The sequence below is a fragment of the Neovison vison genome, chromosome 9, assembly GCF_020171115.1.
Source record: "Neovison vison isolate M4711 chromosome 9, ASM_NN_V1, whole genome shotgun sequence".
Lineage (NCBI taxonomy): Eukaryota > Metazoa > Chordata > Mammalia > Carnivora > Mustelidae > Neogale > Neogale vison.
In genome coordinates, this window is record NC_058099.1 from 11,536,701 (window position 1) to 11,825,058 (window position 288,358).

Consider the following 288,358-nt stretch of genomic DNA (forward strand, 5'->3'; position numbering starts at 1 on the left):
CTTTCCAGGTCTCACTACACCCTTACCTCCTGTAGGACTTCCCTAACCCTATGAATTCACACACAGCACCTCTCCCTGTAAGCGTGGCACTTGATTTCGCAGAATCTGTGTTCGCTGTGAGGGCGCAGGCGTCAGCCTCACAGAGGAGCAGCTGGTCTAGCCGCACCCCTGCAAAGCCGGCCCCCCGGAGCTGCTCGGCGCGCACGAGCGGGAACGCCTGGTGCCGGCGCGCACCCGTCTGCCAGCGCCCGGGCTGCTCTTCTCGGGCCGCGTGTGCGAGCGGGGGAAACGGGGCAGGAGCATGGAATGATGAAACCGGCTTCTACAAAGTGAGGCTCTTTGTACCAAAATATTTAATGAATATGCTGTTAAAATAAAACCAACAAAAGAAATAGTAATACAGTTTTACTGGTTTATATTTCAATTCATAAAGTTGACACACTGGAACTACCCTAGCACAATTTCCACGCACCGAGTTTTAGATGGGCTTACAGCTGTTTCGGTAACTGAACAAGAAAGACACAAAGCAGTGGAGGGTGTGGGGGGGGGTTGCCACTTGTCACCTCCCAGATGACCTCAGCAAGCACTAGGACAGCCACTGGGAAAAGATACAAAACAAGCCAAGTATCTTGATACACAGACCAGTGCCTCTTCGAACAGCTACCTGCGCCCTGCGTGCGGAGACGAGGAGACGGTCGGTGCCAGCTGTCACACACCGCTTGATAAATGAAAAGACTCGGCGATCTTTTCTCTCTCTCTTTTTTTTAAAGGTGCTAAAACCTCCATTCCATAGGTTTGAAGTGAGAACCTGCAATCCATCTGAACAACGAGGTCTGCACGCAGCCACGCTCTGGGGAGGGACACGGGCCAGCAGGACGGGGCCTCGGCACACACATCCCACACCTGCGTTTTCACAAACACACACACACACACACAGTGCAGTGTCCTTCTCGCTTGTATGCCTTGTGCAAAAACACTAGGAACTTTTTTAGTGAGGGAACGTTTCTCAGCTCTTGTGAGGGCCAGGAGGAGGGGGAACCCGACAAACCCGGAGTGAGAGCAAGTGTCCAGAAAGCCAAATAATTAGCTTGTGCAGATCAGTCGTGGTCTGGGATTTAAACACTGTCAGTTGGGCGCACTGGGAGAAGATATTTATATATATATATACACACACACATGACACATGAAGCAAAGTAAGATTTGTCCACGTTATGATTAATCCTGTCTCACGTCGGTCAAGTCCCCCAGCCCAGCCCCGTGAAGTTTTGGCAGCTAACACTAAAGAACAACAGGAACTACGAGAGTTGCATAGAATTGATCAGAAACGTGAATAATGCCAAACCCAAAACCTGTGCATCGTGTAGTTTAACAAAACTAGGTGGCTGCAACTATAACCAGGAAACCCTCCGATTTAAAACAAAGTGCTTCTCCACGTCTGCCTGGAGGACCCTACGCTGGCACTGAAGTAGGTAAGAATTATTTGAGTTACTGATCCCTGCCCACCCCCCCAACCCCGCAATACATATAATATGTATATTAAAAAAAAAAAAAAAGATTAAAGGTTTAGAAAAAAACCAAAAGCCTGAAGGATCCCCAAACTCTGACAATGTCAGCTCAGCCCTCGGGCTAGAGAGGTGGTGACCCACACCAGGAAGAGGCCCGGGCGCTCCCACGGAGGACGCTGTCCCAGCGCGCGTGCAGAGCGCCGCTCAGCCCTCAGGCCTGTCAGCATCAGCAGTTAGGAGAGCCTGACCCCAGAGGCTGCCTGCTTCATGAGCTCTGGTCCAATGACCTACCAACATGCTTCTATGGATCTGACTTAGGTACATTCTGGTCCTGGGACATGTCACAGAATCACACATCTGGCCAAAGAAGGCAACAAAAGGTGTCGTGTTTTCTGAAGGTGTCTGGAGGCAGCCGCTTCGCTCAGCACGTCTCTTTCCCTTGAACTCCCGTTGCCGTCTTTATGGAGCTCAGTGTTCGGTTAAACCAGGTCTTCTTGGCGGCCTGTACCTCGTTTAGGGCAAGGCCTAAGTGGTGCTCCAGGTCCTGCAAGAGGAACGACGGACGTGAGCGTGCTGGCTCTGGTGCCGACGACACCGCCTCCCCAGCGCCGAGCCAAGACAGGACTTCAGCCCATTGACTCTGAGAGGCCTCAGGAAATTCCCCCAGTCTCCAACTGGCATAGAAGGATCTGGAATCCCTAGAGTTCTGGGATCGTTCCTAGTAAAGACCTCTCCATTTCTTGCCTAGTCTATTTATTAAAACAACCTGCGGACCGAGCGCCTCCCTCCCCTGTCCACCGCTTAGCACACACCAGGCAGAACGGGCTGGAGCTCCGGCTGAGACCGTGTCATTCTCTTCCAGCAAAGACCTTTAAAGTCTAAACTCCCAGGCCAGACATTTGAGGGGTCTCAGGATTCGGACCCAGAGACTCTCGCCCGCTCAGAACCCAACCCCACCCCGAGCTTCCGACACTCCTCTCTGGGCCGGCCCCGTCCTCCCTCTGCTGCGCCGCACGCCGCTCCCTGCACCGGGAATGCTCACTGTTCTCTCTCTTCTGCAGCTGCAACCCTTGTTCATTCTTTGACCACAGCTCACATACTGCTACCTCGGTGGTGCTTTTCCTCATTGTCCTGGACAGTCACACAAGCCATATCTTAGCTTTGCAACCCCAGCATCTAGAATGGGGCCTGGCAGAGAGCAGACGCCCAGTGAATGTGTGCCATGTGGGAGACCAGGCCCTAAGCTCAGTCCTGAACTCGGTCCCTTTCACAAACAGCGCTTAGGGCCCACGCTGCGCTCCATGAGGCCGCTCATGGAATTGGCCACACAGGATAAAGATGACCAAAGTCGGCCCCGATTTCCTCGTCCGGAATGGAGGCTCAGATCCATCAGTAACACGTCCAAAGTCACAGAGCTAGTTAAGTGATGAGAGCTGGCACTAAGAGGTGGCACTGAGGAAGTCCTCAGACACTGCCGAGCCCTTTCTGTGCTGTGGGATTTAGACTTCAAAGCAAACCGCCAGATGGGGCCCTTGTCATCTCCATTTGCAGATGAGGAGCCTGAGGTTAAGGAGGCCGAGAACAAACCCACGTCACAGCTGCTGACTTCCAAGCAGGTCCCTGCTCCACCGAAAAGATTCCAAGCTTGACGGACAATTCTCATTATGAGAAAGTCCAGTTCACGACAGGCCAAATACTAATTAAACACCCACTGGTAAATAACAAGTAATCGGGCTTCTTCCTAGAAGGATTATGGCCAAAGTTTAAAAGGGGAAAAAACCCCACCCGGCAGACGCCGTTTCCGGGGTCTGCAGCCCCCGGCGCGGGCCGGCGCGTACCTGGATCTTGCACTCGGCCTCCACCAGCTGCAGCTTGGTCTGCGCCAGCTCCAGTTCCATCTCCCTCAGCTGGTTCTTCAGCGTCTCCTTCTCTTCGTCCGTGTCCTCATCTAAAACTTCCTTAGCTGAGCTCATGCCCTTTATGCGACCTTCTTTGTTGAAAAATTCCCGGCAGCGCTCACAGTCGTCCACTTTTTGCTGAAAGGGAAAGTCCGATGTGAACGGGTGAGGAGAAGCGGCCCGGCCCGAAGGTGTGGGCCCCTCCTTTCTGGGGAGCCGACAGCCGGCTGCCGGGCTGAGCACCCCGGCTCCCGGAAAGCTGTTCCCTTGGGAACCGGCAGATACCCGAGTGGGAAAGCCATGCAGCATCCCACACTGAGATCAATCAGAACGTTCTTAGATCATGGTCTGGTTATCTCACGTCCAAGGAACTTGGTTAAGAAAAGGAAGATGCGGTGGTGACTGAAGATTTATGTACAAAGATTTTTCACTGCAGAATCAGAGACAGAGAAATAATGGGGGGGGGCGGTTAACTATCCAGCCACTGCGAGAAAATTAAATATATGCTGGGCTGCATCTATACAAGGAAGTATGTAGGCAGCCTCTACAAAGTGTGGAATTTTTCATAACATGGTAAAATGGTTAAATGCTGAGTGAACCAGGACACAGAAATGTCTGTAAAGCACGGTTACAAATAGACACCACATTTCATTAAAATAAGATGTCCCTGACTGGGAGAAACCTCATTTCATGTTCCTCTAAGAAAATATTCTGCCAATTAAGCCACTTTATTTTGAGAGAGAGAGGAAGGGCAGAGGGAGAGGAAGAGACAGAATCCCAAGCAGCCTCCACCCCAGCACAGACGACAGGAGGCTCACCCGGGGCTCGATCTCACAACCCTGAGACCGAGACCTGAGCCAAAATCAAGAGTTGGATGCCTGTCTGACTGAGCCGTCCGGGCACCCCCAGCTACACCACTTTAGAAGGCCATCAGTTATAAAATATGTCCCAATTTCAGGACGGAAACTTGAAAAAAATGCGTATCTCAGAATGACTAGCATTTTGTATACTGAAATAAGCAGAATGAGCACCGAAAGAACATACACCAACATGTTAATAACCATATTATCTACGGGCAATATAATTGTAAGGGTTTATTTTCTTACTCTTATTTTCAAAATTTTCTGCAATGAGCACTGCTAGTTTTAGAATCACATAATAAATTAGTAATAAATTACATTAAAAAACAAAATCACCACTGCTAGTTAAACACTGCTTAGGATGGAGGCCGGGTCTTGTTCCAGGTAGAATGGTGACGTGTGTGAATAAGGCCATGAGCCCAGAACTCTCCCACCTTCGTCCTTTAGCAAGTTACTCGCCGTGGAGTAACTGGATGAGCACCGTGCTACGGGGGCGGCTGACGGAACAGCAGTGGCTGCCAGGGTGGCTCAGTCGGTGAAGCATCTGCCTTTGGCTCAGGTCATGACCTCAGGGGTCTGGAATGAGCCCTGCGTGTCAGGAATCCTGCTTCTCCCTCTGCTCCTCCCTGCACTGCTCATGTGCACTCTTGCTCGCTCTCTCAAACAAATAAAATCTTCCAAAAAATTTTTTTTAAATTAAAAAAAAAAAAAAAAAAAGGCACCAAGTTATAAAAGCCCCTGAATGGGAAACCGAAACATTGAAAACTGAAAGTCCTCATTGGATTTGGATCCATTACAAGGAATTGAGCCCAGAGACAGAGCTGAGTGCCCTTATTTTACACCACGTGGGGAGTGACAATGACACCACAGGGTCCTGACCTCTGCACCCCCACCCTGAGCCCAACTGCCGCCGGCAGGCCTCCTTCACCCGCACAGCACCGCAGTGATCACCTGCTCTACTGACATCTGCAAATCTCGGGTCACTTTTTGTGACAGTCACGTCATCCAGACGATGTTACGTGAGGAAAAGGGCATTTGTATTTCGAGATCTAAAACCAGAGCTCCCGGGTTGCGTCGTACTCCCTTCCAGAGGAAGCCAGCAGAACATTCGTTTTCAGCCCCAGAGCCAGGCCACGACTGGCCCCTCGTCAAGTACACGCAAGCTTCTCTCACTTTTGAAATCCAAGTAAACCACCCCGTTCCCAAAATCTCTGGGGCTGAGCAAAGCACAGTGAGCTAGCTGGTACAGAACAGAAGCTCTTTGGTAAAGGAAAACTTACCCGAATTTTCTCAATTTCCACTTTATTAGCTGTCTGCTGCTTCTCCAATCGTTCACTTAACTGAGAACAAATCTGAAGAAACAAACAAAGCGACAATCTCATGAGCAATGTCGGGCAGAAGCTGGGCCTGGGAGGAATTCTACGGCGAAGCGGAGTGGCCGAGGACGCGTGGTGGGAGGGCGAGCCCAGGCTCCCCTGCTCTGCCGCCTCCGGTTTATAGACACTTGACAGCCTCACGAGCCAGTCCAAGATCCGAATTTAGGAAAGAACAAGACCAGTTCAGTTACGTTCTTAAAACTCACCCCGCCAGGGAAAGGAGCGGTTCTACAGCATGTGACCGCGCGTGAACACGAGGCCGGAAGGACAGGGTGGCTTTCATTTATTAAATGCCTGTTTATAGGCTGGGCACTATGCCAGGCTCTCTACAGACCTGATCTTATGGAATCCTCTCGACAGTTCTCTGAAATAGTGATAGTTTCTCTGTGTCAGCGCGGAGAAGCAGTGAAGTCACTTGCCCAGTGAAGTCACCGGTCAGTGTAGGTGGCAGGTGGGCGTGGAGGGGACACATTTATCCAGACAAGCAGGGCTTCCAGAAAACACGCCCACTTACAGGCTGCTCAGACTCACCTGCTTGTAGTCACCAATGATAGAACTGTTTTTTCTAATCTCAGATTCTGCTTTGTCAAGTTCCCGACGACACATTTCTTTTAACTGCACACATTTAAAAAAAAAAAGGAAAAGGAAAAGTGAATGTTTTAAGGGAAATATAAAGCCCTGGCACTGGCCGCTTCATTCTGGGCTTTCCAAAAAGTACCTGACTACTCTGGCAGGGCTGCATTTCAACCACGTGGTCTCGATGCCAGGAGAGGGGGAGAAAAGTCAAAACTCCCAAAAGATCAAACCCCATTTTGGAATGGGGCTTTTGCTAAGGTTCCTCCCTGCCTGTGAACTTGAGCTGAGGAGGCAGCACAGACCCAACGGACTAAAACTCTTCAGAGGACTGTTGTGTCTTCAGAACAGAGACAGGGCCTCATCGTCTCTCACCTCAGGCCATCCTACCAGACACCAGAGAGTGTCACCATCATGGAGAACCACGGGGGGAAGAAGGGGCTTCCTGCAGGGCATGCAGCATACTGTGTCCCCAATGACTGTGGGGAGCTGGCTCAAGACAGGCTTTCCAGAGTCTGCTCTGTGGGGGACAGGCAGGGGACGAGTTTCCTTCTGCAGAAATGCTAACTCTCTATGTCACATCAGGTTGCTGACACACAGGAATTTCTCTTGTCCCAAGGAAGGATGGGCTCTGCCCCAGTGTCTCCTCTTACGCCCTAATTATTAACTATTACACTTTACGCAGTAACTAGAAAAAGTCTTGGGAGAGAAACTGAAGCCAGCTGTCTCTGGTTCCCCAGTGCCAACAGGAAGCCGCCAGCTGGACTCGAGACTCTCAGGCTCGGACAAGACACCGAGGCGCGTGGGAGGGGCAGAGCTCCCCTCACCTGGGCAGACTCCTCTTCCAGCCGCCTTTTCTCTTCTTCAGCATCGATCAACTTTTGTTTAGTCATAAGCAACTCCTTATTGAGTGCATCTGCCTTCTCTTCAGCCTGAAACATGTAAAAGACGCTGTCACAGAACAAGAACTGAGAACCAGATGGGATTTGAATTGCTCAGGACAATCCCTTTTTAATGTGACAGAGAAAGTGAGCCAGAGAGCAGAAAGATGCCAGAGGTCACACGGAGACTGCCTGGCCCAGGCTCCTGCACAGACATCACACGGGACAGTGGTTAGAAGCTCAGCCTTTGGCATCAGACAGCCTGGGCTCAGCCCCCATCGTTCTCTGACCATGTGCCACTTGGACAAGTCACTGAGAATCTTTCTGAGCTTTCGGCTTATCATCTGAGGAATAAGGCACAGGAAGGACTCAGCACAGTACCTGGCAGACAGTAAACACTCAATAAAAGGTAGTGGTCATGACCACTAACAGTAATAATAAATCCTGGTTTTCTTCCCCAAGACTCAGTATTTCCTCTGCTTCCTCAAACAAGGTCTACACTTCATTCTCATCACGTGATAAGGGAGGCCGCCTCTTTCCTGGCACTCACTTACCATGATCTGAAATGGCCACACCCCAGTTCTTTTTGAAAACATGCAAAGGTCTGGTGGGCAGATTTGGTGACCTAAGTGAAAATGAGACACTGATGCCTGACGCAGGAGCCCCTGACACTTGGCATTCCATGGATAACCGAAGATGAGCACGTCAGAGTACAGCCACAGAAACGGGGCCAAAGCTCCTGGAGTTCCACAGCATCAGACAGAGAGAGTCTCTGCCAGCTCCTTATACACAGCCCTCTTTTTAACAATGAATGGAGGTGGATTAAACAGTCTCTGAAATTAAACCGAGCTTCTGATGTCACTACTGAAGAGGTGTCACGGAGCCCCTGCACTTTGCACCACACCGCACTTGCTCTGAAGTATCTTCTCTGGGAGGAGCAGGAGCGGCAGGGCTGGGGCCTTACACGCAGAGTGGAGGACGGCTTGCTAACACGACCTCAAGTGGCCATGCGTTATGGCGAGTTGCACACGTGTGCAGTGAAGTGGGGTCTCAGAGTTAGTTAAGGCCTGTCCTGTCTGGGCTGTGGCCTGTCAGCTCCTTCTCTACCTCTAACCCAAGAAACAATGAAAGGAAATGAGAATCGAAAAACAGAGGAAATATCTAGTAAGGAGAACTAAGTCCTCTTACAGATTGGTTTTTCTTCAATCTTTCTCCTCTCTCCGCGGACTCCCTTGCCATCTCCTGAGCAGTGCTCTGGAGCCTGAGCACACGTGCGTTCCCTCGGTCACCCAGCACTACTATCACAGTAGGGATTCCGAGGAGTGTGAAAGAGCCAGGTTACGAACTGCGTCTCTGAAGTCAAGTCTTCCCTGCACACCCCGGTTGCCCTCAAGCTCTCAGGGCGCACACAGCAGAGCTATGATCTGCAACCCGATGGTGTGACGTTAAGTCCAGTGTTTGTGCCATCTCGCCAAGAGCTGATGACTCTCAAGGCTACGTGAGTGGGAAGTGCACAGAAGTTACTAGACTGGCCTGACCAGTGTCCCCTCAGGGCACCACACTCCCTGCACTCTATCTGCATGAGCATATGAAAAGGGAGCATCTGGAGATTATATAAACACAAATCCTGACTTCCACTTCTCCTCATGAAGGACTAACAGGAACCAGATTTATCCTCCCACTGCAAGCAAAAAACTGGACACAGTGTAGGAAACTACTGTTTTCAGACAGTGAAAACAATACATGAAGAACTGTGGTTCCTGGGAGAAAGAAAACAAGATGAGTCCCACTATCACCCTGGGTTTCTACCTAGGGGCACATTCTGAACTAAGAAGGAGGGTGAAGGGTTCCAAACAGAGCATGTCTCAAAAGGTCAAGGAGGCAGAGTTAAGGGACCAGGGATGCTGAGGTGGTTGGAAGCTGGGGGGCAGAGGCCTGGAAAGAAGAAAGCTCTGAAGTAGCTAATAGGGTAATAGCGGAGATAAACTGAAAATATGAAAATACCCAATTAAACCAAAGAAGACAGAGAGGTGCCTGCCTGTCAGCTGGAAGAGCGTGCAACTCCTGATCTCTGGGCTGTGATTTCAAGCCCCATGTTGGGTGTAGAGATTACTTTAAAAATAAGTAAATAAATAAATAAAAATCTTTAAACCAAAGGAGGCAGAAAAGGAGAAAGAAAAAGCAAATGCAACAAATAGAGAACAATAAGCAAGGTGGCAGACTTAAATCTACCATATAAATATTTACATTAAATGTAAATGGTCTAAACATTCCAATTAAAAGATTATCAGACTGAATAAAATAATCAAGACCCAACTACATGCTGGCTACAGAAAAACAGTTTTAACTATAAAGACAGAGATAAATTAAAGGTCAAAGGATGGAAAAGGATATATATTAGGCAAGACCATGAAAGCTGGAGTGACTATTAATATCAAAATAGATTTCAAAGCAGAATACAACTATGGACAAAGAGGGACATTTCATAACAATAAAAGACTTGCTCCACTGAGAAGGTGTAATAATCTAAAATGTATAAATAAATTCAAATTACAGAGAACAAAAACTAAAATAACTGAAAGATGAAATAAATGCACAATTAGAGACTTCCTCACTGTCCTCTCAGTAAGCAACAGAAGAAGTGGAGAAGGAAAACCAGTACATTCTTGGAAGATTTCAATAATACTCAACCATCTTGACCAAATTGACATTTATAGAACGCTGCACCCATAACAACAGAACACACACATTTTCCACCTGCAAATGGACATGCACCCAAATAGATCCTAAGTTAGGCCCTAAAATAAGCATGAGTATGTTTCAAAAAGATTAAAAACAGAAAGGATACGTACTCTGATCAAAAGTGAATTAAATTATAAAGTAACAACAGAAAAAATTCTGGGAGGGGCACCTGAATGGTTCAGTTGGTTACATGTCTGCCTTTGGCTCAGGTCCTGGGACCTGGGATTGGGCCCTGTGTCCCACTCCCTCCTCTGTCCCTCCCCTCTACTTGTTCTTGCTCAAAAAAAAAAAAAAAAAAAAAAAAAGTGATTGAGTTTTGGGAAAAATCCCTAATAGTTGAAAATTAAACAACACACCACTTATCAATTAACAGGTCAAAGAAAAACCAGTAAGAACTGAATGAAAATAAAAACTTAATATATCAGAATATCAGAATATGTGGAAGACAGCTGAAACAGTGCTTCAGGGACATTTATCACTTTAAATGCTTATTTTAGAAAAACAGGGTGTAGAATTAATGATCAATTAATGATCTTTCTTTTGAAGATTAGCTAGAAAAAGAGCAGGGGTGCCTGGGTTGCTCAGTTGCTTAAGTGTCACACTCTTAATTTCAGCTCAGGTCATGATCTCAGGTCATGGGATCAAACCCCAAGTCTGGCTCTGCACTCAGTGGGGAGTCTGCTTAAGATTCTCTCTCTCTCTCCGTCCCTCTTCACTGCATGTGAGCTTGCTCTTTCTCTCTCTCTAAAATACATAATCTTAAAAAAACAAAAAAAGATTAGCTAGGAAAAGGAAAAAATTAAACCAAAAATAAAGTTACAAAAAAAAAAAAAAAAAAAAACCAAACAAACCAAAAAACAGAAATCGATGAAACAAAACAAATAGAGAAAAAAAAAAAAATCAAACCAAAAACTGGATTCTGAAGAAACCAAAACACCTGATAAACTCCTGGTCAGATTAAGGAAAAAGGAGAAAAGACACAAATTACTCATATCTGGAATGAAAGACAGACTATCTCAACAGATCCTATAAACATTTAAAGAGTAAGGAAATAACAATAACTATACCAATACCTTTCACAACTAAAATGATGAAGTTACCTGAAAGACACAATTATGAACACAGAGACAAGAATTAGAAAATTCCTATATCTGGAAATAAACTGAATTCATAATTAAGTAATTTCCCAAGAAAATTCCAGGCCCTCATGGCATCACTGGGGAATCAAAGATTTAGTCAAGGAATAACCCTACATAAATTCCTTAGGCAAACAGGAGGGAACACATCCCAGTTCATTTTAGGTCATTATTACTCTGCCACCAAAACAAGACAAAATGTTAAGGAAACTCCAGACAAGATACTCCTCATGAACACAAAAATTTTAATACAAATAAAAATCATAAGGGAAAAAAGGAAACCCCAAGTTTGCTAAGGAGGCAAAGGTTGGTTTACATTGAAAACTCAAATTACATCACCATATTCACAGAATTAGGAGAAACAGCAAGTAACCATGTCAACAGATGGAGGAAGAGCATCTGACAAAACTCAACACCCATCACGACAAAGCTCAGTGCAGAGGAAGAAAGGAGAACTTCCTCAAACTGACCTAGGAAAACCCCATAGGGGATGGCTGGAACAAGGCGATGATGCCCACTCTTTCCATTCAACACTGTTCTGAAGATCCTGGTCGGTGCAGGAAGGCAAGGAAAAGAAAAAGGCTCAAAAGACTTGAAAGGAAGTAAACTGTCTTTATTCAGAGATGAACTGACTGTGTATATGGAAAATGCTAGACAGTAAACCAAAAAAGCTACTAGAATTGTAAGTGAATTCAGCAAGGTCATAGGACAGAAGCTCATGTAATCAATTTTATTTCTAAGGACTAGCAATAAACAATTGGAAAACACAATATCCTTTACAATAAATTTAAAAAAATGTATAAGTCTTGCTAACTGAAAACTAAAGAATGATGCTGAAACTGAAAAAGACCCAAATAAATGAAAATTATAACCTATTCATGGATTGGAAAGTTCAATTATTATTCAGATGATAATTCTCCCCAAGCTGACAGGTTCAACGCACCTCCACTCAAAATCCCAGAGGCTTTTATTTCTAGAAGTTGACAAACTGATTCTAGTACTTATAAAGAAATGCAAATGACAGAATAGCCAAACTATTTTTTTTAAAAAAGAACAACAAAGTTAGAGGACTCCCAGGACCTGATTTTCAGATTGTAAAGCTACAGGGATTGAGGCCCTGCTGTTAGCGTGAGGATTCACATACAGATCAATGGAGCAGGCATGGAATTGAGGAGACCATCCACACAATTGATTTTTGATAAAGAAGCCAAAGTAATTCATTCAGGAAAGGTCTGCCAGCTGTCCACAATCTCAGATCTAGGGTGCAGTGTAGCCAGACTGTAAATCTCAGCAGGTGGGCTCCTGAGTATTTCCCTCACCTTGATTACCCTCAGTTTAGAGAGTGTGCCAGAGGGGACTCACGTATGGTCCTGCTGGCCCTATGCAATGGCCTCATGCAGTGTTAGGTCTGAGCAGGACTCCTGCTTCATAGAGGCGACAGCATGGCTAGGCTCACCTAGGGTCTCTGTGGCTTACTAGCAATCTCCTGTGTAACAAAAGTGACATAAAACATCAACTGAAAATTCAAAGAGTGTTCTGGAATCCTGGTAAGGCACACACCAGAGTTTTACTCTGGGATACAAAAAGGGAAAAGCTGGAAATAATGAATTTCTTTCAAAAACCTGACTGAAAGGGCACCTGGGTGGCTCAGGTCATGATGTCTGGGTCCTGGGATCGAGCCCTGCATTGGGCTCCCCACTCATCAGGGAGTCTGCTTGTCCCTCTCCCCGTTCCTTCCCCAACTTGTGCATGCTCTCTCAAAAATAACAAAAAACCCCGAGTCCCTGAAGGCCAAAAAGAAAAAAAAGGGGGTGAGAGAACCCCATTCCCCTCGCTTGAGAACCTAGCTTTCAGTGATAATTCTAAACAGGAGAAGACAGACTTGGAAAGGGACTCCAAACCTAGTGTGGGCAAGGTGTACCTTAGCACCATAGTAGCCAGCCGGAGGAAGAGACCCCAGTTTGAAATTCCTGAGCCCTAAGGGGAGGAGGGGCCCTACTCCTCTGAGCCGAGCGAGGAGTGTGAGCTCTGGTGTCAGGCCACTTGGGTTTTAATCTGAAATGTCACGCTATACCGCAGTTTCCTCATCAGTAAAACAGGGATCATACTGTATCCCTGACATGACATGGGTTGTTTTGGGCACAAAAGCTCTTAGAGCAACGCCTAGAATTCAGTAAGTGCCCAGAAAATGTTTGCTTGTTGTGTGTCACTATCTGTGTTTCTGATGTAGTTATGACACCAGATCGCAGCTTCCTGTTCCATATTTATTTTGGAGACAGCAGGGCATTGTAGACAAGCCTGGGGCATTCCAATCAGTCAGGCCTGGGTTAGATTCCTGGCTCTGCTTTCTCCACGGCGCCTCCATCTCTCTTTGCATCTCAAGCTCATGATTGTTACAAAAATCCTCATCCATCCGTGGGGCTCATGTAAGAGATACTAGATGTTAGCCAAGTGCTTCTGACAGTGCCGATCACAAAGAACATCAGGAAAGGGGAATTCACATTATTTTGACTATTTCTCACTCCTGGTTATCAGGAAGGTTAAAGGACCTAGCACTTCACTGTGTCAAGATAAGGCAACTTGCAAAAAAAGGTTCACACCATTTAGGAGCAGACTTCGAGAACATGAGAATCCGTGCCCACCCGCAAGAGGGGACATCAGTGCGACCGCTGGGCCTGGCAGGGGACAGTGCAGCAGCTCACACTGAACATCCACCTGGGGTCTTCGCTCAAGTTGCCTCTTCCTACAATTTTTTGAACACAAAGCTCCTATCCAGGACCCTGTTCTTTTGTCTTTTTCACCTCCTTTCTGCATGATTCCCAGCTGCTGTGGAGCCACTTTCGGGGCGCACTGTGGCCTGGCTTCAGTGGTTGCTGCTCACAGTCAGCCGCCTCCCTCCACGCCCTGGGCAGAAAGGCCTGAACAGGAGGAGACGACTTCTAGAGCATTCCTACCAAGAACAGAGGGCATGCCAGGACTCTGCACCAGAAGGCAGGGACTCGAACCTAAGGGCCAGACTGTGGTGAACTAATAAACAGTGAGAGCTCCTGGTTCCAGTTACTGAGGGCTAATGACCTGGAAACTGCCTCCCTTCCAAAGCGGAAAAAGCCTCCTTCTCAGTCACACGCAGCGAGGCGCAGCTGACAAGCAGAAGAATCAGCGCGGCCCGAGGCTGGCTGTGTTTGGTGGTGCTTCTCACATTCACCAAGTCATGTTCTCCCTGTGCCCGGGGACACAGCTAATATTCCACCTCCCCACCTTTTGCTCTACTTGAAAGGACAGTAGCTGGTATTAGAATACGGGTCTATTCAGGGCACCTGGGTGGTGAGGTTGGTTAAGCGTCCAACTCTTGGTTTTGGCTCAGGTTGTGATCTCAGGGTTGTACGACTGAGCCGGGTGTCCGGCTCTCCTTCCTTCTTCCTCCGCCTCCCCCACCTCTCCCTGCTCCGCACTCTCTCTCTCTCAAATAAATATTCTTTTTTCAAATAAATAAATCTTTAAAAAAAAAAAGTCTACTCAAAACTCTATTTCTTTTCTTTTTTAAAAAAGATTTTGTTTATTTGATAGATCACAAGTAGGCAGAGAAGTAGGCAGAGAGACAGAGGGGGAAGCAGGCTTCCCGCCGAGCAGAGAGCCCGATGCAGGGCTCGATCCCATGACCCTGTGATAATGACCCAAGCTTAAGGCAAAAGCCCAAACCAAGGGCCCAAATAGGTGCCCCTTCACAGCTCTATTTCTAAAGAAAACAAAAACTGGTAGATACTGCCATCTTGCTCTCTTTTCATCTAACGTGTGAACACTTTGAGAATCTAATGAAAGCACAGACTTTCAAAGAAATACAGAACACAGTATTTTCCTAAACATTTGGTGGATGCCAAGGGCCTTGTGAAGTTCACAAATCTTATGGGGTTCAATACATCCCACAAGTCCCCTATAAGCCCTTAACAGCCTGAGCCTCTATCTAGAACCCTAGGAAACCAATGAGCAGAACAGTAGTCTTAGGAGTCTGACAGGGAAATATATGAGTCAGATGTTGGCAAACTACAGTCCATGTGCCAAGTCCAGCCTCTACCTGTTCTTGTAAATAAAGTTTTATTGGAACACAGCCACACTCATTCCTTTACTTATTGTCTACGGCTACTTCTGTGCCAATGGCAGGGTTTGATGTTGCCACAGAGACCATCTGGCCCACAAAGCCTAAAATATTTACTATCCATCCCTTCAAGGCGGAAGTTTGCCAACTTCTGACCTAAACGATGAATGAAAGACCACACGTTTTCAAAGGAAGGCTGCTAGCATAGAAAATGGACAAATACCCTGCCAGGAAAGCCATCATCTTGAACTTTTTAAGATTAGGAGGAGCAAAGAAAGAACAGCTGCCAGCTGAGATTACCGGTGAAATCGCAAGCTGCTCAGGCCCCGAGCTTCCTGACAGCCGGCGTGCTTATTCCACAGGCACCTACCACACAGGATAACAAAATCTCTTAGGGAAGGTAAGTAAAGGATAATGATTAAATGCTACTGCCAACTGTGGGAGCATAAGAATTAGTCAAGGCCTGTCATCAAACAGTGCTGGGAAAGGAGTTCAGGGACAGCCTGTAGAACAAGAGAAGAGTGTGTGGGAAGGAGGGCTTACCAGAAAACCCCTGAAGGAAAAGGAGGGAAGCAACAGTGACACGAACAAATGATTTTGCAAGAGGGACACTTTACAGGTGACACACTAGGTCAACAGATATTGTGACTCAAGGACCGTATGTGATAAAGGGAGACGCTAAGAGTTTCAAAATAATCCATCCCTGGCCCTGTCAGACTCACGTTATCCAGGTCCTTCCGCAGAGCAATCTTGCTGGTCACCAGCTCATGGGCTAAGTCATCATTTTCCTGTTCCAACCTCATGTTAGCTTCTTGTAGACGCCGGTTCTCCCGCTGAAGAGTAGAAAGAAACCAGTTACAGACGTGTAAAAATCAGATGGAGATGATAATTTCTCATGGCTAACCCTCATGGAAGTGATGGAAGGAGTGGCTGGTCCTAATGTGCTAGCAAGCAACAATTTCTTCTTTTCTTTCTCTGACCAGAAATACTTAACTGGCCCCAGCGACCTTGCCAAGCAGCTACTTCTGATTAACCATAACGAACGGCCACTGTACTGTAACAACCCAGGCAGCTGGTTTAAAGCACAACAGATCTTACTTTCTTACTTGCAAATTCAAACTGAAACTTGAACCTACAAACAATGGATCTGAATTTTTAAAAGAACTCAGCAAACCTAGCTACATGCATGATTATAGGAAATGAAAGGCTAAAAGCTCTTCACACCGACCCAGGACAAAAGCAAACGAACCTCAAATCGCTCGATAGGGTCTTCTTGTTGGGCCTGCTGTTCCCTCATGGTGTGATACTCTTTTTCGTATTTTTTCAACTTCTTCTGACTAATCTGTAGGATAAACCATGGCACAAATTAAAAAGCATCAGAAAGTGATACGTGTCTCAGGGCCTGTGCTGACCTGGGCATCTTCAGTCACTGCGGGAGTGGTGTAACCCCACAACCTCAGCCCTGAGTCCTGTGGTCCCTGATCACCACCCGCCTCCTCCGCCATTTTATTGTGCCCACACCAGCACTGCTGCAAGTGCTTTCCATCTGTGACCTCAGGATACCTCGACAAGATACAGTTTATCATCCTCATTTTATAGGCAACTTAATGGAGATTTAAGGAGGTTATGTAATTTGAGCAAGGTCACTCAGTTAAGACGGGAAGATCTGGGAGTGGAGCCCAGGCAGCTAAACTCCATGCAAAGTCCAAGCTGTACTCACCTCACTACCCTATACCTATCACTTTCCCTCTCTACTACCTCCTTCTGTGCAGCTATCTAACAGACACAATTCTCTCTACCCTTAAAAACACCATTCTAGGGGGACCAGGGTGGCTCAGTGGGTTAAAGCCTCTGCCTTCGGCTCAGGTCATGATCCCAGGGTCCTGGGAGCCCGAATCAGGCTCTCTGCTCAGCCTTTCTCTGCCTGTCTCTCTACTTGTAATCTCTGTCAAATACATAAATAAAATCTTAAAAAAAAAAACCAAAAAAACAAAAACACAACAGCATTCTACCAACCACTCCACTTAGCTGCTCTTCTGCCCAGCAGACTACTGTCCTCTTGCTCTCAAGCTGCTTCTTACCAGCCACAGCAAACCACAGGCGTATACGTTTCACTTCCAGTGCTTCATGGTCTCTCTTCAATCTCTCTAAATCAAGCTTTTTCTGACTGCTCAACAGGAAGACTCTCTTGAAGGTCACTAGCGTTTTCTTTTTCACTCCATCCAGTGGGTCCCAACTCTCCCCAACTAGACTTCAAAATTCCTGCCTTTCCTTCTTTAACATGACCAAATGACTCTTCTTCCCTCCAAAAAATCATCTCTCTCTTTATTCTCTCATCTCTCCTTCTACCTTAGCAGTCCCCTGCCCCTGACCTTACAGGCTAGCCTGTTTTTTCCTTCAATTTGAACATAAACAAGGGCATCCCTTTAAGTTGCAACTCTTACTCTTTTGATTCCTTCCTTTAAACCACTAACTCATTCCCTTTGGTATCTTTTAAATTATACTTTTAAATACTTGGAAACATACAAAATAGAAAAGTGCTAAAACCAGTATGCGCAGCATAACGACTGATTAGAAAGTGAACACTCACTGCTTCCCGAGGCTTTAATATAATCAGCACAGCACTTCTGGCTCACAAATCTGACTTTCAGTTCTGGGTCATTAGGAATCTCAGAACTGGGCTCGTCTAACTTCCTTATTTTACAGGCAAGAAACGGAGACCTCGAAAGGGAATGGGACAGCCCCAAGTGTACAGCATCTCCAGTCTCTTGTTCCATGATTCCCTTTCCACCTCACTGCAGCTGCCTGCTGTTTCCCTCCCACTGACTCTCTGGACACTGCCCTTGTCCGATGTTTACAGGTATGCCTCAATCAAGAGCTTATTCCTGGAGTCTGGTTACTGCCTGTGGGCAGGCGGCCAAGAACATAACACTACGCCCTGGCTGCCGTCTTTAGAGAGATGCCCATTAAACACTTGGGGTGAGGCCATAAGAGAGTGACATCTTTAAAACCAGATCTTCTGTGGTTTAAGGACAATGCTGGGGTAAATGTTTATGTACGTAAGTGATTCACAAAGGAAGCACCTAAATAAAACATTGATGTGATCAGTAAATTTATAAACAATCCTAACAGATCAATAGTAGAGGAACAGACAAAAATGAGGTCTGTGGGCAGCAAACACTTCTCCCCAGAGTTCTCTGCGCTCAGTATGGGTAACTGATCAGGGAGCAAGGAGGTTAGGAGGCCCCCTGGTACTTGATTTAAAAAAAAAAAAAAAAAAGAGTTGACACCAAATCCTACAAAATCCTTCTCATGAATCTTTACCTTCTCATTCTCATGATGGAGTAGGGAAGAGCTATTTCCCCCCCAATAAACATACATTATAAAAGGCTGATTATAAAGTAATTTCTTCTACATTTTCTTACCCCTTAAGATAAATGCCTCATTATCAGAGCCAAAGGGCTGACTCTGCCTCAACAATGTAACAGTATTATTGTACACTGGGTACCTGAGAGACGCAAGACTCTTTACACATGCTACCACATTTGGTTCTGACGTTTTCATGATAGAATACAGGCATTTCTTTATGTACTTCCCACATTTTCCAAATTTTCTGCCTTGAGCATTATTTATTTTTATAATTAAGTGAACAAAATAGGGGCTCCTGGATGGCCCAGTCGGTCAAAGCGTCTGCCTTCAGACCTGCTTGGATCCTGAAATCAAGCCCTGCATCAGGCTCCCTGTTCAGTGGGGAGTCTGCCTCTCCCTCCGCCCCTTCCCCTGCTCACATTCTCTGTTGCTCATTCACTTCCTCTCTGAATTAAATAAACAAATAAAATATAAAATAAATGCTATTTAAAAATAATTATTAATAATTTTAAAATAATCCTGGTAATTGTTCTGGACTTCCCTAAGGTACCTTCTTGCTCATTTCTCCAGGCAGTGGCCCCTACCTGTGCTTCTGAGTCAGTCTTCAGGGGCCACCCCTCAGGACCAGATACAAACAGAGCTCACCATCTTCCTCACTGGTCCGGAGGTCTGACTTCACCAGCTCTGGCTTGCTCTCCCATTTCTCATCCTCACTTATTCCTGGTCTCCCCCTCTCTTCACCACCTTATCCCCCACCCCCACCACAGACCAAAGATAAATAAAACCAACGCTGCTTATTATAATGGGTTCACACCTGATCCTGACTTTTAGAGCATGAGTGGCTGTATGCCAGAGCCAAGTAGTTCAGGCTTCCCCTGAGGAATGGACCCCATGAAAAGGCAGATGCCTGATACCTAAATGGGGAACCGATAGGTACCAGCTACAAAAGCCACAATTCCAGCCTCCTTACTAGGCTGCAGCCCAGAGAGACCAGTACCTGTCAGCCTGCCTGTCCCATTATCAGTGCCCTCCCCAGGCCAGAACTGTCTCATTGTCGTCCCCTGCCCATGCGCAAAGAGAGGTTGCCCATGCGCAAAGAGAGGTGCCCACAAATGCTTGTTAAATTAATGAGAAAGGACCCCCTCCTCTTCTTTGCATCGACCTTTCTTCTGAACAGAAATGGTAACCACAGTGAACACAGAGCGCAAGCCTGGTCCCCTGCCTGAACAACCCCGTCCCTGGTTCCCTCCTAATCACCTCTCAGAGACGAGCTCCAGCACTGCTTTTCTGAACCCCTCCCTGGCACTTCTTCCCCCTTCCAGGCCAGGTCTTCGCTACATATTCTCATAACATCAAGTCAATTCCTTCATGGCACCTGTCCAAGTTCACAATTATTTCTTTATGTCCTTACTTGATTTGTCTGTCTTCCCACTGGGAAACATGCCCCATCTGTTTGGCTTACCCCACATCTCCACTATCTAGCTCAATGCCTGGAACATAACTGGGGCTCAATAATCAGATGTCGAACAAATCAAAGTCAATGGCCTTCCTTTTTACCTAATAAGGATGCAGCAGGACATTTGTTTACCCAACAATTGAGCAGTGTTCCTTGTGAGGCATTAGTGATACAAAGATGTATAAAGAAGACCATATGCAAGCTCCGCAAAGGTAGGAACTTTCGTTTACTATAAAATTCCTAATGCCTCGAAGAGACTGCAAGCATGGAAACACTCAATGAACAAAGTCCCCACTCTTAAAAGTCTAAGGTTCATTTTATTGGTCTCTTACTTATACCAATAACATTTTAATTGAGTTCAGGAAGAAGGGAAGCTACAGGCACAGTCCTGAAGCTCTGAATCATACCTACCATTAGATGAAAGGCTGTGAAAGCCTATCAGAAGGCTGTGAAAGCCACAGCCTCACACACAGAGGTATTTTTGCCCTCAAAGACGCTTAGTTTTGAAATTTGTTCTGTTTAAATGTACTTTCAGGGGGAAAAACCTCTAACATAATTCCCTGGGATAAGGCTATGTTTGTAATTTAGGTAAAACTAATTTTATGTCCCATTGCAATTAGTACATTGTTTCTTAACACTGTTAGAGACAGTACTATTTTAAAAGTCTCCTAAAAGCCATGGTTCCCATAAAAAGCACTGTCCCGGGGCACGTGGGTGGCTCAGTGGGTTTAGCCTCTGCCTTTGGCTCAGGTCGTGATCTCAGGGTCCTGGGACTGAGCCCTGCGTTGGGCTCTCTGCTCACGGAGAGCCTCCTTCCCCATCTCTCTGCCTGCCTCTCTGCCTACTTGTGGTCTCTCTCTAATAAATAAATAGATAAAATCTTAAAGGAAAAAAAAAAAAGCACTGTCCCCGTAAAAAAGCATAGAAGCCAGGGCACCTGGGTGGCTCAGTTGGTCAAGCGCCTGCCTTCAGATCAGGTCATGACCCTAGGGTCCTGGGATCAAGCCCTGCATCGGGCTTCCTGCTGCAGTGAGGAGTCTTTTTCTCCCTCTGCCTCTGCTCCTCCCTGCCTCGTGCCCTGTATGCTCTCGTGCGCTCTGTTTCAAATAAATAAAATCTTTAAAAAACCCTAAAGAGCATAGGCGTTAACTCTGCCCCAACCCTACACCAGCAATAAAGCATTCTGCAAACCATTTGAGAGGACTCATGAGCTCCCTGAGGCCACCCACAGTCTCAGGTTAAGGAACCCTGAATCAGAGAGAAGGTGGAGGCTTGGACCATGCCAATCTGGTATCTTGGTAGAAGTATGTATTTTATCCCAAACACTTCTCTTTCGCTCACTGGTCCTTTATCTGTTATAGGAATTAGATAAGGCTCTCTTAAAACATCGCCAGGAGAGCTGGTACTGACCTGGTAGAGAACATGAGAGAGCGGCCACTGACATGGGTGGGAGGGAAGTGGTACAGTCTGTAATGGAGAGCTTGGGTTTTGCAGGTGGACGGACCCAGGCCGGAGCCCTGGTTCTGCCACTGACCCACTCCGTCCCTGAGGGTGAGCTGCCTTACCTCAGCTTCAGTTTCCTCATCTGACAGAATTCCAACAGTCCTTCTGAGGACTGCTGTTAGGAGGACTGCATGATAAAAACACATCAAAAGCTCAGAAGAGTGCCTAGCACATGAGGTCTTTTTAATGAAAAGGGTGGTTATTAAGTGTTATTATTAATAATACCTACATTCTTGTCCTGACTCAGAGACAGAGTTACCCTCTGAACATGTGCTACAAGCAATGAGCCATTTAAACAAGTCGATTCAACACAGGAGAGCAGGAAATAGATTGTGGATAGGAAATGGGAGCTGATTTCCAACTCTGGCTTAAGAAACCATTGCAAAGGTGGGAATTCTCACTGGGCTGGAGTCACAGGTAGTCCAAGAAAAGCGGAAGGCTGAATGTTATTAGTAGCTCTGCATGGCAGGGGTGAAGTTTACTGTGCAGGGGGGTGGGTGGATATGGAGATGTCTGGTATAATGAGGAGATCTTGAGCCCCAAATCCTCGCTGCTAAATAAAGACATCAGACATAAGTCCATCTTCCTTTTTCAGACTGCTTGTAACAGGGACTTCACTTTTTAGTTACTGATTTAAAAATCCCGAGACTTACATGGGACTTTCAAGATAGTAAGATACCTCTACACCTATTTTATTTAATCCCCAAAACAACTGTCTGCGATCACCTCATTTTACTGATTGGGACTCGAGACCTAGATAGGTAAAGTGACATGTCGAAAGCCAAGGACCCAGTCCATTAGCTTGCAAGAGCTGCAGAAGAACACAAATCTGGGGTGATTCTTGTTTCTCATCCATCTCTGTAATATGTTCAACACTGAGCAGAGTTCTTGGCACGTAAGAAAATCTACAAATGTTTGTTGCTGTGAACGGACTTAAGGAAAGTCGGTATCTGGGTAGAGGAGGTCAGAACAAATGAGCATGGATGAGGACAAAGACAAAGATCATCAACAGGTACTTTTTACAACAGTTATTTTACAGGTATCACCTGGCTTCTCTTTCTCTAGCCCTGTGGCCTTAACCTACCTCAGGTAACATGGCAGAGGCAGAGCCAGGGTGAGAGCCAAGGTCCATGGGACTCCAAGGCCTGCACTCATAACCACTTGAAACAAATCAACATCCTATTTAATTTCTGAGCCCTTTTATTTAATTTGTTTGAACAGTTCAGGCTCGAACTCCCTCAAAGATCACTAAATAGAATTAGGCATTCTGATTCTCCCATCAGAGTATTTTTCTAAAATGCAAGTAGCGAATAAGTAGCACAGAATCCAAACGAGATAAAAACCAAGAGAGAACAGCTTATTAAAATAAATTAAGGCAGCAGTGGGCACTGCTACCCTTATATGACAACCAGCAAGAGTTCCTGCAGAAAAAAAGAGCTTTCACTCAGAAGTTTCCTCATGAAATTCAATCTAAAAGGTAGAAAATAAGTACAGAAGTAAAACTGCAGCCTGGTCTAGTCCTAAGGAAAACTGAACTTAGCTATACTTAGCTACAACTGAGTTAAACTGACAGAGACTGCACTTACCTGCCACTACAAGACAAACATCACCAAAAATACAAAGGGCCCCTCTCCCGTTCATTCAATCCCTCCTTTACAGAATGGTACACTGAGGGTAAGCACTGACTTTAGTCTGAAATTCCTGGGATCTAACCCCAGCTCCATCACTTACTAACCTTACACTTCTTGAGAGTTTTCTTCAATTCTTTAAGCTTAGTACATGCATATGATCACTGTAAGGATTAAGTCACTATGTGCAAATATTACGCAAGATTACGTGAACACATTGAGAAAACAACACTGATGAAGCCATGGCAATCACAGAGTTTAAAATACTCACACACACTAATATACAAATGATCAGAGCAGAGGATGAAGTTCAGACTAATACTTCTTTCAGCTCCTGAAGAAAAATATCCCCCCAAAGCAAATATTCCCAAATGCCAGGCTTTTCAGTTTCTATAAATAGCAAATGGTTAGGATTACATTAATTTGGAGACACTGCTATTTGGTTTCTGTAATATCTTTTTCTACAAGTAGTCTGAAGTCTTGCACATTCACTTTAAGTTTGAAATAACACATCCCAATGAAGCAATCAATGGTTCAGAAGATCCATTTCACCTTAGGATTCCAGAGTGAAAGGATCCAAGTTTTCATTCAGGTTTGCTCTAAGAAACCCATTGGCCATCTCTGTTATGGCTCTTATTTCTTCTGAACTAACCTAAACCTTACATATTGGACTTGCTCTCAAACATCTCAATAAAAATCCGTTACTCCCTTATTTCTTGAATCAAAAAAATTTAAGACCTACAAATTAATTTTTTCCGCATTTTCTCCCTCTAAACACGATGCGTGGCCCATTTATGAGTATAAAAGGGGGGCGCCTGGGTGGCTCAGTGGGTTAAGCCGCTGCCTTCGGCTCAGGTCATGGTCTCAGGGTCCTGGGATCGAGTCCCGCATCGGGCTCTCTGCTCAGCAGGGAGCCTGCTCCCCTCTCTCTCTCTCTCTGCCTGCCTCTCCGACTACTTGTGATTTCTCTCTGTCAAATAAATAAATAAAATCTTTAAAAAAAAAAAAAAAAAAAAGGGTTGTGGAGCTCCCAGGACCATTCATGATCTCCTGGAACAATCTATTTATAAACAGAAATTCCTGGGATGCCTGGCTGGTTCAGTTGATGGAGCATGGGACTTTTGATCCCATGCTTGGGTTTGAGCCCCACAATGGCTGTAAATTACTTAAAAATAAAATCTTGGAAAAAATAAAAGTGAAATTCCTTTTAAATCTCCAATCAGAAGTGGAAACAATCTTCTTATCTCAAGATAATGACCCATAAAGGGAGAGGAACTCTATGGATGGCTCAATGAATTCTGATGTATGCTGTTAAATTTGAGATTAAGAGCGGAGGATCTAAGACTCTTTTAAAAAGTAAGTAAAATATCTCAGTTGCATAATAAAAGTGAGGAGCAAGAACGAGAAGAGGAGAAGTAAAAAGGACTGAAAAGAAAGAAATGAAGAAAGAGGCAAGTAAAGATTGACACAGAAAAAGATTTTAGAGAAAAGGAAGACACACAGGCAGAGAGAGGAATACAGACCTTTTTGAGCAACACACCCATCTGGTGGCCATTTCAGATATTGCCACACCAAACCCAATTCCTGCTGCAATTCTGCAGTAAGAGGCCACACAATGGCATGGAAAGCTTTGGGAACGTGGAGTCAGAAGGCCTGAGTTCCACTAGGTCTCGCGTCCCCACCCAGCTAGTTCCAGGGTAAGTCACTTGGCTTCTACAAGCCTCAGCTGCCTCACATGACTTGCCCTGCATACCTCACAGGGCACTGAAGGGAAGAAATGAGATACCCATAAAAATTACACAAATACTGGAAATTACAACATCAAAACTGTTAAAACACAACAACAATAAAAGCAGGTAACTGTTTCCTCAACTGGCATGTGAGGCAAAGTATTCCTAATTCCCACCCTAGTCAGGAAGTAAAACTGAGAAAAACCAAGCCACAATATTTAAGAAATTAAAAAATAATGGAATGGGATTTCAGTGAGTTACAAAGCCAATGTTTCCTTTCTAAAGAAGGTTTAAAAGCCAGTTTCTAAACCATTCACAACAAAGCAAGCATCCCCTTTTCCATGTCTAGAGGGGGCTCCAAACCCACAGATGATCATGTATCATTTCCTGCTGACGGAGGCGTGCCCACTGACGCAGTCCACATAATGCAGGGCTCATGACTGAGCCTGCCGACGAGTTTCCTTATCTCTGAGTCGGCAAATCATCACTGGGACTGAGGTTCTTTGCCAATAATTGGCTTAACTACTGCCTATATTTCTCTTAATAATTTTTGGCATTAATAAACCTACCCGAGTACAAGTACCCATCACTAACTAGACTACATCCCACCTTTTAGCAGAACAATTTCACTCTTAGGTCCTGGTTCAATGCACAGGCTTTCCACGCCGTGAGTCAATTTTAAGAAAAATTTGATCTTTCCCACCCGAAACCATGTGCAAGTAGGGGGAATCATCCAAAGTGTACCCCAGCCAGGCAGTGTTCTCCAGGGCCAGAAGGAATTATGTATCTAAGCACTAAATGTGTGTGCTGTGCAGCTTTGCCTACCTTAACTCCGTGAAAGCACAGGCAAAGAAAAAAAAAAAAAGATATTAGACACCTCCAATCTGGACTATGGGGATAAAGGATCCATATATTGTTAAAGTGTTTCAAGCTACTGAAAACCCAGAAAGTAAAACCTTCAGCTGGAAGCTACTGTAAGCCTTCCCCAAAGCCCCTTTAACTCTCCAACTCTTCTTCGTAAGACAATACTTGGTAGAAACTCAGCAGTGTATCATTTAATTCACTCATTCAACAATTTTTATATGCCAAATCCTGTTCTTGTGCTGGGGATCTGGCAGGCAGACAATAATCAAATGAACATATTAAATAATGTTAAGAATAAGTGCTATGAGGAAAATTAGGCAAGGTAAAGAGATCAGGGTGTAAAGTGTTGAGGGAGCTGCTACTTTAGACACGGTAATTAGAGAAGGCCTCTCTGACGGCATGATACCTGAGCGTAAGACTCAATGAGGGGACGGTGACACCCTGTCGACATCAAGAAGATGATGGGCAGAGAGACCAGCCTGTGCAAGAGGCCTGAGGAGTGAACATGCTCAGCATGTAGAAGAACAGCAAGAAGGCCAGGTTGTCTGAAGTGGAAGTTGTAAGAGGGAAAAGGAGGAGGAGGTGAAATCAGAGAGATGGTCAAAGGTCAGAGGGTACAGCACCTTGTAGCCAAGGCAAAAACTTTTGAGTTTCATTCTGAGATAAGAAGTCATCAGAGTTTTAATTAAGGGAGAGATGGGATTAAAAAACACCACTGTGGTGTGTGGGTGGCTCAGTCTGCTGAGCATCCGACTCTTGGTTTCGGCTCAGGTCATGATCTCAGGGTCCTGGGATCAAGCCCAGCGTCATCATCGGGCTCTGTGCTCAGTGGGAAGTCTGCTTCTCTCTCTCTCTGCCTGTTCCTCCCCCCTGCTCTCTCTCTCAAGTGAAAAAACTCTTAAAAGAAAAAAAAAAAAGAAAAAGAAAAAACCATTGTGGAGACAGAAAGATATGGAGTCCACTGGAACATTCCAGAAGACAAGTGACAGTGATGGTTACACTAGGGTGTTAGAAAGAAGGAGCAAAAGTGATCAGATTCAGGATGTACTGTGAAAACAGGGCTGGGATGGAGGATGAAGATGTGGTGTGAGGAAGAAAGAGGTATTGATAATAAGCAAGGGTTTGGGCCTGAGGAACCAAGTTCCAGGAACTTAAGATAGGACACTGGGAAAGGAGGTTTTGGAAGGGAGGAAATCATCAGCAACTAAGAGGACCTCTCTTGTATGAATCAGGCTGAAGTGGGAAGAGCGACTTAGAGAACCTCAGAGTTCACCTGGTTCTGTGCTCTGTGCACAAACCCACCATCTGTGAAAATGCTTCTAAAACGTGTGCATTTGATATCTGCTTGGAAAACCAGTGGGCGCACGGGTTGCTCAGTCGGTTAAGCATCTGCTTTGGGCTCATGTCCCATGTCATGATCCCAGGATCCTGGGACTGAGTTCCATGCTGGACTGCTTGCTCAGTAGGGAGCCTGCTTCTCCCGCCTCCCTCTGCCGCTTCCCCTGCTTGTGCTCTCTATCTAAAATAAAAAAAATCTTTACAAAAAAAGAAAAAGAGAACCAGAGAGGCAATAACCATAATAAGAGCCATCATTTCTTGAACCCTTACTAATTACTAGACAACACGATAAGCACTGTACACAGCGTAGTTAATCCTCACACATGACGGCACTTAACCACAGTACCTGGCACATGGGAAAATATCATTAAATCTTTTCCAGAGTACTTGTGAACTATGTAACATTTTAAGTTGAACAATAACTTAAATAATTATTTCACTAACTAGAGGCTCTATTTCTTTTTCAAATCCTTGATTCAATTTATATTAGGATTTCTATTGTTTCTCAGGCTTAACAAGTAGGTAGTTTTAGTACTTCCTTTCCCTTTTCACAAAGAGGGCAGGCATTCCAGGGTCTGTTACCCAGAGTTTCCAGGTTCAGCTGCTTCCCAAAGGCCCAAAATCATATTATATGTCTTCATGAGCATTAAAACCCTCCATATTCCCCTGGGATGCTGTTTTACCACTTCACACACACTAGCTTTGAGCTACTGTGATTTAGGCACCTGGGATTTCTCTTTTTTCTTTCAAGTTCATCCAGGTATTTGATACCTCCAAGTGTTTAAAGAAGGGCAGCCTAAGTTAGCTTAGACATATAAACAGAACTGGAAGCCCACTATTATTTACATATGAGGAAATTTTGCCTTAAATAGGTAACGTCACTTTGAATTCAGATCTCCCTGATTCCAAGTCTGTGCTCTGGTTAGTATATAACGAAGTTTCTCCCACTCATATTACAACATGAATACAAGGAGATGCTACCTTTTTTTTAACCTTAAAAAAATTATGCAAATCATAAATGTCACTGAAAGTGATAAAATTGAGTTTCCATCATTATTCGTTTCATTTTAGGGAATTTCTGACCAAAACCATAAATATGTGAAGTTATAAAGAACAACAGAGGGGAAATCATGAAACCGGAGTCCTGCAACTGCTTAGCTGTATGACGCTAGGAGCTCCAGCCTCTTTGTTTCCTGGGTCTTCAAAATGAGAAGAATACCTTCCCCGAAGTCCAAAGGCTGGGATGTGAATGAGATTTAATTCACAGAGTATATAATACGTAAGAAAATATTTGGAAAAAAATTATACAATACAAACATCATCATATAAATGTCCATAGTTTGATCAGGAACGGTGAGACATAAACTAAAGAATCTAAATCAATGCAAATATTATTTTACCTTCATGCTGCAAGCTAATTCCATTAGTTTTTTTGCATTTTCTTCTGAGCGGTACCTCTTAGGAAGCTGAACCCTGAAGAATTTCAAGGCACCTTCAAAGTCTGTCAACAGCAAGTCATCCTTAGAAGTCTTGAAGAAAGAAAGAAAACACAACCATGTATGGGAAAAGTTCTTTGCTCTGAAGATACACAAGAAGCATTTTAAAACACCAGCACCTTTACAATCCCCAGAAGATACTTCTTAGCCAGTGCCTTGAGTCTCACTGTCAGGGCCACGGCTACCGCACGGTGGCTGCTTAGAAGGAGATCAAGACCAAGATACTTCGAGTGCTGGACAGGGGATGTCACTCAATTTACAAATAAATGTGTACCTTTAATAATCCAAGGGCGACATTAAAAATAACACTTATTCCCTAAAAGAGAAAACACAAAAAGAAGATTTTCATTGATTATATCTGGACCAGTCAGCTGTCTGTCCCCAGAATGCCCCACAATTCTAAAGAAAGTATAAAAACTAAGTAAAGAAATGGGATATCTTGAAAATATCTTGGAAAATAATAATTATAGGTCTGCTACTGAAAAACAGCTTAAAGTAGAACCAGTCTCCCATTCTTCTGAACTTTTTTAGTCCTATTCTCACAATCAACAAGAAAGAACGCTTTTCCAAAGTATTCTGTGCTTCCCAACCAAAGCATCTGAGACAAAAAATTGTGATCTTTCAGGATATAACTGCAGGTGGCCTCTCCCCTTATCTTGTGCTACCCCATTCCAAATATAGCAGCAGTCCCTCTGCCTGTGAGCCCTTTACCCCAGAACAGAACCTGCTCAGGGCTCCCTCAAATCTGCCTTTCTTCAGCTAACCGTTAAGTGGAGGCATGAAGACCTGCTAAATTCTTTAAGTTCCTGGACCTCGGTTTCTGTAACTTATACTCTCCTCCAAGGGTTTTTGGAGCTAATTAGTTGAAAAGTTCATTTAAATGACTTAGCATGACCAGGCCCATGGTAACTACTTAAAACAAATGGTTGTTTATAACGCTGAGAAACTGTAAAACTTAAAAGATTTTACATAAACTATGCTATACCCAAAGAATGAGATACTTTGCAACTGGTAAAAATAATCAGTGTTTCTGACAGTGTTTTTAGCTTGGTAAAAAAAAATGCTTTAATGGATTTTTGTAAACCTTGAAAATGGGATAATTAAACATAAAGAAGGATGGTACAGATGTGTGTCTATAAGTGTTCAAGTGTTCAAGTATATATGTTTAAAATATATACTTACAGAACCATAATATACATTACTACATAACACTCCATATGAAAAAAGTTATTCTGTATAGAAATAACACATGTACATAAACAGAAAAAAATGGCTGAAAGAATATACCCCAAAATGTTGAGTTACTTTCTAGAGAGTAAGTGGGATTAAAGTATTTTGAAATCCTTTTGCTTGTGTTTTCCAGTTTCTCTAATATGCAGTTATTAGTTTTGAAATTATTATTTTTTAAAAAATCTCACTGGAAAAGGTGAATATTTAATAGAGGTAGTGGATAAATCACTTACAAATGAAATTATTTTTTTCTTAAACACATATACCCCAAAAAAATGCTGTGGCAAAGACTGTTATGTATTCTGTATCTTTTTTTTGTTTTAGTTAATAGACCCTCCAGTTTTTAGCAAATTCCTACCCAGCTTTTAAAAAGCTCTCTTTTGCAGCTAGATATGGTCAGGTGCCTAAGTTCTGGCCAACAAGAGGTAAGTGAAAATTTGGGTGGAACCTCTAGGAAGTCTCTTTATTTATTTTTTTTAAGATTTTATTTATTTATTTATTTGACAGAGAGAGATCACAAGCAGGCAGAGAGGCAGGCAGAGAGAGAGGAGGAAGCAGGCTCCCTGCTGAGCAGAGAGCCCGATGCGATGCGGGCCTCGATCTCAGGACCCTGAGATCATGACCTGAGCCGAAGGCAGCGACTTAACCCACTGAGCCACCCAGACGCCCTAGGAAGTCTCTTTCAAAGAGGGGACACATCCTACCCTGTCCCCAGACCCTTTAGGGAAGGAAGCTTACTGCCAACCTTCTGGCTTCTTTCACATGAGAGAATTAAACCTCTACTTTATTTGGTCACTGTTATTTTGGGTTTCTTCAATAAATGCAGCTAAACCTAATAGTAATACAAATGTGCCATAGTGGGCTGTTTGTCTGTTGTTTAGCAGAAAACACCTTTAACAAAACGTGATCATTAGCTTTAGCCCAAGGAAGAGTTACTTAAGTCTGGATTTTTGAGCACAAAAATAAAATTAACTAAGAAGAAATTCTATTTTTATGGAGGTGACACAGGACGATACTGAAAACAAAAGCCAAAGTGCTGTGGCCTCTGATACATACCTCACATAAAAGCAGGTCAATGATATGGAAGACCATGTAGAGAGGGAATTTTGCTGTGAAAAGCGTAAGAAACCACTGGGAGGCATACATGTGCGCTTCAAGGCTTATATCCAGGAAGTGGTTGTACAGGTCAGGGATGTATTCCTAAAATAGCAAACTAATTAGTTTTGGGCATAGACACAGCTGTTCAACTCCCACTTGGGAGGCTCATAAATCTGCCAGGAATAGGCCAAAAAAGTCACATATTTGTGCTTTCCTACAAACCTCCAATGTGCTCAGAAGAACACTTATTATCGAAAATTAAACTGACACTTGGCTCCCTTTTCCAGCCCACAAACTAGCTCAAAAGAGGAATCCCCAAGACGGTGACAAGTATTTGGAATGATAGTTTTTCTTTCCAAGTTATGAAATGTTTGGGAAAGTCTGTTTCACTTTTATTATGATATTCCTAACCAGTCAGCTTCAGAGCCTTGGCAGGTACTTCTTGACTTAGTTTGCCATGTCAAAGATCCCTACAAAGTCATCTGATCTTTTGAGTGTTTATGAGGACTGAAAACCTCGCTCACACCCATCAGGCTCACACCTTATTAATCTTGGCATCATCATCACAGTGAGAAATGAAAAACATCTAACTGGTCCTTACCCCCCTTAACCCTGGATGGCCAACGCAATCGCCACTGCTCCTTGGCATCCACTCATCAACCTGGTTCTCCAGAGAGTCTCGAGTCTCATGTCTCGAGCTCCTAGTGGCAAATGCAAGCTGGTTTCCCTTTTTACCTGCATGAGGCGCTCCAGCTGGTAAAATTTGCAATGTAAATCTTCAAAGTTTTGCTTGAAAAGTTCCCTGAGACCGTAGTCAAACATGATCTTGACCAGCACACTGAATGCCTGTTCTTCAGGCATCTGCAACAGATAGGGAATGGGGTGGGGTGGAGATGAGGGTCACAAACACACCCAGAAGTTTTGCCAGAGTGATAAATTCATCCTTCCACTTCTATCTACATACTAGGAAATTGCAGTGATATGTAGTAACTCAGGTAGTTGTGTTTTATGACATTCATTCACTCAACCAAGAGATATTAACGATGCCTAGTCTGTGTCACATAGTGTTCCTATCCTCGAGAAGCTTCCCATACAGTAGTATACAGTAAGTATGAATTACGCAGAATTCATACTCACAATTACCTATGAATTAGAGAGAAAGATCGGTGGATCAAGAACAAGAAAGCCTGAGTCTGCCTCAGGGAGCCAAGAATAGGCTTTGTAAGGGCAGATCTGAACTGAGTAGCAATGGGCTGACACTCAAGTATAGGTTTCATCTTTCTCAAATCATGACAATTCTATTAAATCATTTTACTTCCTTAGCTGCTATTTTTTTTCTTCCTCGTTGTTACAAACATAGCCACTGAGAGGAGAACCTTAAATATTCTAGAGTTTAACAGTAATGTTCAAAGTACTATGGGTTTATGGTAATACTTAAAATACTACAACACCCCCCACTTCACTTCTATTTACAGATGTTACCGATTTATAATAATAATACCTACATCTTCCATAGCTTTGTGGGAAAAATATTTCCCTGAGAACCTGGCAAATGTCTAGTTTACAAAATAGAAAAAAAAAGTACTGGAAATGTTATTTAAGGCTTGGTATGACTGGAGCAAGCCTTCAAAATGTCAAGAAGGTGGGCGGGCTTCTGTGGAACCAGGGGATGAGGTAGGCTGAACACAGACATCACTGAGAATAAAGCGGAGCCAAAGAACAAATCAGATTAAGTAATAAATGAGAAAAGCACAGCAAATTATTACTGGCCAAGTAAGGGCATTTGGAGCAAAGGACCAGATCTCAGAGGTCTCTATCATGGAAGGCAATTTCTAATTTCTTCTGCATACTGAGGGACCCTTGGTCTGTCCAAGAGTGGCATTTCTGATGTCAGGTAGCACATCTGCTTTTCCTCTGAAACAAGCTTTTATCCTAACACAATGAGAAGCAGCACGGACTTCAAACCAAGTCACCACGGATTTGTTTGGGAAACCCATTTTAAAGGGGTTGTGATACTTAAATGGGGACAAATGTTCTTGGACTGAAGTTGAGAACAAAGACAAACCACATGAGCTTGAGAGACTCTGAGATTTCCACTCTTATTAAAAACAACAAAATTTTTAAACTTGAGCTCTTGATGGATGTTAATTAGCTTCACTGTGGTAATCATTTTACAATGTATAGCTTATCAACTCATCAAATTGTACACCAAACACATACACACACATTTTTGTCAATTATATATCAATAAGGCTGGGAAAAAAAACTTGACCCTTTTATAGCTTTATCATATTTTTACATGCTTACTAGTATCAAAAAGCTAGGTTCTCACAGAAGGAAGATCGGTTTTGGTTTTACTTCTATTATAACCTACACAAGATGGCTTAAAACTCTTCAAAAGCTTCCCCTTATTTGGGGAAACAAAATCCAAAGTCCTTGGGCTGGCCTCTCCAGCTCCCACCCCATCCCCCATCACAGGTAATGCTCCAGTCACACTGCCCAGCTTCCAGTTCCTTCCACAGGCCAAGTCTTCCCCATTTCAGTGCTTCTATAGGTTGTACTATTCCTCTTGTTGGGAGTGCTCTACTCTCCACTCTTGCTTTTAAAATAGTTTTCTTATTTTCACAATAATGTTAGCTTTAAAAAGTTAAATGATATAGACAAGCACAAAGAGTATGGATACCCCTTCTCATTTTTCAGCATTCACCTTAAAGGTTACCTCCCTGGAGAAGCCTGTGATATAAATAAGGCTCCTTTGCTGTAATCTTGCATAAACTTTTTACTATACCTTCATGTCACCACTGAGGTAATAATGACATGCTTCTGGGACTTTCTGCTCATAGCCAGTCAGCTTCACTAGCATCTATTATGCTAAAAATGGAGGTGCCCACACACTCTCCGCTAACATCACTTGTGTGCTGTTTTTGCTAAGCATTTTGATTTTAATCATGAGGAAATGATCAGACAAATCAAGAATGTGGAGTATTTCACAAGACAATTTGCTTGAGTTTTTCAAGACTGTCAATGGCATAAATCACAAGAAAAGCAAGGGAAGGAGGTAGGTGAGATTAAAAAAGTAAAGAAAAAGGACACCAAATGCATTGCTTGACTCTTTACTGATCTTGGTTAGGGAAAAAAAAAATGCTATAAAGGACCTGACTGTGTAAACAACTGGGGAAACTCAAATGCGGACTCTGTGAAAGACATTACTGAGTCAGTGTGGAATTTCTTGGATGTGACTGCAGTATTATGCTCAAGTCTATAGGAATGAAGTAACTGATGTTTGCTACTGATTTTCCAAAAATAATTTCAAAAAATATTTTTTAGTAAAAAATAAAAATGTGTATAAAAAAGGAGTTAAAGAGAGAGATGCAGACAGACGGAGAAAGCAATGTGGTAAAATAGTAACTGGTAAAACAGACGAAGAGTTTATGGGTATTCCACCTGAATGATTTTTCAGTTCTGCTGTGGATTTTAAAGAATATCAGTAAGTTGGAGGGTAAAGAAAGGTCTTTGCTGAATAAATAAATGAATAAAATGGCACTAAAAGAAAGCCAACTTCTCTGCTTCCTTCCCACCCCAATACACAAATGATCCCCAAACAATACTAGTGACAGTGGCACTAGTGACAGAATAAAAAATGTCCGTAAGGGTTCAATTAACCAAGACTATCCAATCATTCTAGCAATCAAAATGAAGTCTACTCTTGTACTAGTGTTCAACACTGTCATTTATTCTTTTTTTTTTTTAAAGATTTTATTTATTTATTTGAGAGAGAGAGACAGTGAGAGAGAGCATGAGCGAGGAGGTCAGAGAGCGAAGCAGACTCCCCATGGAGCTGGGAGCCTGATGTGGGACTCGATCCCGGGACTCCAGGATCACGCCCTGAGCCAAAGGCAGTCGTCCAACCAACTGCGCCACCCAGGCGTCCCAACACTGTCATTTATTCTTACCATGTTTCTCTTCCGTTATGATATCAAATTAAGGAAAAGGTTTCCAGATATAGAGTAAAACTCATGCACTAGAGTCTGGCCAAAGGCCATATAAAACTATGCTCAAGTCTAAGGCTATCATAAGCTGAGGCAGGTCATGTGTAAGTCAGAGCAGAGACCTAATACTCACATGGAGAAGCAGAACAGCAGCAAGAAATGACTGGCCCTGGCAATAGCCAATCTCTTCATCATACACAGAATATGCCTGGAGAAAGAAAAACACGGGAGGTCTAAATAAATAAATAAATACATACATACATACATACATACATACAGTCACTCATGGGCCACAGCTGCCCTATAGGACCTTGCATACAGGAACGTGGAAGATACTCACTCCGTTATGGCATTTTCATAGTCCATGAGTGATGCAAATATTTCTTGCCATTTTTTTTTTTAATTTCAAAAAAGATTTTATTTTTTTAAATTTGAGAGAGCGCGAGAGCATGAGTGTGAGAGGGAGAGGGAAAAGCAGACTCCCCACTGAGCAGGAACCTGAAGAGGGATCCATCCTAGGACCCTGGGATCATGACCTGAGCCAAAGGGAGACACTTAGAGACTGAGCCACCCTTGTGCCCCTCACCAATTTTTTCTTTACAATAAAAACAACTGTCGCCATGACCTCCTATAGCCCAGGAGTGGAGAAAGTTAGGCAAAAGCCACTTCAGCTCTAAAAAAAAAAGGTTGCCATGACTCTTTCTTGGCCCTTGCCTTCCCCTCTTCTGTCTGGAAAAATGTGTTCTTCCTTCAGCTTACAAACACTCCATTACCCCAGGGTTCCCTCTCTTCTCTGGACTCTGACAGTACTTGCTACACAAGTATAGTTATCACAGCACTCAGCACACTGCATTTTTTTTTTTTTAAAGATTTTATTTATTTGACAGAGAGAGAGAGAGAGATCACAAGTAGGCAGAGAGGCAGGCAGAGAGAGGGGGAAGCAGGCTCACCACTGAGCAGAGAGCCCGATGCGGGGCTCGATCCCAGGACCCTGAGATCACGACCTGAGCTGAAGGCAGAGGCCCAACCCACTGAGCCACCCAGGCGCCCCTCACACTGCATTTTATTATATGTGCTGCCGAAGCGAGCACTCACACTGCATTTTAAATGTCCATCTTCTCTACTGGACTGTGAGCTTCTTAGGGGCCGGAGTGATGCCCTATCCAACCTAGCCAGGACCTCACGCCTTCAACCGAGCCAGTCATACAGCACGCTTTCACTAAACACTGTTAACATTATTCGTTTTTCTTTCTGGGAAAAAATCTTTTGGCAAAGACACCCAGATACAATTCTTTCCACAATGCCAGTAATAACTTTTCTGATAAGAGGGATTACTCCAAAACCATTTGTGGGTTCCTCTGGATTCTTATTTTGTATTTTTTTTGGCGGGAGATGATTATTGCCCATCTCTTCTGAAAATTATCTTTAACAGAATACTGACATCTGACATTCCTTGTGGTTTACTCTTTTTGGTTCTTTGGTTGTTTTCCAGAGTCTTGTTTTTATGGCAAATATTTCCAGTTCTCATGTAAGCTGTGGTGGAAAGGGAAATTCCTACAGATTCAAGATGCTATTCCCTGTTTAACAAGTTTATTTCTGATGAAATTCCATTTATTCCCCACTTATTTTTTGTACCATGGTTCCTCTGCATCGCATGAAAGCAATTTAGAATATGTCCAAAATAAAGATCATTTAGCAAAATGTGATGTCGATGCTTTTTAGATGGCAATTAAGTTAATATACACATGGGTTTTATCATTAGCATTTGGTGAAAAACTCTAAATTATATACTTTTTTAAAGACAAGATATCCAGAGGGCTTTTGAAATAATTTGTTTAATATAGTAAGGCATTATTTTGCATCAGTCATTATTAACATTAAGAAGTGTTAATAATCTTGTTAAGACTGTGTTAAAATCAGTAGTAGTATATGCTGATATAGCTCTGGGGAGAGCAGTCTGACAATGTCTGTAAAATTATCAATTAATAGTTGTTTGGTCAAGAAAGAAAAGAGCCTTCAGAGTTAGTCAGAGGTGGTCTGAAATCCCACAACCATTGATGTTTAGGTCTGGATCTTGGGCCCATTACCTTTATTTCTTATCTGTAAGATGTGAATAATCCCAGTATTTATATGAAAGACTTGATGATAGATTCTCAGATCTCTCACTATGAACTGCTCAGCACAGGACCCAATTATGTACCATGACGAAATGTATTGAATTTCTATAGGCAGAAAATGGAGGGGAGCTTATTTTTCAGGGTCATGAAGGAATACATACAGATGTGAAAGTACATGACACATTTGAGACATGTTTAGGATATAAAATGCATGGAAGCTGTAATGAAATATGGGGAATAAAAGGGATTTCATCGGTTCTTTAACATTTAATGAGCACCTACTATATGCTAAGCACCATGCCAAGTGCTACAAATACCAACATACAGAAGTGATTTCTGCCCTTGAGAACTTCACAGTTTTGTTAGGAAGTCTGATGTGTAAATCAACCAGAGTACAGTGAGAAGTTCAATGCAGCTGAAGCATAAAATGTTTAGGAATTAAGGCAGGATAAATTGCAAAATGACTTTAATGCTAAGCTAAGAAATATGGGACCAGGAAATGAAGTAAGAGATTTTTATTTCATTCTGTGGGTTAGGAGGAAGCACTAAAGGCTTTTGTGGAGGCCCCACAAATGATCCAATTCTGGGGTCAACATGGAGAAAATAATAAATAGGTTAGAACCCAAAGGGAGGGAGACTAATGCAAGGCAGCTTTTGTGAAAGTGCTGGCACATATGATAGAGGCCTGTAGCCAGCAGTGATCAGAAGTAGGGCTGTACAATGTCCACAATAGCCAAACTATGGAAAGAACCTAGATGTCGATCAACAGATGAATGGATAAAGAAGATGTGGTATATATACACAATGGAATACTATGCAGCCATCAAAAGAAACGAAATCTTGCCATTTGCGACAACATGGATGGAACTAGAGCGTATCATGCTTAGCGAAATAAGTCAAGTGGAGAAAGACAACTATCATATGATCTCCCTGATATGAGGAAGTGGTGATGCAACATGGGGGCTTAAGTGGGTAGGAGAAGAATCCATGAAACAAGATGGGATAGGGAGGGAGACAAACCATAAGTGACTCTTAATCTCACGAAACAAACTGTGGGTTGCTGGGGGGAGGGGGGTTGGGAGAAGGGGGGTAGGGTTATGGACATTGGGGAGGGTATGTGCTTTTAGGTAAATTGGAAGGGGAGGTGAACCATGAGAGACTATGGACTCTGAAAAACAATCTGAGGGGTTTGAAGTGGCGGGGGGGTGGGAGGTTGGGGTACCAGGTGGTGGGTATTATAGAGGGCACGGCTTGCATGGAGCACTGGGTGTGGTGAAAAAATAATGAATACTGTTTTTCTGAAAATAAATAAATTGGAAAAAAAAAAAAAAAAGAAGTAGGGCTGTAAGAGACATCAATCCTATCAAATTCAATGTGGCCAAAGGAAGGAACTGAAAACTAATAGAGAAATGACTATATGTTCAGCAAGACAATGGCATGGAGGGAAAAAGGAAGACTGTTTCCAATTAAAAGAGCCGTAACAACTAAACATATTATGGAAACTGCTGGATCCTATTCTCACCAAACGTATAAAGACATTTAGGGAAATCTGGAAGGTTACTGGACAGCCCTGATTGATAATGATGGCTGCTATGGATGAATAGCAATCTAATTTTTTTAGAGATGTATAGTGAAGGACTGATTCATAATACCTGAGATTTGCTTTGAAGTACTTCAGGAAATAAATTTTTTTTTTTGAGACAGTGAGTGAGTAAGCCTGGGAGTGTGAATAGGGGAGGGGTAGAAAAAGAAAACCTTCTAATGAATACTGTTTTTCTGAAAATAAATAAATTGGAAAAAAAAAAAAAAAGAAAATAAAGAAAAAGAAAACCTTCAAGCAGACTCTCTGCTGAACGTAGAGCCTGCCATGGGTCTGGATCTCATGACCCATGAGATCATGGCCTGAGCCAAAACCAAAAGTCAGACACTTAAATGACTGAGCCACCAGGTGCCCCACCTCAGGAAAATTTTTAAAAGGAATCGAGAAAGCAACTAGGGTATTATGTTCATAAATATTAAATCTGGTGGGGGGATATATACAAATTCATTATATTATTCAACTTTTATTACATTTGATAATTCTCATTAATAAAACATGTTTTTAAATGAACTCTATCTTTAGACCTTTTTGTTTGATGTACTTAATGGACCGCCTATACGAAGACTGACTGACAGCTGGAAATTTAGGCCTTGAACTAAATGCAGATTTGGGAACATCTGTGCAGTGGTTGAAGCTGAAGCTGTGGGGATGGAAGGAGTCACCCAGGGAGATAGTACAGAGCGACAGGAACTACTGATTGAGCACCTAGGGGAATGCTTCTGTTTTAAGAGCAGGTAAAGAGACAAAGAGGGAGTCAGCAATGCTGAAAGAGAAGGTTGAGAGCAAAACTGGGAGGGTGACAGAGGTCGAGAGGTCAAGAGAAGAGCGTGCTTCAAGGAAGATCACTGTGAAAAAAACACTAGAGAGCAGTGGGATCAGAAGGAAGGGCTCAGAGGCAGTAAACACAGGGTTTCTTCATGGGAAATTCTGCACTGAGGAACAGCTGCTTAAGTGGGAAGCACAACTAGGAAGGGGCTAAAAAAGGATGATCAAAGAGCATTACAAAAGAAATGATAACTTTGTGGAAATTAAAGAAACATTTCTCTCAACCTAACTGTCCTTATAGTTGAAGCATCTAGTTTATCCCTAGAGAACCTGCCCTTTATTAGCAGCCTGCCCTAAAACTTGTTAATTCTACCTTCTCAATCAGTAACATGCAAGTTTCTTAACGGTATGTCTTATGCCTAGTCTGTACTTCCTCGAGAGTAGATGTTAAATAGGTACTTGATAAATTTTGGGGGGAAAAGACTAAAGACTGATTCTGAGGACAGAGGAAGGTTGAAGAACTCTGGTCCAAAGTCCTCTTTTAGCCTTATGGCTCTGAATACCAAAATCTACTGGAAAATTGATTGCTGAAATTGAACACTACTGCTGAATTGAACATTTCCTTTACAGATCTTTTGACAGACATCAGTATTTCCCACCATTTATTATGCTGCAGTGCTAAAAAGTCCACCTAGATAGGCATCAGTACTTCCTGCTGTTGGATGTGTCCTAGCTCCCAAGTTCATAACTTATAATAGGAATACCAAAGGGAGTTTACAATGTTACAGGACTTAGAGGCTCTTAACATAAGCCAATTTCTGAAAGTTTAAATGTAGAACTGGGTGGGGAGAGGTTGCCTGGATAGCTTAGATCATTAAACATCTGACTCTTGACTTTAGCTCAGGTCATGATCTCAGGGTTGTGAGACTGAATCCCGAACTCCGTGTCAGGCTCTACGCTTCACATGGAGTCTGCTGAAGATTCTTTCTCTCCCCTTGCCCATTTCCCCCTAAAAAAAATAGTAAGTATGGAATCAGGGGACTGTCATCTGCAAGTCCTGATTAAAAGGGTAAAAGAAACCTTATCATTTTATGTCTAATTGATTTCCTGTTCATTATGAGCATAAAATTAAAGGTGATATCACAATTTCAGAAAATCTATTCTTTTTTATTTTTTTTTTAAATTCACTTGAGAGAGAGAGAACACAAGCGCACAAACAGGGCCAAGGTTCAGAGGGAAAGGAAGAAGCAGACTCTGAGCTGGGCAGGGAGCCTGACGCAGGGCTTGATCCCAGGACCCTGGGATCACAACCTTGAGTCAAAGGCAGGCATTCAACCAACTGAGCCACCCAGGGGCCCCCCTTTTTTTGCCTTCTTAAACATCAATTACAAATTACACTTTGTAGTTACCTTCTGTGTAATTTCAAAGAACCAGAATCACCTTTAAAACCTAAGGTTTTTGTTTTTTTGATGTGAAATACCTTGCATATTTTATATAAGGAATCTTGTCCATCTCCTCCTGTGTCCTTAAAATAGTCATGAGCTGGGAATGTCCTGTTAATATCCCGAGTGATAGCACTGTCCTGGGGAGACTCCTGCGGAAACATTAGGAAAGAGGTTTAGTAGTTAATCATGTACATATTTGTGTAAGTTTATACAACAAGGACTTCTCATTTACATGCTTTAAAGCTGCAGGGACATACATATACATGTGTATGCCCAGAGTTACTGCATCTTCAGGGACCAACTATTCAAGCAAAAGCAAAATCAAGTATTAAGGAAAAAAATATGGAAGAAAAGGAACCTGCTTACTGCATATACCTCATATGTATTCCATCTCTGTTGCAAGAAGTGCATCTGTGACCTTTCTATTGCAAGAGGGAAAATGTGGTAATCAAAATGGAGTTCCCATAGGAAAATATTCAAACTAATCTCAAAAGGAGGTAAAGTGCTCCCATTAGAAAAACTGGGTATAAAAACTACTGCTTTAAATGATCCTTCGGCATGATGCCCATATGCCAGGTTCTCCAAAGGAAAAGGGAGGTCCCTAAATTGGGGTTTACCCTAAGGGTAAATAGTATAGAAGTGCATACAGCAGTTTATTCAATATGAAACTAGATCACCAAATGTCAAGGGATTCAAACAGGCTATAGGAAAATATCCCTTCCTTTTGCCAATGCAGAAAACTAAACAAATGTCAATATATCACAGCAATCCTTTAAATAACAAAGCAAGCATTCAGGTATTCCTAATAAATTCCCCTTGTTAAATTTCATGTGTTCACATGCTAAAAAATGGGAGCACAGAAACATGACCTTCTATTTTAACAGTGCATTGTCTTCATAAAACAATGGACTTGATTCTCCTTGGTCAGACTACATCACATCAGCATACCATCTAAGAGACTGATACTCCTGCTTCAAGATGAAAAATCAAAGTGATATTTTTCTCTTGTTCAGTAATTTCTCCAGTCTTTTGAGTCATCATGTTCCCGGGACAGTTATGGGATGTGAACTAACTTTACATTTTTAAAGTCTTATTGAATATATTTGACATGTAATGTACAAATTTAAGTTGTACAGTGTTTTATTACTCTGATACATTTATATATTGTAATATGACTACCACTATAGCCATATTTCTTACATTACATAATATATTCATTATACTGTGCATCAGATCTCTATGGCTTTTTACTACTCATTACAAGTTTGTACACTACGAGTCCCCAAACTCGTCCCAGTGAGCTAACTTTAAAGCCTATGCTCTTTTTTGATGAGTAAACTATTTAAACTTTCAGAGATGCTGCCAAACTGCTTCCCAAAGAGCTTTACTGGCATACTACTCACTTTTAATATGTTATTAACAGTTAAGGCAACTCAGAACGATGGTGCTCTCTGACAAAAGGACAAGATCCAAGGTGAGACCAAAGACCACAGTAGTTATTGCCTGGTGACAGCTTCCAGGCTGTGGCACATGGAGAGGGAACTGAAACAGAGCTGGGGTGGGGAGGATTTCCCTGAGTTGAGAAAAGAGTGGGATATGGAAAGGGCAAGGCAGCTAGAGTTTGTAGGTCAGAGTACTGGAGAGGAAACGCTGAACAGAAAGGGACCTGTAAAGCTATCTCTAGGAGTCCCCACGAGTCATGAATCATAAAAGAAAAAAATTAAGTGAACTGGACTTCATTAAAACTTTAAAACTGTACTCTTTAAACACCTGGTAAAAACATGAAAATGTTAACCCTGACCAGGACAAAATACCTATAAAACCTGATAATGGTGCTGTATCCAGAACATACAACTCTTAAAACAGATAAAGAGGCAAACAACTGATTTTTAAAAAGGGGGGAATGGTGGTAAAAGATTGAAGAGATACTTCACAGGGCAAGACACAGCGATGGTAAATAAGAATGTGAAAAAATCTCAACATCTTTGTCATTAGAACAATATAAACTGAAACCACAATGAGATTCTACTATCTATCTAACTAAATGCTAAAACTAAAAAGAACCAAGATAGCTAGTGTTGGCAAAGGGTGTGTGTCAAACAACTGAACTCCCAGAAACTGGTGGGAACATGAAATGGTACAAATATTTTGGAAATGGTTTGGAAGTTTCTTATAAAGTTAAACATACACTTAACATATAATTCAGTGATTCCAGTCCTAGATATTTATCCAAGAGAAATGAAAATATGAATAAATGTAAAGACTTGAACTTGAATGGTCACAGCTTTAGTCATACTAACCCAAACTGGAAATAATATGAAAGTGCTCTAATGGGTGAAATGATAAATAAAATTGTGGTACAACCTATATAGTGGAATACTACTACACAGAAATAACAATCACTGATGTATGCAACATGAATAGATCTCAACAGCATTTTCTAAGTGACTGGAGAAGCCAGACACAAAAGATTATTTTCCATTAATCCAGGTGTATGAAGTTCTTATAAAGACAAAATTTTAAGTCATAGAAAGTAGATCAGTATTTGGAAGAGGCTGGAGTTAAAGGGAGAAAACGGATTCTCACGCAATATGAAGAGAACTTTTTGAAGTATTATTATCCATCACAACTATGATGGTAGTTAAAATGTACTGAATCATTTACTTAAAATTCATGTATTTTAAATTACAAGTGAATAAAGATGATTTTAAAATGGAAACATAAAAGAGGATGCTCATACAAATGAGAGACTCAAGATGATTCTAGCCCTTTAAAGTAGTAAGAGTTCCCAGTCCTACTTTAGCGATATACAGCTAAGTGATGAAAATGATGTAAGTCCATTATTTACCTCAAGGTCTTAAAACCTAGGGCACAGCTTAGAGGGACATGTATCTGGGTCTGGAAGTTGGGTCAGTCTCTTAAGCTGTATAACTTTAGGTATGTTTGGTATCTTCTGTGACTAATATTGCCTACCTTATAAAGTTGTAGTAAGGGTTACATTAAATGTATACATAAAATTTAAATCTATAAAAAGCATCTACAAGTGTCTGACATGGATACAGAAAAGGCTGGATAAAAGTGGAAGGAAGCAATCTCCAGCACTGCTGAGAGCTGGGGCTATCCTCTGAACACACATATGTACACAATCACTAGTGATATGCAGAATACACACACACACACACACACACACACACAGAGACACATAAGATTCCTAGAATATATATTTTTACTTTTGTTTATCTTAAGTTCCCTATAAAACTATTCACATAGGGATAGAAATTGTGATTCGGTTTTATAATTTCCACAGAGCCCAGCATAATGTAGGGCATAAAGTCAGTCAACGCTTGATAAACATACCTAATAAAGTTCAAATGCTTTCACAGGACTAAGCAATGGCAACATTATGTGGTCAACAGCCCTACCCAAACCAGGATCTCTAATGCTAACGTTTAATTCAAGATCCATGTGAATGAGGCAACATGTAATCAGGAAAGACCCTTATTAACTGGAACAATGAACAGAAATTTTTCCAAAGTTGACATATAGAGGGCTAACAGACACATGAAAAGATGCTCAACAACATTCATTACCACGGAAATGCAAATCTTAACTACAATGAGAGTGGCGGCTGGCTGCCTGTTGGAGGAGTGTGTACCTCTTGATCCTGGGGTTGTGAGTTTGAGCCCCATCCTGGATGTAAAGATTACTTAAATGAATAAATAAACTTAAAAAAAAAAGTCCCCAAAAAAACTACAATGAGGTATCACCTCATAATTGTCAGAATGGCTAAGATCAAAAACACAAGAAACAACAAGTGTTGGTGAGAATGAGGAAAAAAAGGGAAAACCCTTGTGCACTATTGGTGGGAATGCAAACTGGTGTAGCCACTGGGAAAAACAGTGTGGAGGTTCCTCAGAAAGTTAAAAATAGAACTGTCCTACTATCCAGGAATCACACTACTGGGTATTTACCCCTCAAATACAAAAACATTAATTCAGGGATACATTCACCCCCATGTCTACTTTAACATTATTTACAATGGTCAAATTACAGAAGCAACCCAAGTGTCCACTGATAGCAGAATGGATCAACAAGATATGCTACATGTATATCTGTACATGTATGCATGTATGTAATATAAATGTGGTATACACACACAAATGGAATATTACTCAGCCATAAAAAGGAATAAAATCTTGCCATTTACAACAACATAGATGGAGCTAGAGTATAATGCTAAGCAATAAATCAGTCAGAGAAAGTAAAACACCATATGATTTCACTCATAAGTGGAATTTAAGAAACAAAGCAAACAAGCAAAGGAAAAACAGAGACAAACCAAGACAAAGACTCTTAACTACAGAGAACAAACTGATGGTTACTGGAGGGGTTGTGGAGAGGGGATGGGTGAGACAGGTGATGGGGATTAAAGAATACACTTATCATTATGAGCACTGTGCAATGTACAGAATCACTATACTGTACACCTGAAACTGATATAACACTGTAGTTAATAGTGAAATTACAATAAACTTAATTAAACAAATAAAACACAATATGCCATTTAAATAAGAAATAGTAGTACAGATTTGTGAAAAAACTATCTAGAATATATCTAGAACTCAAGAAAAGATAATCTAATAAAATGGACAAAAATTTGAGCAGACACTTCATGAAAGAAAATAAATCAACAGCAAATAAGTAAATGAAAAAGTTAACTAAAACCACAACGAAATAGCCAGCCAAAATGTCTGCCAAAAGAGAATGATTTCTTGTGCACAGATAAAGAGGGCTATATTACCTGGAATACTCTGAAGAGAGTTATTTAATATAGTGACAATTTGGAAAATCAGAATTATAATTTCAAAGCAGCATTAATGCAGTTTCTGAAAGATTTTGGAGCTTGAAAGAAAAAGAGAAGGGAGACTGGAAACATTAAAACAATGACTAAGATGAATTTCACATGGACAAAGCTTTCCCAAAGTGATGAACAGATATGTCACTGACCTATATTTGGAATAGCTACAAAAAATTATTCTGAAAAATTGTTAATTCTATTCTTGAATTGTATCTGCACCTCTAAAGAGAATTCTTTTGAAGAAAATGTCAGATGCATTTACTCTAGAAATTCTATGAAACAACAGTGTAAGTTCTGAAACATTCTAAGAGAATGACAGATTGTGGCTTAACACAAGCACGAAGGTTAAATAAATTCTATTAAGAATTGAGAGGGATACGGAAAACTTCAAAATAGACTCTGCCAGTTACATCAGTCATATCACACTGGTAATGAAGATAAGATGAAGGCAGAGTTATTAGAGAAATATGGTTTGGAAATTCAAATGCACATAGGATAGGAAAATACTCTATAACTGGTCTGTCCTTATTACTCTGCCATCCCTCATCCATTGATCATGGGAGTCATCAGAGAATTAAGGGGTAAAACACCCTTGAGAAAAGTTGCATTGGAAAATTCACATCCTAAAATTCAAAGCCTCAACAATAATAATGTATTGGGGAGGTCTATGGTCAACCACTGACTTAAAATATCTAGTCTTAGGAAGTATGCTGAAAAACTTGAGATTAAATCCATTTGACTTGCCAGAAGTCAAGCTGTACAAAGATGATCAAGAAATTCTAACAATGATGAATTTAGTAAGTTTGTCTCAGAAGAGTGACATCATCAACTTAGAAAAGACTGAAGAACAGGGAATGGCAAAACTGTCAGTTGATATGTGTCCTGAAAATTACCAAAGTTATGGCAGAAGAGGGTTTTTTTCCTCCATCGACTGGTTTTATGTTTCTGTCACTTCATCCCAAGAAAAAGAGCTTTACTCTCCAGAAGAAAACTAAAATGTCCTATGAGTATGCAGTATTAGCATTTTACAAACTTTTTCTGTTAAGAGTCAGATAGCAAATAGTTTTGGCTTTGCAAGTCATTTAGCATTAGAATTACTCAATTCTTCCCTTGCAGAGTAAAAGTAGCCATAGACAATATGTAAATAAATAAGCACTCTGTTTTCTAATAAAACTTTATTTACAAAAACAAGAAGCATGCCTGATTTGGTCCCTGGGCCACCGTTTGCCAATTCCTGCTCTAAATATGTATCACAGTAATTTTTTCATGGGCAATATGAACAGAGATTTGTAATGATTTTAAACATACTGACATGCTGTTGATTAATTTCATCTTTTACAAGCATAAATTCCGTCATAAATAAGCTGCAATAACTTAAAATGTATATCCCTTTGAACATACGCGCTTTTCATGTAATAATGAACCTTAAAAATGTTTGCCGCATTTTACAGAAGTCAGTTCTCCCAAAGTCTGTAAATTTCTGTATCCCCAATGTAGCAGAAGTTTAAATTAAATCCTGGAAGTATGGTGGTATATGTCCCTTACATTTCAATCAGCAATGCTCAGAAATCATATATACCATATTTACTACACAGCAATTATAAACATATGCACTGAAACATACTAGACTGTCTAAAATACAAAGAAAATACCAGAGGTTGGTAAGGATATGAAACAACTGGAACTCTCACTTGTTGTTAATGGAGGTATAAAATGATACAACCACTTTGATGAATTACACAGCAGTTTTTTGTAAAGTCAAACATACATATACCCAGACCCAGCAATTCTCATCCTTAATATTACGCAGGAGAGCCAAAAACATACAATCAAGAAAGAAAAAAGTTAAGAATGTTCATAATAACCGTATCTGTAATAGCCCCAAACTAGAAATCCCAATGTCCATCAACAGAAAAAGAGATAAGTTATGGTATAATAATATAATGGAATACATATGTACATTGTTGGAAATAATTTCATTAAAAATTATATTCTAAAATCTCAGTACATTTAAAACTTATTCACAAAACAAATACTGAGAATTAACATGTCATACTAACATCTAAATCTCTTTTACTGCCCCTTCTCATACTCCTGCCAAATGGGACTACTCACTGCTGTTCAAAAATAACAAAATTAATGATACACTTTACTGTTATTTATCACGCAAGTGTGAGTGGGGGTTGAGGGTGGTAGGTGGGTAGGATAAGCAGGGGCAGAGGGAAAGAGAGAATCTTAAGCAGGCTCCACACCCACCATGGAGCCCGAAGTGGGGCTTGATCTCATGATCCTGAGATCATGACCTGAGCTGAAATTAAGAGTTGGATTCTCAACCAACTGAGCCACCAAAGTGACCCACCTTACTGCATTTTAAAAGAAAAAATCTAACTTTTTGTTTTCTTCATATAGTAACAAAACCCTTTTATTTTAATAAAAGTTATTTTACTCTCTTCTTATGATAATACTGGGAGAAAATAAGAAAAAAGATAATTTCATAACTCAGAAATAACTATAGCTAATGTTTGATGGATATGTGTTTTTTATGTAATTATTTTTATAAAAGTTCATACTGTTTTGATAATTAGTTTTACTACCTGCAAAACATTGTGAGCATCTTTTCATATCACTTGACAATTATCTACCCTGCCATTTTTAATGCACAGTTACCTGTAACATGGCTATACCATAATTTACTTTGCTAAATCCCTGACTTTGGAATATTCAGGCTGTTCTATTTCTTTTGCTATAAACAAGGCTGTAAAGTAGAGCCATGATTCCTAAGGGAACGACAGTTTCCCACAATTTTATCATTCCCCCAAGATCCAGCATTTAAGCCTTGTGTCTTGGATTAGGAATTACACTGCCAATTTGTTCTCCAGAAAAGTGCACCAATCAGTGTACACACATTATTAGTAGCACCCTTACAGCAATTATCCTGCTGTTTTGGAAGAGTCTTTTATGTACTTGTCTTACCCTTCTTCTAGTCTATGTATGACTAATAATTGTATCTAAAGTTGCAAAGAACTACATATAAAGTTTACTGAGTCCAGCCCACACTAATTCCAATGCACTGTTTGCTGAACCCACATGTTGACTAATCAAAAGGCATTACTGCACAGGTATTTCCTTGCTTGGTCAGTTGATTAGAGGGTCTAGAAGCAATAAAATCCAGTAGCAGTGAGCACATCTATTGCCAGGATCTTGGTTTCTGATACAGTTACCAGTAAAAGGAACCTCTCCTTAGAAAAATAATTGTTTCTAAGAGTGGGGCAGGAGATATAAGATGAACCTGCACTATCTAGAAGTGCCAGAAGAGTAAGGAAGTGCTTCCCCTGTATCCTGACTATGAAGAAAACAAACACACAACAACAGGAGTATGCCAGAGGGTAAGACGAGTCAAAGAAAAGAGTTCCCAATGGCCAAAGCTGGAACAATTAAAATAAACAAAGTAGTACTGGATTATAATCCAAGTATAAAAGAAAAATCCCTGAGTCTATACTTACATAAACAAATGACTAAATAAATAAAGGCACGGGGAGGGGTGAGACAAATAGCCTATGCAGAAAAATTCCCAGTAACGTATGCAGACACACTGCCCTCCTGGGGGAAGCCCATTCCTGGTGTTGAGTGGTGCAGAGTGACTTCCTTGAGAAGAATACACTATGGAAAGGGGAAAAACTGACTTAACAGTGAAGAAATGACAAATATGCCCTCAGTCAGATGATCAAGGTCAAAATCACAGTGGTGAGTCATGGTGATCGTCCCTACCCTTGATAAGAGATGATAAAAATGGTGCTTCACCTATATGTTCATCAACAAAACTCATAACCTCATAAGAAAAACATATCAATTCCAGCTGAAGGACCTTCTATAAAATACCTGACCAGTATTCCCTAAAACCATCAAAATCATCAAAAACAAGTATAAAACATTGTTACTGTCAAGAGGAGCCTAAGGAGACATGAGGATGAAATGTAATATAGTACCCCTGAATAGGATCCACTACAAAGAAAGGGCATTAGATAAAAATTAAGCAAAACTAAAGAAAGTATACGGGTACCTGAGTGGCTCAGTCTGTTAAGCAGCTACCTTCAGCTTGAGTCATGATCCTGGGGGCCATGCGATAGAGCCCCATATCAGGCTCCCTGCTCAGCGCGGACCCTGCCTCTCCCTCTGCTACTTCCCTCCCTGCTTCTGCTCTCTCAAGCTCTCAAATAAATAAAATCTTCAAAAAAACCCCTAAATATAGATTTCAGTTAATATTAATACAACTATATTGTTTACTAAACATAAGATGTTTAGTTAACATCTTACATGCAGGGTATGGGAACACCCTATACTATTTTCACAATTTTTATAAATCTAAAACCATTCTTAAATATAGTTTATTACAAGAAAAAAATGGAAATGGCATTATCTCCTTATATAATATGGAAATTTGTGGACTTTTAGCAAGGTTAAGCCACCCAAGTTCACATACCAATAATGATCTGCACTTATTAGCCATTCAATAAAATGCTGAACAGAATATGTGGAATAAAACTGGTGAAATGAATGCTGTGGGTATAAGTTTATTAGTAATCAAAAGTAGGTTCTGTTCATGTGACAGATTTATAGATGACTTCTCTCTTGGCCTGAACTGTTACGCCCTTTTAGTGTATACGATATAAAGCAATGGTGAGGCTTTGTTATTTAATTTTTAAGGTTCTTCTAAAAAAAAGTCTGCAGAGAAAACCCTAAGGAAATAATAATACTTATATGCTGTTTTCTTCTCCCCATCGAAGTTTTGAAAGTCATCCATTAGTTCAAATCACAGTGGTACCACATTTTGTAATTCTTTTGGATAACTATTTTTACATCTTACTGTGAGAATTGGCCCACTGGGTAACTTCTCAGGATTAACAAGGTACTGGGAACTGGCGGAAACTCTTTGAATACACACCCTTTGTAAACTCAAGTTGAAAAATAGAAAGCTAAGAATGGCAGGAAGAAAAGGAAAGTACCCAAACAAAGAAAATACAGTGGAAGGCTGCCATGAGAAATAACCAACACAGGGAAGATTATTATTTCCAGAGTAGCTTGTTGCCTAAAGAAAAAGTTAGAAAGATCTTGGGACTAGTGTGTAATGTTAATAAATGATTTGTTAAAATCCATCATGTAACACTTAAGAAAACAAAATAAAACAGAAACCACCAAAACCCTGCTCAAATCTATTATACCGAATTCTATCTTTACACGTTTTTACAGAAATAAAAAAATTTGATTATATCTTGCTCTTAAAGTCAGCTATAGCTTGTAAGAAATGAATTTTAAAGACTTAATTTTTAAAATCCCCTAGGATAAAAACTCAAAAGAAGAAAAAAGAAATTGAAGGGGTGCTACATGTTTATAAGGGAATAAATAAGGACTGAAAACATCCTTGAAGTATAATCATTCTCTCTTAATTACGTAACTCTCATCATTTGTTATTTAATTATATATGTTCTGGAAACAGCAGACTTGCTTAAGTTAAAAAATAAAGAATAAGACTTCTATGCCAGTGAAAATAGATGTTCTTATGTTTGGACAAGACCAAGATGGTCCTACAAAAATCTGAAAAATCTGGAAATTTTATTTCCATTGATCATGTTAAATCTAAGCATTTCTAATTTGATGTAACCAAAAAAGGTGATTAAGGAAAACAGTAACAATTATTCTGTCTCTTGAACAATAGCTTTGTCTTTAAAAATCAAATACTATAACCCTCTTAAAGAATGCCTCACACAGGAATTCTGACAAAATAAAAAGAAGGTATCTGTGATATTCCTAGAGATTTCTGAAATTTTGAAGATTCCTGAGATGTGTTTGGAGACTTAATAAACAGACTTACAGGTTACCATAAATTCTCTGACACTGCATGTGATCGATGCTTTGCATGTATTTTTATAAGAGGGATATTTAGGAGTTTTAAGACTCACTAGAATGTGGAAGTTCATAAGCGCAGAGACTTGTTTTTTTCATGTGCCATCTACAACTCCTATAAGAGTCTGACAAATGATAGACGTTCATCAGGTATTTGTTGAATAAACGAATTCTCAAAGGTTCAGGGCCACTCATTTTTTACTGACAAATTTGCTTTTAGAGATTTAAAAATAATTAAGTAGTATGGAGTATTATGCCTCCATCAGAAAGGATGAATACTCAACTTTTGTAGCAATATGGACGGGACTGGAAGAGATTATGCTGAGTGAAATAAGTCAAGCAGAGAGAGTCAATTATCATATGGTTTCACTTATTTGTGGAGCATAACAAATAGCATGGAGGACAAGGGGTGTTAGAGAGGAGTAGGGAATTTGGGAAAATTGGAAGGGGAGGTGAACCATGAGAGACTATGGACTCTGAAAAACAATCTGAGGGGTTTGAAGTGGCGGGGGGGTGGGAGGTTGGGGTACCAGGTGGTGGGTATTATAGAGGGCACGGCTTGCATGGAGCACTGGGTGTGGTGAAAAAATAATGAATACTGTTTTTCTGAAAATAAATAAATAAATAATAATTAAAAAAAAAATCAATGTATACAAAAATAATTAAGCAACAATAACAAGAGCTAAGATGGATCTGCTGCCATTGTTTTAACTGCTTTATGTACAGACAGATCACACAGACAGATCGACCCATCTTAACCCTCTGACAACGGGGGAAGAAGTTAAATCACCTGAAAGGGGAGAAGCTCGGCCTGGAACCCAACTGTTCTGGTTTTTAGCTCACATTCTTCACCTAGACAAACATACTGTGAAAGTGAGCAAATTCCCTTCAGTAGTGGGTGACCTTTCTAGTTCCTAACATTTGAAAAAAAGGCTTTTGTCTTCTAGCTCTTATACCTAAAACTGACATGAGAGACTTTGAAAATATGCTTTTTCTTTTAACTCATATGGAAGTGCTTTCTTGGATAAGGGTTGTTCAGTGGGCTTAAAACAGAAGTAACTAAGGCCCTTCATGCAGACAGAGAACAACATGCAGACAGAGAAATATATATAATGCTCTTAAACATAAAAACAAAGTGAAGAAAATCTCAACATGTGGCCCTTCTAGAAGTTATTCAAAGAAAAGGCATTTTCCCTAAATGCTAGCTGGATTCCAACATGTATCTTAACCATAAGACCTTGCATATCAGTGGTGGCTCTTTCCCATCAGACTTGAGATTTATGATTTTGGCATATTTCCAACTTTGGGAGAGAGCCAAGGGACAAAATGTGTATTTGTCAGGTTTTCCTGTTTGGGACTTAGAGCCCTGTGGGGGATCTGCAATTTTAGTACATAATTCAGAAATCCACTGTATATTACCAACACCATGATTTATCTCACCCAAATGAAATTATAAAGGAGGTAAATCAGGCAGCAGGAAAATGTTGACATATAATATAAATGACGCAGTGTTTTTGGTTTTTTTCTCCTATGAATAATGTTAACCAGAACACTGTAGAGCTCAGTATGAAATACTTTTGCTAATCATCTTTTTTTTTTTTTTTTAAATAATTTCTCAGAAACAAAACCCATTTGGGTTTCTCTATTTTTGTCTCATTTAGGAAAGTGCCCTTCCATCTCAAGACAATTAGATAACTATACCAACGCCCAATGCTACTAATGTTCCTTTATTCTCTTTTTCCCTTCCAATAAAGAAAACTTACTCTAAACATACACAACAAAAAGACAACCATGTAGTATGGCAATGAACTGCCAGAGAATGTTATACAGAGCAGACTCAGAAAGCAGGCTCCAGTAATGTCTGCCAGATAAGCAAGTGCCTTTAACTTTAATACATACTTGAGCCCTTGTTAGTTGAACAATTATATACTTCTTATGTTAATTCTATCCCATACAGTATGACAAAATCAGATGACTTCTTCAGAAAAGATAGCTTTTTAATAAAATAATGTACTGCTATCACATTGTTTCAATCCAAATATGGCATTATAGTGCCACTCTAAAAATAAACTTAAGTCCCCTGTGAAATGCAGTCTTTTAGCTATGTTCATTTCCTTTTAGGGCTCAAGTTTCCCACAGGAAAATTATTCAATGTTTGGCAAAATAGTCCCAAATCATGTATAGATAAGGCATAAATGCTAACTGCACTGTCAACCTTTTCCTGCTTTGTTATTGTTGCTTCTTCTTCATAGTAATCCATCATGGAGAGGCCCAAGAAGCAGGAAATACTCATGAACTGTTACCTGACAAAAGTGAACACAAAAAGTGTCATTTTGATTAAAAGCTGGGAGGGGAGGTAATCAATGAGTCAGCTAAATTTGAAATCACAAAACTATGAAATACAAAGGCATATTCCAAACACTGTTTCTGATAACTGTGATAATTTCCAAATACTTACTTCAATTATATTACTGAGTAAGACCATGTATCAAATGCCTTCTTTGTACAGCTTAATAAAGACTCTATTGTTTGACTTACACTATTTGCTTAAAGGTTTTATAAAGCATTCTATGTCCAGAACCAAATCTTCTTAAAATCACCCATTCATGATATACCACACACATGATCAAGATACACTCCTCAAGCTATATTTTTATATAACCAAATAATCAAATTGTGATTTCTAAGAAAATATTTGCGTTTCATAATCCTCAACAAATACTCAGTTTTAAAGTTAGTTTCTTCTGAAAATAACTCTTAAGCTAGAGAATTAAGTAGCAAAAATATACAGCAACTACAGAATAGCTAGATATATTAATATGACTTTACAACTCTACAGAGTTCCCAGCTCTTATAACAGTTAACACAATTGAGAATCTGTGTTTGAATGATATTAATCACAGATACCTTCATCTGTGAACTGCTGAACTGCATTCAGAAATCTATAAGAGGTCTGCATTCATATACTTACTTTCACACTATATGCTCTGGGTTTTGATATCTATTTTAGTTATATATTTTTATATAGCTTTCAGGCAAAAATAATGTTTCCTTGAGCCCCAATATATAAGAAAAATGTTTGAGATTTTAATATTTCCCTAAAAAATTAATCTTAAGAAACAATTACCAAGAAATATTTAAATATTTAAAAGCTATCTTATTTCACCATTAATGTATAAAGTTGTAACTATATAGATCTTTTTTTATCAACCTAAAAACTCAAAACTTATCTGCACAAAGGTATAATACTAACCAAAGTCTATTAGCACTTTTGTAGTAATGCCTTTCTACATAGGTGTAAGAGCCCTCCTGAAATTAAGTTTTTTAAATGTTTTTCTATTTAAAGTTCTTGGGAAACAGCACTTTTAAAAGATACTGGACAAGCAGTGATCTTCAATTTTATTTAAGCAAAAACTTTGCCCTCTAATCTCAATAGCAGTACAAGTACTATAAATAGCCATGTAAGCTTTCTAGAACCACCCATGTCATGTATTTTCACTTACCCTAACAAACATTTCTGAGGTGGCTGCCAGTCATCAACAGAACTTTCTAACTAAGACTTTTTGAATCTTAATTGGTTTGGTTCAAAGTGCCAATGGAAAATATTTAATAACACACCAAAATCTGAGTACTTGTTTTCCTTTTTTCCCCAAACCTGCTAGCAACTCCCATTTTCTAAGCACTTGACAAATGTTGAACAATCCTTTGGGCTTATTCTGGGGTATGACTGAGCCTAAGGGAGGTGTAAGACCGGGCAGAGTTTGAGTCCCAGCTCCACAACTAATTAAGTCACCACTCTGGGTCTCCCTTTCCCCATCTGTGAAAGGAAGGGTCTAGATTAGACCTCTAAGGGGTTTTCTAGCCCTGTGACTTTAGGATTCTATATTATGTAATTTACCTCTTCAAAAATCTTAAGTCCATCTCCGCTTCCTAACTAAAATCAAATCCCTAGCCATTTATTCTAGACTAGGTCGTCCCAATTTATTTATCTATCTTTCTTTCTTTTTAAAAAAAATTTTATTTATTTATTTGAGAGAGAGAGCAAGTGAGCGCGTGCAGAAGTTAAGGGGAGCAGTAGAGGGGGATGGAGTGGACTCCCCGCTGAGCAGAGATCCTGACGTGGGGCTTGATCCCAGGATCCCGAGATCATGACCTGAGCCAAAGGCAGACACTCAACTGACTAAGCCACACAGGCACCCCCCACCCCCGCGATTTATCTTTCTGATCTTACTCTGCATTATACCTCAACTTGAAACCTCTGGTTTATCCACGCTGCTGTATTCACACAAGGAAGATAGCAGCACCTGTTAACATGTACTGAATGCTTACTATGGGCCAAGAGCTTCACATGCATTAGCTCATTTAATCCTAATACTTGCATGAAATAGTGCTATTAATTAAGTAAGGCAAAAGAGACTAAGGGATTTCATACCTTGCTGTAGGTTCATAGTTATTAACTGGCAGAGCTAGAATTCAAACTCAAGCACATACTTTTCATCACTACATATTACATGGTCTATTTCTTCATTTTTTTTTTTAAGATTTTATGTATTTATTTGACAGAGAGCTCACAAGTACGCAGAGAGGCCGGCAGAGAAGAGGGGGGAAGAAGGCTCCCTGCTTAGCAGAGAGCCTGATGTGGGGCTCGATCCCAGGACCCTGAGATCAGTTAACACAATTATCACAATTAACACATCAGTAAACACAACCTGAGCCAAAGGCAGAGGCTTAACCCACTGAACCACCCAGGCCCCCAACATGGTCTATTTCTTAAGTGCATAAATGACCCCTCTTCATTCAGAGCTCTTTGAAGCTTAAAACACCCCTTGCCAGGATTTCATTTTTTCCTAGTACAACTCGTTTTTGAATTTCAATGAAAGGGATAGCTCTTCACCATTGCACTCCCAAATTTCCTTTCTACCTCTAACCTACTAAATAAAGCTTTTATTCTAAGCCTCAATGACTTGTTCCTTAATGAAGTACATCTAAATGCACGTATCTTATTGTCTAAGAATTGCACAGGAGTAATCCTTCAGCACAACATACTATAAAAGCAGGACAAAATACATAAAATACCAAGGTACTGATGAAGCAAATCATTATGGCAGTACTTGAGGGGTTTATGATTCCTGCAAAAAGGGTGGGTCACTCCACATTCACCCAGGGCTTTCCTCTGGAGTACATTCCAGTTTGCAGCAAGCCCTGGAGGTTACTGGGAGATTCTGACCTCTGTGTGACAAAGAAATAATAGCAACAATCTTTTACTGAATTTCTATGCACAATTCTACATACTTAAAATGCATAGTGTCTGAATTTCACAATAATTCTAACAAAAAGGGGAGTAAGCCCATTTTATAGAATAGAGAACCAAGGGCTAGAGATTCCAAAATCCATGCTCTTTTCATTACTTTCCTCTTTATCTTAGGAGAAAAGTGATCCAAGAATATAAACATAAAGAGCTTTACATTAATGTAACATGCATCTGATCTTAAATCAACCCCTTTAGTGTTGGCATCATCATAACTCAAATAGCCGGAACAAGTACCTAAATTCTGTTTTAACTTCATTTCCAGTGCTCCGTAGGATACAACACACATTCTCGGTTCAAGGATGTTAACAATTCATGATGGTAACATAGTCTAAGTAGGAAGGGTTTCAATTACTACAAATATCATGTCATGAAGAAAAAGAACTTTTAAAAATGAAAAAGACTTGAGTCAGATTCTGCTCCCCAAGGGCCAATGAAGATAGAGACCCACAAATGGCCTTTTTAATTTTTTTATTTCTGTTCTAGCTATAAATAACTGGTTTTGGCAATGGGGATTTCCCCAGTCTTTCTGGAAGAAAATTCATAAAGAAATCATGCTGTTTAATGCTGTAACTTCTGCTTTCTCCCCGAAATATTAATTTACTAATTCAACAGGTTTTTATTAAAAGCTGACAGACACAGAATTTAAAGCTTGACTTTGAAAAGACTTACTTTTGAATGCTGTTCAAAGCCAATACAATCGTTTTGTAACAAACCAATAAATCTTTCATTAAGTGATTTCTATCATGGTAATGTAACATAAAGATGTGCTTTTTACTCTGCAAAGGGCACTCTCGTGTCATATGTTGTTTTGATAATTGTAGGTTACTTTATTAGTCTATTGTCTATAGATCTTTTGGGTTCCTTAAACTCTGCCCAGCTGGATACTTCAGCAACCTTCTACAAGGGGTGGGCTGAGATAACACTACAGAGATTACTTTTCCCAGAACCTTGCCCATCTCATATACTGCCTTCTAAGGAAAGTCATCTAACACACAACTCCTTACCTATGAATACTGCATAGTACTTCGCGTTCCACTCATCATCATCACATATTGCCACTTGCCATCTGATACTGTCTTGTACTATAGACACCTGCATACCAGTATACATATACTCATCAAACACACACACACACACACGTTTGTTTTCATGATTTCCTTCCCAGAATGTCAAAGAAGATGCTTTCAAGTCTGTTATCTTTCCTTGGTAAAAACCAAAATGAAAAAAATGTAAAAAGACCCAAACAGATACCTATGCATCATGATGATGTAGTAGATTGGAATCAAAAAGGTCTTACAGTCCCCAAAACAGGCTTCCACAATTGTAAAAGAGGGATAATATATCCCCTTTGCCTGTCTTCCTAGGAGGACAATAGGAAGTTGCTCTATAGGACCAGAGACAACAGAGTGCTATAAGGTTCTCATTTTCTACTTTAGTATGTTCTAAACCCATGCTTTCTGGTTTCCCTCTACTTCTGCTGAAATTTATTTGGCTTTTCCTAAACATGGTTTATGCTTCTTGTAAAAAATAATATACCTACTTATTTGGAAAGGTCACAGTACAAAGCTTACAAAGAAAAATAGCCTAGACCCCTCACTAGACCCTAGACCCCTCACCCCTCCCCTCCTGCTCCCTAGAAGCAACCATTTCTTCCTTTCCTTTTTCTTTTTTCTTGGCTGATTTCTTTCTTCCTATTTCTAAATATAATAATACATATCTAAATATAATTATATATATATATATAAATAATATATTTAAATTGCTATTTTCTGTGTGTGTGTGTGTGTTCAGACTTTCTAGTATGGAAGATGATACTGTACCTGATATAGTCCCCAAACTCACCACCCGCCACACGCACTTCTCTTCCTTGACTCTCAATGTAATTTTGCTACAATTTTTTGTTAAATCAATATTGCTCATAGCTAAATCACAGAATATATCATAACTAGACTTCCTTTCCTAATTTTCCATTTTGTCTGCACAGTTACTAACTGCTCCATTTTTCTCAATATTCTATGTATATCTATCACCAATTCTTCCCCAACAGATCCGACAGAATTGTAAATGAATTCCTGGGGCATCTGGGCAGTTCAGTCAGCTAAGTAACTGACTCTTGATTTCAGCTCAGGTCATGATCTCAGGGTTGTGAGATCAAGCCCCTCTTTGGGTTCTGCACTGGGCATGGAGCCTGTTTAGGATTCTCTCTCTCCTTCTCTCCCCTTCTTCACACACACACCTCTCTCTCAATAAATAAATTTTAAAATAAAAATAAATAAATAAATAGAACTGTAAATTCCTCTCAGTTATTTTTTCTAAAGACATACTTCCTAGTGTCCTCCTTCCTTCTACTCCAACTTGGATAAGTTGCCGTCTAGGTCTGCTGCACAGCTGATATCCCACGGCTTTCCTTCTCCATCACCATGGGAATTCTCTTCCCCTTGGTCCTGTGTTGGGAACTCCCGCTTCCTGGCTTGTCTATCTTCCACTTTTTAAATTTCAACCATTGTTGTGGGGAAGCATATCTTTTGGTAACTCACTGAGAAAGGATGTAAGGCAGGTAAATATTTTTGAGACCCTGCATATCTCAAAATGGGTTTTTACTCTTACATTTGAAAGAAAGTTTGACTGGGTATAGAATTCTAGGTTTAAAAAAAAAAAAAACACTTGTCAAAAATTCGAAGTTATTCCCAGTTATCTCCTTGCTTCAATGTGGCAGGAAGTCCAGTGCTATTTAAATCTCTGTATTTAGCATGTTCCCACTCTCCCATTCTTACTCCAGACCAAGGAGCTATTAAGATTTTCCTTTATCCCTGGTGTTCTGAGATTTTATGGTTCGCCATCATAGTCTTTTTCATACACCAACCTGGTCCTTTTCATTATGGAAACTCATATCCTTCAGTTCTAAAAATTTTTCTTCTGATATTTCTCTGAGAATTTCCTCATTTCCTCCCCAGCCTCCATTCTGTTTCTGAAAATCATGTTAGCCAGATACTGGGCCTCCTCTATTGCGTCTCTGTCTTGTTTTTAACTGTATTATCATCTTTTGTTTCTTTATCCAGCCTACTTCAATGTTACCTTCCAACTTTTCTAATTTAAAAAATACCTGATTAGGGGCACCTGGGTGGCTCAGTGGGTTAAGCCTCTGTCTTCAGATCTGGTCATGATCTCAGGGTCCTGGGATAGAGCCCCACATCGGGCTCTCTGCTCGGCGGGGAGCCTGCTTCCCCTCCTTTCTCTGCCTGCCTCCCTGCCTACTTGTGATCTCTCTCTGTCAAATAAATAAATAAAATCTTAAAAAAAAATAATAAAATTAAAAATGCCTGATTATACTTTAAATCTCAAGAGCTCTTTCTTATTCTCTTCCTGTTCATTCAAAATCCTCCGATTTTTGTTTGTTTTGTTTTGTTTGGGCCTGTGTATTATGTAAGATGCCTTTCTCAAAAGACCAGTGATCTTTGGCTAACTGTACAAGAGGAGTAAATACGCTAATTGGAAATACGCTATCTGTATGGATAGGTGAGATTGGCTGACTGACAGGCAACAACTTAAAGTGACTTGGGCAGGTAACATGCCTGGTTTGGGGGCCCTCAAGTATCAGTCCCCAGACTAGACTCCTCTTATCTTCTGGTTAGAAGATTTAAAGATGACAGAGCATTTTGGGAGCACAGAAGGAAAAGAAAACTGATTATTTAATACACAGACTTTTTTTTACAAGAACGGAATCACGTGATTCTTCTTTATAACTCTGCCAATTAATTGCAATGACTGATATATAGCACAGCTTGCTGCATAAGGGCTTCTTAACTGTTTCTTAAGCTTTCCCTAAAGCCTCTGTTATTTCATAATAGAATTTTCCACACTTCCAAGCCGTATCATCTAAGGCACATCCCTCCGAACTGATGACTGACAGCATGTTAAGAAAAGAAAGGAAGACAAAACTAGAAAACTGGTAAAGACTGAAAGACAAAGAAAAACCACAGAATTAGTCACCAAGCTAGGCTCTACCTCCTCTTTCCTTGTGACTGATTTTTATGGCATACCTTATCTGGAATCAGAGCCAAGAAGGTGCCGTGATCCAAGTACATATTCCTTATCCAGGCCAGGAGAAACTGGCAGTTTGACAGCACCACCATAAATTCCCTTGGCCCAGGCTACAGGGTTTCCAGGAGTAGGAGCTGGCATACAGAGAACGCACATTCCCACACTGGTCTTTTGGTCCTAAAAAGATATCTTTTATCATTTAGAATTAAGAATAGCCTTGAGCAAAGAGAAGACTGCTTGCTTATAGGCTCTGGCCCACCTTTTGAACACCACTGCTCTATAATGACTAGAAGTAATATCAGTGATTAGAAGTAATAAGAAAGAATCATTCATTAATTCTGTAGAGTTGAACAGAACTTGCTCTGAGCCAGGTCCCATGTTAGATTTTGGGGATAAAGAGTTGAAGTGATACTACACTGTTCTTGCCTTTAGAGACTTTACAGACAAGTAAAGGAAGTAAATGAAAATAGTTTTATACTGAATTTAATGCCACTGTTGTTTTCGGAAGGTGGAGGGTTTATCATGCCTCTCTTCCCAAATTTGGGATTGCTAACCCACACCGAGCTTCTAAGACCTTAATGTGGGGGAGATACCATATCCTTATGTGGACTTCTTCAGATGTGAAGCCATGGTAAATACAAATAATAGTACTTGTGTTTTTATTGCAAAGCACTTCACATATTACAAAATTAAATCCATATCTAATTCAATTGTCAAAGTAACCCTATGAGGGATGAGGAGATTATCTCCTTTTATAGAAGAAATTAAGTGCTGGGTGCCTGGGTGGCTCAGTCGTTAAACATCTGCCTTTGGCTCAGGTCATGATCCCAGGGTCCTGGGATTAAGCCCAGCACTGGACTCCCTGTTTAGCGGGTAGCCTGCTTTTCCCTCTCCCACTCCCCATGCTTGTGTTCTCTCTCTCGCTGGGTCCATCTCTGTCAAATAAATTAATAAAATCTTAAAAAAAAAAAAGAAAAGAAAAAATTAAGTGCTCAGAGAAGTGACTTGCCCTTAGAAAACTAGTTAATTTGAAACAGAAACCTAGATATTTTATTTTCAGTTCAAAGTTCCTTCTAATCATATCATGATGCACTCTTCACCCAAATTTTGAAGAAAAGCCTAATGACTCATTTGCAAATATAAGAAATGACTAGGATAATGCCAAGATCTGCAGAATGTACTAATAATGTGTACATTTAATATAAAATAATTGGGTTTCCTTCAACCTGAAATGGAAAAATTATACAAAAACAACACAGACAGCAATTTGTAAGACTTTAAAAAATCATAAATGCCACAATTCTCCCATTCTTAATCTTACCATAATTTTCTCATATAACAATAAATTCTGGTTTGCCAATAATTTATTTCACAAGTCTTCTATGGTACAAAAACACAGCGAAATTAAAACATTTCCCACAAAGCCACTGCACAGATTCTTCAATCAAACCTGAAAGGCTGAGGACACTCCCAGAAACCACTCTGCTGTCTGGGAACTTGTAACCCTGTTATTTCAATTTCAAGTTCAAAGAGTGGACAATGCATTTATAGTACAAAAATTCAAGTTTTCCCAATCTTTAAAAACACTAAGACCATTATTCAAGTAAAAAGGAAAAGCCCTTAAAAAGGCTCAAAAAGAAATCCATCAAGCAATAACGCTTAAAGAAAACCCTTTCCAAAATGGAATGTGGGAGTGCGCAGATCCATGAACAATTTAAATATCCTTTCTGGTGTAAGACAGTTCTTTCATTAAAGTAGACCACTTGTCTTTTTGTAACTGCTTTACTGTTCTAAGAGAAAAAAACAACACATCTCCTCTGAAATCATGTACAACTAATTTACAAACATAACAATTAGTTATTGTCTTATCTGAACATTTACTATGAAACAATTTCAACACAATCACCAAAAGCTTATGCTTCCTCTGCTATCAGTCATATACCATATATAGTTAAATGCACTGTCTTGCCAAGGCCCAAGGTAATTGAATCTAAAAATATACTTTTCTTTTTTTTCATTCTGAACTAGCCAGATTGGTATTTAAACCAAACGTAATCAAATGCTGCAATAAATTTACCAGAATGAAAAGGTTATTTAAATACAAACTGTTCAAATGTATCACACAAAAAAAAGACTTGGTGATTACATCCAGGCTCATCCCCCAACATGTACACACATAAGAAAATAAAAATTAAAAAACAAAACAAAATTTAAAAACAGTAAAGACACTGAAGGTGAGAGAAGAACTAATAACTAAAAGAAAAGGCAGACTTTATAGTCCAATGAAGACAAGATAAACAGGAAAAACATCTGATATTAAGCAAGTATCAGCTGGGGGAGTGGGGGAATTTTTCTTTAAAATTACTACACATACTTAGTTTCTACTTTGGTTTTAGGCAGAGACAGTGACAGATTTTAACGTGAAAAAATATTTCTAATAACATCTAAATTTGGTACTAGGACAAAAGAAATGTAAAAATCTGTTAACAAAAGCTCTTATTAAAAGAGTTGTCTTCTGAGTCATTAAAAAATCAGCTTGAGGGGTGCCTAGTGGCTCAGTGGGTTAAAGCCTCTGAGGCCTACATCAGGTTCTCTGCTCACCAGGGGGCCTGCTTCCCTTCCTCTCTCTCTGCCTACTTGTGATCTCTATCAAATAAATAAATAAAATCTTAAAAAAAAAAATCAGCTTGATTAGCCACTTCCAGAAAATCAAACAGATATTTTCTCTTTTCCATAAAATTTCCTAAGATCTGTACCAAAGGGTTTTCTCTTTTCTCACAAGATGGAACTCCATTGCAGGAAAAAATTAAAAGGGCTCAGCATCTGCAAAAATAAAAATCCACTGATTTAACATCAGTTTTCTATGTATTAAAAAAAACATCTTTTGAGATTCTCATTTTGCTAAACTAAAAACTCACAAGTAAATGCAAATCTGAACAGGTTACATTCTCCAACACGTATGAAAAGGGAATTTTGGTCTTTTTAGATTTGTGCCCCATAAATAAAAGAGAAATGTACAGAACTATTTTTCAGAATCCAAGAGAAAAGGTTTTCCAATTCAAATGGCAATTTAACAGCCATTCATTGTTAAAATAACTTACAATTTTAATGAGTTCTAAATACTGAAACAGCTTAGAATCAAGTTTTCTAATAATAAATATAAAGAACAAGCAAGCAAGCTTTTGGGAAGAATTCAGAATCTGAAATTTCAATGTTTATGTAACACTGATTCACCTGAAATTAAGTAGTTTAAGTAGCACACATATTTGAGGTTTATTAAATCCTAAGACTGCTGTCCTTCATTTTTAACGGGGGCAGTAGGTTTTCTAATATATGACAAAAAAAAACCCCAAAGCCTATCTCCCTGGTTTATAAATATCCATGTCCTTTCTTGGATTCAAAACACCACTTTAACCCATTTCCCTTGGGTTTCTTCCATCTCACTGAATACCATTGTTGTATTCAGATTATAACATCTAGCCAAAGGCAGAGATCATGTAAGTCCCCTGAAGACTTCCAAAACATTAAAACCAGTAGAAAAAGCAGAGGAAATACTCTCATGCCTGGAGCTCCTGGGAAGTCCTTCTCTCCTTTTAGAAAAATAAACTTCTTGTTCTAAAGATAATCACTTGAAGAACAAAACAGCACTAGTACACACAAATATACAGCATTCTCAATAATTCTACAGAGTTACAGTAATAACATCCTATAGGTTTTGCTAGTACTTTGGCTTAAAAAAAAGGAAGACTAAGTAAAGAACTGTTATACTAAAGGACTTTTTTTTTCCTCAGAAAGAGAATAGCAATAAAGAAGTCCTTTCTCATTCTCCTTCTCTCATTCAAATGTGCATTCCTTAACACTAACTAAAAAAGATTGCTTATAAAAAGAATTAGATGCTACTTTGTTGATTCCATTTAACCAAAAAGAGAACATCTCAATCCCCTTCTATTTTCTAAGAGTACTAGTTAAATATACAGTATATTTTCTGACTCAGTTGCTTAGGACACCTTTCTCCCAGATATTCTGATATTTCAAAACTCTCTGGATTAAAAAAAAAAGAAAGAGAGAGAAGACTAAAGACTTACTTTTATATGTTTTCACCATTACACAGAAAAATGGCAGCAATTAACCTATCTTTTGTTTTGCAGCTTATTGAAACACATTTTGCTGTAAAGAGAAATCTAAATTCAAATATTTTCAATACACACATAAACAAAAGCATGGGCAAAAATACAACACCACAATCACTTTCTATGCACACGTTTCTTCAGATCTCCATGAAGCATGGCACGGAGAGCAGTTCAATTTTTCATAAAAATTACATGATTTGACTGCACTTTTGCTTCATTTATGGTACACTGCAAAATTTTAAAATTAGTGTTTAGGTGTTCACATTTTTCACTGTATTGAGAATTCTCTCATGAGAATAAGACATAAAAAACGTAAAACATTTGGCTTTCTAAAAGACAGTGCTAAAACTTGCAGTGTAGTTCTACTTTGGCATATATAAAGAAAAATTTTAAATCCTGTTAATTCATCACTGGTTTTTAATATTCCACATTAAAAGAATTCAATTGCATATGCAGCCCAAACAGCTGGAAAGAACCCAGAAAAGCGACAAGAAAATGACTTTTTAAAAATGCTGACGCTTCTCACACCCAGGTTCAGTCATGCCCGTTGAAGAGAGGTGTTAGATATGGCTTTATTTATTTTAAATCTTAAAAATGTAGTCATTTTTGTGACACTGCAAAACCTGGAACCAAGAGCAATTTATCTTCACTGTCCTGATTCTTCTGATGCAAAAACACTTTTTAGAAAATAATTTCTGCAAACTTAGAGGGTATTTTCGAATGATCATTTGTTTGCTATTGCTTAGAGTCTAATTATTTTGTCCCAGATTTCCTAGTGCAACAGGAATACAGAGAGAAAAAGGAAACACACAAACACACATACACACCACAGTGACCCAGTGTGTCTGAACCACTTCAGATATGGCATCCATTAAGGGGGTCTTTGCTCCTAACTGTGTAAGGGTCCTTAGCTATGGTCTGATTTGCGCAAGAAGTACACATGGCCCCTGAGAGGCGCTTTAGTCCCCTTTGGAAGACACTGTTGGAGAGACTATAAATGACACAGTTGCAGAAACTGTTACTAATAGCAAGCCAGGTGGTCAAGAAGGAGGCGAAGCGGTTGCTGTGGCCTGTGGAGCTCTCCAACAAGAAGTAGATGATGTATGGCAACCAGAGGATGTAAAATACACTAGTAATTCGGAACAGGACCATGGCATAGCGCTTATCGGGACAGGTCTGCACCTCCCCAGTCTCCCCACTCTGGCTGCTGAAGCGGGCTTGCCTTTCGCTGATCTCCTTTGTGTGCTGTTGGCAGATGCGGAAGATGTTGAAATAGGTGAAGCACACAATGAGGGCTGCCGGGGCATACAACATCACCACGATGAAGAGGGTGAAGTAGGGGTCGGTATGCCAGGACTCTGCACACCACTGAAACACATCTCCATGATATCCAGGTTTGCCCCAGTGGAAAAAGGAAGGCAGGAAGACCAGGGTGGAATACAGCCAAATCAGGAAAATACACAGACGTAGTCTCCAAGGCGTAACCAGGGTATTATAGGTTAAAGGTTTAGTGATGGCAATATATCTATCGATGCTGATACAGGCCAGAGAGGCCATGGAGACACTCTTCAGAACGGACACTATAAAACCGAATACTTGGCAAGTCAAAGACTCCTCGACTGGAAGAGGGTAGTGGAGGAGTGATAAAGAAGGGACCAGGCAGCTGACCCCAACCAAGAGGTCGGCATATGCCATAGTCTGAATAAAATAACTTGTAGTATGATGGTTCAACAAAGGTGCGCAGTGAAACACAAAAATCACAATGATGTTGCCAGAAATAATCAATACAGTGAGAAAGACAATAATCAACACTTCCAAAAGGCAAAAATCGACAGTTTCCAAATTGCCAAACGTCAAGAGGCAAAAAGGGTGGCTGCTCTGATTACCATCCAAGGTAGAGTTCATCTTGAGCTTGGGAGTGATCTCTCACTTCATGCTGCCGCTTGGCTGCTGCCAACAGTTCAAAGGAGCAGCTGCTGTCATTGCGGTCAGCTCTGTGTGTCTTTAATAATGCCAGAGGAGTCTTAGTCCCCAAGCTCCTGATGCTGCTCTGGTGCATTGCCTGCAGTACAATTCCCTTTTAAATCCTTCTTGGAATAGGGAGAACCAGCAGCAGTTGTCTGGCCAGTCCCAGATGTGGCCATAGTACCAGGTTTACCATACACATAGCACCAGGGAAGTAAGCCAAACTCTGGGTACAGTGTCTTCAGGCCAATGAGGGTAGGGGTAAGGGCAGAAGAGAAGGGAGGAAGATTAGGAGCTTCAGCAGGAGTTGTAATGAGTCTCCTCTGAACAGCTGATAGAAGAAAAGGAGAGAGCATTTTACATTTTGCATCCAATGCCCTAATCAAAGAACCTGGCTAGCTCAGGCTGGTACCAACCCTCCCACTCCATCCTACCCCACCCGGTACAACTATTCATGGCTACTCTCAGCAGCATAACTGGTCCCTTACTCTACAGAGGAGAAGCAACAACAGCAAGCTTTCGTGATCAACATAAAACAAAATCAATCGCAAGCCAGATCAATCTAACCCCATTCTTTTCATTTGAGCCTTCTGGGGGAAGAAAAGGAATCTGCGCATAGCATTTCTGAAAATATTTTACTAGAACTACCACTAATAAAATTACTTAAGGTAATTCATTTCCTTCATTGATTCCAATGTAATATTTCGCCTCTCTGAAAACATTTCAACAGAATTTATCTGTCTAGCTCGATTTCAGAGTGTTACCTGTAATTCTGCATGCTGCAATCCAAACAAAAGCCACAAAACATCCTTAACAGAAAGCCTTGCAGTGGAGGAATGTGCCTCAGCCCCGTTTACTGCAGAACTGAGACACAGAGGGAGGGGATAAAGGAGGAGGAGGGGAAACGGAGAGAAGAGGGGGCTTGGGAAAAGGAAGAAGCGGGGGAGGGGAAAGAAAACGCCTGTGCGCACACACCCTACGGCATCCTTAGCAGCTCATTAGAATTCATCGCCAGAGAAGTGGTCCCTGATTTCCCGACTGCACAGTGGGGGAATAACTTAATATGCCTGCAGTGCAGTGTTTGAAAGCTGTTTCCTCGTCTGTCTGGAATCCCCCTTTTAGTAGATGGAGTTTAGAGAAGGGGTTGTAGCCGGGACAGAATGCCAACCAGGAATTAGATTGAAACACATTGCCAAAGGGGTAATGGTGAGAGGAAGTTCCTATTTTCTTATAGCATTTTCCTCAAGAACAAAGAGCAATGCTGAAGAATGAAAGTGTGTTAACCATGCATGGCAACTGAGGACTCCTAATTCAGTAGCACAAGAAGTTCTAGCTAGAAGGCAAAATGTTCAGCATTAATTTCCTCTCATGATTCACTGGATATTGGTTAATTTTAAGAAAGATGACAAAAATAACAAGCAAACTTAAAAATCAGTTTTTCAAGAGAGAACGTAAAGAAAACCTCACCCATTCTCAACACTGAGGAAACAGCACACAAGCATGCTGTCCTATATTCAATGCTACACTATAGCTTTGAGATGCCATTTCTTTTTTTTTTCAGATTTTATTTATTTATTTGACAGAGAGAGATCACAAGTAGACAAAGAGGCAGGCAGAGAGAGAGAGAGAGAGAAGCAGGCTCCCTGCTGAGCAGAGAGCCCGATGTGGGGCTCGATCCCAGGACCCTGAGACCATGACCCTGAGACCATGACCGGAGCCAAAGGCAGAGGCTTCAACCCATTGAGCCACCCGGGAGCCCCATACTCTGGATACTTTGCTGTCACACATTCCTCAAATACAATGAGGCTATACATATGTAAGGCAGTAAAAAATGAACGATGATATAACATTAATTATTCCTCTACACTAATTATTCCTCTGCCTTTGTCTCCAGCCCTGACTCTATACTGAGCATTCTTTCCCTTTTATAATTTGCCAGCTAGTCTACATACATCTTCCACCTGAAATGTCCCGTAGACTTCACCCACAGCATGTCCAAAATTAAATACATCTTTCTCAACAAACTGGCCTCTTTTTCTTGTTCCAACACTCTTTTATTTTTTCTAAGCCCTCAGGTAAGAAACTAAGGAATTATCTTGACCACTCTCTCCCCACTCAATGTACTATTCTTACTCAACAGGTTCCTGGGAATCTGTTTCTACAGTGGCTCTCAACTCAGTTTTTAATACTTTAGGCCATCATTACATATTGTCTGGGTTTCTAGTCTTGTTCATTTTTCTGATCTATTCATTTCTGCCTAAATATCTAATAGTATATGCTTCATTATGGTACCCACAGTTTAAGAAAAGTCAACGGCTCCCTAGAGCCTCTCCAGTCTGATCTCCCTATTCCATACCCACCCCCCCCAACACACCTTGCTCTCCAGACAAACCAGGTTATACACTATTCTGTATAGTTAACACATACTTTATTTTTGGACTCTCATTGTTTGAGTGGTTAATACTGAATGAAAAAAGGAATAATTTCTGACAGTTACATTTCAATAAAGAGAAAAGCAATTCACCAAAGTCAGTAGTACAACATTTTCTAACCACTTGTGAATTTTGTCATGTAACTTATTCTCTAACTCAGGTGTCTCATGTATAAAACTAGACAGTTATGATGATGATAAAAAAAAAAGACGTTACATTGGTTAATAGCTTGAAAGAATTAAGGTAATAAAAATATAAGCTGTTATGTTACTATCACTAGTATAATATTAGTTCTTTCAACTTCATTTCTATTTTAGTAAAAACACTTAGTGCTACAATTAAAACATTCATACAAGAAACTCAAAACAACAAAAAGCTTGAGAGGCACACTTTATCAAATCAGTCAAGAGTTAAGTGTTTTGTTTCAGATTAAAGAAAAACATTTTCAGGCGCCTGGGTGGTTCAGTGGGTTGAGCCGCTGCCTTTGGCTCAGGTTATGATCTCAGGGTCCTGGGATCGAGTCCCGCATCGGGCTCTCTGCTCAGCAGGAAGCCTGCTTCCCTCTCTCTCTAAGCTTGCCTCTCCGTCTACTTGTGATTTCTCTCTGTCAAATAAATAAATAAAATCTTAAAAAAAAAAAAAAAAAGAAAAACATTTTCTTCAGGAGAAAAAAGTTATTAAGGACATAAAGTGGCAATAAATTTATGTCTTCAAAAAAAATCTATACAGGGGTGCCTGTATAGGAAGCACAGTCAGTTAAGCCTCTGACTCTTGGTTTCAGCTCAGGTCATGATCTGGAATAAAGAGATAGAGCCTGGGAGTCAGGTTCCTCTCTCAGCATGGAGTCTGCTTGGTACTCTCTCTCCCTCTCCCTCTGCTCCTCCCCCTGTTACACTCTCTCTGTAAAATAAATTCATAAATCTTTTTTAAAAAATCTATATAAACTATCTTTTCATTTTTTAAAATTTTTATTTAAATTCTAGTTAGTTTACCATGTAACATTAGTTTTAGGTGTATATAGTGACTCAACATTTCCATACAACATTTGGTGTTCATCATGTATTTAACCTATGCCCCCTTCCCCACCTCTAGTAACCATCAGTTTGTTCTCTACAGTTAAGAGTCTGTTTCCTGAGGCTCCTGGGAGGCTCAGTGGGTTAAGGCCTCCCCGGGTCCTGGGATCAAGCTCTGCATCAAGCTCTCTGCTCAGCAGGGAGCCTGCTTCACCCCACCTCCACCTCCTCCCTGCCCTGCCTGCTTCTCTGCCTACTTATGATCTCTGTCTGTTAAATAAATAAACTCTGTAAAAAAACAAAAGTCTGTTTCCTGGTTTGCCTCCCTCTTCCCCCCACCTTTTGCTCATTTGTTTTTTAAATTCCACATACGAGCAAAATTATATGGTATTTGTCTTTCTCTGATTTACTTCACTTGGCATAATACTAGCTAGATCCACCCATTACTCATTTCCTTTTTAAAATAATGCAGTCTTGGACACCTGGGTGGCTCAGTTGGTTAAGTGTCTGCCTTCGGCTCAGGTCATGATTCCAGGGTCTTCAGACTGAACCCCACACTGGGCTCCCTGCTCAAGCTGAAAGCCTGATTCTCCCTCTCCTGCTCCCTGCTTCTATGGTCTGTCATATATATAAATAAAATCTTTAAATAAGTAATGCAGTCTCATGATATATTTGTGTTTTTTGGTTAAAAAAAACCCCAGTATTTCTGCATATACATGTAATTGGAAGGAAGCGCAATGGAAATCAACTCTACTTTTTAGTCGATCGTGGGTGGGTTAATGAGAGATTTTTTATTTTATGTTTTCCTATAGTTTCTAAATTTCCCAATTTCTTTGTATAGTTGACCATTGAACAACATGGGTTTAAACTGTACAGGTCCATTTACAAGTGGATTTTAAAAATAAATACTGTAAATGTATTTTCTCTTCCTTATGATTTAATTAACATTCTTTTCCCTAGCTTACTTTATTGTAAGAATTCAGTATTTAATACATATAACATACAAAATATGTGCTAATCAACTGTTTCTGTTATGCGTAAGGCCTCTAATCAATAAAAGGCTATTAGTAGTAAAGTTTTCAGGGAGCAAAAAGTTTTATGTGGATTTTCAAATATGTGTGTGTGGGGGGTCATTACCCCTAACCTGAATGTTGGTCAAGGGTCAACTGTACCATTTTTATAATCAGTTTTTATTTTTTTAAGGTTTTGTTTTGTTTTGTTTTTTTAAAATTTGATAGAGAGAGACACAGGGAGAGAGGGAACACAGCAGGGACAGTGGGAGAAGGAGAAGCAGGCTTCCTGCCCAGCAAGGAGCCTGATGCGGGGCTCAATGCCAGGACTCTAGGATCATGATCTGGGCCAAAGGCAGATGCTTAACGACTGAGCCACCAGGGACCCCTATAATCAGGTTTTAAAAAACAGCCAAAATAATATATAACATGTCCCTTTTGGTAAAGCTAACAAAAACTTTGGCCATGAGATGTCTTCCCAGAGCCATAGTAAATGGATGATGCCAGGTTTAAGTCACCTACTTCATGGGACTCAGGTCCACTGGTCCTTATGCCATCACAGCATCTTTCAGACAGGCTTTGATGCTCAATTTAACTCAAAACGGATGCTCAGAGCCCTCGTTAAAAGTTCTTACAGAATGAGAATATAACTGGATGAGCCATGTAAAATGGCCAGTATTTAACCATTTCATTTCTGGATAAATATTTTCCGATCTACAAAACTGGCAACTTCTATATGGTTCAATCTAATACTAAAAAGTGACAGAACTAAAAAGAAAATAAGGCAAAAAGAGGAAACATGAAACTAAAAAGGGAAATGACTGTTCAAGTTATTTTTATTCTTCTCTCAATCTATTCACTAGCTTAAATATTACAGAGGAGAAGGATCAATCTCAGTTCTTCAAATTCATAAGATACACTTCTGAGCATTACCTACTACTTATTATTCAGTAAAAATGAGCTTTAAATGTTGATTTAATTAACATATTATTTAAATGCATCTCATAGGGATGTAGTTGTATCAATGTCATTCCAAAACCAATCTGAGGTCCTCTGACTCGTCTTCTACTCTTTCCTCTCTCCCATTTATCTCCCTCATTCAGTCAATCACCAAATGCCAAGTATTTCTGGAAATTCTCTCAAACAGTAATCTTTCTCTATCTGTTCTGCCAATACTCCAAGTCACTATCCTCTCTTGCCTAAATTACTCACAGGTTTTGCTTCAATTAATCTTACCTCTTCTAACTCAACTGGAATGATCATTCTTAAACTAATAATGATAATAAATTTAATAATAAAAATAAGCAAGCAATAATTTATACTTACTATGGGCTAAAACTGTACCTAGTGTTTTCATGCATTATCTAAAGTTCATTTAATAGCTCTACAAATAAGGTACTACTGTCATCTCATTTTACAGACAGGGAAGCAAGTCAAATGTAATTTCTTGCCCAATGTTAATGGCTTAAATACAGTAGGAATAAGGATTTGAATCAAGACAATCTAATCCACTTTCCATAGTGCCCTCTAATGTTTCAGTGACTTTCGACTGCTAAAAATCTCAAATATACCTTATTTAAGCTTTTGAAGATCCAGCCCCTACCTATCTTTTCTGGCCTCATTTCATTTTACAACCTGTGAAACTGCCAAGCTCTCTCTCACCCTTGAGCAAGCATTTTTTTCCACTGACTTCTAACATCACATATGCCATGTAGCATCCTATCCCACCCCAACAATCCCCTTCCCTCAGTAATTTCTGAACAAGAGATCTTTTTGAATTCTTAGATGAGAAGTTCTTGTCTCATGCCACATGACTATGCATTTTCTCTTCTGTAACTCTTATATAATTTTATTGTAAATGGTTAGTTAATTACTTATTTCCCTCATTAGACTACAGTCTTTCCCAAACCAGGGAGCAGATACATTTTATTCATGATCATATCCATGAAACCTAGCACAGGGCTGACATAAAGTAGGCTTTCAAAGGTATTTATGGCTGACTAAACAACAAACGGCTAAAAAGACAACCGGCAATTCTGCTTTTAGATGGGAAGATATTTCAAGTAAAACCCTAATATAATTGTTTAATTCACCTAATTATTAGATTGATGTTTACCTATCTGTAGGTCAAAAATGATCAAATACCAGATATTTTAATATGATCAAGCCTATTATGTTTCCAGTTTTAAAATTCAGGAAACCTTTAGAACTCCCTGGACAGATATGACTTACAGAAACTCACTAGAGGGGACATGACATTACAGAGATGGGATATGCAGACTTGAAATGATTTTTGCAAGTAACAATCTAAGAAATAACTTCTTAGTCCATTCACGTTGTTATAACAAAAACACCAGACTGAATGACTTAATAAACAACAGAAATTTAGCATAGTTCTGGAGGTGAGGAAGTCCAAAATCAAGGTACTGGCAGATTGGTATCCCGTGAGGACCCATGGCCAGATACTACTATGTCCTCATAAGGCTGAAGGGGCAAGGGAGTGAGTGATCTGGCGACTCTTTTATAAAGATACCAACTGCACTCTTGAGGGTTGCTTTCTTTAGACTTACTAACCTCCCAAAGGCCCACTTCCAAATACCATCATGTTGTAGGGGTTAGGATTTCGGCATCTAGATTTTAGAGGGACATAAACATTCAGTCTACAGCAGGCCAATTACAGCAACTGCTAATGGGAGACACAATATAGTTCTTAAAAGGGTACTCAAAACCCATTTTCCTATAGAATCAGATAGCAAGAGTACTCAGTTGTGAAATCATGTACTATTTTGGAGGGTAGGACTCAAAGATGTTACATACCTAATTTTCCAGAATTTTCAAGCCCAGAGGAAGATCAACCAATCACTGTAGTGATCTAATGTCAGAGAAGAGGAAGTGAATGGCCACAAGAGCGAACTCATCTGAGTTCATAAGCTAATGGCAGAGAAACTAGTACTCAGGCTTCCTAACTCTATGGCCAATGTTCTTTTTGCTAAACTGACCCCCTTTTTGTTTGGTACCTATAGGCAGGTTCTCTGATTATTGAATGTTTGATTATTAACAAATCTATTAAAGAGATACTTGTAATTAAAACCAAAACAATCTGCATAATAATGAAGTTATAATTAGATATTTAAGTTATTTTCCCAGACTGGTAAAATGTGGCTGGGCCTCCAGGACCTCCCTCAGACAAACAATTAAACATGTAAATATTGGTTACATGGACTTGTCACTAGTTTAGATTTTGGATAAAAACTTGAAATTCATAACAAAAGATTCCTATCACTGAAAGTTTATCAATAAAACCACTATAAAAATAAAAGTAAACAGGTTTCAGAAAACACAAGGCTGACTGATGAAAAGAATGACTATGTTTCAGAATGTGTCATTATTTCATTATTTTTTCATTAGGCGAATCCATTAAGGAAGCAATTTTGACATAAATCTTTGCTACTAAGCAAAACAAAAAACCCAAAAAACCAAAACAATGAGAGATTAAACCCAAAAAACAAAACAAAACAACCAGAGTCACTGACATAAAAGGTGAAAAATAACCAAAAGGAAGGGCCAGAGTCTGACTCTGGAAGTTGGGAGACCAGAAAGTGTCTCTATGTTTCTTTCATTGTCAACTGCAATTTATTTAATTCACCAAACCCAAGCAGCTATATAGTTCTTACAACTGGGGGTAAGAAGGGTAGGGGAGTCCCTGTGGCTTACTTATTAGGGCTCCTTCCCAATGAGTCTCACAAGTTCTATCTAGATACCAGAGTTGAGGAACCTTTGGTCAAAGGCCAGAAAGAACAGAAAACAAAAAATTTAGGAATATTTGGTCTGCAGAAATTTATTTCATGAAGCCAAGGGTAGTTCAATATCAAGATCATAATGTTGATAATTTGTAAAAATTGTATTAAGGGGTAAAAAAAAACTCGATAAAATTTAGTAGACATTCTTTAATAAAATCTTCAAAGTCAAAGATGGAAGAAAATCACTGAAGGACATGTAAGTACATTACTTACAAAAAAAACAAAAATGAACAGCATGCCTCCCAAAAGACTGGAAAACTAAAACTGCCTTAATTAAAATCAGGAACTCAATAAGGATGCTAGTTATCACCAACATCATTTAAAATGTCTTAATGTTTCTTTTTTTAAAGATTTTATTTACTTGACAGAGAGAGAACACAAGTGTGTGTGTGGGGGGAGGGGCAGAGGGAGTAGGAGGCTCCCCACTGAGCAGGGAGCTGAATGTGGGGCTTAATCCCAGGACCCTGGGATCATGACCTGAGCTGAATGAAGGCAGATGCTTAACTGACTGCACCACCCAGGTGCCCCCATCTTAATGTTTCTAACATAAAAACAAAACAAAGAAAATTAAACAGCCTGCAGAAACAATGAAAAAAGAATTGCAACTGTTTTTGTTGCTGCCATAACTACATACCTGAAAATCTCAAAAGATGCTAATATAAAGTTAGGAGAACTAATCAAAATATCAAGAGGCAGATGAATAGAGAGTAAAAAAAAAAATGTCCATTCTCTTTTGTAGCAACTAGCATCCTGAAATAGAAATCAGAAAAAAAATACTCCATTTGCAATAGCAAGAACACTCTAGGGTAATTCTTAGGAATAAATTTAACAAAAAAGGCACAAGACATAAAGGAAGGCAACTCTAAAGTCTTTAACAGACATAAAATAAGATCTGAACAAGTGGCAAGACATACCATACTCTTAGATGTAAAGATACTATAACAATGTAATTTATAACCTAAATTAATATGTAAATTAAAATTCAAATTAGAATCCTTACATAACCTTATTAGGAGGCAGTGGTGATGAGACTGAAGAAAAGAACTTAAGGTTTATATGGAAGATTACATATGCAAGAATAGATAAGAAAAATAAGAAATAAGAAATAGTGAGAAAAGATTTTATTTACCAGCACATATCAGAACATAACTTGAAGCCTCTCGTATATGTAAGAATATAAGATCTAAAAAAGATGGTAGTTCTATTCAGTAGGAAAACAGGAGCAGCACAACTGGTTATCCATCTGGGAAAAAATAAAATTGGGCTGCTATCATAAGCCATGTACAAAAATAAATTCCAGATGGATTAAAGATATAAATATATAACACATACAATAAAAATCTTGCAAGAAAATCTTAGAAACTGCACTTAACAAAACTTTAAGGTAGGAGACCTTAAAAAAGACACAATTTTCTACATAAAAACTGAAAGTGTCTTGTATGGCATGAAACCATCAATAAAGTCAGCAAGGAATTAAAGTTTTAGAAAGGTATTTACAATGAAGATAAAGGATTAATACACATAATAGAGAGTACTTAGAGAGTTCTTCTTTTGATAAACAATTTTTGTTTTATTTAAGTGATTTTCTTCCAACTCTGGCTTTGAGATTTCACGTTTAATAAAGATGAAGAGGTAACTCAGAATAGTAAGTCCCTCAAATTTACTGGTAGACAGAGAACTGCAAACTGAAGATATGCTGGTATCACTTATATCCACTGACAGCAAAAAGTTAAATACAGTTAGTAATAACTAACACTGTTTGGGATATGGGGGTACAGGTACTTTGCTACATTGCTGGTGAACTATGAACAGGAATAATAGGCTTTCAGAGAACCAAACTGGATATAAGTAAATTAAATATAAAAATTAAGGGCACCTGGGTGGCTCAGTGGGTTACGCCGCTGCCTTCAGCTTAGGTCCATGATATCAGGGTCCTGGGGTCAACCCCCACATCAGGCTCTCTGCTCATTAGGGAGCTTGCTTCCTCCCTCCCCACCCCCTGCCTACTTGTGATCTCTTTCTGTCAAATAAATAAATAAAATCTTTAAAAAAATTAAGTAATCAGTTTAAAAAAAATGTGACCCTTTGATTCAGCAATCATACTTCTGAGACACTATTCCATAAAAGTAAAAGATTTAGACACATATAAGGATGTTTATTTAGTAAAACACTACTTAGGCTAGAATCTGGAAACAAGTAAATGCCTACCAATAGAAGAGTAACTGAATAAAACTGTACACATAAAAACAAGTATGTTTATGTGTCCACGGGAAATTCTGTATGAGTACATACATGCCTGTGTAAAGAAATTTTTATTTAAATTCAAGGATAGACAAGTAGACAGAATAATGGAAAAGAACCAGCTTTGGAATAATTCCTGAGTTCAAATTCTGCCTCTATCATTTATCTGCTGAATGACGGTAAGCAAATTACTAAGCTTCAAAAAAAAAAAAAAAATTACTAAGCTTCATCAAACCCCTGCTTCTTCATTTCTAGAATAGAAATAATAATTACCACTTCACGGGGATTTTCTTAGCATAATGACATAACAGTTATAAAGTGCTCAATTTAGCATGTGTTACATACACTCAAAAGGGGCAGCAGCTATTATTATTATATTTTTCCCTTCTTGAGATGAAAAAACAAAAAACCCCCAAACATAAAATAAAAATCAAAAAAAGGGAGAAGAGTGCCTCTAAACTCCACTGCTTTTAAAGAAATAAGAAACACCTTGGGGCACCTGAATGGCTCAGCTGGTTAAGCATTTAACTTTTGATTTCAAATCAGTTCATGATCTCAGGGTCCTTGGATGGACCTCTATGCGGGCTCCTTGCTCAGCAGGGAGTCTGCTGGAGATTCTCTCCTGCCCCTCCCCCTCCACATGGTCTTGCTCTCTCTCAAACACAAAAATAAATCTTAAAATAAAACCTTAAAAAAATATAATACCTATGTATTTTCTATTACTGAATGGTCATTGTCCTTGGATTACAAAAATCATACGGGAAAAATACTACATATACACCCTTATAAGACAAGCTTGACAATTAAAGCAAGATAATGATGAAGACATTCATCAGTTTTGTTTGCAAGTTAATTTGGAGCGGGGATTTATTCTATAAATCAAGTCACTGTTTGCTGCCTTAAATTTAGTCTTTGAAGAAGCTAAGCAAAAAACCCCTCAAGGGCGCCTGGGTGGCTCAGTCGATTGTGTCTGCCTTTGGCTCAGGTTCTGATCTCAGTATCCTGGGACTGAGCCCCACTCTCTGCTCAGCATGGGAGTTTGCTTCTCCCTCTCCCTCTGTGCACTCTCACTCTCTCTCTCTCTCTCTCGCTCTCGCTCTACCTCCCAAATAAATAATCTTAAAAAAATAACAAACCTCTAAAGGAATATTGCAGGTGAAATTTCAGAATATAAAGCAGGTATCTAGCAAAGAACCCACATCCAGAATAAATTAAAAATGTAATACATATATGTAGGTAAATAATGTCTATATAGGTATACTAACATGTACAAATCCTGCTGTTTTAGTCCATTTGGACCACTATAACAAATACCACAGACTGGATGGCTTAAAAACAGCAGAAATTTATTGCTCACAGTTCTGGAGGTTGGAAATCCAAGATCAGGTGTAAATATGTTTGGGATGTGATGAAGACCCTTTCCTTCACTGCAGACAATTGACTTCTTGCTATGCCCTAAAATGATGGAAGGTGGCGAGGGACCTTTCTGGACCCTCTTTTATAAGGGTGCTGATCACTATCATGAGATCTCTGTCCTCATGCCCTAATCACCTCCCAAAGTCCCCACCTCCTAATGCTAACACCATCACTTTTGGAATAAAATTTAACCACATAAATTTCGAGGGAGACAAACATTCAGACCGTAACATTTGCTAAATGCAAGAATGCTCACAGCAGCTTTGCTCACAATGGCTAAAACTGAAAAAGAACAGAGCAAAACCAAACATCTATAATAGCAAAATAGATAATTTTCAAGTGTGGTTTATTCATACAATGAAATACTCTCAACAACTTAAAAAATGAAAACAGGGTGCCTGGGTGGCTCAGTGAGTTAAGCCTCTGCCTTTGGCTCAGGTCATGATCTTAGGGTCCTGGGACTGAGCCCCACATTGGGCTCTCTGCTCAGCAGGGAGCCTCTTCCCCCTCTTCCTCTGCCTGCCTCTCTGCCTACTTGTGATCTCTTACTCTGTGAAATAATAAAATAAAAAAATGAAGACGGCTCCCGATACACTCCCAAAATAGATGATCAAAAGTTGTCATGTACAAACAAGTACATGCTGCATGACTGTATGATTACATTTAAATGAAGTTCAGAAACAACTGAAACTAATGGTATGGAGAGAAGAGTCAGAATAACGGTTATTCAAGGGCAGAGAAGGGGTGTCATGACTAGAATGGGACAGAAATACCTCTCTGGGGTGCTAGGTATATTCTTCCTCTTAGCAGTAGTTACAGCTGTATATTCATATGTAAAATATCACTCAGTTGTATACCTCAAATATGTGTATTTTAGCCTATATACATTACACCGTCCTGTGAAAACAAATTTTAAAAATTTTCAAGTAGCTTTCTCCTAAAAAAAATTTCAGAACAAAATGTAAAATGTCAAGTACCATTCCTACACAAGGATAACTATAACTTTCAGGAAGGCCGGAAAGAAAAGCAAACAACCTTATATTAAATAATGCTGCAGTGTAAAACAAAAAGAAGCATTCACCAATATTATGATGGCTAAGTCATTTTTATTTTCTGATCATCTACCAGCAATTTAAATAATTATACATCCATGAGAAGTCTTTTTAGGTTCCAGCCACCTGCATAATTGAAGTTTAAGGTGAAATAAAAAGCGCATTACATCAGCATATATAAAGCATTGATCAAATATATCAGATTTTGTTAATAAAATGATCTTTTACTCATCATAGAATTACCAGGTTTCTACTCAAGAAACACCATTTTCATGGAACCAGAAAAAAAGACAGATCATATTTTTAAAAATTATCTGTCTGAAAGCCACACCAAAACCATTAAGAAACAATTTTTGACCAAATGTTTCAAAGGACTTCAAAAGAAGAAGGAAAGATAGACATACAATTGAGAATTATTTATCCAAAATATAATTTGCCAACAATAGGAGAAAAACACCCAAAACCAAAACCCAAGTAGAGGTACCTTCACTAGCTATACCTGTTATGTATCCTCATTCTTTGATGCCTCCATTCACACTCTTCCATCCTTCCATGGCTGGGGAGCTCTTTTCTGAAACTGGTCTTAAATGTTACATTACTGATAAAGACTCTCCTGTTCTCCCAGGCTGAATTAACCACTCCTTTGATGGTGCCCACTGCTATTTCAGACCATCGTATGATTTGTGTCTACTGTAATGACAAATCATTGCTTTATGTTCCACCTCCCAGCTCCTGCACTGAGGCTGTAATGGGCACTCAATAAATGCTGCTTGAACAATGACAGCAACACAATGGAGGGAATCAGAATATTAGTTCTTGAAAGAAAAAAACAACTGTCTAGAAACAAAATGATGACAACAGCAGAATTTTGATCAAATGAAAGTCATTTTCTGGGGAAAAAGGTCCAATTTTGTGTTCAAATGCCATTCTTTCTCTATAAGCGTTTTTTAAAGTAATAGTTTTAAGGAGATATTATTCATTTAAGGTTTTAATATATCTTTAAAAGAACCCCACCTTTTGTCACATGAAAGATGCTAATGTTTTATTGAGGGTTCTGAACAATTCATTCAGAACCCAGGTCTGGGACTGGAGAAACTGCTTTCCAAAGATAAATATTTCAAGAATGTGAGAAAATGAAAACAAAAATTAAAACCAATGAAGACAGGTGCAAAGACACAAAGCATCACCAAACCTGAAAAAATTACTTTAAATTCTTGTATGCTACACAAAGAATAGTTTTTATTGCTTTGCTTGTAAAACCATGAGGAATGTATGAAGTTGCAAAGGGATACTATAAAAAAATGAAAATTCTTCATTTTAGAGGAATGAGCTAAAAGGGAATACAATTGAAGGGAATAAAATCATGTTCTTCCAATTGTAGAAATAGGCCTTACCTACAAAGAATACATTTCTGTGAAGTGTGAAAACAAAATAAACAAAAGAAAAGTTTTTCATACTGCATAGCACGAATGATCTAAAAATACAATTACATTCGAAAAGGATTCGGATACACAATGAGTAGAGGACATCCTTTGCTTCCGAGCTTTGCTCAGGTGAAGCCAATCAAGAAAGAAAACCTTTTTCTTTCTTTTCTGTGCCAAAATTAGAAACAACTTTGGGCTAAAAGTGTATATAAAGTTCTATTCTTATATTAGATAAAGGGATTATAAAATGTTCCCTGAAATCAAATAGCCACACGATCTTTTCCTAACAAATTTCCAAAAGGATTAATGCTGAATTATCAGCCCCTTACCTTTGTAATGAGAATTCGGTATTTCTCTACCAGGTGGTCGTTGTTGTGACATCCTGCTAGCAGCTGCCAGACTTCTCCTCGAAGAGCTTCAGGAACACCGCTTCTTACTAAGGATGACAACTGCTTTGGTCTCACACTCAAATTGAGATGCCTAAAAATAAAGCCATAATCTGTAAGTGGATTAAAGGAAGATTCTCTAAAGAGTATTATTTTTTCAAAGATCTTATTTTTGGGGGTCTTGGGTGGCTCAGTCAATTAAGGATCTGCCTTCGGCTGAGGTCATGATCTCAGGGTACTGGGATTGAGCCCTGCATCAGGCTCTCTGCTTAGCGGGCAGTCTGCTTCTGCCTCCCTTTCTGTCATCTCTCTCGCTCTCTTTCTCTCAAATAAATACTAAAAAAAAAAATCTTATTTTAAAGTAATCTTTATACCCAGTGTGGAGCTCAAACTCAAAAGCCTGAGGTCAAGAGTCACACCTTCCACCAACTAAGCTGGCCAGGCACCCCTAAACAGTGTAATTTTTATGGAAACTAGACTAAATGATTTTCACAAACTTAATAAAGGAAACATACTAAAAAAATAAAATTAAATAGATCTGTTGAATTGGATGTGGTCAAGGTAACTAAAAGATTGAGTGAAGAACTATGCAGACTGTTTCCTAAGTATCTTTAAATTATTGCTCTATTTTAAATTTTTTTAATAAAAATCAAAAGTAGAAACCATAGCTTCATGATTGTGGTTTATGTAAGAAAAACAAAGCAGAATTCTAATCAGCAGACACAAAGCCAAAGATAAGGGCTTGGCGTTGCATCAAAATTCACAAGTGAGTTGTGTATTTTTATGTTCTAAGTTAAAATAAATATAAAAATAAAGCTTTCAGCTGTTTTTATGATACCTGGCTTCAAGTAACATTTTAGAATGACTATGATCGCTAAGGAATTTTCTACTGTACTCTGATAATATCAAAACCAATTATGGAAGTCTTTGAGCTTCATTTATTTAATCTATAAAATGGGGAAAAAACTTATCTTGAATTGTTGGTACCAATTTATAAAGTAATTTGCATATAATCTTGAATTTGATCTTCACAATAACCATCTGAGGTAGGTGGTTAGTACTTCCAGTTTTACCGATGGAGAAAGCAGCTCAGGAAAGTTGATTAAAGGACTCAGGTAGTCTCAAACTCAGATCAATAAATGCTCTGTCGGGTATCATGGCTGCTTTGTGTTTTGAAAGCCACCATTACTGTCAGTAAAGCAGCATCCTGACCTGCAAAGTCTTCTGTGACCACCAGATTTAAACAGAAGTTACTGATGACCACTCTTAAAATACAACAAGGACTCAGACTTTTCTCAAAACGTTCCCAGAATTCTAACGAACAATGCACAGTATCTTTAAAAACGGTTAATTCTGTGATGCTAGTACCCTAACAAGGTAGCTATACACAATTCAATATGGTTTCTGTCTTTGCTTGGAAAAAATAGTTACATAAAAGTTGAAGGATTGGGAGCAGAAAGAACAAAAACAGTTGTTACTTAATTCAAGAACTGGTTAACTATAGACTGTATGCCAAATCTGCCCACTTCTTATTTCTGTAAAGAAACTTTTATTGAAACACAGCCTTTTAAAATTGTTTACGTATCATCTATGACTACCTTTGCACCACAACAGCAGAGTTGAGTGGTTGTGACAGAGTCTACTGGGCCACAGAACCTAATATTCATGAGCTATATTTATTAATGGCCTAAGTATTTATGACCTCGCCCTTTACAGAAATAATAAACCTAACCTAGGTTTATTTGCTAATCCTAGCTTAATTTATATTGGTAAAATTATTTTCAGAATAATTTTATGTCCTTGATTGTATTAACTTTATTTACCCTCAACATACTATTTTATACCAACATTAGTTCTCTTATCCACTAAGAGTCACACTAAAATATACTTGGAGAAATTAGAGTTCAAAGGTACTTTTACTTATACTGCCCCTAAAAATCTAATGTGGAGGGGCACTTGGGTGGCTCAGGCGTTAAGCATCTGTCTTCAGCTCAGGTCATAATCCCAGGGTCCTGGGATGGAGCCCCACATCAGGCTCCCTGTTTGGCGGGAAGTCTGTTTCTCCCTCTTCCACTCCCCCTGCTTGTGTTCCTTCTCTCGCTGGGTCTCTCTCTGTCAAATAAATAAATAAGATCTTTAAAAAAAAAAATCTAATGTGGAGTTAAATAAACCAACTTTAGGCTTGGACTTGCCTGTGTTAAAAATTCTAGGTCTGCAATTTACTAATTAGAATTGCTGACTAAATCTCTGAACCAGTTTCCTCATCTGTTTAAATGGATATTAGTTCATAGGGCTGTTATAATGGCTGAAATCAAGCACGTAACTTAGCACAATGCCTGGCATATAGTAAATTCATTAATTCTCACTACTATTACTACTAGTGCAACATCCATTATTTTTAACTCACAATATTTTAAAGACCTGCATATTTTGTAAATGAAGAAACAGACTCAGAAGAGTTAAGTGACTTGCCCAAGGCCATACAGTTTGGAAATAGGAGAGGCAGGATTTGAAGCCAGGCCTACTAGGTTATAGAACCCCATGATATTATAATGTTTCCTACCTATACAACATATATAATAATGATGGGAAAAAGAGATAAAATGAATTAAAAAAAAAAAGAGAGAAAATGAATTAAAGAAGAGAAACAAACTGTGTTAGTATTTCTGAAGACATGACCCAAACCAGTAAAAATAGTTTCAACACCCTTCAGAAATATCTGTAGACTCGGTAAATGTATTTGAGGAAGTGGAAGAAAGATATAATATTAGTTAATTAACAAATAAATTAAAAAATATGGTAATAAAACAAATTCCAAGCAACTGTATAAAATGGTGGTGAGTTCATCTAATAAAATCTAGAGTCTAAATGCTGTATCAGAATGATTTTAAATAAACTATTATGTAACCATGTCAAGACTCAATTACATTTCTATTTTAGAGTAGAAACCTTTTTATACAGATGAAATGCCTGCCAGCAGCAGTCCAAACACTCCAAATTCACTGAACTGAAAATATAATTCTGATGAGAGCATCAGCAGGTTTGTCTCCTGACTGCTAAGGAAATATTAAAAATAAATGAGAACTGTACCCTGGAGTGGGGGTTGGAGGGGAGGCTTCTGTAGAGTTCATTTACTAAAACCACTTGTATAAAGAAAAACCATGCTTTGGTATGCATTCTCCTCTTCTACACATTTGACATTTCCCCATGTTGAACACGTTTCACCAAAAGTGTAAAGCACTGTGAGAATGCTGGAAGCAGATGCATGCCCATTTGTAGTCCCATCCCTTAAGGACATGGAAGATTTTTAAATGCTGAAACACAGTTTTCTAAGAATAGAGTGAAAGCCTTCAACAGTTAAATTTTCTGAGAAAAATCAAACCCCAAAGTAAGAGGCCCATGGGGAGCTTACATGACAACCTTAACAACCAGAAAGTCAGAAATAGAGAAGTGCTCAGATCACTTTCAAGCTTTTTTTAGCCCCAGCATATACTGGCATCCTACAGAGAGGAAAAAGGAAACTACATAAATGTCTCACCAACCTGACATCTCTGGTTTCATTAAGAAACACCTGAAGCTAGTGTATCCTTTCTAGACGGTCTATAAGGATAGTGCTTCTTAACACTGTTGTCAAGCTGATAAGAAATTTCTGAGTTTTACAAGTGTCAGTAGGAAAAGTAACCATTAGAGCAGTCAATATACAGCATGTTCATAATACTCCGTTGTCCTTCAGGTAAATAACACAGATAGGGGAAATCCCACCTGAGGTCTCTACTCTGGCTCTATGCATTGTGTGAGCATCTTCCAAATCTCCAATTATTGTGTACTAATTGTTACATATTATTATCTTAACCAGTCAGTGGTTCCTAACCACGTCAATAAAAAAGGAGCTCTTTCATAATTTATTCTCTCCACACATTCCATGTTTGAATTAATATTTTCTGCAGCCATGAGAATTTATTAGGTTTCTTATATTCTGAAAGGTGATTTCAGGGGCACCTGCATGGCTCGGTCATTAAGCGTCTGCCTTTGGCTTAGGTCATGATCCTAGGGTCCTGGGATTGAGCCCCATATCAGGCTGCCTGTGCAGTGGGAAGCCTGGTTCTCTCTCTCCCACTCCCCCTGCTTGTGGTTCCCTCTCTTGCTATCTATCACTGTCAAGTAAATAAATAGCATTTATTAAAAAAAAAAAAATTAAAGGTGATTTCAGACCTTCACTACTTACCCTTATAAATCTATAAAAACAGAGATTCTAGAACACAAACCCCATACTTTGGTTTCTATAATAGGTTGCAAAAATAGAACGGTTCCAAAATTGGATATTGTAGTTAGGGAAGATATCCTATCCATAAAATGAGAATTACAGATGAAAAGGAGAACTATTCTAACTTACCACTTTGACAGCAGTTCTCCCCATGTTTCAAGAATTTTTCCTGCACATTCTTTGGATACATCACCAAATCCACTCAAGAGAGGTTCATCATTATCTTTAATAAATAAAACACAAAAAAGGATAACAGAAGTGGCTATGCTAGCCCGAAGAATGAATGGTAATATAACAATCAAATTTAAAAGATTTTACTGGGAACGTAAAGTCTTAATTTCTATTTCTCTCTTTTAACATACAGATATAAATACAAAGGAAATAAAAATGATCCTAGGTACAACGTTGCAGTAACTTCTTTATTTCTCTTTTGCTTTCCATAGAGTCCACATTATATTAACTGCAGAAAAGAGCCATTTCTAAGACTCAAAATATGGTATCTTCTTTTCCCTTTTCCAAAGCAAACAACTTTATCCGTGAAAATATATGGCAGTCTTGTTTACCACAGTTTAAAAAGTTACAAATAATAGGAGAGCAGCAATAGGAGGCTGATTAAATTATGAAACATGGTTACAATGTAATTACATATTGACATGTGTTTACATTAATAATCTGGCAAAATGCCACATAAAATAAAAATATCAGGAGCTAATAAATCCTCACTGTGATGAAAATAGTCTAGACTAAATTATACTAAGACATTACCAATTACAATCTGAGTGACAGAATTATGATTTCTTTCCCCCCTCCTTTATGTTTTCAGGACTCTAAATTTTCTACAGTGGCATACATTTATTACAGAAAGCACAAAAATATTTAAAAAGACCAAAATGAGTCATTTCAAACCTAACTCTAGTAATTAAGAAAAGTAAGCTCAAATAAGAATTTAAAGATCGTAAGAAATGAAGGCAGTAAAAAAAAAAAGTGACACTGATAAAGGCCTGTGAGAGGAATTTAAAAGTGTAACGAAAGGGGGAAACACAGACTAAGATATTTACATAATCAATCCTCTTTTGCTGAATACTTGGGGAGTTTTCAATTTTCTGCTACAAATAGTATCAGGAGGAACTTAACTCTTGTTTTCATTGGGTATATGCCCAGAAGTGGACTTCCTGGGATAAAAAAGGCATACTTTTAAGGATTTTGAAACTTACAAACTGCCTTCCATAGTGGCTCTACAATTTAGTTCTCCTAGTAGGGGACAACGGTACTTCTAAGTGTCCCCACCAATGCTGTTTCTAAGTTTTCCGGCTTAACCTGCCTAAACAAAGTTTGGATCTTTATGCCTTTAATGAGTAGATCATGAATTTGCATCTCTACTATGGACAGTTCAGAAATCCATGATACTTATTACTGCCTTACATTATAACACCTTGGACATTAGCATCAGTTTTGATGGTGACATAGGAAAGACAAGGAATGAATGTGAGACCTCTTTTGCTACAAATGAGAGATAGGATAAATAAGGAAAAGAGAAAGCCTTGAGGGCATGAAGATAAACTTTCTCAATTTTGCTATTTTGCCAGAATTGGCCCTACTTTCTAATGCCTCAAGTAATTCTCTCCTCACTCAAATATCAATACAACACAACAACTCTTTGGGGAATAGCAGCTATAAAAAATGTACTAAAATGTACCAGAGATGACAATTCCTTTAAAGAGATTAGGAAGACCTGTCTTACCAAATTCTCTTTTATTGCTTTGGATGCTTTCAACATATCTTGACAGTAGCAGTTTGAAATATGTCTTTAGAACTCCATCTACCTAAGACAGGGGTATGGGGGGGCGGGAGGACAGGGACCAGGCAACCAGTTTCAGAATATTGTTTCTGAACACCTTCCCCTACTACCTGCTGATTTCCTGTCTTGGGAGAAGAAACGTCCTATGGATAAGGAGTCTCTCTGCTAGAGGACTACAGCCATTTCTTTCTAGGAAACAAACATATGACAACAGGATGGGTCTCCCTGGTCCACATACAGGTTAGAGAATGAAGAGGTGGGGTGACTGCACAGCTTTCTTCAGCACCATAGTCCTGTCATTAGTCTTGCACTATGGGAATGGATTGGGTGCTGGGATGGTGGTGGGAAACCCATCCCACCAGTATCTCCTGAGCATCTATAACACACACAGAATTGTGTTATACATTAGGGAAATAATGTGGGCAAAAAAAGACACTTTTGTCCTTTATGAAAGTTGTGTTCTAGTGTTCCCTAACTCTCCCATGTCTGTTATTGGTCCTTATCTCTCTTAGTTAACTACTGTTACTTTGAGCCCCTCTGAACTCAATTCCACTGAAAAATGTATGCCTGCCATAGATTAGAACTAGACATTAGTCTAGATGTTAACCTTTAGCTGGGCCCAAACTTGGTAAAAGGCAGATACTCTTTAAAATCTGCAGCACTGAGACCCAGCATTTGACCATTCTCTGGCTACATAAAAACAGAGTATCTTCCTCAGTTCATGGTGGGTTTTGTTTTTATTGCTGAGTTTAAGGGGAGAAGAGTTCTCTGAACTATTACTTGCTCTTCCATCTTGAGCAGCACTGACTTAGAAGGTAAACTACAAGTCTCAAGACTACCAGTTATAGAGCAGACAGTCTCAAACAGTCTGAAACAGTGCGAACAATTCTATCTTCCCAACTTTAACATATAACTTAAATTGGTTCTGCAGGAAGACTTCAAATTGTATCTCTAACTTCTCCCAAAACAATATATGTGCTTTCTCTGCACTTCAAAATGCTTTATGTGAACTAAATGCACCAAGATGATTACAGAATAGAGCTCAGAATGCTAACTCTCAGAACAGGACAAAGATCCTCCTTGCCTATTTCTCGCTGTTGGACCTTGGGCAAATTCCTTTTTCTGAGATTCCATTTCCTTACGTGCAAAATAAGGATAATAGAAATCTCACTTTTCAGAATTTTTGTGAGGATTATATAAACAAAATATCATTCTACTTTAAACTAAGTACCTACCTACCATATATTAAGCATCTAGTAACTGGTGGCCATTAATATTAGACATAGGAAAAGTGAAAGTTACAGGGTACAATGGGAATTGGAAAGTAAGGGCTGGCTCTAACTTGAAAAAAGTACATTTAACCATTAGTATATATTTCTTTTAACCCAATTATTCTTGCTACCTCTAGGCCTTTGTTAATGCAATTTCTTAGCCAGAAATACCCAGACCTGCCCATTTATCTCTTACACTTTAAAAGTCCCAGCTCAAAAACTACTCTTCATATGTCCTGCCACATCTCCCCAAAATAAAAAATGATTTGCCTCTATGAATTTCCAGACACTTTCTGTGAACCTTACACACATACATGCTTCATATAAACTTCTACCATAATCAGCTTTTCTCCCTCTTTACAAAAATAAAAAATCCTGCTACAAAATTATAGGTTAGGAAATACCTCCAAAACTTTTGCTTTTCCTGTGCTCCTTCTCTTCACTTCTCACGTCTATACAGTAGCTTTTAACAGAGACTGACAGATTAGTTCATGGATATAACCATGAAAAAAAAAAGAGGAGGAAAAAAAGAGAGGTGGTTGATTCCTAATGTTTATTAGCGTGAAAATCCAATACTATACATACATGATTTGTATATTTAAATACTCATATTTTATAAAAGCGTCATGGTGGAAGCTGCATTTTGGCAAGTGAAACTGTCCCTGTAAAATGAATCAGTTGAAATGGGAACATTTATTTAGGTGGAAGCTATGTCAAGTTTGCTCTAAAAATGTGTTGATACACTAAGCTAGCACATGCTGATTCTTAAAAAAGGCACTAATTATAAATCTCGTTTTTTCCAACTTGATTACAGTTATCTTGAAGAAGGTCCTGTGCTCATCGTTTTCAAATGTCCCATAATCCTTTGCATACAGTACATTCTCGTGTTTACTCAAAGAATTCCAAATGCTATGTCACAGTTATCAATTCCCTGATAAATTTATATGGTGTGCATGGTATACCACCCCATAATAGAAATTGAGCTCTCCCTACAATTTACCTTCCTCTTCATCATCTTCTGGAGGAGAAGGTATCATTGAACTCTGAGATCCAGACTGTGGCAGGCGAATTGAGGGACTGGCTGTAGTTTTCCTCCTCTCTCTCTCTGATTCACTTTCCAAGCACACAACTTCGTATAAAGTGTCAGTATTGTTCTTTCTCTCCTTCTGCTTTATCTTGAAGATGAAAAAATGTTATTTACTAAGTGGTACAATTATTTTTTAATTGATGACTACACTTCTGATTTCATACAGGAGAAGAAAAAGGTATTACTGGGGCACCTGGGTGGCTCAATGGGTTAAGCCTCTGCCTTCAGCTCAGGTCATGATCCCAGGGTCCTGAGATCGGGCCCCATGTTGGGCTCTCTGCTCAGCAGGGAGCCTGCTTCCCCCTCTCTCTCTGCCTGCCTCTCTGCTTACTTGTGATCTCTCTCTTTCAAATAAATAAATAAAATCTTAAAAAAAAAAGAAAAAGAAAAAGGTATTACTTTCAATGACTACACTAAATGTAACCTTTTTTTTTTTTCTTTTAAAAAGATTTTATTTATTTGACACAGACAGAGTCAGTGAGAGAGGGTTAGGGTTAGAACGGCAGGGAGCCTGATACCGGGCTCAATTCCAGTACCCCCTGGATTATGACTTGAGCCGGAGGCTCAACAAAACTGAGCCACACAGGCACTCCTAAATGTAACCTTTTCTAAATAGAAAAATATGTTTAGACTTAAAAATTCAGAAGAAAATGGGTTAGGAGGACTTTAATTCTGCAGTTTTACTTATTGTCATCATACATGCAGCTACCAATATTTAGTAAGTGTTAGCAATCGATAGCTTCCTAGTTACTTTAAGGTGTCTCCTCAAGATTTCCTACAAGCAACTACCCATGAGGAGAGTGCCTGGGTGGCTCAGTCAGTTGAGCATCTGCCTTAGGCTCAGGTCATGATCCCACGGTCCTGGGATCAAACCCTGCATTGGACTCTCTGCTCAACAGGAATCTGCTTCTCCCTCTGGCCCTCCCTTTGCTCATGCTCTCTCTCACACACGAGCCTTGTATCAAATAAATAAAATCTATAAAAAAAATAAACTATCCCTAAGAAAATGTTTTTTATTTTATATTTTTTTAGAGAACTAGAGAGGATGGGGAAGGGCAGAGGGAGAGAGAGAGAATCTTTTTTTTTTTTTTTTAAAGATTATTTATTTATTTATTTATTTGACAGAGAAAGATCACAAGTAGGCAGAGAGGCAGGCAGAGAGAGAGAGAGAGAGAGGGAAGAAGGCTCCCCGCTGAGCAGAGAGCCCGATGCGGGACTCGATCCCAGGACCCTGAGATCATGACCTGAGCCGAAGACAGCGGTTTAACCCACTGAGCCACCCAGGTGCCCCGAGAGAGAGAATCTTAAGCAGGCTCCATACCCAGTGCTGAGCCCAATGAAGGGCTCATCATGACTCTGACTGAGATGATCTAATAAGCTGAAAAGAAGAGTCAGATGCTTAACTGAATGATCTACCCAAGCACCCTGAAAAAATATGTTTTAAAATATTCTAACACAGTTTAGAGACTCTCTTTAGAGAGTCCTTTTATTTCCATGCTTCTTCCCACTCCTTTAGCTTGATTAAAGCAATGTGAGAATTTTCTTCAACTGAAAACTATAACTGGGGGTCAGGAGGAGGTGAGTGGTAGAAAAAAGATTAATGAAACTCACAAAAATTTTGTATCTCAAATTGGTTTGCATTCTGAGGCAAACACATAGCAGTTTGAACTCACCTAAATTAAAAATTAAGAACCAAGAATATAAAACTTTTCCAGCGCCAAATTTAAATATATTAATACACCACATTATAGCCAGCTTATAAAGAAGGGGGAAAAAGAGTGAAATACAGAGCAGGACAAAATGGCAGAATTACAGGAAAAGATACAAAGACAACTAGAAATGTGGCTACATCAATGAGAAAGATGTATAAGTACAACGTAAAAATACAAGAGAGGGGGATTAAAAGGTTCATGAGGTACAGAAGTATCAGGCAGAGTCGATTTTATCATCTGAATGTTCATGTAGGTTTTTGAAAAAATTATTCCAATCCTGGAAGACCAAATTAGTGGCAACATGTACTTTCGATATCATCCTGAAGCACTTCTTAATACTGGAGTCGGTAAGCATTTATGTAAAGGGCCAAAGAGTAAATATTTTAAGCTCTATGGGCAACAAGTCTGTCACAACTACTCAACTCTGCCATGATGGTGCAAAATCACCTACAGACACTAAGTGATTGAATATGGCTGTATTCCAAAAGAACTTTATAAAAACGAAGGCCAGGCCAGATTTGACCCATATTTTACCAACTTTGTTTTAACATGCCCACCTATGGATTAATTTTCTAGAAGAATAAACGATTTTGACTTAGCTACTTAATATTAAAGACTCAGACTCTATGAAGCTATATATTAACCTACAGATGTGTGTCCAATAGATAGGCAAATGATTTCTGTCCAGTAGAAAAGATAGCCTAAACTTACCTATAAGATAGTAGTCAGTTTTATCTCTGACCTAACAATCTTGTTCTTGTCCTTTTTTTAAAGAAGGACTGTATCAACTCAAGTTCCTCAAATACGTAGAGCCAAATACTGGCTCCCTCATTACTCAATGAATTGAATTAAAATCTATGACATATGCTTATTCTAAATTTATAATTATGATTTCTTAACTTTTAAGTATTATACTTTGATAAAAGAATAGCATTTCCTTTTTTCATTCATTATAAATTACTATCTGAAACAGTTAATTACTATCTAAAAGAGTTCAAGGATCAATAGCATTTTACTCAAAAAAAAAAAAAAATTCTCAGACCATTTGGAAAAAGATTGAATCAGACACATACTTTATACCATATACCAGAATAAAACAATAATGAATCAGAGATCTAAAAGTAGAAAAACAAAAACATAAAAGTAATAGAAGAAAATGTGTATATTTCTTTATTATTGGGTGTAGGGAAAGTATTTCTAGTTATGACTCAAAATCCAGAAGCTTTAATGGGAAAAACTTGATAAATTCAAGTACATAAAAATGAACTCTATGGCAAAAAAGCTGAAAAGACTCTTCATAATTTAAGTCACAAGACAAATGACAAACCAGAAGAAATATTTGCAATTTATATCTCAAAGAGTTAATCTCACAAATACAGAAAGAGCTTCAAAAAACTAAAAGGAAAAAGACCAAACCAGAAAGCCAAAAATATGAAAAGACAGTTTAGAGAAAACGAGGAAAATTACCCTTAAACATATGAAAAAAAAAAGGGACTGTTTTCGTTCATCAAAGGATGAATTAAGTCTACAATCAGATCCTTAAGTTTAACACCATACCCTTGACAAGCCTATGCAGAAGCAGGTACTTTCATATCCTGTTCATCCCTATGATTACAAGAGTGAGAAAGGGAAATCTGGCAAATCTAACAAAATTACATACGCAAAATTATTTACTCTAAGATGCACTTTCATTAAATCAAAACAACTTATGCACAAGATTCTATACTACAACATTATTTGGAATAACAAATGATTTTTAAAATCCAAAAATCTGTCAATAGAGGACAATTAAAAAATCATAAATCATGATTCATCCAAACAACAAAGTACTATGTAGCCATTAAGAAGGAGGAAGATCTCTAAAGAGGCACCTGGGTGCTCAGTTGGTTAAGCAACTGACACTCTGATTTTGGTTGATCTCAGAGTTGTGAGATCAAGCCCCATGTCCATCTCTGCACTCCATCCATCCTGAGCTCAGCAAGGAGTCTGCTTGTCCCTCTCCCTCTGCTCTTCCCCCTGCTCTCTCCCTCCCTCATATATAAATAAATAAAATCTTGAAAAAAAAAAGGTGCAGGACGTACATAGGCTAGTTTGTATTTAAAAAGGGAGTTAAGAAATATATAGGAGTATTTTATTACTTTCACAAAAAGAAATACTGGGAAGATAACCCAGAAACCACTAATAATGGTTACTTATGGGTTTGGATGGAGAAACATGAATTAAAGTTAAGATTTCTGAGTACATTTTTACATAATCTTGACTTTTGTATCACTGTATTTTAAATACTCAAAAACTTAAACCAAAAAGAAAAAAAGACCCAAAGACCCCAAATTGAAAATACAGAAACAAATAAACCTAACTATATGTCAAATGGTAACATAACTATAATGGAAAAAAATTTTTTTCCAATTAACTTTTGAACCCATCACTCATTTTATAATCTTACTGGAAAATGTTCAAAGGGGGAAAAAGTTCCATAAAATCTTAAACTTCACTCAATAGTTTCATTATTAACTGTAATACTGACATTTTTGAAATGAATATCAACAAAAAAAATGGTAATTTGAAACTGTACAGACACAAATAATTTCATATTATATACATCCATTTTTGTTGTATCTACATATTACAGGTATATTAATAAATGTTTTTCCCAAAACTTAAGTTCAGAATATACTAAATATTCTGGAAACCTTTTCATTTAGATGTTTACATACTGATTTTCATATGCTGATATTAAAATATGCATCTTATTTCCAACTGAAAGAAGTTTGTACAACATAAATTGTACACAAATTGCAGTGTGGCATCATCTATATTTTAGAAATGGTACAAGTTTATTAATGAATGCTTAATTACCCCATCAGTAACTGTATTAATATATGTTTGTCCTCACTGAAATTTTAAGTAATTAAAATTTGTATTTCAAAAACAAATATAATAGTACCTTTTCTTAACATTTTACAGGCTTATAAAGATTTTATAAATATTACGGGTGTTTCCTGCAATACTGTCATTTTTTAATTCTTTGATAAAGTAGAATAAAGCAAATATATTACAGTTACTGTATTTAACATATTCAATATTAGAAACATATATAAATGTAGAAGAAGAAAACCCTGCAATGTGCAATTATTATTGAAAATATGTGAATGAACTCAAGTGATTGAGGGAAGGATCATCAATGCTAAAGGATGCTAAAACCAGTAGTTAGAGGGGCACCTGGGTGGCTCAGTGGGGTAAGCCGCTGCCTTCGGCTCAGGTCATGATCTCAGGGTCCTGGGATCGAGTCCCGCATCGGGCTCTCTGCTCAGCAGGGAGCCTGCTTCCCTCTCTCTCTCTGCCTGCCTCTCTGTCTACTTGTGATCTCTCTCTGCCAAATAAATAAATAAAATCTTAAAAAAAAAAAAAACAACAAAAAACAAAAAACCAGTAGTTAGAAAGTTGTTGAGGAACAGGGTATTTGGAAGTTGCCAAAGAACCACCCCAAACATCCCAAACATTACTTGCTGAATACAAAGAGAAAACTATTTTTACAAAGGAGAAATCCAGGGGTCACCACCTGAACCCAGTGATCACACTTCTCTGGAATAGCGGAATACCACGATAATATATGCCTCCTGATTTAGCAGTAGAAGATCTCTAGTATAGAGAGCATTTCCGTATTTTTTACCTTGAGAGGCACAGTGGATTACTGCATACCTGTGCATGGCAAGTGCATGTGCACACATATGTGCACAAATACACAACCCCTCCCAAAGAGAAATAAGAGGCTCAGGTTTCTAACATGGTTATACTAATAACTTGCCCATGTGATGCTGGCCATGATACTTAGTCTTATAGACATCATTTATAAATGATGTAGAAATCATTTATAAAATCATTTATAAAATAATTCCATAAAAGATTCTAAGACACCTTTCTTTGGCAATAAAATTCTGTAATTCTATAGTTTTAAGAATGCTTAGCTGCTCTTAAATTCACTTTATGTTACTGATGGAAAATCTAGTCTTCAGACTAGTTTCTTCCACTTTTACTAAACAATATTATAAATATTAAAATCCAAGAGAACGATCATTATTTCTCCATTTATTTATTCATTTATTTAAGTAGGCTCCATGACCAGTGCAGAGCCCAATGTGGGGCTTGAACTCATAACCCTGAGATCAAGACCTGAGTTGAGACCAAGAGTCAGACATTCAATCAACTAAACCACCAGGTGCTTCTTTCCCCACTAATTTTCCAAGTTTATTCTCTAATATGATGCCATCTTCATATAATAATACTCACAGGTGGGTAGGCTTCCAGGCTAAAGAGGAGTTATAGAGTCATCAGATAATTTTAGTAATAGGAAAAAGAATCAATTTTTAAACATGTATTAAAAAAATTTCTATAATTATTTTCCCATATTGATAACAACAGAAACTATATGCTGTATATTTAAAAATTTTGGTCTGCACCACTATTTCCTTTTTAGTCTGATGAGAACTGCAAAAGGGTTAAAATTTTAAATTCTCCTTAATTTAAGTAAATCCTAAAGGGAAGATGTTTCTATGAAAAGAATCCTGACTGAGAACTCTTAGAAGGCTCAGGTATGCATCTTGTTCACACAACATTCCATAAAATCAATTTTACATCTCTGGATCTATAAAAATGAAAATACTATCTTCACTGGATCACTATAAAAATTATACAATAGAAAAAGTCAAAGTAGCTAGTACAGTGGTGGCCACACTAGGCTCTCAAACACTGTAGTTATTACTTTTTAATACCATAAATATAAAGAAGGGAATAAACTTAGTTTATTATGTTACAAGAAATGAGATGAACAGTCCTCTAAGTGCATTAAGACAGCAACAAGTTGCTTAAATTCTTCACACTCTCTCCTTTCCTATTCCCTACCCCTCACAAAATTCCTCCCCCCACCCCCAAAATAAGACTTACCCAAATAAGGAGAAAAATGAAAGATTATTCTCAGGAATTCCTTGCCCTCCTCCTAGCTTCCACATATAAACTTCTGCTTTTTGCAAAGAAAATATTGGCAACTTGGCCTATGTTTAGCTTGTAACCTTAACAGAGTCTAGAATAGACTACTGGATTAGGTCTCAGGTATATGACACGCCTAAGTCATTTATTAGCCTACTTAGATATATTATTTTAGACCAAACCACATTAAATAATATTCCTGTAAACTCATGCAGTCTTTGAATATAAGTCTGTATAAGATCTAAAGGGAAAAGAGAGATCAAAGGAATCTTATTGATGTTCATTAAGATTAAAAAGACAGAACTCTCTAATTAAAGAGAGTATGTTTTCTTACATACAAATTTGTACTAAAATTATGGAATTAATTTCTATTTACCATCCCTTACTCTAAACAGTTAAGAATCATCCTTACTCCCTAAACTTTTAAAATAATACCCGTAAAATGGTTTTCTTTCTGAAGTGCTGTTCTTCTGGGGCTGATCCACTAATAATAATCAATGTTGTTCTGATTTCATGTCTTAGGATTTTTTTTTTAAGTAGGTTCCATTCCCACTGTGGAGCCCAACACAAGCCCAAACTCACGACCCTACGATCAAGACCTGAGCTGAGATCCAGAGTCAGATGCCTAACTGACTGAGCCACCCTGGCATTTCAATGACGTAATATTTTTTATTCTTTCTCTGCTTCACTCAGGTTCCACAGTCCCTCTCTATAACAGCTAAAATACATGAAGAACATACCATATGCCAAATGTGTTATAGAGTTTCTCACTTAATGTCACAATAACACTGTGAGGAAGATTCAATCACTGCCATTCTACAGTTGAGTACACAGGCTCACAGAGTTGAAGGTACTTGCTCGTCAGTGGTAATATCCACATTTTCTGGTTCCAAAGCAAACTTCTAGTTGATAACCCTATGCTAATCCTTTTCTGCTGCCATAGTGATGTGCTGGGAGAACAGTGCTGGAGCCCAGGTTTACATTCTGTCTCCTAAGACAACATGGAAGAGAAATCTCTATTCCTTTTCTGTTTGCCACCTTTCTCTAACTATAACCAAAAGGGATAACTTGAAAACACTGGAACTAAAATATTTATTTCTATCAGAAAGTATACTCAAGTAAACCCACAAGCAACACTTTAATTTTGTAAAACTGAAAACTGAAGTTACATGTCAGTAAGAATCAATTCAACAAATATTTATAGAGAACTACTATGTTTTAGATGCTTGGGATAAATCAGTGAACAAGGCAGATCAGGAATACTGTCTTAGTAGAGGTTTCTTTTTTTTTTAAACAGGTTTTTTTTTTTTTTTTAAAGATTTTATTTATTTATTTGACAGAGAGAGATAGAGAGATCACAAGTAGGCAGAGAGGCAGGCAGGGGGCGGGGGGGGGTGGGGGAGAAGCAGGCTCCCCGCTGAGCAGAGAGCCCGACATGGGGCTCTATCCCAGGACCCTGGGATCATGACCCGAGCTGAAGGCAGAGGCTTTAACCCACTGAGCCACCCAGGTGCCCCTTAGTAGAGGTTTCTAACAGGGAAAACAGATAATAAGCAAAATAAAATTTATTATGTCGTACGCTGGAAGTTAAGAGCAGATAAACTGCAGTGTTACGTGTGGCAGTCAGGCATTACTAAGATGTCAATCTAAGCACAAATTTATAGAAGATAAAGACTTGAAAAAGGTGAATAATAGCAAGTGAGAAACTGGAAGAGCATTTAAGGCAGAAGAAACAGTTAATAGCGGAAGGCCCTAAGAGCATGGCTAGAGCAGAAGCAGCAAGGAAGAAGAGCATTAAGAGAGAAAGGTCATGACACAACAGACAGTAGACCACATAGTGTCTTAAAAGCCACAGAAAGGACGCTCGCTTTTACAGAGTAAAATAGCTTTAAAGAGTTATAAGCAGGAAAGTGATATGATTTGATCTTAGGTTGCTGTGTTGCGAATGTATGGTGGGGGGTGCACAAAAAGAAACAGGGAGCTGTGAAGAGGCTACTACAGTAACTCAGGTAAAGGTGACAGTTCAAATAAGATTAGTGTAATTTAAGTGCTAAGAAGCAGCCAGAATATGATTGATTTTGATAGTAAACAATTTCCTGACAGACTGGATAGGGGGTGTGAAAAATCAAAGTAAAATTCTCAGCGACAATTAGGAGATGTCCATGAACTGAGACAGTGAAGACAGATACAGAGAGCATTTTATGGGTTGAGGGTGGAGAACCGAGGTAAATCTGAGATATCCTGAAGGCTAAGTGAAAGGGTAAGGAAGGGGAGAGAGTGATCATCTGCTCAAAGGTCAAGGACTATGAAGACTCTGACCACCAGATTTAGCAATTTAGGTCATTATGGAATTGATTCTTTTTCAAGAAGTTCTGATACAAAGGAAAGGAAAGCGGAAAAAAAAAGGGGGGGGGTAAGTAGTGGGGCATCTGAGCCAAGAAAAACTAAAAGAAGGAAACACAGATTTCATCTGCTGCCCGCCACAGGTAAAATAGAGTGTAGAATTTGACTCTGACCAAATTAACTGACAGATTTTTTTTTTTAAGCTGATACTCAAAAGAGACCATAACATAACAGACCATAAAAATCTATTATTAAAAAATGACTAACATATCTAACATATCCAAAATTGCTAGACAAAGAAACAGAAAAATGTGACTCACCAGACATTAGAATTAGCAGTTAAGGATTTTGAAAGTAGCAGTATTATAATTATGCTCAAGGATGTAAGAGAGAATCTTCTTGAAAGAACAAAGAGGAAATCTCATAAGAAAACAGAAACTATAAAAAAGAACCAAACGGACATTCCAGAAATAAAAAGTTCAAAACCTGAAATTAAAAAAAAAAAACAAAAACAAAACTTAATTGAATGAGCTTAATAAAAAATTGGGGATGATGAAAGGGGCAAGCCAACTTTAAGCATGTCAAAAGAGAGTTAAAATGATATCCCACCTGAAGTAAAAACAGAAAAAAAAATATAAGATTTTTAAAAAACCAGAGGGGTGCCTGGGTGGCTCAGTGGATTGAGCCTCTGCCTTCAGCTTGGGTCATGATCTCAGGGTCCTGGGATCGAGCCCCGCATCGGGCTCTCTGCTCAGCAGGGAGCTGGCTTCCTCCCCTTCTCTCTGCCTGCCTCTCTGCCTACCTGTGATCTCTATCAAATAAATAAATAAAATCTTTAAAAAACAAAACAAAACAACCAGACTAAAATATATGTAAGTGGAATCTTAGGAGAGAAAAAAAGAGATGGGGCAGGAAAAAAGTTTAAAAGAAATAACAAACCAAAATAAAAAAATTAAGAAATTTTAAAAAGGGGGGGGGATGGGGAGGAAATTGTAGAAGGGTTTTTAAGCCCCCTCTTTTTTTAAGATTCAGAAAGAAAAAAAAAAAAAAAGAAAGAAATAACAAACCATATTTTCCTCAAAATTGGTAAAACAAAACAAAACAAAACTTGAAAAATTCGAGAAGTTTGGGGCACCTAGGTGGCTCAGTAGTTTAAGTGTCTGCCTTTGGCTGGGGTCACGAACCCAAGGTCCTGGGATCCAGCCACACATTGGGCTCCCTGCTCAGTGGGGAGTCTTTTTCTCCCTCTCCCTCTCCTCCCTCTCTCACTCTGTGTCAAATAAATAAATAAAAATTCAAGAAGCTCAACAAACCCAAGTGAGACAAAGAATCATGCCTAGGCACATCATATTTATATGTCCAGAATACTACAGCCAGTGAAAATATCCCACTGGAATGAAGGTGAAATAAAACCATGTTCAGATAAAGAAGTCTAAGAGTTATAGGACTTTAGTAGATGGACACCAGAAGAAATGTTAAAATAAGTTCTCCAGATTGAAGGCAAGTAAGATCAGACAAGAACCTGGTTCTTGAGGAGGAAATGAAGAGAAAAAAAATGATAAATAGGTGGGTAAAAATAAGACACTTCTCCTCTTAATATGTTTAAAATACACATGACTGTTTATAAAAGTGACAATTTAGCTTCATGATAAATCAGCCTCAAAAATAGTTTCTCCTTTATCTACCTCCCTCCCATATTTATAAGAAAGTGTAGTACCTGTTTTAGTTTCAAAAAGAAATTTTCAGTAGTACTACGTTTGCTGAAGGGCCAGAATAATCTTTCATTAGGTGAGCAAACGCGGACTTTTGTCTCTATGAGAAATCGAACAGGCTCCTGTACTTCTGTTATTACCAAATCAACAGCTGTGGTCATAAACAGCACTTTATCTAGAGAGAGAGGTGGGGAGAAGCAAATAAAAAAAATGGAAATATATTTGCTCATACAATTAATGTAAAATTAGTTACTTTTCTCACAAACTTTCAAGATAGCTTAAGGTAATCCATTAATTAAATCAAACTCTAAAGTAATCAGATACATTGCTGTTTTGAAAACTCTTTTTCTGTACTGAGAATTCTTTGCTTGGGTAGACTCCTTGCAATTAGTGATGGCGTTATATTAAAGTTTATGAAATGTTCTATCAAACTGATTTGCAAAAGTGGCACATGGCCTCTTCATGTCACTTTCACCAACAGTGGGGATTCTCAACTTTTAAAATCTTGGTTAACTTATCCATTTATCTATAGTGCTATGAGTAACAAGAAGAAAATGAAGGTGAAAAAAATAAATGCTCAATAGGAGGCACTAGTTGGCAAATGTTACATTTTCAGGAGAGAATATTATGCAGCCACTAAATGACATTCAGAAACAGTAGGAAATAACTTGAAAAAGGCGGTTTCTGCACAAAGAGTATCTGAAAAGCTACATAAGAAACTGGTCCCTATGGTCCCCTTGGGGTAGGGCCCTGAGGACTGTGGTAGAGTCTTACTTTTCCCTCCATATCCTTTTAATTTTTAACCATATGTGCATATATTATCTTTCCACAAAAATAAAATTTAGAATTCTGTATATAAGTAAGTACACGAATAGAAAAAGAAGCAGGGAAGTGAAAAATTAAGACAGGAGGGAAAAATAAGGGGGGGGGGAATGATACTTTGTTTATAGGTCAAATTTAATAATAAACTCAAAGACCTATAACAAATTCTTTGGTTTCACCAGAATTAAAGAAAATACTGATATTTGTGAAATAAGTGGTCCTAAGGTTTGGGTATCTTTTGGGACTAAAATTTCTGTTCATGATAGCAGCAATCTGCATCACCTTTAGGAGTTTCTTCATTTACAACTTGAAAAGGTAGAGATTTTGGATTCCAGCTCCCAGTGATAACATAGGACTTTCCATCTGAACTTTTGCCCATAGATTCCTAAAGAGTAAAGACAAACATTAATGCCAAAATAAAGTAACAACAGCTAATTCCCATTTTGCTGCCTTTAAAATAATGAGTCATAAAAATGTAAGACTATGAAAGAGGGTCAGATATTTTTAAAACAGATAGAAATATATGTGAATGAGACTGACTGCAGTTAAAATAAAAGATACGCCAATTATTTATGCAATCACTCCTGAAAAATTATGAAGTAAATGCTTAGAAATCAAATCAAACTACAAATTCAGAGAAATTTACCACCTGAATCTATGCTGAATGCTTCTGTCAAGTGCATAATTGTCACATAAATTTCAGTTTTGAAAATAAAGATTTTCATAATAGCAACAATACTAATACTACCTACATTTATAAAACTCATGATAGTCTCTACTTCTCTCGTGAACCTTTTCTTTGATTCCAACTTTAACCTTAAATTATAAACAAGGATTATTCACTATCATACACTGATGAAACTGAGGCTGAGACTAAATAGGTCTAAGGTCAGACTAGTAAATATCAAGTCAGAAATGAGGAAATTCCTTATCTTTGTTTACTGCTACTGCAGCTCATAAGAACACTTTCATAGAGGTCCTTTACCATCAGATTCAGGTCAGATAAAGTGAACCCTTTATCAAGGAAATAGTGTATAACCTTAAAATGAAAAGCAAGTCTTACCAAATCTAACAAGTGCATGTCACTATTTCGTACATCTTTTCCTGGGCTAAGGAGAAGACCAAAACACCTGCAAAGAAAGAACAGGCATAAATCTGCAAAGAAGATAATATAAAAAAAAGATGTTTAAACTAGGTCATTTAAAATTCTTATTGATGGATAAAGGACACATTAAAATTATCAATAAACTAGTATTGCCCAAATAACCTTACTTCTTTAATTTACATAAACAAATTCTATATGTCTTTCATTATCACATAGCGAAAGTCAGCATATTAGCTGAAGATTTATAGGAGTTAATTCAAAGTGAACAAAGTATTCACTTCAATAACCCAAAGAAATCCCCAGAGAACAAAATTCTCCCAAATACATTTTTGAATACAGTATATGGTTACTCCACTGGATTGATAAAAACCAGAATTTATATTTAAGCTGAATTTACTAAAAATGTTTACCTTTCAATGGCCAGCTCTTTATTAGTTGTTTGTTGCACATAGATGACAATTTTCTTATCAGTTCCTTGGCGAAGTTTAAAGCACTGTCTGTCCTTCTCTTTAGGAACTGCACTGTAGAACAGCATGTTTAATTAATTTTGCAAAGTATTTTCTTGTGACATATACTAGAACAACTTCCCTTGAATCTAGGATTCTTTTCTATGCCTGGTTTTCAAGTCATAACAGAAATTTAAAAATCATCATCAACCTCTTCAGTGAAAATATTATCATTGCTGTATATAATCCACTAAAAAATTTGTAACAGCTAGAAAAAACTCATATGCTCCCTAAAATGTGGCTTTAATTTCTTAATTTTCTGTTGTTGTTAAGTTAGATATCTATAAAGCAACTAGCATGGCATCTAGCACATAGGTACTCAAAAAAAATGTTAATTTTCTTTGAACTTAGTCACCTTTTTTTTTACAAATAATTACTGCCTTATTTGTTTAAATATGTAATAAAGAAAAAATAATCATAGATCTTTTGAATTTCTAAACAAGGTACCTTCAAAAAATAACAGAGATAAGGAAAATATGGCCAACAGTAAACTGTTGCTTAGTGCTTCCCTTAAGCAGTGATAACCTTATTATTCACCTGTGCAGTAACTATAAAAATAATACTAAGGATATAGTTAAACATCTACTTAAGAAAAAAATTGAAAATATCCTTAAAATTAGAATTTACCAAAGTAATCCCCTACTCTCCCACACACCACTTCCTCTGGCTCCTCTGTTCTAAAAGCAAACATCTGCCAATGGCAATCTGCCAATGTGCAGCAAATACAAATTATGTCTTGGTACTGTATAACTTTAAAATAGTAATGGCAGTAGAACCATTAAAAGGTACTATAAAAGGCTAAATGAGATTTCCAGGTACTGACTCAAAGGAAAAAGTGGCTCTGAAGATAAAAAGTTAGTTTGAAGACCATCTGTACTTAGTAACCAATTCAAAAACACTCTCTGAAACTCAGAATAAGAAAATCAAAGAATCTGGGTGCGTGGCTGGCTCAGTCAGTGACTGAGGGTTGATCTCAGGGTTTTTAAGTCTGAGCCCCATGTTGGGTGTAGAGATTACTTTAAAATAAAATCTTTTAAAAAAGAGAAGGAGAGAGAAAAGAAAACTGAAGAATCTTAGCAAGGGAGTCTGGAAATGACAAACGTGCAAAGAAAAATGTCTGCATACCAAACTATTAAACATTTGTGGCGGACAGAATTTTCACCTCTAAGGATATGTACACAGGTCTCAACTTTTAAATGATAAAAGCTACACTAGTCTTTATGTTCTGCAAATGCTGACACAGAAATAAATATAATCCCATCTCTTAGTAGTATTTAAGACAACAGCAAATACAAAGTTGTCTCTGGTGTCTTAATGCTGAAGTACAAGAAGAAGCCCTATTAACAGGAAACAGAGTGGAGACTGCAGGCAATGAAGTGAACTTCAAGGAGATTATATATCTAGTCTTGTCATCGTATCACTGAACAGATCCACCCCAAAAATTTTATATTGACTTCCTATTATATAAATTACAATACTGAGATCCAGGTTTAACTTCCCCAGGCTTCTTATAAAACAAGGAAAGTATCAGATACCCAGCATATCTAATGGGATTATATGGTAGAATAAATAAGACAAAAAGTGCTCGGAATGTTATAAATGAAAACGTTCCATCTTCCTAAGGGCTAAATTGAAAGTAGGTTTCTAATATTAATAATAAGAATTATACCTTTTCAAGGATGAAAAGAAGAGCATTAAGTCTTGTCACAGCATTGTTATTTACGTTAGAGTAAAACCACAATCTATCTTGTGTTATGGTTACTTATTACACCTGTATTTTTTTGATAGATGCTAAGTCATATGGTTGCACCACCATGTTTTTAGTGAAATATAACAGACATACAACATTATATTTATTTGAGGTGTATAACAATGTTTTGACATTTGTATAGATTGTGAATTGCATCATATTTTAATTATTCTATTCTGGTGAACATTTAACTTCCACATTTTAATTTTATTATTACAAACAGTATTAAGGGGAACATACATCTTGACCATTCTTTGGGTACCTCAATGTTTACAGAATCACTAGAAAAAAACAGCTGTTTGACCTGTTCAAATCTGATAAAGAGATGCTAATTTTCAACAAGTCACTATCACTATGATAGGGCTACACAACACTATTTTCTACCATAAACAACAAATTCAATAAAACCACGTTAAAAAAAAATAACAAAGCCCTGACAAATGCAAAGAGCAAAATGACCATCTAGGGATTTTTCATATAGCAACCCCTTGGTATGAGGGTGAACAGGGATGTCTGTGATTATGATCATTCTACCATGAACATGCCTAAGTTAAGAAGCAGTTTAGTGCTTCTGAGATCTTAGACATCGTTCCTATTTGTAATTAAAATTTCTAAAAGGGATCTACATAAATTTCTTTACTAAAGGGGAAAAATGGGAGTTTAAAGAAACTTTTGTTTCTTAAAAAGGAAAAAAACTGTTACAAAGTTTAAAGATCGTAATTTCCACTTCCTAGCGCCGGCATATATACTGTGGGAAGCAGCAGATCCCAAAGTTGCAGTGAGAACAGAAATACAGCTATTGAGTGGGCACAGACCACAGACCATGTCTAATACTTCAGTGTGCAAATCAAAGTTGAAGCTGCATTGTACATGAAATTGGCCACCAGATGGCATGATAATTCCAAAAGTCTTTGCAGGGAGACCAATTGTTATCAGTTGTTCAAACAAACCAGTCACTGTGTTTTCTAATTTGAAAGCAAAATAGTAGAAAACATTCATATTTTAATGTAATTTCATTTTACCCATTTTATGAGGTAATCATAAAGGAAAGACACTCTGAATATGCAACTATCAATTATGATCCAAGAAGCACCTAATATGTGATATGGGTTATAGAGGAAAAAAAAATCATCTGTAACTGTAGTATTTTAAAGTTAGAAAGCACTATAGAGTCTAGCCAACTTATTTTATAAGTAAGGAAACTACTGCCAGGAGATATAAAGAAACTTGAAAAAGTTCACAGTGTTAATAGTAGCAATAATTAAACTAAATCTAAGTATTTCTATTCTAGGGTTCTTTCCACTACTCAAAAGTATCATTTTACGTAAAAGCCCAAGCCAGTTATTTCTGACCCTATATGCAAGATTAAGACTTCAGACACAGACTGCATTTCTCCTCATCCAATGTGTTCAGGTAAACTTTAATGGAAAAACTGATGTCAACAGCCTTAAGACTTTTAGATTATTAAAACAAATTAACCAGCCAAAAAGACCAAAAGAACCAGCAAAACAAATGCAGCTACAAATCCAGCTTGCTTAAATACTGTCATATTTCATATCAGCAGTCAGCCGGTTACTCTAAAAGAACATACCATGAGAGACTATGGACTCTGAAAAACAAACTGAGGGGTTTGAAGTGGCGGGGGGGGGGTGGGAGGTTGGGGTACCAGGTGGTGGGTATTATAGAGGGCACGGATTGCATAGAGCACTGGGTGTGGTGAAAAAATAATGAATACTGTTTTTCTGAAAATAAATAAATTTAAAAAAAAACTTTTAGGACACACACACACACAAAAGAACATAGTAACATATCGTATTTCCCCATACGAAAAAATTTAATAGCTTTAAAATTCTTCAAATCTTGCCTCTTAAAAAGAGAAATGAAAAAAACAGTCCCATTCAGAGGACATGAAGAGACATTTCTGCAAAGACATCCAGATGGCCAAGAGACACATGAAAAAGAGCTCACCATCACTCGGCATCAGGGAAATACAAATCAAAACCACAATGAGATACCACCTCACACCAGTCAGAACGGGTAAAATTAACAAGTCAGGAAACGACAGATGCTGGCGAGGATGCGCAGAAAAGGGGAACCCTCCTACACTGTTGGTGGGAATGCAAGCTGGTGCAGCCACTCCAGAAAACAGCATGGAGGTTCCTCAAAAAGTTGAAAATAGAGCTACCCTACAATCCAGCAATGGCACTACTAGGTATTTACCCTAAAGATACAAATGTAATGATCCGAAGGGGCACGTGCACCCGAATGTTTATAGCAGCAATGTTCACAATAGCCAAATTATGGGAAGAACCTACATGTCCATCAACAGATGAATGGATAAAGAAGATGCGGTACATTTATACAATGGAATACTATGCAGCCATCAGAAGAAATGAAATCTTGCCATTTGCAACAACGTAGATAGAACTAGAGGGTATTATGCTAAGTGAAATAAGTCAATCAGAGAACGACAATTATCGTATGATCTCCCTGATATGGGGAATTTGAGAGGCAAAGTGGGGCATTTAGGGGGTAGGGAAAAAAAAATGCAACAAGATGGGATCGGGAGGGAGACAAACCATAAGAGACTCTTAATCTCACAAAACAAACAGGGTTGCTGGGGCGGGGGGTATGGAAAGGGCGGATGGGTTATGGACATTGGGGAGGCTATGTGCTGTGGTGAGTGCTGTGAAGTGCGTAAGCCTGGTGATTCAAAGACCTGTACCCCTTGGGCAAATAATACATTATATGTTAATTTTAAAAAAGTCCCATTTAAAACTGCATCAAAAACAGTAAACCTAGGAATAAACTTAACCAAAGCAGCCAAAGACCTATACTCTGAAGACAACACAAATAAATGGAAAGATATTCCATGCTCATGGATTGGGAGAACAAAATGTCTGTATCATCCAAAGCAATCTACAGATTTACTGCAGTCTCTATCAAAATGCCAACAGCATTTTTCACAAAACTAGAACAAATGCTCCTAAAATTTGCATGGCATCACAAAGACTCTGAATAGCCAAAGTAATCTTGAAAAAGAGAACAAAAGTGAAGGTATCACAATCCCAGATTTCAAGATGCATGACAAAGCTGCTGTAAGGAAAACAGTACAGTACTGGCACAAAACAGACATATAAACCAATGAAACAGAACAGAGAACCCAGAAATAAACCCACAATTATATGGGCAATTAATCTTGGACAAGGAATAATGAATATACAATGGGAAAAAGACCATCTCTTCAACAAATGGTCCTGGAAAAACTGGACAGCAACATTCAAAACAATGAAACTGGACCACCTTCTTACACCATATACAAAAATAAACTCAAAATGGATTAAGGACCTAAATGTGAGACCTGAAACCAAAAAAAAAAAATCCTAGAAGAGAACACAGGCAATAATTTCTCTGACATTTATAGCAACATTTTTCTAGGTATGTCCCCTAACGCAAGGGAAACAAAAGCAAAAATAAATTATTGTAAACAAAATAAAACTTCTGCACCGCAAACAAAACAATCAACAAAACTAAAAGACAATCTTCTGAACTGGAGAAGGTATCTACAAATGATATATCCAATAAAGGGTTTGTATCCAAAGTATACAAAGAACTTACACAGGATGCCTAGGTGGCTCAGTCAGTTAAGCATATCTGCCTTCGGCTTAGGTCAGGATCCCAGGATCCTGGGATCAAGTCAGTGGGCCCGCTTCTCCCTCTGCCTGCTGCTCTCCCTGCTTGTGTGCTCACTCTCTCTGACAAACAAATAAAGTCTTCAAAAAGAAAAAAACCCCACAAAACTTAACACAACTCAACACACAAAAAACAAATAACCCAATTTAAAAATGAATAGAAGACATGAAAAGACGTTTCTCCAAAGATGATATACAGATGGTCAACAGACACAGGAAAAGATGCTCAACATCATTCATTATTGGGGAAATGCAAATCAAAACCACAATAAGGTATCACCTCACACCTGTCAGAATGGCTAGTATCAAAAATGACAAGAAATAACAAGTGTTGGTGAGGACGTGGAGAAAAAGGAACCCTGGTGCACTACCGAGGGGAATGCAAACTAGTGCAGCCACTGTGGAAAACAGTACTACCTTATGATCCAGTAATTTCCCTACTGGGTATTTACCCAAAGAATATGAAAACATTAATTCCAAAAGATGCATGCAGCCCTATGTTTACTGCTGCCTTATTTAAATAGCCCAACCAGGAAAGCAGCCCAAGTGTCCATCAGTAGATGAATGGATAAAGAAGACTGGGGTGTGTGTGTGTGTGTGTGTATACACGCAAATGCATACCACGGACTCTTATTACTCAGCCATAAAGACAAAAAATGGAAAGAAAGGAATCAGCCTTTTTCTGACTGACTTTTTTCACTTAACATTATACCCTCATCCATGCTGTTGCAAATGGCAAGATTTCATTCCATTTCTATGGCTGAGTAGTATTCCATTATATATAATTATCACATCTTCTTTATCCATTCATCTATTGATGGACACGAGCTGCTTCCATTATTAAAGAAAGACAAAGACCATATGAGTTCACTTACACATGGAACTTAAGAAACAAAATAACAAAGAAAAAAAGAGACAACCCAAAAATCAGACTCTTAACCATACAGAACAAACTGATGGTTACCAGAGGGAGGAAAGTAAGTGGGATGGGTGAGAGGTGATGGGGAATAGGAAACCACTTACTGTGATGAGTGCTGCGTAGCGTACAGAACTTTTAAATCTCTACATGACATACCTGAAACTAAATATATTTAAATTTTAATTTCAGTATAATCAACACTGTATGTTGATTATACTGAAATTAAAATTTAAATATATTTAAATTAAAAAAACCTTTCCTCTGCAAAGTTGCCTATTTCCATTTAGTATTTACAATATAAAAAACTCTACCTATAAAAGCAATCTTAAAAAAAAAAAAGCAAACATTTTATAAAGTTAAATAACCTGACCCAGAGTTTCTCTTGAACCACAGATGATATACCGTGTTAATACAAACTTCAATTAAAAAAAAAAAAAAGAATAAAATATCCTACCTAAAATAACCTTTACCATCATCTTCTTTTATTTCTAAAGACACAGAGAAGGTAAAGATGTCACTGTCAGGAGTCTGGGGTGCAGCAGCTGCTGAAAGTGGGGTCTGCTTGGCAGAACGGCGGAAGGCAGTGGCAAAACTGTAAAGTATCCGGCTTACCTACAGCGGACAAATTAGAAAATGGGCTGTTATCCGAAGAAATAAAATACCTTTATTAAGGCTGAAAGTTACCTATTTTGTGTGTGTGTTGGGGCGGGTAGTAATTCATTTCTCCCTCACTGATTTCTTTTGGTAAATTATCTAATTTGTTAGGCCTAGAAAGCAAGCAACACTAAAAATGGCCAGAGAAAGGGTTTTTAAAAAGAAATGGTTATAAACACAAGAAATCCAACTGAAAAATGATTTCCTAAATTGTTAGGAATAATCTGAATATATTTATTACAGTTAAAAAGAAAAAAAAAAAAAAAGGCCTACAAGATTAGCTTTAAAAGAACAGTTTGGAAATGTGTCATTCCTGAAACCAAGATACCTATCAAGAAGCAGTCTTGGTCTTAGGCACTCTTAGCAACAACGTTCTGGTTACCCAAACTTTTAGTTTCTTTATATTTCAGCCCATCAGGCTGGAGTCAATAAAACATCAGCAAAGAATTTCATTTGACTTATTAAGTGACCATAATAAATACTGCAATTAACTTCAACACAGTGAGGGTAAAGGTGAAGCTTCATTTGCAGACAGTTTTCTGGTAAGGACTTACAGCTTCTTGTATTTCACACCGGAAGACGTGTATTCTGAAGAGCTCTGCATTGTAATGACTTTCAGTGAAAGCAAAACAGTCACTCTCAGGAGTTCCATCATGCCCTCTGACACAGAAGAGGATTTTGTAGATAGGATAGTTTGCTATTTCAGTGTTTGTCTGAGGATCTAAGAGTCTGTTTGGGAATAAAAGTTATAAAGACCTTAGAGGGATTACGGACTATTCTCACTAAATCCATATTATGATTCGAGACTCATCTTTCTTTTTTTTTTTTTTTTTAAAGATTTTATTTATTTATTTGACAGAGAGAAATCACAAAGTAGATGGAGAGGCAGGCAGAGAGAGAGAGAGGGAAGCAGGCTCCCTGCTGAGCAGAGAGCCCAATGTGGGACTCGATCCCAGGACCCTGAGATCATGACCTGAGCCGAAGGCAGCGGCTTAACCCACTGAGCCACCCAGGCGCCCCGAGACTCATCTTTCTAACAAGATCATAGAAACCATTTTTGGTATGCTAATCACATTAATCTTAAGTCTTTTTTTTTTTTTTAATTTTATTTATTTATTTGAGAGAGAGAGACAGTGAGAGAGCGCATGAGCGAGGAGAAGGTCAGAGAGCAAAGCAGACTCCCCATGGAGCTGGGAGCCTGATGTGGGACTCGATCCCGGGACTCCAGGATCACGCCCTGAGCCGGAGGCAGTCGTCCAACCAACTGAGCCACCCAGGCGTCCCTTAATCTTAAGTCTTAACAAATAAGTTATATGTGGATTTCTCTTTTTATTTTTTTTTTTTAAAGATTTTATTTATTTGACAGAGAGATAGCAAGAGAGGGAACACAAGCAGGGAGGGGTAGCGGGAGAGGGAGGAGCCAGCTTCCCATCAAGCAGGGAGCCCCATGTGGGGCTTGATCCCAGGACCCTAGGATCATGACCTGAGCCAAAGGCAGACGCTTAGTGACTGAACCACCCAGAAGCCCCAATACGTGGATTCCTGAATTATTAATTATGTAATTCCATGGTACTAAAACCTACATAATCTTATGCTTTAGGGAGGCAATCAGAAAGACAAACAATAAGTACATAGGTTTTCTATATAGTCTGCACCTAAATAAAGACTAGATCAATGAGTAAATCAGACTACCAAAATGAATCATTAAAGCTGTGTTTCTTACTACCTCCTAAAAAATGACCTAATCTGCTTTATTATTTAAAAAAACAAAAAACTGATGTGTTTTCTCAGAGTGAAACATATTCTTCTGATTCATGGCAAATAAGAAAGTACAAAATATTAACACCTAAAAAAAGATAATTACTAATCAAAAGCATGCCATTCGCTGAAAATCAAAAGTGTCTTATTCATTCAGAAACGTAGTGGTTAAAAAAAAAAAAGAAAGAAACTTATTGGTTCAACAAATACTTACATGATACCTATAACACTCTAAGCTCTGTTCTGGATACTGAAGACACAAATATGAAAGTAATAAAAAGAAACTGCAATTTCAACACTGAATGGGCAGGGCCATTGATGAGGAAAGCTAGGGGTCCATGCATAATGGAAATACACAGGAAGTGGATCTAATCCACATTCAAAGGCACTTTGATAAAAACTCTGAAAACATGAGCAAGAAAAACTGGGTTTTGCTTGTCTACAGAATTAAAATTTATCAGAACAAAGTATAATTTCAGTTGGGCAACAACTACTAAGACGGACACAGAAATGAGCACTAAACAAGTTTTATAAAAAGTTTCATATTATTGGGGTGCCTGTGGTTCAGTTGATTAAGCGTCTGACTCTTGATTTTGGCTCAGGTCATAATCTTGGGGTCCCAGGATCTAGCCCCTGCATCAGGCTCTGTGCTCAGTGGGGAAGCTACTTGAGGATTGTCGTTCCCTCTTCCTTTGCCCCTTCCCCCACTCATATACGTGCGTGCTCTCTCCAAAACAGTCTTTTAAAAAATGCTGATTTTGATATGTCAATATTATTACTGCTGATTCTAATATGTTGTTAGATTCAATATGAAACTTCATACTGAACTAATGTGTCAAGCTAGTATCTGTACTGGTGGAACAGGAAAATATAAATTAATTTGTTAGGCATACTTTCAGGTCAATATATTTCAATTATCCCCAAAACATTTAAATTTTTAAGGTACCACACATAAGTGGGGTGGGGAAGAATATTAAAAAAACTGTTCAAATGAGTAATTTTCGTAAGGGTCACAATCCTTGGAAGATGTTAAGCACCAAGTGAATTAAATATTACATGAATAAGATAATTATGTATTTTGTTCACTACTGCTTCTTTTTAAATCTATAGGTAAGAAATCTGATCCAAACATTTCAAGAAGCCGGTCTTACCTCACGGTTCCTTCAGACACATTCGGAACTGACAAGGTAACGTCTAGTGAAATCTGACATTGGCTTCTTAAGATGGACATCATCCGTAAGGCTTCCACTTCACTCCTGGGTGCATTTACTGAAGCACAGCCTAAATACGTTAGTTTGCTGAAAACTACACTGTCTTCATCGGCAGCTGGTGTAAAAGGACTTGACCCTTCAGAATCTGAAAGAAAGAAAATGAAATCATTTTTAATATTTTGTTGACATGAATACCAAGTAAAAACTTAACAAGTTACATTTAGGTCTACAATTAAAAACTAATGAGATAATATGCTAATGCCCCAGAAGAAATGCCCATTAAAGTCAGAAATTTCACATTAAAACTCTGTCACTAACACCCAAATTTTCAGGGATTCCTTTACTGTCAAATCCCAAATCTAAAATGTGATCTGAGGTTAGATCTGATTTACATTTTGCCTCTTCTAATTTGTTCTGACTTTATAAATTCACATTTAGGTCAAAAATATATTTAGTGTTTTACCACTGTGAAAAATTCTCTTTTTTCTGATCTGTATTGCTTTATTTCTCTCATTCATCATCTTAGCTACTTAATGTTCTCCCAACACCCCTGCTTTCCCTTTCTCAAGAAAGCTGCATAGTTTTAACACTCTAGTTTTCCCAATGAGCCTTTATAATTCCCCTATTCCTCCTCCTCTGTGCTGCCTTTTAAAAAACCTGGCAACTATTCCCAAAGAGCTATCTATACAGGCCTGCAGCAAATATCTCTTCCCCAAGCATTATTCCTCCACATCTCTAACACTGTCCTCAAATTCCTTTTCTTGGAAAAATCTTGAAACATTCTGAAACAAGGCTTCCTCAGTGTCATTTAACTGCTGCTATCTCTTGCTTTGATAACCATGACGTACATTTAAAGGGAAATCAGAATGGTACGTATACCTACCCTTCTCATAGCCTCCTAAATCTAGAATCGGAACATTCTAGAAAACAGATGACGGTTTTTGCTTGCTCTGAATCAAACCTAGCACAGGGTGGGCATTCACATATTAAAAACAATAACCTTCAGTTAAGCAAGCAATGCAGCAGTCCTAACCTCCTTGTCCAGGTTTCACTGGCAAGCTCATCTCTGGTTTTTGAAGCCCTACTAATGGCACAGGGTTAATGGTAGATGAAGCTGAGAGTTGGTTAGAAAGAGGTCCATCTCCTTCACCATCCAGTTGTGACCTTTCAACAAGTTCCTTGTCCCCTGGCTGGTCGTCCATTGGAGGATCCATCAGCACATCTGCTAGCTCTTTTTGCAGCTGCTGCTCACTTCCATTCCCTATAATCTAAGGGTCACAAATACACGCAATCAGCAAAGTGAGAAAGAGAGGCCGGTACTAATTCAAATGGTTCCGTATTCTAGAGAAAACTGTCAGCACTTCTTTTGATAGAAAGATATCATCTGAATGTTTTTTTAACAGAATAAGTCAAGATCTGCAATAAATAAGAGCTGCAGCTGCTCTCTTAATTCGTAGTTTTTCATGAAAAAGTGTAGAGTGAATTTGAGACTATTGCCCAGAAATGTAGTGACAGTGTTTATTTAAAGTTTTCTACAGTGGTCTCAACTAACAAAACATCTGTAATTTTACTTGTCTGGTGAGAAATAATCTATTAAAAGGAGTATCTTTAGGGGCTTCTCTAATCTTTAAGAAACAGGGAAAATGTGTTTGCCTACAGAAGTTATCATAGAAACAGACTTATTAGGTAATAAATTTTCACATGTATTTCACCACTCCTACTGTAAGTCAGTCTCTTGTAATCCTAAGGGAGACTCCTCTGAAATGAACAGTTTCTTAATGTTCTGAGGCACCTGAATAAAGCTGGTATATATAAAATGGCTTGAGGAGAAGCACACCATTTCAGTAATGTCAAGTGTTTTTCTAGAGTCATGATGGTTTATTCCTAGTTGCTCAATAAGGAAGTAAACAAGTGCAAAATCTAGTGGAAACTGCCCAATGCTAGGGAAAACCACAAGTGACAAAACTCAGTACTGTCACTAAATGCTTATTTAAGAAACACTAAAAAAAAAAATTCAACAAAACAATTTAGAAAAAGTCATGATCAAGAAAGGGGGTTGATTTAGGAGGCTTTCTGAAAACTAAAAGCTGACAACAAGTTAAAATGGGTGGGGCTAGGAGACTATGTTAAAGGGAATGAGGTCTTCCCAGTCAAATAAACACAGAAGTTAGAAGCAAAATTCCAATAATAACAGACATACCTCTGGACTGCCAAAGAACCCAGTTCAAAAAAAATTTTTTTTTAACTCTATAAGCTTCAAGTTCCTTTGGCTGTAAATTTTAACTGAGAAACAAAAAGTCTTAAGTCTTTTTCTTGCTGACATTTTCCCAAGGAAATCTGACAGGTCAGCTACTCTTGCCACACAGGTGTCCAGTCTCGTGGCTTCGGTGACAATGTGTATTTCCCTGAACTTCATTTTATGTTTACAGTTACTGCTAATGGAACTACAAGTGGGTCCCATAATTTTAATTCTTTGTTATGCCTGATCCTACACAACCACAAATGCAATCCAATTTTTTCTTTCAGAAGTTGTACTTTCAGAAGTTTTTAAGCTATCTAAAAAACAAACACAGCTTAGTTCCAATTAACCTCTCATTCTTCCAGAACTGGAGAGCAATTACTGCATCACCTACAGTAAACAAAAGATACTCTAATTGAACCTAAACTGTTTTCCAAGGGGAAAGAAAAAGAACATAAATAGGATAGTTACAGCTTCCTGAAAACAGATGGAGAAAAGATATTTGACTCCCTGTTTGTGTAATTAGTAATTAGAACTGGGGAGACTATCACCAAAAGAGCAAACTAAAGCAAAGAGAAAACATTATATTTTACATGTTACAAAGTACTGTTTTGTTCTTTGGTTTAGAGAGTAATTAAACTCAAGTCTTCTGTTAGATAAGCTGCCTACATTTTCACGTATTCTTCAATAACAAAAATACACCTAAGCCTGAAAGAAAACACGTTTATATACTTGTATTTTGTTTGTACATGTTTATCTTGCATTCCTCTTTCATTTACAGAGTCTGTAAACATAAGAACTGCCTTCTATTTCCACAACTCTTCCTTAAAAACTAGGAAAAAGAAATGTACACATACAAACATTTGATTTTTAAAAACTGTTTAAAAACAGCAATGCAACATATGCTTTGGAAGATTAGGGTCAATATAGTACTCAACAATTATGTTAGATCATTTGTGAACCTTCGATCTAATTTCAAAATTACTGTGACATTATAATACACATACTTAAACCAGATTAAGGTTTTTGTCATTGTTTTTGTTTTCTTTATTTAAAAACTATTTTTTTTAAATTAAGTAATCTCTATGCCCAACATGGGGCTTGAACTCATGACCCTGTTATAAAGAACTGCATGCTCCAAGGGCTCAGCCAGCTAGGCACCCTGTTTGTTTGTTTTTTAAAGATTTTATTTATTTGAGAGAGAGAGAGACAATGATTGAGAGAAAGAGATCACGGATGGGGGCAACGGGGTGAGGGAGGGAGTTTAGACGCAGAAGTAGACACCCTGATGAGCAGGGAGCCTGATTCAGGTCTTGATCCCAGGACCCTGGGATTGTGACATGGGCCAAAGGTATACACGTAACTGACTGAGCCACTAAAGCGCTCATCTGTTGTTTTCTTTATCAAGACAGTCTTCCCTAGGCTTATCTAGGAAACATTTTGCCATGCCTTTCAGGGGTCTTAAACTTTGGCATGCATCAGAATCAGCTGGAGAACTTTTTTTTTAAAGATTTTATTTATTCATTTGACAGACAGAGATCACAAGTAGGCAGAGAAACAGGCAGAGAGAGAGATAGAGAGAGAGAGGAGGGAACAGGCTCCCTGCTGAGCAGAGAGCCAGATGTGGGGCTCGATCCCAAGACCCTGGGATCATGACCTGAGCCGAAAGCAGAGGCTTTAACCCACTGAGTCACCCAGGCGCTCCAGCTGCTGGAGAACTTTTAAGACACAAACTGTTCAGCCCCAGCTGAATTCTTATTTAGTAAGTCCAGGTGGACCTGATAATTTGCATTTTTAAAAAGTTTCCAGGAGGGGCGCCTGGGTGGCTCAGTGGGTTAAGCCTCTGCCTTCAGCTCAGGTCATGATCCCAGGGTCCTGGGATCCAGCCCTGCATCGGGCTCTCTGCTCTGCAGGGAGCCTGCTTCCTCCTCTCTCTCTGCCTGCCTCTCTGCCTACTTGTGATCTCTGTCAGATAAAGAAAGAAAAAATCTTAAAAAAAAAAAAAAGGTTTCCAGGAGATGGTGATAGTGCTGGTCTGGGGACCAGGCTCTAAGAACCAACCTTAGGTTAATTGTTCTTAACAATGTCTACATAGCATAATAACCCGTATCACCAGGAAGCATGCTAAAATTAAAATATGTACTCCTCCCTCTGCCCCCTCATCTCCCAAACAAATGAGTAAATCAGTCTCAGAGGTAGAGCCTGGGCATATGCATTTTGAAGAATCTCCACAGGTTATTTACAAAACAGTTGGCATGCCAGATTAGGCCAGCAGACTGCAGTTTGTTGACCCCTGATCCTGAAGAACAGCTTAAACAAACCAATGACTGCTTATCACTAGACTCTGTTATAATAAAAAAATAAACCCACTGTTCCTTGTTGCCAACAGCATTCTTTTTTTTTTTCTTAATTTATTTATTTGTCGGAGAAGGAGGGAGAGAGAGAAGGGGAGAGAGCACAAGCAAGGAGAGTGGCAGGCAGAGGAAGAAGCGGGATGTGGAACTTGATCCCAGGACCCTGGGATCATAACTTTAGCCGAAGGCATACGCCTAACTGACTGAGCCACCCAGGTGTCCTCCCATAGCATTCTTCTTCTTCTTTTTTTTTTTTTAAGATTTTATTTATTTATTTATTTGACAGAGAGAGAGAGAGAGAGAGAGATCACAAGCAGGCAGAGAGGCAGGCAGAGAGAGAGGAGGAAGCAGGCTCCCTGCTGAGCAGAGAGCCCGATGCGAGGCTCGATCCCAGAACTCTGAGATAATGACCTGAGCCAAAGGCAGCGGCTTAATCCAATGAGCCACCCAGGCGCCCCTGCCAATAGCATTCTTAACAGAAAACACAATCATCTCTAAAATAACACACTGCAGTATTAGTCAACAGGTAGACATATAGACCAATGGGACAAAACGGAATCCAGAAACAGAATGACAAATATATGGCCAATTGGCTTCAAAAAAGTTGGCAAGATAATTTAATGGAGAAAGGGAATAAAACAAATGGGGCTGAATAATTAACCTGACATCTATACCTATGCAAAAACATGAAGCTCAGCCAATACTCCACAGCACATATAAAAATTAACACAAAATGGGTCACGGTCTAAATGTAAATCCTAAAATTACAAAATTTACAGAAGAAAATCTGTGAAAATTCTGGGGCACAAAGATTTCTAATGACACAAAAAGTAGCATAAAAGAAAAAAATGTACCTGGGTGCCACAGTCAGTTAAGTATCCGACTCCTCCTTCTGGCTCAAGTCATGACCTGTCAGGGTTGTGAGCTTGAGCCCCTCCTTCAGGCTCTGCACTGAGCACCGAGTCTGCTTGAGACTCTCTCCCCCTCTCCCTCGGTCCCTTTCCCCTACACTCTTGCTCTCTAAAATAAAAACAAATCTTTTTAAAAAATGATAAAATGATAAAACTAGAAACTTCTGCTCAAAAGACACCATTAAGAGAATAAAAATATAAGCCACACATGGAGAATATGTATCTGATAAAGGATTTATATCCAGAATGTCTTATAACTCAATAAGGAAACAAGCCACCCAATTTTAAAAATGGGCATTTCACCAAAGAAGGTATAGAGATTGCTAACTAATAAGCACATGAGAGCAACTCAATTCATTAGCCATTAGAGAAACTGAAACCTCCACAAGATGCCTCCACAAACCTGTATGCTTGGATAAAATTAAAATGAAAACAAGGCTAACAATAACCAACGATTGGCAAAGATATGTAATAACTAAAAAACTCTCAAACATTGCTGGTGGGAATGCAAAAACAGTAGTGTCACTTTAGCCATTTTTTGGTGAATTTTATAGTGAAATATACACTTACCATATGACTCAGTCCTAGGTATTTAACGAAGAAAATTAAAACATATGTCCTGTGAATGTTTATACCAGTATTATTCATAATCATTAAAAAACTGAACACAAATGTTTATCGGCTGCTTAGTGGATAAACAAACTGCAAATATCTATACAATGGAACACTACTCAGCAATAAAAAGGAATGAATTATTAGTACATGCAATAGCATGGATTATTCCGAGTAAAATAAGCCAGACACAAAAGGCTACACCATCTTGTAAGATTCCATTTATATGGCATTCTAGAAAAGGCACAACTTGAGGGACAGAAATCAGATCACTGGTTGCCAGGGGCTGGGAAGGAGATAAGAGGACAAAAAAGAAGCACAAAGAACTTTTTGGATGATAAAAATATTGTGCATCTTAATTGTGGTGATGGTGGTTGTTATGAGTTTGCATTCACTAAAGCTTATAGGACTATATACCTAAAAGGGGTGCATGTTACTATGTGTAAATCTTACCTCAATAAACTTAAAATAGAAAGGGGATATTGATAGTGGCAAAAGTTATGCATATGTGAGAGCAGGGGTTAAATGAGAAATCTCTGTACCTCCCTCTTGATTTTGCTATGAACCTAAAACTGCTCTAAAAAATAAGGTCTATTATTTATTTATTTATTTATTTTTAAAAGATTTTATTTGTTTATTTGACAGAGACACAGAGAGAGAGGGAACACAAGCAAGGGGAGTGGAAGAGGGAGAAGCAGGCTTCCTGGCGAGCAGGGAGCCTGATGCAGGGGTTGATCCCACGACTCTGGGCCAAAGGCAGGCGTTTAATGACTGAATCACCGAGGCGCCCCTAAAGTTTATTTTTTAAAAAAAAGAAAAAAAGCATGGTTTCTACAAAAGATGCAATGTGAGAACACACTGCTCATTTTTTCTATTTGCATGTCAAAAGCTATTCATCCAGGGTTCTTTTTTTTAACAATAACCTCATTTTAAGACTCTCCTGTGCCTACTTCATCTGCTGCCAAGATACAGAAACAATCTCTAGTATGTATCTACAACCCCTTCCTCAACTGTCTACTGGAGAGAAAATCTTCAGCTAGATGCCCCAGACAGTGTGTCAAACTTAACTCACTGACTCCTCCTCCTCCTGTATCCTCTTTATTTTTTTTAAGGAAGCTCTATGCCCAGTGTGGCGCTGGAACTCATGATCCCAAGATCAAGCTGTACCAACTGACCCAGCCGGGTGCCACCTGGTTTTTTTGTTTGTTTGTTTTTAATTAGGGAATTGCACTACTATCCACTTAGTGGGCCAATGAAAGAGCACGATCACCCCTCACCCTTCACTTCTTTAATCCCCACATTACTCATGAATCCTACTGATCCTTGTCAACTATGCAGTTTTTCCTTCCTCTCTCGGCATAGGTAATACCACAGGACAGCTAATGTTCATTTTACATAAGCCTATTTATTAGAAAGATAGGCGTTTCCTTGCCTTTTCTCTCCTATGACCTATCTTTCACACAGCCACTGAAGTTACAATTGCAAAGCTTAGTTCTGATCAAGCACTACCTTACTTTTAAAACCTCCCATGTTTCCTCAATTCCCTTAAGATAAAGCCCAAATTTGTAACTATAGTCTATGAATTCTTCACAACTCTGCCCAATTTATGTTTCCATCTCTTACCAATCACACCAAATTACTCACCTTCCCCAGGACAGAGGATCAACTTTCAAGCATCCAGACTTTGTATAGACTATTCCCTTCCCTAGAAAGTAATCCTTCCCTTCTTTCTGCTAAGACCAAGCTTAAATTCTGTTACCTCCTCTGGGATATCTTAATCGTGCAATGGGGGGTGTAATTACTTCCTCCCTAGGGATGCCACCATCACATAAGCATACATGTTTTAGAGAACCAGACCTTGAACTAGACTGGGCATTATTAGATGGCACAGACTGCTTCTTAAGTTATCTTTATATTATTCCCAAAGCATTGGATATACTTATTGCACAATATACCTACAATAATGTTTACTGAACTGAATTTTATAAATGCAAGGAGTAAATGCCAAAGTAATATTTTGATATTGAATATTCTACAGATTTTGGTTTCGTTATGAAAAATGAAATCTGAATTCTTTATTTTCACTTTGTTTACTTAAACACAAACAAAACCCCATCATCTCCTATTATTCTGAGAGTCATTAAAGGTTTAATGTTTACACTAAGAATACTGGGCAAGACCAGTTAGCATGCTGCAGACCAATTTTATTCTGAAGTTCAAAAAAGACTTCCTTTCCAGGAGGGTTCAATGACATAATAATAAAAATACTATAGGACATTCGTTTCTAATTCAGGCACTATATGTAATTTTTACAGGAATTATCTCATTTCTCACATGGTAGTACCCGCCAATTAGTAAGCATCCAATTAGTATCTCCCTACCTCACTTCCAGCTATCTTTTTTTTTTAAGATTTTAAGTTATTTTCTACACCCAGTCCCTACACGTGGGGCTTGAACTTAAAACCTTGAGATTGAGTCCCATGCTCTACCAAATGAGCCAGCAAGGCGTCCCCCATTTGCAGCTATTTCTAAATAAACTCTGACCCACCTACTGGAGTTGAGGTTTAAAAAAGCAAATAATAACTTAAAAAAAAAAAAAAGTTCCACTTTCCATTATCCAGAGAAAACTAAGAACACACCTACTATTTATGTGAAAGACCCATTACTGAAATAACACCTATCCTTCCAAAATATATCAAATAAAAGTAATAATTTATATGGTAGAAGTGGCTACAGGTCTGTATCCTTGAGAGCAAAACTGCATTTATAGAAAAAAGGGACGAAATGTTTCAAAGACAAGAGCCAGAGTCATTTCCTGGAGTTAATTTTCTACTCCTAACTTTATAGCCCCTGTTTCCTGTCACTGCAACAATACCAGCTAGGCCCTTCTGGATCTGACAGTTATCCAAAGCTACTTTAGGTAGTTTGGGATCTTTTTCCAATAGAGATTTTGTCTTCAGAAGGCATGCTTAGGAAATGACAGTGTGCCTTGAGAAATCCATAGATGATCAGAAAATTAAAGACAAATCTGTGATATCTACAGTTCCCACTACTTGAGTCAGACCATAATGAAAATATAAATGACAATGCTTCAGACAGTAATATTACTCAGCTTCAGTGTAAAAACTAAGGCATTCTGAAACAAGTACATAAAACTCACTTTTACCAGAAAGCACAGCACAAAATAACCAGAAGTCCCATTTGGATCCTAGAAAGTATCGTTACTAGCCTCAAACCCACTCACATACTTGTTCTGTGATCTTTGGTAAATCACTAAATTACTTTGTGCCTCATTTATAAACTGCAGCTGTTTTGACTATTCATCTCTTTGTCTTCTGTATGAAGTTGGGACCAGAGAAACCACCTAAAATTAGCACTAGGAATCATTAACATTAATTTAAAAAGAAGAAGGAACAGCACCTTGTGAATTCATCCTAAAAGGTCAACTGAAGACAGACCCGAAGTATTTATGACTGTGTTGCAAAATAATGGGATTATGACTGGGTTTTCCTTTTCTTATTGTCTGAATTTTCTGTATCAAGCACACATTATTTTTATAACTACAGAGAACAAGTAACAAAAAGGTTATTTGGAAGAAAAAGAAAAGCAAGCACATTCAATTCCACTATATGCAATGCTCCTGACTTTGGGCCCTTTTCTTTTCGTCTCTCTACATATTACAGACTCAGTTCTTTGAGTAATTCTTAATCATTCTTTAAGGTTTTGCTAAATTGTTACCTACTCTTTGCTTTTCTAGGCATTAGGCTGTCATACAATTCTGTTCCTATCTATATTCTAGCACTTGATTAATTTTATCACTGATAACAGGGTTACTTATGTGTCTCCCCCATCACCACCATGATCCCCCAATTAAACTGTGTGTTCATGGTTCAGTTACTTTGTTTGCTGAATAAAAGATCTGCATTAGAGGACAAAATCACCTGATACTAAAAACAAGTAATATCAGAAACTGAGTAAGAAGAATGGCTTAGGCAATTCTAAGTGAGGAGTGACTTCTATATCAGCTATTTTACTGCAGTTTGGCAACTTCTTTCCAACTAAAATAACGTCCACTGAATTTTTCAAGAAGAAAAAGATTAAAACTTTTTAAAAATCCTCTAACTGAACTTTCCACCAAAGAAGTACTCACTCAGCAATGTACCTCCAACCAATATTTACAGAGTATCTTTGGTTAAGAGATAAGGGTATAAGATTCCTACTCAGTAGTCAGGTAAAGAAAATACAACATGTTCTGAATTTATGAGAAGTTCTCTGATTATGATGTGAGTTTTCCAAACATTTTATGAAGAAAAATGCCTATGTTTTTAATAACCACACCATTGCATAAAGCCTTTCTTTAAAAGGCTTAACTAAAGCATTGTCTTTTCCAAGAAGGCTTCTCAGACTCCTCCCCCAAATTGACATAGGGTTCCATCCTCTCTGTTCTATAGCACCCTTTGTTAATCTCTATTGTAGCATTTATCTGTTAATGTTAAAAATTAAATATAGCCACAGTATCTCTACAGCTCCTCCATCAAAAGGTATAAGTCAATTTCCCTAAACCCCAGAATCTGGACTGGCCATGTGACTTGCTTTGATGAATAAAATGTGGCAGAAGTGACACCACGTAATCTCTAAGCCTTTGCCTTAAAAGACGCATTGCCGCTTCTGTATCTGCCCTAGGACTGCCATGTTGCTGTGAAGAAGTCCAAGAAGACCAAATGAAAAGAAAGATTCAGCCATCCCAGTCATGCCCAGTCACCAATGTATCAGATCAATAAAGTTACATGAACAAAAACAGGACCAGCAAAACTACCCATTCAATGGATAAAATCATGAGAATAAATTGTTTCAAGCCACTCAATTCTGACGTAATCTGTTACAAAGCAAAGATCAGTACAAACCACTTCAACAAGAATCCTAACAACTATTATCTACCCCAAGCTGTAAGCTTCCTGAAGATAGGAACCATATCCAATTTATCTCTGCTTTCATTCAGCCTTTTAAGAGCTTCTCTTTGTCTGTGATATTTGCCAGTTTTACTGTCATCCTGATTGGGACTCACACACTGTTCCTTGAAGCTGGGGATCTATGTCTTACCACTTCTGGAAAATATTCCGCTATTATCTCAAGTAACTCCTTCTCTCCCATTCTATTTTCCACATAACTTCTGCAGATTTATTATGCAGATTTATTGATTTTCTCTTCAGCCATGTCTAATCTGCTATTTAACACATCAATTGCACCTTTAACTTCACTAGCTCTTATTTTCACTAAGTTTGCTTGGTCTTTTAGATAATTTTGTTCATTTCTAATATTTTCCAATTTTTCTTCAAATCTTCAATCATTTAAATCATATTTATCTTAAAAGTTATAGCTAAGAACTCAAATGCTCAAGTTTCGACAAGATTTGATCCTGCTACAGTCTGCCTGTTCTTTGTTCTTTATAAATTTTGGATTATCTGATATTCTTTATCAGGGTAATCTGTGGGAATACCAGGCAGCCTGGGTGGCAGGCATGTCCCTCCAGAGTAGTTTTGCAATTGACTCTGTCAGGTGCCATAGAAGTATTACCAACCCAGGAATATTCAAGTAGTGTAAATTCAAACCCCAAAAATCCCAAGGCAAGCCTACGGGTATAAATTCTCAAGACTCCCCTCCAAACCTGTGTCCATCCTAAGAAGACTTAAGCTAAGTTTCCTTATTTTCTTCCTGTGATTGTAAGTTATTTTTTCCAAGTCTATCCTTTCAATTAGGATGCATCATCCCCTGAAGGTGCTATATAAGGAAATCTCAGTTTCAATACCTTTCTCTGCAAAACCCAAAAAGCCATTATCTCTTACCCAACTTATCTATCAAAACCCATGCCTACTGGTCATGAAGAACACTAAAATCCCCCAGTCTAGCCCCAGTGTAAGCTTTTATGTAAGATCTGGCTTTCATTGTCCCTCTTTGCTTTTGTTCCTTTGGGTTTCTTTACTTTCTTATGAATATAGCTGTGAAAGGATGTTTGTATTTCACCCAGCTCTCCTAAATATTTTGTATTGGGACATTTTTGGATTTTCTAGGTCATCACATTTCCAAAAATGGGAGTTGTCAGCCTCAGTGCCTAAAAACAGCATTTGGTAGATTACTGGTTGTCAACTCAATATTCAACAAAACAATTAGGACTTCTGGCATGGAAGAATGACAGACTTTTAAATATATTTCCTAAATCCAATGCAATTTTAAAATACAGTAGTAGCTGAAAAAAACAGTTTCAAAAAGAAGAGTATCACTAAGCAACATGTTGCAGCAATTCCATCATACTTTACTTTAATCCCATAGACTGAACAATAATTCTATTACTTTCTTCACTTACCAGTTCTACATACAATACTCCAATATACTGCAGAGATGTACTGAAAATACAGAGAGGAAACATTTTAAATTTGTAGGGCATATTGCTCAATTTCCTGGTCTAAAAAACAGAACATTTCTTTTCAGTAAACAAGATAAGATGAGAGAGCAAGAAAAAAAGTTCTCTGGAGGAGTCCTGAGGGTCCTTCCCATTTACCATAAAAGATTCATCAAATTAGAAACTGGAAGAGTAACTCAAACAGTACTTCAAAAATTAACAAGAAAATTTTCAAATGGAAGACACCCAGAAAGAGAGAAGATTGATCTATTTGCAAGTGTACTTGTTCATGCTATCTTCCTTCCTTTTACAGAAGCTGTTCCTAGGCTAATCCCTCTACTCACGCAAATGGAAACCCCTCTCCTTAATCAAAGACTTTGCTCTTCTCTGGTACTAGTAATGTCTTCCTCTTTAACGAATAACTCCTATTGGCGCATTTATATCATAACATCTCACTGGAATCCCTATTCCTCTTCAGGTACCATGGTTTTTTTTCTTGTTCTCTTTCTTTTTAGCAAAAATCCTTAGAACGGTTGTTATACTACCACTTCTTCCTCACCTACCATTTACCACCCAACCCATTAAGAATGCTGCTAATAATCTAATCTCTCTCTTGAAAACAAAAAGCAAGCAAAAACAAAGACACCCTTCTTAAGGATCACCCAGGCCTCTATCCTGTCTTTTTTCAGTCACCATCGAAAGCAACCTCTCAGCAGAATCTAACATACCTGGTTATTCCCGCTCTCTTGAAACACTTTCTTCATCTCTTTTCAAAGGCATTCCAATCTAGTTTTCTTTATATCTAGTTATATCTTCTCAGTCTTCTCTGCTGGTTTCTCTTCATCTCCATCTCTCAATGTTGAAGTACTCCAAGAATCAGTTCTTCACTCAACTCTTCAGTTTCTATGCTCACTCTGTGGGTGATCTCATCTAATCCCATAGCTTTAAATACCATCTATATACTGTTGATGCCAGCCACAGTCGCTCCGGAGGATCAATCTCATATAATCAACTACTTGACATCAAGAAATGGACACATAATAGTCATCTCAAATTTAACATGTTCAACTTCTGGTCCCTCTAACCCAATGCTGGTCCTCTTTCCATTTAAATAAATGGCACTACCATATATGTAACAGCTCAGGCCAAAAATTAGGAACCATCATTTATTTCTCTCTTTGCCTCAAATCCCACATCTAATTTGCCCACCCTATTAGTTCTACCTTGAAAATATATCCTGAATCAGACCACGTTCACCTTCTAGTCTTAAGTCAACATTCTCTCTCCCTTTAATGAATGAAACAGTCTTCTATCTAATCTTTTTGCTATCAATGTTGCCTCTTGACTGCCCATTCTCCATGGAGCAGGCCAGATACAACTCATGGTTTTGAGTATATTCACAGGTATGTGCAACCCACACCAAAGTCAATTTAAAACGTTTTCATCACCTCAAAAAACAAAACAAAACAAACAAAAAAACCCCAAAACACCAAAACTACCACTGTTAGGTTTCAACTCTCTTTCCCCTAATAACTCCAGACCTAAATAAGCAACAACTAACTGATCCTCTGCCTCTGAAGATTTGACTATTCTAGACAGTTCATATTAATGGAGCCATGCAATTTCTGGACTTTTGTGACTTGACTGCTATTTAACATGTCTTTGAGGATCATCTATGTTGTAGCATGTATCAGTACTTCATTCCTTTTAAAGATGATAAACATAACATATATTATAAAATATTTTAAATAATTGTATACCACATTATCCATTTAGTAGTTGATAAACATCTTCTCTATCTTTATCTTACGTCTTTCTTCCTTTGTCGCTTATGCTTTTGGTGTGATATCAAAGAATCCACTGACAAATCTGAAGTCATGAAAATTTACCCCTGTTTCTTCTAAGAGCTTTACAATGAAGTCTATAATCCATTTTAAGCTAATTTTTGTATATGGTGTGAGGTAAGGGTACAACTTCATTCTTTTGAAAGAGGCTATTTAGTTGTCCCAGCACAATTTGTTGAAAAAAAAAAACCTATTCCCAACTGAATGGCATTAGTAAACCTTGTCTCAATCAGTGGACCACAGAAATGATTCTATTCTCAACTCTCAAATGTATTCCAATGATCTATATGCCTATCTTTATGTCAGTACCACTGTCTTGATTACCACTGCTTTATAATAAGTTTTGAAATTACAAAGTTTGAGTCCTCCAACTTTGTTCTTCATTTTCAAGATTACTTTGGCCTATTCAAAGTCCCTTGAAATCCAAAATGAATTTTAACTGGCATATAAACATCTACATGGATGTTACCTAGGATTCTAATAGATTGCAATGAAAGTGCAGATCAGTTTCATGAACACTGTATGAATTTCCATCTACTGAGCTCTTCTTTAATTTCAACAATGTTTTACAGATTTCAAAGTATAAGATTTTCACTTGTTTAACTTAACACTATTTCATTTCTTCTCTTTTTTTAAAGTAGGTTCCACATCTAGTGTGGAGCCCAATGGGGGGCTTCAACGTGCAACCCCGAGATCAAAACCACAGCTGAGATCAAAAGTCAGACACCAATCTAACTCAGCCACCCAGCTCCCCTTAGTTCATTCTTTTTCATGCTATCATAAATGTTTTTTCATTGTTATTTTAAGATTGTTCATTCCAGGTGTATAAAAAATTGAACTTTGTATGTTGATCTTGTATCCCGTAATATTGCTGAACTTACTTTTAATAGGTTTTCCCCCCACATTTCATAGGGTTTTCCATATATAAATTCATGTCAACTGCAAACAGAGTTTTTACTTCCTTTTTTCCAACCTGGGTATAATATTTTTGCATGCCTAACTGCCCTGGTTGTACAATGCCTAACTGGGAGGCTGCAAGTGCAGACACCCAGGTCTTGGGTCTGAACTAAAGGGTAAGAATCTACTCTTTCACTAGCACGAATGATTCTTACTGTGAGTTTTTCATAGATGCTATTAATCAGGTTGAGGAAGTTCTATTCATAATTGATTTATTTTCTACATTTCTTTATTTTTATAAATAGGTGTTGGGTTTCATCAAACATTCTTCCTGTGCCTACTAAAAATGATCATGTGGTTTTGTTTTTAGTTCCATCAATATATTATATTACATTCACAGATTTTCAGTTGTTAAACCAACTTACATTCTTGGGATAAATCCCACTTGATCATGGTATGTAATCCTTTTCATATACTGCTGAATTAAATATCCTGATATTTTGTTGGGGACTTTCGTGTCCATATTTTAAGATACTGACATATAGCTTTCTTGTGATGTCTTTGTCTAATTTTGGCATTGGTACAGTGGCACCCTCATAGATTTAGTTATGAAATATTCTCTCCTTTTCTATTTCTTGGAAGTTTATGAGGAACTGATATTCTGATTTAAGCATCTGGTAGAATTCAGAAATAAAGCCATCTAGGCCTGAGCTTTTCTCTGTGGTATATTTTTTATTACTAATTCAACTTCTTGTCAAAGGTCTAGTCACACTTAGTCTCATTAGTATTTTTCTACAACTGTATCCATTTCACTAAGTTCTTTAATTTCTTGGCATATTACTATTCCTAATAAGCCTTTATAATCCTATTTAAGTTTGGCAGTAATGCCCCCTCTTTCAGTTTTAATCCTAGTAATTTCTCTTTTTCTTGGTCAATCTAAGGTAATGCTAATTCTGTTGATTTGAAAGAAACATGTGCTTGTTTTATTGATTTTTCTCCATTACTTTTCTATTTTGTTTCACTGATTTCTGCTCTAATCTTTTGTTCCCTACTTTGGCTTGTTCTACACTTAGTTTGCCCTTCTTTTTCCAATGTCTCAAGGTGAAAGATGAGGTTATTGATTTGAAATTTTCCTTCTTTCATAATATAGGAATTTACAGGTAGAAATTTTCCTACATACATTTAATAAGCTGTATCCCATACTGCCTGCTTTTTTAGTATCTAGTGGATATTTTCTAATATGCATTGATATTTCTTTAATGTGTGTATATCACTTTAGTAGTTGTGGAACTTGCCATGCATGTCTTAATTTGTTAGAATCACGTTCTAATATATACTACCTAAATTCTAGTAAGATACAAAAAATTATTCAAATATAGCAGTATTCCCCTATGGTATTATTATACATACTGTATCCATAAATATTACAAATCAACACATTTTATAATTGTAACTTCATATAATGGTGTGTCTTCTAGAAAAGATGAGAAAATATGTATTTATTTTGTTGTATTAATTTTGTCAATCCTAGTCCTCTTCATTTGCTTTTGAGTTTTGAATTACCATATTAAGTCATTTCCTAAGCTGTAATACAGCTCTGCTCTAACCTACCTTGTTTTTTTTTTTTTAATGACTGGCAAATAGATCATATATCCGTATATTATGAGTACAATATATGTACATTATGAGTACATATTGTATATATAACACAAAAGAAGAAAAATGTATTCATACTGTCTTTACCGTTACACAATTATCTTTACTGGTGCTACGGATTAAAATTATTTGGGGTCACTTGCTTCTAGCCAGAATAAGTATCAGTATTTCTTGCAAGGTGGTTCTGATAGCAGTAAATTGTTTTTATTTCAAAATATCTTTATTTCATCTTCAGTTTTGACTAACAGTTTTGCTAGGACTCTTGGCTAACAGTTTTTTCTTTGAGCACTTTGAATATGCCATCCCACTGGCTTCAAGCATCCACTATTTCTGCTGATAAGTCAGCTATAAATCTGAGGTTCCCTTCCAGGAAATGAATCATTTTTCTTTCATTACTTTTAAGATCTCCCCACCCCCGTCTTTGGTTTTCAACATTTTACTAAGATATGCCTTTTTGTGGATCGGAGTTTATCTTACTTAAGAGTATGGTGAGCTTCTTAGATATGAATTGCTTTTTAATAAATAAATGTGGGAATTTTCAGATATTATTTTGTTAAATATTTTTTCTGCTCATTTTCTTCCTCTCCTTCTGAAACACATACAAGGATGTTATTACACTGAATAACATCTCATTTTTCTCTGTGGTTTTGTTCATTGTTTATTCTTTCTGTTCTTTGGGTATTTCTACTGATCTTCAAGTTTATTAATTCCTTCTTTTAAGAGTGGTTGGCTGGCTCAGTCTGTAAAGCATGTGACTCCTGATCTTAGGGTGGTAAATTCATGACCACACAGAGGTGTGGAGCCTCTTTAATAAAAAAGTAAAAATAATAAAATAAAAATAACAAAAATTGTTAAATTCTTTCTTTTAAAAAAACATATTTGTGGGGTGCCTGGGTGGCTCAGTGCGTTAAGCCTCTGCCTTCGGCTCAGGTCGTGATCCCAGGGTCCTTGGGTTGAGCCCCGCATCGGGCTCCCTACTTGACAGGAGGGCTGCTTCTCTCCCCCACTCCCTCTGCTAGTGTTCCCTCTCTTGCTTTGTCTCTGTCAAAGAAATTTTAAAAATCTTTAAAAAAATGTATTTATTACAGTATGTAATTGATGTACATTATATGTCATCTTTGCACAAGGGCCATGTTAATCATCTCTGTGTTGTTCCAATTTTAGTATATGTACTGCCAAAGCAAGCACATGTACATTCAAATGCACATAATTTAAATGTGCACTTTGGTGAATTTTGGCATATGCACATACCACAATCAAGGCAGTAGACATATCCATAATGTCCAAAACTCCTTGCACTCCTCTGTACTCCCATTCTTTTTTAAAAAACATTTTATTTTTTTAAAAGATTTTATTTATTTGACAGAGTTACAGCAAGAGAGGGAACACAAGCAGAGGGAGTGGGAGAGGGAGAAGCAGGCTCCCCACTGAGCAAGAAGCCTGATTCGGGGCTTGATCCCAGGACCCTGGGATCATGACCTGAGCTGAAGGCAGATATTTAACAGACTGAGCCACCCAGGCACCCCTGTACTCCCATTCTTCTTCCCCATCCCATCATCATACCCCCAGGCAACCACTGAACTGCCTTCTGTGACTCTAGGTTTTGCATCTCCTAGAATTATATATAAACAGAATGTGCAATATGAGCTTTTGGTGGGGCGGGGGGGGGGGCTGGTGTGTCGCCTTCCACTAAGCTTATTTTGATAGTTCTTCACGACTGTGGTAACAGTTTGTTTTTTAAAATATTTTAAACACTTCTCCCATTTTATTTGTTATGAAAAATCTGTGGGTCTCTATTTTTTATGTACTTTTCCAACTTTTTTGAGACTTAATTGAAATAAAAACGTTGTTTAACGTGATTTGATATGTGTACATGTTGTGGAATGATTACCACAATAAGGTTAGTTAATAGATCCAATAACTCACACAATTACCATCTCTATGTGTGTGGTGAGAACATTCAAGATGTATTCTCTTAGGTACTTTCAATCAATTATGTAATATAGTATTGTTAACTATAATCCCAATGCTGTACATTACATTCCCAAAACCTCATAAATGCACAACTGGAAATTTGTACTCTTTGACCAACATAGCATTTCTCCCACCATCACTTCCTGCCCCTGGCAACCACAATTTTTGGCTCAGATTCCACATTGTGGAATGTGAAATATGTTTTCTGTTGTGGTTTCAAGGTATTTTTTATTTCTCTTTTGTTTTCTTCTTTGATTCACTGGTTCTTTGGGAATATATCGTTTAATTTCCAAATATTTGTGATTTTCAAATTTTCCTCCTGTTATCAATTTCGAATTTCATACCTCTATAGTTAGAAAAAAGATATTTAGCATAATTTCAGTCTTCAACTTGCTAAGATTCGTTTTGTGACCTAACATATGATCCATCCTGGAGAATGTTCTGTGTATGCTTGAGAAGAGTAAGTATTCTGTTGCTATTGATAGAATGTTCTATATATGCCTGTTAGGTCCATTTGGTCTATGGTATAGTTCAAGTCCAATGTTTCCTTATTAGTTTTATTCCTAAATGATCTATCCATTGTTTAAAATAGTTTACTAAAGTTCCCTATCATTATCGTATGGTCTATTTCTCCCTTCAGATCTGTTTCTTTTGCTTAATATATTTAGGTACTCTGATGCTAAATACATATATATTCACAACTGGTACATCTTTTTGATGAATTGACCCATTTTTCATTATATTATTCCTTCTGTCTCTTCTTTTAGTTTTTGACTTGAAGTCTACTTTGTTTGGTATCAATTCAGATACCCCTGCTCTCTTTTGGTTTCCACTTGCATGGAACTGCTTTTCCTTTTTTTTTTTTTTTTTTTTTAAAGATTTTATTTATTTATTTGAGAGAGAGATACAGTGAGAGAGAGCATGAGCGAGGAGAAGGTCAGAGAGCAAAGCAGACTCCCCGTGGAGCTGGGAGCCTGATGTGGGACTCGATCCCGGGACTCCAGGATCACGCCCTGAGCCGGAGGCAGTCGTCCAACCAACTGCGCCACCCAGGCGTCCCGGAACTGCTTTTCCATCTCTTCACATTGAGTCTGTGTATGTCCTTAAGGCTGAAATGAGTCTCTAATAGGCAGAATATAGTGGGGATCATATTTTTTATCCTCTCAGACACTATGTCATTTGGGGAATATAATTCAATTGCATTTAAAGTAATTATTTATAGGTAAGAACTTATAATGCTGTGTTACTGTTTTCTCACTGATTTATAGCTCCCTTGTTCTTTTCTTCCTTTCTTGATGTCTTCCGTGTGAAATAAAGTTTTCCAAAGTGGTATACTTTGATTCCCTTACTGTTATCTTTCATGTTACCTATTGTAGGTTTTGCTTTGTGGCTACCATGAGGCTTACATAAAATATCTTAATATGTATTACTCATGTAACAGTGTATTTTATTTTTGTAACAACTTCAATCATATATAAACACTCCACCCTTCCCTCCACAATATTTTAGGGTCTTGGTGTAAAAATTAACTTTTTATATTGTATATTCATTATCACTATAGTTATTTTTAATATCTTTGTCTTTTTAACCTTTATACTAGAATTAATCAACACACCATCTTACAGTGTAAGAGTATTATGATTTTGACTACATACTTACCTTCTTCAGTTTTATACCTTCATATTTTTCATTTTATTAGTTAATATTCTTTCATCTCAGATTGAAGAACACCTTTCAGAATTTTTAGTAAGGTTTGGTGATGATAGATTCCCTTAGTTGGATTTGGGAATATCTTTTTCTCTCCTTCATTTCTGAAGGGCAACTTTGCTGAATAACACATTCTTGGGTTTTTTTTGTTTTTGTTTTTTCTTTCAGCACTTTGAGTGTATCATCTCACTCTCTTCTGGCCCGCAAAGCTTCTGCTGAGAAATCTGCTAATAGACTTATGGAGACTCCCTTGTCATGTGATATATTTTTTTTTCCTCTTGCTCCTTTAAAAATTGTCTTTTACTTTAGACAGTTTTATTATAATGTGTCTTGGGAAGAATAGTTTGGGTTGAAATCTTGGGGAAACCTATTAGCTTTATGAACTCAAATGTCCAAATTTCTCTCCAAATATGAGAAATTCTCATGCATTAGGTCTCTATAACCTTTCAACCCATTTCCCCCTCTCTTCCTCTGGCACACCAATAAATGCAGAGATTATTTTTATGGTATACCATGGTTCATGCAGGCTTTCTGCACTCTTTTGCATTTTTTTGTTTTCGAACTAGATAACATTAAGTAATCTTTCTTCTCCTTTGTAATAATTTCTTCTGCTTGATGATTTCCATCTCATTTGCTTTCCCTAAGGTGGCGATGACTGCTCAAGCATGTGGTTTCTCCCAATCCCACAGAATCCAATTTCTAGGGGCGCCTGGGTGGCTCAGTGGGTTAAAGCCTCTGCCTTTGGCTCAGGTCATGGTCTCAGGGTCCTGGGATCAAGCCCCGCATCGGGCTCTCTGCTCGGCAGGGAGCCTGCTTTCCCCCTCTCTCTCTGTCTGCCTCTCTGCCTACTTGTGCTCTCTGTCTGTCAAATAAATAAATAATCTTTAAAAAAAAAAAAAAAGAATCCAGTTTCTATGCATGCTCACTGGCCATCTGCAAAGATTCATTCTGACCATTCTTGCCCTCAGCAGCATGCACAAGAAGGCAGTCACTGGGGGTGGGTGTGTCTGGGTGAGCTGCACAGAGCTTGGTGGTACCCATAGCCCAGCTGAAGTGATCAGCAGGGGAGACCACCTCATGAATAGACTTTCTGATAGAGTTCCCAAAGCAGTTAATATAATATGTGTTCCTCTCATATGTTCCATTCTCAGCCTTAGCCAGTGTTCTCCCAGCAAGACTGTCCACCCCCAAGCTGTGCAGTTCATAACCCAATATTCTGGAAGGAGTGAGAAAGAAATGGGTTTTGGGAGTATCCCACACAGCTGGGGAATCCAGCACCTGCTCTCAATTTCCCACATGGAGAAAATCATGGGCAGAGAAAGTCTCTACTGGCATTGAGCTGTGCTATCTTGGGGGAAAGGTGACACAGGTAAAGTAAAACAGCTCCTTTCACAGTCTTCAATGGATCCAATCTTGGATGTTTTTTGGTCCAAGCATGCTGAAACCTGATAGACCCCTCGACTTCCACAAAGGCACTCTGGTCCATGACTGATTGTCTAAATCAGTGTTCTTTGAGGGTAGGATGGTAGTAAAGTTTATCCTAAAACTCCCGAAAACACCTCTCATTAATTCTTTTGCCAGTTGAAATTTACTGTTGATCCCCTCTAGTGAATTTTCGGTTTCAGCTGCTGTGCTTTTCCACTTCAGAATTTCCAACTGGTTCCTTTTTTAATAATTTCTATCTCTTTAATGATATTCTGTATTTGATACGACACTGTCATCATACTTTATTTCTTTAAGCGAGATTTCTTTTAGTTCACTGAACTTAATGGCCACTTTGAAGAATCTATGTATTAAGTCCAACATGTCACTCTCATAACCAGTATCTACTGCCTGCTCTTTTTTTTTTTTATTTTTAAAAAAAGGACATACAGGTTATTTTTTCATGTTTCTTTGCATGTTTCACAATTTTGTGTTGGAAACTTGGATATTTTAGATAATATATTGTACCAATTCACAGTACTGGTCTCTCCACTCTGGGACTTGTTATTTTTTTTATGCTTGCTTGTTTATTTAGTAGCTAGATAGCTTATTTCCCTAAATTCTATTCCCCTAATTCCTATACTGTTAAACCTCTAACTTGCTCCCCTGGAGAGATTTGGCTTTGTCTATAGTAATCCTAAAATGAGAGCAATTTTGAAAGAGTGCTTGGACTCCTTCTCTGACCACCATAGATGTTAAACTCCACTAATTATGGCCAACTGCTCTATAGTTTTCAACAATGCACTTGGGTATAAACTACTCCACAGAATAAACTAACCAAACTGACATTACTTTGAAGGGAGTTTCAGAGGTCCATGTTTGAGATCTGTTCTAAGAGTCAGTCTCCTCCCAGTAAACCTATACTTAAATCTATATGTTCAATCAATCTATCAATCTACTCTCCAATTACCTTTCACCACAAGGTCTACTGTTTTTGAGAATACCCTTAGGCTTGAATTTCTTTACACTCTACTGTAAATAAAGTCAGTTTCTCTGGGAAAGGATTAGGAGCTGTTTTATGACACCCTTTTCACTACAGGGAAAATCTGAGAGCCACAGTTGTGAAGTTAGGAGATGGAACAATAGCATGTTTTACCCTGAGAGACATCCCATCTTTAGAAGCTGAGTACATGGTGGTTGTAGGTGGTATAGTAGTCTCAAGTCTTCTTGGTTTGTCTGTACTGGTGGGGAACCACTATTTTAGAGGCTAGGGCAATTGGACCCTCAGTATTCTAAGTAGCACTGTGCCCAAAGGAGAGCCTCTATCCCAGGCAAAAAAAGGGCACCCCCCCCCCATCTCTGAGTCATACTTGGCTAGCAAAAGTAGCTGGAGGCAGGATTTGAAATGCAACTGCCCTGTTATTCCCTGGAAGATAGCCCTCCAACTAGGAGTCAGGGGCGAGGGTCGGGTGAGAATCCTGTCTTCTTGATTGCACTGAGAATGGGGTTACCATTTTGCTCAGCTGGGATAGATGAGGGAAGCAATAGGTCTTGGTTCAAATACCACAGATTCTTTACCAAATTTTAGTAAATTTCCTTGAATAAATGTTTCTTTACTTGCTGTATACCCTTTAGAACATTTCCAAAGACTGTAAATCATTGTTTGTTTTAATCACTGCCACCAATTTTGCTAAGGAGCAGGTCCACACATCTCCTTACGCTGCCCTGCTAGAAGTCTCTATCAGTCAGTGAGCTTTTTAAAATGCAAATCATATCATGCCCCCATTGAAAACTCTCCAAAAGATTCCTTCACATTTATAACAAAGTCCAAATTTCTCCTAAGCTCTACAAAGGTCTACATGATGCAGGCTCAGCCAAGCACTGGATATCAGTTTACCACTTTTTATTTCCTTTAGTCACTCTGCTCTAATCTCTGTCCTAACAACGGTGGTCCTCTTCAGGATCTGTCTTCTGTTCCCTTTAAAAAGCTCTCCTCCTGGATTTCTCCTTGGCCTTCTTCCCCATTTCGTTTCATTTACGTAACCTATTCACTTTCTTATGTGCTTAAAGTCTGTTTCCTCCATTAGAATAATAACTCTTAAGAGGGTAGGGTGCTTTGCAATCTTATTCACCACTGTATCCCCAGTATTTAGTACTTGGCACACAGTCAACACTCAATAAATACTTGTTGAATGAATAAACTTAAACACGAACTGAAATATTTTTAAAGCAATTTACACTTTAAATGGCATTAACAGTGTTCTTCCTAATATTCATAAAGACAATGATTAACAAAGTATGGGAAAAAAAGTAAAACAGTTGTTCATTTGGCTTAGAAAATATAAACAAACAAAAATGGCCAATATCAAAGTATTTAATATTGTTTCAATAATCCTAAAATTTATTTTTATAAATTACACTGCTGACCTGCCCTTGCTTTTACACTACATATACCAGAACCAGAAGAAATAATCATCTCTAATTTAATGAGAAAATAAAACCAATACTAAGGTCATAAATATTTCTACTATGACCACTAGTTTTCACAATTGGGGTATTGGAAGACTTAGAAGCTAATAAAATTGAAAATCCTTAATCAAATATAAATTCGTCACCATCACTAATTACAAATAAAAGTCTTTACTATTAAAAAAGTTAGGACACTACTTCCCTTTTTTCAGTTGCACTCCATATACCTTCCTATTATAGGCCAAGTTTTGCAATGAGCCTAGCAAGGCTAAGCAAAGGAATCTTAGGTTATGGAGTTTTACCTTGAGTCCTGTTTTCTCGTCATCACTTCCATTATTTGTAGATGGTGTCTCATCTCCTTGCCTGGAAACCAAGACAAAATCTTCACTATTAAGAGTAGATACAGAGTCTGAGGAGACACTGATTTTTCCAACAGAAGCCTTGTCATCCATGACTCAAGAATGAAGCTCAACTCATGAATGATTAAATATTCTAAAAATGCCTGAAAAACAAAAACCATAAAGATACTCATATAGAATGTCTGCCAGATATTCAGTTATGCTCTAATTCTTACAAAATACATAAGGAAAAACTTAAAAAAATACTTTCAAAATCTCTTCCCAAGACTTTGACTACTTATAACTTAGGCTTTCTATTCCAGATAATAAAGGAATGTGATGCTATTAAGGGCCAAGATATTTCAGATTAAAAAATAAATAAATAAAACAGATTCCCTTGAGAATAACTTCCTACCTACAGTGATTTTTTTGGCATATGTTACAACTCTATTGTTGGACCTCAAAAACTATTATAAAGTACTAAACTTCTGTTTTCTACCCTTTAATTTGTAAAGCTATACACATAAATGAAATTGAAAGCACACAGGACAATAACTAAGGTTTTTCTAATGTTACTGATCCTTGAATTTAAAATATTAATAAGATGCTTTTAAGAAATAAAATTTCATATTCACACTCAAATAAATTCAAGACAGAGCAAATTCCTTACATAGCAAGAAATCAGAAATCCATTAAAAACTCCTATCTTCCCACCCCATGGTTTCTTAGAATTCAACTCAACATGAACATTACCAGTAAGTTTCATGCCAAAAATTCCCAGCAAGAAGTATAAAAATATGTCACTTATGAAAAGCCACTCAATTATTTATGGACTCCTGGAATAAAACTTAAACTCATCTACCATTCAAAAACCTGGTTCTGAATACTTTATGGCAATGTTCCCATTTGGTTGCCAAAACAGCAACAAACAATGCAACATACTCAGAAAGCTGTAACCAATAAACAGTAGCTCTAGCTCTGTGCTCATCTTGTACCCCAAAGAGGTAAAGGTGCTGAGAGTCTCTTTAATCTCTCCAATTAACAAATCCTGATTTATGCTTTGTGTTTTTAACTGAACATATATTTATTGAGCATACACCATGTGCCAAGCACTACTTTCCCTTCAAAGGCTCACAACTAAAACCTGGCAGCAGGAATTACACAATCTCTGAGTATAACCATTAAATAGACAAGAAAATGGCAACCCCAAAAGAAGGTAATTTACCTAGGCATAACTAAGGATGGAACACTTACTTCTACTACTTACTGCTTCCTATTTAAACTAATTTCCTTGTTTAAATGGCTATCATAGCTTTACATTTCATAGGACTAAATTTAGATGTATACTGTGGCATTCAAAGGCACTTTAAAATGTACTTTTTGAAAACTTTCTCTAATGTAGTTTTGCTTCATCCATTCAGGGAATACTCACTAATTGTCTAGTATATAAAGAATAATACATGGTAAACGAGAGAAAATAGATTCTTGTCCCAAAGGAATGTATACTGTAGCAGAGAACAGAGGCACAATGAACAGGTTACCGGGTACTGATTTAGGGTAAAGAAAACTATGGGAACATGTTTGGAGAAGGACCTAGACACGAAAAGTTAGGGAATATATTCACCTGAAACTAGTAGAATGTTATATGTCAATTATACTTCAATAAAAAAAAAGAAATTATTAGAAGAGGTAATGTCCTTACTAAAGATATATACTTTTTTAATTTTTTTTAAGATTTTATTTGCTTATTTGACAGAGAGAGAGACAGCAAGAGACGGAACACAAGCAGCAGCAGTTGGAGGAGAGCGGGAAGCAGGCTTCCCGCTGAGCAGAGAGCCAGATGCAGGGCTTGATCCCAGGACACTAGGATCATGACCTGAGCCGAAGGCAGTCGCTTAATGACTGAGCTACCCAGGCACCCCAAGATAGATACTTTAATAAATACCCATGTATTTGCCCTTATTGGATCCTCTTACTAAAGTGGTTTCCTTGCTTTTGTACTCCATCAACTTCAACTCATCAATTCATGATCTAACTCCTTTTCCTAGTAGCTTGCCAATCCCCATCCCAGAACCAAGTAAACTGCTTGCCTTATTTCTGCTCCTCTAACATTTTACATTTTTATAGCATGTATTACGATGTATTACAATTTGATGGTAACTGCCTCTTAATTTAATCTTCACATCATTTATTACACAGATAAGGAGATTGAGACCTAGACTGAGGTGTAACTTGTTCAAGATAATGGCTGTAATGTAAGGTGGTTAGAGGCAAAGGCAAAAATTTAACCCAGTTATCTGTTATTCCAGAAGCTATGCTCTTTCTGTCAGATTATGATACCTTCCCAATGCCACGAATCTGGGCCCTGTCCCAAAACACTCAGTATTGTGTAAAGAAATCTTTATCTTTTGTAGAACATGCTCATACTTCAGGCAAGGCTCTTCATGCTTAATTAGATTTCCATTCTTTTAAATTGTGATTAATAGCAGAATGCCTCATAAAGTTCTCTAAAGCTATGATCTGAGACACTGACTACTTTCTATAATACTGTAGACTCAAAAAATAATATACTTTGGTATTTAAACACTACGGAACTGGGAAGACTTGGCCGACTCCAAGTTCAACCTATTTCCTTTGAGGAGGTGATAGGAAAATACACTTTATAAAATACTATTTGTTTTGGCACCTGTAAAAAAACTGAATCACTAAGTGGAGATGAGGTTTATCAAAACATGAAGTAGTACAGGAAAAGTTAAACAAGACTCCCCTCCTCTGGCCTCCACAATAAAGAGGTGTCCCAGAACCTGGTATACTCCTGGCAAAGCTGTATTTGCAACCTCTCTGGAGACCACGAGGAGTAACTGTTTTGTTTTTAATCCCTACTTTTATCATTTACCAAAAGAAGTCCCTACTGTAATCCTTCATCCTTCAGACTGCAACTCTAGGTCTAAACCTCATGGATAATGAAAATAAGCTTTTTCCTCCAAACATCCTGTACCACCAGCTCTCTTCCTACTTCTCCTTATAATATCCATTACCATTTGACACACTTTACGTTTTTATCATTTGTTTTTAAATATCATGTAAGCCAGAACCTAAGTCCCACCAGGACAGAGATGTGTCTGTTTCATTAACTGCTGTACCTTAGCACCTGAACAGTGCCTGGCTCCATCCCAGGACACTAGCACATAGTAGGCGCTCAAATACCTGCTAAAAAAATAGGATAAATGGTAAATAAAGATGGAAAAGAACAAGAGCCACCCAATGAAAAGGTAAGATCATCTACTGACTGACAGAACACATGTCACATTTGTGACAGTAAAGCACACAATTAAGAGTTGGAAAAACCTAAGTTAGAATACTGGCTGCACTCCCTAATAGTGTGAGCTTTGTCATAATGAGCCTTAGTTTCCACAAGTGAAAATGATGTACTATCTAGCTTACAAAACTACTGTAAAAATTACTAAGGAAAATATGTACACCTTATTTATTAACACACGAAAAACAGTATAAGCACCCAGTAGTTACAGCTTTTTAAGCTAACTTCCAGTTTTAAAAGAATTAACAACTATCAGAGCACCTGGGTGGCTCAGTCAAGTGTCTGCCCTCAGTTTAGGTCATGATTTCAGGGTCCTGGGATCAAGCCCTGTGTTGGGATCCCTGCTCAGCAAGGAGTCAGCTTCTCTTTCTCTCTCTGGCACATCCCCCACCCACCCTGTGCCCTCTGTCTCAAAAAGTTCAATAAAGTCTTAAAAAAAAAAAATTAAATTAACAAGTATCAACTGATTAAGGTAATTCAGTTTCAGAAACAATACTAGGACAAAAATACATAGCATTCTTATTTTCCACATTTCTTTGTATCTAAATAAATGTGAAGGAATACTCTAAATAAAAAATGTTTTACCTTTATATGATACTTTACAGATTACTAAAACATACACATTCTTAATCTCATTTTACCACCTAACAATTCTATAAGGTAGACAGAATAAGGATTTTTATCCCATTTTAATAAGATAATATACATACATGGATCCTGGTATAGGTAGGCACTAGTTATTTCCTTCTTTTAAACAAGTGACAACCTAGACCCTAGCATAACTAGTTACCAACAGGGCCAGATTGGTGAGTCAAGTTCAAGGATGTTTCCTTCTCTATCACCTTTAAAAAGTCAGTAAGTCACTTAAAATGATAGGTGATTTTGTTTACGCAGCCTCCAGCATCAAACCCAAAAGTTCAATTGTTAAGTTTTTCAGAACTTCTTTTACTACTTTTATCCTTATTAACATATAAAAGATCCAGAGATTTTCTGATTGAAGATTAGGCTCATGGGGGAACATAGCTGGTTTAGTAAGTAGACACGGTTGGTCAGGGTCGTGAGTTTGAGCCCCATGTTGGGCACAGAAATTTAATAAAAAATTATTTTAAAATTGGGCGCCTGGGTGGGGTGCCTGGGTGGCTCAGTGGGTTAAGCCGCTGCCTTCGGCTCAGGTCATGATCTCAGGGTCCTGGGATCGAGCCCCGCATCGGGCTCTCTGCTCAGCAGGGAGCCTGCTTCCTCCTCTCTCTCTCTCTCTCTGCCTGCATCTCTGCCTACTTGTGATCTCTCTCTGTCAAATAAATAAATAAAATCTTTAAAAAAAAAAAAATTGGGCGCCTGGGGACACCTGGATGGCTCAGTCAGTTAAGTGCCTGCCTTCAGCATGGGTCATGATCTCAGGGTCCTGGGTTTGAATCCCATATCAGGCTCCCTGCTCAGTGGAGAGTCTGCTTCTCCCTCTGCTGCAGCGCCCCCTGCTTGTGCATTCTCTCTCTTCTGACAAATAAATAAAAACGTTAAAAAAAAAAAAATGGGGGGGGGCGCCTGGGTGGCTTAGTGGGTTAAAGTCTCTGCCTTCTGCTCAGGTCATGATCTCAGGGTCCTGGGATCGAGCCCCACATCAGGCTCTCTGCTCAGCAGGGAGCCTGCTTCCTCCCAACCCCCTGCCTGCCTCTCTGCCTACTTGTGATCTCTGTCAAATAAATAAATAAAAATCTTAAAAATAAAAAAATTGGGGGTGCCTGGGTTGGTACAGTTGGTTAAGCAGCTGTCTTCAGCTCAGGTCATGATCCCAGGGTGCTGGGATCGAGCCCCACATTGGGCTCCCTGCTCAGCGGACAGCCTGCTTCTCCCTCTCTCTGCTTGCCACTCTGCCTACTTGTGCACTTTCTATTTCTGTCAAAAAAATAAAATCTTTTAGAAATTTTTTTAAAAATTAAAAAATTTAAAAAATAAAAAGGGGCACCTGAGTAACTCAGTGAACTGAGCAACCAACTCTTGATTTTGGTTCAAGTCATGATCTCAGGGTTATGGGATCGAGTCCTGAGTCACGTTCCATGTTGGGCAATGAGTTAGCCTGGAATTCTCTCTCCCCCTTTCCCTCTGCCTGCTGCTCCCCCAGCTAGTGCTCTCTCTCTCAAATAAATCTTTTTTTTTTCCCCCCGATGGGTAGTTTATTTTATTCTTTTGTTGGACTGATCCTTTTTTAAAAATTAACATATAGGGACGCCTGGGTGGCTCAGTTGGTTAAGCAGCTGCCTTCGGCTCAGGTCATGATCCCGGCGTCCTGGGATCGAGTCCCACATCGGGCTCCTTGCTCGGCATGGAGCCTGCTTCTCCCTCTGCCTGCCTCTCTGTCTGCCTGTGCTCGCTCTCTCTCTCTCTCTCTCTGACAAATAAATAAATAAAATCTTTAAAAAAAAAAAATTAACATATAATGTATTATTTGTTTCAGGGGTACAAGTCTGTAACTCAACAGTCTTACACAATTCACAGCGCTCACCATAACAGATACCCTCCCAATGCCCATCACCCCGCCTCCCCATCCTTCCCATCCTCCTCCCCTCCAGCAACCCTCAGTTTGTTTCTTGAGACTAAGAGTCTTTTACGGTTTTTCTCCCTTCCTGATCCCACCTTGTTTCTTTTTTCCCCTCCCTTCCCCTCACAAAGCCCCATCCTGCCTCTCAAATTCCTCATATCAGAGAGATCATATGACAATTGTCTTTCTCTGATGGACTTAATTCGCTTAGCATGATACCCTCTGGTTCCATCCATGTTGTTGCAAATAGCAAGATTCTGTGGTTTGATGGCTGCATAGTATTCCATCGTATATATATACCATATCATCTTTATCCGTTCATCTGTTGATGGACAGATAGGTTCTTTCCATAGTTTGGCTATTGTGGACATTGCTGCGATAAACATTCGGGTGCACGTGCCCCTTCAGATCACTACATTTGTATCTTTAGGGCAAATATCCAGTAGGATAGTTGCTGGGTCATAGGGTAGCTCTATTTTCAACGCAAATAAATCTTTTCAAAATAATTTTTTAAAAAGAAAGAAAATTAGTCTCATGATATCAAAACTCTTTACAAACTTTTAGCCTAAATTTACTGTTCTGTGCCCTAAGTGACAATTTATACTTAACTATACTTCTGCAAAGATCATGGCAAATAATGCACCTCAGTCTTGTCAAAAGAAGACCATGTTCATTTTCAATCTCCTCTTTCTTAGAGACCCAGCTAATGGGGAGTAAAATGGAAAGGAAATGGGAAATCTGGGTGGCTCAGTCAGTAAAGCATCTGCCTTTGGCTCAGATCATAATCCCAGGGTCCTGGAATCGAGTCCCACATCTGGCTTTCTGCTCAGCGGGAAGTCTGCTTTTCTCTCTCTCCCCCTCCATCTGCCCTCCCCACTGCTTGTTCTCTTTCTCTCAAATAAATAAAATCTTTAGAAAAAGAAGAAGAAAAGAACTGCCCATAATAAAGTTTCTTTTGATAGTCCTTCAATAGCAGTGGGCTCCTGGGCAATCAGTGTTTACTTTTTAAAAACTCGTTTTTGGACAAAGTACTATCAGATACTAACATTCAGAGGAGTAATATAAACAGCAAACTTGCAGTGACATGAATTTGCTTATGTGCAATTAGTAGAAGCAAAAATCACCTCAATAAAAGAGGTGTGAGTGATACTTGTAATTGAACTTGACATGCTTGAGACAAAATGTGCTAGTTCCCAGCCACTATTCCAGGGCTCTAATTCATCTTTCTTTCCTTGAAACTCTTTCCTCCCAAAGTAATATTAACTGCCTCCACCTCTACCACTTTCATTAGGACACTCCAGTCGAAGAGCAGTTCCTCTCTCAAAAACCTGGCTCCTCCATCTCTCACCAACCCTTATCGAACCTCCTCTTTTTAAAACTTAATTTAAAGCCTCATCTGTGGGGGCACCTGGGTGGCTCAAGTCAGTTGAGCATCTGCCTTTGGTTCTGGTCATGATCTCAGGAGTCCTGGGACTGAACTCCATGTTGGGCTCCCTGCTCAGCAGGGAGTCTGCTTCTCTCTATCTCTTTACCCCTCCACCTACTCCTTCTCTCTCATGTGCTAATAAAGAAAGTCTTTAAAAACACACACGCGCACACACACACACAAAACACCTCATCTATGGCCCTGGGTATTTTACTCTCTCAGCGTCTTTTTTTTTTTTTTTAACTTTTTTTAAAAAAAGATTTTATTTATTTATCTGACATAGAGAGATCACAAGTAGGCAGAGAGGCAGGCGGGGGAAGGGAAAGCAGGCTCCCTGCTGAGCAGAGAGCCTGATGTGGGACTCGATCCCAGGACCCTGAGATCATGACCTGAGCTGAAGACAGAGGCTTAACCAACTGAGACACCCAGGCACCCTCTCAGGATCATTTTAAAAAGGAAATAAACTAGTCAAGTACAGTACTAACTTTCAAAGCCCAAATAATTTTTTTTCAGTTCTCATATCTTCTACCACTGAAATAAATGAAAATGCTGACCATTTCTTTATTCTGAAACTTTTTTCTTGCTTCCATTTTCTATCTTTGACTACCTTTTCTCAGGTATCATCTACGTTCCCTTTCTTCTGACCCCCTCCTTTTTAAAAGTTTTTATTTATTTAATCATGAGAGACAGAGACAGAGAAAGGCAGAGGCAGAGGGAGAAGCAGGCTCGCTGCAGAGCAGGGAGCCTGATGTGGAACTCGATTCCAGAGCCCCAGGATCATGACCTGAGCCAGAGACAGACGCTTAACCAACTGAGCCACCCAGGTGTCCCTCTTCTGCCCATTCTTTTAAGTTCTACCCTGTTCCTCTTCTTTTTCCACTTTTCCCTGGCTCTTACTAGCTCACATAGTTACAATTTTTTTTTTTTTGGCATGATTACAATACTCATAGCTCTATCTTTCCTCTCTAATTCATATAGGTATTTGTGTTATGTTTTTCTTTTTCTTTCTTTCTTTCTTTTTTTTTTTTTTTTTTTTTTTTGAGAGGGAGGAGGGTGAGAAGAGGGGCAGGGAGAAAGAGAATCTTTTTTTTTTTTTTAAGATTATTTATTTATTTGACAGACTGAGACCTCAAGTAGAGAGGCAGGCAGAGAGAGAGAGAGAGGAGGAAGCAGGCTTCCCTGCAGAGCAGAGAGTCCAACGTGGGGCTCGATCCCAGAACCCTGGGATCATGACCTGAGCTGAAGGCAGAGGCTTTAACCCACTGAGCCGCCCAGGAAGAGAGAGAATCTTGAGCAGGCTCCATGCCCAGCCTGGAGCCCGACGAGATCATGACCTAAACTGAAATCAAGAGCCAGATGCTCAACCAAATGAGCCGCCCAGGTGCTCCTGTGTTTTCCTTTCTATTTCGTATTGTGTCTGACATGTGCCAGGCACTATGTATAATGTTATGGTGAGGAATAATAGGTAATCTTTACCTAGAATAGGCTTACGTGGTACAGAAAATGGACAGATGAGCAGGAAATTATAATATAGTGCTTGGTATAATAGAGGTATGCAAAGGATGTTGTGAGAATACACAGGACAGTTCTGCTACATGTATTCATGACCATCTCAAAATCAATTCCATGTAAACCTCTGTCAACCACACAAACATATTCTTTCTTCCTGATAGGTTCCCTATCCTGGTTAACAACTAGTGATCCAAGACAGAGATGTTCTCCCCTGGAACACTAATGGATTTTGGTTCCAAAACACCCCAATCTTATTCTCACTGACTCATGAGTACCCCATTCTCTTTCAACTAAAACATAAATTTCCTTTCCTAGACTCTCCCTATGGGGCGCCTGGGTGGCTCAGTTGGTTAAGCAACTGTCTTCGGCTCAGGTCATGATCCCAGGGTCCTGGGATCGAGCCACACGTCAGGCTTCTTACTCAGCAGGGAACCTGCTTCTCCCTCTCCCTGCTACTCCGCCTACTTGTGCCCTCTCTCTTTCTCTCTCTCCGTCAAATAAAATAATAATAATAATAATAAACTAGACTTTTCCTAGTCATTGATTATCAAGGTCCTATAGCTAATATCTAAAATTTAGATCTGATCCTATATCCCACCCTTTCCTCAAAACCTTTGACTGCCCCTGACTGAAAATAGACTAAAACCCCAACTCTCATTAGTCTTCAAAACAGGGAAACAGTCTATCATTCTAGTCTTATCTCCTTCTATCTAACCATACCAGAAATGTACCAAATATGTCATACATTTTTATGCTTTCAAGCCTTTGCGCATGTTGTTTGCTAATCTAGGAACAGGTCTCCATTTCCCCAGGTAGTTCTTCTCCCTCACCAGCAATCTTATGTTACAATAAAATATCCAAACTCCCCCTTTCCTTTCTGCAATATTCATTATTTCTCTCAAGGGCTCCCTAAGGCTTTTGCTTGCTTTTTAATTCTATCACAAAATTATAGCATTTATCACACAGTAGAATAATATTATACCTCTTCCCTACTCCAACACATTGGTTGATCATTTTATTCCAGAAACAATTACTAAATAAAAACCACTACAGTAAACACTGGGAATACAATGAGCACAGACAGTCCCTGTGAACTATTTGTGGACTGGGATCTTGGGTTTCATTCGTATTATCTTTATATCCTTGTTTACTAGCAGCCCTACATAAATTTGGTTGAATAATACTCTTTAATCAGTGTTTAACTGGTAGGAGGACAAATGACAAATATGCTACACTACATACATGTGACTTGGGGATATGGATATGGATGGCAACTAGAATGAAGAGACTCAAAAAGACTACCTTTGAGTGTGCCTCGCTGACTCTTCATCAAGTTCCCAACTGTCAAACTCAAAACCAGTTAACTCTGAGTCAAAAAATATATCTTAGATTCCCTTTGGACCAAAACACTCATCACTTCCTTCACAATACCCATCATTTTTGTTGCTCAACCAGCGAGCAAATGAGTACAGCTTTAGGGAATCTTAAAGGGGATACTTAAGTTATCTTGCTAAATATAAAGAAACAGTAATACTTATTAGTTCCTACTACCAACTATATGGCCAACATTGTACTAAAAACCTATATAAGCATTATTTCTAATGTTCACATAAACTTGAACAGATACTGACTTCTTATAACGAACTTAGTAGACTGAAGCTGAGACAGGTTCCATAACCTGCTTAAGTTCACGCATAAAACTGTAGGTGCCTCTGTCCTTTTCTGGAATGCAGCTCTTCTCCTTGGTGTCCTTATCTCCATTATCTCCCCATTCTAATCCATTCTCTATGTTAGGCACCAGTTGTATCTGTCTAAAACACAGATAAGGTTACTCTCTGTTCAGAAAAAGACAAAACAGGAAGGAAGAGAATCAAGTCTCAAAGATGCTGTAACAGGCCAATTTCTCTGGGTCTGTAGCACTTTAAAATTAAACAGCATACTAAGAAGTTATTATTATTTTTTTAATCACACTATATTAATCTCAGCTTTTTTCTTTTTTCCTTGGCTCAGATGTTTTCCTGCACTAGTTTTCACATGAGTTTCTCACAGCCTAGCCCTGGGAAGGGTGGGACAAATTTAACAAACTCAATGGAAAATCATCCCTTCTTTATAAAAATAAATTCCTTTCCACCACTACTAATTGCTAAACAATAGATGTGTCTTTGTTTGTTGAAGTCTAACTCTGAATTTGGAGGCTGTTTCTTTGAATTATTCTAGTCAGCTAAGAGAACCATATTAATTTAAGCCTTCTGAATAATTTCAACTTAGCTTAGAAAACCAGAAACAAAAGAAAACAAAACAATCATCTTGGGCCTACAGCAAGTAAAAGCAAGAAAAACCAGGTTATCTAAAAGTCATCATCAGGCAAATTTTAACCTGCAATTCACTTCCTTCAACTATAAAGTGATTGTTTTAGTTCAATTCCAGAAAAATTTAAAAGGATAATTTAATTATAGGAATATAGAAATTTGTAAGACAGAAGGGTTTACATTTAATTTTTAAAAAAGATTTTAAAGTTTTAATCTTGTTAAATTGTGGCTAAATATGTTACTATTTTACCCATTTTTAAGTGTACATTTTGTGGCATTAAGTACATTCACATTATTGTGCAACTACCACCACCATCCACCTCTAGAACTCTTTTATCTTCCCCAACTGAAAGTCCAGATCCATTAAACACTAACTCCCACTCCTCCAGGCAACCAACACACTATTCTTTCTCTATGAATTTGACCATTTCAGGTACCTCATAAAAATAGCAGAATCACATAATATTTGTCCTTTTGTGGCTGGCTTATTTCATTTGGTATAACGTCTTCAAAGTTCACCTATGTTATAGCATGTGTCCTAATTTCCTTTCTATTTAAGACTGAGTAATATTCTATGGAGTATATATACTAAATTTTGTTTATCCATTTGTTGTTCGATACAATTTTTTTTTCCTTAAAGATTTACTTATTTCAGGGAAGGGGGTGCCCAATCCAGGGCTCCATCCCAAGACCCTGAGATCATGACCTTAGCTGCAATCAAGAGTCAGATGCCCAACTAACTGAGCCACCCAGGTGTCCTGGTTATACAAGCTTTTAAAGCCCAACTGTTGACATTTTAGGATCTTTAAGGTAAAACTCACAAAATTAGTAAAGGGCCCAAAGAAGACAACTAGTGTTTCCAGAGTTACTTCTCACTTTGTCACGAGTAACAAAGCTTTATTAAAGTTAATAGTCTGGTACAATATTCAAAAAAAAAAATTAACTCCTTGGTCCTTCCTGATGTGACTTAAACAATGTTGTAGCTTCAGTTTTCTCGTATGAGAAAGGAGAGGAATGAACATTTCTATTCTTTCGTCATTAGGAGTAATCAGGAAGAGGGTGGGGAGATGCCAGGTGCTGTCCAATCTTAACCCATGATGTAAGCATAATCAGTTCCATTTCTGCAAATGAAGAAACGGAGTCTCAGAGGTATTAAGTAGCTTACCTTCAGTCACACAGTAAGTACATGACTTGGGATATCTGTGTATTTCTGATTCCAATGTTCACACTCACCCCCTACATCCTGATACCTCAAGATGAAGGGTACAAGAGGTAAGAGTGGAAGAAATGGACATAAAATAATTCATTTAACTCTGAGTTGATTATCTGAATGCAGTACTGCTGACAGCTAAAAGGGGGGGAAATGTAGGTGGTTTCCCCATGTTCTTATGGATATTTCAGGAAACACCACTTTAATTTTTTCCAGAACTCACGGTGTGATGACTTTACGCCACCTCAACACAGTATCTCCGAAACTAAATATTTAAATTAGTCGGATGCCATTTCCACAATAGAAACCTACTTCTGGGAACAATGAAAGTTAGCTCATTCAGAAAGTCAGATTATGTCTGCCCTCCCTAGTATATATTTGAAGAAAAAAAAAAAATGTTTTCTCTTTTTCCTGAACAGATTCCTAAGGCATAATGATTTACATTAGTACTTTATCTATCTGAAAGTATGAATTTTTAAAATTTATTTGAGAGAGACAAAAAGTGAGAGAGAGAGGGAGACAGATCACAGAGAGGGAGGAGAGGGAGAGCAGGGAGCTGAGCAGGGAGCCCACAGTGGGGCTTGATCCCAGGACCACAGGATCACAACCTAAGCCGAAGGAAGATGCCCAATCAACTGAGCCAACCGGGCACCCTCTTTACTATAACCTCTTTTTTACTTTTAGGGAAAAGTGTGTATCCAAACCACAAATGCTTGGCGGATCCACACTTGTTTTCTGCACCTTCTGATATAAGATGGCCAGAATTACACAAAGTTGATGGAACATATGACAAGTGTGCTGAATAAGGGATGGGCAAACATTTATTACACATTTTCATCACAGCACTAGAAGAGACACTGTGTGAGAATATTAAAAAATTCACAAATATTAAGTTCCATAGATTTTTTTTTTTTTAAGATTTTATTTATCCATTTGACAGAGAGAGATCACAAGTAGGCAGAGAGGCAGGCAGAGAGAGAGAGGAGGAAGCAGGCTCCCTGCCGAGCAGAGAGCCCGATGCGGGACTCGATCCCAGAACTCTGGGATCATGACCTGAGCCGAAGGCAGCGGCTTAACCCACTGAGCCACCCAGGCGCCCCGGTTCCATAGATGTTTTTAAACCTATCTGAAAAGATTGGTTCTCACAACCAAAAGCAAAAAATTTAAAGATTTGTTTCTGCTAGGGAATAATTTTTGCAAAGAAGTATTAGCTTTTGAGGTTAGAAAGATTTCAGATTTTTCTTCAATTCATAGAGAATTCAACAGGTAACTACAATAAGGATATAACCATTTCTCTTGTACAGATATATCAGATGTCTATTCACAGAAAATGGTGTGTCACAGCGAAAGAGATTTACATGACACGTTCCTACTCTTACATTGCCAGAATCCGTTCATCAGCATCCTCTGAGGGCATAAAACAGTTTATTACTTCTACAATAAAAAACATGAAAATGATTAACTCAAAGCTCTTCTCAGTAGTATTATACAAATCCCCAACATTTAATCCAATTTAGCCTTGCATGCTGTCTCTTAATACCCATTATGATATTTAAAATATGCTCCCCCAAAAAGATTCTGTATATCAATTCCTTTTTCTGATACAAGGGCCATCTTCAAAAAAAAGGGAAAATGAGATTATAACCACAGGTTGTTGGTTGTAATTACCAAAATGTATAAATAAGGAAATATATGTATAATCTTTATATATTGTATATAAAATTATAAATATATAAAATTATATGTTACATATTTATAACTTTATATACTTTATACACAAAATATAAATTTTTATATTTATAATTTTAAATATAAATTATATGCATTTTGTATACATATAAGTATATATGAAATAATTTTGTTATATTTAATAAATTTTACATATTATATATAAAATAAATTTTTTAAATAGTCAAATTATTGTTAAGCTTTAGAGTTAGTAACATTTTGTTAAAGTTACCACAGGCTCTAGTTTGCTAATGTACCTAAAGAAATAACAGATTTTAGTATGGAGAAAAACGTATTCCTACAAAGATTAATGGATTCCTAGGAGTGGTGATTTATAACATAAAAAGGTGATGCAACCTTAACTGGAGATCTGAAACAACCATGCGTGGACTCATGAGTGATGTGGACCTCCCAATCTGGCAGCACAGCCATATATTTAAGAAGATACACCTCCGGCTTCAGAGGCATGGTAGTATATACTATTTAACGTCAGGTATGAACTTAGAAATAAGGGCTTTATTTTTACATGTGATCCACAAAAAAAGGAATTTGGGGGGAAAAGTTAGGTCTCATAAAACTCTACTATGCTGGAAAGGCAATCGTCAAGAGAGTCTCATTGATGACTACCTCAGAGATACTGGATGCTTTTGAAAAGAGGGAAACTTCCAGGCTAAATTCTGTAACTAAAGTGTTCGTCATGACTTGCAAACTGTCATATTTGTTCAGTTTTTGTATAGGAAGAGAAACAAAGTTATTAGGGTCAATAAGAGTGGTTGTAAGTTTAAATGTCTATCCAGTATTATTTTGACTTAAGTTTTCCAAAGAATCAGTATCTCTCAGAAACAACGCAGCGCAGAAGGTAGAGGGTGGGGGATGGACTGGGTAACCAATCTATGCAAAAAGGAAATAGCTGTTAAGTTGTTGCCCACCGACTTTGAGTCCTTGGCCTTGGATTTTCTTTCTTTGGGATCGAACTATGGAAAACCAATAAAACAAGGCAGTTGCATACAAAGCACCCAAATGTCATGCCAAACCCTTCTTTAAGTATGTTGGTTAAATCAGCACTTCGAGGGCGCCTGGGTGGCTCAGTGGGTTATGCCGCTGCCTTCGGCTCAGGTCATGATCTCAGGGTCCTGGGATCGAGTCCCGCATCGGGCTCTCTGCTCAGCAGGGAGCCTGCTTCCCTCTCTCTCTGCCTGCCTCTCCATCTACTTGTGATTTCTCTCTGTCAAATAAATAAATAAATAATCTTAATTAAAAAAAAAGAAAAAACTTGATTTTAAATCAGCACTTCGATATTTAAGTTCTAACTCCATGAAAGATGATTTATGAGTTCATTTACTCCACATGCTTGAGAAGTCTAATCATATCTGATTACACTGAAAACTACAAAGATATTATGGGTAGCCTACACCAGAACCTCAGCACACCACTGTCTATAAAGACACTCAACAGCAGCACTGATTTAAACTGATTATTTTCTGAAGCCTGTACTCAAAGATGACTTGTTAATTACTGCAAAATGATGAGACCTTCAAAGCAGGCTACGCATTAGCTGGAAAGACGGTCAATAACAGTGACTTCTTAAAAAGAATTTGGGCTGGAAAGTTTAACTGGAAATACACTCAAAAGAAAATGACTTCTTTAAAGAATCTGGGCTGTAAAGTTGATATATATTTGGAGGAACTCAGGTCTCTTCGTGTAGATAACGTGCACAACGCACTTCTTTCAATATGTAATGTAAAAGGTAGGAAACAGGTGTCTTCACTCTTACAGTGTCCCACTAAATTACTACTCAACTCAAATTAAGGACGTGTCAACAGCTAATAAAACACTATTCCAGTAAGACCAAAAAGCACAGAGGTCGTAGGTTAACTATCCAAACAAACATATGCCTTAACACCAATTACCTAACTTAATCAATAGTAAACTGGGTTATAAAACAGAAAAGAAGTACACTACAACATAGCAATAGTTCAATTTTAATTAGGAATTTGAGTTAACCTGTATTCAAGCTACATGTAAATTTTAAATGTAACTAGTAAATACAAAACAGTCATGGATGCAAATCTAATACGATCTGAGATCTATAAAGGAAGAACATAAAGAACGCTTTCCCATATTATTAGTTTTTATAAGTAAACTCTACTTAAAAACCTTCAATATATATTAAAATAGCCCCTTATACACGTTGAATTGAGGCCAACATGTCCTTCGTTTAAAAGAAGTTTAATGTGTACTTCCTTGGCATTTAACTTTTTTTCAACTTTTCAAACATCAGTTTAATATGATAAACACAGCGCAATTTAACCTCCATTGTTTTCTTTTTAAATAAACAAAGCAGCTGGAAACAAACATTACACTATTCCAGTCACATGTACGGGAACACAGGTGTTTATACGGATGAAAAAAATCAAATGAATGGTGAAACCATGCCCAATAGTTTTTTCCCCTACTAATAAAAACCACAAAAGCCAAAAGATTTCAAATTCAAATTGGAACACGATTTTAAACTAACGAAGCACTAGTAGCATGATCACTTAACACGGTCTTCTAGCACTTTTGCTTCCACGATAAAGGAGTCTCCGAAAAAGCTTAAATACGGAGATGCCTGTAAAAACAGGTGCAGATGCTAACAGTCGTTAGAAAAGCAGGGACCAAAGTAGTACTAGGCAATGGACAGCGAACTCTTAGAAGTCTGGGGTTATCCTCTGGCTCAACACCTGAAAAGCCCTAAGGGTTGCTGAGAACCAAGACGCAGCAACAAGGTACTGAGAGCAGATACTTAAAGGACATGGGGAGAGCGAGACACTTGAACTGCAGGTGGGGAAAATGAGACAGAAAGATCAGTATAAGTTGGCAGGGCAGCAGTAAAAGAAAGCAAGTCTTTCAAATTCGGCGCAGCCCACGAAGCTAGCTTGAGGCCCAAGCCAGCTGAAGTCCTCATCAACTGGCAAGAGGGAGAAACTGAGGCGGAGGGAGCAGCCAGATTCCCAAACAGGACCTGGCCCCAAATATGAAAGTCGAAAGACAATCCGGCTTTGCCTGTGGGTCAGAGGGACTGCAGCAAGCTCAGTACTCGGTAGACAGACACCCACCCAGACAGGGGGAACCGGTTTGGGCAGGGGCTGCGAGAGCGTTCCCGCCTGCGCATGCGCCCTCTCCCCTCCGCCACAGCTCCCCCTCCCCCCAATCACGGCTCCCCTCAGAACCCGGCTCGTCGAGGGAGGTGAGCGCAGTCTGGCCGGCCCAACCCCGCGGGAAAAGAACACAGCCGGGCCCCCAGCAGGGACTGTCACAGGTTCCCCCGGGCTTGGTGGATAGGAGGATGGGAGGAGGAGGGGAAACGCGGCCCTACCCGACCCGCCGTCTCCTCCTCCGCCGCCCGCCGTTCGCCGTCCCGGAGGCTCCGCCGCTTGGGCCTCCCCAGCCACCCTGCCCCCGCCCTCCCCGCCCCCTACTCACGTGAGAACAGCTTCTTCCGCCCTCCGCCCCGCCTCCCGCCCCGCCTCATAGGCCTGCGGCGAAGCCGAGCAGCCCCATTGGCCCAACAGCAGGCGGCGAGGGCGTACTTCCTTTCCTCGAAGCTCCACCTGGGCTTTTTACCCTGCCACGGGAGTCTGCGCCTGCGCCGAGTCTGCACTCCTGAAGGTGGGGTAACGCTGTGCTGTGTTTTTGGACTCGGTCCGGCCGCGGCAGTGACTGCCTCAGGAACTGGAAGCAGGATGACAGGGGACAGGGGAATCAGGCTAGCTAGCACCTGTTAGCGCCTAAAAGGAGGTATCCATGCAAAGACTACTAGTGCTGCAGCAAGAAATCTGCTCACCTTTCACGTTCAAGTGCTGCTTCAAAAGCAGCTTTAATAACGTTACTCGACTCACTTGGCCTTTATTGAAGGCGTGCATTGTGATAGGTCCTTTTATGGATATCTCATTTGGCCTTACCACATAATCGAGAATGTTCGATTTTTCTCATTTTATAAAGGAGTCCAGCCTAAGTAACAATTCAGTCCAAAAGCCAAAAATGTGCCTCAAGTCCATGGGCCACTGGCTGCAACAAAGTTGCCTTGAGGTACTTGAGACACAAAGAACAGACCAGAAATAAACAAGTTTGTTTCAGTGTCACCTGAAGAGGGGCTGAAAATTTATCTTAAAATCATTCAAAAGTAGGGCACCTGGCTCGCTCACTCCTAGAAAATGTGACTCTTGATCTCGGGGTTGTAAGCTCAAGCCCCACGTTGGGTTTAGAGGTTATTTAAACATCTTAAAAAAAAAAATTCAAAAATGATCTATAGAGCAAAAGTAATAAAATGAGATTTAAAGTCCTGAATAACTTTACAATTTAGTTGGTAACAGAAACAATGGCTACTAAAGGTGCTAGTAAGTTATGACAACTTATAAAATATACTTACTCTTCCTTTTTCTTTATTAAAATAGCCTATGCTCTTTTCCTGGTGAATGAGTCATGTAATGTTTTCCTGTGGATAATGTATCCAGATCAACCAGAGAAAACACAAAAATGTTGTGCTCTGTTGCAGTCCTCTATGTGACTTGTCTACTATTATAATAGACTTGGCTGCACTCCCGCAGGAAAATAGCTTTGTTCTTTTTCTCCTTATAGTTACATAATAATACACACCCATTTTAAAGTAGTAATATCAAATAATAGATGCAATATTAGGAAATCTTCTGAAGTCTTGAAGCATTTTTAATATTTTGTTGACTATACATTCGTGTATTCTTTGATTCACTATGTATACCCCAAATATATATGTAAATCTTAATATAAGCTGTTTAAATAAAATTTTATTGCAGATTCAGTACAGTATGCCTTGGAGAATAGAAAACAGAGACAAGCTACAGTAAAAAATAAAACATCACATTCCCACCAGCAATGTTAATACCATAATGCAGATCCTTGTTCGCCAACATAGTTTTTCAGAATGAGATCACGTGGTTTAGCAATCTGCTTTATTCAATTAACAATATCCACCTTATCATTTCAGTATATTTTCCCCACATCCAATTCCTAGATCACATCCAATTCTCTTTCAACCTAAATATATTTTTACAGTTAGCTTTCCCAAATCATGTAATATTTCAATTGTTTGCCTCTTATCTATTATCTACTATAGTCGAATATCTTGTTGACTGAAATATATTTTTTTAAAGCTAGTTTTCCTAAATCAGTATCCAATCCAGGGCCACACACTACATCTGGTTGTTCTATCCCTTAAGTATATTTTTACTCTAGCACTTAAGAAAAATACTAAGATACAGGCTTACTGAAGAAATCAGGCCACTTGAGTGCAAAATTTCCCATTCTCTGGATTTGAATGATTGCTTCCCCAAGAGGTTATTGAATTTGTTCCTCTAGACCTGGTATTTCCTGGAAACTAGAAGTTCTGTTTCAAGGCTCAATAGATTAATGTGGTGAGTTAGAGCCAGAATGGGAAAATCCATGAATGCTAAGATGAAAAAAAAAAAGGGAAATTCAATCTATACATCCACGGATGCCCTCAGACAAAGTTTTTAAGGACAGTGCCAATTTCAGATTTGGATTTTCTAAAAGATCATTCTGGCATAAGTAGAAGAGGCAAAACAGGGTAAATGGAACAGTTTAGAGGCCACCTAAGATCAGAAAGATTTGGACTAAGGCAGAACAAAGGGGATGGGGTTAGAGGGAACAGGGTTCAAGAGATATTTGAAAAAGAAATATATTCAAGCTTGCTGATCTTCTGCCTGCTCAAACCTGATTTTGAGCTCTTCTAGTGAATTTGTCATTTCTGCTATTGTACTTTTTAACTTCAGAATTTTATTTTGGTTCCTTTCATAATTTCTGTATCTTTAATACTATTTCCATTTTTTTCTCATAGCTTTTCTGACTTCATCTATGTTTCCTTTTAGCTCAGTGAGCAACTTCCAGACAGTTGGTTTAATGTCTTTGTCTAGTAAGTCAGGTGTCTCCTCTTCCTCAGGGATGGTTTCTGTTGATTTATTTCATTCCTCTGAACAGGCCATACTTTCCTATTTATATGTCTTTTGATTTTTTTTTTGCCAAAAAATGGACATTTGAATGTTATAATGTGATAACTGTGGAAATAAGATTCTCCCCCATCCTAGGGATTGTTGGATTTAGGTTTTTTTGTTGTTTTATTGTTGAAGGTTATCTCTATACCAGGGATCAGGATTAGCCTAAGGTGAAAGGTCAATATCTTCTCAGTTCTTTTCTGAGCCTTCATCTTTCCCTGGTTATACACATTGGCTTTCTAATTTTCCCTATGTAAATGGCTGCTTCTGAATATCCTAATCCTTAAATGTCTGACTCCCAAATGGGGTAAAAGGGAAAACAAACACACAAAACAGGAGCTGTTCTTTCAAATCCCATAGAAACCAGCTCAGCCTATGGAGGTTGAAACAAAGGCAGCCACTCTTGCACCTGAATCTCAGAACTCAAAAGGAGCAATAAGCAATCAAAATACAGAACCCAGGTATTTGGTGAACAAGACTCTTATTTCCCACCACAGCTCCAGCAAGTCACACCAGAATGTGAACATAGTTGCTGGCCACAGGGCTGAAGGGTAGGAAACAGGGGGGTGTTATCATTCTAGAGGCTGACATTGACTGAAACTAACCTCAAACTTTCTCCTGGAAGATGCAAGAATTCAAATAGACTCCAGAGTTCCAAAATAGTTACTTCAGTTTCTGCCAGTACAACTGTTGTCTAGGTAGAGAGACGGATTCCTTGTGCTTCCTACTACATCTGAGGAACAGAAAGAAAAGAAAAAAAGAAAGGTGAATGGTGAATAGAGTCTAAGGGATCTGTGGGACACTATCAAGAGAAACGTACCACTGTGGGAATTCCAGAAGAGAGAAAGGGGAGAAAGAATAATAATCAGAGGCACCACTGTTACGCTAAAAAAAAAAAAAAAATTAATTAAAAAAAAAAAATCAGAGGCGCCTGGGTGGCTCAGTTGGTTAAGTGTCTAACTCTTCATTTCTGCTCAGGTCATGATCTCAGGAGCCTGGGATTGAGCCTTACATAGGGCTCCACACTCAGCACATAGTCTGCTTGAGATTTTCTCTATCCCCCCGCTTTTCCCTCCTTTCCTGCACTTGGTGCACACTGTCTTTCTCTAAAATAAATGAATAAATCTTTTTTTTAATGTATCAAAAAAGGAAACATCAAGTTTAATTTAAAAGAAAAACAAACCCAGAAATTGTCTGAGAAAACAACAGAACAAATTAATTCCTGAAAAGAGTTCTGCATCTTGGCGATCACATTTATTGAACGCATTGGGGAAAAAAATTAAAATGCCCGTTAGCTTAAGAACTTTTTTCTAAAGATTTTATTTGTTTATTTGACACAGAGAGAGAGATCACAATTAGGCAGAGAGGCAGGCGGGGGTGGGGGTGGGGGGGGAAGCAGGCTCCCTGCTGAGCAGAGAGCCCAATGCGGGGCTCGATCCCAGGACGCTGGGATCATGACCTGAGCTGAAGGCAGAGGCTTAAACCCATTGAGCCACCCAGCTGTCCCGTTAGCTTAAGAATTTTTGAGTTATCTGTAAATCAACTCATTTCAGGAGTGGAAGAATCCTTGGTCACTTCTTAATATCAAAATTTACACAGGCTTCTCTTTTGAATGTCTTCTACATTTAAAGAGGCAATCATACAAAAACTCCTATATTCCAGACACGATAAACTTCTTTGTTTCAGCCAACTCTTAATAGAGAGGCAACTAGTACAACACTATCTCCCAGGACAAAAAGCATCGGAATATTCCGTTTTGTTGATTTACATATCTCTTCATATGTTTCCTCATCAATTTCTATAGTAGTCACAGTTTCTTCCAAATCTCCCAATATCATATTTAAATGCTGATCATAAGCGTGTAATCTGCCTCAAAGCTCTCTGTCATTTCTCATTTTCACATAAATTTGCTCATCCAGGCTGAGCCTGATGAGATCCAGGGGCTCTTCTACAGTGTTGGTGGTTTGTTGCTGGTCCACGTCATATGCCATGTTTCAAACCCTGCGCCCTTTCCCCAAATGAATAAATCTTAAAAAAAAAAAAAAAAAAAGAATCAAACTGTACAAAGCCAAAGAAAAGAGAGACTCTTGAAAGCAGCAAAAGAGAAGTGATTCTTCACATACAAAGAAGCCTCAATAAGATTATCCCCCAAATTCTCATCATAAACCTTGGAGGCCAGAAAGCAGTAGGTTCATTATAATCAATGTGCTGAAAGGAAAAAAAAACAAAAAAACAAAAAACAAAAAACAAAAAAAAACTTGATAAAGAATTCTGTATCTGGCAAAACTGTGCTTCAGAAATGAGGGAGGGGCGCCTGGGTGGCTCACTGGGTTAAGGCTCTGCCTCCGGCTCAGGTCATGATCTCAGGGTTCTGGAATTGAGCCCCACATCTGCTCAGCAGGGAGTCTGCTTCCTCCTCTCTGCCTGCTTCTCTGCCTACTTGTGATCTCTGTCTGTCAAATAAATAAATTCTTTTAAAAATCTTTTAAAAAAATCTTTAAAAAAATGAGGGAGAAATTAAAATAATCTGATTTTTAAAAAGCTAAGGGAGTTTGCCAATAAACCTGGCCATCAGAAGTGCTATAGTCAATCCTTCAGGTTGAAATGAAAGGATGCTCAATGGTAACTTGAAGCCATATGAAGAAATAAAGATCTCTAGTAAAGATAAATGTGTGGAGAATTATAAAAGTATTATTTTAATTACAGTTTGTAACTCCCCTTTTTATTTCCTTTATGATTTAAAAGACAAGTGCATTAGGATATTAATCTATGTTATTGGGCAGAGAGTATATAAAGACATAATCTGTAACATCAATAACAGAAAGAAGGAGCAGAGCTATACAAGAGGTTTTGTATGCTATTAAAGTTGGTATCAATTCAATTAGGTTGTTATAACTCTTTGGTGTTAAATGCAATTCCCATGACAACCACAAAGAAAATATTTATAGAATATTCACAAAAGGAAATAAGAGGTGAATTAAAACTTTTCACTAAAAAAAATCAAATACACACAGAAAAGGACAGTAATAAAAGAAATGAAAGGCACAAAGGCCTATAGAAAAGAAATAGCAAAATGGCAGAAAAAAAACCATCCTCAGCAGTAATTACTTAAAATGTAAATGGTGTAAACTCTTCAATCAAAGACAGATGTGAGCAGAATGGATTAAAAAAAAAGAAAAGTTCCAACCATCCGTAGAAAAGACTCATTTTAGACCCAAAGATACAAATAGGTTTAAAGTGAAAGAATTTTTAAAAAGCTATTGCAGGGGCTCCTGCTGGCGTTAGTCAGTATAGCATGCAACTCTTTATCTCAGGGTCGTTCGATAAGTTTGATTCCCGTGTTGGGCCAAGAGCTTACTTTAAAAAAAAATTTTTTTTAAGTTCCATATAAATAGTAATCTAAGAGAGTGGGTGATTATACTAATGTCATACAAAATAGACTGTAAATCCAAAAAACTGGTTACAAGAGACAAAGAAGGACACTATTTATTAATAAAAGGTTCAATGAAGCAAGATCATATAAAGATTATAAACATCGGGGTGCCTGGGTGGCTCAGTCATTAAGCGTCTGCCTTTGGCTCGAGTCATGGTCCCAGCGTCCTGGGATCAAGCCCCACATCGTCTTGGGATAGAGCCCCATATTGGGCTTCCTGCTTGGTGGGAAGCCTGCTTCTCCCTCTCCTGCTTCCCTCCCTTGTATTCCTTCTCTCACTGTCTCTCTGTCAAACAAAAAATCTTAAAAAAAATTATAAACATTAATATACCTGGTAGGAGACCCTCAAAATATATGAAGAAAAAATGACCAGAATTACAGGAAACAATAATAGTTGGAAACTTCAATACTCCACTTTCAATCATGAATAGAACAACTAGATAGAAGTTAGGAAACAGAGAACTTGAAGATCATGCGAAACCAACTAAGCCTAACAGATATGTACAGAAAAGTCCACCCAACAATAGCAGAATACACATTTTTTTACATTAACATGGAATATTCTCCTGGACAGACCATATAATTAGGCCACAAAACAAGCCTCAATAGATTTTAAAGGATAGGTATCAGACAATGTATCTTCTCCAACCATAATGGAATGAAGTCAGAAATCAGTAACATAAATAAATGTAGATTACACAACATGCTTTTAAACAACCAATAGGTTAAAGAAGAAATCAAAAGGGAATTAGACCATATGTTAGAAACAAATGAAAATGATGACACAACATACAAAACTGATAGGATGCAATGAAAGCACTGATTAGAGGAAAATTTATAATTGAAAATGGCTACACTAAAAAAGAAGAAAGATCTCAAAAATAATACCCTAACTTTATACCTTAAAACAAGAAAAATTAGAAAATAAACCCAAAGCTAGCAGAGGGAAAGAAAGAAAACAGATGAGAGTGGAAATGAACTAGAGAACAAAAAAGAGAAAAATCAATGAAACCAAAACCTATTTCTTTTAAAAAAAACAACAAAAAGCAACAGATCTTTATGGAAAAAACTAAAATCAGAAAGTGGATATCACTTCTGACATTCTAGAAATAAAAGGATTATAAAACAATGCTGTGAACAACTGTAAGCCAACAAATTAAGTAACCTAGAAAAGAAAACAAATTCCTTGAAACACACCAGCTATTTAAACTGATTCAGAAGAAATAGAAAATCTCAGCACACATATAACAAGAGATTAGGTGAGTAATCAAAAACTCCCGAAAAAAAAAAAAAAAAACAGTCCTGTCCCAGATGACCACCAGTGAAATGTACCAAACATTTATTTATTTATTAAAGATTTACTTATTTATTTATTTATTCGAGAGAGAAAGAGAAAGAGAGAGCATGAGCAGGAGGAGAGGCAGAGGAAGAGGGAGATGCTGACACCCCTCAGAGCAGGGAGTCTAGCGTGGTTCTCTGTGCCAGGACCCTGAGATCATGACCTGAGTCAAAGGCAGCTGCTTAATCCACTGAGCCACCCAGGTGCCCCGAAATGTACTAAACATTAAATGAATAACACCAATCCTCCTCAAATTCTTCCAAAAAAATTAAAGAGGAAATATTTCTTAACTCATTCTATGAGATCCTCATTATCCTGATACTAAAGCCAGATAAAGTCATCGTAAGTAAGTTATAGACTGGTATTTCCTGTGAATATAGATGCTAAAATCCTTAACAACATTTAAGATAATCAAATCCAACAACATATTAAAAGGATTATTCTCCATGTCCAAGTGGGATTTATCACAGGAATGCAGGGTGGTTCAACATAAAATCAATCAATGCAACATATCACATTAATGAAACCAAGAGAAGAAAAACACGTAATCATCTCAATGGATGCAGAGAAGGCATCTGACAAACTATAATGCTTTTCATAATAAAACCTCATAAAACTAATTTTAGAGGGAAAATTCCTCAACATGATAAAGGTATTTGTTAAAAACCCACACTGAATGCCATACTCAATAATTTAGCTACCCCTCTAAGATCAGGAACAAGTCAAAGATGTCGCCTTTCACTGCTGCTATTAAACACTGTACTCGAAATTCTAGCCAAGATTATTAGACAAGAAAGAGAAATAAAAAGCAAATTGTGAAAAGGAAGAGGTAAAACTATCTCTATTCACAGACAACATGATTATATGGAGAGAAAATCTCAAAGAACCCACAAAAAGTTACTGAAGCAAAAACAAAAATTCAGTTAATGTTGCTGGGTGTAACACCAACACACAAAAACCTGGTGTTTCTACACACCAACAATGAAAACTATGAAAAGGAAATGAAGAAACAATTCCATTTACAATATTATCAAAAAGAATTAAATACCCTGAGAGCCTGAAAACATTGCTGAAATTAATAAACACCTCAATGCATGGAAAGACGTTCTGCATTCACAGGAAGTCACACTTAAACTTGTTAAAGCAGCAATGCCATCCCAAAGTGATCTACAGATTCAACACAAGATCAAAACTACAACATCCTTTTTCTCTGAAATGTAAAAGGTCATCCTCAAATTTATATGGAGCTTCAAAGGGTCAAAACAATCTTGAAAAAGCATGAAGTTGAAGGACTCACGCTTCCTCAAAGATGAGAGGACAGAGAGCAATAAACCGTCACATATATGGTCAAAGGTGCCAAGACCATTCAAAGGGTAAAGAACAGTCTTCAAGAACCGGAGCTGGAAAAACGACATCCACCTACAAAAGAATATGAAGTTGGGTACAGCTGTGGTGACTATTACACAACAGTGCGAATGTACTTAATGTCACCGAACTTTACATTTAGAAATGATTAAAATTATAAATACTTCCTTTTACCACATAATACCCCTCTCCCCAAGGGGGGGGGGGCTTAAAAAAAAAGGAGAGTCCAGGGAGCTATTGAATTGGCAAGGAGAAGGAAAGGACTCCAGAATGATGATAAAGTTTTCTGGTTGGCAGGACTGCGCGGATGATGCCGTTTACCAATACAAGGACTACAGGCCGTAAGAAGCAGGAATGCATACGAACTTGAGATAATTAAGGTACATTAAGATTGGGACAACCAACTGGAGATGTCTTCTGGGCAGCGGCCCTGGAGCTCAAGAGACCAGTTCCGGATGGCGTGAGTGATTTCTGAATGGTCAGCACGTTGCAAGTGACAGAAGCCACCGGGATGAGAGAGCTCTCTGGGAAACAGCAACTTCCAAAAGCTGGGAGGAGTCCACCACCTTCTGCCTTCAGGGCCCCAGCTTCGCGAGTCCACATCCCTAGGCGGGAGGGGCTTACCGAGGCTTAAGTGCGGAGGTGCCCTTCAAGCCCACGCCCGCAGCAGGCGGCGGAGGCCCAGCTCTAGAGGAGCGGCTCCAGAGCGGCGAAGCGCGCAGGGCCTGAGCCCGGGACGCGAAACAACCGCCACAGCTCTGGGTCAACGGCGACACTCTCGCAACACCTCTCTCGGATACTCTGCTCCCTTCCCTCCGCGCGCAGGGTCCCTCTCCGAGCCCCGTCACCCTCCGACTCTTCCGATTGGTGGAGAGGACCAAGGGACCTGGAAGTTGTTTTGTCCGGCGAGGGCTGCCCTTCCGGTTCCGTTGGGTCCCCCTTTGGCTCGGGTTCCCTGCCCCTCCCCCTTCCCGGAGCCCCGAGGGGCCGGAGCTCCTGGCGGTGCCGGATCCAGACGGTGGCTTTCCCCCGGGTCTGTAAGTGCGGAGGCGGCCGGAGCGCCGGGCAGGGGTACGGGGTCTCTCAAGAGGGAGCCCCCTTGGGGCCCTGGATTGGCCGGGACCTGCTCTGGGATGGAGGCGAGGAGCTGGCCTAGGCCCGGTGGGACTTAAGGAAGCCTTGGCCCGGCCCACGCTGTGCCCCGCCCCTTTTTCTTCCCGGCGTCTGGACTGGGGCGCCTAACTGTGCCCCAGGGACCTCCTCCTGGGACCCCAGCTGAGGGCCCAGTGGTTGGCTTGGACGCCTGATTCTGGCATCTTGTAGGAAGTGCAAGAGTTGAGGCCCTGGCAAGGCCTCGGTGCCAACCCGCTGGATTCACTATGCATGCTGACCTAGGTTACCCTTTTGCCGGGGTTTCCCCCAGATTGGCCGGTGGCCACAGCATCTTTCCTATTACTTGCGCTATGCTAGGTACTGGGGCTTCTTAAGATACCCTTTCAGTATTCCAGGGTCAAGTTTGGGAGCCAGATATAAACAAATAGTTGCTCCTGCGATTTATGTATCAGGCATGTATGTGTGAACTACCCAACGGGCAGTTGCAGGGAAGGCTGAGGAAAGAAGGTGACGTCTGAATTACACTTTTTGCAGAGGATAAAGTGGAGAAGAGCTCTTCAGGCAGAAGGAACAGTTCGCAAAGCTTTGAAGGAATGACTGAGGAGTGAAGAGGAGGAAGTAGGGGGCTCTTGTGTGTTGGAGGAGATACGTATCTGGGAAAGTAGGCTGAGGTCCAGATAGTGAAAGGTTTAATCCTAAAGGAGTTAGGTAGTTTTAAAAGAGTTTTAAGTGGGAGACTTACATAGTCAGATTTGCAATGTAGAAAGCAATGTTGTTCTAGAAGTCAGCTTATAGAAAAGAAATGTCTCTAAGCTGATACGGACTCTTCAATTAATGTCTAGGTACTCTTCCTGGAAATTCTTTTGAAGAAGTAATGAAATTAGCCTAGTTAAGGAAGCCTGAAATGGAGTTATGACAGTGTTACTGGAAAGAAGGGAAGTATGCTTAAGTGAATGGTATAATAACTCCATAATAAATTGAATGCTGGGGGAGAAAGATGTAACAAAGCTGCTTCCTAGGTTTTCGGCCTTTGGCATTTGAAGAATGTTGATGCTAATATCAGCAATAAAACCATAAACTTCTAGATTACAAGTTTACAAATAAATTACAAGATTACAAGTAAATTACAAAAAAAAATATTTTTTTGGACATGTTGAATTAAAGGTATAATAGAATAGCCACATAAAACTGTCCACTATAGAGTTGGAAATGCAAATCTGCAGCTTAACCTCAGTGTTGTGGCTAGAGGTAAAAGTTTGAGTCATTGGCATAGAAATGCAAGCTGTGGTAATATTTGGCATCAGGAAGGAAGTATTGAGAAATATGGGAATATTTTGGGGGGAATGCATTTATGAAGCAAAAAGAGGAATTAATTGGTGGGATAGCAAAAACAGATGTAGGGGATTATGTATAAAAGTATAGGGTTCCAACAACCAAGAAGACCCAGAATCAAGAGAAGGGAATTTTGGGAAGGGTCCAATGGGACAATTTGTGCAGAGCATTTCGGGAATGAGGGATGGGGGGAAAGATTGCGTTTCTGTAGTAAGACATCATTAGTGGGGCACCTGGCTGGCTCAGTCAGTAGAGCTTGCAACTTTTGATCTTGGGATCATGAGTTCAAGCCCCATGTTGGGCATAGAAATTACTTTAAAAAAAGAGAGAGAGATAGAGAGAGATCTTTAGAGACCTTTTAAAAAGCAATTTTAGTAGAGTGATGAGGTGTAATTTATGAAATAATGGAGACCTCAACTAGTTTGGTGTTAAATGAGAATGAGAAAAGGCTATACATGTGAAGTGTTTCACAAAGAAAATTGGCAGGCTTTATTTGTTTCTTCACCTAGCAAATGCTTATCAAGCACATTCCAGATACTGTTCTAAGCTCTTTTAAACAATAATTTAATTTTTAATTTTCCATAGCAACACTATGAAGTATCACTATTTGACAGATGGGAAAAATGAAGCACAGAAGGGGTTAAGTAACTTGCCCCGGGGTCACACAGCTAGTAAGTGGTTGAGCAATATTTTCCTTCTAGGAAGTATAGCTCCAGAATCCATAGTTTTATCCACTGCATTAAGCAGTGACTGAATATGGTAGTGAAAGGAGTGGGAAATTTTTAAGAAAAGATAGGTTCATTGATTAAAAAATGGAAGGCTTGGAAAGAGATCCTAATTGAGAAGGTAAGTAATGGGTGTATGTTTATATTACATATTTGCTTTTTATTTCCCTCTGTCTTATATCCTCTTCCAATCAATGCCTCTTTAGGTCAGTTTCTTTCACAATTAGGTCAGTTTATCCCATGCTTTCATCTATCACTTACTATCTTTAATCAAGTCTCTTTAAATTCAGTCTCTATCCAGCTAGCTAATGAATCTTCCCCATCGTGTCATGTAAGATTCTTCGGCTCATCATTTTAAGACCAGACAGATGATCATCCCCTCCAGTATTCCTTAGCTAATGAGTGACACTGTGTCAAATTAATCTAGTCATTCAAATCAGAGGTCTTGGAGTCATCTTAAACTGTCCTTTCTTAACCCCACCTTGGTCACCAAGTCCATCACTGATGTTCTTTGAAATACCTCTCAAATCTGTTTTCCTCTCTGTATCCATATGATTGTTGTCAGTATTCAAGCCCTCATTATTTCGATCTTGATCTGTTAGAGTAATAGCGTACTACAGGTATCCTTGCCTTCATGTCCACTGTTCTCAGAGTCATTCTCCATTAATTTTTATTTTTTACTTACTGAGTTTCAGACGGTGAAGGAGTTTAGGTGTCACACATCTCAAGTGATAGAATAGGAGCCTAGGGCAGGTACTGTTGAGTAACCTGAGGTAAAGTTAAGTTTGGTTAAGGTTGGCCATAAGGATGGGGATTTAGGGATTTTTTTTTTTTTAAATAGAGAATGTAAATAAAACATTGAGAAACCAGATGGGCTTTCTGAGGAGTAAGCCTTGAAAAAAACAGCAAAAAATCAAGGACTAAGCTTTGAAGGATATACTTACCTTTACACAATTTATTGGATCCTTGAAGAGCAAACAAGCAAAAGAATGATGGAAAGCTGAGGCCAGTAGTTAAGCAACTTGACCATTTCTGTACAACAGTTTGAAAGAATGAACTAGATCTATATTCAACATGTATAGCTGTCGAAACAATAAATGAAAAAAAAAGTTGCCAAACAACATGTAGAGTTTATGTGTAAGAAACATAGCTTATATTTTCTGGGGCTAGGCATATAGAAGTATTGTTTTTCAAGTGGAAGGAAGAATCAAAAAGTACTAAACTTTTTCAGTAGTAAGTGGAAGATGGTTGGGGAAGAGAACTTTAGACTTACAGTTAAAAATAAAAATAAAACAAAAGATTGATAACTTGGACAATGTAGTGTCATGAAAGTTACCCAAATGAAGAAAGAGATTGAGGTTTGTAGAGAGAAAGATTGTGATGTAATGCAACCTTTTTGAAAAATGGAGTATGGTGTTAGTGAGAAACAAACATTTCCAGGTATTATGAGTACTAAGTTGAAAGATAAGGTTATTTCTATGAGGTAGATGACAAAATAAGACTGACATATAGCTTTGGGAGTTTATTATGTGGGATCGAAAATTTTTCCTTATAATTAGAGGTATTTGAAAAAGAAACTTTGATATTTTCTCACTACCTGTAGCAGAGCAGTAAACATTGTCCAACTTAGAACATCCACTGATCCTTTTTGGTTACTCCTGTTTGAACGAGGGGAATTTTCAGGTTAGTTGGCACATTTGTTATGGAGATAATTATGAAAGAACTGTATAAATATAACAAAGAGAAAAGGGTCTTAAGTGAAAATATTCCTATTACACCAATGTTTGATAAATAGGTCATTCACAGCTTGCTAATAGGGGCAGCTGGGTGGCTCAGTCCTTTAAACTTCTGTCTTCAGCTCAGGTCATGATCCCAGAGTCCTGGGATGGAGCCCCCTGTTGGGCTCCCCGCTCAGTGGAGAGCCTGCTTCTCCCTCTCTGCCTGCCTCTCTGCCTACTTGTGATCTCTCTTTGTCAAATAAATAAATAAAATCTTTAAAAAAAAATAAAAAATAATAAAAAAGGGAAAAGATACAAGTGTGAAATCAGGGCACCTGGGGGGCTCAGTTGGGAGTTTGCCAGCTCAGATCACAATCCCAGTGTCCAGGGGTCGAGTCCCAAGTCAGCTTCTCCTCCCTCTGGTCCTCCACCCCCATTCATGTCCTCTCTCTCTCTCACTCTGCTCTCTCTCTCAAATAAATAAAATCTTTAAAAAAAAAAGGTGCTAAAAGAAACTTAGCACTATTCAGCTTTAGTTGTAGTCATCTAGGCAATAGATGATAAGGACTTGAACCATGGCAAAGACAGACAGATTAAAGAGAGAGAATTTGGAAGTCATTCTGAGGGATCAACAGAATGTGGGACCAAGTCTCTATTCTATCTGATTAAGTTCTTTACTTTCAGTTACTCAAAGCTCTTTTATAACCTAGCATTATGTGAGTGATTTTTATGAAACTTACAAATAACTGCTACTGTACTTAGAATTATGGTTATTTGCAAATGGTATTCAGACTTAGTATATAAATACACAAAAGATTGAAAAATAACAAAGTGAAAATAGGTGAGAAATGTAAAACAAGGATAAGGGAATAATTGCAATCAAGAATACGACTAGTACAGGGGCTCCTGGGTGGCTCAGTGGGTTAAGTCTCTGCCTTTGGCTCGGGTCATGATCCCAGGGTCCTGGGATGGAGCCCCGTGTCGGGCTCTCTGCTCAGTCGGGAGCCTGCTTCCCTCTCTCTGCCTGTCTTTCTGCCTGCTTGTGATCTCTGTCTCTGTGTCAAATAAATAAATAAAATATTTAAAAGAAAAATAAAGAATATGACTAGTACATAAAAGGCTTACTGTTAAAGTCCTCTTTACTTGACACAAATTTGGCCTTACATCCTACTCTGTTTTTAAACATAAACCTTTTGTTGAAGCATAACTCAATACACAAAAGTATGAAAATCATTAAATGTACAGCCGAATGGATATGAGGAGGGAGGTCTGAACAGTTACATAGTTAACATTATTCATGGGGTAGAACTTCAGCTAGTCCTTTTGTTTCATACATGGACTTTAGCATCACGTAGCTTGGGCCCAAGTTCCAGCTCTAACACTTAATATTTTCCACCTCTCATAAGTTGAGTAAGTTACTTATATCCTCCAAGATTGGGCTTCCTCATATGCAGTGTGGGGATGCTAATAATACCTACCTCCTGGAGATTTTGAGGATTAGGTGGGTCAATTTAGTAAAGCACTTAGCACTTTACCTTGGACATAGCAAGGATTCAGTAAAGATTAGCTATCCTTTTTCTTTCATTAAACCGGTTTATAAGAAACAATTATTCCTTTTCATTTTGACATTTTTTTAAAGTAAAAAAAAATTGTTTAAAATTTGGGTTTACATTGTCAAAACTAGTTTGGTAACAAACGCTAGAAAGGAATTTTCTCCCAGAACACTCAAAAGAGAATATGGTGATAATGAAGGGCCTCTCTTCCATAGCACAATAATAATTTTACAGGGGACATTAAAGAGTTAATTATTCTGCTGGATTTGTTGAATGAGTTGTGTGTAAAGTAACACTTGGTCCTTGCCCTCAAATAACTAATATTGTATTGAAAAGAGAAATTAGTGTCAGGAATCAATTAAAGGGATAAACTGTGTGGTCCAGAAATAAGAGTTTATCAAAGGCAGCCAGTGGAGTATACTGACACATACTAGGCAAAACTTCTTAAACAGAACAAATTTTCCTCACATTCTTGGACTGTAGCAGAGAAATCAAAGCAAGCACTTTCCTGGGGTACATACCTATTGGGCTGCTCCTGCTGTTAAGTTTCTTGAGACTGATAGAAGTACTCCAGCTCCTCATCTTTGAAGCTCCAAGGAACAATTACCCTTGAGAATAGTTATCTAATGCACTCTGAGTATTATCATCCTATAGATGGAAGGCATTAATGATCATTGTTGGGTGTGTGTCAGAAAATACTGACCTGAGGGTAGACTCAGGACAAGCTAAACTCTAAAAAAAGAATGCTCCTTTTGTTGGCCACTTGAAGCAACAGGCAATTTTATAACTTACAGTTATAAATTCAGGCATTCACTGTTGCCAGAATGAATGTATGAGGCCACTGTAATTGCTCAGACTAACCAGTGATTATATAATTTTGCTGCTTTCTTTATTAATATGTTTCTTGTATTTCCTAGATTTTTCCTTTTTATTTGATATTCACCATCTTTTCTCTCATACAGCATTTGCTTCTGTATGTCCTTCCTTTCTCATCTTTATTGTGATAATTCATTACCTGTGCATTCAGGATGCCATACAAAGGAAAAGCTTTATAATTTCTGCATGTCTGTTTTTGTTAATAAACCATGCCAGTTCTCCTTCCTACATTTCACCTTTCTTCCAATGACAGTTTCATTCAGCTGAACTCTTAAGTTTGGAATCTTTATACATTCCTTTTTTTTTCTCTCTCTCTCTCATTTTCTGTATCTAGTCAATTACCAAGTTCTTCAAAATATATTATTATTTTTCCTTACTCGGAATTCCCATTTTCGTTCCTTTCTAGGCTCTCAGGGCCTCATTTTCAACAGCAGTTCTTTCTTCCTTCCACTGTCAAATTCTATAGGTCCAATAAACACAAACTGAGCACCTCCTGTGTGTTTAGTACAATATTAGTTTAGGGGAAGATACAGCAGTTTGAACAGAAGATGGTCTGGCTGGTAATGTGGCTGCAGTAAGTAGAATTTGAAGCAAAAGGGAAGTGTTTTGCCGTAGAAGATGCAGGTTTCCAGCATCAGCCTCATTGAGTGAGATGATGTTTCCCTCTAATGTCATGAAGCTTGCAGTTTGGAGGAGAAGGAACAAGTACTTAATAAAGTATTCTGAGTGTTATTGTAGAGGTGCTGTACTGTGGGTCCAGTAGAGACAACTGTTCCAGTCTAAGACGTTAGGTAGGGGCATCTCAAGAAATAAAGGAGTGATGGGCCACCTGACTGGCTCAGTTGAGAGTATCCCACTCTTGCTCTTGGGGTCACAAGTATGAGCCCTGCATTTGGTGTGGAGATTACTTGGAAGGAAGGAAGGAAAAGAAAGTCAGTCAGAAATGACTAGGAGTAGTATTTTAAACTAAAGAAGTAACTGTGCTGGGGTGCCTGGGTGGCTCATTTGGTTGAGTCCGCCTTCGACTCAGGTCATGATCTCAGGGTCCTGGGATCAAGCCCTACATCGGGCACTCCACTCAGCGGCCAGTCTGCTTCTCCCTCCCACTCTGTGATCTCCCCCCCCCCAATAAATAAAATATTAAAAAGAAGAAAGAGAGAAAGAAAAGAAAGAGGGAGGAAGGGGTGCAGGGGAGAGGAGAGGAGGAGAAGGAGAAAGAAAGAAAGAAAAAAGATAACTGAGCTAAGGCCTGGAGTCAATAGAGTGCTGTCATGCACCAGGCACTGAGCATTGTAGGACCTGGACTTTGCTTCAGGAGCTGGGTTCTATGAGCCTTGGTAAGTCACTGTTATAGAAGATAAGATTATAAAGATTAATCTTCAGGATCTATATTTGATCAATTACAGCTGATTGTCTCTTGTGACTCTCAACTATGGAGTTGATGAATGCACAAAGTTCAAGGTGAATTTATTGATGCGCTAAGATTGTAGAGCTGTTTTTCAAGGATAGAGCTGATATACCTACTGATGTCACTCACATGAGACTGGTGTATAAACAGAGGGTCCGTTTATTATTTTTACAATGACTGGTGGACTGGAATTATCATGTTCACATAGCCATTTCATCCTTCCCTTTGGAGAGAAACATGGGAAGCCAATTTATCAGAAAATCATTTAGGGAGTATAGAATCAGAACATAGAAACTTTCTCCGGAGGAATTGCTATATAAGGGAGAGATAGGCAAAGAGTTTGGCAGACACCTTATCCATGGTTGAATGGTTATCCCAATGTTTACCTTAATTATTATTATTTACCTTAATTAATTATTATTGTGTTTAATTCATCAGTTTATACTCCAAGGTTAGTCTTCATCCAGGAGACAATGGGAAGTCACAGAAGGATTTTAGGCAGGGTTGGATCTAGTCAGATCCAGTGTTTTTGAAAGTTAACATGTGGTGTAGAAGTTGTATTAGAAGAAATAGAAGCTGGAACCCAATAAGCATTTATGATCCTGTTCTAGTAGTCCAGTTGATGAGTAATGATGGATAAAGAGGAGTAAAGAAGAAAAAAACCAGAATCTATAAGCTATTAATTTGATTGACTTTATTCCTGCTCAGATTCCCACCAAGTGGCTCATCTGGTTTTTCTATATAAAATATTTAATTTACTTTCTATATCAAGAAATGCTGCTTGAGAATTTAGATTTGTCCAAAATGCACAGGATAAAGACTTGTATCTTTGACACTGTCTAAACATTGTCCCTTTACATTCCGTTTATTGCAAATGCTTGTATGAATAAATGCACATCAGTTTAAATAGAAGAGTGTTTACCCAGGATTGGGGCAAGCAAGGTCACTACAGTTCTTTCTTTTTTTTTTTTTAAGATTTTATTTATTTATTTGACAGAGAGAAATCACAAGTAGATGGAGAGGCAGGCAGAGAGAGAGAGAGGGAAGCAGGCTCCCTGCTGAGCAGAGAGCCCGATGCGGGACTCAATTCCAGAACCCTGAGATCATGACCTGAGCCGAAGGCAGGGGCTGAACCCACTGAGCCACCCAGGCGCCCCTACAGTTCTTTAAAGTAGAAAGCAAAGGGAGATTCTTCTTTTTTGCCTTTGAAGAAGCAGGTTCACGGTATCATGCAAAAAAAAAAAAAAAAAAAGTTACTTTGCTACTTGTTGGGATGTTTTTAGTATGTTTTTGAAACCCTATAGAATTCTCATTTGAGGAGTGGAAAAAATGCTTTTAGAGTAAGCACTATTCTTGTATTAAGTATCTTAAGAAGTTGAATGGATGCCAAACTATTTACAGTGATACAAGTCTACTCCTTAGGTGCAATTGATACTTGATATGGAATAATTTTTCACAGCCTTTGAAAGCAGTCACACTAGCTTCCTCTTTCAAGGAAAATTTCATTTGGATACATACAAAGAGATATGTCAACACAGATTTGTTTTTGGAAGGAAAAATCCAGGTTTCTTAATTGTTTGAATTTTCTTAAATTCATCCTTTTTACATTTCTGTTCTTTAGGTCTGCCAAAATGTCTGAAAGATCAGATCTCCTTCACTTCAAGTTTGAAAATTATGGAGATTCAATGTTACAAAAAATGAACAAATTAAGAGAAGAGAATAAATTTTGTGATGTTACAGTTCTCATAGATGATATTGAGGTACAGGGGCATAAAATTGTGTTTGCTGCAGGTTCCCCCTTCCTAAGAGACCAGTTTTTACTGAATGATTCCAGAGAGGTGAAAATCTCCATATTGCAGAGTTCCGAAGTGGGGAGACAATTGCTCTTATCCTGTTATAGTGGTGTGCTGGAATTCCCTGAGATGGAACTGGTCAATTACTTGACTGCGGCAAGTTTTCTTCAGATGAGCCACATTGTAGAGCGGTGCACGCAGGCCTTGTGGAAGTTTATAAAGCCAAAACAACCAATGGATAGTAAAGAGGGATGTGAACCGCAGAGTGCTTCTCCCCAGTCAAAAGAACAGCAGGGAGATGCCAGAGGCTCCCCAAAGCAGGATTCACCTTGTGTTCATCCATCTGAAGACAGTATGGATATGGAGGACAGTGATATTCAGATTGTTAAGGTAGAATCTATTGGGGATGTATCCGAGGTTAGAAGTAAAAAAGATCAGAACCAGTTTATTTCTTCTGAACCCACTGCTTTACATTCATCAGAGCCCCAGCATTCCCTGATAAATTCAACTGTGGAAAACAGAGTAAGTGAAATAGAACAAAACCATCTCCACAATTATGCCCTTTCTTACACAGGCAGTGATAATATCATCATGGCCTCAAAAGATGTCTTTGGGCCTAATATTCGAGGTGTAGACAAAGGCCTACAGTGGCATCACCAGTGTCCAAAGTGTACCAGGGTGTTTCGTCACCTGGAGAACTACGCCAACCATTTAAAAATGCACAAACTCTTTATGTGTCTACTCTGCGGCAAGACTTTTACTCAGAAAGGCAACCTTCATCGACACATGCGTGTGCATGCCGGCATTAAACCTTTCCAGTGTAAGATCTGTGGGAAAACCTTTTCTCAGAAGTGTTCCTTACAGGATCATCTTAACCTTCACAGTGGAGATAAGCCCCATAAGTGTAACTATTGTGACATGGTTTTTGCACATAAGCCAGTTTTGAGGAAACATCTTAAACAGCTGCATGGCAAAAACAGCTTTGATAATGCCAATGAAAGAAATGTGCAAGACCTCACAGTGGATTTTGATTCTTTTGCATGTACAACAGTCACAGACTCTAAAGGGTGTCAGCCACAGCCTGATGCAACACAGGTCCTGGATGCAGGTAAACTGGCCCAAGCTGTCCTGAACTTGAGAAATGATAGTGCGTGTGTGAATTGATTAGGGGCTTTATGCTCACAACTTAGAATGGACTGAAAATGTGGCAATAGTCTTGAGTCTTTTTAGGAGTGATTTTGATAGTCTGACTTCTCCAAATCCTCTGTGCGGGTTGTAGGGGTGAGTCAAAGCACTAACAGACCAGGCAACTTACCACTTGGAGTGGTCTTGCCTTCCTTTTGCCCTCTTCCATTTTGTGTTTTGAATTATTTATCCCGTGTTGCCTGTTCTCCTTTCCCAAGGAGTATTCCATTTGTCTACCTAACATTGACTTTTGTCTTAGACTGACACTATTTTAGGCTTTTCACTGGGCACATTCTGAAGGTACCGATAAGTTAATAACATCACCTACAGTCCACTAATAGATGCTATGCTAAGAGAAGTGAGTAGTATTTTTCTTTGGCCGAAAAAAATAGGCTGAGGTACAAGGTGATACTGCTCTTGGCCTGAATATGTGATAGAACTTCTGGTTGCCTACTGTTAATTGCCTACTGATAATGAATCTGCCTCCTACCATTTGTACTTGTCTTGCAACTGGCTATGAAGTGTTTTGGGTTGTTCTCTTTTCTTAAATGGTATTATGGCCCAACTTCATGTCACTGAGTGGTTCACATAGACCAGAGTACAGTCTTTTCAGCAACACCTACAGACCAGTAGTTAGGGATCAGCATGAGGAGCATAATTAACAAAGGACAGAAGTACAATTGTATAATAGCACTTACATAGGTGGTCTTCCCAGAAAGAAGCCAAATGCTTATAATTAATGTATAATTTACTTGTGGATGCTTTTGAAGTCAGGATTGCTCCAGGCACACTTAAAATGTGCTCAAGTATAATGGTCTCTCTAAAAAGGGGCTATTTGGGGGTCCGTCTCCGGACTTTGTTTTAGAGGGCTAACCATCAGAAAGGGGAGTTTGGCCTTCACAGTTTTATCTGGTGTAATCTCTGAATTCTCATTTCTTCCTGTACACTAGTTTCCAAATGGATGAAAAAAGTGGATCACAGAGGAGCAATCAGGTTTTTGCATTCAGATATTCCTATAAAGGTACACAGTCCCACCTTGCCATGTTTGATAGATCACTAATACAAAATTGATCTTCCAATATGGAAAAACACCATTTTTTTCCCCAAAACACAACTGTGTTTTTCCTAAAGCACATGTTATAGTTCAGAAATAAAATTTTGAGTCTTAGTAGCTTTTGGCTCATCAGTTAGATTTAGGTAATAGGAGTCTTAGAGTACTTAGAGAATCTTAAGAAATCATATACTCCGCCTCTTTTTTTTTAAGTTGGGGTATCCAAAGCTCAAAGAGGTGGCCTGGCCAAGGTTGGCCGAAGTAGAGAAGTGACTAAGAATGAGCTAATGTCTTCTTATTTCTCACTAGCTCTTGGCTTAAAAAGATACAGTACATGATCAAGAGTATATTAGCAAAAAGCTCCCAGTTTGTGCTTCACTTTTGGGAATCCCTGTTGGCTTTTTGAGACAGCCTGGAATTTGCAAACAAAACATCACAGGAAGGATGTGGGGTTTTTTTGTTTTTTGTTTTGGGGGGAGTTAGAGTCAGTATTACATTCTTCTCAAGAAATTGACTGACTTGGTAGGTGGTGGTCAAGGAGGGAAAGGACAAGTAAGAATAATGTGAGAAGGATCAAAATGTGAAACTGATTTTTGTCTGGAAGCAGTGTTTATTTAGTTTCCATCAGGATTTTCTGTTCTTATTTTTGAGCTATGAGAATGCATGTACAGATAAACCAAAACTGAAGTTTAACTTGAATAGTCACAGGGAATTCTTCAAGTTGTTATAATTTAATGCATTTACATGTGAATCTGATTTGAGTTACAATTTCAACCTTTTGTTAAAACACTTAAAATGAGAATAAAATTGAGTGATAAGACCAATAGGTATCTTATGCCTAAGGTCACTCATTTTTATGGTCTAATGATGCTACCTAGCATTTTGATTTTTATATGATCCAGCCAAAGAGTACCAAGTCTATGCAACGATGAGACATTAATATGTTAGCCGATGTTTTTCTGAACATCATTTCACCATAGGGAAATTTCAAGTTGGAGTGCTTTCTTTGCTTACATTCATATCCCGTTTTTGTTACTGGTTTGAAAACTAAAAGACATGGGTTCAAGTAAGATTGGTCTCTTTGGTTGGAGACGATTTCTGGGTTCATTCAGTAGTTGAGAAGCATTTATTGGGCACATTTGTTGCCAGGCACTATGCTAGATACTGAGGATATGAAGGTAAGATTGCTAACGGTCTCTGCCATCACAGAGCTTATGGTCTCAAACGGTCTTGTGTGGTCTTAGATAAGGTGATTTAAACTAGGAATAATAAAGAAAATGCCTTGCTTCCTTTGATTACTTAAAATCAGCATCTTGATGGTTTTTTATAAGTAAAAATTCTAATTCCCACCTTTTGCAGCTGCAAACCACTAAAGTGATTTACAGTCTCCTCCATTTCTTGGCTGGAGAGGTGTTCTGTTTCTGTGAGACATTTCCTTAATTTTGGAGGGACTTGACTTTTCTCCTTTGTTTATACATGTTATAGATTGTATTGCAAAGTGGTCAAGTTAACTGATATCAAATACATTTTATAAGGGAAGATGATTTTCAAAACTAGTCCTATTCTTATAGAGGAGGAAGATTTTTTAAACCTTAAGTCATTCTGCATTTGTATTTTATGGATCCCTAGGCTAACTAAAAAGAACTCTCTTTACCATAGTTTGGTTTTTAAAAAATTACTGTGTGTCACCGTTATTTATTTATTATTTAATTTTAAAGACAAACTCCAAACTGAAGTGGCTCTGAGGTAAATCAGATGTGGTTTTGTTTTAGTTTCTTTATTAGAAGATCTATAAATGGAGGGTGACCAATGTCACCACTTCTAAAATATTGTCCTAAACAAACCAGAATATTTTATTTCAGCTGGTGAATAGCTGTTCTAAATCTGTTGTATGTTAGACATACTATGAACTACCTCTTCACTTATTATGGGGAAGTTTCCTTAATAAAAGTGTGACAATTAAATCTCTGGTGTCAGTGGTTTCTTTTCTCTATTCCTCCTGCTTTCCTTTTCAGTCGCCTAAATTTGAATAAGGAATGCTTTCTTCACTCCTACTGTTTAAAACACATATTAATCAAGGGCTCTGAGCATGGCTTCTGAAGCAAATCTGGTTAACTAGAAATTGTTAGTAGGGTCTTACTTCCAGAGGGGGTAGAGCTTCTCCTTTTAAGAGCTAGTTCAGACATTCCTTCATTTAGGAAATACTTAATGTCTACTCCATGCTAGACTTCGGGGATGCAAGGATCGTAAATCACTGTCTGAAATACCTCCGCCCAGATGGGTCACAGACTTCAGTACAGGTATCAAAATAATGAAGGCAGCCGAAGGGCTCACAGGCTCCCAGCTGGGAGCCCACTAATTCAAGGGCAATTCAGAGTGGCTTCAGGGACGACGTGATTTATGAACGAGATTCTGAAGGATAAGTGGGGGGAGAGAAAGGGCACGTGGGAAGAGACAGTTCCAAAGAGGAGACAGAAGGTCTGGGTTTGCCTAGGACTGGCGTGTGGGGAGGGGGTCAGATGACGGTGACATCGCGATGGATGAATGAAGATCCAGAGGCAGGGGCCAGATCCTGATGATCATTAGACAAGCATTCTCGAATGCCGATTTTTATGGCGGTCTTCTTTCCTCGGTCACATTTTAAGTTGTAGATGGCCCAGAGAGGAGAGAACGGGGCCCGTGACAACCACGAGGGCCTCCCAGCGATCCCATTCAGGGTGCTCCGATAGACGCGCTGTACTTCAGCCTCACAACCCGTCTGCGATACGGACACTGGGGAGAACTCACGAAGGGAAAGGCCCGCTCGCCGAAACTGGGGCAGGAGAGATGGGATTTGCCGGAACACGGGTCCCTCTCCGCCATTCTAGGAGCGCGGGGGCGGGGCGGGGGGAGTGGGGATGAGGAAGGGAGAATATCTGTGGATGTCCTTCCGGGACGCCCAGCCCACCCCAGCGAGGAGTAAAGCTGGTTGACACCGGATGTGTTTCCTCCCAAGCGCAGTCCACCTTCCGGCCTGGGCCGCCGCTGCTGCGGGAAGCTGAGCTCTGGCTCTCTGAGTCGGTGAGTGAGCGCGTTGGAGACCGGCAGGGTGGGAAGCCGGAAGAGGAGGAGGAAGAAGGCAGCCAGGCGCGGGCAGGGAGGCTGCGCTGGTGCTGCAACCACCTGGCGGACAGGGCCTACGGTCCTGGGAGGCTTAGCTCGGGAAGACCTGTGTGTGGCGAGCTGCAGGATCTTCCAGGCCACCTTGGGTCCCGATCAGTTTAACAGATGTTCCCTCCGCTGTGCGTGCTCTGCGCCGGCCCCTGTCCTCCTGGCAGAAACTCAGATGAAGCAGGCACCTTTTCGTGGTGCTCTGGGAGCAACTCACTGCCTGTTGGGGAGACAGGAGAAGTCACAGAAGTCCTAATTGATTTGGGTCTTAAAGGAGCCAAAAAGGCTGAAAGAGGGTTTTAATGGAAACGTGCAAACGTGTATTTGGTCTTCTTGTCCGGGCAGTGGTGAAAATCTCAATATCGAAGGAGCTTTGATGAAAAAGAGAATATACTGAGGAAAGATAAAGCCTTAAAGATGGCTAGGACCAAATAATGAGGGATCTTGTATTTGCTAAGAAGGGTAGGCTGTCCTGGAGGTAGAGGAGAGCAATGGAGGATTTAAAGTACAAGACAGGGACGCCTGGGTGACTCAGTTGCTTAAGCATCTGTCTTCAGCTCATGATACCAGGGCCTGGGATGGAGTCCCACATTGGGCTCCCTGCTTAGCAAGAGGTCTGCTTCTCCCTCTTCCTCTGCCCCCTTCCCGCACTCGTGTTCACTCTTGCTAGCGCTCTCTCTCTCTCTCTCTCTCCCTCCCTCCCTCTTTGAAATAAATAAGAAGACTTTAAAAAAGAAAGTAGAAAAGAGAATTTTTTTTTTTAAAGTTTTAAGAGGTGTTGGTTCTGGTGGCACTCAAGAGGGTAGGTTGGAATACGGGAGAGTGTGGTATAAAGGAGACCTGTTGGAAGACCTTGCAAAGGTCGAAGGGAACAGGAGGACCTGCGGTAGTGATGCAGAATAGGAAATTTGGACATTACATTCAGGTTTCTAATGTGAGAAACTACATTAAGTCCCCTTACTAGTGGACATTAACAGCGTCTTGGACCACAAAAGGCTAAAATTTAGCCAAGGAGAAAAACAGAAACCATTAAGTACAACTCAGTGTAGTAGGTGCTGTAACAAAATTATGAAGAACGGGCCATGAGATCATAAAGAAATGTGTTTTCATTTTCTCGGTTTTGCAATGGTGGCATAGGAGTTCATTCTTTGCACCTAGATTAGAATTTGAATCTTCTTTTACCCAATTCAGCTTTGGGATTTTTTTCTTCTTTTTTACCATTACAGTGTAGGAAAGCATTCCCTATCTTTACATCAACATTTGTGTTTTTTGTTTTTTGTTTTTTTTTGCATAGATTGTGACCATGGCTGCTGAATCTGATGTTCTGCACTTCCAGTTTGAACAGCAAGGGGATGTAGTCTTGCAGAAAATGAATCTCTTGAGACAGCAGAATTTATTTTGTGATGTGTCCATTTATATAAATGACACCGAGTTCCAGGGCCACAAGGTGATTTTAGCTGCTTGCTCCACTTTCATGAGAGATCAGTTTTTACTCACGCAGTCAAAACATGTCAGAATCACCATCCTGCAGAGTGCAGAAGTTGGCAGAAAACTGTTGCTCTCTTGCTATACTGGAGCACTTGAAGTTAAAAGGAAAGAGCTTTTGAAATATTTGACTGCTGCTAGTTACCTGCAGATGGTTCACATTGTGGAAAAGTGCACAGAAGCTTTGTCAAAGTATCTGGAAATTGATCTTTCTATGAAAAATAATCAACATACTGACCTGTGTCAATCCTCTGATCTGGATGTTAAGAATGAAGAAGAAAACTCAGATAAAGACTGTGAGATTATAGAAATTTCAGAAGATAGTCCTATAAACATAGATTTTCATGTAAAAGAAGAGGAAAGCAATGTTTTGCAGTCTACAGTGGAGCTGACATCAGAGAGAAAGGAAGTGAAGTCACCAGAGCTATCTTCAGTAGACATTGGTTTTAAAGATAATGAAATTTGTATCCTCCACGTGGAATCTATTAGTACTGCCAGTGTAGAAAATGGGCAGTTTTCACAGCCTTGTTCCTCTTCAAAAGCAAGCATGTATTTCTCTGAAACACAGCATTCACTGATCAATTCTACGGTTGAGAGCAGAGTGGCAGAAGTTCCTGGGAATCAAGATCAGAGCTTATTTTGTGAGAATACTGAAGGAAATCATGGTACAGTGAGTGAGATTCAGAATCTGGAGGATGCTTATTCACTGAGGCACCAGTGCCCCAGGTGTCCTCGAGGATTTCTTCACGTTGAAAACTATCTGCGCCACCTGAAGATGCACAAGCTCTTCTTGTGCCTACAGTGCGGGAAAACGTTTACGCAGAAGAAAAATCTCAACCGGCATATTCGAGGGCACATGGGCATACGGCCCTTTCAGTGTACTGTGTGCTTGAAGACATTTACTGCTAAAAGCACACTTCAGGACCACTTGAATATACACAGTGGAGATCGCCCATACAAATGCCACTGTTGTGACATGGATTTCAAGCACAAATCTGCCCTCAAAAAGCACTTAACCTCTGTGCATGGCAGAAGCAGTGGTGAAAAACTACCCAGACATGATCTCAAAAGGCAAAATCTGCTGTAATTAGAACCACACCTTGCTATGTAAGCCTTATATCATAGTTAGGCAAGTTTTTCCACAGAAATGCAGCATCTGTTATATTGCATCCCCTGCGCCGCCCCCCCATCTGTGGGTCTTAATTTTGGTCTGCCTACACATGTTACTCTTTCTGAACTTCTACTAGCAGTTCCAAAGTGTGGGAGACACGATAAAGCTAATGGGATGCTGTCTTATCTCGTACAGTATATGTAAGTCACAGGGGTGTATCTAGAGAAATAATGTTTCACTCTTAAATATTCCTGATTCTAGTGACAGAGAATCCAGCAGTATTTCTAAATTCTGATTTTGACTCTCTAGATAAATGATGTACATGTAAAATCCCAACCACATAATAATTTTAATCAATTAGGTTAATAGGAAGAGAAAATAGACTTCAAAACATGCTGTAATCCATTATTAATTCTTTGTAGGACTAGTGAAAAAAAATTTTTTTAAACAAACTAGTTGGATTCTGAAGCAAAGCACCAAGGTACTTGTTTTAAACTGTAAGGGAACACACTTCAAATTCACTTGGGAGTAGTAGAATTTCCTTGGACATGGGTTAAATTCCTTAAAATAATGTTTCTATGATTTGGTAGTATACATATTTTAGAAATGATTAATCAAGGCCAAATTTCTTGTTTTTATTTCATGCAGTTATACTTAATAATTTTATGACCAATAAAATTATACCATTGGCATGAGACTCTGAAAATTTTCTTTTTCTTTTTTAAAAGATTTTATTTATTTATTTGACAGAGAAATCACAAGTAGGCAGAGAGAGAGGGGGAAGCAGGCTCCCCTCTGAGCAGAGAGCCCGATGTGGGGCTTGATCCCAGGACCCTGAGATCATGACCTGAGCAGAAGGCAGAGGCCTAATCCACTGAGCCACCCAGGCGCCCCTCTGAAAATTTTCTTACAGAAATTGCAACTTTACCAAAGATACTCTACTGTTTCCTCTCTTAAATTCATTTTATTTTTTAATTTTTTAGCTAACATAAACTAACACATTTGGTTTTGGTCTACATTTTCATGAATTTTAACACATGTAGATTTTGTTCAACCACCACTGCAGTCAGGATATAGAACATTCCATCATCCCTAAAAACTCCCATTATGATGCCCCTTTGTAATCAACTCCTCCACCTATCTTTAAATCCTGGTAACAGTTGCTATTGCTATCATTTTCCTTTTCTGGAATGACATGAGGGGATCTTGTAGTATGTACCTTTGTGAGATGACTTTTTTCACCACTCAGAATGCCATTGGATTCATTTATGTCGTGTGTATCAACAGTTGAGTCCCTTTTTTACTTTGAATTGGCAATATATATTACCTTGTTGTCACTAGATGAACAGTTTAAATAAATATGGTTAGCTATTGGTGTTCTCTTAATTGTTAACTTTTTTCATTTATATTAATGCAATTTTCATTTACCACATGTTGGTAAAAATCCTAACCATCCCTGGAGTTTTATTCTGTATTTCCAGAAATGTGCCAAAAGCAAAACCATGACTGTATGGTTATTTTTGTGAGCGTAATATTCTGATTGTGTTATGAGCCATTGCTCTCTACTATCCCTGTGTAGAAATAACACAAAACTTTTTGTTGTCAAAGCAAAGATTAAAATCTATTGCCTGGCAAATCATACTCTCTAAAATGCAGGAACAAAGTAGTTAAGGAAGCCTGACTGGATGCATCTTACTTTCAAGATGTTCTATTTCTCCTCTACTCACCTCAGCTTTATGTAGAATCTCTGCTATACTTAGGTTCTGAAGCCCTTCCACATTTTAAAATGTAATATACTTTGTACCATTTATAAGAATTTCGTGATTGATCCCATGTTGATTGTTATAAATGTTAAATATCCTTTTTGTGAGACTTTTGTGAAAAATATATTCTCTGTAGAATTTTAACTCTTGGAGACACTTCAAAGAATCCAGCTCTCATCTTTGATAAGAAAACCAACTTCATAACCCCCTCCCCCAGCCATGTCACTTGTTAGTGACATTGGACAGGTCACCTCTCTACCAGTTTTTCTTAAATTAATATGTAAAACAGTAACTTTGGACTTGGTAACTTGAAAGATCATTTCCAGGTCCAAAAATCTATGATTTTATACTTAAATCTTCCTGAGTTTCTAAGAACAGAGAAGAGGGGAAAGCAAGAGAGGAGAGTTTTGTGTCTTTATGAATGTTGCTATTTGAGTACTACTTTGGAGACAGAATTTTTCTAAAGTAAATAGTGTTTTTCTTCAATGGAGAACACGATAGTGCAGCGTTTAAATTTCTTTGCGATTTGATCTATGATTGGCCATGATTGTAGTTATGAAAACATTTCCCTTTCAGAAATAGTTTGTGCTTGAAGTACTTTTCTTATTTTTGCTTTCTAGGATGAAATTTTCTGGGGGAGGGCTAGAGATGGGAGGGAAGGGTAAAAGAATAGTAATGAACTGTTTTTTTTAGGAATTGGTATCTACTATCCTTGATGTTTGGAAAAAATTATGGTTGAAATATGTTTAAGTTTTATGTGTGCCTTGTAAGATTCTTGTGATATTTTTTGTAAGCACTTTGAGATATTTGCTTGGGGGAAGGGATGTTTTGTGAAAGTGATGGTTGTTATTTATTTTTATTTATTCCTGTCCAGTAGCAGAGAGTGATCTCAGAACATTCCTAGGACAGTGTCTGTTTGCATGATGTATATAAACAATTCCAGGAAAATGGAATCTTTTTAAAAATGCAGGTATGGCAAAGTAAATTGTTGAATTTATTCATTTAAAACATTCACTTTTTGTTTGTGTTTCTGATATGTTGGGGGAAAATGCAACATATTTGAGTTCAGCCTCTTCATTTACTGCATTTATGTATAAAGAGTCTTGGAAAGTTAACTGTTACTTTGGTATAAGAGAAAATTCTTGCTGTTTTTTTGTTGGATGTAACTATTCTATATGTTTACATTAAAAAAAAACCAATAAACTGGAGATGGGAATGGAGAACTTTGTGTTATGTCTACATCTGTGAATTTTAAAGAAGGAAACTATTTCTTCTGGCCATTCAGTCAAAGAGTATTTACTGAGTCTTTATAGTATTAGAACAGAGAAAAATCCCCGCTCTCATGAAAGGTGTATTGTAGTGGAAGGAGAAAAACAGTAAACAAGTAAAATCGGTGTATATCAGATTTTGAAAACGAAGTTGGAGGAAATAAAGCAGGGGTAGAGAGTGCCAGGGAATGGAAATTGGGAGTATAATTTTAACTGTGATGGTCAGGCCACCTTTGAAAAACCTCAGCAGACTGTCATATACACTATCCAGGAGAATAATGTGTATGTGTCTAGATATATGTATATTTGAATATATATGAATATATACATATATCTTTACAGTTTATAAACTACCTGTTCATATGTCTTTTAATTCATAGTGGATTTACTTTCATACCTACCTTTGTTGGACATCTGGTTTCACATAGGAAAGTGCCTTGAGTTTAATTACAACTCATGGCCATTTTTCTTAGTCTGTGTTTTTCAGTTTCTCAGTAACAGAATATGTAGTATCTGCCTTTTAGGATTATTTTAATGAGTGAATAAATAAAACCAAAATCAATGGTAAAAATGAAATTTTTATTACCTAACACAGGACCTAGCACATGGTAAGCACTTTGTAAATGCTAATTCCCTTATTTCTCTGCTTCTTCATCTTAAATATATATATATATATATATATATATATATATATAATTTAGGCTTTACAGTTTGCTGTGAAAAATCCTTCAACAAGTATTGAGATATTAATTGAATTTTTATCCTTGTCAGCTTCTGAAGAGTTAAGTTTTCTTTTTAAGAAAGAGATCTGTGTTAGTGCCTGCCAAGCAAATGCTTTCCTTTTCTTTTTTTCTTTTTTTTTTTTAATAGGGAGATTGTTTGGCAAATATGTGGAGGGATTGAGGGAACGGGTCAGTATTTGATTACCGGAGAGTGCATAGAATATAATACAGATATATCAGATCATGCTCAATGGAGACTACCTTTTCACAAGGGGAGTCAGACTCTGTCTCACATCAGCGTCTGGGAGGCTGACTCAAAGCGCTGATGAAGGTGCAGGGAGTTTCCCATCAACCCTTTCGGCTTGTCTAGGCCTCCTAACAGCACCTCCCACAGTGCTCCGGGGCTCCCTGGTCACGTGACAGGGGTGGTTAGACTCGACCAGAGGGAAGCTGATGCGCAGTCCAGGTGGCGGGGGCTACTACTCTTTCCTTCCACCTCCTTAACTCCCAGTCCTGCGTGATCTCGCGTGAAAGAGGCAGTATCTTCTCGCGAGAGCTAGGTCGGGATCCCTCCAGGACCGCCTCCGTGGAGAGGAGGAGGAGGAGGAGGCGGAGGCGGAGGGAGGAGGAGGAGGCCCCGTCGCGGCCTCCGCCGCCGCCAACGGGGCTGTCCCTATAGCTCCCGATGGAGTTTGAGGTCGTGAAACCGCCGCCGAGCTCTGCCCCGGCGAGACGAGGCGCCTCCGTCTCCCAGCCGCGCCGTCGCGGGGCTCCCGGGAGCGGCCCTTAGCGACCCCGCCCGGGCCCCCACAGGTAGGGCGGGGGCGGGCACGATGCGGCTGGGGCCCTAGCTCGGGTCCCTAAGTCCTCGGCGGTCGGGCGGGAGACTGGTCTCAGCCCCGGGCCTGTGTGCTGTCGTCGCCGGTGCCCCGAGGGTTGGGAACTGAGGGCCGCACCTGACACTCGGACCCGGCCCGGAGTCCGGGGCCTGCGGAGGCCCCTCTCTGGTAGGGCTTTTTCAATACCGAGCGCCCGGCGCAAATGGCCACCTCCCTTCAACACCGGCTGAGGAGAAGCCTCTGACCCCTAAGGAACCCACCCAAGCAAAGGCCGGGGTTCTCTCTCCGTTTTCTACACCAGCTGGCGAGAGGGCTTTTGGAGGAGGTCCTCGAAACCAAGCCCTCTCTTAGCTTTTCGGCGTTCTGTCCTGGGGCTCCGCGAGATCCCAGAGCAGGGATGGTGGAGGCGATCTGAGTGGTAAATAGGGACCGCGGCCAAACAATGCCCTGGGAGGGCTTAACCTCCTGGGAGGGAGATGGCCGGACCAGAGTGGTTGCACAGTGAATGTGACGGAGCAATGGCACGAAACACGGCCACGGAATTCTGCTGTGGCTTTTTTCTTTGCCTCTTTCATTTTTCCTTCTTGGGGAAGCCTCTTAAGAAGACTCTTCCACCATCTTAGAAGAATGGTAGAAAGCATCTTTGTTTCTCAGAAGCAGCTCTACTTTTCTCTGCCCTTAGCTTCAGGAAGGGAGAACATGAGAGTAGCTGTCATTTCCATCCTTCTAATCACAGAGGAGTTTAAGATACCGGCAGGTAGAACCTTGACACCGAAATAGTCTCAAGTAATCACTGACATAAAGTAGATGTAATCTCGTGATTCCCAGCCTGTTTTATTTTAAAATAACCATCTAGGTTCCCTTCTTTTAATTCCTACTCTCTCCTTACCTGGGCCCCTTTTTAATTCCTACTCTCCCCCAAACTGCTAAAGTGCTTAAGTAATCTTTTCTCCATTTTTTGTATTAGTCAAACTATTAAGTTCTAATAGGAGCTTTTGATTAACCTGAGAATGCAGACGTTGCTATGCTACACTGTAATGATTTCACCCAAAAGCAAAAAAACAAAATGCTTTAGTTAGCCTGTGCAGCCTTTTTCTAGTTAAATACACCAATTTAGTTAAGGCTTCTTCAAACATTAAGAAAAGTTTATGGATTTTGCTATTATTACCTTCTTTAATCTATCTAAAAAGCAACACCACTGTTAAAACATCCTTTTCTTTTGCTGTTTACTTCCCCATTAGTTTTTGAAGGAAGAGAGGCCATTAAATCCTGTTAAATTTTTAAATGCTATTTTCGTTAATTCGGAAATTTATGTTTTCCAAATTTTAGAGTTAGGAAAATTGCTAGAAGGACAAAATGTTAAGCGTATATTGTTTAGAAAAAGCAGATGTTAAAATTCAAATTGCCTCCTATTATTTGAAGATTGAATTGCAGTCATGTTCATTAGTGGATCCTCTGAGTTATCCCTGATCTGTTATTACTGTTATGTTGACCTGACATATAAGACTTATGTCCTTTGTTCATATGTTTTCATTAATTCATGTTCTGCTTTTGTAATTTGCTATATCTTCCAGTCTGAAAAAGCTGACAAAAATTCTTTTGGTGGGGAAAGCTTTCTTTTAACACAAAATTTTGTGTTCGGAAATAGAACTTTGAAGCTATATGCAGTATCTAAGAATGCTAAATAAACTTACTACAAGGCCTTATTATAATAAGCACTTACTGTTTTGGTTGGACTGCATTGAAGTTTCACTTTCTAGTTATGGAAAAAGGAAGCATGTGGTAAAATAAAGCTAGCTGAAAATTAAAAGTAATGTTTTGCATCCAATCTGGTAACTCTCTTAAGTTACATCTTTATGTTTCTCAGGTTTTCTAGTTTTGTGAAAACTTCTTAAGTGTAGTTGTGACTTTCACCTCAAATTCTTAACAAATATTATTTTTGATTATTGCTTTATAATTTTAAGTACTCTGGAATAGCACTGTCCAATACAAGCCAATAGCCACATGTGGCAATTGAGCACTTGAAATGTGGCTAGTGTGAGTTGAGATGTGGTATAAATGTAAAATAAAATACACACCAGATTTCAGAGACCTAGTGCAAAAAATAATAATTGAAGCTACCTTAATAATTTTTATGTTAATTACATGTCAAAATGATATTTTAGATAAATTGGGTTAAATTATATTATTAAAATTATTTTCATGTTTTCCCTTTTTTAATATGACTACTAGAAAACTTTAAATTACTTGTAGCTCACATTGTGTTTCTATTAGACAGCACTGTTTATTTTATTATTATTATTATTTTTTAAAATTTTATTTATTCCTTTGACAGAGAGAGAATGAGAGCACAAGCAGGGGGAGTGACAGACAGAGGGAGAAGGAGAAGCAGGCTTCCCGCAGAGTCGGGGAGCCTGATGTGGGACTTGATCCCAGGACCTGGGGATCATGACCTGAAACGAAGGTAGTTGCTTAACCAACTGAGCCACCCAGGCGCCCCTAGATAGCACTGTTTAAAACAACACTGCTCTTCTGAGAAATAAATTACCTGAATAAAAGTAAGCACTTGAAAACCAAAAATTTCCTTACCTATCATCTTGCAATGTTTGCAATCAGAGTAATCAAAAGACTAATAACTTTGGTAATATGAAGGATAAAGTGCTCAAGTGGCCATTAGTGATAGTCAGAGGTGAGTAAGTTCTGTCTCAAAAATAAGTATTGTTCCTGTCTTGTCATCACTAAAGCAAATCTTTATTGGATATGCTAATTAAAATAGAAAATTATTGTATTTGTGTTATACTAGAAGATGAGAAGTTAAATCTTATACTGATTAAAAAACTGAGTTTATGGGATGCCCAGGTGGCTCAGTCAGTTAACGTCTGTCTGCCTTTGGCTCAGATCAGGATCCCAGGATCCTGGGATGGAGTCCCACATTGGGCTCCCCCTACTTTGCGGGGAGCCTGCTTCTCCTTCTCCCTCTGCCTGCCACTCGCCCTGCTTTTGCTCTCTGTCTCTCTCTCACTGACAAATGAATAAATAAAATCTTTAAAAAATAAAAAACTGAGTTCAGTCTCAGCGTGAATTTAAGAAAAAGTTGAGTCTTATACTTTGCTAACTTACACTAAAGTCACTTATAATAGCAGTCTTTAAAACTGTACTTCAATTCCTTTTCCTCCAGTCCCTTTAGTGTGTTTGAGTGCGGAGTTTTAGAGTTTGTACATTATTTCCATTGGTTTTGTTTGCTGTTTTATAGGCTAAGGTCTCATTTGTACCTGATGCTTTAAATATAATTTTTGAAGTCTAAACTAATTATTTGTAAGATTTCTGAATTGAGAAGTACTTCTCAGTACTTTTCAGTAGCTTAAATTCCTCACGTAGGTGAACTAAAATGAAAACAATGAATGTCTTAACAGACTTGAGCCCTAATGTTTACATTTTTATGAAGAGAATTGTAAAATACTAGATACTTTTTATTATACAGTAGTGAAAGAATTATAACCTTTATTCTGGCAGTTTAAAATCAGATGGCATAGTCCAGAACTGGCTGCATAATGTCATGGTGGACTAATAACAAAAATTGAGAGTACTTAGCTGGTATGCAGTTTGCTCCTAATAAAGCAATGCATAATTTGCATCATATAAGAAAAGCCTATTAATTACTCTATTTTACAAGTTAGTATTCATAACAGGGAACTTACAGCCTGGAAAATTACTTCAGGAAAATCTTTTTAAGGTCGCACTCTAATGGAATGTTTCTTCTCTTCTCTATATTGCTATTCTTTTTCAATTTTACTAACAATTAACTGAAAGTTACTTAGTTAATTCAAGTAATTTAATTAGAATGGTTTTCCTGAATAGTCTCTTTACGTATTTAGAGTTGTGGGCTTTTTGTTTGTTTTGAGTTTTGGCTATTTAATCCATTTTATCTCACTTTGAGATGTTTTGGGAGTATCTTCAAGTTTGATACTTGACTCTTAACTCTAAGTGTTATTAGCAATTTAGACTTCCATAGAGTCAAATAAGTTACTATGGAATTATTAGTATAAATCTGGAAGTCTTATACATCAGTATATATTTTTTGCTTGCTATGGTTCATGTAGATGATTGTTAAATTATAAAGACAATAAGCTATTTATCATTTTGGGTTATAAAAATACTTCCTAGGTAAATGTTTATGAAGTGCCTTTTTTAAAGAAATGAAAGACAAAAAAAAAAAGAAATGAAAGTCACTTTTGCTATCATGAATTAAAAATTTTGGTGGACTATATAAGCTACTTCTGTGTTTTAGATAAAATTTTATCTTCTCTTTATCTTAATTGAGGAATCTACAATTTATTGATAATGATACTGAAGAAAAAACATTTTAAAAAAAGTCAAACTTTTCCTTATGACTTATATAAGGAGAATTCAGTACATATTTTCCTGTCAGAAAGTTAGACTCTGACACATAGCAGGAGAATTTGGCAGAATTACTGACAAGTTATGGCAGAATTTTTCTTTCTTTCTTTTTTTTTTAAAGGTATTAATTCAGTTTCTACTAGAAGTCAAACTTCTCAGCATTAATTATATTACAGTATCTGGTGTTTGTAGACCTGGAAACACATGTGGGATATTATAATATAAAACTATTAATTATATTCTGGAGAAGTATGAAACACTTGAAAACTAACAGGTGAAACAAAATATGAAAGATAGCATTTTTATGTTTAGTTCAAACTTAAATGGCTTCTCCCACCCCCTACTCATTTACTAATGTAAAGTATTTCAGGATGATCTTGGAAAATGAAATAAGGAAAATTGTTTTCTACTAGTGTCCTGTTACCCAGTGTCTGTGATACCGTAACCCACAAAATTATAGAATTTCCAAACAGGTGGCCATATGAAAAAATAGATGCAGTGTTTTGTTTTGATAAATATTGTATCAGTTCAGGTTATTAACTACATTAGGGCTCTCAGTAGTAGATTCAAGATAAAATGCCTTCCTCCTCAGAGGCCTTTTCCTTGTATAATTCTACAACCTGGAAAACTAAACATTTCAAATGTTAAATAGTTTAAAGAAGTGGTATGTTCACCTGTTCAGTGCTCATCTCTGAAGTTGGAAGCAGATTAATCAGGTTTAAGATTGATGGCATTACTAGATGTGGCAATGTAAGGGTATAAGGTAAAAGGTATAAAATTAAGTATAACTTGCAAGATTTTGCTAGTTTAAAGATATTAGAACTTTACATTAGAACTGTTTGAGGAGAAATTTGTACAGGGTGCTTTTTATATAACAAGCCCTGTGATTTATTTACCAAGATATTTTTTGAAACCTTAGTTTTTGTTGAACATAGAAGCAAAATAAAGGCTAACAGAATTCTTCATTTGGATGTGGAGATATTGGAGAATCATCAGTTACATACTTTTTCTGTCTTGAGTATGACTATAGTTTTAAACATCTAATTTCTGTGGAACTAACATATTTGGGCTGGTAAACATTCTTAGGAAATAAAGTAGTGGCTGTTTAATTGCCCTAAATACCTAGATTTCTGTTCACCAGAGAGCCTTTGTCCGACTTATGTAAGTTTTTTTTTTTTTAAAGATTTTATTTATTTTATTTGACAGAGAGAGATCACAAGTAGACAGAGAGGCAGGCAGAGAGAGAGATAGAGGGAAGCAGGCTCCCTGCTGAGCAGAAAGCCCGATGCGGGACTCGATCCCAGGACCCTGAGATCATGACCCGAGCCGAAGGCAGCAGCTTAACCCACTGAGCCACCCAGGTGCCCCAGTTTTGAATTGGAAAATATAAAAAGTTTGTGAAATGTAGTGTTCAAGTTAGGTATCTAAAGATTTCAAGTTAGAGTGCATATAGTTTTGAGACCAAATATTTTATTTTATTACAAATCATGGAATAAACATTTTAATCTTAGGAAAAAGAATTTTATTGTTTTTTTTCCATGTGCCTTTTAATCCTATGTAAAGATAAAAATTTATATTTTGCTTTTTTTTTTCTGATTAGAATTATTAGATGAGAATATTGCTTTATTCTTCCCATATCTTGCTCTTTGGACCTGACAATTTGGGGTTGTTTATCTATAGCTCTGTCTTACTAAAAGATGTGTTTTGTCAAAAGTATTGTAGGGAACCACATTCTAGATTTGTAAGACAATTTTTTTCAACTTTGACACTGTATTTCTGTATCATAAGGTTAGCACCTTTTTTTTTTTCTGACAAACTGCTCTATCATCATCTCAGATAATTTGATTTTCAGTACCTTTGTTAGTAGTCAAATCTTGACCAGAGATTTCCTTTTTCATGAAGCTCCCGAGTCGAACATTGTCTGACTTGGTCATGCAGGTAGCTTGACTCACTATGACACTTGAATCACTATGATATTCTTTAGATCAATAGTTTTCGAAGTCCAGTAACTCCTAGGCCATTTCTTAATATGTTTGGGGATAGTAGCTATCCAGAAAACCCCAAGCAGTCCAAAGTAATTTGTATTCTAAAAACGAAACATGGAAAGTTAATCTACTTACTTGATGTGGTCGTTAAGAAAAATACATAAAAGTTTTGAGAGTCCACTGTTAACTTGAGCAACCAATATAAACATGTTTAGTTGAAAAGGACACTATTCAGATATTGTTTCTGGACAAAATTTCAGAAATTTAACAAATTCAGCAAATAGATTTTTAAAAAAAGACATCCAAACCATATAAAATTATTCAGTGTTTTAGGTTTTGAAGCTATGATGGTTGACTTAAGCAGTTAACTCTTAAAAGGTGAATGATGAATACGTTGTTAATTCTTACTTTTGTCCATTTCCAGCTTACAAAACACTACACAGCAAAATAATGATCTGCTAGACTGCTAACCCGAGCATCCAGCTTCCACAATGCCTGTGCAGGCAGCTCAATGGACAGAATTTCTGTCCTGTCCAATCTGCTATAATGAATTTGATGAGAATGTGCACAAACCCATAAGTTTAGGTTGTTCACACACTGTTTGCAAGACCTGCTTGAATAAACTTCACCGAAAAGCTTGTCCTTTTGACCAGACTGCCATCAACACAGACATTGATGTGCTTCCTGTCAACTTCGCACTTCTCCAGTTAGTTGGAGCCCAGGTAAGCTTTCAAGATTTTACTAATTTGGTATATGTAATAATTAGAGAACTTTGTTCATTAAGGGGTATGAAGTGTGTCTAGTGATACTTGAGACCACAAAAATATTCAGTGTACCTGATGTCATGATTATATTCTGCAAAAGATTTCCTTTAGATAATGTCATATGAATTCCATTATAGTTATGTGTTTGTGTTCAATGCAGTGGTCAAAATTTATGTTTATAAGTGATTTTGGTGGATAAGGAACATTTTAAAATAAGCATATTCATTAGGTGATATGAAAAGAAATATAATCAAAGCTTTGGCTAGATACCAACCAACTAGAACCCTCAAATGGAGGTTTTAGAGTCTTTTTTTTTTTAACTTCACTTGACTTTTAGGATGATATTACAAATGAGAAAATAAGGTCTATTTAGGGATGTATATATAGAAAACCAGTTTCTGGAATATCAGTAACAATCTCTGCACAGTTTTTATGCTCTTGTGTTATAAAATTAATATTTCTTGTTTATAATCTTTTTACTGAATGGCCAAGACCCTAGACCTATAATAATTTCCATTTAATAAGGGCTTGCTTTATGTTAGGTATGATAGTAAGTATTCAACATCTATTATTACTAATTCTTTCCATTAGCTCTTCAGATAGTTATTATCCCCATTTTACAGGTGAGGAAGAAGATGAAATTCTGTACATCATGCACTATATATTAAAGCAAGAAAGTAAGGACTTTTCTGATTAATCACTTCTTGGAAAATTCAGTGAATTAAAAATATTCCATTCTTGTAGTATCTTGATATTTGAAGTTTTTATTTTAAAACCTATTTCTTTTCAGTGTTCATAATCCAGTTAGACACTGTGAAATCAAGATGCATCTATAATCAATAGTATGTAGTAATTGGCAACAGTTTTTCTTAATGGCATATAAAATAACAGTGCGTTTTGTAAACAGTGACATCTTAGATCCGTGGATACCATACTCTTGGTAATAATTCTAGCCATCTGCCATTTATTTAACGCCTGCTATATAGGTCAGGTATTATGTTTTATCATTTATAAATGTCCTCTCAGTTAGTCCTTAATCACCTACAGGCCTATACAGTGTGATTTCTGTTACCTTTAAAGCCCCACCTACGACTATCACAGATTTCAGTCTTTCTGCTTAAGCTATATTGCTTCCTAGCCAATTGTTAAATTGTTAAAAATACCTACTGAGGGATTTTGTAGCGACTGTTATCTTTTCCTAGAATGTTCGTTATCTCTCCTCTTTCAAGTCTTTATTCAAATGTCGTGATTCCCAAGGAAGCCTATCCTGACCACCCCTGTTAAAATTGCAGTTCCTATCCAGCACTCCTGATCCCCCTTTTCCTTGCCATGTAATTTTTACTGACCAGTTTTTATCATATTACCTATTTATTTATTATGTTTTTTGATCTATTGGCTCCATCCTCTCTTCATGAGAATGTAAGCTCTACAATGGCAAGAAATTTTAACTGTTTTGCTTACTGATAGATGCCTAATGCCCAAAACTGTGTTTGGAACACGTTACCAATATCAATATTGGTTGGATTAAAATGAATTTTCATAGTGGCAGTATGAAATAGAGATTTTTATCTCCATTTTTCATATAGGAAAACCATGAGTTGGAGCACTTAAGTAATTTACTCAAGATCACTCATAGAAGTGGCAGAGCTGTAGTTGATGCCCAAGTTTTGACCTTTCATTAAGAATACTGTGTCTTGAGGGTGCCTGGTTGGCTCAGTGGGTTAAAGCCTCTGCCTTTGGCTCCGGTCTTGATCCAGGGTCCTGGGATCAAGCCCCACGTTGGGCTCTCTACTCATCAGGGAGCCTGCTTCCCTTCCTCACTCTCTGCCTACTTGTGATCTCTGTCAAATAAATAAATAGAATCTTAAAAAAAAAAAATACTGTGTCTTGGGGTTCCTGGGTGGCTCAGTCAGTTGAGCATCTGACTGTTGATTTTAGCTCAGGTCTTGGTCTCAGAGTTGTGAATTCAAGCCCCACACTGAGCTCCATGCTGGGCATGGAGCCTACTTTAAAAAAAAAAAAGTACTGTTTCTTGTGTTGCTTCTATTCTACAGAAAGGAGTCAGACCATTATCGATAAATGTAATAAGTAAATTATATAGTGAGAGGGTGCTAAGTACTTTTTTCCTAGTTATTTTGAAATACTTTTTTAAAAGTTACAAAAAATAGTGTAGAGAGCCTGTGTTAACTTTCTGCAATTTCCCCTAATGTTAACATCTGTCAAAATTATAGCATAGTTATCAAGCTTAAGAAATTTAATATATTTTTTAAAGATTGTATTTATTGATTTGAGAGCGAGAGAGAGGGGGAGAAGCAGACTCCCTGCTGAGCAGGGAGCCCGATGCGGGACTCAATCCTGGGACTCCAGGATCGTGAGCTGAAGGCAGTTGCTTAACCAACTGAGCCACCCAGGTGCCAAAGAAATTAATATTAATACGATATTAAGTACCTGCTGCTTTTCCCATTTATTAATACACTGAATCCCTGCTATTAAGTATGGTCACCTTGGTTCTTGGAAGGCAGTTTGGCTAGGTGTTCGGCTTTAATTTTGCTTAAGCTACTTTGATATATTGTCTCTGTATTATAATTTTATATTCACCAAGATTATTATCAAATATGTAAATAATAGTTCCATGAGCTGGATGAATGTATTTCCTCGGTTTTTCTTTGTTTTTAGGTACCAGATCATCAGTCAATAAAGTTAAGTAATCTAGGTGAGAATAAACACTATGAGGTTGCAAAGAAATGTGTTGAGGATTTGGCACTCTACTTGAAACCACTAAGTGGAGGTAAAGGTAAGTTCCTAAAAAGTCTTTTTACTTGTGAGCAGGATTTGGTAATACATTTACTTTGAAAGACCTAATGTTGATACCTTATTAAATAATTTTGAGTTTTGTTTTGTTTTAAAGATATTTATTTATTTATTTATTTGTTTGTTTGTTTATTTGACAGAGGGAGATCACAAGTAGGCAGAGGGAAAGGGAGAAGCAGGCTCCCTGCTGAGCAGAGAGCCAGATGCGGGGCTCAGTCCCAGGACCCTGAGATCATAACCTGAGCTGAAGGCAGATGCTTAACCAACTGAGCCACCCAGGCGCCCCTAATTTTGAGTTTTTAAAAAGTTTGGACAATTCTTGGAAAACTTTCTGATGGAGAACATTATATCATTTTCTGAAAATAACCGGTATTGTTACTATTTTAAGAATTCATCAGACACTACATATTGAGATTTCTGCAGTTCCTATTCATTAAAGTAATAGTGCTGTAGCAGAATATTAATTTTGATAAGTTGTACTAAGACAATTTCAGGTATTCATTTAATCATTCATTCAATTTTATTAAGCACTTGCTGTGGTTAGGGTCCCTGCCTTCACAGAGCCCACAGTCTGTTGAGGGAGACAGCATGTAAGTGCAATAAATTATTTTAAGTGTTGTGACAGAAACAGAATTCTGTTTTGTTCATCACTGCATATGTAGTGACCCACACATCATAGATGAATCAATCAAGTATTTATTTTATACCTGCTCTGTGCTTTGTGCCGTTGAATACTGAGGACATAGTGATTTCTTTGAGAAACAGCCTATCTGCCTCATTAATTCAGTCATTCATTTATTGAACAGATACCTAACAAGCATGTACTAAGTGCTGGGCAATATTTTTGTATTTGGCTTATATGAATAAAAATGCTTGCCATAGGGCACCTGGGTGGCTCAGTGGGTTAAAGCCTCTGCTTTCAGCTCAGGTCATGATCCCAGGGTCCTGGGATCGAGTCCCGCATTGGGCTCTCTGCTCAGCGGGGAGCCTGCTTCCCCCTCTCTCTCTGCCTGCCTCTCTGCCTACTTGTGATTTCTGTCTGTCAAATAAATAAAATCTTAAAAAAAAAATGCTTGCCATAAAAAAAAAATGCTTGCCATTATAGCACTTACATTTTAGAAAAGGGAAAAAGTATAATAAATGACAAACATAATAAAAATTATTTAGTATGTTAAGATTGATAATCATTATGAAAGTAAAAATACGTTTAGAGGAATCAGAAATGTCCGGATGAGGGGACAAGGCCAGATTGAAGTTTTACAGAAGATGCTTTAAGAAGTTAGCTTCTAAACTTGAGATGAAAGAGGTGAGATAGCCATTTAGGTTCCTGGGAAAAGAGTGTTCCAGCAGCAGTAAGGATGGGGCACCTGAGTGGCACAGTCAGTTAAGTGTCTGGCTCTTGGTTTTGGTTCAGGTCACGATCTCAGGGTCCTGAGATGGAGCCCCATGTGAGCTCTGTGCTCAGCATAGTGTCTGCTTAGGATTCTTTCTCCCTTGTACTGTTTCTCTCTTAAATAAATAAATCTTGAAATGAAAAAAAAAAGACTTTTCCAGAGAGGCAGTAGTAAAGTCCCCAAGGCATGCCTAGTATCTTCAAAGAACAATAATAGGAGAGTGTGCCTGGAGTAGTGTGTGTTAGGGGGAGAGCAGTAGGACATAGAAAGGAAGTAGTAAGACCAGATAACGTGTAGACTTGCAAGCCATTTTAAAGACTTGAACTTTTACGGCAAGTGAAATTGGGGATTCATTCTAGGGTTTTAAGCAGAGGAGTGACACAATCCTAGGCTCTGTGTAGCTGCTCTGTTGAGAATGCAGTGTAAAAGGGTGAGGGTGAGTGTAAAAGGGAACAGGGTATTGGCTAAGAGGCTAATGGGCTAAGAATAGTAGTGGAGGGGGCGCCTGGGTGGCTCAGTGGGTTAAGCCTCTGCCTTCGGCTCAGGTCATGATCCCAGGGGCCTGGGATGGAGCCCCACATCGGGCTCTCTGCTCAGCAGGGAGCCTGCTTCCTCCTCTCTCTCTCTCTCTCTGCCTATTTGTGATCTCTGTCTGTCAAATAAATAAATAAAATCTTTAAAAGAAAAAAAAAATAACAGTGGAGGTAGTTAGAAGTGAATGGCGTGGATATATTTTGAAGATAGAATCAAGAGGATTTTCTGAATTATTGTGTGTGGGACGTGAGAGAAAGAGCAGAATCAAAGATGACTCCTGGGCTTTGGGGTCTGAGCACCTAGAAAAAGAGATTACCATCAGCCTAGACAAGGAATACTGAAGACAGATCAAGTTTGGATGGGAAGATCACCAGTTTTAGTCATGTTATGTTTGGTGTCAAATCTTCATTTGGATGCTATTGAGTAACCAATGGATATATGTTAAGGAATGAGGTATAGAAACTATCTTTGGGAGTCCTTAATATACAGGTAGTATTTACAGCAATTAATAAGGTTGGTTAAGATGATGTATGTGGTGAATGTAGATAAAGAAGAAAACAAAAGCTGGGTCCTGAGGCCCTTTAACATTAAGAAGTCAGGAAGAAAAGGTTAAATCAGAAGAGAAGACCTGGAATAAAAGGAAAGAAGAAAAACAGGAGAATGGACTGTTCTGGAAGCCAATTAAAGGAAGTGTTTAAAGGAATTAGGAGGATCATCTGTGTTGAGGGCTGAAGGTGAAATAAGGTAAGGACTGAGAATTGACCATTGACTTAGGAGAGTAGACGTAATTATCATGAACAGGCAGTTTTGATGAAGTGATAGTAGCAACAACTTGATTGGAATAGGTTTTAAATATTGTGAAGCAAGGAATTTGGAGATAGTGAATATAGACAATACTAGAGAATTTGGTACAAAAGAGAAGAAAGAAATGGGGCAGAGTCAGGCAAGAATAGATGAATAAAAAGATTTACTTACTTTTAAGATGGATGAAATAACAGCATGCTTGTTTTTAGTGTTTGCTGATGGGAACAGTCAAATAGAAAAGTAATGATACAGGAGAGAGGAAAGAATTGCTGGAGCATATCCTCAGGAAAAGGGATTATGATCTAAGAGCTTGCCATTAATTTGTATTCCTAAATGTCATGTATACAATAAAGTTAGAGCTGTTATTAATCATACTTTTGATTAAAGTTTTCATTAATTAACTGGATGGAGAACAGACTAAATAAATCCAAAGTACTCTCTTGAGGGATGCATACAATTCAGAGAACAGTATACCTATATAAAATTTGAAGTAACTGCAAATTAGACTCCTGTTACCACAGAATAGTAATAAATAGATTCAGGACACACTTGTTAAAACAGTAGAAGGACTCATTACAAAATATGGCTTCATAGTTAAGTATGGATAACGAAAATTAACTTGTCTTATTTAATTGAAAAAACTTTACTTTGTTTCCTTTCTCTTAAAGGTGTAGCTAGTTTGAACCAGAGTGCACTGAGCCGTCCAATGCAAAGGAAACTGGTGACCCTTGTAAACTGTCAACTGGTGGAGGAAGAAGGTCGTGTCAGAGCAATGCGAGCAGCCCGTTCACTTGGAGAAAGAACTGTAACAGAACTAATATTACAGCACCAGAATCCCCAGCAATTGTCTGCCAACCTGTGGGCTGCTGTCAGGGCTCGAGGATGCCAGTTTCTGGGGCCAGGTAAGATAGATCACTATCTTGTCTCTCTTACTGGCTATCAGGGCAAGAGGATGACAATTTCTAGAGTTAGCTAAGAATCCCCAGACTCAGCCCATCTTTATTTTTACATATCAGTTTTTGTGATCATAATCTATGTGATAGTGCTGTAACATTTTAGAATAAATTTCTCATTTAATATTTAGCAGCCTTAAAAAGAAGTGACACAGATCCACCTTTATAATTTAAAGAACCGAGTTAGGCCAAAGATTATACAGATAGTAAGTAAAGGAAAAGTAGAAGTTTTTTTTTAATGAAAGAAATTTTAAAATTGTCTTTAAAAGTTGGAAAACAGAAATTACAAACAAAAATATAATAAGAACCCCTGGGATGATGCCTTCATAGTCTTTACCATCTATATTCTATTTAAAAAATCTTAACCTATGCCAAGGTTATGAATGAAGTACACTTACCTTTTAGAAGCTTTATTGTTTTACCTTTCTGATTTAGAACTTTAGTCAGGTAGAATTTTGTGTGTGAGTGTGTGTGAAGGAAACTTCCAGTAAGTGACATGGGACAACTGAATAGATGTGGAAAAAGATAAAATTGGATATATTTCTTATACACCATAGCTACTTAAATTCCAAGTAGGTCATAAATATTTGTTATTTAAAAATATGTCATACAAGTAATAAAGAATACAAGAGTGAATTCCTCTCTCTATATAGGAAACACTATTTTTTACTCCAAATCCAGAAGCAGTAACAGAAAAGACTGATAGATGACTAAATATTTTTTCTAAGATTTTATTTATTTACATGTCAGAGAGAGATTCAGCGAGAGAGCTAACACAAATAGGGGAAGTGGGAAAGGGAGAAACAGGCTTCCCACCAAGAAGAGAGCCTGATGTGGGGCTCTATCCCGGACCCCAGGATCACAGCCTCAGACGAAGGCAGACACTTAACGACTGAGCCACTCAGGCACCACGACTGAATATTTTTTTAATTGAATCACAGGAAATATCAGCAAAGTAAAAAAATGACAAACTTAGAGAAATGTTTGTATTCTATCACAAAGGACTAATATAACTAATATGTAAAGTACTTCTAAAAACTCAAAAAAGATATCAGCCACCCAATTGAAAAATTGGCAAAAGATACAAACAACATGAATGAGAAAAAGTAATATAAATGGCCCTCAAACATACAAAATATACCCAATGTTTCTCATATATAGCAAGAGAAATATTCATGAAAATTATATTGACCATCTCTCATGTTTCAGATTGGTAGAATTCAGAAGTTTGCAGTATATTTTGTTGTCAGGGCTGTGGGAAAATAGGTACTTTCATCCAATAATGGTGGCAGTACTAAGTGGTGTACATGTTAAAAAGAGGTATTCCACAGTTTCTACCAAAATCACATATGCACTTATTCTTTGGCCTGACAGTTCCATTTCTATAAATCTTTGCCAAAGATATAACAAAAAATACAGAATGCATATTTTTTTTTAAATTTTTTATTTAAGTAATCTTTACACCTATCGTGGGGCTCAGATTCACAGCCCTGAGGTAAAGAGTTGTGTGGTCTTGTGACTGAGCCAGCCAGGTGCCCCTAGAATGCATAGTTACAAAGTACTGTTTGTAATAGCAAACATCTTGGAAGCAACCTGAATGTCTATGAAGAAGAGATGTATTTAATAAACTGGTAGATCCTTCCAGTGGAGTACTCTGCAGCTGTTGAAAGGAATGAGGACAATGTATATGTTTTGCTAGGATGTGATCTCTATATACCTTAAGTTAAAAAAAAAAAAAAAAAAGCAAAAGGGGTGCCTGATTGGCTCAGTTAGTAGAGCATTGGACTCTTAATCTTAGGGTCATAAGTTCAAGCTCCATGTTGAGTGTAGAGCTTACTTTGGAAAAAAAACAGACCAAAAAAACAGGTGCGCCTGGGTGGTCTAGATGCTGGGATCAGGGAGCCTGTTTCCCCCTCCCTGTGCTGCTGCCCCTACTTGTGCTCTTTCAGTCTCTCTGTCAGATAAATACATAAAATCTTTAAAAACAAGAACAGCAAAGTACAGAATAGTGTGCTTAATATAGTATTTTTTATCTAAGAAAGGGAAAGAGAGACAACCATTGTCTGCTTTTGTTTGTATTTTCCAAAGGAAATAGTGGTAGGAGAAATTTAGAAGTAATAAACTGATATAGAGGAAGAAGGAACCAAGGAAAAGCAGGACTCAATGTCTCAATGTTCTCAATGTACCGTATTTTATACTTGGGACTCATGTACATGTTTTATGTAATTATAAAACAATGTGTAGGAAAAATGAATTTTAAAAATTTAATTAAAAAGAGTAAGACAAAATAATACCTAAAAATAAAAAAGCTGAAACATACATTAAATTGGTTGCATATTCATCTGGAGTGAATTACTGCAGGTGACTTTGGAACACAGTGTTTTTGATTTTTATATTCTTAGTGGGATGTATAATCCTAAGGTATATTCAGGCACACAGTAGCATAAAACAAGTAAGTAATTATGTTAATGCCATCAGGAACCAAGATTTTCAGCATTTAAAGGAAAAGATATGGGGTGCCTGGGTGGCTCAGTGGGTTAAACCTCTGCCTTCAGCTCAGGTCATGATCCCAGGGTCCTGGGATCAAGCCCCGCATCATCAGGCTCTCTGCTCAGTAGGGAGCCTGCTTCTCCCTCTCTCTCTGCCTGCCTCTCTGCCTACTTGTGATCTATGTCAAATAAATGAATAAAATCTTAAAAAGAAAAAAAACATTAGATTAAGGTTGCTGGGAAAATTTACTATAGATCCATGAGGCCTGAACCCACTGATCATTACTAAACCTACTAACATTATTAAAAGTGAGACATCTAGGCCTTAAGTGTCTCCTTATGTAATATAGGGAATAATAAGTGAGCTTGGCAGAAAAACTAACAAAACCTCAAAAAACAAAAACTCATTCTGAATCTAATCAAGCCTGTAGTTTACATGAAATAAGGAGATTAAATGAATATACTTAGAAATACCATAAGCACAAAATTAGCCAAATGAGGAATGTTGGAAATTGTTTAGAAAAATGATTGTTTCTTCAAAAAATTCAGAGAAAAACTGTATTTTCTCTTAAGTGGGAAGGTAAAGGATAGTGGGAAGCTAGTATAGATATATATTTTTTAAGCCTAAAGGCATATTAACAAAAACAATATGGACTTTATTTGGATACTTACTAAGGAAGGCAACTATAAGAAGAAATTCTTGAGACAGTGGGAAAAAATTCAACGTGGACTGGATATTAGATGATAGTAAGGCTATATATTACTTTTTAAAAATTGATAATGGTATATAATTTTTTATGAAGTCCTTACATGTTAGAAATATATAATGAATTATTTAAGGGTGAAATACTATGTTGTGTGGGATTTACATCAAAACACTCCAGCCAAAGCCAACTGGAAAAGTGGTTAAGAACTGGCAACAGCTATCTTATGGGTTCATGTGATCTCTACTTTTATGTATGTTGAAAATTTTCCATAATACAAAGTTACGTTGAAAAAAATAATTTTAAAAATCTACATTTATATGTAATTTAAGAATACTGCCTTTGGATATTTCCTCATAATTATTTACCTGACCCAAGGAGCACTACACTGGGTATCAAATATCCTTTGTTCTACCACTCAACAACAAAAAGACAACACAATATAAAAAATGGACCAAGGGCATGAACAGACATTTCTCCAGAGAAGGTACATGCATGGCCAAAAAGCACTTGAAAAAATTCTCAGCATCATTAGTCATTAAGGAACTGCAAATCAAAATCACAATGAGATATCACTACACATCAGTTAGGTTTGCCATAGTCTAAAAAATGGAAAGAGTGCTGGTGAGGATGTGGGTGAAACTTGGGAAGCAGAAGGGTGCTGCCTCTGAAAACGATTTCACGGTTCCTCAGATACTCAGAGTTACCTTATGACCCAGCAATCCCACTCCTTGTGTATATATCCCAAAGAACTGAAAACGGATTCAAGCTAATACTTGTACACCAGCGTTCACAGCAGCATTCATCACAGGGGTCCAAAGGTGGAAGCAGTCCACACGTGCGTCAGCTGATGAATGGATGGCCAGATGTGCTTTGAACACAAATAGAATATTATTCGGCCACAGAACGAATTGAAACACATAAAAGATTTTCATTTCTATGTAAAGTCAGCATAAAAATTAAAAAATATTTAAAATCGATATATGCTACAATGTAGGTGAACTTCAGTAATACTATGTTAAGTGAAAGAAGCCAGAAAAAAGGTCCCATATTCTATGATTCCATGTATTTACAGTATCCACAAAAGTAAATCTATAGAATCAGACTACAGGCTAGTGGTTGTCAGAGGCTGGGGGGTAGAGGCTATGGGGAATGACTGCGTAATGGCTGTAGGTTTCCTAGATAGACCTGATGGTTGTTCATGTGAATTGTATACTCTTAAACAGTTAATTCTGTATAAAGTTTACCTCAATTTTTTAAAAAAAGTCCTTGGTGCAAATACGGTTTTGCTGCTAACTAGTTATGAACCTTGACCTCATTGCCTCTCTTGTAAAGGGTTCAATTTTTTTTTTTTTTAAGATTTTATTTATTTATTTGTCAGAGGGAGAGAGAGAGCATAAGCAGGCAGAGTGACAGGCAGAGGCAGAGAGAGAAGCAGGCTCCCTGCTGAACAAGGAGCCTGATACTTGATCCCAGGACCCTGGGATCATGACCTGAGCTGAAGGCAGCCGCTTAACCTACTGGGCCACCCAGGCGACCCGAGGGTTTAATTTTTAATCCACATTCTAGATGAGCCCTCAGCTTTGAAGTTCCACTGTTTTAATTGAGAACCAACACACTTTTAACTTCTAATTTTAAAATAATTTCAGATTTACCCAGAAGTTGCAAGAATAATGCAGAGAATTCCTGTATACTTTTTAAAAAATTTTTATAATTTTTTATTTTTTTATAAGTATATAATGTATTATTAGCCTCAGGGGTACAGGTCTGTGAATCACCAGGTTTACACACTTCACAGCACTCACCATAGCATGTAACCTTTCCCAGGGTCCAGAACCCAACCACCCTTGCCCTACCCACCTCCCATCCTGTATACTCTTTATCCACATTCACTAGTTTTTAATACTTTATTTACTTTGTTGTTTGCCCTTATCCTCTTTTCTGAGCTATTTGAGAACAGGTTGCATATTTCAGTGCCCCATTATCCCTTTATACTTCAATGTATTTCCTAAAAACAAGAATGTTTTTAAAGAATGTTTCCTAAAAACAAGAATTTCCTAAAAACAAGAAAAACCGTATGTTCATCAAATTAAGAAAATTTAACTTACATGCCATACTAAAATCTAGTTTGTACTCCGATTTTGTCAATTATTCCAAAAATGTCTTTAATGGAATTTATTTTCTTCCAGAATACATTCCAGTCCAAGATCATTTATTCTATTTATTTGTCATCTCTTTTTAGTCTTCCTTAATCTGGAACCATTTTTCATCCCTTCTTTGTCTGATGTTGGTGTTCTTGAAGAATACAGGCAGTTTTTTTTTTTTAAAGATTATATTTATATTTGTTAGAGAGAGTGCATAAGCAGGTGAAGAGGGAGAAGCAGGCTCCCCACTGGGCCAGGAGCCTTATGTGGGGCCTGATTCTAGGATCATGACCTGAGCCATAGGTAGACAGACGCGTAAAGAGCTGAGCCCCCCAACTGCCGTGAAATAACAGGCAGTTATTTTATTAAAAGTTTCTTAATTTGAGTTTGTCTGATATTCCCTCATGATTAGATTAGATTCAGATTATACTATATACATCCCTGGCTGGAAAACAACATAAATTTATACCTTCTTTAGGTATTGCATCTGCAGGGTAATCATGTGCAAAATTGTTGTCAGGCAAAGTAACAGTCTCAAGCATCAAAGAAAAATTACCATTTACCATAAAGCTACTATGTGTCCTTTATATGTTATTTAGTATGTCAGAGTATTTCTATGTATTTTGTAAATGAGGATTGTTTCTTTGCACTATAACATTATTATTATCTAGTTGATTATTAAATACCTGCAGATAAGTTTTAAGTTCTGTTGACTTATGTTCTAAATGGTTGTTTAGTAGAAATTATATTTTGTTTGATTGCTTTTTAAGTAAACTGCATTTTTAAATGCATGTTGTTCTCTTTATATGCTAATGAAATAAAGACTGTGGATAATGGACACCCATGAACCTAATATCCCCCCAAAAAACTGGCAGATGTGATCTGCAGGGTTTCTTATTTGTTGTGAATTCATGTTTCTTCTAGCTATGCAAGAAGAGGCCTTGAAGCTGGTATTGCTAGCATTAGAAGATGGTTCTGCTCTCTCAAGGAAAGTACTGGTACTTTTTGTTGTGCAAAGACTAGAACCAAGATTTCCTCAGGCATCAAAAACAAGTATTGGTCATGTTGTGCAACTACTGTATCGAGCTTCATGTTTCAAGGTAAGTAGCAAACAATTATCTAGTCAGTCCCTGCCTGTGTATGAGACAGAGACTTTCTAAAATGGGCCTTAACCTGGTCTAGAGGATCCGGGAATGCAGAATGCTTCCAACAGTTGGAAGGAAACTTTGTTTTCCTTCTGCATTGCTTGCATCTGTGATACTGCCTCTTGAGCGTAAACATAGGTGAAGGTGTCAGTAACACAAACCAGAGCATAAGGAAATAGTTTGGTAAACTTGACTCTCAGAATAATGAATGTAGGCTAAAGAAGTCTAATTCAAATGAATTTCCCATCTTAAAAGGAAAAACTCTGTAAAAATACGTAAAAGGTTAGTAAATGTTTCCATTTCATATTACTATTTTTATTTTATTCCTTGTTATTAGATTATGACCTTTAATCTGAAGATGGCCTATAATGTTGCCTTCAGGACAAGAGAGTGAAAAGTTGAGGTACATGCCCCACTCTGCATTTAGGAGGTGTGATTTTTTTTGGTATGTTTTGTTTTGGTGAAGAAGACGGAAAAACCCCAAGATATTTAGAAATGTGGTTGCATTGTCTTATAGACTTGTGGGTGATTACAGGTATCGAGAGTGGTGGAAAGTAGGCTGAATCCTTGGAAGTTTCTGTGAGTTAGAAGAGTAGGGGTTGCTGGCAGGACCTTGAGAAAGGCCCGAAGACTTGGAATTGCAAAGGTCCGTTGGCTTTTGTAAAAGTAAAACATCAAAATTCAAAAGCCAAAGCTATTTTGCTGGTTTTACAGTCTAAGAGTGAAAACAGTAGAGACAAAAAAGTTTTTTCAGCAGATTGCTTAGTTTGAAATAACAGGTAATTGCTGATGGAAATATGTCCAAATGAACTCACTTATCTCCATTAATGAGGCTTGGACACTACCTCCTTGACAGTTACAGTGCTTGATTTTGTGTCCTTAAGGGCAGCAATAGAAATTAATCCCTGGTTCCTGACATATTATGTTTTTGGCTAAGTAACCAAATTACAGACATCATTTATCATTCTGAAGTGACTGACTAGGTTCTCACACTTTGTATTCGTGACTTAATGTGTTTTTTCTCTCATAGGAATCATACTGATTTGTGGTTTATGATAGTCATACATCTACAGTTGCTACAAATATCTGACATTTGAATAACACTAGTATAGAAAGTGATTTCAATTTTATGCTCTCATTTCATCCTCACTGACCCCTAGTTTAAAATGTTGAAGCAGTGTTTAGATTAATAAAAAGATATCATACTGACAACTGCCAAAAGGCCTCTCTTGGGTGTCATTTACTTTAGTAAAATCACCATTGTCAAAGCTCTTTCCTGGATATTATAGGCTTAGAGATGTGAACTTTGTGGGTGCATACAGTAGAACCTTTCCTCAGGAACAGAACACCTTTACCAAGGTCACCCACAATGGATGATTAGTTTTATTAATTTGTAATGAGAAGTGCTGCTCTCACAAGACTTAAATCATCATATTATAGATATTTTTCTGCCAAAGAGTATCAAGCCTTTGCTTGAGTAGCATGGAATCAGCACAAGGGGAAGGGGAGTTACTGATTCCAGCGTTTGGTGCAGTGAATCCCAGCTGATGATCTGCATCAGAATTATCTATGGGGTTTGTTGTTGTTGTTTTTTAAATCAATCAATTCATTAATTATTTTAAAGGGAGGGAGGTAGAGCGGGGAAGGGAGGGGAAGTGGGAGGGAGGGGGAGGGGAGAGGAAGAGCTGCCCCTGGGCAGGGGCTCAGGAATGCCCCGTGGGAGACTGGCAGGGCAAGGGCTGCTGGTTTGTTTTTGTTGTTTGTTTGTTTGTTTGTTTTTAAGATTTTATTTATTTATTTGACAGAGAGAGATCACTAGTAGGCAGAGAGGCAGGCAGAGAGAAAGGAAGGGAAGCAGGCTCACTGCTGAGCAGAGAGCCCGATGCGGGGCTCGATCCCAGGACCCTGAGATCATGACCTGAGCCGAAGGCAGCGGCTTAACCCACTGAGCCACCCAGGTGCCCGCCACTGAGGACCTTTAAGCAGAGGAATGACAAATCACTCCAGCCAATGGGTAGACATATATTAGCACTGTCACATGATGATTACGGAATCTTCTATCAGGGCACCTGGGTGGCTCAGTTGGTTAAGCATCTGCCTGCAGCTCAGGTCATATCCCCTAGTCCCAGATCGACCACCACATTGGGCTCCCTGCTCAGCAGTGAGTCTGCGTCTCCCTTTGTCCCTCACCCCTCTTGTGTTCTCACTTTCTCAAATAAACAAATAAAATCTTTGGAGGGAAAGCAAAGAAATTTTCTATTAATACAAAAATGATCATTAGGATATTTATACAGCCTTAATTTATACCTGACTTAAGTAATTTAAAAAACATAAATTCAAAAGCTTACAGTTTCACATACCCTACTGAAATGGTCTAATTCTCCAAACATGCAAATGTATAACTAGATAATTTCCACAATAAATGATATCATTTATCTAAAACTTGCATAATGAAATTTGAAACTTGGCTAGGATTCAGAATACCTAGGACTAGTACAGACTCTGAAACTCAGACTGGACAAATCATTTAAACTGTTCAAAATCATGATTTCCTCGTAGCAAAATGAAAATACCTCCAAACCAACTCATCGGCTGTTTCTGTTGCTGTCAAATGAAACAATAATATGACCCCAAGAATATGAAGATGGGAAAATCAAGTTATCATCTGAGAATTAATAGTATCAGTTCAAAATCTCTTTGGGAATATGTAATTACATTATAGAAAAGTATGGGACACCCAAAATTCTGAACAACACAATCATAGGTATAATTTAAGAGAGAGCAGAGTATATAACTTAGAAGTCATAAAAATCTATATTCTACCCTAACCTACTTAAAGAAACACTGAAGAAACAAAAGAAAGAATTATCAACCTAAAAAATAGAAGAAAGAAGCCCAAGCATCAGACGACAGTAGCACTCATCCAACTACCATATAGGCTACAGGGTGCCTAGTAGGCAGCCTAAGCACCTGTTCACCTGAGTAGTAAAACAGACCCAAGTGGCTAACAGAGCTGGTCAAATTAAAGTTCTCACTACCATGCATCAAAATCACCTGTGAAGCATTAAAAACTTCAATTTCAGGTAATCACAATTCCTGGCTTTGAAGACCACAAATTTAAAAAGTATACATGAATGCTCAAGTCCCACATCAGATACACCAAATCAGAATATATCTGCCAATAGGACCAGGAATGTATACTTTTAAAAACCCCATAGATATGGGCACCTGGGTGGCTCAGTGGGTTAAAAAAAGTCCTCAGTGGCTTCCCATTCCCTTCAGCGTAATATATGAACTTCTCACCACAGTTTTTAAGGCTCTCTGCTTCTTCTCTAGACTCTATCATAGCCTTCAATTCTGTGTGCTTTGCTCTTTCATTTTTCTGTTTCACCACTTGCTACTGTTGTTAGGATTCTGTTTGTTACCTGGAAACTCCATTCATTCGTCAAGACTCAGTTTACGTGGCCTTCAAGTAGGGAAAGTCTTCTCTCTTATCCCTTCCTTCTCCCCCAAGTCAGATTTAATTGCATCTCCTTTATGTTGCCATGGAGCATTATAATAGCATGTATACTATAATTTTCTGTTTAGAAGTGTCTTCTCTATCAGTTCCTGTGTTCATTGAAAGAAATCAAAACTGTGTGCTGGGTTATGTAAGTACTGTTTCATTCCAAAAAGAATTTGTGATGAGGATAGTCTCTTCATTTCACCTTCTTTTGTCTGGTATCTGGTATCTCTACTCTCCCCACAAAAAATTCTTTGGAGAAGCAGGGAGAGCAGACCAATTCGGATGGCCTTTTTTTCTCCGTTCTCTCTTTTAGGTTACCAAAAGGGATGAAGACTCTTCTTTGATGCAGCTAAAGGAAGAATTTCGGAGTTACGAAGCATTACGCAGAGAACATGATGCCCAGATTGTTCATATTGCTATGGAGGCAGGACTCCGTATTTCACCCGAGCAGTGGTCCTCACTTCTGTATGGTGACTTGGCACATAAATCACACATGCAGTCTATCATTGATAAGGTTTGTGAAATTAGTGATGTTTGTTTTATATCCTTGCTCTTACTTAGAAGATCATTCCAATGTTCTAAAGGAACTAAAGAGACAACTAGTTGGGGAGTCCTATGTTTTTAAATATCCAACTCTATATTATTTTCTTTATTTCTTTTTATTATTTTTTTAACTTTCAAAATAAGTGACAGGAGGCAGTGGGGAAGCACATACAGGGTAGTAGCATAAAAGCAGCCTGGCTTTCAGAGTCTGTGGTTAATCTGTGTTTTGACCCCAGAGAGCGAATATGGCTTATAAGAAGTAAGTTTTCTAAGTGTCTAATGATGAATTTCATAGGGCAGATTCTGAGGTGAAAATTTCATTCATCATTGATACTCCTACTATGGAATCTGAAGACACTTGAAAACTTGTTTAGTATGTTGACTGAATAAAGCACTGGAAAACAGATGTGTCATGAGAACCAGAGTAAAAGCCATCCTGTTTTCTGTTTGGTAGCTGCAGTCTCCAGAATCATTTGCAAAGAGCGTCCAGGAATTGACAATTGTTTTGCAACGGACGGGTGACCCAGCTAACTTAAATAGACTGAGGCCTCATTTAGAACTTCTTGCAAACATAGACCCTAATCCAGGTATGTGAAAAAATATTCAGTTGCTTACACTTTTTCTACCCTTGAGGTAAATAACACAAGAGAATTACTGCTAACAAATTCTTCCCCCCCATCCCCTTGACGGCTTATTTTAGATGCTGTTTCGCCAACTTGGGAGCAGCTAGAAAATGCAATGGTAGCTGTTAAAACAGTGGTTCATGGCCTTGTGGACTTCATACAAAATTATAGTAGAAAAGGCCATGAGACACCTCAGGTAAGCACATACATTGCACTTCTGACAGCTGTTGCCTCTAACAGAGGTTCATCCTGAACATCTTGAACAAGCTTTTCAGTTAATGGACTTCTTACATGACTGTGCTCTTTTAGGTTTCTCTTATCTCTGTTCTTTCAGAAGAAACTCGAGTTTTAGTATACCTGACAAATAATTCCTAGCACAGCAACCATTGGGAGAGTATCTTGAACATGAGTTCACTGTCAGTGTTTTTGACGGAGTATAGATCAATGATTCTTTCCAGACATTTTGCCTAATTCTCTAATTTAGGGAAATTGTTACTTTTTTCTCAGTTGCTCTCATACAAATAAATCTGTTTGTAAATGTGTGGAGTTTGAATTTTTAAAATATTTACAATGTACTTTTGAAGGAGTTGTTTAAGGTGTAATCTTTTTATTCTAATAATGATGCCCATTTATTAGGTCACTGTGAGCCAAGTTCCTGTATTTGGTTTTTTATTTATATGATTTCTAATCCTCACAGCCACCTGCAAGATAATTGCTGTTCCTAAGCTGAAGTTTAAAGAGGTTAAATAACAAATCTAAGGTCCTGGTGGCAGTAAGTGACAGAGCTGGGATCAAATCTACTCAAAAATGATCTTTTCACTCTTTTACCCTTATTCTTTTGGAAAACATTGTAATATTCAAATATTAACTGGCAGATAAATGTTTCATCATCATTAAGGTCGCAGAATTAACAATGCCATCTTAAATTTTGATGCAGTTATGATGAGGTTCTTATATTTTGCCACATTGTTTTTATGAACTTAAATAGCTCCAAGCCTACGAAGAAAGTTGTACCCTCAAGCTGACAAATAATTTGGTTTCATAAATTTTCACATTCAGTGGAAATCATATTCTACCTCTTCTGGGAAAGTTTAAGCGGACAAAGCTTATGGCCTTTAAATGCTTTTTAAATCATTTGTTTTGGTATCATTTTAAGACAGCAATAAATTGAGGAGAAAATCTTTTATTTTTGTGGGCATATATTGCCTGACAAATAAATAGACATAACATTTGAACCAGGTTCATATACTCCTCAGAAGGAATATTTAAAACAGCAGTTCAGAGTTACCCTATGTAATGCCTAATGGGAAATGGTGGAATGGCAGTTGTTTCAGCACAAGAATAACCTCTCTAACCTGAAAAAGAACTAAAGCGGTTAATCATAAAATTCTGAAATCCCAAGAGTCCTCACTTTTCCACACACCGATTTTCTTTTTTGTAGCCTCAACCAAACAGCAAATACAAGACTAGCATGTGCCGAGATCTGCGTCAACAAGGAGGGTGTCCCCGAGGAACAAACTGTACTTTTGCCCATTCTCAGGAAGAGCTTGAAAAGTAAGTTACGGAAATTCTTTTTCAGATGGGTTTAATTTGGGGTCATTATGAAAGTGTCCTATGTAGTCTTAAAGTTTGTGGTGGGTTTCGCAGATGTGATTCACTGTAGAGTTCCTTAGATTGCAAGATAATCTTTTCTTTTGAAACTATACCTTTTTGCTTCTGGGAGCAAGAGTAACATGATAAGTGATTTAGAACCTTATTCAAGGGTCATACTTTAGATCATTATTTCGCTGGAATCCATGTTTTTGCTAAGCACCTGTGCAGAACAAAAACACCCCTCCATGCAATCTTACTTCTGCTCAGGTTCAACTGAAGCAAAGTCACAGGTAAAACAGTACAGCAGATACATTTTCTTTTTATGGCTTTTGGTCTCTTTAGCATATGTATTGTCCAAGTTTCTGGGTTTTTTTGTTGTTGTTTTTTGGGTTTTTTTTTTTAATTTAATTTTATTTTATTTATTTATCAGAGAGAAAGACGGGGAGAGAGTGAGCACAGGCAGACAGAATGGCAGCAGAGGCAGAGGGAGAAGCAGGCTCCCTGCCGAGCAAGGAGCCCGATGTGGGACTCGATCCCAGGACACTGGGATCATGACCTGAGCCGAAGGCAGCTGCTTAACCAGCTGAGCCACCCAGGCATCCCTTGGGTTTTTTTTAAGATTTTATTTATTGAGAGAGAGAGCATGAGCTAGGGAAAAGGGCAAAGGGAGGAGCGGAAGAAGCAGTAGTAGTTGTCCCGTTCCCCTCCCCCTGAGCAGGGAGCCCATCGTGGGCCAGGTCCCAGAACCCTGAGATGATCTGAGTCGAAGGTGAACACTTAACCAACTGAGCCACTCAGGTGCCCCTGTTCTGTTTCTTAACTAAAACATTCATCATTGAGATCTTGCCAAACATTGGTTCCAGCCTTTCTATCGAATCAACCTGTGTATCAACTCTTAATGGACATCTCTTGTTTTTAGACACTTTAAGCTCAAGTTGAGCTGATTTTCTCCTCCCATATATCCTCTCCCACCTTTCATGCTCTCTCTCGGGGTACCCTGTCCAGCCAGCTACACATGCCATGTTAAAGACACCATCTTTGTCACCTTTCTCTTATCTACTTATCTTACTCAACGAGTCAGTTCAGCTTTCTGCCTGGGTGTTCATTTCTGAACTCTTCTTTCCAGCTTTATATTCCAAATTATCATCCCCTTTTCTCAGTCTGCCATTGCCTCCTAACTAGTCATCTTAGAGCTGTTGTTGCCTACCCCCAAACCCATCATTCCCCACAAAACAAGGAGAACTTTATATATTAAGCTCATTGCAAATAATGAGAAGCAGGGGTTTCTCATTATCCTGTGGATCAAGTTATAAAATCTAGATTGTGGGCCCTGTATCAGCATCTACCATCTTTCTGATCTCATCACAGTGCTCCCAAATTGTATTCTGTACTCAGACCACGCTTTGCTTCTGTCTCTGGAATGCAGAATGCTCCTTCCCACCTTAGGTCTTCTATGTTGTGCTGTTCCTTGGGGCCCTGCCTTTGGAGGTTTTCTTTCACTCTTTGGGGGGAATCTTCCCAATATTACATACTAAACCAGGTTCCTCTTTGTCATGCTTATCGGTAAATTTTAGTGGTTGGCAAACTTTTATGTCAAGGTCCAGATAGTAAATATTTTCACTTTGGTGGATCATACAGTGAACTGTCAAAACCACTCAGTTGTAGCAGAAAAGCCACCAGAGTGCATAAAACGGGCATAGCTGTATACTTTATTTACAACGAACAGGCAGTTTTGGGCCACAAGAGGTAGCCTGCTGACCTCTGATCTATTGACTGTCTGCCTTGTTGCAGTGTAAGCTCAATGGACTGTATCTGTCTTGTTGATTACGGTCGCCTCTCCTCAGTTGCTAGCACTGGCCCCTGTATCTAATGAGCTCCCCAGCAGCAGCAACATGATAGATGATACATGTGTGTGCATTAAAAAGAAGAGAAGAAACATGGTTCTCTTTTTTTTCCCCTACCGGAAGAGCCTAAAGAGGTTGCAGGAGTCCTCTGTTGTTTGCACCCAGTCTAAGCAGCTCTGTGTACAGAGTTTTACATCAGGCTGTTTTTTGAGACTCTAGGAGATCTATTGAGCTCGCCTGTACCTGAAATAGAGCTTCTTAGCTAAAGTAGAACTTTTTAGGGGACCTTGCATGGGAGTACTTTGATTTAACAAGGTCAGAGGAGAAACTGATTTCATTGCCATTCCACCCATAACTAGTGCCCCAGCTGAAAAACCATTTCACCTCTTATATCTTTAAGCTGGTTTTCTACTCTCCATCTCCATTACCTACTTCAGAATTTTATTATCTCGTCTGAAATTATAATAGTAGTAGTATAAAAATAATAATTATAGCCAAATTAACTGGTCTCTTTGGTGTCAGGTACCATTTTTAGTGTTTCACCTGCATTTACCCAATTTATCCATTTAGTACTCTACTGGCCTTTAACCTGGCATCTATGTTCAACCTGGCTATTTCATTGCTACCCAGATTTTCTTTTGCAAATAAGCATCTAATCATGTCCATCTTCTGCTTTACATTCTAAATTGGTTCCTTAGTGTATCACAGGATCTGGTCCTAATGTAGCTTTCCAGCCTTATTCTACCTTTTGCGGTCTTTATAATTTTAAGGTACATCTCATTAGTCACTGTTCACTACTACACAAATTCTTTCAGTTTTTCCCTTGTTGTTCCTCTGTATCATATGCTTTTCTCTTTTCTATTTGGAAAGCACCTGTTCCTCATCAAACTCAGATATCAACTTCCTTCTGAGGACTTCTTGACTGCCCAGGCAGAGTTAGTTGCTTTCTTCTCTGTGCTGGTATAGTGCTTTATCCTTTATAACGTCCAGTTCTCTTCTCATATTGCAGCTATTTATTTGCAGGTTTGTATTTTCACTGGACTTCAATTATCCTATGGGTAATTAATCTTGATATTTTTTGCACTTAGCAAGTATCTGATACATATATTTGGTATATTTATGTTGAAAGAACAAATAATCTACAATTCATATTTCCACCCAGCCTTACATTCTTTGTTGCTGTGTGAAAAAAAGAAGAAAAAACAGGATGGTACAAAGGATTAAGGAAGTGGAAGATGTCACTATCCTATTGGCTAAAAAAATACATGTTGCTACCTATATAGAACCTTTGTCTTATTTCATGTAGTACACCAGGAGGAAACATTCATTTTACTTAAAATTAATTTTACTCCAGCCTGCTTTCACTACTGTGCATCTCTCTAACCAAACTTAATGTAAATTCCCAACAATCTCCTAAAAATAAATATTTATGTGAATGTATCTTAGAATGTAGCATATTAGAATCGTGTTTTCAAGAGTTGCTGCATTCTGGAAAGTGTCAAAAGTCTGGGATCAACCAGTTCAACAAATATGTATAAAAATGATTGTCAGGTGCTAGGTACTATTTGAGGGGCTTTTAGTGGAGGAAGAGGAACAGTAAACATGTACTGTATGTGTAAACACAATTTCAGTTACTGATAACATACTGTAAGAACGTCTGAGGTAGAAAAAAATTTGGCATGCGTGGGAACTACAAACAAGACCAGTGTGTCTGGAAGATGGAGAACGAGAAGAATGACATAAGATTAAAGAGGTAGGCAAGGGCCAGGTCTTACTGGCTTTATGGACCACGGTGAGGAATTTGGAAGGTGTTGTAGGGTTTTATTCAAATGCAACAATGAGGTTTTTTAAAAAAATCTTACTCATTTTTTAAGTAAGCTCTTTGCCCAACCTGGGGCTTGAGCTCAGGAGCCTGGTCAGATCTAGTCTCATTTTCTACCAACTGAGCCAGCCAGCCACCCTGCAACAATGAGATTTTAATTTTGTCTTAGAAATGTCACTAAGTGTCCGCATGGCTGGAGACCAGTTAAACTACTACAGTGGTTCAGGCACTAGGACCAAAGTAATGGAGATGATGAAAAGTGGTCAGATTGGAGATGTATTTCAGAAGTGAGGCTGATAAAACTGATAGATTGAATATGAACTTCAAAGAAAAGAGAAAAATCAAGAATGACTCAGAGGTTTGGGACCTGCATAACCAAGTACTGTATTTTACTTAGATGGGAAATGCTTTTGGGGTAGAAAATCAGTAGTTAGTTCTCTTGGCCATATGAAGTTAGAGGCTTACTCCACATTCATGCAGCAAATATTTATTGAACACCTAGTATGCACAGGCACTGTATAATGTGCTGAAAATAGAGATGTGGGTACGAAAGGCAAAAATCCTTGCTCTCATGGGGCTTACAGTGTAGTAGAGAAGATTGACATAACGCAAGTAAATAGAAAGCATAATACCTGGTATTTATCCATGCTGTGAAGAGAAATAACAGAAGGTATGGAGAAAGGGAATGATTGGGAAGGGGGAGATATTTTAGATAAGATGGTCTGGGAAGGTTTCTCAGAGGATATGACATGTAAGGAGACACCTAAGTGAAGTGATGGTGCACTAGAAAAACAGATCGTTATAGGAAGTCTTTTCAAACGCAGATGGGCTTGGGATCTGGGGCTCAAGTGGAGAGATGGGCCCTTGGTAGAACCCAAGCGGCAAGATTGGCCTGAGTTAGGAGCAGGAGCTCTCTGTCCCTTTTTTTGAGGAGCGTGTAGTTAACAGATGCAGGAAGGTTACTGGAATTGGTGGTAAAAGAAGTAATTCTCCTTTGGTTCCATCTATTTTCTCTGTGAAGTGGGAGGCGATATCATCAGTAGCAGAGGAGCTGTGGAGAGTGGAGGTGGAAAGGATGTTAGAGATGAGAAAGTGAGTTTAGTAGAGAAGTGTATTAACGTATTGCTTGGCCATTTTAAATAATTGATCATAATTTTGAAGGGAGTCTAGAAAGCATGATGGCATGGTTTTTCTCCACAGCATTCAGCTGCTGAGGAGAAGGCCCAGAATGAGAGATTAGGGTTTTACCAAGTGAGTTCAACAGGGGGAGAGAGCCAAGGGAGTGGAAGGTATTTACAAGGGAGGAATTAATGGCAGATAGTGGATTCAAAGCTGAGTAAGGCAGGGAGTGAGTACTTCAGGGAGCTCAAAGATGATTTTAGAAGAATAGGAAACAATTAGCTTTTTTCAAGTGTGAGGTCCTGACCCTAAGTCCTAGTCTTTAGCTACCTAGTTGTTAGAAGTCCAATATGTATCCTGACTTGTCACTGACTTTACCTCCCTTAGTTGAGAGGGAGGTAAGATAGTCACAGTCTTATACTTCTTCTAAGATAGTCACAGTCACAACTTTGTTTTTTGCCTGCCAGAGTAATCGTAAGGATAGCTGAGATTTGTCCTTTGAGGACGGGAAGCAAGGAGTAACTGGGTATTTTGTGCAAGAACCTTTTGAGGTGAAGAATGAAGAGTAGGTTTCAGAGAGCATGTGAAGAAAGTGCAGGCCTCTCCACACTACCAAATGGCCTTTCTAAAGTAGACGTTTACTCGTCCCCTCTTCATAATTAGTGGCCCCTCAGAATCTCTGAGATGACATATATAAACTGGCTGTAATCTCTTCTTTTTTTTTTAAACTTTGTGTTCTGTCACTGCACTCTCAGCCAGTCTCATCTGGGGACACTTGGCTTTTATTGAGCTCCCACATGCCTGTCAGTGTGTGTGTGTGTGTGTGTGTGTAAGAGAGAGAATGAGAGAGGGAGGGAAAAGAGCAGGATTGAGTAATGAGGCTGTTTATAGATACTGAGGGACTGAAAGGGAGGCTGTTATGAAGGCATTGCTCATCAATAACACTATTTATATTTAATTACCATATGTTTGATTGTATAACATTAGTATCAGACTAATTTAGGCATATGTGATTATGACTGCAAATGTGTGTAGTCGTTTTCTATTCATGTAACAGTTGTTCCTCACTTTAAAGTATTAGAGGAAACATTGACTAGGACTACATTAGAATGAAGTTTTTGAACTGTACAAGTGGAAACAAATTTTCTTAAATGGACTTCAAGATCAGATTGCTGTATATATTAAGAGTGTGATGTCTGTGGGGCGCCTGGGTGGCTCAGTGGGTTGAAGCCTCTGCCTTCAGCTCAGCTCATGATCCCAGGGTCCTGGGATCAAGCCCCGCATTGGGCTCTCTGCTCAGCGGGGAGCCTGCTTCTCTTCCTCTCTCTCTGCCTGCCTGTCTGCCTACTTGTGATCTCTGTCAAATAAATAAATAAAATCTTTAAAAAAAAAAAAGAGTGTTATATCTGACTACTATAAATAAAAGCCTGAAATTACTATCAGAAAAGCCTTTAATTCAAATAACTTTTTTACTTTAGGCATAAACTAATCTGAAAAATATAATACTAAATTTCCATATTTTGTTACAGTGTTTAAGAATGAGTTTTGGTTTCATAGTTTTTTTATAAAGATTTTATTTAGGGGTGCCTGGGTGGCTCAGTGGGTTAAAGCCTCTGCCTTCGGCTCGTGTTGTGATCCCGGGATCCTGGGATCCAGCCCCACATCGGGCTCTCTGCTCAATGGGGAGCCGGCTTCCTCCTCTCTCTCTGCCCGCCTCTCTACTTGTGCTCTCTGTCTGTCAAATAAATAAATAAAATATTTATAAATAAATAAATAAAGGTTTTCTTTATTTATTTGACAGAGATCACAAGTAGTCCGAGAGAGAGGGGGAGGCAGGCTCCCTGCTAAGCAGAGAGCCCGATTGAGGGCTCGATCCCAGGACCCTGGGATCATGACTTGAGCCGAAAGCAGAGGCTTTAATCCACTGAGCCACCCAGGTGCCCCAGTATCATAATTTTTTAAAATATATATAATACTCTCAACAATTTGGTAATAACAGAATTTTGTCAACTTTTTCATCCCTTTTTCATTTGGCATTGCTAAATAAATTTGGTATGGTTCCTTTCATTTTTTGTATAGTATACTTTATATTCCAATTATGTAAAATTTTCAAAAGGATCTCTTCTTACGCCCTCAAAAGGCTTCTTTGAATACATGTGTATTGTGCTTGCTATATTAACTATGTGCCCGCATACATGTATGTGTGTATGTGTGGCATATTTATTTTCATGTGGCAGCTATCACAGCAGATTTTGATGTACGCTGTATTTGATATTTAGCTGAAGAAACTTCCTTAAAGCTGTTCCTCCTATTTAAGTCTTTTCCAGTTGTCCTTTTTTTCTCCCTTCAGAGTAGGATGTAGTGAAATATTCACCGATACGTTGATTGTTTTTGAAACAGGTATCGATTAAGGAACAAAAAGATCAATGCAACTGTAAGAACATTTCCTCTTCTAAATAAAGTTGGTGTAAACAACACTGTCACAACCACAGCCGGAAATGTCATTTCTGTCATAGGAAGTTCTGAAACAACGGGGAAAATTGTTCCAAGTACAAACGGAATTTCAAATTCAGAAAACAGTGTTTCCCAGCTAATCCCACGTAGTACTGACAGTACATTAAGAGCTCTGGAGACTGTGAAGAAGGTGGGGAAGGTTGGCACTAATGGTCAGAATGCTACTGGGCCTTCTGCAGAGTCTGTCACTGAAAAGTAAGTATTAGGTAAAAAATGGTTACTTTGAGTTTTTTAGAAATGCGTGAGTATTTTTATTTACCCTAAGGGAAAACAGTTAATCAGAATTTTTATGCAGAATGTTTCACATTAAAGAAAGCACTAAATACCAAAACATGTGAGTTCTAGTCCTGGCTTTGCAGTTGAATAGTTCTGTGGCCTTGGAAAGTCACTTCATCTCTGGGTTTTGTTTTCCTTGACTATAAACTGAAGAGGCTGGATCAGAATTGTTGTTGTTGTTGTTGTTGTTTTTTCCCACTTAAACTTCCTTGAACTTTAGGGTCGAGTCCATAGAAGTCTCAAAAAGAAACTAAGTAAAAACCTAAGCAAGGTGAGATGCTGAGCTTCCAGCTTCCAGACTCTGCTACAGTCAAAACAGTTCCTTTCTGTACTCCATAATGATGTGTGGTAGTTAAGAGGGTACTCTTGGCAGCCAAACTCTCTGTGTTCAAAATCTGGCTTACTGTTTTCTAGCTGTTTGATCTTAGGCCGATTAATCTATCTTCCTCAGTTTATTCACCCATAAAATCTGTGCAGTAATAGCAACTACTAGATATGTTGGTTGTACAGATTTGTGAATTTTAAGTGTGGTGCTTTGAACAGTGCCTGCCAAATAGCACTCCATAAATATCTGTCGTTGTTGTTGTTGTTGTTACCAATATTGTTGAGTCTCAGTGTAAGAAAGGGTTTTGGGGACGCCTGGGTGGCTCATTTGGTTGGGCGGCTGCCTTCGGCTCGGGTCATGATCCCAGTGTCCTGGGATCGAGTCCCGTGTCGGGCTCCTTGCTCAGCAGGAAGCCTGCTTCTCCCTCTGCCTCTGCCTGCCATTCTGTCTGCCTGTGCTCGCTCACTCTGACCAAAAAAAAAAAAAAAAAAATGTTTACAAGAAAAGGTTTTGGTGCCTTAAGAAAAAACTTTCACAACTTTCTAACAATCTGAAAGGTTTCTTCCACCTCTAAAATCTCTTGCTTTGGTATTGTTTTAGAGTCTTAAAATCTGAGTTTTGAAGAGACCAGCCTTTTTGAGCTGAAAGTTTTGTTAGGGACTGGTTAAAATAAGATTATTAGATTGAGAGGCTGGCATCAGATTATGGAGACCTTGTGTTACATGTGTGTTATAAAAATGAGCTTTTGAAGGGTTTTGGCAAGGTGATGTAGAGCTGGGTCTTATTGTGTGGTTTGATAGGCAGATGTAAACAGACCATATAATATATTCTGACCGGTACTATAATGGAGTTGTGTTCCAAGTATTACTAGAACACACAAAAAAAGGATACCATTCTGCAGGGAGTTACTGTGGTAGGCTCCTTAGAGAAGACCTAAGCTAGTTCCAAAAACATGGACTGTTGGGAAGGAAGGACTCCTCAGTACAGGAAGCAGCACAGGCAAAATCATGTACACAGGAGAGGCATGCTGCGGAAGAGCCTGGAATCCTGAAAGTCCTGTAGGCTACAGCTGTAGGAGTCCAGCTGTCTGACTGGAGGATGACTAAGGGCTAGCATTTTCCTTAAGTCTCATTTTTACAGATAGCTTGCAGGATCTCATGAGGCTATGAATGTTGTCATGGATTTTGATACCTTTTTGCTGACAAGTCTAAAAATTTGCCATTTCAAAGTACTTAGCCAAGTCTTATAGTATATAACATTTTGGGGGGTTTTTTTGCTTGTTTTTTTTTTTATGATTTTATTTATTTATTTGTCAGAGAGAGAGAAAGCACAAGCAGGCAGAGTGGGAGGCAGTCTCCCCGCTGAGCAAGGAGCCCGATGTGGGACTCGATCCCAGGACCCTGGGACCATGACCCGAGCTGAAAACAGAGGCTTAACCAACTGAACCACCCAGGCGTCCCGCGTATAACATTTTGATATGGAAGGACCAGATACCCTGTGTTAAGCTCATTGCATAGTGCCTGGAATGCGCTCAGTAATTGCTCAATAGGAGTTAGTGTATTACTGCTATAAGGAAATCCTAATCATTTTCCTTGTTGCCTTTATTTAACTGCAAAGAATAAACATAGCCCTAAAATATCTTTAAACTGTAAGTCAGTAAATTTGTATCTACTATTATTCCCCAACAGTTCTGTAGTTATCTTCATTTTACACATAGAAGTAAACATCTGCTAGACTAATCTGCTGTGTTAGACTAAAAGGCAGCCCATACTCCTTGTTTATATTCTAGCTTTAAAAGGGTTTCTCTAGTTTGAGAAAAACCCTCTAATCTCCTTGGGATACAGCATACTGAATTCCTACATCATTAACAAGTAAATTTTCTGGAGCCACCACATATCTAACCTCTGCTAAAGTTGGACTTTTTTTTCTTCTTTTAAAGATTATTATTTATTTGAGAGAGAGAGCACACAAGCAGGGGAAGGGGCAGAGGGAGAGGGTAAAAGCAGACTTCCCACTGAGCAGGGAGCCCAGTGCAGACTTTGATCGATCCCAGGACTCTGGGATCATGACCTGAGCTTGAAGGCAAATGCTTAACGACTGACCCATCCAGGTGCCCTAAAGTTGGACTTCTTAATAGGACCTAAGAAAGCCATGATGAGATCCGCTGGGGCTGATTGCTTGGTGACTCAACAAAGAAAATCCTTTGTTAAAAAAATAATAATAATCTTATTTATTCAGTTTATGGGTAACCATATATTGGAATTTGATCACCCACTAGTTACTTACTGACTACCTACTATGTGGCAGGAACTATTTCATTTGTTTAAGAGATATTACTGAGTAACTACTGGGTGCCAGGAATTCTTCTAAATATAACAGTTAACAAAACTCTGGAGAGATAACAGTTAACAAAATGGACAAAAATGGGGCCTCTGGGTGGCTTAGTTGGTTAGGCATCCAACTTTTGATTTTGACTCAGGTCTCAAGCTCAGGATTGTGAGATTGAGCCCCATGTCAGGCTCCATGCTGGGTTTGGAGCCTGCTTGAGATTCTCTCTCTCTGCCCCTCCCTGCCAAAGGAAAAAATGGCCTCTTCTTGGGGAGTTTACATTTTAAAATGTCTACCTAGCTCTTAATAGAACAATCTTTGTTTCATATGTCTGTCTTCTTTGTCCCAGAGAATTCTGGTGGACTACAGTGGGGCCCTTGAACAACATAGGGGTTGGGGGTGTCAACCCCTGTGTAGTCCAAACTCTGAGTACAAGGTTTTTTTTTTTTTTTTTTTTTAAAGATTTTATTTATTTATTTGAGAGAGAGACAGTGAGAGAGAGCATGAGCAAGGAGAAGGTCAGAGGGAGAAGCAGACTCCCCATGGAGCTGGGAGTCCGATGTGGGACTCGATCCCGGGACTCCAGGATCATGACCTGAGCCGAAAGCAGTCGTCCAACCAACTGAGCCACCCAGGCGCCCTGAGTACAAGTTTTGATTTACCAAAAATGTAACTATATTAATAGCCTACTCTTAGCTAATGGCCTTATTGATGACATATAATCAATCAACATAGATTTAGTAGGTTATAGGTACTATATACTGTATTCTTTCTCTAAAGTTAGCCAGAGAAAAGGGAATGTCATTCAGAAAACATAAGGAGGGATCCCTTGGTGGCTCACTCAGTTAAGCATCTGCCTTCAGCTCAGGTCATGATCTTGGGGTCCTGGGATTGAGCCCTGCATTGGGCTCCCTGCTCATCAAGGAGCCTGCTTCTCCCTCTGCCTGCAGTTCCCCCAGCTTGAGCTCATGGTTGGTCAGTCTCTTTCTGTCAAATAAATAAAAAAATCTTAAAAAAAAAAAAAAAAGAAAAGAAGAAGGAAGGAAAAAAAGGAAAAACATAGGGAGAGCTGCCTGGCTGGCTGGCTCAGTCAGTAAAAGCTGCACCTCTTGATCTGGGGTCAAGAATTCAAACTTCAGGGCGCCTGGGTGGCTCAGTGGGTTAATCCGCTGCCTTCGGCTCAGGTCATGATCTCAGGGTCCTGAGATTGAGTCCCGCATCTGGCTCTCTGCTCTGCAGGGAGCCTGCTTCCTCCTCTCCCTCTCTCTGCCTGCCTGTCTGCCTGCTTGTGATCTCTCTCTGTCAAATAAATAAATAAAATCTTTAAAAAAAAAAAAAGAATTCAAACTTCACATTGAGGGTGGAGTTTACTTAAAAAAAATAGTAAAAAAAAAAGAGAGAACATAAAGAAAGTACATTTACAGGACTGCATTAATTGAAAAAGATCTGTATGTAAATGGATCTGTGCATTTCAAACCTGTGTTGTTCAAGGGTTAACTGTATCATTCCTGTTGAGAACTTCTTGAACAGTAATTTTTTTTTTTAAATTTCCTCTAGGAAAAAATCCATTGTTTAAGAATGAGTAAAAAGGGATTGATGGGTCACTTTAGTGCCTGAGATTTGTTTGCATTTCTTTTTGCCTTTCTCAGAATATGAGATCTGTTACTATGATTCTATGAATGAGCAGTGGAAGGTGGCAATGAAATTCATTGCCTAATTCTTCACTATGGAAATATCCTATTATTGGTTTCATTATATAATTTTATGAAAAATTCCTACTGAGGAAGACAGTAGTTACAGACAGTGATTTATTCTTTTTTCTTGATAAATTATCTCTCCAGTAAAATTGGCTCTCCACCCAAGACTCCTGTAAGTAATGTAGCGGCTACCTCAGCTGGGCCTTCTAATGTTGGAACAGAGCTGAATTCTGTGCCTCCAAAATCCAGCCCATTTATAACTAGAGTACCAGTATATCCTCAGCATTCTGAAAACATTCAGTATTTTCAAGATCCAAGGACTCAAATACCCTTTGAAGTCCCACAGTACCCACAGACAGGTAAGTAACTTTAGATAGTTTTAAGAAAAAAAAGAAACTATAGTATAACATGTGTTGTCCTTAGATAAGCAAGTGAATCACTTACCTAGAATATGTACATTAAGAAATTAATTGGGGTGCTTGGGTGGCTCAGTTGGCTAAACATCTGGCTTTTGATCTCAGCTCAGGTCTTGATCTCAGGGTCATGAGTTCAAGCCCTGTGTTGGGCTCCATGCTAGGTATGGAGCCTACTAAAAAAAAAAAAAAAAGAAAGAAAGAAAAGAAAAGAATCCTTTGGACTAAGTTTTCTTTCTGCCCTAAGAATCGATGATTCTACATGCCAAAAGTTTTAAGATTATCCTTCCCATGCATCAGATTTAAGGTCCATGAATGGACTTCAGGGAGTTTTGTGAATCCTTTGAAATAGTTTGCAGAATGTTTGGTTTATATATACTTAGGTATAATTTTGGAAAGACAGTGCACAACTTACGCAGATTTTGAAAGGTCTTTAATCTCTGCTCCCCTAAAGTAATGAGTCAATAATGTAACTAACTACTTAATCCAAAACCTGCGGCAATAGATGCCCTAGGAGGAAACTTACCAGCCTTCTATTAATAGCTTTGTCTTGGGTTTTTGAGGAGCAGTTTATTTAACAAAATAGTGAACTTCAGTGAATTTTTATGTAGTAGTGTCTTGATTTCTTTCTAAAGCAGGGGTAATTAAGTAAGATTCAGAACTTACTTTCTTTTCCCACAAAGCTGCTTTAGACTTAAACCTTTGTAAAATGTTGGATTTTACTAAGATTACATTAAATATTCCTCTTTTCTGATTTTCAAGGGTACTACCCACCACCTCCAACGGTACCAGCTGGTGTGGCTCCCTGTGTTCCTCGCTTTGTGAGGTCCAGTAATGTTCCAGAGTCCTCCCTCCCACCTGCTTCTATGCCATATGCCGATCATTACAGTACATTTTCCCCTCGAGATCGAATGAGTTCTTCTCCTTACCAGCCGCCTCCTCCGCAGCCATATGGACCAGTTCCCCCAGTACCTTCTGGAATGTATGCTCCTGTGTACGACAGCAGGCGCATCTGGCGCCCACCTATGTACCAACGAGATGACATTATTAGAAGCAATTCTTTACCTCCAATGGATGTGATGCACTCGTCTGTTTATCAGACGTCTTTGCGAGAAAGATATAACTCATTAGATGGGTATTATTCCGTGGCTTGTCAGCCACCAAGTGAGCCAAGGACAAATGTGCCTTTACCAAGGGTAAGTGATGATGGAAATAGGAGAGTGCTACTGTAGTGTAGTGGGTAAGAGCCTGCTGTCACGCTTGGTGTCATACCACCCAGGTATAGGTTTCTGGCTCCTCCACTTAGGAACTGTGTGACTTACAGAAGTTGCTTGACTTCTCTGCGTCAGGTTTCTCACGTTTGGTAGCATAGATAGTAGTACCTACCTCATAAGGCTGTTGTGAGGATTAAATCAGAAAAACAAAGCCCTTAGAACTGGACCTGATACATATTAATGCTCAATAAATGTTATGCTTGGATAGGAAACTATCCTATGATGGGAAAGTAAAAAGAACTCTCCAGAATAGAAGGGCAGGGCCTATTTTCAGTATCCCATGCAGTTAGAAATGACTTCCTAAACCAGAAAAACTGAGTGCTCGGATACTACTTTTAACATCACTGGACTCAGTATTAACCCTTCCTTTAAATGTGTGAACAGACTAAGGTGACTTCCTTATGGTATTTTTTTTTTTTTTTTGGTCCCAATGATATAATAAACTGTTAACATTATTTCCACAGAGCATAGTTACATTTATTTACTGCTCCCTAGATGATTAAGATTGTTTCTTTTATCCCCCCTTAGGAACCTTGTGGTCATTTGAAGACCAGTTGCGAGGAGCAGATAAGAAGAAAGCCAGAGCAGTGGGCACAGTACCACACTCAGAAAGCAGCTCTTGTCTCTCCAACTCTTCCTGTGGCAACACAGTCACCAACACCACCTTCTCCTCTATTCAGTGTAGACTTTCGCACTGATGTAAGAAAGGTCTTAATCACTTGACGTTGCAAGGACAGATCAGACACCTGACCTCAGAGCACTCCTTCAAACCAGCCTTAGCTGTGGTGGCCATTTTGTAGTGGTTTGGTGTACAGTTGAGTCTGCTTAGTTCTGTGAACACTGAGTACGTAGTGAGCCCTGCAGTTAGGCATTGGCAGACTCCGGAGACCGTGAAGTCACAGTCCTCTTCCCACCAAGAACTGAAAGTCTTCCCAGCAGTGCAGTTCTTACTGTTTTTCTGGTTTTAATTAGTAAGATTTATATCTGCCATTTATTGAGCACCTACTTGTGCCAGGCACTGTACTAAGCATTTACATAATGTTTATTTAATTCTCACAAAAATCTTAGGGGGCAGGTATTAAATCTGTATTTTTTTAAGGAATCTTATTCAGAGAAATTGATTTGTCCAGGTAGTAAATTCATCCTGTAAGTAGCTGGGATTTAAGTCCTAGTCTAGCAGAAGCATTTCTTCCCTACTTTACAAAAGGTGCAGAAATGCCTACTATTTTATTTGTACAGTTTTACATCACTGTTAACTGTTGTTCTTCTCACAAAACAAGTTTTTGTACTAGGATCAATTCGGTGTGCCCTGTGGTTTTTCAGTACTTCTATATGTAGAACAAACCATTACTTTTTGAAATTTCTCTAGTTGGGTTTATTTCGCATTTCTATAGGCTCTCATATAAAAAACTCATTAAAATTTTACTGTGAAAAATTTCAAATGCGTAAAAAGTAGAGAGGATAGTAGATAATAAACCCCATGTACCCATCAGTGCCAATTATATACTCAGCCAGTCTTGTTTCATTTGTATCCCTTCTTCCCTCTGGATTATTTTGAAGTAATCCTAGACATCATATTTTCTTGTCCATAAATATTTCAATAAAACATTGAATTTTTAAACTAGATCCAAATTTCTCATCAAAGTTAGACTTTTTTAGGGTGCCTGGGTGGCTCGGTTGGTTAAGCATCTACCTTCAGCTCAGGTCATGATCTCAAGGTTCTGGGGGCGAGCCCCTTATTGGGCTCTCTGCTCAGTGGGAAGTCTGTTTCTCCGTCTGTCCTTCCCCCCCACTGTTCTTTCTCTCCAGTAAATAAATTTTTTAAAAAAATCTTTGAAAAAAACTTAGACTTCTTCAAAGCAGCTGAACATCTTGACAGCAGTGAGCAAGTTGCCACTTGCTTCATACAAAAATATATTTACACTTTTTTATATTATGCTTTAAGAAATAAGTATTTCCCTGAGGAGCCTGGCTGTAGAGCCTATGACTCTTGATCTTGGGGTCGTGAGTTCAAGCCCCATATTGGGGGTAGAGATTACTTAAAAAAAAAAAAAAAAAAAAAAAAAGTATCTTTTTGACACTCAGCTTTGCTGTTTCCCAGCAGTATGACTTCAGATAAGTAATTTAACCTTTTTTGGCCTTGACTTTCTGTATCTGTACAATCAGTAAACTAGATTTAGTAATTATTACAACTTTAAAATTTTGATCCTATAATAATTCTGACAGTCCCTTTAAAATTTGCCCACTTTTTCTTCTAATTCCAAAGAGCTGCCTTTGAGGTTTTTTGTTTTTTTAAATTTAATCCTGCATGGTTCATCAGTTATATTTCCATATTTTTAATGTTGGTCTCTTCTCAGGAGAATGATAAACTGGTACTACAGGCTGTGGTTTGTGTATGTGTTTTTTGCTTTTTTCAGTTTTTGGAGTACCTGGTCTATGTTTGAGTCATGCTGTAATTTTTTGTTGATTGGTTTTGACAGTAGCAGTCAGGGGTTTCTTATGAGTACTGAAAGGACACAGTAAAAAGAGAATTCATTCTCTTTTCTTCTAATGAATAATGTAAACACAAAGAGTATAGATACTACTTGTTACTTATGACAGTTTTTTATATTAATTATTGAAGGTTTAATTGTTCACTGTGAAGTCCTGTACTATTCTATAATTGTTACTTTGTATGAGTTACATGTTTGTAAGTTTAAGATTTATACTAATTAACTGTGCCTTTTTTTTTTTTTTTTTTAATCAGTTCTCTGAGAGTGTGAGTGGTACAAAATTTGAAGAAGATCATCTTTCTCACTATTCTCCTTGGTCTTGTGGCACCATAGGCTCCTGTATAAATGCCATCGATTCAGAGCCCAGAGATGTAATTGCTAATTCAAATGCTGTATTAATGGTATGATTTGGGGGGGCAGGAGGATATCATGCATGTTGACTCAAGTTTTAGAGTGATTGAGTGCTTTCTTCTTCATATTGTTGCTATATAACTCCTAAGTAGCAGAGTTACATTTAGGTAAGTCTGAGATAAATTGCATTTGATGTTTAAATTATTTGAGCATAGTTCAGTTGTTTAAAATAGATGTTGGACTACCACTGACATCTATAGCTAGTGTTAAATTTACCAGAAAACTTAATTACATGTCTTTTGAAAGCCTATATCTATGTTACTAACTGAAATAATTGCTAGCAGTCCCTTTATTGATTTTCTTTGGTTTATTTAGGACCTGGACAGTGGAGATGTTAAGAGAAGAGTGCATTTATTTGAAACCCAGAGAAGAACAAAAGAAGAAGACCCAATAATTCCATTTAGTGATGGACCTATCATCTCAAAATGGGGTGCAATTTCCAGATCTTCACGAACAGGTTACCATACCACAGATCCTGTCCAGGCCACTGCTTCCCAAGGAAGTGCCACTAAGCCTATCAGTGTATCAGGTAATCCCCCTTACTAATACTGATACGTTCTAACACTGTGCTTTTTAAACCTCATTTTGTGAGGTACAGAACATTTCCCTCCATTAATAATCACAGGAAGCTCAGATTTAAAGCATTTAGCCTGGAGAACATGGCTGGTTGGATAAAATAGGGATTTTTTTTTTTTTTTAAGATTTTATTTATTTGACAGAGAGAGAAAGAGTGAGAGCAGGAACATGAGCAGGGAGAGGGAGAAGCAGGCTTCTTGCCAGGCAAAGAGCCCGATGTGGGGCTCCATCCTAGGACCCTAGGATCATAACCTGAGCCAAAGGCAGATGCTTAACAACTGAGCCACCCAGGTGCCCCTAAAATAGGGATCTTTTCTTAAAAATATATGTTCATATTTATATACTAATTTTTCACTTTTGTGATCATTATTTTTTTCTGCATTTCTGTAGATTATGTTCCTTATGTCAATGCTGTTGATTCAAGGTGGAGTTCATATGGTAATGAGGCCACATCATCAGCACACTATATTGAACGGTAATTAGTTACTCTTAATTCTCCTGGATTCTCTTCTCAGACTGTATGTTCTCCTCAGAGTATAGTTCCTACCTCCCCAAATATTCATGAAGTATGCTCTGATGATTTTAGCTATATAACAAATTTCTGAAAAAAATAATTTACATTTGGAATGACAACTGAAACTCTCAGGGTTGATCTATTACTGAAAACATGCATGGCATATGGCCATATGGCTTTAGTTGCTTCATCAGTTTCTTTTTTATAACTGTAAACGTGTTTCCTTTAAAGGGACAGATTCATTGTTACTGATTTATCTGGTCATCGAAAGCATTCCAGTACTGGAGACCTTTTGAGCATTGAACTTCAGCAGGTAGGCTCTGTGTTGTTCAGCTTTGAGTTTTTAAAAAATAAAATGGTGGTTGGAAGCTGATTTTACTTCTTTTTTCTTTACTGTAGGCCAAGAGTAACTCACTGCTTCTTCAGAGGGAGGCCAATGCTCTGGCCATGCAACAGAAGTGGAATTCCCTGGATGAAGGCCGTCACCTTAGCTTAAATCTTCTAAGCAAGGAAATTGAACTGAGAAATGGAGAGGTAAAGAAACCGAACCTCCCACCTTCATACTTAATATATTGGCTTTTTGCTGTTGTGTTGGTTTCTGCCATTACTTAGTGCATGTTAGTGTGCCTTTTTCTGGTGGATGATTGCTTTGAAAACTCAGAATAGAAATAAAATTGTAGTACCAGATTATTTTATTATTCAATCAATTATTTCAATCTTTGGGATTCCTGGTTTGGTTTTTTTTTGTTTTGTTTTGTTTTGTTTTTTTTAAGATTTTATCTATTTGGGGCACCTGGGTGGCTCAGTGGGTTGAGCCGCTGCCTTCGTCTCAGGTCATGATCTCAGGGTCCTGGGATCGAGGCCCGCATCGGGCTCTCTGCTCAGCAGGGAGCCTGCTTCCTCCTCTCTCTCTGCCTGCCTCTCTGCCTACTTGTGATCTCTCTCTGTCAAATAAATAAATAAAATCTTTAAAAAAAAAAAAGGCGCCCCGGGATTCCTGTTTTAATCTAAAAGGGAACCCTCAGCTTCCATAGGTATAAAGTCATCATTTTTCTTAATTACAGAGTGATTATACAGAAGATACAAGCGATACTAAGCCTGATAGGGATATTGAGTTAGAGCTTTCGGCACTTGATACTGATGAACCTGATGGACAGGCTGAACAGATTGAAGTAAGTACCACAATTTATATATTGAGGAGGCTTTATTCCATTGGAAATGAAAGTACAAAGTGCCTTCATAGTGAAGGATTAATGTTTTATTTCCTTAGGAGATCCTGGACATACAGCTTGGTATCAGTTCTCAAAATGATCAGTTGCTGAATGGAACACCAGTGGAAAATGGGCATCCAGTCCAGCAGCACCAAAAGGAGCCGCTGGAGCAGAAGAGACAGAGTTTAGGTGAAGACCATGTGATTCTGTGAGTGTTAGACAGATAATTCCTCACCAATGGACATAGGCTGTGAATATTGAAAGAAAAACAGATACAGTATTAAATGCACTTTTGGCTTTATCCTATGTAATAGGACAATGACTGGGTCAGTCTGGATTTTTAGGAGAGAAGAGGTAAATTTGAATTAACAAAGTAGCCCATTTAAGTCGCCTGAAACTTGATTTTTGTTCGGTTAAAAGTTTGTCCCTGTGCTCCAACATCAGGCCTTACTTTCTCAGTCTGGTATGCAGCCTTCCAGATGGCAAAATGGAGAATTAAAACCTAGATGTAGGATTTCCCTTTTTAAAAATCATGTTAAGATATTCTTGGGTTTAATATTGCCATTTTATATAATTACTGCCAAGAAATATGGGTTAGTCTTGAACTTAATAGTGTGTTGGCCTTAAATTAACCAGTATTTTAATTTCTTCAATACGATTTTTGGAAAATGGGACTTTTTTTAGTGAGCGCTGATCCTTTTTAGTGATGAAGTATTAAGCATGTATGGTTATTCTTCAAGTTTTCACTTAAAGCTAATTTGTTGTCAATGTCATTTATTTTCTCCCAGGGAGGAGCAAAAAACAATTCTGCCGGTAACTTCTTGCTTTAGCCAGCCACTCCCAGTGCCCATTAGCAATGCAAGTTGCCTCCCCATCACCACGTCTGTCAGTGTTGGCAACCTCATTCTGAAAACTCATGTTATGTCTGAAGATAAAAACGACTTTTTAAAACCTGTTGCAAATGGGAAGATGGTTAACAGCTGAAAGGAGGTTCATCTTTCAAATTTGTGACCATACCATGGAAGCATTTACACTAGCTTTTTATATATATAATATATATTATATAATGTATATTTTTTTTAAAAAAAGATATTACTGGGGGCATCCATTTCCTGTGGACTCTTTGATACTTCAAGCCCTCTTGCATTAGCATTATGAAAAAAAAAGAAAATTTACTTTACTAGGGTAACACGTTCACTTTCCAGAAGTGATTGGAATTTGGACATTTAACTTAAGCTTCAAGCAGCTTTTTATGAGTTTGTAGCAATCCGGTGCAGTAACTGAGCCATTTCCTATTTTAAATGGCTTCTATAGAAAATTAACAACTCAGTTATTAAACTAGCAGGATCCTACAATGATACATCTAGTGAAAGTAGACTTAATTAACTTATTTATTTCTATTTTATGTTTTGCTGAGAGAAATTTCCATCTCATTCCAGCTGCTTTATCTTTTTCATGGGACTTTGCATGGATTTTTCTTTTTCTCTCTCTCTCTTTCTTTCTTCTTCTTTCCTTCCTTTCTTTTCTTTCTTTCTTTTTTTTTACTTTGAAGAGTGGAGTTAGACGTTCTTACCATAGAATTTTACAGGGTTATATACTAGCTTTCTTTACTGCATTATATGTAGGAGTGTGGTGCAGTGCTTTTATCTGTAGCATTGAAATTTTTTTTAATTTTCCATTTTTCAAGAATAGTTTCTGCTTTGTTAATATTTATACACAGGCTACTTGTTGAAGTAAGTAATTAAATATATAACCAAGTGCCTAAGTCTTTCAGCTGATGTACTAGATATTAAATTCTCCTAAGTTATGCAGAATCGTTTTTACAATTTTGATAAATTATGCACTAATGTAACGGCAGTTTTTTAAAATGCAGATTTAAGCCTGTACATTATTGAATCTGATGACTTGGCAAAAGAATCAGGTGCTTTCAGCTTTCTTGAGAAAACCCTGTATGTAGCGTTTGCACTGACTAACAAGATGGTATTACTGTTTTTTTTTTATTTAAACTAATTAATTTGGATGTTCATTGCAATATCTTAGTTAAATATTGTTTATTGTTACTTCACGTTGGGGTTTAATTTTCCTTATTTTCTGACTGTTAGGTTAATAAGACTTTGAACCATGTAATAATAGAACATTGGCTAACCTTTATTCATACTTAAAAACACAAATAATTTCTGCCCTGCTAAATGTGACTGAAAAGTGTTTGGACCTGGCATCTGGAAGTATGCAGTATGTTCAACCAGCCATGCCCCAGATTTTTGGGAGGTATATTACTAAAACCTAAATTTCAGTCAACATTTGGAAACAAAAGCCGGGCATTCCTTACTGGTGATCTTTCCTATAGTTTGTCTCTTTGTTCCCCCCCCCCTCAGTTTCTTTGAGATTAGTTTGACTTTTATTATTTTTTTAATTAACTTCTGTGAAGTTGTTTACTCTGAAAATTGTACTGGAATATTTTAAGCCAAGCTGATCTTTCACCAGGTGTACTGTATGTAAGGGCTTTTCCTGCTAGCAAGATGCTTAAACAGGATCATGTTATTGGTCGTCTGAGCTATTTAGTTGTTTTACAAAACCACAGCATTGTATCAGATAAGATTTTGATAAAAAGTTTTGTGCACATTTCCAGGGGCGGGAGGGTTGACATTTCCCTGAAATTTCTTGATCAGAATGAGTAAATACTGGTGTTTGATAACCTGTCTTAACGAACATGCTCATAAGGTGACTGATAAGTTGTAAATATACCTGAGAAACAAAGGGGTAGTTTTGATATTCTGGTGTCAGTATGGAAGATCTTACACATTTATTTAATATTCAGATGTATGAAGATGTTTGTTTGTAGCATAACAGCACAGTAGCCTTGACTTCGTTTCCTTCGGTTAGTACTGTACCTTTTTGCCATGGCCAGTGCTCCCTATCCCTACGAAGACATTTTATTTATTTCGCTCTGTAACCTGAAATGAATAGGAACAAGAGTTTTAAACCATGTTACATTAACTTATTTCTGACATTATAAATTAGCCTAGGATATTACAAGAACATGATTGTTATATAATTTATATCAGAACCCTTCTATAAATATGCGCTTATTACATTTAAAATGCTTCCAATGTACTTTATTTGCTGTTTGTATTTCCAAAAAGGATATGCAAACCAGTATGTCTATTTCATGGATATTTAAATAGTGAGATCTTCCATGTTGAAGGTAATGTATTTTTTTTTAAGATTTTAAAATTGCTATTTTGTTACAAAATAGAGACCTATTAACAGTTTGAGAGCTCCTTATGTGCCCTCAGGGAAAGAACCCTCTGTGCAACAGAACTACGCAAAACATCTTCAGCACGTTCTGAGGGTGAATATATTCTACATAAATTGATCTTGTGTATTTAACCTTATCTTTTTAATTTTAAAATTGAAATTTTGAAATTTGGTTGTGCTCTGCTGGAGGGGTTTGGGATAAACTGCTTAGGTGTTTGCCTACTTGTCCAGTGAAATTACATTTGCATCAGTATATGTATATACCTGCCAACTTTATTGGTATGTCTCAGAACATTTATATTAAAATAATGCTTATCTTGCAGCAGGTGATCCCATAAGACAATAACTCCCTGTTCTTAAAAACTTACTCTCGTTCTCACTAACAACATAGGAATTGTTTCTGTGTTGGGATTATTCTGTATTGCATCCTTTACCTGTGTAGTGGCCATCTTCTGTTTCTCACGGTGGGTTTCACATAAGGAAAGACATTGGTTCTCTGCCCCTTTAGAAGAAAGAGCAATTTTTCTGATCCTTCAAAAAGTTACTCCCTGATGTCATGGAGGGGAAAAAAAATTATAAATCAGACCGAGGATATGACTTTTTAAAATTGGGTGCATTCCCTGTCATTTGACCCTTTACCAACATGTTGTGATGTACAAATATTTGGAATCCGTATATAAGGCAATAGGAGAGGAAAAGTATGATGTTGGTAATTAAACTGAATATGGTGCCTGTGGTCTAATTAGGAAAAAGTAGTCTGAGGTCTGGAAAGTGGGAAAGTGGTGGGGTGTTTGTTTTACTTTTTGTGGTTTTGTTTTTCCGTTTCTAAGTCCCACTCTGGAGGCTGTGGGCCTCGTTCAGATTCTGTGAATGTAGCCTCAGTAGTTATCTTCTGTAGCGTGCAGTTCATTTTCTAAAACCTGAAAAAGTGATGTATGTATTTCATCTAGTTGGCACCTGAGCAGAGCAGATTCCCTTGCCTTTCCTGCCATGACTTCCTTTCAGTACCATCTGATAAGCCAGTGTCATGCATGGAGTTTGTGTGTTACAATCTGCAAGAGAAGGTAGTACTTCACTGGGTCAGTGGCACTGATTTTTTCCTAGTAGTTACTTACTCTCACAGAGGATAAAAGAAACCTCACGTCCTATACGAGAACTGAAATATCCCATTTGTATGGATCTAGTCACTTTCACTCAAATTTTGAGTTGATTCTAAGTATATAAAGCACATCCCAATTTTATATACTGCCTGGAGAAAATTACAGGATGCACAGCAATTTCTAGGAATTTAAAATGGGATCATTTAAACATTTGAAAACACTGTTTTAAAAACCATCTAGCTTGCTCTTGCATTTTAGATGTTAAAGCCCATGTTGTCTAGTTGACAGGAATGGAATTGTAATGATCAGATTCAGCATGTGATTTCAACTTTGAATCTGAGTATTTCTTCCCTAGCTTCTTTGTGTCGTTTTCTGAGCAGACCGTCACCAGTTATTGGTGACTGAGCAGTTAAAGGGAAAAGTTGCATTGCAACTATGTATTAGTTTCCTGGAAGAACTTTCCTTGTGTTTTAGTGATTGAAGAGTGTTGATGGGATCACTTACTGTAACTCCTTCATAAGAACCCCTTCTGCAAGCAGAACACAAATGAACTCGCTCAAGGAGTATCCCATTTTCTGGATAAATTGGATACATTTGCTAGTTATTCCTTTATACTAGCTAGCAGTTCCTTTGTATCCCTTTGCTGGCAAGGGAATACAAGGAGTCAAGGCCACTGATCAGAACACCCCACATTTGAGTGGAGTCTTATTTCTACTCCAAGAGCAGTTATTTCCCCCAATCTGAAATTGGCAACTTTTTTCTTTTTTTTTTTAAATAAAAATTCAAAAAATATCCTCAAACCAGTGGAACACAGACACTGGCTGCACTTAGTACTGCCAAAAGCCAAGGTCATTTGCATATATTCCATCAATCTGTCGAGAATTAGGCCTCACTTTATAACCCAAGGCATGGAAGTGCATGCATTCTCTTAGCTGGGCAAACAATTATACTGTAGTTGTGATACAACACATGTGGCTTCTATTTGTACTGCACATATCCACTGTACAGCCACTTGGGAGTATCGTGGTTAGCTTGCAGCAACTGCTGTCTGCATTTATACTGTTTATTGCATATTCTTTTCCCTGGAAGTGAAAGAGAAATGTTTTTCTTGTTGCATTGATTACATTTTATAAATTTGCTTAGCTGGAAAGTTTGGGAAAAGAGGCCTGTTTGTCAATTGTACAACCGATTGTGAAGCTCTAGTGTGAATATTTTTACGTCTGTATTAGACATTTTCTTTGCAAATCTATTGTTCGATTGAAATGTAAATGAAATTAAAGATGGTGTACACCCATCATGTAAAAAGCAGGCACCATCTCTAAGATGGATTTAATGCTCATTTTTAAGGCATATACTCAGCTTCTATTTAAAACTATAATTTAAAATAATTCTGTACAATGAAATGGGGAATATATATGGGAATAAATTCTATTCCACTTATTTCAATTTGAATTTCCAAATTGTAATGTTTCCCTTTGTGCTATAGGAATAGGATTAAATGGGGGAAGGCTAGGATTTATAAGGCCTGTATATGGGGGGAGGGCAGAGATGGAACAATGAGGGTTGTGATGATAGTGAATAGCAAAGAGTGAATTCTGTGTGTTTTTGCTGTAGCACTGAAGTGAAGAGATATTAGCTTTGGCTGTTCACAGAATAGAGCATCATGATTTTCAGTGTTTGAGAGAAAATTGATGGAAAAAGTTTGCAGTACTTGACATGTATTTGCATGCACAAAATAAAATTATTTGTCCACCTTAAAAGTTGTTTTAGTGTCAATATTAAGTTCATGGTGCATTTTAGTTATAGTTATATCCTTGGTATACTGTTTGGCTTAAATGAGCTACCAGGATACTCCTTGAGATTTAAATAATCACCTGCCTTGGGGTGCCTGGCTTGCTTAGTCGATAGAGCATGGGACTCTTGATCTTGGGGTTGTGAGTTCGAGCCCCCCACAGGAGGGGGGAGATTGTACTTAAAATTAAAAGGTTTTTTTTTTTTTCTTTTCTTTTTGAGATGTATTATTTGAGAGGTTGGGGCAGGGGGAGAGAATCTCAAGCAGACTCCCCACAGGGCGTGGAGCCCCATTTAGGGCTCCCATCTCACAACCCATGAGATCATGACCTAAGTTGAAACCAAGAGTCAGATGGATACTTACCCAACTAAGCCACCCAGGCGCCCCTAAAATTAAAAATCTTTAAAATAAGGGCACCTGGGTGGCTCAGTGGATCAAGCCTCTGCCTTCATCTTAGGTCATGATCTCAGGGTCCTGGGATCAAGCCCCACGTTGGGCTCTCTGCTCAGTGGGGAACCTGCTTCCGTCTCTCTCTCTCTTCCTGCCATTGTGATTTTGTGATCTTTCTCTCTCTCTCTGTCAAATAAATAAATAAAATCTTTTTTAAAAAAAGATCTTTTAAATAAATAAATAATCACCTACCTCATGCATACATTGCCTGGGAAGGATCTGAAAGAATGAATAGACTAGGGAGATTGAAGTATTTTACAATGCAGTCAGTCAATTCAATTATTCAAATACAGGTAAAGTACTTACTTTTTTTGTTGTTGTTGTTGTTTAAATTTTTTTAGACATTTTATTTATTCATTTGAGAGAGGGAGCACAAGCAGGAGGAGTGGCAGAGGGAGAGGGAGAAGAAGACTCTCCGCCAAGCAGGGAGCCCAGGCAGGCTCAATCTCAGGACCCTGGGATCATGACCTGAGCCAAAGGCAAATGCTTAACCGTCTGAGCCACCCAGACGTCCCCAGGTAAAGTACTTTCTATATGGGAGATGAGGACATAGATAATACTAGCAGATCACACTCTAGAGGAGGAATGAACTAGGACAAATTCATAAATAACTAATATGTCATAGAAGTACAAAGACACTTCTATGGAACCTCAGAATATGAACAGATAATGGCCTGAGTGCATCGAAACACTATTTTCACTGGCCTTGAGTAGTTGTACTCATTCATTCAGCTGATAATTGTAAGCCCCAGTCTGTGCTGGTCGTTAAAGGTCAATAAAACATGAAGCCTTCCTCTGGAAGCTCATAGTGTGAAAAATGGGAAAGACAAATCTGAATCTGCAGCTCAGGGAGCGATGTTCTAAGGTAGGGTGTATGGAAACTTCAGAAGGGAAACTATGGGGCAGCTGGTAGTGGGGGTGAGCCAGGAGAGAGAATTCTTTGAGAAATGATCCCAGGCTAGACTTTGTAGGCTGAATAAGAGAGAGGGAAAACACCCTGAGCACCTACTTTACCTTCACAGAATCCACTCTGTATCTTAACAGTCCTTCACTGTAGATCTTATGATCCCTAATTTTGTATCTGAGATGTTAAGTAACTTGTCCAAGACCTCCTAGCTAGAAAGTAGTGGAGTCCGAATTCAGGACTCAAGTCTGTTCTACCTTCCCAAAGGTAGTGATGGTGGGGGTTGGAACCTGTTTTAGCCATGTTATAGTGGAAGGAGTGTTTAAGGAGTAACTAACTCTTAGAGCATTTAACACGTTCCAAACAGTTCTAAGTTCTGTAGGTACATTAAAATCTAGGACCATTACTGTCACCATTTTATAGATGAGAAAACCAAGGCAGACACCTTCGCAAATTTGCCTGAATTCACATGGCTAGATGAGGTAGGTAGGAATCTCTATGAAGGACATTGAATACCATAATAAAAACAGGGAGTCTTGGAAGTTAGATGATCTGAACAATCTGGGATTTTAAAAAGATCACTTCAGTAGTAGAGTGAGGTGAAGCTAGAGATAGACCGGCAGGGAAGCCAGGTCAGCAGTCTTGGTAAGAAGTGTTCAGAGCATGGCCCACCAAGGGTGGAGGGTGAGAGAGGTGGATCTGAGAAGCAGGAGAGAGCAATTGACAGGATTTGTTGTAGAGAAAAGATAATTAGACATCTACACATTACAGAAGATAAGATTTGGCTGAGAGTCCCAGACCTCATTGCTGAGAAGAGAGCTGTATTTGTGAGACGTGTAATCTTGTGTAAGCCCGGGAGTGACAACTTAGATCAGGAAGAGGAGAAAGAACCAGGGATAGTGGATCCAGGCAAAGGAGAGGAAACTTAAGGAGATGAAAGTCCAGGAAGATTTTATTTCCTTTATTGTACCTATTGGAGTAATTAGCATTCATTTTAACAAAGAGGAAGTTAAAAACCTTAATTGAAAATTCCGCAGTGCGGTGGTTCCAAACTTATTTGCACATTGCAATCACCTAGGCATCTTTTTAAAAATCCCAAAGCCCAGGGATGCCTAGGTGACTCAGTCATTAAACGTCTGCCTTTGGGTCAGGTCATGATCCCAGGGTCCTGGGATCGAGTACTGGATCAGGCTTCTTGCTCAGCAGGAAGCCTGCTTCTCCCTCTTCCACTCCCCCTGCTTGTGTTCCCTCTCTTGCTATCTCTCTTTCTCAAATAAATAAATAAACTCTTAGGAAAAAAATCCCAAAGCCCAGAACATACAGACAGACTAAATCACAATCTCTCCGTCTCTCAGGGTGGGACCAAGGCATCTGCCCTTTAAAGCTCCCCAAGTGCTTCCAATGTGCAAAAAATTTGGGAACTACTGCTGTAATGGATGAAAATGGATTTGGGACCTATCTTATCCAAGTTCCTAAATAACATCCACTGTCAAATGTTCAGGCTGGTATGGTTCTTAGAGACATTCAGCAGATACCTTAATGAGAATCTACTACACACCAGGCCTAAAGGATACAGGAGTCTCTAACTTCATGAAACTGACATCATAGATGGAGGCATAGACAAGAAACAAATAAAAGGTGAATTTAGATCATGAGTCATACAACCAGAATGAATATAATACAGTTAACTGATGGGATTTTGTAAGGTGGGAGTGGTAATTCTCAGGACTGTAGACAGTTTCAGGTAGGGCAGGCTGCCAAACATCCCTGTCTGGATCCCTGATAAACTTCTCAAACTCAGCGTGACTAAGACAGAGTTTCTGGGATTCCTACAGTCTCCAAACCTCCAGTCTGCACCCCACCCTCCTCAGCCCCACCATTTCTGTTACTTCCCCCTGGATCACTGTCCCTCTCACTTAGTCCAGCAACAAATCCTGCCAGTTCTAGCTTCAAAATACATTCCGAATTTGACCCCTTCTTGCCACTTAGGTCTGAGCCACAATGATCTGTCACCTGAATTAGCCTGAAGAGCCGCCTGCTCTCTCTGCTTCTGCTGTTTCCTCCGTTCAGCAGCTAGCGTGATCCCTTTAAACTGTGAAGTCTGACCATTTCACTCTTGTGCTCAAAACCCTTCAGCGGCATCATCATCAGGGTGAAAAACAAGGCCTCCTCTGGTTTTTTGCTCACTATGCTGCAGCTGCACTGGCCACTTAGGTGTTCACCACACCAGGCATGATTCCATCGTAGGGCTTTTCTGCTTATGATTCACTCTCTAAGGACAAATGCTTCCCCACCCTCAGTGGATATCTTCATGATGAGATACTCCCTTTCTTTTTTTTTAATTTTTTAAGGTTTTATTTATTGACAGATCACAAGTAGGCAGAGAGGCAGGTACAGAGAGAGGAGGAAGCAGGCTCCCTGCTGAGCAGAGAGCCCAATGCAGGGCTCGATACCAGGACCCTGAGATCATGCCCTGCACTGAAGGCAGAGGCTTAACCCACTGAGCCACCCAGACGCCCTGAGATACTCCCTTTCTTAAGGTCTTTACTCAAAAGTCAACCTCTGTGGAAACTGGATGGAGAGCCGTGGTGGGGCGTGGGTACCTATTTAAACTAGATGTTTTAGCCCAAGAGACAATGAGTTCAAATGTTCTTTTTTTTTAAAAACTATATTCTGAAGTAGTTATAGATTCACAGGAAGTTGCAAAAATACTAGAGGACCCATGTACCCTTCACATAAGTTTCCGCAATGATAGCACCTTTCATAAGTATAGTACAATAGCAAAACCAGGGAACTGACATTTGTAAAGATCCACATACCTTATTCCGATGTCATCAGCTTCACATGCACTCATTTGCATGTGTGTGTGTGTGTGTGTGTGTGTCTAGCTCTTAGCACATGCAGATTTGTGGAACCACCACTACTCCCAAGTTAAAAGAACTGAATGACAACAACAAAAAAGTAAGGATCTTTGCTCAGCAATCCCTCATGCTACCCCTTTACATTCATATTCCTTCCCTTATCCTCATTCATCCCTAATCCCTGGCGACCCCTGATCTATCCTCTCTCTATATAAATTTTTCGTTTTGAGCATGTTGTACAAATGAAATTATACAGGATGTAACCTTTTGAGATTGGCTTTTTTCACTCAGCCTAATTCCCCTGAGATCCATCCAAATTGTCACATGGATTAAGTCTGTTCCTTCTTATTGCTGAGTAGCAAATGTACCATTTTGTTAAACATTCACCCATTGAAGAACATTTGGGTTGTTTCAAATTTTTGACTTACAAATAAAGCTGCTATAAACATTTGTGTACGTATTTTTGTGTGGACATATGTTTTTTGTTTCGTATTTTTTGAGCAAATAAATTGGTACACTTGGGCTACCTCTGAAAGAAATCGATAAATTGGACTTAGGCCGTCTTAACTTAAAAATGGACAAATTCCTTCAAAGTACAATTTCCAAAACATAAAATCAAAAGGAAAATTGGAATAACTTGTATTATCTATTATCTATATCTATAGTGTATTATCTATTATACTGTTATCTAGTATGGTTATCTATTGTCACCTAACAAATTACCCCCAAACCTAGTGGCTTAACGCAATAGCATCTACTATCCCACAGTTTTTGTGTGTCAGGAATCTGACTTCAGTGGGCCCTGTGCTTCCGGTTGCACAGGTGTTGGCTGGGGCCTCAGTCATCTCCCCGCTCACCTGGGGAAGTGTCTGTTGCCAGGCCCACTCCCTGGATTGTTGGCAGGATTCATTTCCTCTCCATTGGAATGAGGGCCTTGGTTTTTCCGTTGAAGGTTGCCCTCAGTTCCTTGCCACTTGAGCCCCTCACAATCAGTATGGTGGTTTGGTTCATCCAAGCAGCAAACAGGAAGAGTCTGCGGCTGGGGGAGAGACTGGGGAAAGGGGCTCTTTAAAGAAGTCACAATCTTTTGTAACCTGATCTTGGAAGCCGACCCTCTCTCTTGTCATTAGTACTTAGAAGCATCATTTGGCTCAGACCACAGTCAGGGACTGATGGAGCTCCCCGAGCCACCCAGCTCCTGTTTCATGTTCTGTGTGATGCTTTCCCCTAAGTGTGGACTAAACCTAGTGACCTCTTTATCTCCAGTCAGGAGACAGAAACCATACAGGGGAAATGTCATGTAAAGAATTATTAAGATTTAATAAATGAATGACTGTAAGATAAAAGGAAATTTCATATGGGGCCCTATGAAGAATTCCATTTGGTACCTTATGGAAGGACATACTTGGAAAGAGACCCCCTTCCCAAGACTGTGGTGCAGACCTCAGTGCAGAAGGTGAAGTTCAGCCCACAGCACAGCAGAGAAGTTTGCTGGTGTTCCCAGGCTGGAACTGGTTGCTGGCCAGCAGAAAGCAAGTTTCTGGACCAGAGGTGAACTATACAGGAACCTGTGCAGGTAATTGGCGCCAGTGCATACAGGAAGCCTTCAGGTGACAGTGTAGGCAGGAGGTCTTCAGGGCACTAGTTTTCATGTTGAGAAACCCACAGGAAAATTATTGCTAGACCAATCAAGTTTTATGTACTTTTATGTACTTATAAAAAGTACAATACATCATATCCAAACTGGGTTTATCTCAGGAATGTAAAGTTTCTTTAGCATATGAAAACCAATCAGTGTAATCCACTGTATTAACAGAATTATTAACAGAATAAAGGTTATATCTGCTATAACGTCTCAAAAATTAAGGGGTCCTGGGATCGAGTCCCGCATCGGGCTCTCTGCTCAGCGGGGAGCCTGCTTCCCTCTCTCTCTCTCTCTGCCTGCGTCTCCATCTACTTGTGATTTCTCTCTGTCAAATAAATAAATAAAAATCTTAAAAAAAAAATTAAGGGGGACTCCAATGACTTATAGAGATTAAAAATATATATGAAATCTAAAAAACTCAAATACTTCTAAAAAAGAGGAAATTTTGTTCCTTATGCTTATGTGTAAGAAATAATACTATTACTAATGCTATGAAAACAAAGAGGTTTTCTGATTTTTCTCAGATGCCTTAATCAAAACTCTGAAAAGAAATTTAATTGCTCCTTAAAGACAACCCAACATCTAAAGAAAATTTCAGTAAACAAAATTAAAGTCTTCACCATAGATAACACTTCTTTTTTTTTTTTTTAAGATTTTTTATTTATTTATTTGACAGACAGAGATCACAAGTAGGCAGAGAGGCAGGCAGAGAGAGAGAGAGAGAGAGAGGAAAGCAGGCTCTCCGCTCAGCAGAGAGCCCAATACGGGACTCGATCCCAGGACCCTGGGATCATGACCTGAGCGGAAGGCAGCGGCCTAACCCACTGAGACACCCAGGCACCCCCATAGATAACACTTCTGAAACTTAAAAATGTATCTAAATATTATATAAGGAAGTATTATTGATTTTATATTTATTTTTTAAAGATTATTTATTTATTTGACAGAGACAGAGATCACAAGTAGGCAGAGAGAGAGCAAGAAAAGGAAGCAGGTTCCCTGCTGAACGGAGAGCCAGATACAGGACTCCATCCCAGGACCCTGAGATCATGACCTGAGCCAAGGCAGAGGCTTCCCCCACTTAGCCACCCAGGCGCCCTGATTTTATATTTATTAATATAAGAAGAAAAGCTGCTTAATTTCTAAACAAGAAAGACACTGAATTGCCACAAACTGGCTCCTACCCCCAAAAAGGAGGGAAGGAAGGAAAGGGGGGGTGGAGAGAGAAAAGAAAAAAAGGAAAGAATAAGAAAGACTGGTTATTCCAAACAGTCCTCATGCCGCTTAATGTCACTCAGAACTATCTCTAGACCTTTAATACCTCTATAAGAAAAAATCCCAGGGCTCCTAAGTGGCTCAGTCGTTTAAGCATCTGATTTAGGTTTAGGTCTTGATCTCAGGGTCCTGGGAAGGAGCCCTGCCTCGAGGTTGGGGGTGGGGGGCACGGCGGTACGGGGAGGGGCGGGGGTGGGCGGTGAGGATGGGAGGGTGCCTCTCTGCACTCACCAGGGAGTCAGCTTGTCCCTTCCCTCTTCTTCTACCCCTCCCCACCGTGCTAGCAATCTCAAATAAGTAAATAGAAAAAGATACAAATGCAATACCTCAGTTGGCATTTCCATTTAGGTCTTAATCTCAGGGTCCTAATCTCAAGGTTGTGGGATTAAGCCCTCCCCCGCCCCGCGCCCCCACCCTCCCCCCACCCCCACCGCCCCAGTTGGATTCTGCCATTAGCACTGAAGCTGCTTCTGCTTCTCTTGCCCTCTCACTCTGCCCCTCCCGAACTCCTCACTTACTCTCTTGCGCGCTCTTTTTCTCCCTCTCCCTCACTCCCTCTAAAGTAAATAAATCTTAAAAAAAAAAAAAAAGTGACAGGGACAAATTGTTCTAAATCTACAAAAATTTTGGTGGAAAACTCAGTGGAAGACCAAATCTTATGTCTTATTATCATAATCCAGAAAAATTCTAAGGGTAGAGCAAGTCCTGAAACCCATCATGCCTCAAGGCATTTAAGCATCTTTATATGAATTTCATTCAGTTACCTCAAAACTTCACATATGTTTAATAACCGTTTGAAATTTTTCGGTTGGCTCAAGATTTTCCCTTGATAAACGGCAAATGCTTTAATAGTCACAAAACAGCTATGGATTTTGGTTTTCCCGCTGAGAAATACTCTCTTTTCCTTTTTTTTTTTTTTAAAGATTTTATTTATTTATTTGACAGAGATAACAAGTAGGAAGAGAGGCAGGCAGAGAGAATGGGGAAAGCAGAGAGCCGGATGCAGGGCTCGATCCCAGGACACCGATATTATGACCCAAGCTGAAGGCAGAGGCTTAACCCACTGAGCCACTCAGGTGCCCCAGAAATACTTTCAATATATAAACAAACAAAAGCACTACGAGTAAATCACCTTAAGAACTATAAATTACACATGGTATTCCTATTAGACAGAAATGTCATTGTCCAAACCATCCCCAAATTCTGCTACGTTGAGCAGTCCAGTTGAATATCGCTAGGTAACTAACTCACATAGACATACTCCTGACAGATGTCAACCTATATTCCCAACAAGGACACCACTAGATACATCCCTCAGTCATATATTAAGAGACATAAATGAAAATCAGCCTTAAAACTGTACCAGAAAGGGGGGGGGGCCTGGGTGGCTCAGTGGGTTAAGCCTCTGCCTTCAGCTCAGGTCATGATCTCAGGGTCCTGGTACGGAACCCCACATCAGGCTCTCTGCTCTGCAGGGAGCCTGCTTCCCCCTCTCTCTGCCTGCTGCTCTGCCTACCTGTGATCTGTCAAATAAATAAATAAACCTTAAAAAAAAAAAACTGTACCAGAAGGGACAATTTCAGGTAGTATTAACTCCAAAGGAAAAACAAATTTTTTTTTATTTTTTTGAGAAAGAGAGAGAGATTGAGAGAGAAAGTACAAGCAGGGTAGGGAGGAGCCAAGGGAGAGGAAGAGAGAGACTTCCAAGCAGGCTCCATGCCTAGTGCAGAGTGGGACATGGGGCTGATCCCAGGACACTGAGATATAACCCAAGCCATAATCAAGAGTCAGATGCTTAACCAACCGAGACACCTCCCAAAATTATCCTTTAGAACTCTAGAACATACACATATAAAGTTATATATAAAAAGTCTGCCTTCCAGTCCTTACCTCTGCCCCTTGAAGATAACCATTCTGTTTCTTACATATTCTTTAATGTTTTTCTTTGAGCAAATATAAGCAAATAACATCATTTGTCTATATATATTTTTTAAAGATTTTATTTATTTATTTGTCAGAGAGAGAGAGCACAGGCAGACAAAGTGGCAGAGGGAGAAGCAGGCTCCCTGCAGAGCAAGGAGCCTGATATGGGACTCGATCCCAGGACGCTGGGACCATGACCCGAGCCAAAGGCAGCCGCTCAACCAACTGAGCCACCCAGGCATCCCTATTTGTCTATATTTTTTATGCAGAAGGCAGGAAACTAATACGTAATGCTCTCCACCAACTTGCCTTTTTTTTTTTTAAACTAAATACTATGTTCATGCAAGTATATTAAAGGATGAACTTCCAGCAGTGGAATTTCTGAGCTAAAAAAATATTAAATCTTTAAAAGTATTTTTTATAGTTTGTTGATTCTCTCTAATGTTCAAACAGCAAATATATAATTCACAAGGTATTTATATTTTTTATACTATTGAATACCTTGAGCCAGATTCTTCTGAAAACTTTAGTCAGTCATTCACTGTTCCCTAAGTTCTTTTTTAAATTAACACGTAGTATATTATTAGTTTCAGAGGTAGAGAATTCAGTGATTCATCAGTCTTATCTAATACCCAGTGCTCATTATATCACATGCCATCCTCAATGTCTATCACCCATCCCCACCCACACCCCCCTTCTCTCCAGGGACCCTCAGTTTGTTTCCTATGATTAAGAGTAAAGGTATATATTTTTGCATTATTGACTAATGTATCTCATATGTAAGAGTTGTATCAATTTACACCTCACCTGCAATGTATTCCCCATACTCTTGCTGTTATCAAACTTTCTGATTTTTAACAATTTGAATGGTGGTAAATGGTATCTGAGCGGATTTTTTCTTTTGGAGATAAGAACCGGGAAAGCATATTAGCAGGCTGTAGAAAGCAAGTTTGTATCTGTAGGGGAGACTGAGGGGAGGTCATTGCCAGAAGAGTCCTTTACCAAGCTGGAGGAGAAGCCACTGCGGCAGTGAGTCATTTAATAGGTACAGATGCAGGAGGTTGTTGGTAGGTTTTAAGGGTGGACACAAGTACAAGTCTCTTTTGATTGCTTCTGATTGTTTTGTTTGTTTTGAGGCATCTTCAGCTCCTGACTGCTTCTATTTTTTAGGCGAAATAAGAACCAAGGTCATAAACTGAACCAGGAGAGGGGAGAGAGGACTGAGGATTTGAGAAAAGAGATGTGAATTGCTCCTTTCAGTGAATGGGAGGGTAACCTGCCCAGGGAAACAAGGATCCTTGAGTAGCACTGAGGATTACAGCCTTCAATTTAAAGTGAAAAAGAAAAGTTTTTTTGGTTAAAATTTTATTTACTTATTTATTTGAGAGAGAGAGTGGGAGAGCAAACCAGGGGGAGCTGCAGAGGGAGAGAGAGAAGTAAGTAGAGGGAGAGGGAGAAGCAGGCTCCCTGCTAAGGAGGAAGCCCAGGAGGGTGGATCCCAGGATCCTGGGATCATGACCTGAACCAAATGAGCCACCCAGGTGCCCTCGAAGTGAATTTTGAAGGACAAAGCACTACCAGGGATGAAGAAGATCCTTGCTTCAGGGAGATGTCAGAAGAACAGAATTAAAAGCCAATACACTCATGTAGCATTCATTTAACAGGTATTAATGGGGAATCTGCCTTACAGAAGCTTGGTTGCTGGGTTCTGGCTTGTCACCTAGGGCAGATCACGATCATCCTCCAGCTGGCTGCCGTTCAACACACAAAATCTGATTAGGTTAAGATGATTCACTCTGCAAACAAAAACACCAAAAGTCACCATAAGGTCTCCATAGGATGAACTGTTCTTAAATTTGGGGAGCGAAGTTCTCACTCTTGATAGCCTGAACCAATAGCTTCTTAGGATGCGCACATATACCAATTTCCAGACAATTTGCAGGACCACAAGTTGAGGATCTCTCCCTCAAATTAGGAGCCCTATTTTAGAGTGTATTGTTTTAGGGTTATTTTGGATGATTCAGTTTGTACAAAGCTTTCTATGAATTACTTTATGGCTGTGTATTGGACACTTAATAAGGACTCAATTTGAAATCATTTTAGGTTTTTTAAAAAGTTGCAAAAGTAACATGGACTTGTATATTCTTCACCCTGAATAGTCGAAGGTTAACATCTTACATAACCATAGTACAATTATCAATACTGCTGATACACTATTATTGTTAATAAACCTTATTTCATCAGTTGTCCCGTTCATGTCCTTTTTCCGTTCCAGGATCCAATTCAGAAATTCACCAGCGTTGTCCAGGTCCTGGCCTTTTTTCTTTTCTTTTTTTTTTTTTAATGCAAGTCTGTGTGTTTTGGGGCAAAATACTTTATGTCTCTGAGTCTGTCTTGTTTTAAGGGCCGCGATGTGATTAAGAAGCAATAAGAAACACAAGTGGAATGGTTTCAGAAATGTCAAAGATAACTAAACAAACTTTTCTTGGTATTATAAACTAGGTACGTACAAGGTAACTTTTCTTTTAAATTAAAACAAAGCCGACTGAAGAGTACTACCGACGTCGAGGTGTTTTGTCCCAAAGAAGGACCCGTAGCGTTTCCTTCAGCCCCCGAGGAGGCCTCCCCTAATTGGGCAGCGTGCGTCCGCCCGACCACAGGAAGGCCGCCTCATTGGTTCGCGCAGTCGGGACTCCGGCGGCTTTTCTCTTAGAGCTCAAGGCGCTGACCCACTTCTCTTCCTCCAGCCCAGCGCGTCCTTCCTTCCGAAGTGCCCAGAGCTGCGGGCCCGAAAGGATCCGTACTGAGCTAGGCGGGGTAACTGCACTGAGGTCAGTCGGCAAGAAGCGGCGGGCATGGACACGGGTGGGAGGTGATGTCTGCGCGCCCCTCGGCCCCCACGGCCGCCGCGATTCCCATGCTCCGCCCCCCTTCTTTGGTCCCACCTCCATTAGGTTCCCCCAAAAGTTCCGCGCGCCCCTCTGCCTCCCTTCCGCTGGCCCCACCCTCACCGCCCCCTGCGACCCCGCCTCCTCCACCCGCCCTTCCGCTTTTCTCAGCCCCACCCCCGATTCCTCCCCTCAGGAACCCCGCCCTCTCCGCCGGCCCCGCCTTCTCCGGGAGCCTCTCCGCGGGCCCCGCCCTAGCCGCGTCCTCTTCAGAGGCCCCGCCCTCACCGAGCGCACCCCTGGCTAGTCTCTCCGCCCATCCTGTGCAGTCCGAACCGCTCCTCGTCTCTTTAAGCTTGGTTCTGGCCCCCCGCGGCCCCTCCTCACCCCCAGACCCCCCGTATATGCACGTTTCTTTCCATCAGCCCTGCCTTCTGTGCACGTTCCCTGACTACTGGGGTCTCGCGTTCCCGCGCCAACCCCGACTGCGTCCGTCTGTGCTTAGTGAATGGTGCGGAGACCTTGCGCTGGACCTTGGACGCCCCTGCTTTCAGGAACCCCTTGCCTCGTGGGAGAGCCACGCTGTAGCGGAGTTTGACAGGCCCTCCCTTCTTCTAATGAAGGAAGCATGTTTGCGATGCTTAGAGGAGGGACTCAAGTTGTCACCATTACTTCTGGAAGGGCAAGCTGGCCTCTCAGGAGCTGAGCAGTACCTTTCTCCCCAGGAGCCCTTGGCATCTTCTGTTGCAGAGTCTTGGCTCCAGCCATTGCCTTTTGAACTCTTGGGAATTAGTAGGATCTTGTCAGGGCCCTTCTTTTAACCAGAGTTGGTAGGGCTTTCAGAGCGCATCCATCCACAGGGTCACTGAGCTCTTCAAGGAAGTTGAAGGCAAGGGGACAGATGAGTGATTGACCTAGACCAACAGTGACTCAGCGTCATACTCTTGATGCTGCTCTTTGGAGTTTTTCCTGAGGATTCTGACCCAGTTGACAATTACCCAGCAGTCGTAGTCGATTAGGAAATCCTAAAAGTATGTGTAGGTGAAACCTCTAGTCAGTAAGTAGATTCCTTCAAGCCAACACGCTGGTACAGCTATGGTATACGGAAGACAGTGACCGACACCCTCAGTCTGGTGGAGTCGGGTTCCCTGGGGTCTGATCCCAGCTCCACCATTTGCTGGTTCTTGGCAAAGAACCTTCCCTTATCTGAGCTTCAGTTTTACCTTCTGCACAAAGAGCGTGATTGACCCGGTCACCCAGGGTGATGGCATGGATGGCATGCTTAAGGAAAAAAATCAGTTTTCAGGTCTTAAAAATAGTAGGATCTTAGCATAAGTGAGTCCCTAGTCCGTTGTCTGTCTGGTTCACACCACCAAAGAGCCTGATACGTTGCCTCCTTCAGGCACCATGACGACCCTGGACGATAAGTTGCTGGGGGAGAAGCTGCAGTACTATTACAGCAGCAGTGACGATGAGGACAGCGACCGCGAGGACAAGGATGGAGGCAGGGGTGCGCTGGCCGGCACTTCGATGCCTGCAGATGCTGAGTTGGCAGGCGAAGGCATCTCAGTTAACACAGGTACTGGACATCTCTGAGCTCTGGGATCGGGTTTAACAAATATCCGTGAAATATGGATCTCCTGGTCACTTCTCTCTAATTCCAGTCTCACTCCTATTCTTGTGTCATCATGTCCCTGTGTGTGCTTCTGGCCATTTCAGTGCACAGTGCACATGTGTGTGCACACCGTACACAGACTGTGAGCACACACAGTGAATACAGACTGACTTGCCTTTGAATCCGGCTTCTGAAATTCATAGTTGTTTGATATCTCAGAAGTCATAGGTATCCATACTATGTGGTGGTATAGACTCCTAGAAATGGCATATTTATACTTTTACATTTTGATATTTCCAAATTGTGGCCATTAAAGGGGTGCTGTTTTATATGTAACCAGCAGTGTGGTTTTTCCCATACACGTACCCTTCCTGCTGTGTTATCAGAATCTGGGATCTCTGCCTCCTGCTGGATGACAAATGGTAACTCACTGTAGTTTTATTTTCTATCTTTTTCAAGAGGGATGTTGAGCCTTTTTAACTTTAAGAGCTATTTTCCTATCCTTTACTCATTTTTAAAATTTGATGGTTGGTGTTTTTTTGGTGGGGAGGCTATATAGTAAGGAAGCTCATCTGTGGTATGAGCTGTAACTATTTCTCCCAATTTGTTGTTTGTCTTTTGATTCTTTGTTCTTTTCCTGGCAGGAAACTTTTATTTTTATGTGCCTGAAAGCATTATTTTATACTTTCTTATTTTTGTTTCTTACCGAAACATTCTTTACTCCGGGATTATAAAAAGATTCTCCCTTGCTTTTTCTTTTTTTCTTTTTTTTTTTTTTTAAAGATTTTATTTATTTATTTCACAGAGAGATCACAAGTAGGCAGAGAGGCAGGCAGAGAGAGAGAGAGAGGAGGAAGCAGGCTTCCTGCTGAGCAGAGAGCCCGATGTGGGACTCGATCCCAGGACCCTGAGATCATGACCTGAGCCGAAGGCAGCGGTTTAATCCACTGAGCCACCCAGGCGCCCCTCCCTTGCTTTTTCTTAGTACGTTCATGATTTCTTTCTTTCTTTCTTTCACTTAAATGTTGATTCATCTGGAATTCATTTTGGTGCAAGGAATGTGGTAGGGCCCTCTTTTTGTCTTCGTATTGCTACCCAGTGGTTTCAACACTAAATAGTGAATAAATCATCTTTTTTCTGTTGCTTTGAAACATCAGTTTTATCATCTACTGAATTCCTCCCTGTAGTTTTGTCTTTACCTGCACTTTGTAGTCTCTTGCATTGATTTGTCTTTTACTGTGCTATATCACACCGTTTTTCATTATTGTGTTACAGGGTTCAGTATCTAGTGGGGCTGGTTCCACCTCAATACTCTTCTTTGTCATCATTGTCCCAGCTCTTTTTTTTTTTAAAGTAGGCTCTATGCCCAGCATGGGCCTTGAACTCACAACCCCAAGGTCAAGAGGCACATGCTCTACTGACTCAGCCAGCCAGGTGCCCCTTAACTTTTGCTTTCTTATTTTTCCAAAACAAATTTAGGAGAATGCACACATGGGAATGCATTAAGTATATAGATTAATTTAGGGTTAATTGGCACCCTTGTGATGTTGGGTCTTCCTGGTCAGGAATACGGTATTGCTTTTCCATTCTTCTTTGTGTTTCTTGGTACAACTTTAAAGTTTTCTTCATAGAGATTTTTATATTTTTTTCCTGTGGTAACAGAGGTCCTCCAGACCTCAGTGGCTTGTGATAGTGAACGTGTGTTTCTCAGATGTGTTATAAGCTACTGGTGTGGGTCAGCAGCAGCCCTGCCCTTGCTTCATTTATCCACCACAGGGTTGAAGGAGCAACCCTGGACCGGGACGTGCCTTTTCATGACCAAGTCTAGCGAGCAAGAGAGGACTGTTGAAAACATGTAACGGCTCATAAATATTTTGCTTAGGATTCATTGGCCAAAGCAAGTCACATGGCCAAGCCCAACATCAGTGAGCCAGGAATGCATATACTCATACCGTAAGAGGCCCTACAGATCACATGGCAGGGGGCAGGGAGGCTTGGGGGTAACCTGACTAACAGAATAACCTGCCACAGTCTTGTTATAACAATCTGGATAATACAGAATGTATGAATGTAGAAAGAAAAAAGTAGTGGTTCTGTCCCACTAGTCCCCTTGGATCCCCGTACCTAGAGACAGCCTCTGTTAACTGTTGCCATTTCCTTCTAGTTCTTTTTCTGTGAACACACAAAGGTACGTGTACATAAAGAAATGTCCATACATATGTACACACACACACATAATTCCTTTTCCAAAAAGTGGACGATCCTACCATGATATTGTTCTGCATTTTGCTCTCCTTTTTTTTGGACCTAATGTATTTGAGCATCTTTCATGGCAGGGAACATAGAGCTACCTCACTCTTTCTACAAGTTGCCTTATTTTCCTCTGAGTAGCTAAATCATGATTTATTTAGTGCCCCTCCTGATGTTGGGCCCTAGCTTGTCCATTTAATCAGGGCAAGCCACGCTGCCCTGTGTGCACGTCACCGTGTCCCCGATGGAGCAGGCTCCGGCCACATGTGAGCAGGCCCGTAGTCTTCTGGCCACTCTTCTCGGTCACCTCCACATTCACCCCCCACTCAGGTCCAAAAGGGGTGATAAATGACTGGCGCCGCTTCAAACAGTTGGAGACAGAGCAGAGGGAGGAGCAGTGCCGGGAGATGGAAAGGCTGGTCAAGAAGCTGTCGATGACCTGCAGGTCCCATCTGGATGAAGAGGAGGAGCGGCACAAGCAGGAGGCGCTGCAGGAGAAGCTTGGTGCAAAGGTAATTAGCAGCCCACCCTGCCACGCCCCGGGCTTTTCTCAGTACGGCCACTGGCGCCCCGTGGGGATGGTGGGGATGCATCTTCTGTTCTGAGTCCGGCTTGTCGTGGTATAGGTGAGGTCAGCGTCTCTACCTCACAGTGCTCTCGGGGTACAAAGCCCAGTGCAGAGCCTGGCCCATTAACAGTGCTCAGTAAATGGGAGTTTTCTGTCCTTTATTGAGGCCTTACCTTGGGGCAGGAATAACCCTCTGAGGTCGGTGGTATTATCCCTGTTTTACCGTTGATGCAACCATTAGTTCAAGGTGAGAGGGGTCTTGGCTCAGGGTTTGCAACCAGTAAATGCTGATGGGAAGTAGGATCTCCAGCCAGATTTTTTTGCTCTTTTTGTGATGCTGCTCTGTTTCAACAGAGGCCTGTTCATGAGAATTTAGTGGAATAAGGCCACACAGTAGAAGCAAATGGATACTCTGGAAGATATTTGGGACTAGATCCCTGACTCTCTTATTTTCCCCTGTATCAAAAGGACCATCTAGACCCCCCACCTGCCCTCCGAAGATGGATGAATGTCTAGGAGTGCGCGAGATCATTTGGCTATTGCCAAACAGCTCTTGGCTGGAAATTACTGGCCAGGATCAGGGAGCACATAAGGGGATTAAGAGAGGAGTCATTTCCCTGGAGCAGGAGAAGGATTTGGGAGCATGAGACTTTCTGACCGTAATAGCTCAGAAACAGCTCTTTCTGAGCAGTTACAGTCGGAAAGAGCCACTCTGGCAGGCCCAGATGGACTGGAGAGTTGGGAGCTGGGGGGAAGGATGGTGCTGGCCGTGATGCAGAAATGTCCATTCTGATCTACTGTTGTCCCCTGGCCCACCCTCTATTCTGTGCCATACTAGGCAGAGCTAGGCGCAAGGATGTCTTGCCGCACCAGGCCAGGAGAAGGAAGATACTTTTGTAACATAAGCTGGCTTCAGGGCAGTGTGCCCACAGCTCCCAGGGCTTCTGTATACTGAGATTAGAGCAGATGAAGCAACGTATCACATGACCACATGGGGCAGTTGAGAGAAGCTGTCCTTGTCCTGCTGGATTATGTGCCATAGAACAGAGCCAGAAACACGGAAATTAAGCAAAATATGGCACATTATGTGTAATTCTAAAAAAAAAAAAAAAAAAAAGGAGGCTTAGAAACATGAGGAAATATTTATGATGTAATGATGCCAAGTGGCAAAAGCAGGTTATGGCTTCACTGGTACACCCACAGCTGCTGTTATAAAAGCAAAAATAATTTCAGCTTGTGACTGGTAATAAAAAGCAACATTCAGTTTTAGAGAGTATATGTGACTGTGTGTTTTGTGGGCGGGGGGGTGGCTGCAGAGCAAGAATGGTGAGTGTTCTTTTTAAAATTCCTTACTATCCCGTTGTCTTCTTACCAAAAATGACACAGCGGGTAAAATAATTAATCCGTTGTCAAGACTGACCAAAAAAAAACCAAGCTCATGAAGTGATATTAGCTGCCTTTTTGGGTGGAGAGGCGTCATAACGCAGTAGTTCCAAGATTGGGGTTTTACAAAATCTAGTTTGAATCCTGGGCTCGTACCTTCTTGAACTGGCACCAAAAACTCAAGGTTATTATTATTATTATTGCAAGATGGGGGCAATGAAAGTTCCCTCCCGATGGGGTTCTCGGAAGAGTCCTGCGGGCTTTCGTGCATACAGAGCACTGAGTAGGGTTCCTCGCATCCCGTGAGCCCGGGTGCGTCCTGCGAGCACAGAGTCGGGTTTGTGTGGCGTCTGCTCACTTGCCGGTCGTCCCGCAGATGACTCTGAAGGAGTTCGCCATGATGAACGAGGACCAAGACGATGAAGAGTTTCTCCAGCAGTACCGGAAGCAGAGGATGGAGGAGATGCGGCAGCAGCTTCACAGAGGGCCCCAGTTCAAGCAGGTTTTTGAGATCCCCAGCGGAGAAGGGTTTTTAGACATGATTGATAAAGAACAGAAAAGCACCCTCATCATGGTCCACATTTATGAGGACGGCATTCCTGGGACTGAAGCCATGAATGGCTGCATGATTTGCCTTGCTGCCGAGTACCCAGCTGTCAAATTTTGCCGGGTAAAGAGCTCGGTTATTGGGGCCAGCAGTCGCTTCACCAGGAACGCCCTCCCTGCCCTGCTGATCTACAAGGGAGGTGAATTGATCGGCAATTTTGTTCGTGTCACTGACCAGCTGGGGGAAGATTTCTTTGCTGTGGACCTTGAAGCTTTCCTACAGGAATTTGGATTGCTCCCCGAAAAGGAAGTCTTGGTGCTGACGTCTGTGCGTAACTCTGCCACCTGTCACAGTGAGGATAGCGATTTGGAAATAGATTGAACTGCTAGTCTAATTGCATAGATTTCTCATTGTTTAGGCTGGAAGACACATGGCTGTGTATTTATTTTTGTTCCTTCCTGTGTTGTGTGGCATCTCAGCTGTTCTTTGTAGTCCCTTTTATTATACGTAAAGTCAAGAAATTCTTAGATTAAATTGGAATGCTGAATCACCTTGTGGCTAGCAGCAGTGACTTAAAATTGTGTAAACAGGAAGCCAGGCTTTTGAACTGTTTACCTAAGATTCTCCAGCATGACATCTCTGTTACTGTTTCTAGTCAATATTTACATAACATCCTAAAGACAGTGTCCTAGAAATTGTCTTCAGATGGTCTCAGAGGTCTCTGCCAGGCCTGGGAATATAATTCTATAGTTAGTGTGTTCTTTGCAACATAAATAGTGTGTCTCTTTCATCAATGACCATAAATTATATTTATTTGTAATCAGATCCATAGTCCTGGAAGGCAGTTACATTTTTACCCTAGACCCTCTTCTCTACCAGGGTCTTGTTTAAAGCTTTCCGACAATGGATGTTGGCCCCATCAAGAGGGGTGACCTCTGCTGTTGGAGCCAGTGTCCCGCTCAAGCATTATTAGGTCTTGAATCGGAGGAAAGATTGATGCTGACTGCCCTCTTGATGCTGAAGGTCAGCTTGATTTAGAAATCAGAGCTGGTTTGGAGCTGGGAAGCCTTTTGAAAGGAGGATCTCTTAAGATAACTCCTCACTTCTTTGTCTTTCTCTTATTTAACAATGTAAGTTTTTGTTTTAATGTAGCTTTTTAAAAAGCTTTTTTTTTTTTTGATACTGGAAAAATAATATTTAATAGAGGAACATTTGCCAAAATACAGAAGTGAAAATAAGAAAGTTAGAATAATATCTAATTCTACTGCCTAGGGTAAAACACCATTAACATTTTGGCATATTTCCTTTCATTGTATTTTCTTTGTATATGTAGACATTTTGGTTGTGTTTAAACAAAACAATGGGATCATTCTGAACATACTGTTTTATAGTATGGTCAGCTAATATAGATCAAACTTTTTTTCATGTCATTAATTAACCTACAACGTTTAAAAAATGGCCATTGATATTCCACTATGTAGATGGCGCTGTAATTTGCTTGGTGGTTGTCTCTTAAAAAGAAAAACAGCAAAGACTTTTTACTACGGAAGTAATAGATGTCCATTGTAGAAAATATAATAAAAATTATGGTTAAAAAGTGATTTTAAGAGTCCTGTAATTCTGCCAATCAAAATTATCTGCTTTATCATTTTTATAGGTAGCCTTCTAGTCTTTTCTATTTGTATTCATATTTATAATAATGATTGTCATTTGAATGCTTTTCACTTGTTTTTTACTTAAAACGGTGTACATTCTAAGGTCGGGGAGATGTAATCTGGAATTAAAAGATTAACTTTAAAATTCATTTTTGCTTTTCCTGGTTATTCAAGAGTGGACTAAATGTAGAAGGATCTTGAAAATATCTGTCGTGCTTTATCAGTAGGAGGAAAGTGTATGGTTCATCTGCTTTAAAAAGCTCACTGTAGAAAGCGTGGAAAAAGTAGAGACAACTGTTGTCAATGTTCTTGTTTATTTCCCTCGGTCTTTTTTTATTTAGTGTTTTAATAACATCGAGAACTTATTGGATTTAATTTTGTATTCTACTTTATTTAATATTATATCATAACTACTTCAATATGTTATAAAAATTCTAAATAAATAATTTTTAATGGCTTCATAATACTCCATCATATCGATATACCATGATTTATTTAACCAGTTCCTTAATATTGGGTATTTAATATATATATATTTTTTTTGAGAGCACACATGCATGAGTGGTGGGAGAGGGGGAGAGGGAGAGAGAGAATCTTAAGCAGGCTCCACACCCAGTGCAGAGCCTGATGTGGGCCTGATCTCATGACCCTGCGATCATGACCTGAGCTGAAACCAAGAGTCGGATGCTTAACTGCCTGAGCCACCCAGGCACCCCAGTACTGGGTATTTAGATTTCAGTTTTTCATTAAAACACTTAGCATCTTTGCATTTGGGGCCAAAATGTTGGGTTGTTCTCTTGTATAGGTTTCTAGAAAGGAATTCTTAGTGGGTGGGCAAGAACATTTACAAAAAATTTTTTTTTAAGATTTATTTATTTATTTGAGAGAGAGAAAGAGACTGCCCGAGCAGGGGAAGGAGCAGAGGGAGAGAGAGAGAATCCCAAGCAGACTCTGCAGAGCATGGAGCCTAACTTGGGGCCCGATCTCATGGCTGAGATCACAACCCAAGCCGAAACCAAGAGCCGGATGCCCAACGGATTGAGTCACCCAGGTTCCCCGCATAATAGTTTTTAGAAACCATCTTCTGCTCCTTTTGGAAATGAAAATACCACTTGCAGAACCTTCACTTTGCCTTTCAAGAACAGAGATTCTAGAATAAAATGCACAGACATGGAATGGGGAAGTTCTCAAGTACTAAATCTCTTACTAAGGTATAGTAGAGATAGCAGGGGCTCCGGAGTCAAGAAAGATCTGCGTTTGAATCCTGTCACTGCTGTAGCTCCTTGTGAGGACCTCGGCATCTTGAGGCTCAGTTTCCTCACCTCTGCAATGGGAACACTGTGCTTCACCTTTTCCGGGATAGCAGTTCTCAACGCGTGCTCCTGCAGCAGACGAGTCAGCTTCACCAGGGAACTTGATCAAAATGCAGATTCTCCACCTCCACCCTGATGCACCAACTGCATCAGAAATGCTGGGAGTGGCCCAGCACACTCTATAAGTCCTCCAGGTGACTCAGACTCATGCAGGTGTGAGAATCACTGATGTACAGATTGAGGTGAATGACAGCAGTAATCACAAAATAGCTTATTTGAGTAAGGGAGGAAAGGAGTGGAAACAAGATGCTCAGTTTTTCTTTTCCTCTTCATGTGATTCTCGTTTTTAGCCATGGAAAGGAGGAAAGGAAAGAAACGGCTATTTGTCTGTCATAAGCTGTGTCCCTGTAGTATCCAGATTGCACTTTCTTCCAAAACGAGAGTCCTGGGAAGGCACAGGCTTTGTTTTCCTTCCAGTGTGTGGCATAATCACTCTTCATTCCAGGAATAATAGGCTAACATTTACTGGCTTTGTGGGCAAGATGCTGAACCCCTCTGTGCCTCAGTGTCCTGATCTGTGAAATGGGGATGAGTAACATGAGTCCTTTCATACCAAATATTTAGAACACAGCCTTCAAATAAGTTTTTATCATCCCCAGTGCCCATTACTGTGCCTGACTCTTGCTAAGGATCAAAAAACATTTAATAATGTTGACTAATTGAACATAATTAAAAATAAATAAATATGGCACCTTGGTGGCTCAGTGGTTTAGGCCTCTGCCTTTGGCTTGGGTCATGGTCTCAGGGTCCTGGGATCCAGGCCTGCATCGGGCTCTCTGCTCAGTGGGGAGCCTGCTTCCCCCTCTCCCTCTGCCTGCCTCTCTGCCTACTTGTGATTTCTCTCTCTTTCAAATGAATAAATAAATAAAATCCTTAAACAAAAATAAATAGATAAAATATAAAAATAAAGGACATATTATATTGGCCCACTGAATACCAACAGCCTTTCAAGGTAGGAAATAAATAGTAACTTTTCAGACATGGAGAAGCCAAGACTTAGCAGGATTAAGTGATCATTCCAGCTTGTGGGCAGGGCAGGGTATAAAATCTGGTCTGTGTATTTCCAGAATGTATACCATTTCCACAATGTCGTGTTAGTTCTGCATGGTGGAAGCAAATGATCAAGGGACAATAAAACAGATCAATTTAAAAAAGAAAAAGTGGGGGCACCTGGATGCCTCAGTCAGTTAAGTGTCCGACTTTCGATTTTAGCTCAGGTCATGATCTTGGGTTGGTGGGGTCCAGCCTAGCGTTTGGCTCCCTGCTCAGCAGGCGTCTGCTTGAGGATTCTCTCTCTCCCTCTGCCCCTTACCCTGCGCCCCCATGCAAAATCCTTCTCTCAAAGTAAATACATAAATTTAAAAAAATAAATGAAAAAGTGGAGAGAACAGGTTGGAGGAAGAAAATTAGGGAGAAAATTTTAAGAGAACAAGGAGTTAAGCTGGGTGGAGCCCAGGTCCCTGGTCCTGCCTGTGTTTCATGTCTGAACCTCTGCCCATCCGGGCTGTGGCTGTGACCTGCTGGGGGTCCTCCCCTCCCTGCCAGGACGCCACAAAGTCATTCCCCCAAAAGTCTACCCAGAACCATACTGCCAATGCCTGTCCACTGTTGGTGACAGTGATCCAGAGAATAGTGAACGTGAACTCTAGCTCTCTCTTGGCAGTCAGCTCTGTTCCCCAGACAAACCTCTTCCTCTCCCCAGACCTTAGCTTCCCCATTTGTAAAATAAGAGCTAAATTATATGCTCTTTTAAGAGCCGTCGGGCTCTCAAGTTTTATGAATTCATGCATTTTTGAAAATCACCTCATATTTTGAAAACTACAGGAAAATGAAAAGAATATTACAGTTAATACCTGTATAGCCTTCACTTCATTTTACCCCTAACATTTTGCTACACTTGCTGTATCTGGGCTTTTTTTTTTTTTTTTTTTTTTTTTTTTTGTGGAACCTTGTTAAGTCTTTCCTGTCTCTTTAGGAAGAAGCAGTCACACCATTGCACATACTTCTAGGGGTTATGACAACACTGAATAAGAAAAGTTTTGAGGGAGCCCCCCCCTCGGGGGGTGGCTTAGTCGATTAAGCATCCAACTCATGATTATAGCTCAGGTCATGATCTCAGGGTCCTGAGATCGAGTCCCATGTAGGGGAATCAGCTTGAGATTTTCTCCCTCTGCCCCACCCCCAACTCATGCACTTTTCTTCTCTAAAATAAATAAATAAATCTTAAAAAAGAAAAGTTAGGAGGGTTCAATGCCTGACTCCAGCAAAAACTGGCCATGGCTTTGCTTTCCCACCTAAGTGGGATAACAGTAGTTTGCTTGACAGGCCCATGAATTAATGCCAGTAAAGTAATTAGCACTTTGCTTAACACAAAGGAATGTCTCAGTAAGTCATCTACTGTTTTCATGCTATCATTTTGTATTTCTTTAGTTCAATGAAAAATGTAGGTTTTTTCCTAAGTGTGGCTAGAATGATCTTTTCTCCCGTTCCTGTAGAGTAACCCCTTCTTCAGTGTTTGTGGTTGCCCCAGTTGAATTGTAAGTATTTGTTTACACAAAATACCATGAAGTATTTGGGGACAGGGACTGTTTTCCTGTCATTTCCGGTTTCTGATTAGAGTTGATGGAAGCTCACGTTGGCTGCTTAAGTGGGGGAAAATCGCGAAGGCTGAAATTCACATTAGGGTAGAAGGCTCTCTGCTATATTGCTTTTCCAGAAATGTTACATGTTTTTGATCGGATGTGAACTACCTATGCTCCCTGAACCAGGTTACATTCCAGTGAAACCCTCTGCCGGGCCAAAGCAAGAGGAAATGCCAGTTCTAACTTGATTTTAGCCACATGGTGGCAGCAGAGGCGAGGGAAAGAATAGTTTCGTTGCCCTTGGTAAGCCCAGCCGCAGACTTCCGTATTTAGGGGCTGAAGGAGATGCTTCCTACCGTGTACCAGTCATTTTAGAGAATTTGTTTTTCAGAAAGAAGAACCAGAAAGTATTACATGCACACACTTTATTAATGAGTAACAGAGCAAACAAAATATTAGTTGATGAATACAACATGCGTGCACTTAACTTCCATATTATGGTCCTTTAAGGCTGAGAGAAAAGCTGGCCCAGGAAGAGAAGAGGAAAGCAGGGGCGCTCACTAGTCCCAAGTGAACAGTCCCAAGCTCCCTAGTTTGGAGCACAGGCTTTGTGTTCAAATCCCAATCCTGCCACTGACCCCCCAATGACTCTTGTCCCCTCCCTGTAATGGTACAAGTGACCAACATATATTGAGACTTACCGGGTGCCAGGTCATTACTCTAAGCACTTCAGTATTTACTTAACTATTTTTTAGTTTTTTAATTTAACTTTTTAAAAGTAAACTCTACTGCCAATGTGAGGCTTGAACTCATGACCCCAAGATTAAGAGTCACATGCTCCACCAACTGACCCAGCCAGGCACCCCTATTCTGAGGACTTTATATATATTTTCTTGGACAATTCTCATAACAACCCCGGAGAGCTACTATTATCCTCATTTATAGTTAAGCAATTTGCCTGAGGTCAACCAACCGATGAAGAACGATGTCAGGACTTAACGTGCCCAGGAACTCAGAGCTCAGAAGTCAGGATCTTAGTACTGCTTGGCATCCTTACCTCTGCACAGGCTATGATGATGTCCACGCAGAAAGGCTGCTGGGAAGAGATGAGGGGTTCCTGCCCCATGGTTGCTGTTATGGACTGAACTAACTAAGACACTGATTCCTAGTAATTTCTATAATTCAAGAGAGGAGAGAGAAATAGGACTCCTCAAACTTACCTGGAAGGAGAGTTGGGAAGAATCACAGAATCCTCTGGCCTTTGGGGTTCATGGTGGACCTTGCTGTCCATCTTTTCCAGAGCTGTGTATTTGCTACATCCTTTGCACTACCTCTGAACACTTCCCATGTAAGCACAACCTTTCTAAAGGCAAGGATGCTGTCTCCCTTTTGGCAAGCTCAAGTTTTATAGCATATAGGGCCAGGACTCTGTGAGTGTGCCTGGGAGGCCACCTGCACCAAAATCTCCTAAGGTACTTATTTAAAATGCGGTTCCAGCCCTCACTCCAGTATGTCTGGGGATGGAGGGTAGAATATGCATTTTACATAAACAGGCCAGGTGATTCTGATGCACGGCAAATAGATTCAGACTAAGAAGGGGGTGAGGGGAGGGCTTTTAATTCCTCATTTTAGCCCAGAGCCAGATCTCCATTCAAATACTGATTCTACTGCTTTGTAGCTTGGAGCCTTGGGCAAGTTACCTCCCTGGGCTGCAATTTCCTCATGGGGATAATAATGTGGGCTGCACAGTATTTTTATGAGGATTAAATGGTATGATGAAGGCAAAGCCACCAGCACGAAATCTGGCCTATCATTAAGTAGCTTTCTACCTTGTCATTGTGGTTTCTGAGGTCTGTGGTTACTGGATTTTGTGATGCATGTGGTGATGGTCTTGGTCATGGTTTTGCCAAATGTCGGTTGTTTTGTGGTCCTTGGAGAGGAAGGGGTGGAAATAGTGTCTCTGTGTGTGTGTGTGTGGGGGGGGTGTCTGGCTACTTGCCAAACAGAGAGTTATTTGATTATTTTTGCTCATCTTATTTTTTCCAGCTTTCGTCAATTTCTGTTTCCCTTCCCACAAGAGGAGAGGGGCTGACAGTGTTCCAGTGTGGTTTGAATTTAAGTGTAGGAATGAGCATAAAAGTCTCCAAAGAAAGGAGCCAAGAGATGAACCTGACTCTGTGCAGAGAGAAGGTGGACTTGGTTATGAGAACTGAAAGGGGGAACCGTGACTCCTGTTTCCAGGTGCTCCTGGTCCAGTGGAAAAGCATAACTCCTACTCTCAAAGAATCTTCCGTAGGTTCATGCTTTGGTAGAGCAATCCTTGGGACATTGAAGGGGTTGGGACATGCTGTGTTGGGGATAAAGGAAAATATCAGAAATAATTCTGGGAGCGTCATCAGCTTGCTATTACTATGTAACATCACCCAAAAACTCAGTTGGTTAAAATATGCGTCATTTATTTTCAGTCCTGTGTCTTTGGGACAGCTGGGCCCTGGATGATCTTGGCTGGGCTGCTCTCGCATCTACAGGTTAGGTAGGGATTCAGGTTAAGTGACTCTGATCGATGTGTCTTTCATCCGTCTCTGTGGCCAGTGGGCTAACTGGGCATGTTCTTCTCACAGCGCTGAAAAACGCAAGAGAACAAGCCCAGTATCGTAGCTTCTTTTCATACCTACTAATATTCTATTGACAAAGCAAGTTATGTGGTTGAGCCCAGAGATACGGAGGCAAAGTCATGTGGCCAAGGGCATGGGTTCAGGGATGGGTGAATGGGGGCCATTGATGTAATTGACGAGATTCCTCCATGAATTTCCTCAACTCTGCTTCGATCTCAAGTCCTTGCTTCCTCTTAGATGCTGCTATATAGCACTTTGTACCTGTCTTCTGGCTTGGATCATAATCCATGCTACCATTATGTACATGAGTGCAAGAGCTGTGTGCATAGTCCTGGTGCCTGGTAAGTAATAGTAAGAGAGAGAAGACCGTGAACAATGGAAGAGAGTAGGAGCCAGTGACAGAAATGAGAAGACAGGAGAGGCACGTAAAAGTAAAGGGAGTGGAGGAAAGACACTGAAAGAGACGTGAATGGGGTGAGTTAGGGAATCATCTGAACTAAGCAGCTGGCTCTATCAGTTGCCTGGAATATTGATCTATCCCAAGTATTTAAAGCAGCCATATCTGCATTGAGAAGGAGTCTTGTGTTTTTATTTTTCATGTGTACTAGTTGCATTTTCCTGGTGGCAGTCCTTGCATGAAAGGTTATATAGGGTTATAGAAATTTCCTTTTTTTTTCCCTTTTTTTCCTATTTTTTAAATTAAATTTATTTATTTTCAGCATAACAGTATTCATTATTTTTGCACCACACCCAGTGCTCCATGCAATCCATGCCCTCTATAATACCCACCACCTGGTACCCCAACCTCCCACCACCCCCCGCCACTTCAAACCCCTCAGATTGTTTTTCAGAGTCCATAGTGTCTCATGATTCACCTCCCCTTCCAATTTCCACTCCCCCCAAAAAAGAAATTTCCTTTGTACCCGGAGAAGGAGTAATCAATTTACCATTTATGATTGGAGTCTCTTTCCCTACTGAGATCTCTCCAATTGCTGCACATTTGAAACAAGGCTGCCTTGCTTTATAACGCAGGAATATTGCATGAGAAGCAAGGGTATAGAGGCAGACTCAAACTCCTTTCTTGAAATGCAGTTGTTTGGTATTTTCTTAATGAGGTGGGTCATAGTGCTCCATGTTTTGAATAAACTGAAAAGTTGAACGTATTGATTCTGGGAGGGTGGGCTAGATCGATTTTGAAATGGCCGGAAGTCACTTCAGAACAAAGTCAAGGATATGGTGCGTAGGAAGCAGGTTTCTGTGTGCAGCATAAAGACTTTCTGAAGAGGGACTGCCATGAACTACAGCAGCCTCACTGGGATAAGCATAAGCTCTTCCAGGGGAACAGCCTGGGAGCAGAAAATACAAGCATTTGCATATGCTTATTTTGCTTAAGGTGTTCAAAATTGGTCTCTTTATGTTTCATGTGAAAAAGCTCCATTTTTTTTTTTTAAAGATTTTATTTATTTATTTGAGAGAGAGAGACAGTGAGAGAGAGCATGAGCGAGGAGAAGGTCAGAGAGCGAAGCAGACTCCCCATGGAGCTGGGAGCCCAATGTGGGACTCGATCCCGGGACTCGATCCCGGGACTCCAGGATCACGCCCTGAGCTGAAGGCAGTCGTCCAACCAACTGCGCCACCCAGGCGTTCCCCTCCAGGGGGATGTTCTTTAGTGGATTTAAGAACTCCTCTGTAGCCTTTCTGGAGTTTGGAGAGGGATTTATCCTCTTGTCTTCATGTCAATGTCAGCTGAGAGGTCTACCCAAAGTAAAGCAAGAGGCTAGATCTAGGTAGGAGGGGGTTGGGGATGGGGCCCAGGGACCCACATGCCTGGTGACTGAGGCTATTTACATGCCTGCCATTCCCTTCTCTTGCCTGTCCTACTGGGGGTCTGGAAGTGGGTGTGACTAATTCTTTGGGATGACACCTGGGTAGGATGACCAGGGCAGGGCTGGTGGTCCAGAAGAAGGAAGTATTGGTAATCTCCCAAACCCCACTGTGTCCCTCTCCCCTGATGCAGAAACATCACCCGGAAGAAGATGAGAAGATAGACAAAGCAACAGCATATTGATTGCATACGTATTCTCTGTGCCAGGTTCTAGAGACACCAAGGGAACTCAGATAAGGTCCCTCGTGGTCAGCTCATAGGGTGTGTCCAGGTCCCTCGGGACACACCCTCTTCCCTTGGTTAGGGCTGATGGTGCAGGTGTGGAATGGTTGGTGAGCCTCACGACCAGTATCTTCGTGAAACTTCAGAGAAGGCAGAGGAAGGATGTGGGTTGTGAAGCAAGGGGCAGGTGACTGGGAGAGTAGCAAAGATCTGGCGTCACATCATGAGCAGATAATCTGGGAGTGGATGGGTGGAAGGGGGACCAGGAAAAAGTGGCCTCAGTGTCAGTGCAGGGCGAGCTATGGAGTCTGGTGGGCTGAACAAGGAAGCCTGAAGTTTACCACTAAGTGTGTGTGAACTTGGGCAGGTCCCTTAACCACTCCAGGCCTCATTCCCCCAGTGTATCAAATAAAGGGATTGGATTAGATCAGGGGGCCCTTCGGGGAGGTGGAGGAGAAGCATCAAGGAAGTAGAGAAGGTGCCTTTGATTCTCAATTCACCTAGACTGTGCTGCTCTTTTCCCTTTCAGTTTTATATATGTTTCTTTGTCAGTTCATTAGGAAAAAAAAAGTGTTTTTAAGATTTTATTTATTTATTTGACAGAAAGAGAGATCACAGGTAGGCAGAGAGGCAGGCAGAGAGAGAGAGGAGGAAGCAGGCTCCCTGCTGAGCAGAGAGCTTGATGTGGGGCTCGATCCCAGGACCCTGAGATCATGACCTGAGTCGAAGGCAGAGGCTTAACCCACTGAGGCACCCAGGCGCCCTGAAAAAACAGACATTAAAAAAAATTTTTTTGTTTTTTGTTTTGTTTTGCTAAAACTACTAAAGATCTTTAAGCTCCCTTTTAATAAATTAATTAGTTAATTAATTAAGATCAAACAGCATAGTGTAGCAGTTCCTGAACCAGGCGGTGGCAGGCTTGTGAGTGGGACCTGGAAGGCCCGTGGGTAAGCCAAGACTGCTATAGCCCTCCTCCTCCCTGGAAGGGGAAGAGCCCAAAAGGGGAGGGTGTGTGGGGTGGGGTGGGGTGGGGTGTGTGTGGATTTCTTGCAGAGCTGTGGACATAAAAAAATAAACCTATTTGGTAAAAAATTGGGCATATCATGAAGCCTTTCGGATCCCAAATGTGTCCTCACCTGAGCCAGTGCACCTGCCTCGGTCTGGGATTTCTTCTTGCAATTTCTTCCACTGAGGTCCCCAAACCTGGGGTCTGGATTCTGTGGGGCCCCTCTTAAACCGCACCTGCGCACCTCCAGCTGCAGAAGGGCTTGTTCTGGTTTTGCTACTGACTCATCCACTGTCTCGGAGCCTCCTTTGGCAAGTGGCAGTAAGAATACCCTTGCTTTGTGTGGGTAAAAGCAAACAAAGGGCTGGCCCATGGTAAAGACTTTAAGACCACCTCTTCCACCTGCCACCCGTCCCTAATGCCCGCAGCCCAGCCCTTCTTTCCTGCTTTGGCTCATTTCATTAACTTAACCATGCATGCCCACCGCACGCACCTTCCACAGAATTCCTGGTGTAGCCAACAGGTGGCGTCATAGTAAACAAGTACAATAACAAAGAATTTGAAGTGTGCACAGCTTCTAAATGCTTATCAGCATAAAAGTAGATGATTATTTATTCATCTCAGATGTCCGGAGTGCCTCCTACCCACCAGACTGGGTACACTGGGAGAGGTCAACTCCTTGACGCATGGGTATGTGAACTTTTGTCCGTGTCCCAGACAGTTGAGAAGTCAATTATTTGGGAATACATGGTGATGTGATGGAAAATAAGGTGCCAGTCCCCCTAGAGCAAGACCGGGGGATTTGCACCCTCCCTTACAGCTTTAGACCGTCAGAAAATGGTAGTATGCACCCTAAGTGCCCGGGAGTGAGTGTTGGAAGAAGGAATGATAGGAAGAATGGGCACCAGCTTTGCCACCTAAAAACCATGTAAACGTGGAAAAGTCCATTCTTGTCTTTGAATCTAGTTTCCACGTCTATGAAACAGGATCATAATATCTGCTTCAATGGTTTTTGTGGGAATAACGTAAGATCAGGCAAGGCTCTGCTTCGTAGCAGGTGCTTGGAAAGTGATAGCTATGACTATGATTTTGGAAAAAGCACAGAACAGATGATCACATTCTTGAATTGTCCCTGTGGGTGATGCAGTCTCTCCTTGGCGGGGTCTGGGGCTTAGGAGTCCGCAGCTGAGATCCTCCGTCCAGGGCAAAGGGCTCGGAGTGCTCCCTGCACATCGCGGTTCCGGAGACTGTAGATCACGGGGTTTAGCATAGGGGTAACCACGGTGTACATGACTGTGGCCACTCGGCCCCGCTCTGCCTCATACCGGGATGTGGGCTGGAAGTAGACGGCGATGACTGTCCCGTAGAAGAGGCCCACCACTGCCAGGTGGGAGCCACAGGTGGACACAGCCCGGAGCCTCCCAGAGGCTGAGGGCAGCCGGAGTACTGCAGCCGCGATGGCCCCATAGGAGGCAAGAATGAGCAGGAAGGGAGTGACCACCACTGCGGCGCCCTCGGTGAAGATGAGCAGCTGAATGTGGCGTGTGTCGGAGCAGGAGAGCCTTAAGAGAGGCTGGTGGTCACAGAAGAAGTGGGGCACTTGGTGGGAGGAACAGAAGGACAGGCGAGCCATGAGCAGGATATGCAGGAGGGAGTGGAGGTGGGACACCAGCCACGCGGTCGCCACCAGGGCTGTGCACACGGCCCGGGACATCCTTGTGGCATAGTGGAGAGGGTGCCGGATGGCCACGTAGCGGTCATAGGCCATGGCGGCCAGGAGACAGCTATCGGTCACACCCAGGGCAAAGAAGAAGTACATCTGGGTCAGGCAGCCAGCCAGGGAGATGGAGCGGTCATGGGCCAACAAGTTGGCAAGCATCTTGGGGACAGTGACGGAGGTAAAGCAGAGGTCAGCAAAGGACAGATGGGCCAGCAGGAAGTACATGGGTGCGTGCAGGGCTGAACTGGCCCGGATGGCGGCCACAATGAGTCCATTACCCAGGATGCCTGCCACATACAGGACCAAGAATAGCACGAAGAGAGGCCGCCGCTGCCCAGGACTTGTGGTCAGTCCCAGGAGGATAAATGGGGCTTCCTCCGAAGACTCATTGGTAGCATCCATGGCTGGGCTGGTTCTTCCCCTACTCCTGGGGCATCTCCCCAGTGTCTAGGAAAAGGGTGAAGTGTGACTACATTTCTCAAGGCTTCCTGGCCATGGGGGAAATCATGGGTTTGGCGTCAGCCAGCCCTGGTATTAGACACAGGTGTGACTGTGGGCAAGTCACGTCACTGCCCAAACCCTCTTGCTTTCTGGCTTTAGGGTTCCCATCTGTAAGATGAGGGAACTGAACTAGGTGACCTTCTAGGCCACTTCCAACTCAGATACTTTGTGATTTTAAGCCACAATAGAATAAAAGGTGTTGCCCAGGATGGAGGCTGGGGCAGGAAGAACGTATGGAAGAGAAGACAGAGGGAGGGTCCACACAGCAGGTAAGAGTTCTGACCACGAGGCACTTATTTCCACAAAGTAAAAATGGGGAAAAACAGAACAAAACAAGATAGGAGGGAGGACCACGTGTTTCAGAACCCCGAGGATAAAGAGAACTTCCCAAGGGGATAGAGCACAAGGATCTAATGATGTTCTCATAACCGGACTGCCTTCAGGTGTTCCACTGGCAGCGGATGATAGAACACAGTTGAGCAAGATCTTCAGATTCTGAAGGAAAAAAATGTATTGAACTTAGAATTTGATGCTAAAGCAAAATAATAATCAAGTGTGAGAGAAGAATAAAGGCATTTTCAGACTTGCAAAAAAAAAAAAAAAGAGAGAGAAAGAGCACAAGAATCGGGATGGTCCCCATATAGCTTGGAGAACTTTCCCCATGAGATCAGGTACTCTTTGAGAATCAATGCCCAACCCTTTCAGAGAAACTTGCACAGACAGACAGATGCACCAGCCAGATGGCAACTTGTTTTACATCTCTCATTTTCCCCCATCTGTATCTGTTGCAGAAATCTTGAGAGAGGGGTTTTAGCACAAGGTTTGCTGGAGGCTTTGCTGAGACCATCCCTGCAGGGAACGATCTCCTAATTTCTTCCTGTTCCTTCTCTATTAAAAATATAAAATAAATAAAATAAATGCCCTCCTTACCTTAGTGTCTTCCTCCCACCCCCCTTTGTGTAAGAAGAATCCTCTGGCTTTGGCTCCCTGTAGAGCATTTTCTCAAAGTCCCCATCACGTGCCACCTTCCAGGAGGGTGAGTGGATGGAGGGTAGGGTACTGGGGGCAAGCTCTTTATAAACTGGACCTGTTCTGACTTGTGTCTACACTGGTGTCAATGAACATTAAAACGCACAAAGCTGTTTGTAGGACATCCATATATAATCAGAGACACGGCCGTGCAGGCTTGCAGACTTGCACAGCCTCAGGAGGGTCTGGTCTCTGCAAATGCACAGGCACAATCCGTAATATATAGAAACGTGGACCTGGCAGAGGCGTCATCACACAAAAGTGGACAAGTGAAACCACAACCCCCCAGACTCCAATCATCATACACGTAAAGAGACGGTCAGATATAATCATGACATAGTGCTGAGGTCAGAGAATAACGATCTGTCACATGCTCCTGTTCGTGGAAACTCACAGCACCATGTACAGCGACTGGGACCTGCCGTGCCCATCTGCGCTTCCGCCGACCACCTGCTCTGTGTAAGCGCTCTACCAGTGCATGCTCCTGCCCATGCTAGGCACACCCGATCCCTTCGCTGATCACCTTGTCATCACGCACAGCCACAGGGTCCTGTCATGCACATGGTGACATTCACTCACTTGGGTCACTGCAGAGCTGCACCAGCCTGCTTCCTCTTTGACATCGTTGTACAGTGACAGTCATGCACAATCACAGCCTCACACAAACAGCAGGCACTCTCACATTCACACATACGTCTCATGCTCACAGTCGCATGTGGGAAAACAGGTCTGCACGCTGTGCCCCAGTGTACCCTCTGGCCTCTCTGCATCGCAGGAGGGAATGGCAGCAGGGTCCCTGCATGCTCTGTCACCGGGGTATCTGAGGAGGGCGTTATTGGCCACAGCTGATGGGGTTTGGGGGCTTGGGAACACTTTAGCAACCTCCCCACCCCCAGAGGCAATACCGTGCCTTCCCCTGGCCCTCATCCCTGGGGCAGGAGGCGGCTCAGCCCTGGGACTTGTTATGCTGCCTCTCTAGGGCCCAGTTTGATGGGAGAAAGGGGGGGTTGGTGCTGCCTCCAGCTCAAGGGACATTCAGGAGCTCAGCATAGGGAGGGCCCTCCTGTCCCTCCTCCTCTGCTATTGCTGCTGGCTTCTTTTTTTTTTTTTGTAGATGATTCTACATAGTAAGTGTTGATAAACACGCTGCTGGTGGCTTCTTGCAGGAAGTAGAGGAGCGTGGGAGGGACCGTGCCTCTGGTGACCAGCAGCGTGTGTGGTTGTGTGACTGCAAGTGTGAGTGTGCAGGATTATATGCTTGGGTGTGGAGAGAGTGGTTGTGTCTGGAGCTGTGTGTGTGAGTGTGCTGCAGCATCTGTTTCTGTGTGGGTGGCTGTGCCTATGAAAGTGTTTCTTTGTACATGGTTGTCTCTGTGTCGGGGAGGGGTCTGCGTTGCTGGGTGTGTACCGTGACACAAGGGAATGGTGCCACACATAGCATTCCAGGCGGGAATGGCTTTGCATGACTCCGTGTCGGAACAGCCATAAAGGGGGGTTTGGAACATAAGAACTTTCAGTGATTCCCTATTGCCTACCGGATAGACTCCGCATTCCCCTACCTAAGACCCCACCCATGACCTCGCTCATCAGTCCCTCAGTCTTCAGACTTCCCTCTACTTCTTTTCTAGGATGCCCCTTTCAAGCCAGTTAAATTGGTGTCCTTAAAATCTCCTGCATGGTCCTTTCATGGCCATGTCTTTATACCTGTTTGTCCTTCCCCTATGGAATGTTCCTTTCCCAATTCCCACCCACGCTGTAAGGCCCACAACACCTTGTGCAGTAAGTGCCCTGAATCAGACCCCCCGCTCTCCCCACCTCAAGCCTGCTCTTGTCCTGACCGCTTATCTTGGGAAATGATGTTGAAGGAGGTTTAAAAGGGAAATATTTGACCAGAATTGGGGAAATTTCCTGGACAGTTCACTTTGGGGTCAAGGATCTGTTTCTCTTCCCTCATCCTCTGGATTAGGCTGTTACTGCCTCCTAGTCCTTCCCGTTCTCTTTTGCTTGTTCTGTCTATCATATAGGCCCAGCATAGTAGCCTGCAACTTCACATTAATGTGTAGGATTTCTGCAATTATTGCATTATTATTTTTATCATTTATGTAATTAATATTGTAATTATTGCTGCTCCACTGATGCTATCCATGTGGGAGGGCCTGTGGACATCCTGTAGTGTCAAGATAGTGGAAGGGGCCAGATGCCTCTAGAAACTTCCCTGATCATGGTGGGGCCTGTACATGTCGTGAGAGCCCAAGAACATGCACAAAGAAGAAAAGATCAGAGAGGAGGTCTTTAAGTATAAATTACTGAACTGGGGGCAAACTTCATATTCTCAGTCTGGAGGCTGCCAGATTTTCTGATAATGCCTCTGGCCCTTGTCATAGCTTGTGAGTTGTTACAGTGATAAGGAGGCAAGTCTGTGATGGGAGAAGGGGTTTTAATTTAGGCAAACTTTTGTCGCAATGTGTTGACCTAGGATATTGTACCCTCTGCTGTTGAGATGTGGGCTCATCAGGAAACAAGGTGACCAACCATTCTGGTTTTCTGAGTTCCACACAGGTTCTTAGGTTCTAATAAGAGCTCACATGGGACTTGGTGTTTTAAAACTAGTACAGCTTTGGGCAAATCAGGCAAGTTGGTGACCCTTTCAGGAGACCTATAAAATATTCTAAGATAAAGAGACACTTTTGTGCATATCCCTCTTTCCATGATACTGGGACACCCCAGAAGACCGTGGTTACTGAGAGGGAGGGTCCTGGTCCTGGTCCTGGTGACAAGGAGCGTCACCTTCCCAGGGAGCCAGGTGGAAACTTCAGTCTTCTTGCAATCTTCTGCCTGGTGGCTGATTTCTCTTGAAGGGAGGTTGGACTGGTGAGGTGGAGAGGAAAGAAGAGACTCTGTGGGGAACCTTATTGGAGTTTGAACGCCATACCTCTCCATCCCTGGCCTCATCACAGCCAAATCAGGAGAACCAGAGGGGGATCAGGTGGGAGCCGACATTGGCTCTGGCCATGCTCCATCTCTCCTCAGCTCCTGCTCTAACTCTCAGGGTCCGTTCCTGCCCTGCTCCTCTGCATGAAGGGGCTTTCCAGGCAGAATGCCATGCCTTGGCCTTGCCCATGTGGAACTGAATCAGGGAGGCAAAGAAAATCTGTCAACATTGTGAATTCTGGGTAGATGAAAATCCCAAGAGCATTGGGTCAGAAGGGTGCAGAGTGACCCCAGGCTGAGAGCCCTGTGGTTAGCCAAGAGGTCTGGGCTACGGCATTCCTTCTCCTAACACTAATTCTGCCTCTGGATGTTGTAATCTAAACACAAAGCAGTCTATTGTACTGGGCCATGTGCTAATCTGAGTATGTTCACAATTCTGAATGAAATGTAAATGAGCCAATAAACATCTTGTACCCCTAAGCTTTAGGACATGTGAATCATTATCTATAACCCCAAATAAATCTTAAATTAAGACCCAAGACATGTCAATTAAATACTTAAAATACTCTTCTTATGTTTAACCCTTATCTAGTTCTGAACCTAGATTAACTGCTATAATAACTTTAGACCGTGACTTAAACTTATCACAAATTTTATCCACACATAAATTTAACTTACCTAACAGATCTCTGATATGGACTACACTCTAACCCAAATGTACTCTAGCAATAAAAGTGAAACCTGAATGCCAGCCTTAATTAGCCCTGTACTCTAAAACTAACCCTCAATTATTTCTAATAAGAGCTCAAGTTTATCCAAACTCTGACTGCTAAATTTATCCCAAACCTACTACTAATTAAAATCAACCCAAAGCCTATAATATATGTAATTTCAATTCAATACTAAACATATCTGATTGCTTTTAAATTCCAAACCCAGCCCTGGCTCTATCCTTACCCTAACCGTTGTTTTAGGCATAACCAGAATCCTAATCCTAACCCTATCTTAACCACATCCATAATTCCGACCCTTTCCTAACCTCATCATATACCTGACCTAATGTAGCAGGGACCAGATTTTAACCTAACTACTGGAATTTTTGGAATGAGCCTGTGTATGTTCCTGTGCTGTTCAGCCATTTCTTGGAGAGATGGAATATATAGGCTAATAGGGAGGGGTATTTGTTTTATCAGATTCAGTCCCATTCTTTGGTGTGAGCAGGTTCTGAAGATGCTCTCTGGGGGTCAAAGAGAGCAGGAGCAGCCTTACTGGTCATGAAGAACCTTAAAGGGGTAAGAATCTAGGAACACTTAGGGCCAACACAGTTTTTACCCGTTGTTTCTGGGAAACAGACTTCTAGAAGTTCAAGTGGAAAATACATCCATTAAGTTCACCTGGTAATATCTAAGGACTCAAGTTTTGAACACTGAGGAACCTAAGGCAGCTCAACAGCCTGATCTTGGTTCTGGCTCTAGATGTTGGTCCTAGATTAACCTCCTTGGGAGATTCTTGCCTCCCTTCTATTGCTTCTCCTCCTTTCTAGTCCCTTCAACAATTGCAAGAGTCAGCCAAGCCAGAGGTTCATCTATCTTTACCCACAGGGACAGGGGTCAGAAAGGGAGCTCTTATCTTGTCATAGTTATCTAATCAGGCTCATTGGACCTCTTATTAGTGCTCTGGACCAGGACAGCAGAATCGGCTCCAAGTCCTTCTGACTGCCTCCTTGACCTCCTTGTTGCGGAGGCTGTAGATGAGTGGGTTGAGAGCTGGGATGACAAGAGTATAGAACACAGATGCCATCTTGTCGGTGTCCAGGGCATAGCTGGAGCTGGGACGCAAGTACATGAAAATGAGTGTCCCGTACAGCATGGCTACAGCCGTGAGGTGAGAGCCACAGGTAGAGGCTGCTCGGTGGCGACCCTCCGCTGAGCGCATGCGAATCACAGCCCCAACAATGAAGCCATATGACACGACAATGACCGACACAGTGGCTGTCTGGATGAAACCACAGACAGCAAAGAGGAGGAGCTCATTGAGACTGGTGTCATTGCAGGAGATGGCCAACAGTGGAGGGATGTCACAGAAGAAGCTGTTGACCTCCCAGGAGCGGCAGAAATCCAGGCGGAAGGTGAAGGTCGTGTGGACAAAGGCACTGACTGCTCCACCCAGTGCTGATGCTCCCAGCAAGGCCAGGCATACACGCGGCGACATGGCTGTTGTGTAAAGAAGAGGGTTTCCGATGGCCACGTAGCGGTCATAGGCCATGGCTGCCAATAGGCAACACTCAGCGTCAGCCAGTCCTGCAAACACAAACATCTGGAGGGCACAGGCCACGTAAGGGATGGTGGCATGGGGCAGCAGCAAGTCCACTAGCATCTTGGGGCCGATGGCTGAGGAATAACAGGCGTCCAGCAGGGAGAGGTTGGCCAGGAAGAAGTACATAGGCGTTTGAAGTCGGGCATCTAGGCGGATCAGCAGCACCATGCCCATATTTCCCAACAGGCTCACTAGGTAGACTGGCAGGAAAATCAGGAACAGGGTCATGCGTAGGTCCCAGCGATCCGTGATGCCCAGGAGGATGAATTCAGCAGGGGTAATCCTGGTCCAGGTGAGGTTCTCTGTAGTCATCCTGATGGACAGAGACTAACGAGAGGCAAAGCAAGAGGGATATAAGACATAGGTTATGCCCACCATGGAGGAGGGAGGAGAGAGCACTGGGAGGAAGGCAAACTCGGACTTCCATTCTACCTGTGTAACAACATTGCTATATGTCCTTGGACAGGCCACATAACCTCTCCATACCTTCCTTTCTAGTTCTGATGAGTCACTGCAACTTAACCTTTCTGAGGGCAGAATTCTTGTCTGTCTTACTCAGTTTTGTATCCACAGTACTGAGAACATTGCCTAGCACATAGTAGGTGCTCAACAAATGTTTGTGAAATGAATGAATGATGGATGAGGCAATAGTTAACATCTGGCCAAGGTTGGAACACTCCATGACTCTAGATGCATTGTGCTCTCCAGTTTCCCAAGGAGGAAAAGAGACAATGAAATGAACAGAAAAATCTCCTGACCCAAAGGGTAACTAGCGATGGATCTTGAGGTTCTGGGAGGACGTATTCCCACTGGAGTATGACCTGAGTGGAGAGAGTTCAGACGTGGTCTAGTATCTTGGGGAGGCAACAAGAAGCGGACAGAGGTTTGGATGTATTCCAGGGCCAGACTTTTCCACCTTTCTGAGCCCGAATTTTCTCATCTGTGTAATGAGAGACAAGGGTGCAAGGATTAAATGAGATAATATATGTAAAATATCTCTCTCACATAGGGCCCGGTACACAACAGGGATTTTCAGGAAGAATCAATGAACTGAATTGAGCTAATGCCTTGCCTCATTACTGGAAGGAAACAACTTTCAGGCAATTAAAATAGTGTATTTTCTAGAAAGTATAACATTGCTTCACACTATTGTGCTTTTGCTCTTGCTCCTTCAGCCTAGAATCCATTTCCTCTTTTTGTGTTTGGCAAAACCGATCTTCGATGTAAAGGCTTACCTAATGCACTCAAAGGAAACAAAACCACTCCCTTGTTTGACCCTGCTGTGCTGAAGCTTCCATCTGTTGTGGCCGTCAGGCTTCTAGTCCCATATTTGTGTCTGTCTCTCCTGTGGGATAGGAAGTCCTTGATCCAAAATTCATTCAAGCAACATTTATTGAATACTACTTCACACTAAGAATGGCCCTGGAATTCATTTGTGTATCTCCAGGGCCTGGTGTATGATCTGTTCTCAGTAAGTGTTAGTTTCATGTGGAAGAATGAAGCAAATGAACACAAGCCACGTGCAGACTTGGTTTTGAGTCCAGGTTCCACTGCTTTCTGGTGTGTAAATTTGGGCAGGCTACTTCACTATTGTATATTAGGAACTAGACTACTTCCGTTGGGGGTTTCTAAGAGGTGTTAGGTGTGCAGCATACAGCCCGGAGCTGAGTAATTGCTCTTTCCACTTCCTTTGAGAGAAGTTAAGATGTTCGGCATCTACGTGTGCCTGGTGAGGATGACAAAGATTTTCCTACAAAAGACAGCTTGGCTGGAAAAATTTCAAGATGTCACATGTTGGTGAGGTTTTGCTGGTGGAAATGTAAGCTGGGACATTTGAAAGAGACTCTGGCAGTTAAAGACCCCCCACTGTGCATACCCTAGTGTCTTAGTCTGCTGGGGCTGCCCTAACAAAGGTACCATAGACTAGATGGCTGAAACAGTGGACATTTATGTCTCATGGTTCTGGAGGCTGGAAAGTCTGGGATGGGGTGCCAGCATGGTTGGCTTCTGGTGAAGGCTATCTTTTTGACTTGCTGATCGTCGCTTTTTTGCTGTATCCTCAAATGGCAGACAGAGCTAGAGAGCAAGCTGTCCGATCTTATTAGGGCATGAATGCCATTGTGAGGACCCCATCCTCATGACCTCATCTAGACCTGATTGCCTTCCAAAAGGTTCCACTTCCAAATACCATCACACTGAGGGTAGGACTTCAACATATGAACTGGGGAGGACACAATCAGTCCATAACGGCTAGTAATTCTACTTCTTGGTGTTTACTTTTGAAAACTCTCACACACATATACAAGGAGATATGCACAAGGGTGCACACCCTGCGGGACTGTTGGTAATGGCCAAGCATTAGCCAAGCCTAAATCTTTGTCAGTAGGCTCATGGGAGTTAGACAGGAATGGATTCAATTTGTATGTATCAATGTGGAGAAATCTCAAAAAACACACACCAGGCATCCCACAAAAATAAATTCCAAATGGCTACAAGACCTACATGGGAGATAGGAAACCATCAAGATCCTAGAGAAGAACACAGGTGGCAGCATCTTTGACCTCAGCAGCAGCAACTTCTTGCTAGACACATCTTCAAAGGCAAAGGAAACAAAAGCAAAAAGGAACTATTGGGACTTTTCTGCACGGCGAAGGAAACAATCAATAAAACGAAGAGACAACTTGGAAGTGGAGTGAACCATGAGAGACTATGGACTCTGAAAAACAATCTGAGGGGTTTGAAGTGGCGGGGGGGTGGGAGGTTGGGGTACCAGGTGGTGGGTATTATAGAGGGCACGGCTTGCATGGAGCACTGGGTGTGGTGAAAAAATAATGAATACTGTTTTTCTGAAAATAAATAAATTGAAAAAAAAAACCAAAAAAACGAAGAGACAACCTATGGAGTGGGAGAAGATATTGGCCAATGACATATCTGATAAAGTCAGATATAAAGGGTAGGTATAAGGAAATGACCAACTCGACACCCCAAACACAAATAATCCAGTTAAGAAATGGGCAGAAGACATGAATAGCCACTTTTCCAAAGGAGACCGCACAAGAAAAGAGACTCAACATCACTCAGCATCAGGGAGATGCAAATCAAAACTACAAAGAGATATCACCTCACACCTGTCAGAATGGCTAAAAAGAACAACACAAGAAACAACCATTGTTGGGGAGTATGCAGAGAAAGGGGGAACACTCTTATGCTGTTGATGGGGATGCAAATTGGTGCAGCCTCTCTGGAAAACAGTATGGAGACTCCTCAAGAAGTTAAAATTGGAACTACCCAGCAGTTGCACCAGGAGGTATTTACTCAAGGGAATGTGAAGCTTTTAACAACGCATGGAACTGACTTTCTGATTGAGAAAATAAAAAGATGTAATGACATAGACAACAGAGAACCTATGGATAAAAAATGTTAGTTCTTATGGGTAAGGGCTTATTAAAAAATTAGAGTATGTAGTTCCACCTTTGGATGGAGAGCCACAAAATTAAACTAAATGACTTCAGATTTTGAAATTTTAATGGGAGAAAATTTGATTTGCAATAAATTATTGTATATCATTAACAAAAAGCTGTCACCGTCTTAGCTTTTTAATATTCAGAAGCTCCTAGTTTTTATATATTTCATCTTAAATAGTATGAAAGGGAAGGCAGTTGTTAGTATATTTAAAATCACCATTGTGTTTTGATCTTCTAAAACTGGTTTATGATATTTTCTTTCTACATTCTTACAAAAATTTGCTCATGGCCTGGATTTAAAATTAGCTTTTTACCATATTAGTCACTTGGGAGTCCTGCAAAGGTATTTGATGAGCTAATATTGAAAAATATTTAAGATTGTCACTATACTATGATAAAATGTCAAACATACCAAATATTCTCTTTTGAAAGCAAGCTAAGAAGTATATTTTAAATACAGATAATTAGTCTTCTTTTAAAGCCAAGAAAGTGAAATTACAACAAATTCTTCTTTGACAAACTTGAAAAAAAAACACATTGACATGAAAACATGATTTTCAGAAAAATATACAAACTGACAAAAAGGCACAAAATCATTTTTTGTATATGTATGCACATTTTTATGTCCATGTACATGAACCATTACTGCTGGGCTCCAACCAAAGATGGGATCCTGGCTAAAGAATTCAGGACATTTCAGAATGTTGCATCCCTTTTGCCCTATCCACACACCCAGAACTAAAACTAACCCTTCTTATCTTTTATGATTCAGGGTCATTTTTTGCCAGGAAGCTTTATCTCAACACCCAACTGACCAACCTCTTGTGTTGGAACCCCAGTCACTACACTGTGTATTATAACCCAATTACCTAAACGTTTGTCTGTCTCACCCAATCAAGCATTTACGACTATGCCTCCTTCTTCCCTCTAGCCTTAGGGATACAGAATTTTAGGGACCCTCTCCTCCTTAGTGGCATCCCTGGTGTAGGTGAGAAAGCCTCTAGGGGTAGAGAAACTACAGGTTCTCCATGAACAGGTCAGCTGGATGACTGACATTCTGCATTCACAATCCAGCTGGTAGTCAACTACTTGTGTGTTTCTGTGTTCTGTCTGGAAATCAAACACTACTCACCTTTACAATGTGAGGAGCAGAGCAACTTCAAGTGTTGCTTGTAAACTTCAAGTTTACAGATTTATCCATCTGTAAAATGGGGACAATGAAGCTTGAGAGATTTTAGGTTGCTTTGAAATGTTTGAGTACAAGGATCCCCAGACTTCAGTTGCGTAATACAGTGTGTGTGTGTGTGTGTGCACGCACACACACACGCACATGCATAAAACACAGAGTTAATTCTCTACTAGTTTCTCTCTGTCCCCTTACTGTTCATGAGAACATTCTAGGGTATCTTTTCTTGAAGGCAAGAAGACTGAGTTCCAAAGAATGGGGACTCGTCCCAAGATGTACAGCCATGAAGGGATAAAGATGGGGCTTAAACTCACATCAGACTCCAAATATGACTTCTTTGTCTCCAGGCAGAGACTCTAACTAGACTGCTTAATAGATCACCGCAGTCTGCGGTTGCCACTGTCTCCGTCTCTGTCCTCTCATCTTTAGATTGAGCAGATTGGGCCAGATCAGTGGTTTCCAGTCTACGGACTTCTGTCATTAGAAGTACTGGTGAAGCTTTGGGTAAAAATATATGGCTGTGGACAGTGTCCAGAGATTCTGATTCAGTTGATCTAGAGCAGGCCTCAGAAATCTATACTTGAAAAAAAATGTTCCAGGTGATTCTGGTGTGTTGCATGATTTGGGATTCCTGAGCAGATAAGAGCGTCTTAATCTTGAGTATGCATAGGAATCACCTGGGGATCTTGTGAAATCCGAATTCTGCCCCAGAAGGACTGGGAGGGGGCTGAGATGCTGCATTTCTCACCAACTTCCAGATGTTACTGATGCTGCTAATTTGGGCACCAAATCTTTAACTAGTAAGACCCTAGCTCATATCGGTTAGCATTTTCAGCTCTGATGTCTGAAGATTGTAGTTTTCTGGACACTTCTTTTTCCTGCTAGCTCCTTTCTCTCTACTGAACTCTGTTTTGAGAGGTCTCTCCAGGCCTCACTATACTCATGAACACATTTAAGTTTGGTGAGGATGGCCTCTGGCATTTCTCTACATGTGGCTTGGCCATTTCCCAGCAAGCCCGTTCCCTTAGCCCATTCATCCTCAGGACACAGGCATTCGATACGTCTCAGTCCAGATACCAGCCGCTTGCCCCGTGATGCTGTGTGGTTACTGGGTTGTTTGGACATACCTAGGAGATGGAGGACGGTGGGAGATCGTCTGGTGGAGCAGCTTCAATCCAGCTTATGGGTGACAACAGCAGAGACAGGTAGCAGGGATGTCCCCACCCTAACATAGGAACGGGGGGACTTATACACTTCTTGGGTCTGGGGGGAATGGTGTCTTTCTGTTTTCATCCTGACTCCTTCTCTCTCTGCTGTCCTAGACTCCATGGAGACTCCCTTTCCACATCCTTTGGGGACTCCATGAAAGCCGGTGGCAGGGGAATGCCAGGGATGACTCACTCTTTGGTGTCTGGCGAGGATGGGAAAGTTTGATTAAGTGGGTCCCCAGGTTCTGTGTGGGGCAGACAATCATGCTGTTTGGGGAGCAGCATGGCTCGTTTTCCCCATCCGTTCTTTGGGCTCAATATTTTTTTTTTATTACGCTTTATGATTTCGACCAACACAAAATTCTTCTTATGTTTCCCTTAACACTCCACATTGTTCCTCTTGCCTGAAATGTCCAGGCTCTTCCTTGTCTACCTGAAAAGCTCTTTTTGTTGCAGAATGAGCTCCATATCACCTTCTGCAGGAAGGCTTCCTGCCTCCACCGCAGAGACACTGTTGCCCTCTGCGTGTCTTTGAGCTGCACATATGAGAACAGGATTCTGAGATGATGAGAAAATGGGATCATGTGCGACGCAGCAGCAGACTGGAAGCAACCAGAGGCCAGGGCCAGTCATGGAGTCAGCACTTGGGAAATGAGATGCATGTTCTTACAACGGACCCAGGCACGTGTGCTTTTTTTTTTTTTTTAAGATTTTATTTATTTATTTGACAGAGAGAGAGAGAGAGAGAACAAGCAGGGGGAGTGGGAAAGGGAGAGGCAGGCTCCCTATTGTGGTGCTCTAGCCCAGGACCCTGAATCTGGAGCCATCTGCCAAAGTTTCCAAGTGGTGAGGATTGGTGAATAGATACATTGGCCCCTTCATTCAAGTGACTGTCCTCAATACACCTTGGTTTGTGTGGACACTGTCTGGTCTAACCCCACCTTTCCCCTGTCACTGGGGAAGCCAGGCTGCCATCCTTAGGGGCAGGGCTATCTTGCCTAAGCAACTGTGTGGTCGCCACAACCAGGCCAGATTCCTAGAGCTGCAGCCACGTTGACATCTAAGGGTCAGGTCAGATCATATGGATGTCATCCTTATACAAGGGGAAAACCTCATACATGTTCCTAGGACAGATCTGTCCTTTTGGCTTCAGATGTCTGCTGCTTCTGTGGTGTCCAGTCACGAGATGGAAGCCTACCTTTGCTGAACACTGAAATGTCTCTAAGGAGAAAAGCTGTTCTCCAAAAGAGCATGGACTTTGACGTTATTACTGCCTTGCAAGGAGGCCCCTGGGCTATTACGGAAACAGTATGTTTTGTGTTCATACCTGATGGGTCTGCTAATATATCTTTTCTTCTCTTCTTATGCCCCCTCTTTTTTTTTAAATTTGGGTACAGTTGACACACAATGTTCTATTAGTTTCAGGAGCACATCAGAGTGATACGATGTCTCTGTATGTTACGCAACCCTCTGTCACCATACAACACTGTTACAGTATCTGTATCAGTTTTATTAAATCACAGGAGGACACAAGGGATCGCCCTGAGTGAACTGACCACCCCCCCAAGCCTAGCGGACTTAATAAATCAGTGGTTCGGCTCAGAGGGTTCTCTGTGGAAAAACACATGACTTATTTAGGGAATCTTTACCGTAATCTGTGTTTTCTTTTGTATGTACCTATACCGTTGCTACGGTATCTGCTTCCGATGCAGCTAGACGGCCAGCGAAGGAGCCACTTCCAGGCCAGCGGAGCTGCTTGCAGACCGCTCAGGGCACACTGCGGAAGTGGAGGACCTGTGGGACGGTAGACCCGGTCCCAGCGGTGGAGTGGTGGAGGAGGTCACGGAGAGTTCGTGACCTTCGGTTGACCCTATCCTCCGCAGGTAGCTCCGCCCACTCTTCCCACAGTGGGAGCCATTTTCGAGGCCGTAGACTTGAGCGAGACGGGCGCTGTTGAGACCGTCTGCACCGTCCAGCGACTGAGCCCCTGTGAGACATCTCTCTCTACAAACTTCTACGATTGCGGCCACCGGGTGCGGATATCTGCCTGTGGCGCCCGAGACCAGATGAGCCCCGGGTGCAAGTTGTCTTGCTTATTAACGCTGCCGCCTGCCAGCCCGAGTGCCCGCGCGCGCGGGGATCCTGTCCCTCTCCGCCGCGCCCTGCACCGCGCTCCCGGTGAGTGGAGGGTCTGCGTGGGGGTGACGTTGCTGTTCCCCTTGATCTCGCACAAGACTTTTTTTTTTTTTTTTTTTTTTTTAAGATTTAATTTATTTGGCAGGGAGAGAGAGCACAAGCAGGAGAGGGAGGAGCAGGTTCCCGATATGGGGCTCGAGACCAGCACCCCGGGATCATGACCTGAGTCAAGGCAGGCGCTTAACCTGCCGAGCCGCCCAGGCGCCCACGACTTCTTTCTAACCTATTTTTTTCCTCCTCTGATTACACTCTTTCTTTGTTTCTCATAGACCTGAGCTGATAACTGGAGTTCTCAGAGTATTGCCACAGTGGTGTGCTTTTCAGGTTGCTTTTCTTTGGTTGTCAGTGATGCTGCTGTGAACATCCGCGGACACGCTTTGGCGTGGACACGTTTTCTTCATTAGGCACCTGGGCATGGAATCACCCCATCACACAGTAACTCTGTGTTTAGTATTTTGAGAAGCTGCCCAGCTGTTTTCCAAAGCAGCCCCAGTATTTTAGTTTGGCTACCAGTGTAGGACGGTTCACCTTTCTCTCATTCCTTGCCAAGATTTTGATATTGTCCATTTCAAAAAAAAAATTTTTTTTTTAACTTTTTCAGTGTGATATTGCCCACCTTTTGGATTGTGGCCATCCTAGTGGAAGTGAAGTGGTATCTGGTTGTTTTGACTTGGCGCTTTCCTAATGTCTCACTGTGTTGAACATTGTTCATGTGCTAATGGACCCTTTGTGTATCTTATATGGAGAAATGTCTATTCAAATCTTTTGGCCATTTTAAAATTGGGTTATTTATCTTTTTATTGTTGAATTGTCAGAGTTCTTTATATTCAATGAAAATATATGATTTGCATTTATTTTCTCCCTTTTGGTGGCTTGTCTACATTTTTTTAATGGAAGTATAGTTGATACACAATATTGCATAGTTCCAGGTATGCAACATAGTGATTCGAAACTCTGTGTATAGTCATACTGAGCTCACCACAAGTGTAGTTCCCATCTGCCACCATACAACACTGTTATAGCACCATTGACTATATTCCTTATGCTGTGCCTTTTATCCCTGTGATTTATTCCTTCCATAAATGGAAACCCATATCTCCCACTCCCTTTCTCCTATTTTGCCCATCCTCTGTATTTATGAGTCTGTTTCTGTCTTGTTTTGTTTGTTAATATGTTTTGTTTTCTAGATTCCATACATAAGCATATATATATTTATATATATTACTTATATATAATATATATTATATATAAGTAAAATGATATGGCATCTATCTCTTTCTGTCCTACTTATATCACTTCGCATAATACCCTCTAGATCCATCCATGTTGTCACAGGAGGCAAGATTCCATTCTTTTTTATGGCCTAGTAATATTCCATTATATATATGTATATATATATATTTCATCAAAAAGTTGATGATATCTATCTATCTATCTATCTATCTCCATTCATCTGTTGGTGGACACTTAGTTTGCTTCCATATCTTGGCTACCATGAATAATGCTGCAATAAACACAAGGGTCCAGATATCCTTTTCAGATTAACATTTTTGTTTTCTTTGGGTAAATAACCATTAGGAGAATTAGTGGCTCATATGGATTTCCATTTTTAATTTTTTGAGGAAGCTCCATACTCTTTCCCACTGTTGCTGCACAAATTTACATTTCCACCAATAGTGTATGAAGGTTCCCTTCTTTCCATATCCTTGCCAGCACTTGTTATTTCTTGTCTTTTTTTATACTAGCTGTTCCTACAGATGTGGGGTGATAATCTCATTGTGATTTCAATTTACATTTTTCTGATAATAGTGATGTTGAGCATCTTTTCATGTGTCTGTTGACCATGTGTGTATCTTCTTTTTTTTTTAATTTATTTTTTATTTATTTTCAGCATAACAGTATTCATTATTTTTGCACCACACCCAGTGCTCCATGCAATCCATGCCCTCTATAATACCCATCACCTGGTTCCCCCAACCTCCCAATCCCTGCCACTTCAAACCCCTCAGATTGTTTTTTAGAGTCCATAGTCTCTCATGGTTCACCTCCCCTTCCAATTTCCCCCAACTCCCTTCTCCTTTCTAACTCCCCTTGTCCTCCGTGCTATTTGTTATGTTCCACAAATAAGTTAAACCATATGATAATTGACTCTCTCTGCTTGACTGATTTCACTCAGCATAATCTCTTCCAGTCCCGTCCATGTTGCTACAAAAGTTGGGTATTCGTCCTTTCTGATGGAGGCATAATACTCCATAGTGTATATGGACCACATCTTCCTTATCCATTCATCCGTTGAAGGGCATCTTGGTTCTTTCCACAGTTTGGCAACCATGACCTTTGCTGCTATAAACATTGGGGTACAGATGGCCCTTCTTTTCACTACATCTGTATCTTTGGGGTAAATACCCAGTAGTGCAATTGCAGGGTCATAGGGAAGCTCTATTTTCAATTTCCTGAGGAATCTCCACACTGCTCTCCAAAGAGGCTGCGCCAACTTGCATTCCCACCAACAGTGTAAGAGGGTTCCCCTTTCTCCACATCCCCTCCAACACATATTGTTTCCTGTCTTGCTAATTTTGGCCATTCTAACTGGTGTAAGGTGATATCTCAATGTAGTTTTAATTTGAATCTCCCTGATGGCTAGTGATGATGAACATTTTTTCACGTGTCTGATAGCCATTTGTATGTCTTCATTGGAGAAGTGTCTGTTCGTATCTTATGCCCATTTTTTGATATGATTATCTGTTTTTTGTGTGTTGAGTTTGAGGAGTTCTTTATAGATCCTGGATATCAACCTTTTGTCTGTACTGTCATTTGCAAATATCTTCTCCCATTCCGTGGGTTGCCTCTTTGTTTTCTTGACTGTTTCCTTTGCTGTGCAGAAGCTTTTGATTTTGATGAAGTCCTAAAAGTTTATTTTCACTTTTGTTTCCTTTGCCTTTGGAGACATATCTTGAAAGAAGTTGCTGTGGCTGATATCGAAGAGATTACTGCCTATGTTCTCCTCATTTTCTTCATGCTTTTTTCTTCTTGATTTTGATGAATCCCATTTGCCCATTTTTTTCTATTATTGCTTGTGCTTCTGGTGTCATATTGAAGAAACCCATCTCTTAATCCAAGGTCAGAAAGATTTATTCCCATGCTTGCTTCTAAGGGTTTTGTAGGCTCTTACACTGAGGTCAAAGATCCATGTTGATTAATTTTTATCTGTGGTTTGAGTTAAAGGTCCAGCTTCATTCTTTTGCATTTGGATATTCAGTTTTCCCAGCACCATTTGTTGTAAGTACTCTTATTTACCTTTTGAATTGGCCTGGCAGCCTTGCTGAAAATAACTGACCATAAACACGAAGGTTTATTTGTGGGCTCTCAAATCCGTCCCTTTGATGTTGGCTTGTGCCAGTACATACTGTCTAATTACTACA

At 39.5% G+C, this 288,358-nt stretch overlaps 8 protein-coding genes, 2 non-coding genes and 1 pseudogene across 17 annotated transcripts; 5 read left to right on the forward strand and 6 right to left on the reverse strand.

Annotated features, from left to right (window-relative positions):
* Positions 1 to 392: 392 nt before the first annotated feature.
* Positions 393 to 155,532, reverse strand: RABGAP1 (RAB GTPase activating protein 1). Of its 4 annotated transcripts, none has more exons than XM_044264953.1 (26): positions 155,484 to 155,532; positions 138,047 to 138,246; positions 114,296 to 114,530; positions 113,203 to 113,407; positions 110,848 to 111,022; positions 110,094 to 110,251; positions 103,183 to 103,293; positions 102,731 to 102,797; positions 101,950 to 102,052; positions 100,851 to 101,020; positions 90,006 to 90,180; positions 86,066 to 86,159; positions 81,616 to 81,766; positions 40,728 to 40,841; positions 34,899 to 34,973; positions 31,512 to 31,637; positions 30,735 to 30,878; positions 28,723 to 28,764; positions 28,353 to 28,481; positions 16,314 to 16,406; positions 15,787 to 15,897; positions 7,040 to 7,144; positions 6,171 to 6,254; positions 5,544 to 5,615; positions 3,344 to 3,541; positions 393 to 2,049 (listed from the first exon to the last, which is right to left on the reverse strand). In XM_044264953.1, the coding sequence occupies exons 2-26, from the start codon at positions 138,194 to 138,196 to the stop codon at positions 1,927 to 1,929; spliced, it is 3,210 nt and encodes a 1,069-aa protein (XP_044120888.1). In that variant the 5' UTR covers positions 138,197 to 138,246; positions 155,484 to 155,532; the 3' UTR covers positions 393 to 1,926. The 4 variants fall into 4 exon arrangements, with proteins under 4 accessions (XP_044120888.1, XP_044120889.1, XP_044120890.1 ...); XM_044264954.1 differs by lacking the exon at positions 155,484 to 155,532 and adding an exon at positions 126,504 to 126,787 and having other exon boundaries at positions 138,047 to 138,129; XM_044264955.1 differs by lacking the exon at positions 155,484 to 155,532 and adding an exon at positions 126,504 to 126,790 and having other exon boundaries at positions 138,047 to 138,125.
* On the reverse strand, positions 61,971 to 67,750 carry GPR21 (G protein-coupled receptor 21). Its single transcript, XM_044264957.1, has 2 exons — positions 67,663 to 67,750; positions 61,971 to 67,229 (listed from the first exon to the last, which is right to left on the reverse strand). The coding sequence occupies exon 2, from the start codon at positions 66,836 to 66,838 to the stop codon at positions 65,789 to 65,791; it is 1,050 nt and encodes a 349-aa protein (XP_044120892.1). The 5' UTR covers positions 66,839 to 67,229; positions 67,663 to 67,750; the 3' UTR covers positions 61,971 to 65,788.
* LOC122917882 lies at positions 131,253 to 131,360 on the reverse strand. Its single transcript, XR_006386507.1, has one exon. It is a non-coding gene; the product is annotated as a U6 spliceosomal RNA (small nuclear RNA).
* Positions 155,533 to 159,586: 4,054 nt separating the features above from the next.
* LOC122917273 lies at positions 159,587 to 160,501 on the reverse strand (annotated as a pseudogene).
* Positions 160,502 to 165,242: 4,741 nt separating this feature from the next.
* ZBTB26 (zinc finger and BTB domain containing 26) lies at positions 165,243 to 179,009 on the forward strand. 2 transcript variants are annotated; one of them, XM_044264958.1, is made up of 2 exons: positions 165,243 to 165,328; positions 174,638 to 179,009. In XM_044264958.1, exon 2 carries the CDS (start codon positions 174,648 to 174,650, stop codon positions 175,971 to 175,973), a length of 1,326 nt encoding a protein of 441 aa, XP_044120893.1. In that variant the 5' UTR covers positions 165,243 to 165,328; positions 174,638 to 174,647; the 3' UTR covers positions 175,974 to 179,009. The 2 variants fall into 2 exon arrangements, with proteins under 2 accessions (XP_044120893.1, XP_044120894.1); XM_044264959.1 differs by having other exon boundaries at positions 165,243 to 165,324.
* A 1,033-nt stretch (positions 179,010 to 180,042) lies between these two features.
* ZBTB6 (zinc finger and BTB domain containing 6) lies at positions 180,043 to 183,565 on the forward strand. Its single transcript, XM_044264960.1, has 2 exons — positions 180,043 to 180,105; positions 181,490 to 183,565. Exon 2 carries the CDS (start codon positions 181,499 to 181,501, stop codon positions 182,765 to 182,767), a length of 1,269 nt encoding a protein of 422 aa, XP_044120895.1. The 5' UTR covers positions 180,043 to 180,105; positions 181,490 to 181,498; the 3' UTR covers positions 182,768 to 183,565.
* A 3,599-nt stretch (positions 183,566 to 187,164) lies between these two features.
* RC3H2 (ring finger and CCCH-type domains 2) lies at positions 187,165 to 238,706 on the forward strand. Of its 4 annotated transcripts, none has more exons than XM_044264961.1 (21): positions 187,165 to 187,357; positions 194,191 to 194,488; positions 197,207 to 197,324; positions 200,742 to 200,975; positions 207,288 to 207,463; positions 211,327 to 211,527; positions 212,011 to 212,143; positions 212,257 to 212,375; positions 213,621 to 213,733; positions 220,958 to 221,266; positions 225,842 to 226,056; positions 226,873 to 227,306; positions 227,913 to 228,083; positions 230,131 to 230,277; positions 230,603 to 230,816; positions 231,254 to 231,338; positions 231,609 to 231,690; positions 231,777 to 231,911; positions 232,442 to 232,549; positions 232,648 to 232,796; positions 233,377 to 238,706. In XM_044264961.1, the coding sequence occupies exons 2-21, from the start codon at positions 194,258 to 194,260 to the stop codon at positions 233,570 to 233,572; spliced, it is 3,570 nt and encodes a 1,189-aa protein (XP_044120896.1). In that variant the 5' UTR covers positions 187,165 to 187,357; positions 194,191 to 194,257; the 3' UTR covers positions 233,573 to 238,706. The 4 variants fall into 4 exon arrangements, with proteins under 4 accessions (XP_044120896.1, XP_044120898.1, XP_044120897.1 ...); XM_044264963.1 differs by having other exon boundaries at positions 232,648 to 232,777; positions 233,377 to 233,489; XM_044264962.1 differs by lacking the exon at positions 227,913 to 228,083.
* Positions 211,814 to 211,924, forward strand: LOC122917921. Its single transcript, XR_006386534.1, has one exon. It is a non-coding gene; the product is annotated as a small nucleolar RNA SNORD90 (small nucleolar RNA).
* An 11,513-nt stretch (positions 238,707 to 250,219) lies between the features above and the next one.
* PDCL (phosducin like) lies at positions 250,220 to 258,851 on the forward strand. Its single transcript, XM_044264965.1, has 4 exons — positions 250,220 to 250,627; positions 252,087 to 252,263; positions 254,880 to 255,061; positions 256,877 to 258,851. The coding sequence occupies exons 2-4, from the start codon at positions 252,092 to 252,094 to the stop codon at positions 257,426 to 257,428; spliced, it is 906 nt and encodes a 301-aa protein (XP_044120900.1). The 5' UTR covers positions 250,220 to 250,627; positions 252,087 to 252,091; the 3' UTR covers positions 257,429 to 258,851.
* A 10,705-nt stretch (positions 258,852 to 269,556) lies between these two features.
* Positions 269,557 to 270,507, reverse strand: LOC122916840 (olfactory receptor 1K1). The gene has a single exon (XM_044264228.1). The coding sequence runs from the start codon at positions 270,505 to 270,507 to the stop codon at positions 269,557 to 269,559; it is 951 nt and encodes a 316-aa protein (XP_044120163.1).
* Positions 270,508 to 276,234: 5,727 nt separating this feature from the next.
* Positions 276,235 to 277,194, reverse strand: LOC122917031 (olfactory receptor 5C1). The gene has a single exon (XM_044264380.1). The coding sequence runs from the start codon at positions 277,192 to 277,194 to the stop codon at positions 276,235 to 276,237; it is 960 nt and encodes a 319-aa protein (XP_044120315.1).
* Between the last annotated feature and the right edge of the window lie 11,164 nt (positions 277,195 to 288,358).

Coding starts and splice junctions, on each gene's coding strand:
- ZBTB6 (XM_044264960.1), top strand. CDS start 181,499: ATGGCTGCTGAATCTGATGTTCTGCACTTCCAGTTTGAACAGCAAGGG.
- GPR21 (XM_044264957.1), bottom strand. CDS start 66,838: ATGAACTCTACCTTGGATGGTAATCAGAGCAGCCACCCTTTTTGCCTC.
- RABGAP1 (XM_044264953.1), bottom strand. CDS start 138,196: ATGGATGACAAGGCTTCTGTTGGAAAAATCAGTGTCTCCTCAGACTCT. Junction 15,898..16,313: donor ACCCTATCGAGCGATTTGAG/GTTCGTTTGCTT, acceptor TCTACTCTTCAG/CGGGAGAACCGGCGTCTACA. Junction 3,542..5,543: donor TGGAAATTGAGAAAATTCGG/GTAAGTTTTCCT, acceptor TTTCCCTTTCAG/CAAAAAGTGGACGACTGTGA.
- LOC122916840 (XM_044264228.1), bottom strand. CDS start 270,507: ATGGATGCTACCAATGAGTCTTCGGAGGAAGCCCCATTTATCCTCCTG.
- PDCL (XM_044264965.1), top strand. CDS start 252,092: ATGACGACCCTGGACGATAAGTTGCTGGGGGAGAAGCTGCAGTACTAT. Junction 252,264..254,879: donor AGGCATCTCAGTTAACACAG/GTACTGGACATC, acceptor CCCCCCACTCAG/GTCCAAAAGGGGTGATAAAT. Junction 255,062..256,876: donor AGGAGAAGCTTGGTGCAAAG/GTAATTAGCAGC, acceptor GTCGTCCCGCAG/ATGACTCTGAAGGAGTTCGC.
- ZBTB26 (XM_044264958.1), top strand. CDS start 174,648: ATGTCTGAAAGATCAGATCTCCTTCACTTCAAGTTTGAAAATTATGGA.
- LOC122917031 (XM_044264380.1), bottom strand. CDS start 277,194: ATGACTACAGAGAACCTCACCTGGACCAGGATTACCCCTGCTGAATTC.
- RC3H2 (XM_044264961.1), top strand. CDS start 194,258: ATGCCTGTGCAGGCAGCTCAATGGACAGAATTTCTGTCCTGTCCAATC. Junction 211,528..212,010: donor TGCAGTCTATCATTGATAAG/GTTTGTGAAATT, acceptor TCTGTTTGGTAG/CTGCAGTCTCCAGAATCATT. Junction 231,691..231,776: donor TGAGCATTGAACTTCAGCAG/GTAGGCTCTGTG, acceptor TCTTTACTGTAG/GCCAAGAGTAACTCACTGCT.